The sequence below is a fragment of the Astatotilapia calliptera genome, chromosome 7 (genome assembly GCF_964374335.1).
Source record: "Astatotilapia calliptera chromosome 7, fAstCal68.1, whole genome shotgun sequence".
Taxonomy (NCBI): Eukaryota; Metazoa; Chordata; class Actinopteri; order Cichliformes; family Cichlidae; genus Astatotilapia; species Astatotilapia calliptera.
The window spans coordinates 17,866,078-18,124,756 of NC_137428.1; the positions used below are offsets into that span (position 1 = coordinate 17,866,078).

General features: G+C 39.6%; 3 protein-coding genes and 1 long non-coding RNA gene across 6 annotated transcripts; 1 reads left to right on the forward strand and 3 right to left on the reverse strand.

The window, feature by feature from the left end:
* Positions 1-6,530: 6,530 nt before the first annotated feature.
* Positions 6,531-15,835, reverse strand: LOC145429979 (ras/Rap GTPase-activating protein SynGAP). The gene is made up of 2 exons (XM_080304159.1): positions 14,842-15,835; positions 6,531-7,805 (listed from the first exon to the last, which is right to left on the reverse strand). Exons 1-2 carry the CDS (start codon positions 14,935-14,937, stop codon positions 7,605-7,607), a joined length of 297 nt encoding a protein of 98 aa, XP_080160285.1. The 5' UTR covers positions 14,938-15,835; the 3' UTR covers positions 6,531-7,604.
* Positions 8,263-9,436, forward strand: LOC145429981 (uncharacterized). The gene is made up of 2 exons (XR_013910343.1): positions 8,263-9,218; positions 9,300-9,436. It is a non-coding gene; the product is annotated as an uncharacterized LOC145429981 (long non-coding RNA).
* A 27,347-nt stretch (positions 15,836-43,182) lies between the features above and the next one.
* On the reverse strand, positions 43,183-47,675 carry LOC113027282 (protein CutA homolog). 2 transcript variants are annotated; one of them, XM_026176902.2, is made up of 6 exons: positions 47,369-47,675; positions 46,678-46,826; positions 45,631-45,690; positions 44,831-44,876; positions 44,687-44,736; positions 43,183-44,232 (listed from the first exon to the last, which is right to left on the reverse strand). In XM_026176902.2, exons 1-6 carry the CDS (start codon positions 47,441-47,443, stop codon positions 44,130-44,132), a joined length of 483 nt encoding a protein of 160 aa, XP_026032687.1. In that variant the 5' UTR covers positions 47,444-47,675; the 3' UTR covers positions 43,183-44,129. The 2 variants fall into 2 exon arrangements, with proteins under 2 accessions (XP_026032687.1, XP_026032688.1); XM_026176903.2 differs by lacking the exon at positions 45,631-45,690 and having other exon boundaries at positions 47,369-47,591.
* A 76,309-nt stretch (positions 47,676-123,984) lies between these two features.
* fibcd1b (fibrinogen C domain containing 1b) lies at positions 123,985-243,253 on the reverse strand. Of its 2 annotated transcripts, XM_026173348.2 has the most exons (8): positions 242,416-243,253; positions 213,408-213,491; positions 205,451-205,930; positions 191,058-191,217; positions 177,521-177,657; positions 157,759-157,855; positions 127,944-128,123; positions 123,985-124,381 (listed from the first exon to the last, which is right to left on the reverse strand). In XM_026173348.2, the coding sequence occupies exons 1-8, from the start codon at positions 242,485-242,487 to the stop codon at positions 124,116-124,118; spliced, it is 1,476 nt and encodes a 491-aa protein (XP_026029133.1). In that variant the 5' UTR covers positions 242,488-243,253; the 3' UTR covers positions 123,985-124,115. The 2 variants fall into 2 exon arrangements, with proteins under 2 accessions (XP_026029133.1, XP_026029134.1); XM_026173349.2 differs by lacking the exon at positions 213,408-213,491 and having other exon boundaries at positions 242,416-243,242.
* Between the last annotated feature and the right edge of the window lie 15,426 nt (positions 243,254-258,679).

Sequence of the window (258,679 nt, forward strand, 5' to 3'; positions counted from 1 at the left end):
CGGGGGTGCGAGGGCCCTCATAACGCTGCTTGCAGCTTTAATTATTATTATTATTCACCCCAAACAAGGGCCTTTTTGAGGGCCTAAACATGCTCAAAAACTCATGAAATTTTGCACACATGCCAGGTCTGGTGAAAAATTTTGTATTTTAATGGTTTTACATATGAGCACTGGGAAATGGCTCTACGGCGCCACCTATGCCTTGTTAAATGCAGCCCTACGACCACATCGTTTGAGCTACATGTATGAAATTTGGCACACATGTGTATCATGCCAAGACGAACAAAAAAGTCAGTGGGCCCATTGACGCAAACCCAACAGGAAGTCCGCCATTTGGAAGAGAAGGTGACATTTTGTCTCTAATTTTGCCATTTCCATGCCTCGAACTTTAACGAACTCCTCCTTGGCATTTGTTCCTATAAGCTCCAAATTTGGACAGTGTCAACTACACCCTTGTGCCATGTTAAATTGCGGAGCTTTTGAGTTTTCACAATACTATGAGGCCGTGGCGCCATGGCGAATTTCGATGACTCGCCATGAAAATCTTATTGCCTCTCATTCTGTCATACATGTTCCAATCTGGACCAAAGAGCACACATATGATAAGGCTCCACCCCTGAACATATTTCAACTGCCATATTTGACATCAAGGACAGCGCCACCTAGTGGGAACAGGAAATGTCATGTTTTACACTTTGGGGTACAGTATAGTGATGGGTGACATCTGCAGCCTCAAATTTCTCCAGGAAAGCCTTAAGGAGTTGGTCTTGGGTTACAGTGAAAACTGTGAGTTTTCGCGAAAGGGTGTGACCCCAGCAGCATGGCGAACTTTGATGTCACGCCATGAAGAAACAAATTAGTATAACTCAATGAAATCCAGTCTGATCAGTACCAGACTTTACAGGCATGATGTCAGACGCGCCCTGAACAGATTGATGTGCCCATTGTCGGAAATACGGACAGCGCCACCTAGTGGCAACAGGAAATGTCATGGCTTTAATTTTGTTGTACTGATTTTCACAGGTTCATCGTGGCCACCTCAAAAGCGGTGAATATCACCATCAGTCCCTCGTGATGCTTCAGTGCAAAAATTGTGACTTTAAACTGAACGGCGCACCCTGGTGGCAACGCTGTTCACCATGAAAGATGAAGTGGCTTTTGAGGGTCTTGGCAAGTTTATAGAGGCTTGAAATTTGGCGCACACCTCCAATGTGGTTAAGGCTTTGTTGTTATGTGATCATTTTCATTGAATATCCCAAAATGGCTCCACAGCGCCCCCTACAAAATTTCAAAATCACAGCCCCTGCTCTGTGTTTTATGTATGAGTCTGAAACCTGGTAAGCTTATAGGAGATATCAAGATGTACAAAAAAGTCTCTTGGAGCAATATCCCAAATCCAACAGGAAGTCAGCCATTTTAAAATTAATGTGCAATTTTGGCAACATTTTCCCCTCTTTTCAGGCATCGTTCTTTGACGAACTCCTCCAAGGGATTTCATCAGATTGCACTATTCTTCAGTGTGTGGAATCCAAAGACCTTTGTGTTGTTAAATTGCGAGGCTTTTTACGTTCAGGGAAACGGGGTGGTTATGGCGGCACGTAGGCTCTCAATCACTCGCCAAAACGCAGTAATCTGCTGTTACTCAAAAACACAATGTCCAATCTCACCCAAAGGTCGCAGGCATAATGAGACTCGAGTTCAGAAGTGTTTGTTATGCCATTTGTACATAATGGTTAGAGTGCCACCTAGTGGAACGACTAGCTAATCATGAATGAATGAGTTGAAATGTTAGCTGGTGGTTAAATGCATGAATTCCATCAATGTGACATCAGATCGGACGTGCTGGTTGTAGGTGTTGGGCGTGGCTCGACGCGCCGGGGGTGCGAGGGCCCTCATAACGCTGCTTGCAGCTTTAATTCTTATTGTATTCTAATTTTTGCCTCATAACTTTTGCACTGTCCACTTCCTGCTGTGACAAAACAAATTTCCCACGTGTGGGACTAATAAAGGTTATCTTATCTTATCTTGACAGGCTCAGAAAAGTCAAAAATAGTGAGATATCTTGCAGAGGGATGCAGCAGTCTCAAAATTGCAAAGCTTCTGAAGCGTGATCATCGAACAATCAAGCGTTTCATTCAAAATAGTCAACAGGGTCGCAAGAAGCGTGTGGAAAAACCAAGGCGCCAAATAACTGCCCATGAACTGAGAAAAGTCAAGCGTGCAGCTGCCAAGATGCCACTTGCCACCAGTTTGGCCATATTTCAGAGCTGCAACATCACTGGAGTGCCCAAAAGCACAAGGTGTGCAATACTCAGAGACATGGCCAAGGTAAGAAAGGCTGAAAGACGACCACCACTGAACAAGACACACAAGCTGAAACGTCAAGACTGGGCCAAGAAATATCTCAAGACTGGTTTTTCTAAGGTTTTATGGACTGATGAAATGAGAGTGAGTCTTGATGGGCCAGATGGATGGGCCCGTGGCTGGATTGGTAAAGGGCAGAGAGCTCCAGTCCAACTCAGACGCCAGCAAGGTGGAGGTGGAGTACTGGTTTGGGCTGGTATCATCAAAGATGAGCTTGTGGGGCCTTTTCGGGTTGAGGATGGAGTCAAGCTCAACTCCCAGTCCTACTGCCAGTTTCTGGAAGACACCTTCTTCAAGCAGTGGTACAGGAAGAAGTCTGCATCCTTCAAGAAAAACATGATTTTCATGCAGGACAATGCTCCATCACACGAGTCCAAGTACTCCACAGCGTGGCTGGCAAGAAAGGGTATAAAAGAAGAAAAACTAATGACATGGCCACCTCGTTCACCTGATCTGAACCCCTTTGAGAACCTGTGGTCCATCATCAAATGTGAGATTTACAAGGAGGGAAAACAGTACACCTCTCTGAACAGTGTCTGGGAGGCTGTGGTTGCTGCTGCACGCAATGTTGATGGTGAACAGATCAAAACACTGACAGAATCCATGGATGGCAGGCTTTTGGGTGTCCTTGCAAAGAAAGGTGGCTATATTGGTCGCTGATTTGTTTTTGTTTTGTTTTTGAATGTCAGAAATGTATATTTGTGAATGTGGAGATGTTATATTGGTTTCACTGGTAAAAATAAATAATTGAAATGGGTATATATTTGTTTTTTGTTAAGTTGCCTAATAATTATGCACAGTAATAGTCACCTGCACACACAGATATCCCCCTAAAATAGCTCAAACTAAAAAACTAGAAACTACTTCCAAAAACATTCAGCTTTGATATTAATGAGTTTTTTGGGTTCATTGAGAACATGGTTGTTGTTCAATAATAACATTATTCCTCAAAAATACAACTTGCCTAATAATTCTGCACTCCCTGTATTACTACTTGCTTTAGGAATACATTTAGAAACCCTTGTGTCAGTTTAGGTTTTTGAAGTGATCAGTTTATTTTTTCTTTTTGCTCCTGTACCAGTGAACAAGAGTCATTTACTATTAGTTTTCACTTAGTTTTGAAGACCATCATGTTTCTGCTGCAAATCTGCACTCGATAAGGTAACATAAGTTTTTTTTTATCATGACTCGTTGGACTTAGATTGAAAGACTTAGATCGGTTTTGCAGTAGTAGCCATTTAATGGGTTATGAAAATTATGCTGTCGATCTAAAATGTAAATTGCAGTTGATTGCCAGTACAATTACTCTCTGCATTTAACCAATTCACTCAGAGAAGCAGTGGGCAGGCACCAATTCAGCGCCCGGGGAGCAGTGTGTAGGGACGGTACTTTGCTCAGGAGTACCTCATGGTAGCCTTTCGATGGATTTATTTTTAATACTATGCTCTGTTTCATTAGTATTAATAATCTAATAATGGCATTTTTTTAATAAGAGCAGACATAATGACACATTGTGTATATCTGTTCCCTTTCACTCAATTAAGACATACAACATACCATATAGGATATCATGGACACGGATACTATATGCTCTATATGCTCTCATGCCTCTACTTCAGGGAAGAGCGGTTATAACTGTTCATTTCAACTTTTATAGTAACAAAATGATTGGCATGGTTGCAAACATGCTACCTCTTGCTAGTTGCAAGAGGGCTTGTTGACAAAGTAGACACACAAATGCTACATAGCCCTGCAGATGACAGGGCACATGTCCGACTTGGAAAAGATGCTGGCCAAAAGACAAGTGGCCCTGGTAGCTAATGGATTTTCAAGAGCAATAGATTAGTTGAGTGTGGCCGAATATAGTAATCACATCTATGCTCTAAATCTAGTCAAACAAGATTATGACAAGAAAAGGAGGACAATGCTAGTCATTTATTTTGGTGTAAATGTTTTGGCTAACGTATTAATGCCACGCCATTACCAATCTATATTTAAATTATACACTTACACCAGGGGTGTCCAACTCCAGGCCTCAAGGACCGGTGTCCTGCAGGTTTTAGATAGCATCCTGGGTCAACACACCTGAATCAAATGATTAGTTCATTACCAGGCCTCTGGACAACCTCAAGACATGTTGAGGAGGTCATTTAGCCTTTTAAGGACACATCTTGATACCCTTGAAGCCTGGAGTTGGATACCCCTAGTTTACACTCTTAATATTAACTCGCAAGCTACAAAAAGTCAGGCGCTCACATGTACGCAGATCAACAACATGCAATAATAACTTTATTGTATATTAAGTCAGTACTGGTAATGACATGTACATAACTATTTCTACTGCTAGAAAGAGCATCTGGAGTCTTATTAAAGACTTTATAATAAGTCTAATAAGTGATATCCACTAATCATCAGAGGAATCACTTAAACTTAAATCAAATATGTAAAAACTACAAAACACTTGACAGCATATAAACAAAAAAATATTGGCTATGACATTGTTTCAGCTAGCATGGTGTTGTGGTTTGTGCTCACAGTTGGAAACTGCTCACTTTCTGTGTGGAGTTTGCAAGTCATGCCTGCTTAAGCTCTCTGCAGTACAATCCAAACACATGCATGTTAGGTTAACTGATGACTCTAAATTGAATATAAGTGTGAATAATTGTGTAAGGTGTAACTGGCCTCTGTGACAGCGAGGATAGGCTCCAGTCTGCATTCAAAATGGATAGATCCAACTGTATCAAGTTATCTTTACAGTCAAATTGTGTGTATTATGGCAATTCTATTAAAGAATAACAAGATGAATTTGCCTACATACTCAAGGTAAAAGAAGACTATAAAGAATGAGGCTACATTTTAACTTCTGATATAATAACTGCTGCATTAATATAGTATTAATGTATTGTAATGTATTCTACCTAACACTCAGAATAGATTATGGTGACTATGGAAATGCGAATCAGCAGTTCTGAAACTGTGTTACATAATCATCATGGAAAATGTTTGTGATTGTCACTGGCAAAGTTGCAAAGGTACCCTGTAACTATGGGAGAAGTCGACAGACTATTTATTCGTTTAGCCTCCATCTCTTCCCAAACAAAATCAACCTAATCACAGAGATGCCGTGTAATCAAGTGTCTTCTGCTGATTTCCCATTTTCATGTCATCGCTCGAATCAATCGGAATGGATGGCAAAAAAATGGGAAACACATGTTGCAGAAGAAAATATTATATGTGTATGGCATTCTGGGCTGTCAGCTCATTTAGAATGAATGTGGCCGTAACATTGAGACAGACAGAAAGACCTTTCTGCTTGTCACATTATCTAGCTCTCTTTATTCTAACAATAATGCGGCCTTACTTCGGCGGTAAAGTAAACGATATGAGTCAATAACAGAATGCAAGAAGGAAGAAAAATGTCAAATATTTAAGACATTTTAGCTGAGAATACAAAATAAATGAAAACATTTGTAATTCATGCTTTTTTTTTGTACTTTTTTAAAGTTGTTTCCACTAGTGATGGTTTAACAGTGCAGTCGTTTCTATGACCCCTAACAAAAATAAGCATAAGCTTATATTTAGCACACTAATTGGGTTCAATCTATATGTACCAGCTATATGTATCAGCTCACAAGCTGACAGACAGCAGCCACATTTATTCCAAATAAGCAGAAATACACACTCACTCACAAACATAGAAATAGACTCTCTCAAAAACCTCACGGCAAGAAAAACTACCCAGATTTTTGTTTGTGACTCAGTGCTTAGAAGAAATGCTGCTACAAATAAAAGCAAGTGCATGCTGAAAGAAACAGTGCTCTCATAGTAGCTGCGGTAAAAAAAGAAGATGGAAATAAACAAGGTAATATTCACCAAAACAAAATGTAATGTAAATAGAATAATCTCTTCAGAGGAAAAACAAAGGTCCGCAATAGATACGGAGACAAGCTTCAGGTGTTTAGGGTGTACATTTGATGCAGTCCCACTATAAAAAGTAAAGAATGTGAGCAATACTACTCGAACAACACAACACACATGTGAGAGCACAGTTACTACATGCAAACAGTTGCAGGTTTCCTATCAGCCAAGTGGAGATATTGGCAAATTTCCAAACAAATCCATAAAAGCTGATAAAACAAGTAAACCAGAGCCACTCACTACTAAAATGACAACATGTTGACTCATCTGCACTCATCTGCAGCCCACCCTTGCCCATGTAAAACTGACTTAGTCTGGGAAAGTAGTTAGATGTTAAAATGAGCTAAATGGCGCCCTCTGATGGTGATGGTTGGTTAAAGCTGCAAATTCCACTCCAAATCAACCAAGCCTTAAACACCAGCCAGATTTACTAAACAGGGTGCACCAGCGTGTGAGTGCAATCTGCAAAAGTTTTTTTCAAAGTTTTTTTTAAAACGTGTATTTCAGTAATAAGTGTAATAAATAAATAAATAATAAAATCAGTTCACCTTCAAGAAGGGAACTCTCAAAAATGCATATGCAACAGTCTCTTGAGGTCTCATCCCTTGCTCACAATCTTGTAACTGTGATGTCGTTGTAAATACTTGTAAAAATACACATCTCTAAATCTTTCCCTAAAACTAAAACAGATAGACTAAAACAGATAAACTAAAAACTTGAGCATAAAGCATGTGCAGCAATCATGGAGTCGGAGCTTGTCATCCAAAAGCACCATAGCAGAGCTGGCTCCACACCGGCACAGCATCGGTTGGAAAGCTGATAGTGGCGTCTCATTTGGACTGATCGCAACACAACCACAGACTCTGACAGCTTTCAGTGACACGACTGTCTACACATGTACCTTTAAAAAAGAATTCAACACACTATTATCACATTGTCATAAAAGCAAGAGGAAAAAGTCCAGTGTAACTGCAGCACTTGGAAAGAATTTTTCCCTATCTCTCTTAGCCGTTAACATGAGACGGCACAAGTGCAGAGAAGTGCTACAAAGCAGCAAGCTCTCCATCTAGTGGATATACAGTGGAAGAAAAGAATTTTCTAAGTCTCACCCAGGCATGTAAGCAGCACAAGACCCAGTTGCCTCATTTAGTTATGCGACTGTTTATATCACAAAGAAAGCACTTCTCAAGATAAGTTGAGCACCAAAATTCTGCAGCTTTGGAGACAGAGGACTGAATCTAAATAAAAAAAACCTCATCAAAAGTCTCTATTCTTAACATATTAACAGAATTATCAATCACTCTACTTTAAGTGAATGCCTTTTAGAAAGCAACAGGAGTATTACTAATAAGTGCATGTTTATGAAAGCATATGTGTGTATCCTCGGGCAACTCACCGCTCTCGGTGGACAGCTGGCTGTGGAATTCTGGAAACTGTGTTTCCACCGGGACGCTGATGGTGCGACGCAGGAGATGTCCCCTGGATGACGCAGAGCGCCTCTGCTGCAAAAACAAGAAATGCATCTAGCTGAGAATAAGAGTGATTCAAGGGGACACAGAGGCAGAGCAAATAATTCAAGACAGATACAATCCTCAATAAATTCAAGTGAAAAAAAATCAATAAAATAAAAAGCGCAAAGTAGATAACACAGAAGAATGGTTAAATAAATGGTGGTGTTAAAAAACAAAACCAAAAAACTAATGAATTACACAGACAGGCGTCACTGAGTCTCCTTATCTGTTGTTGTGGATATTCTGGTCACCATCTTTAATGTCGTGCTAAGTCATCAGCACACAATAGCTGTAGCAGTCCTGATAAATTAGAAGTCATTGACTAAAACAGAGCAGGCATTAGTGGCACATCAGTCAGTGTCTGATCATATCATCCGACTGCTTGCATACCAAATGTTTGGCTCCAAACAATTAGTCAGACAAAGGAAGAAAAGAATGGTTGCGGTGAGAAAAGTGGTGAGCTGTGGGAAGAAAAAGAAAACAAGAGAGACAGAAAGGACCTGTTGTCCTCGAAGTGGAGTGATAATAGCTTATCGAACATCCTCACACCTCTCAACTCAATGCAGCACCCTGTCTGTCTGCTTTTCTGTTCCCGTGTTTCATGTCCATCTGTTTATCTCTCTTTCTCTCTCCGAGTTCCTCTCTGAGTCTCTCCCTCTCTTTGCCTCGTGGGACTCGAGTTTTAAGGACAGCTCGAACTGACAGCATCAGTGATAGTGTCTGGTGGCAATAATGACTTTGCAATATTGGCTGTAACTTGAAGCACGTTTCTCTGACACAGTCTGCAGTCTTACTTGTGCTACAGTACTGCAGATTCTAGAACACCGGTTTTAAGCAGCGACTGGAGTAAAATCTGCGGCTTTGTTGTGATAATCAATTATTTAAATCATCTTAATCACCCTCTCATCAAGCTATTAATTTTTCAAGCTCAGTGACAGTGTAATAATTTATCTGAAGAGTGAGCGTACTCTGCATTCGGATGCCTAAAATATTGAAAGACTAGAGATGCGATTTTACATAACCTGTGCTTCCTTTGCTCTATTAAGGTCTTAACCTGAAACGCACTCTCCCAATTGAGGTATTTTTCCCCCCCAGTCAATTGAGTAAATTCTGTCATGGTCCGTGGCCCGGCGTCTGAGGTGCTGATGGGATGCCCACTCCCGTGGGCGTGGCCGCTGACTCCACACCTGCATCCCATCCCAGGCGATCACCAGGTGGACCATTTAATCCTGCCCAGCCTGCTGCTCCACACCAGTCCGTAATCGTCCTTCAGCGATCACTGCTCGGCGTGTTTTGAGTCACCAGCCTGTCCACCTGCCTGTCCAGAATTTGGATCACGATCAACCCCAGCCGCCTCGCCCTTTCTGGAGCTTCTCCCCACGGACCCTCACCCCTCCCTCCGGTTCCCTTGGCCCCGCTATCATCGTAAGACGCGTACACTACCTCCCCTCGTATGCTGCCGGTTTACCCGCACCCCAATAATCCTTTTTTCTTTTTCTGTTTCAGCCTCCCACGGTCCCGCTCTCGGCGTTTCCTGCGCGATTCTTCTCCCGGTCCCTCGGTTTCTCTGGTTCCGTGCGTTTTCTCCCTTCTACTCTCCCGGGACACTCTCAGTTATAATAAAGTTTATTTTTTCTCTCGTACCGCTGTGTGTGTGTTCTGCTCCTGGGTCCAGCTTGTGTGTTGAACTTCGGTTCTTGACAAAATTCAATTACAGATCTCGTAGCTAATGGCTAGTGATGGCACAGAAGCATAAAAGGTCACCTGATTAAACAGGGAAATCAGTGTAAGAAATGCTAATAAAGCACTGCGAGCACTGATTTGGTTACAGCCGTAACCCCCCCCCCCCCCCCCCCCCCCCTGACAAAACCATGCTAACTTGTTGAATTTGTGTCTTGGGCTTTTTTTTTAAAACTATTTTTTATACCAGTATAAAAGTTCTCATTGTTATTAATTGAGAACCCCTTTTATGGGCAGTACTGTGCAGCTTAGAATTATACACTCACAGCCACTTCTATAGGTACACCTGTTTGATCGCTTGGTAATGCAAATGTCTAATTGACCAGTTACATGCATTTAGGCAGCAACTCTGTGGATTTAGGTATGTAGACACGGTCAAGGCAACCTGCTGAAGTTTAAACTGATGATCAGAATGGGGAAGAAAAGTGACCGAATGTGGCGTGAAGGCTGGTCTGAGTATTTGACAAACTGCTTATCTGCTGGTATTTTCCCACACAACCATCTCTAGAGTTCATAGGGAATAGTCCAGAAAAGACTAAATGTCCAGTAAGCAGCAGTTCTCTGGCTGGAAATGTCGTGTTGGTGCCAGAGGAGAATGGCAAGACTGTTTCAAGCTGATAGAATGGCAACAGTTAACTCAAATAACCACTCTCTACAACAAAGGTATGCAGAAGAGCATCTCTGAATACGCTTCTGCTGCAGAAGACCACACTGGGTGCAATTCCTGTGAAATGGAGAGAAATGGAAAGCATCACAGCTGTACTATTACTGACCGTGCCCATGTCTTTATGAGCACAGTGCAATCATTGTGCAGATTTAGTGTAATGACTGAGTGGATCACAGTGTGCTCTATAGACCCAAGGAAGGCTTCACAACAAGCTTGGATAGTATAGACTGTAGAAAACCTTCAGATATCACATCTTCATTTCAGTTTTATCACCTACAGTTCGCAGTGCAGCCCTCAAAAATTTTAAACGCCTGACAAATTTAAGACTGGTATCCACTCAGCTTTGCCTCTTTTTGCCTGCTGTTTGTTTCTAATTTGTCATGTGTTAAGGAAGAAACAAATTGGCTTTACAAATCACAAAGGACTTGCATGGATTACGCGAGCATCGGCTGTCGTCACGCTATGTTTTTCACATCTTTCTCTTAACGGTTTGCAACGCACAAATAAGGAAGAGGAACAGGCGTAAAAAGACAGGACTGATGAAAGCAGAGATTAAGTGAACCGAACAAGACAGAAAAACAGAATACGACAAAAGATGAAACGAAAAGTCAGAAACAAAAACAATAAAGAAAAGCGAGTATTTACCAAAAGCCCTACAGCAAACATCATCACAGCAAAGAAAGCAATCAAAACTTTTGTTCAAAGACTGAGTCTCGCTGTACTTCTACGCATTGATTACTTTTTTTCTTTTCACTTCCACATTTTTTTTTTACTTTGGTAGCAAAGCTAAAGGATGAACACAGAAAAATTATACAGCACAATTACAGCTTAAGACTTAATTTACTTTAAAAAAAAGACAAGCCCACAATAAATGGAGCTGTAAACCTTTTACTGAGGTTGAAGTCATGTTTTCTTCTAATCTTCTTATGTCACTTTTTATTTTTGAACACGGAGAATGAAGAAACTGGATAGTTTTTTTTCATTCCTTCAATTTGAATTGCTTTGTTTTTCCACTTGCTCACCTCTGACTGAGCTTCAGTATCAGGGCACACATCACGATTGTAGGCCTGACCAGCTAAATACCATGCTGGACCATGCTGGTCTGAGCTGAACGTATATGTAACCCTGTATGCCCAAAGAACATCATGCAGTGCTTCTTTTGTTCATATAAAATATAAAAATGTTAAGTATTTCAACTGATAATATATTGAATACATTATCAAGTTAGATTTAGCTTTTAGCCAAATTTACATTGCTGATGTTGATTTGCTAACAATAGTTTTTAGTAGCATAATGCTTGGCTAAAGCTAACTGAATGCAACAAAGAATAAAAAGCACACACACACACACACACACACACACACACACACACACACACACACACACACACACACACACACACAAAACAGAGCAAAGGCTCATAAAAAATACCAAAAACTTACAAAATACAGGTGAAGTGTTTGTGGGGTGACAACAACGTGACAGTAGAGCTGCTAAAGTGACAAGCTAATATTAAACGGCTAATAGCAAACATGTACCTTTCTCTCTCTGTGCAATCATTTGCACATTTTTATTTCTGTCACCTCCATAGTTATCATTCCACATTATCTTTTCGCCAAATACACTTGCGTGGTGTTTTATGAGATTTTGTTTTATTCAACGTCTTTTGTATTTATTTATTTTTTGCTTTTGTAGCATTTACATTTTTTTCTATTTGCTGTTGTTTTCTTAAGTTGCAGCATGTTTGACCTTTCAGGGCCGCCATAGTGGCCAAAAGACAAATAGGACATCCACAGTCTGAACAAACCACCATATCAATGTTGAAAAACAGAGGCCTGAAACAATGTTGATGAATGCTATGAAAAGTAATTAATATGTGGACAGAACCTGCTTGTTGTATATCTATCACATTTAGCAGACACATTATATGGGCTACGCCTTCTAATTTTTGAATTCAAGTGCTCAGTCCCATTGACGCAGGTGACTAAAAATCAAGCATCGAGCTATGCAGTCTGCTTTTACAAACATTTGTAAAAGAACAGGTCATTCTGTTTAGGTGTGGCACTATAATAGGATACTCCGCGATCAGCTGTAAGCAGTATTATTGCAATGTATAAATGTTTAACAACCACAGAAACTCCATAAAGTTACAGAGTGTGGGTTAGCAAATGCTCAGGAGCATAGTGCTTTTAAGTCCCAGATGCTCTGCTGACTTAGCAGCTGCAGTTCCAGTTTTCTCTGGCATTAACATCAGCATGAATAGTAGTGTGCCAAGAGCTTCGTAGCCTGGGTTTCCATGACAGAGCATCTCCTCTAAGTGCAACATGTAGTCCAGTACATTTGTGTGTAGAGTGTCAATAATAACAGACTGAACTGCTTTTTTTTTTTCTTGCTTTCCAGTTCTTTCCAGATCTATCAACATCATTACATGCATCTGCACATAAACATCATAAAATACTCATACAAAGAGCAATCTCTACAGGAATGCATGCTAAATGAGCATTAATTAAGCTATTGTCTTCTTGTTATTTAGTCAAACCACTCACTTTGTGACTAAGTATAATCCTCACCTCAGAAGAAAATGTTACTAAAATAGTTGCCATTACATAAATGTCCATTAAGTGTATATAATGGTTTGACCCTGAATTTATGATTGCTTGTTCACTAGAGGTGAGCTTGTTTAGCTGTCAGAGCCAGGTCATCACACCGTTACGGGTTGCTGACATGACAGAAATCCAGCCGTGCTAAGAGATAACCTTTTCAAGGCTGGGTCTCTAGATGGATGCATTTAAAAGCTGTTGTCCTTTTGTTGTTGAGAAACAAAAAGCACTGTGGAGGAAAGACTGCCAGTGGGTCGATTGAAATTACTCCTCCCTGCAATTATTGCTCTGTTTCAGTGTGGCATAGCCGGGTAATTGCATACAAAGAAACACTGAAGCCATGCTGTTCTTCCCAGTTTCGGTAGCCACACTGTTATATTAAAAGGTTTGGTAAATCCAATAGCCATGCCTTGTTTTTGTGCGTTTGGCCATCACTATTTTAAAAGTTAATGCAAAGGTTCCTGTAGTCCCTTCGATAGGGGATGTTGCAGGCTGCTGCTGCTGGCTCTTAGATCAAAACATCTGTTGAAACTGAAACATGAGCTGCCTGGCAACATTATCCCTAAGACACCACTGCAGTAAAAGACAGCTCTATGAGGACAAAGGAGATGTTCTGAGCATCCTGTATATTCAATTACTTTTTCAGAAGTCCCAGTTTGAGTAATTTATTCCAGTATTTATTCATTTAAAAGGGGTCTTATATAATGTGATTTTTTTGTGCCATTCATTGCAGGCTTGAATCAGCCTCAGCCTCAACTGTAATCATCATATCATTTTATCTATAGCTGCTTTATACAGAAAGTGAGCCGAGCCGCACTGTGGCTCAATCTGGTACTGCAAAACACACACACACACACATGCACACACACGCAAATCCATGCATTGTAAGGTCAGTCTGATCATAATAAATTATTGAAAACATGTTACTCTGTGTAAATAATCATTTACTTTGAGCAAACAATTAGACAGTAGTGTTTTTTTACCATTAATATTAAACTGGCTGCGTAGGTCGGTAGTATCACAGGCCTTGAATATTACAATATTATCTCTGCCAAGGAGGTTATGTTTTACGTAGCATTTGTGTGCGTGTCATTCTCTCTGTCTGTAAACATGATAGCTTAAAAGATTTTGAGTGAATTCTGATAAAACTTTGTGGGAGCGGAAAGTGGGGAAACTATGATTCTTACAAGTGTGGTGTGTATTGTCAACATATAGAAAGTACTCTATAAAATTTTAAAACATCATGTATAATTTGACGTCTGACCTCTCCTTCATGGTCAACAAGGACAACATTAGTGTCTGTCCTCACATGTGCGCTTATGGAAGAATGGTTAAAAATTCCCATAAACACTCCTAAACCTTGTGGAAAGCCTTCCCAGAAAAGTTGAAGCTATATTAGCTACAAAGGGTGAGCTGACATTATATTAAACCCTGTGGATTAACGATGGGCTGTCACTCAAGTTCCTATTTGTGTGAAGGCAGACGAGTGAATACTTTTGGCAGTATATTGTCCAATCCCTGCTACATCTAGGGATGTATGCATTGAATGTGATGAAGACACCAAAGCAGCTTAAAAACCATTAAATGTGCTTTGTTGTGGGTATGTGGACACTTTGATTACAGGCTTACAAAAAGTTGCTTCACAAGGACAGGTTATTGCTGAGTGGACAGTGCAATTGAGATTAGCGTGTTGACTCCTGATTTCTGCTGAACCGGACCTCTAATCTTACCGAGACTTGCATAATCCGGCGTGACACTAATAAAAACAATGGAGGCAAAGAGCCAGCTCACCCAGCTACTTACAGACCCTGCACAAAGATGAATTTAAATGTGTTACTTCAGGTTTCACTTAGAATGTTTGGTTTGCCCGAACATTCTAAAAAAACTTGCAAATTTGGAGATGCAATAAATCTATGTGGAGACAAATTAATGTAAGAAAATAAATTTGTAAAGAGGGGGAAAAAAGGAAGAAGAAGAAAAACAATAGCGACACAGAAAGATGACAGACAAGAGACTGGACTGTAAAGTCTGCTCTCACCACCTCCTCTTCATTCAGAAGCAGCATCTGACAGTCAGCAACCACACAGTACTTTGGGTTCCACACACTTCGCTCTTCATAGGAATGACCACGTGCCATCCGGTGTCTCAGCGGACACCGCGTGTCTGAAGAGGGAAAGAAGAGACAAAGCACAGCAACAAAGAAAGATATCAATTATAAAGGCGCAGAAGAGGCATTGTGTATTTAGTATTTGTGCTCTTGATAATAGAGTAGAATAAGACATCATAATTATATTCTTTAAAAAGTGATGAATTAAGCTGAAAAGAGGAGGATTCAGATTTAATGGGCCCCACATCTCTGGGAGAAGAACTTGTCCAAATAACTGTTTTGCTGAGCAAACGTCCAAACTCTCCTTAATCACAAATGCCACCGGAGAGGTAATGACTACCGCACGCTCTCCACTTTTTTTTCACTTCAATCATTCTGTGGATGTCAGGTGAAGAAAGAACCCATTAAAAAAGAAACTGAGACATGCGTAAATTGGATTCTCTAGCATCTGACATAAATCTCAGAAAGGCACTGCATATTCATCAAGCCCCACACTCTGTATTACCGTTACACTACGTCAATCAACACTGAGCACATTGAAAGACCTTTATTCGACTTCACTTGAGTGATTAAAATGTAAAAAAAAAAAAAACACTTAAGCTTCTCAGCTGTACTCCCTGCACACTGCATGGCTAGCATCCACCACAACATTTCACTGATAGTAACAATCACCTGCTGTGTTGTGTGAATGTCAGCCAGAGGCAAGTGAATGCAGCATATGGGTCAGGGTGTGCTACTCCAATGTTACTGTATATTCCCACGCTTTCACCAAACCAGGTAGCTACATGCAGGGATGCTGTGTAATAAATGTTGTTGCATCACTCAACACACTGTGTCCTCTTCCTTTAGAGCAGGGTTGGGCAATTCCAGGCCTTGAGGGCCGGTGTCCTGCAGGTTTTAGATATCGCTCTGGGTCAGCACACCTGAATCAAATGATTAGTTCATTACCAGGCCTCTGGAGAACTGCAAGGCATGTTGAGGAGGTCATTTAGCCATTTGAATCAGCTGTGTTGGATCAAGGACACATCTAAAACCTGCAGGACACCGGCCCTTGAGGCCTGGAGTTGCCCACCCCTGCTTTAGAGGATTCACGCAAAACAATCTCTCTCGTGTTGGTTTTGCAGTATGCTCTGGGTCATTATCCGTTTGCACTGTGAAGCACCTTTCGATCAGTTTCACTGCATTTGGTTGAATCTCAGCAGAGAGTGTAGCTCTGTACATTTTAGAATTCATCCTGCTTCTTCTAGCAGCAGTCAAGTCATCAGTAAACACTGGTGACCCAGTTCCACTGGCAGCCATACATGTCCATAACAAAACATTCCCTTCTTCATGTTTAATGCTCTTTTAGTTCTCAACACTTTTCTCATCCCATCATTCTGGTGTCACTTAATCTTGAATGGGTTTTATTAATCATTTCAATCATATCAGTTCATTTGTACAACAGTTTAATTTTTTTTCTCACAGACCTGGACAGGCTCTTTTAGTGGTTTCCCAGCAATGTCATGATCCTGGGCCATGTTGGCCCAGTATTCTTAGTTTCATGTATTTTTGTATTTTGTTCCTTATTTAGGCCATGCTTCCTGGGTTGCCCTGTTACGTTGTTCCCTAAGTGTTTTCCCCTTGTGACTCTTACACCCTGTGTGCCCCTCTGTGTATTTGTGAGCCCTCGTCTCTCCTTGTGTTTTATTCCACGTTTTCCCCAGCCTGTTATGTCTGTGTTCTCCCCGTGCTCTCTCCTCCTGTCTGAACCTCTGTACATCCTGTTTTACTTTGCCCGTCTCCCGTCAGTGTTGCGTTCACTCCTGCCGTGTCTTGTTATGATTATCAGTGTCACCTGTGTTCCCCGTGTGCTCCCACTTCCCTCGCTAACCCTCTGTGTATTTATGTCTGCGTCTCCCTCAGTCCTGTGTCGCGTTCTCCCTCATGCTGTGTGTGATTCTCCCCGTGTCTCCTGGTATGCATTATAATTAGCTTTTTCCAGTTTAGTTTTGTATTGCTTGTGTTCTGTTTTCCCAGCAATAAAGCTGTGTTTTTGAGTTCAAGTTCTGTCCCCGTGAGTTTGCGTTTGGGTCCTCTCCTGCCTGCCACACAGCCGAAACATGACAAGCAAAGCCTAATCTTGCCTTCCTGTTCTAGTTGTAAACTCTGCATTTTCATTCATGAACTAACGGATCTCCTCTCATGTTAGTTAGACGGGTTTTTCTTGACCAAGAAAAGAATCTTGATCATGTAGTTGTCTTGCCAGTGTATTCCTTTCTTTTTAAGAACATACTAGGTTGTTGATATAGCCACATCTGATGTTTTTGCTATTTTTCAGGTTTATTTGCAACCTTTCAGCCTAATGAAAGCCTACGTTACTCGCATCAACAGATCTTTAAACTTTTATTGATAGTTTGAGTGAAAAGCTACAGAAAATAAGTTCAAAAACTTGTTTTATCTGCTTAATCTCCTCACAAGGCTATAAAACTGCTTGTTAGTCAGTCGTCTAAGGACTTTTTAGCCTCCAAAAATGGGGAACTATGTATAAAAATGTCTAATTCCCAAACAGTGAATGCAATATTTTTATTAAACCTACTGGTCTTCTTACCCTTCCTAATAAAAGTGCATAATCATAGCTACAGTGGTGGCAGTAGTACTGATATATTTTCGTTAGTTTTAGTTTGTTTTCTCTAGAAAAAAACAGCTCACTTGTGAGCTGTTGACTATAGACTGAACTTTTCTGACAGTAAAACTGCTGTTTTTGCTGTTGCTTTTTGCTGTTTTTGCTGTTGCTTTTTGCTGTTGCTAGTCTCTGTTAGCTTTTGTTAGCCTCTGACAGCTGTTGTTAGCCTCTGTTAGCTGTTGTTAGTCTCTGTTAGTTGCTTTTTGCTGTGAAACTGTCCTGGAAGTGGACGTAACTTTGTTGAACTTAGTGAATAATCGCCGGACAGGAGGGTCACATGTCTAATCTACTGACAATAAGTATTTCTAACAATAAGTAATAAATAAACATGTATGCATGTTTTTGTGTGTTAGAGCCCTGATTTCAGTTCAGGAGATGAGGCTTGAGGTAAAGAGGAATTTATTAAGATGCCGGTGGCTCGTCTCTTTTCTTCTTGTTTTTGCTTCTTTGGTGAAAGGGACCCCATCTCTGAAGATACAACGTAGGTATCATGATTCATATAATTATAGAAATGTCTGCAGAAACGAATTAAAATATCCCTCCATGGCAGTCAAATTCAAGTTCTCGTCTCCTCCGCCTTCATGTTTCAGTGGCCCTACAGCACCTTTAAAATTTACTGTGGTGTTGTACAGAGGCAATAATAAAGTCATACAAATACTTATGGACCTAACTATATAACATGCAGTATCTATAAAGGCAAAATTGATTTAAAAAGTAATTACAAAAACACCTAAGTCTCAGTTTACTTAAAAGAAAAAGCCAGAGGTCTGTCTTGTTTCTTTTACACAAAAAAATGTGTTTATGCTTCCAGGTAGCATCCTTGAAACTGGAGGTTATCATTGTTGCTCTTTGAAATGTAAAACTGAGAGAGTGCTGTCAAATACTCTACAGTCATGCTGAGTCACGAGAATATTCAATGCACTGCGATGCAATGACAAGTTTTTAGCATTTCATTTTTTAATAATCTCAGTTGCAATATTGTGTAATTAGAGCTTGTGTACACTGCCTACTGGTTTATGGTTGTGTCTCTCATATCCCAGATAGCCTCATAAGTATGCAATTAGAGAGTAAGTCCCGAGTGCACAAACAAATTAATGTGCAAACATACACAGAGATACACTTTCAGCATATGGCAACTGCGTGATCAGCTTACAGTCAGTGGACAGGCCAGGTCAAAGATAGTTTTCCATTAGCCAGAGCTTCTTAAGAGACAGGTTTCTAATCCCGGTGCTGATTAAATTATGATACAGAGACAGAATGGCAGAGAAGATCAAAGTGAAGGAAGTCTTCTGAGTGATAGGACATTGCTAAGTGTGTCTACCTTCATTTCCTTCAACTGAGCAACGAGGGTAAGGCAGAGCTCGTGTGAAGCGGAAGTGCTCCAAGTGTTTAAGACTAACAGTTTAAATCTCCTAAACACTGCTTTTCAGTATGTAACCCAACAGAAAATAAGGACAGAAATAAAAGGCCCACACATCCTTTTCAAAGCTATAAAAGTGCACCACATTTCTAAAAAAGATCTTCAAGACAACCTACTGACTTTGTGTATACAGACAGATCCAAGGCCAACTCACTGATATAATTTTTTTTTTATGGCCCGCCTGATTTTTTCCAGGCTTATGACGGGTACGTATTCTGCTGTCAGTCAGTACAGCACTGCTTCCTCAGGTGAAAGCCTCAGCTGACATGCACATACTGCATTTTCCTCAGAGGAGTATACTGTAGTACATAAGCACAAGTGCAACACGAGGTGCATCCACAATCAATATATATTTTGTAAAAAATAAAAGAACAGTAATTAACTGTCTCTTCAGTGTGTCTGTCATTCAACAGATTGACTCCTTTCCTTCCTGAAGAGCAGCGGGCGACCGGAGTCCTTGCTCTACTCTGTGGCCTCAGGGAACTCTGTGTAGTGGCACATTAGCCTGTTCTTCACCTGCTGGGGTTAGAGTGACCCTCTCACTTGCAGAAAAAGGCTTCTGTCACCAGCAGCAGTTCGTAACAGTGAAAGTAAAAATCTGTCCAACATTGGGACAAGAGACAGTGGTGTCTGTGGATGGGAAACACCAACTGGGTAGTATTTTTAAAAATTCATGCTTCGGAAACACAAAACACAGCCCAAATTAAAATAATTGATACACACACAAAAAACTCTATAGTCATAGGATGTCTACTGCATGAGGACATAATTATATAAGAACCATACAATATGAACCAAATAAAGTGTCTTTTTGATAGACTGGCAAGGCATTCCCCCAAATGAGTCAATAAAAATGGTAGCACATGTTTGGTCCAGTGAGTGTGAATCTAACATGTGTCAAAGCCAAAACTGTCAGTGGCTCCTCTAGTGTAGAGGTTTACCCAGTCACCTGTTAAACTCAACGCTCCCCGGTTCAGTCCCAGCAGGGCACAAAAATTCCTGTGGGGTTGTTTCAGGAAGGGCATCTGGTGTAAAAATCTGCCAACTCAAACATGTGGCTGTAACTGCTGTGGTGATCCCTTTTGGAAAAAAGCAGCTCAGTCACAAACTGAACAGATGGCCGCACCTCAGAAGTACCAGCTCGTTAACACAGACTGACACAATACAGGAAAACAGACGATTTTAAGATAAAAAGTAAACCTGGACTTTTTTTCCCTCTTTTTCCTGAGTGTAAAGTGAATCCCGTGAATCCATTTTCCACAAGATGATCTCAGATTCTCTGTGTTGTCATTTCGAATCCTAACACCAGCAGAGATATGGAGTCTTGTGCAGCGTGCGGAGGCTTTATGTGAGCTGCTCAACTAAAAAGAGGCCAAAAATTGTCTCTGCACCAAACCTCAAAGTGATGGAGCTGTAATGACAAGTTTCATTATAGTAGAGGAAAAGGATGAGTCTGGCAGGTCGTTCAGAGATGGGGAAATGCAGATTCGGTGTTTGTGGGTTTTTATGTCCAGCCAGGTTCTAGAGAGGGCCAGGCTGCATGGTAGAGGTGGGTGGATTGATCCAAATTATCCATAATATCGAGACCAATGCTGGTATTTGTATCAGAGTAATACAAGCAGGATAGGACCTTTATTGTTGACTATAACATCTATTTTTATAGTCTCTAGTAATTTTAAACAACAGAAGTTGAGCCAAAGTACTTTAGAGACAGGCATTTACATTCCAGTGGTTCAAAAAGCCCAGTTTCAAGATACATAAGAAAGCTGATAAATGTGTAAACCATCCCCTACATAAGCTGACTTTATAGGTTAAAAGTATTAGCAATATCGGCCCTGTATGTACTTGGTATTGGATCTAATCAAAAATTTGCAGTACTGCATGGTGCTGGTTACTAAATGCCTCACACTACCTACCTGTATCTGACATATCGGGCTTTTGTGAGCTGGCTTTCACATGTGCCACAGCAGCTTGTTTACTTTTGGTGACTTGTCGAGGGCCACGTGAACCAAACTGTATATGAGAAGATTATTTGCAACACGCAGTAACATAACTGTGAACATTTGACTTTTTCTATCAAATTAACCCCCCTGTGACCCTCAGTGTGATCATCCTTTCTCAGTGTTACTTTAATGAAATTGAGTTCAACACAGTTGCGGCTCTGAAAGAAAACAATTTGTTTGTCACCTGGTGAATGCCACAAGAATGAATGTCTGCAGGCAACAGTGAAGCACTTCCTGGCAGATTTGGACCCGTATTTCTCCAAAAGGAGTTGGAGACGTGGTTTGGTTCTGAGAATGATTACTTTAGATTGTTACCCATCACAACACAACCAGGAAGGAATCCAATTTATTCAAAAAATCATTCTGCTGCATGCTAACAATCCCAAACTAATAAGCACAAGCATCCTTGTAACAGATGGTATGGTCCACACAAAACACTGATAACAACATCACTGAATCATTCTGGGAATACATGAAGAGACTGAAGGAACTGTGACAATGCACAACACAGATACAACCTGGCAGAAGGCTCTTATCTTTTTGTGGGAAAACAGATAATTGTTTTTTTTCTTCAAAAGCCATATTAACCAGAAGTTATAGTACAAGCTCCCACACATACACTGTTACATGTAAAAGAAAACTAGCAAAGTCTAAGTATCAGCAACCAATACATTACTTGCTGATAATTAACCATTAACCACATACTTATCAAACTTTACTAGTATCAGGAAAAAAGAAAAATCATCATTCAACACATAAACAAGCCTTATGGCATACCCTAGGGAAAGTTAGCAAGTTAGGCTAATTTTGCTAGGTTCTTTTGAGTATAAATAACATACTTTGATAATTTGCATGCATAAATAACTTTGTGCACACTATGTCATAATAGACAAAGTTAGAAGAGTGAGTACTGCTATCTCCTGGTAAAAAATCTGGGTAGTGGAGAATATATGGATTTACATATGGAGTTTTAGTCAAGCAGCACTCAAAGAAACAGCCACCCAACACGAAAACAATATTTCATCACAGAAGGAAAAACAAATACAGCAGACTAGATCCTGTGCCACAGGGCAACTTCAAGCTGGTGTCTCAGCATTATTATGACCAGAGCCCTAGTACCGTCTCCAAATTGAAGGCCAAGTCAGAGACAGGCCTTGAAGTGGGCGTCCTACAGCACCACAGGAAGACTATTTCCTCACCCTGTCAGCACTTGTAGGCAGTCTTTTACAGATTTCTACAGACACATCTCAGTTGGAAATCAAGGAACTAGAGTCTGTAGGATGAGTGTAGAGGGATTTAATTCAAGGTGTCTCGAGTTCAGCATAAATCTCTGCAGTCTGACATGCTGCTGTTGTTGGTGGCTGGTCCACTGTGTTATATCAAATGTGACATCAACATAGGAGATTTCAGAGCACTTCGTTGCTCACAAGTTTTATGGAGATGCTGACTTCCTTTTTCAACAGAACGTAGCATCTCCCCACAGTGCCAAAAGCTTTGCCAAATGATTTACAGATCATTCTATTACCCTGCTCGACAGGCCAGCCAACTCGCCCGACTGGAACCCAGTGAGATATTGTCACGAGGAAGATGGGAAACACCTGACCCAAAAGCAGACAAGCTGGAGGCCACTGTCAAAGCAGCCTGGGCTTTAATAACACCTCAGCAGTGACACGATCCAATCACTTCGATTTATATTAAATGACCTAAGAACAAGTACAGAATTTGTAAATGAACATATGTTTCAAAAGTTGGACATTTCTGTATTGTATTAGTGTTTTAATTGATTGTTAGAACTATTAATAACTTGAGATACTGGATTTCATATTCTCATCAGCTATACATCATAACTATTGAAAATAAAACATGAAAGTTTGAAATGTTTCACTTTACATGCAGTGAATCCAGATTATGCGAACTTTGTTTTTTAATCAAATTTTTGAAGATAAACAAACTTTTCTCACCGTTTTACTTTTTTTGAGACGCGTTTGTAGATATAAAAATGTAACCATCCATTTTATGTTATTTACACTTTGCACCTCACATCATTTACATAACATTTCCATCAATATAAAATACCTACGACATTACAGTGAACCATTAGGTCTAAATAGGTCACTTGATTACACACACAGCATTGGTTCCCCATGTGCTGTGTCCATCCTGAAGCCACAAAGTGCTTTTTTGAATGAGAAGTGGCACATTCACACTGGTTCTTTGTGAAGTGTTACCTTCCATTGTGCCACAGTTATGTAATAAAGCATGTTTTTCAAATGAACAGGAGCATCGAGAGACAGTAGATCACATATTCATTGGGCTTGTGTGCATTGATATTTGTATGTCCATGAAAGTCCAGTGTCACAGATGAGTGTGTTTCACTCTGGGTGTTAAAGATAAGGAGTGCTCCAGTCGGATAGCAGATATATGCTTAAATCTAACCCAGATGACACATGCTTGGCCACATTGGATTTGCATATATTTATGGCCATGCTGTGTTGCTCCCTCATGTATTTTACATATTACTGGCTGACTGAGTAGATCAATAATGGCAGAAGATTAGCATTTATTACTCCTGCATCAATAGCGGCGCTTAGCAATCCGATAAAAACGACTCGTTGCTACAGAGGCCTTCCACCATGGTGTATTGGCAAAAAGAATATGAAATGGTTTTAAATCAATAATTTCAGTTTGAAATGTTCTTCTGTGAACAGTGTAGTGAGTGATGGCCGAAACTGAGAGATTGGAAGCAAAAACAGGTGTTTAGGCTGAGTGGTGGAAATGTCATGCCAACTCTGGCTGGAATCTAATCTGACGAAACTTTACAGCGAGGTCTTAAATTTAACTTCCTCTTTTGTAGATGTTCTCCGTTTTGTTTGTGGTTACTATTGAATTGCCATGAGAGAACAGTCACTGCACCTACAACTCCTACATGTTATGGATTTTTAACCTGCCAGCTCATCCGAATAAAACTCTTACAAGAGTCTTACAAAGTTTGGATAATATCCAGTTCCAGACGTATAAATAAGACCCATCTTTTAGCTTGCTTCATTTGTTTATGTTTCCCAGTGTTGCTATAGTGTATCAAGACCCACATATCTTCTTCATATGATCGCGTCTTTAGACTGCTCAAAATTTTATCCTAATCCGTAATGGCAGTCAGGGCGCTGTTGCCTATGTTGTAGAGGTCTGTGCGTGCCTCCATGGATTTGCTTCCCCAGACTATCAAACTCACCACCACCTGGTCATGCTGAATGATGTCACAGGCAGCATAGTGTTCTCCATGGCTTCTCCAGAAACATCTGTCACATGTGCTCAGGGGGAACCTGTGAAGAGCAAAGGGTGCCAGTGGTGGAGCCTGCCAATTCTGGAATTCAATGACAAATACCAATCGCACTTTACAATGCTGAGGAGTGGCACTAGTGGATGCCAGGCCCTCGGGCCACCTGTTTGTTTGGTAAGATATTCACACCAGTTTCCTGCTTGTTACACCCCACTTAAAAACGAAGTTTTATTAGAAACCGTAATAAAACTCCTTAATTTAACCATTTTGCCTCTGTCTCCTTTTTCTGACCCGGACACTTTTTGTTACTTCCCCTCATCGCCTGGACCCCTTTTAGGGAAACGTAACACTGCTGGAGGTCATTTTGGTCCTCCAGAATCAGATATCGGCCTTCCTGATCGGTAAAGGACCTTCTATAGCTGTGTCCTGCTCTCCTAGAGTATCTTCTTCTCTTGGAATTTCCTCATCCTCCTACTTTTGAGACTGTGCTAGGACACACAGCAAACATTCTGGTAATGGCACACATTAATGTTCCAATCTTAGCAGGAAAAAAGTCAGTGGTCTCTACATGTAAAACCATTACTGTTTAGGGGTTGTCTTATTGTTGCTCCTCTACTGTACCTTTTATTAGTTTAATTAACGCCAAAGCAGCTGAAACTGATTTATAACCCCATCTGCTACTTAACTGACCAGATCAATATCCCAGAAGTTTAACTGACTTGATGCTATACTCTGATTAAACAGTGTTCCTTTAATTTTTTTTTTTTTTTGAGCAGTACAACATAGAGGGAATAAGGACATTCTGGTAAGATTGTATCTTTGCTCAAACTGAGAAAACAAACTCAGGTGAAACTAGTGACATTAGTTGGGCTGTGTTGCATTCAGACCTTGCTTTTGCATGTCCTGACTAATTAGAATGTGGTATAGTTTCAGATACCAAAAACTGGGAGTGCAGCCTTGATTTATGTAACAAATTCTGCATATCCCACTACACACAAAGCTTGCAGAATGTTTAAAGTTTCAAAGATGGAAACTGACTTGGGAATGGGATATTACAAGGTAATACGCATTCATCATAAACTACTGAAGAAGCACTTAAGAAGAGATGCATCCTTTTGAGTAGAGCGCAATAAATCCCGCCTGTCTACATGCTGCTGGCTACACAAGTACCTTTGCCCTAATGCAGCAGTAAGAGAGATTTAGAGCTGCTGGATTGGCTCCACTTGTGATCGAAAGCTTCATCTTCTTTTCTGCTCATACAAAGCTACATAGCAAAGGCCACAAGTTAAGGCCACATGCAGAGACGGTGATTGAACCTCCTCTCAGAGCTTTTCAGAAATGCCATGCAAGCATATAAATGTCACGGGCCTGCCTGTGACTTAAAGCTGTGCACTGCCACCAATCACAACTTAAAAAGAAGTGACAGACATGAAGAAAGCACACAAATAAATAACGTTTTAGTCTTATTCCCACATGGTTTGGAGAACTTTACAGGCGTCATTTGTAGCTCTGTCACGATACTCTTGACAACTCCTCATTTTTGCTGTCAACAGACTCAAAGATGAAGCCATACTAAAGGCACTTAAGCAATATGAAGCTACTACTGGCATAAGGCTAGAATTGCTGTGTAAACCACACGGTGTTGGTGCAAAGCTCGCGAAAAGAAGTGAAGTATGTGCAGCTCTTTTTTTCCACATGGTATACATTAGGCTTGAGCAATTTTGTGACTATGGGGCATCAGTTAAAATGTAATGTACAGTTCTGACAAGTGAGAAAACGATCACAAATCTTCTACGTGTGACAGTGTTCAAGCATCTTTGAAGAACGGTCACTACGCTTGGCAAAAACAGACAGATACAACCCTGGTAACTGAAAGCAGCCTTTAGAAAATCAGTACAATATGATCATTAAAAAGAATGGACATGGTCAGCAACAATAGTTATGTAAGCTATGATGTTTAAACAATGCTCAGTTAGTAGTTAAGTGTGCCAAGAAGTCTCCCTCACACCATTGCACCACCTTAACCAGCTTGAACCTCTAATACAAGGCATTCAAATGTAAATGGCAACACAGTTACTGTTGCATTCCTATAACCCTGAAGCAGTCTGGCCATTTTGCTTTGACCTCTAGCATAAAAAAGATATTTTAACCTGGAGAACTGCCACTAATTAGATATTTTCTTTTCTTCTTCTTCTGTAAATCGTGGTAAAGAGCAGTTGAAGAGGTGTGACAACATGACTGGTGAGTGCACAAAACAATATAGCAGCCAGCACTGTTGCTTCTAGATGCTTTGTAGATTCAAACTCTTCATCACAAATCTTCATATAGGGGTGCAGAAGAAGGGTTGTTCTTTTTTAAACTGCCTAGTTCACCATGATAACGTGTTTTCCACACATAACCCGAAGCTTCGGTTTGAAAGATAAAGCATCGCAATCACACAAAAACCTTTCCATGACAGTGTCGTTGAAGCATGAATGTCAATGAAAGAGTTGATGCAGTTAAAAAAGTAGTGGAAGTCTGGAGGTCTGTATTTTTTTTTAATACTTTCAGAATTTCAAAAAAAAAGAAGAGCAGATGGATTAATATTAAGAGATATTTGTATTTATTGATGAATTTAACCTTGATTTGTTAAAAAAAAAAACTTCATTATGGGTTTACATCAGAACTAAATTCTCTTCTTGAGTGTCATGCTTTTCACTGGTACAATTTAATGTTTTGGAGCTCTGGTGTGCAACCATGACATTATTATGGTTGCATAATTATGTGCTTCAAATTAATGACATCAACTCATAAATTTACCAGAATAGCAATATTCCGTGGTTGCACTCTGTAGCTGTTTTTGCTGTAATATATTTTTACAGATACATCTCAACTCTCCAATTCTCCTCCAGGTGGCACTGGATCAGTCCATTTTGTGCAGAAGGGAGGTGTTGCAAGCCTCCTTCTCTGTAAGCACACAGAAAGCTTTGTTCAATTCAATTCAGTCAATTCAGTATGATTTATATAGCACAAAATCACAGCAACAGTTGCCTCAAGGCACTATGTATTCTAAGGTAAAGACCCTACAATAAATCAGAGATAACAGAGAAAACCCCAACAATTACATGAGCCCCTTTGAGCGAGCACTCTGGTTACAGTGGGATGGAAAAACTCTCTTTTAACAGGAAGAAACTTTCAGCAGAACCAGGCTCAAGGAGGGGCGGCCATCTGCCGCAACCATTGTACTAGCCATCGTCTCTGGCTGGTGTTTTAGCTTTTGTTGAGCTAGCTCACACAAAGAAAGTCTAGTTATTTTAAATTTGGGTCATAGGAAACCCCTCTGGTCTAGCAGTTGCTCATTTTCCTACAGCAAGGTGCTTTTATTGTTTGTTTGTCTTAGACTTTCAGAGGTTAAATGAAGAAAAAATTGAAAAACAAATGATAAATAGAGACAAGTATATTCATATTTTTGAGCACATGGCACTTAAGTGAAGTGGTTGTGCATGTGTTTTCTAAAATTATTTAAAGTATGTAACCACTGGTAATCAGTCTCTTATCAAGAGACGGATAAAACTGTGGACCTTTTCTCTATGATCTGATTTATGTGCATGGAGAGAAGAAAAGACCTGAAAGTCTCACAAGTTGTTATTGCTGATGGTTTGGATGGTTGTTTGTTTATCGGAAGGAGGAAGGTGAGCTGGTACCTCCTGCTGTGTCTGCTGGCACATCTGTTTCAATTCAGGATGACCGTCCTGTTAGTACGCTCACAATTTGTCTTTCATTGCTCCTTGGGAAAAATGAGCAGTCATTTTTGCCATTCTAGCTGGCTTTTATTGAAAAAGCAATGTTTGAAAAAGCAATGTGGCCCAACTTGTCAACAGTTCTCTTGTTCTCTGAGGAACAACTGGACTGTGAAAACTATATGTGGAAAAAAACCCTGTGTGTGCACAAGTAACATCGTGTCCCTGTGAGCTTGTATGTGATGACAAAGAAGAAATAAACAAACAAAAAAAAGCCTATAAACCAATTATGGATCATACTTGAATGCAACCCCCCTCCAATAAACAATAGAGTAGATTTTGAGCCATCTCTCTTGGCTGGTGAGTAGGAGTTGTGTAGGCAGTGCTACACTTGACATTAATGGAGGATGTTTTTTTTTTTTCACCGATCCAGACTTTGTACTTCCTCGGTAGCTACTGTTTAAGCATCATTTGTCAAAAAGGAAATGTTGTTAATGTTTATTTCTGGACACTGAACCTCTTAACTGACCTGCTTCATCTGAGCATCTGAATTAATCATGTCTAAATGCACAGGAAGCTCTTTATTCTTATTTCCTAAAGTCAATCCTTTTATTCCACTAATGTAAATACTTAAAGTTGTGGAGCAACTATACCTGCTGGAGATAATTCAGAAACCTGGAGGCCCTTTTAAAAAAGTTTGTGAAACTAAGCTGCAAGATCATTCCCCATGCACAGAAAAAAAGAGCATGTTGGATTTACTTAAATCAATAGTGGACATTAGTTGCAAACAATTGTTTTGCTTTGGCAGAAACTTAAACAACTGAGTTAAATCAACACAACTCATTCATATTTAATAAACCTGTGCATGTTGTGTTGATAAAACGTGATTGAAACGTGTTTAGATGAAGTAAGTTGAGCTCTTGGAATATTTTAATCCTTCACAATTTTGTCATTTTATTCCAAGACTATTCATTAACTTTTACCCCAATACTACTTGGTCACTTAAATAATAAATGTTGTCTTCTATTACATAACGTTCAACAAAGTCTAGAGTCTGGTTAACATAAAAGCTGAATGGATTTACAACAACTACCATCCTCTTATCATCATCTGGGTTGCAGTGGGGCTGGGGCATAACCCATATGAAAAAGAAATAGTAAAAACTTATAAAAGACTTGCATAAGATGTGGCCTACTTCTACTTACTAGGCTTATGTGATTTACTCATGAAAGTGACCGCTTTCTCATTACTTTCATATATTGTTTTAGTATCTGTTACGGTCGCTGACCTCTAGTGGCTCTCCCTCTGTCGAAGAGTTGTTTTTCTCCTTTTCTTGTGTTGCAGGTCTGCCTCATGAGCCGCAGCTGAGGTGTGTTTCAGCTCGTCAGCCACGGCATATAGTCTGCCGTCCTAAACTGCCACACCCCCTGCCATTTTCCCCATGTTTGCCAGAGCTGTGAGCTGTAGAGTTTTGGGCAGCGGGCCTTTGTGTGTATGTGTGTGAGAACTTACCCTCTGTGAACTTTGGTTTTTCTTTCTTTTATTGTGAGCGAAGGTGTGCCCTTATTGTGATAATTAGTTTGTCATTGTGGAAGCAGGTAGGGGTTCTCTGCCATTTTTGTTTCAACTGTTTTCTCCTGGTTTGGTTAGACAGGGAGCTCAGCCATTGTATTTTGTTTTTGGTTAGTGAGTACTTGGTTTTGATTTCTAGCTAAAGGGGGGTGTTTTGTTTATTGTTCTGGCCTTGGAGACCCTGAAGAAAAGAGCTTCCCTGTGTTTTCGTACTGTAGTAGTTTTAGGCAATAAATCTTGTATACTGACATCTATTTCTCCAGTAGTTCATGTGTTCCCTTTCACTTTGTGCTACCCCTCACTCCAGTCGACACTTCGTTCTTAAGTGGGGCGTAACAGTATCCAAGTATCCAAAACATGCAAGTTTCATATAATTTTTCAAGGGATCTTATATCTGTTTTCACTCTTGTATGCTTTTCATACAAGTTCCACACAAGACAGATATTAACTTTATAAGATTTATGTATATCTTTTCCATGTGGGTACACCTTAAGTGATAGGTTAAGAGGTGGGGTACACCCTGAACAGCTCTTACTAGATTGTATAATGTTATCTGAATAAGAACAAATTAAGTAGCTGAATTTCATACAGATCTTACATGATTTCATTATGTTCACCATAGAAACATGAAATACTTTTGTTCAAATTACAAGTTAGACTTTTGTAAATGTAACAACCACCCAATGTCCTGTTTTTGGTATACCGAAAAAAGTAGAGGCGACTGCTCGACTGTCCGTGCTTCGGATTGTGAGCAGTCGAGGATCAAACCACGATCCGAAGTGCGCGAGATGAAATCACATGCTCTGTCGCGAGATTTAACATATTATTGACTTTCTTCACTCGAACGTGATATGAACAATTGAATATACCCTCTCTGCATATCATGTAGTTTCTACACTATTTAGTTACACTTAACTTTAAAGCATGAGGCAATTGTGTTGACTACACGCAAGATGCATGCATAAAACAGTGTAGTGTGCTTACAGTAGGTGGCGCTACCGTGATTATCTGCAGACTGTGACTTCGATGAGGCTGTTCCCTCTTGTCATACAAACATCGGACAAACCCAAAGGTACGAAAAGACTGAAATTTATTGTGGGGCTTGTGATTTCCTCTTATATAAAGCCAGTGCAGATGACAGTCAAGAACAATTATGGACGAGGCGAGAAAAGCAAACTTTTTGAAACAAGGCAGCTCAAGGAAGAGAGACGAGGCTGAAGCCAGGCAGCATGTGTTATTTGGAATAGTGGGGTGACAAAGAAAGCCAATCATGTAACTTGGAAGTGTGTTTGCTCTGCTTCACCACAGACCTGGACACAAATATTTCTGGACCCATTCCCTAATTAATTCACTACAACAACTTGTAATCCTGGCTAAGGTGTCAGTAGGTTGGCTCTCTCTCCCTTCAGGCAGTCAGGCGTAATTGCTGGCACTTGCTTGGCTCCAATATAAGGTCGGTTCATGTAGCATTGCCATTTATAACCAGCCTGAGATGCAGACGTTGAGTTAGCTAAGGCCATTTAGAGAGTGGGGATGTTTTAGTGGAAAGAAAGAAGCTGTGTTCAGGGTCAGTTGCTTTCTTGATTATGTACTGTTCTTATGTAGGACAGGACAGCTGATGCAATTTTACCCTACCACATCTTTTCCTTTTGCTTCTCCCTATTGCGCTTCTTCAAACTAACTTTTCTGCTTCTTCTCTGTGGAAGACAGCGTTGCACTTCTTTCAGGCTTTTCTTCTATTTGTTGCAGCGACTCTTGTTTATGCATGAATAACAACAGCTCCCCAGCCTCAAAACTCAAGCAGCTGTTTAGAACTGGCGTGTGTTTGCACTGACGTTGAATTAAGATTTGCCACTGGATTGAAATGTTACACCTCAAATCCGCAAAACCAAAAAGAAGAAAAACTGCCATATGTTTCAGACTGAGTTTACCATATAATTGAAAGGAAATGGTGCGAAACTTTTTGCCTAGGTTGGCGATTTGTATCAATAATTTGCTCCACGAGTTTTGTAACCCTACATATCATTCTGTGGATTTTTTGCTGATGGACATTCCTTTGATAATTGTGGCCTAGCATGCATGAGGAAAGTTAAGCACAAATTACAGCTCCGTTTAACCCTTTATGAAGCCCGATCCTGATTAAGAATGGTATCTTATTACCAAAAAAAGGGTTTTATGACTACGTGCAAATTTAGGCGGCCACGCAGGCGGACAGACACATTAGTGAACGTGTCGTATCAGAAGGTGGAGATTTATGTTGGAAATATTTTCACTGTATTTGAAGTGGCTGTTACATTTTTTTTTTTTAGCTCTTAGGAAAAATTTTAGTCCGCATTGATAGTTACAACGAATGGGCTGAGGGTTAAGAGACGTTCAGCTTTGGTCTCATTTTGTATAACATGAACTTTTGATGAATAAAATGTAAAATAGTGCACACTGTCCTTGGTCACATTAAATGGTCTGCTATTGGCTTGTACTTTGAGGACCCTGTTTTTTTTTAACCATGTTACATATTTGATGGTTTCTCTGGTTTGTTGCTGCTGTGTTTGAGAATACACGTACTTGCGTACGAAATATATTAAATCAAGGGGAAAATGTTTTCCCTCTTCAAGGGGAAGAGGAGAGAATTGTTCTTTATGTGCTTTGTTATTATTGCTGATTTTATTGAGTACACTGTTTTCATTTCCTGTGACATACAAAGATGGTCAGAGTCTTTTGTGAAAATGGAGTTTGTTTCAGTGAAGTGCTTGCTGCCAGCTGCTTTCAGTACAGTTTGGTTCTTTGATTAAGAGTTTTTTTTCACATTCAAACTGTTGTAGAATCTGTGCCAAGGCAATCAGAAAAAAAGTACTGCTGTCAAAAAAGGGAAACCACAGCGGCATGCAGCTGAAATGCAAAGAGGCTGACAGGGACGATTCTTTACTTTATTTCTATATTGAATAAATGGTTTTGCTGATATTTACCTTTTTTCTCCACTTGCATTTAGCTTCCTGTGAACCTTCACACTTCTCTCTTGCACTCACACAGATTATGTAACCCTTCTGACCAGCTATTATTGTCAGTGCTGAGGTTCCAATACAACACACAGAGTAGATTCTGCTTTTTTTGTTCATATAAGGATGGCTCTACTAATAACAGCCTTTCGTCTACGGGAAGTACACAGCTGTGTTTTCTGCTGTTGTCTTGCTCACAGACGAAGAGCAGCAAAGGGGATGAGAGGGATTTCACTTGAAGCCTGAATTAAATTTGCGATGGGTGACAGGTGTCATGTCAGAACAGGAGCAATGTGTCAGTAAGTAATGAAGAACACCGCGGGAGCCACTTTTATTTTGTCTTCCAACTGCCATAATGCACAATACAGCAATGTTAGCTTTTTAAACAAACGCCAACTGCAAAGTCACTGTTTTAAGAGTGCAATGGAGATATTCACTACTTAACTGTAACTCAAAGTGCTGTGAAAAAATATTTCCCCCTTCTTGATTTCTTGTTTTTTTTGCCATGCATCCTCTTAATCATAAAAGTCCCCCTTGCCCACATTAACCAAAATAATGGACTAAATGTTAAGATCAAACAAGTTAAACATAGCTAGATGACAACTTAGATAACACTTAGAGACAACTTATCAATATTTTATTGATAGGTTTTTTATGTACTTGGTGATTAAAAAAAACAAACTATAAATACATCAGTCAAGAACTATGTTATGCAGCTCGACTGATATGGGATTTTTAAGACTAATACCAATATTTGGTTATTGAAAAAGCCAATATTCCAATATTTTGGTGGATATTTTTTTAAATAAAAATATCAAATAAAAGGAAATAAACAGATTTTCCTTTCATTTGTTACGTGTATTATATATTCACTCGTTTATACTCTGCTCGACTGCTTAGCAAGTTGCATTTGTGGTGTTCAAACACGTGTGTTGCCATCAGGGACGAGGATAAACTATGGAACACCAATATTCAATTGTTGAATATGGGTGTTTCTCCCAGCTCTACGTTGCTTTTTTATTGTCATTAATCAGCTGTTATAAATGCCAATACCAATATATTAGCAGATAGGTAATATCGGCCGATAATAACATGTGACAAACAGGTCAGGCTCTATTAACTTGCACATAATCATTTTCAGTGTATGAAGAAGTCTTCACATCCTACTTAAGACTACTTAAGACCTGTGGGGGATCAAAACTGCCAACTAAGAAAGAAAGAAAGTTACATTTTATCAATGTGTTAAAAATAAATAAATAAATAAATAGACGAGGATTTGTTTTTAAAATGTAACATGGACTGATGTTTCTATGTCAATTTTCCATTACTTGTATTCCTCTTTTCTAATAATTCCCAGATTTAGCTTTTCTTTATTTTCTTCAGTAGGCAAATGATGGGACTGTCATAGGTTCAGCTTTGTACCTATTAGTTGGTCAAGAAAAGCTCAAGACAGAAATGAGTCAGGAGACTGATAGAGTAAGGTGCTGAGCTAATGTAGCTCAAAGAACAGAGAAAACAACACTCAGTACTGTAAAAAATACTAATGCTAATTAAACTAAATCATCTTGTTACGTTTCTTAATTTAATCAGTGCCAAATTATATTTGTTTTTGGTGCACTTTTGGTTTATCCATATATATATATTTTAACTTGGTCCTCTTTACATTTACAGTTTCAATTTGTTCTCTACACCTCGCCAAGTTTTTTTCAAACTTCTTGTTCTCACTAAGTAGCCTTAATTAGGTTGATGCTGAGATTCCCACGACACATTAACAGAATTATCAAACCTTTCATTGTACAATAAATCAAAGTAGGCTTCACTGAGGACGAATCTATCCCTCTGGCTCTAATCAAATGGATTACACAACAAACAGCCAATGAGTGCGAACAGTCTAGTTCCCAACTCAATACCCAGCAGGAGCATCCTCATCACAGAGGACAGCTATCAACCTCCACAGACCGAGCACAGCAAATGTAAATGCACTCTTCCTCAGCCCGAGCTACTTGCTTTGATCTTTCGTGGTTTAAAATTCACATACGACCTGCATGCAAATTATGTTGTCACTCTATAGGAGCAAGCCCAAACAACACTTTCTGGCAATCAGCCGCAACCTATTAAACACAGTAAGTTGAAGGAAAAAGCAGCACAAGCCTTGTCAGTATATCTAGGTCAGAAGAATGCAATGTTTTCTAGTCCGTATCCACTTTCTAAGCTGTGAAGTGAGGTAGTCATAGTAGCACGAGCAACTCCACCTTAATGTACTCTTTTAGCACTGCCATATGGAAAAAATACAACACATACACACACACTATGTAATTTACAATTACAATCACCATGGTTATCACCTCTTTTAACGCAACACTTGCACTCATGGGCTTGCATACGAAGCAAAGAATTACACAAACAGAAACCAGAATTCTAACACTGAAGTAAGGAGAGGAAACAGGATGAATAGTGATGACAAGAAGTGGGAAGGAAGGCAGAGAAACACAGATCTTATTCTTGCCTTTACCTGACAGGGAATCAGAAGACATCTTTCCCTGCTGCTGCATCTTGAACGCTTGATCCAGATTGTGTGGCTGTAGAGTGAGCGAGCCAACACGCCTCACTGTGTGTGTTTTGATGACGGAGTCTGTGTAGCAGCTCGGGGAGTGAGCGAGCGAGGAGTGAGCGAGCAAACAGAGCCAGGAGAAAGGTGCGGGAGAAGAAATGAGCTGCTTTTATTGCCTCGTCAAGTGTCTCCAATCTCATTCTGACTTTCTCTCATTCCTGCTCTCACTTGCTGCGAAAGTGGATGTGTTGGACTTACACGGAGCACGTGTACTGCAGATGAAGATTTATGAGGTACACAGGGGCAGGGAAATGGGAGGAGCACGAGGAGAGAGAGGAGTTGCAAAGGTTGAAGAAGAGGAGGTGCTGAGGAGAGGAAGAAAGCAATCACCTGCTAGTGTGGGCTTACTCAGTCAGGCACTGAGACATTATTCTTTCCTCTCCTCTGTGTAACCTTGCAACGCAGAGCGCTAAGCCAGTTCACAGCTTACATGTACTGCATCACTTTGGCTGTGTGTGACAGATCCAATCTTTAGTGAAACTGCAGTCTAAATGGTATAATACCAGCATGTCTACATGAGGGCACGTAGGAAATCCACATGCACATTCTTAAGGCTTGGGGAGCTTAGTATAGTGCACAAAGAAGAGCCGCAAGTGCAGAAAGCTTTGTTCTGTTGTCTTAAGCTGATGTTTGTATGGAGACAGGTCGGTTAATGTTCTGTTGTTCAAACTCTGTCTCCAGTATGAAGCGAGATTAGAACTGAAATTCTTAACAACCTTGGCGGCTTGTAGGATGAATGACTTTTCGCTTTCACTTGATTAAAAAAAGGCGTGACCATTAGATGACATCAGATGTGCACTGACTCTACAATTCAAGGAATGCGCCATGTTTCTGAAACACTGCGGGATTTATTTGCACCTGCGAACATACCTGTTATTATGCATTAAGGCTGTCAAAACTGACCAAAAAATGTGATTTAATTGTTCTTTAAAAAACACAAACATACATAGTTTAGACTATTTGCCTCCAAATGTCTAACAACAGGAGACACGTGTGCTTATATATGTGTGTCTATGCTCACCGGTGACTTTGTTAGGTACATCTGTTCAACTGCTCATTAATGCAAATATCTAATATCTAAGCAAAAAACATGACAGTAACTCAGTCCAGGCATGTAGGCATGAGCTGCTAAATTATATAAACTGAGAATCAGAATGGATCATTTAAGTGACTTTTAACGAGGCGTGCTTGTTGGTGCCAGGCGGGTCTAAATATTTTAAAAACTGCTGATCTCCTGGGATTTTCCCACACAACCATCTGTAGAGTTTACAGAAAATCAGTTTGTTCTTGGCAGTTCTTTGGGTAAAAATGCCTTGTTGGTGTCGGAGGTCAGATGAAAAATGGCCAGACTGCAGCAAGCTGAAGTCAACAGAAACTCAAATAACCGCTTGTTACTTCCAAGATATGCAGAAGAGCATCCCTGAATCCATAACATATTGAAACTTGATGCAGATGGGCTACAGGAGCAGAAGACCACAGTGGTGGCTCCCCTGTCAACTAAGGACATTAAATCAGGGGTACAGTTCTGACACAACTGGAAAAATGTTGCCTGGTCTATTGAGTCTTGATTTCTGCTGTGACATTTGGATAATAGGCTCAGAATTTGGTATAAACAACATGAAAGCGCCATCGCGCCCTGTAGCAATGGTTCAGGCTGCTACTGGTGGTGGAATGGTGTGGCTCTCTTGGTACTCAAATCACCTCAAATTGTTTTTTTTAAACGAAAAATGAGTTTCATCACTAACACGGTCAGTTTATAGATGATGTGGTGAGATTAATACACAAGGCTGATGAGTTTGCTTACAGGAATGAACCGTCAGTATGGTGCTCCATCAATTACCCGGCACTCAGTACCTCTAAAAGAAAAAAGCTGATCCTGAGCTTAAGGAGACAGAAGGAGAAACTTGTCACATTACACATGGGTGGAGACACTGTGGAGAGAGTGTCCAACTTTAAATTCTTTGGCACACACACATCCCTTCAGGATGTCACATAGAATATAAATACAGCCTCTCTGGTAAAGAAGGCTCAGAGGTGGCTCAGCTTCTTAAGGATGTTTATGAAAGCCAAAGTGTCCAAACAGCTGCTGGTGTCCTTCTTCCGTAGCTCAGTGTAAAGTGCACTCAGCTATGGAGTTTTGGTGTGGCATTCCCGCTGCAATGAGGCTGACAACAAGGCTCTTAAGAAAACCATCCAATCGGCACAGACAACCAACAACACTCACTCACACTGCACTTGAGGAGATCTACAGAAGCCCGGTGCTCATGTCAGACCCCGAACATCATCAAGGACTCTTCTTATCCTGGGTGCCGCCTTTTCACTCACTTGCCCTCTGAAGGATGCTACAGATCAATAAAAGACTGCGGCTCCAGACTACAGAAAAGCCTCTGTCCAAATGCCATCAAAGTGCTCAACTCTGTCTCATAACACTCAACTCAAAACATCCTGTGCAGTATCACTAGGGGCTTCTCAGCGGATGTGTGTGTATTTCTTGTAATTCCTATGTGCGTGTGTGTGTGTGTGAGACCTTTCTTTCGTCATTGTTGATGATGATGCTCCCTTACTGTATTTCCTCGTTTCAGTTGGACTAACATTGCATTTCACTCAGTGTAAGAGAGATGTTTTTGACTCCTTCATGCTTTCAGGCTTTATACCACTGTACTGAAAGGCCAGCAGCCTGACCTCTAGTCAAGCCTCAGGTAAGTTTGTAGGTAAAGATATTTTGTTGAAATAAGCTGATACATTTCAGTTAACTACCATATGTTGTTGACCTTCCGATAACTGTTAAATAAAAGTTTATGTAAAAGTTTTAAAGAAAGAATAATGAGAAAGTATAACCAGCTTTGCGTCATTTGCAGCTCAAGAGCAGGGAGTTGGAAATGAATATATATTTTTCTTTTCACAAATCTATGTAAGGTTTGCTTTTTTCCCACCCCCACATCACTATTTATCATACTTCTGTTTTTTATTTGCCGCAGAACTGGAAGGTTTTTTTTTCCTCTTTGCCAACACAGATTTATTTAGCTTTGGGAAATACGTGCAAAGTTCCTCTTCCTCGGTAAAAAGTAAAAAGCCCAAAAAAATTGGGTTGAATTTGACAACTGGATTCATGTTACTTTATGTGCTACGGTTATGAAATATAAAAGCTCAGCCTTTCTAAAAGTTCCATCTTGGTCCACTGTGATAGGATATAATTTAATACAACATTAATAAAACATTTAGATTTTCTTAAAGCAAAGCTTTACAGAAAGAATTTTAATGTGAATGCATTATTCTAAATTAAGAGCAGACTTTCTGCTCTGGGAAGCAGATCTGGAGTTCTCCCTCCCATCCCATTACTAAAGTGCGTGTGACTAATATATTCCTCCTACCTACGATGCATTCACCCGACTCCTTCACCCTGATTAGAATGTGCCACGATAGTATACATATAACAGGGTCAAAAGAAATGACTTCATTTAAACATGTTCTGGGAAACATATACAGACTCAGAGAGTCCAAATGGATTTTATTGCAGGTTAATGCAGATACAGTACAGTGCTCCTCCAGGGAATTTAAAATCAGGCAAAGAACAACATAAATAGCCCATTTTCCCCACAACTGATGAGAAACTTTTATCTCAGAATATATTAAAATTAAAATTCTAATTTTTATCAATAAATATGCACCAAACAATGTGGTGCTTACCATGCCGAGGATCCAGGCATCTAAAAAAATTGAAGATCATGTGCTATTAGTGGTAAATGTTAAATTCTGTGAATGTCACTGCATGCCATTTTGCTCACTGTCATCTCTCCATAGGTTATATATAGCCTCAGGGCTGAGCCTGTTTCTTTAATCTACCCCCGTGAATGGCAGACCGATGAACTGAGCAGACTACTGGCACAAATACAGCCAGTGTCAGTGTTTGAAAACCATATAAAAAAATATATCAGGCGAGTGTATAATGTGTTTGAGTTTTCTAACTTGTATGGGTTTGGAAACACCAGTGGACCACTTGTGCAAAAGCAACACCATATTGACATATTGACACTATGTGGTGTGCTGTGCTGAATGGTTGCACGGCCAGCAGTTTGTCGAATTCTTACTGTTCAGAGGTCATTAATAAATCGGTCCTGCATTTGCCAATTTCATAAGAAAGCAGCTTTGTTGTCTGCAGTTGAAAATGTTTAATAACTAATTTATAAGTGGGGTTTTCCCCACAGATTCCCCACAGACCTAGAGTGGTTACTGTAAGTAGTGACTTCCAGGGCTGCAGTTCCTACTATTGCCATTTAAGGCTGGCTACAGAAGCAAGTTTAAAGGTTTAAAGCAGGTGAGTTATACATTTTTTTTTGTTATTTTACGATAATGGTATAGGTTACATAAGTGGCTGGTGGTTCCTTTTGTTATTTTCATATGTACTAAAATATACTTTGAGTAGTTTGCAGTTCAAAGAGAGGTTGCAAAGATGGAAATACTTAGAGGACAGGACGAATGAAGAAAAATGTGAGAGTGCTGAGGACAGATAGAAGAAAAGATAAATAAGGGCGTGTAGAGGATTAGTAAGGCGGAAGTCAGGGCGGCTATGAAGAGGATGTGGACTTGAAAGGCAGTTGGTCCACATGACATAGCTGCGGCGGTATGTTGATGTCTAGTAGAGAAGGCAGTGGACTTTTTAACCAACGGTCTTGGCAAGTGAGTAGAGATAAAGTGCACTGGTACCAATCTTTAAGAGCAGGGCTGGAGTGACCACAGAAGGATAAAGTTGATCAGCCATACAATGAAGCGATGAGAAAGGGTTCTTGAAGCCTCAGCATGGTTTCAACCTTATAAACAGTACATTTGCATGATGACTGAAACTAACACCACTGAGGGAACAATGGGCTGGGAGGTCAGTTCCTTGATCAGCGGACAGCTGGAGCTTAAGTGAAAACCCGAAGTGATCCCCGACACAAACAAAATAATATAGTGTACTCTGTAAAGTGCCAGGATAATTGCCATGATTTATACATCGGGGAAACCAAACAACCTCTGGCTAAGTGGATGGCACAACACAGAAGAGCTACCTCGTCAGGCCAGAACTCTGCAGTCTATTCACACCTACAGGCCAGTGGACACTCTTTCAATGATGAGGATGTACACATCCTGGACAGGGAGGAACACTGGTTTGAGCGGGGAGTCATCGAGGAGGGGGCCCGAGGGTACATCTTTCACCATCTTACAATGGTGTGATTGCAGCTATTCCCCAACTCTCTGTGAATGGTACTCATGACCATTGATCAGTGGTGTTTGATCAATGAGCCTTGATCAGTGGTTGTTGTCATGAGAATTTGCATATTAATGATCAAGGAACCAGTCCATTGTTCCCTCAGTGGTACTAGTTTCAGTCATCATGCAAATGTGCTGTTTAAATGTACTGTTAAGGTTGGGGAAACCTGCAGTCAGCTGAGACTGAAGAAGTCACTTGGGTGAGTGACGAAACGTTTCTCCCACAAAACGCTACGTCCAGATGAACAGAATCAACTTTTGGGGATTTACTTACCTGAATGATGATGCATCAAAACTCATAAGATAGAAAGGAGGGTGGAGGAATTGTCCGTTTCACTCACTGTTTGGTCTTATTTTACTTTTCGTTTACTTTTACTTTCACTAACTGTTTGATTAGGTTTATTGCTGTATTAGCAATTATATATATTATTATATATAATTATATATTAGGTATTGCTGTTTGGTTAGAGTCAGGAAAAGATTATAGTGTGGGTTACATACAAAAAAAGATTACACTCAGACCAAAAATCTCAAATAAATAATATAGTATATAAAATGTTATGCGCAGTATTGTCATCTAAATACAGTTGATCTTGTCGCTTATCAGCTGTGAAACAATACATAAGAGAAACCTACCTTTATACTAAAATTTGAAACCACTGTGATATACTATATAATAATACAAACAATTACAATAACTAGTAAAAACACTCAATTTAATAACATATCAGCTATAAGGTACTAATCAACATAGCAAAAAAAATAAATAAATCAAAATTTGGGAAAATGCTGACTACTTGGACATCTTGTTGTCTCTGCATGTGTGCTATCCTCAGTTTATTGAATTTCTCAGCGGGAGCGTCATGTTAGAAGCGTCTGTTTCTTACAGATTACTTTTAATTATCATGTTCTGAGCTCTGCATCCAATGGAGAACTTAATCAAGCACAGGAAGGAAAAACAGCCAGCCATATGTCTCTGTGTTGACACAATTTATGACAATATTCGTGCAAGGATATAAATGGTGCTTCTTCAGTTGTCAATTAGTTAAAGGATAACTCTTAATAGTCACATGTATTAAATATTAATAGCAGAGATTTTATAGTGTCTCAGTACATTATAATAATAATGATATCATTACGTGGGACAGCTATATTAAACACTTTGTTGAATGTGTCTTATAATGAGCACACTGTGCAAGAGGGCTCATTATTGAACTTTATGTCAAAATACTTAAAGTAGCACTGACTAATACTGGGGCCAGACTCTTTAACTAATAAGAATTACACTGACTGGAAATGAATAGATTATATTTGAGCTCTATCACTGCAAAAACTACAGGCATTCATTCAGTATGACTCACATGTGATTGTTTAAGAATGATGTCGAGTCTGTTTGTGTATTAAAACACTGCCATCTAGTGAACATTTAATCAAACTGCATGATAATTATTATTTTTTGTCACAACGTGAACTGCAGTTTATATTTTATATAGCATCTTTTGTCATTGCACAACCATATTTACCAGCCAAGGCAAACACTGTATACACATGCATAAGTATGAATGTGGCTTACTAAAAAACATGGGATGTATACCTATGCATTGGTGTGGGTGTAATTACAGTTGAACAAGAGGAAATTCATTGAATTAACAGCCACACTTGCACACTACCACCAAATGGCCTAAACTCTGGACCTGACAGGCAGGATTATTTTGGCTCCACAGACACAACACCAAACTAAACCATGTCTGCAGTTCCTTTGTTGAGGCCTCATGCTGGAAACACTTTATGCACACTCAGGCTTAGTGCATACTTTGGTTTAATGAGTAAGCTTGCACGGCTGACAAATTTTTGCAAAAGTGCAAATGTGGGGTGGTACACCTATCAGATTAGCTAAAGTTACCTGGTTTTGAAATTGAATGAAGTTAAATTTTAATAGTATCTGAAAGGTTACAGGCAGCATATTTGCTCATGTACACTTTGTAAAATTCATAAGGGCAACAAGACTCTTACCTGGTCTGTTCACATAATGTGCAAGTGCCGTTTATTAGAAAATTAAATAAAAAACCTTTTGGACTCATCTATGAAGATCAAGGACAGATCAGCAGCAGTTCTTTCAGCTTTTAGAATTAGGAAGGAGTGCTAAAAGTGGAAAACTGATATAACAATCAAATAGATGAACTTACCCATAGTAAGTTAGATAAAAAAGACATATTTTTATCTTTAGGTGAGGTTGTGCTAATTGGTAGTAGATGTTTTATTAACACAGGCAGAGCTAATCTGGGACACTTATGCAACATGTAGGCGTGCTGTTCTTTGTTGTGTTTCAGTTCACACTAATAAAGGATGTGCGCATGTGGACAAGTGTTACTCTAGAGCCTGACAGATAATCTATAAACTGTGGGTACACACAGATTGCTCTGATACCCTGTCTTGCTGCATGCACAGATTTCTCAGTGTGCCTATGCTTTTGGGAAGGGCTTTAAAAATACATAACTCATAACAATAAATATATTATAGGGTAATATTTCACCGTGGGCCATGGTATGTTATCTAGGTGACAGTGATTTACTAATTACTTTGGTACTGAGCTGTTTAAACATTTCTTAATGCACATAAATTACATTAAGTTAAGAAATAGGTTATTAAACCTGTATTTTACCATTATTTCATTATACACAGCATATGTATGGATGACAGGTATGGAAATATCGGAGAGAAAAGGTTTGTCCTCGAGCGGAAAAAATAATTCAAGAGATACAGCGGAATAGTATAAAATATAGATGCATTTATTACAGACGAGAGATGAGCCAATAGGTTTACAGCGAGTGTGAAGTTTAACCTTGCATAGAGGGTTTTCTTTATGCATTCACCCAAAATAGGGTGAAACTCAGTGGCCTTCTACATTATTGACATTCAGCTGGTCTCTCCTTGAAGCCTTTTGCAGATGCAAAATAGAAAAAATTGGGTCTAACAAAATACAGGGGTCAACTCAAAAACTCTCTAAAAGTTGAGACAAATTATGTAAATGCACACAGGCTACATTCCAGTGTGTTTAATTCCTGGCCCTACTGGACTGGTGGGCATAAAGAGAAGTGCTGCAGACTGTGGTTCCATAAAATTCACTTTTTTTTTCACTTCCTATATGACAATAGCAGTAAAGCATATACGCAAGGCCTTTACCATGTAGGTGAGTTAAGGCAAAGTGGAAATAAGGGGCAATTTGACTGTACTTTTTATGACTTTTATCACATTATAGGTCTTGATTATTGATTATTATTGTTATTTCATATTATTATTATTACATCTTGGTTATGTGACTTGCCACATACTATACTTTTTTTGTTTTTTTAAACTGGAGAGAATGATCTGGTAACATACCATAAAAAAGAACTGATATGCTTAAAAGCACCATAAGAGTTCTTGTCCATTTCCTTACAACAGATTACCTGAGTGGAACTTTGACTCTTTCATGTAATTTTTTTTCTTTTTACAAGCAGTGTTTGAAATCCAATCTCTGCAGTACACTTCCGGTTAAGAAGGTCAGGCCTACAAAACTTCCTTGTATTAAACGTTAATGCTACAGAGCACTTCCTGAACTTTTAAAACTCTCCAAATCCTGGAAAAAAAAAGTTAAGAGCAACAAACACACATGGCTCAGTTTCCTTGTTTGACGGCAGTCCTCGCTGAGATTAGCTTTGGCCTTAACGAAATATCAGTCATCTGGAATGGCTTCGTCCATCCATTTCATGTATGCCAAGCTGCCGTCATCTACTGCAAGACTGAGGACTTCTGGGTTCCCGTAGGGATGTATAGACCTAAAGGCACGCAAAGAACGTGTTCGTATAAACTCAAATCTGTATAAAGTGGTTCTTGATTCAATTTCTTCCCATCACCTAGGACTAAAGCCTCACAATGCTGACAGTACACTGAAGATGTGTGCATATATTGCAATTATGCAGTGTTTTTAACGCTCTAATACTGAATAGCCCGAAAACGTGAATTGTCATGTAGAATGAGCCAATCTCTAATTATAAATAGTGTGAAATATTGATGCAGAATTGCAGAAGCTGACAAGAAAAACCTCATTATCTATTACTTCTAGTTTTTTGTCCAAACATGAAAGTATCAGTGTTTGAATGTGAACGTTTGAACTGAAAATAATGTTCAGACTGAAGCCACGAACCTGGCTTTTTTCTCCCTTTAATAACTCTTCTTCACAGAGCACAAGGCACAGTGTCCAGTGTGAATTTGACAACGTGACAAGCTTACCTCACGTAGTCCACCACCTTCTGGATCCTGGAAGTCTTTGTTTTCACCAGCTGCAACAACAAACACATCTCATCTCACCAGTCTTGTATTTCGACATGCCCGAGTGCATGCTGATCACAGAAGGAATTGTCTCCGAGAGCTTACCATCAGGATTTCATTTGCATCCTGGATTTCTCCTTTCCAATAGAACCTAAAATGACAGAAAGTATTGGAACTGAAGCACTGCAGGGCTACTGACCGGAAAGTACAAGCAGACAAATGGAGCCTTCAAATTTAACAAAATAAGAGCTTTCATGCAAAGAACTAATAATAGTTTATTACACCCTACAGTGGCTGTCGGACTGTTCTTGATATGCTCCTGTGGTGTCAGGTGCAAAACCCCCTCTTTGTTTAAAAAGTGGTTTTAAAGCACAGGAATGTCAACAAGTTTTATGCTGACATTTAAGATACGAAGATAACCGAAAGCTCACGGCATACCTGCAATAACACACCACGCCAAGTCCAAGCCAAACCTGTATTTTCACCTCTATTTTGTAAACAGGTGTTAACACTGACATTTCTATTCAGTTACTCTTATTTGTCCAAAGTTCAGCTTCCTCCCCCTGCCCCCAACCTAATCGCCCCCCACCCCCCGCCTTTGTGCTGTTATGCATTGACAGGAAAGCTAATCCATGCATGCAAAAACACGCCTACTTTGAAGGCTAACTGCCATTCAAGTTTCCAGTAGCCTTCCAATAAGGCTAAACAAATAAATTCAGGTGAAGCCCATTTGCTTTGTGGTTTGTGAAGAAAACAGCTTCCCCTTTGTGAACAAAGAAGCATGTGCATTCATTGTATTTATGAGCGCATACATGTGATGGACACGGTAACTAAGGGGAGCTTTTGTGATTGTGTGCCGCCTGGGTAGAGAGGCGTTTCAAAAATGGAGGTCAGGTGTAATTTACATTGTGGAGGTCTTGGAGAGAATGTTAACGCTGGCCGCCAACCGCCTTTCCATGATTGCCCTGGAAGAAAAAAACGAAAGAGAGAATGGCGAGAACGGTTGGATGTATTGGTGGAAATGAAATGAAGGGGGCTAAGAGGGAAAAGAGAAAAAAAAATCAAACACAAGCCAACAGCTGTTTGTCTATTAAAACTGGGCCCTTCATTGTCAAGACTCACGAAGCAAGCTGAAGGGGAAGGACATCTGATGGGAATTCAAGAAAAGAAAAAAAGACGGTAAACTAAATTTTATTACCACCTTTGCATTGCCCCCCTTCCCTGAGCGAGGAGCTGTGAAGGAGGTGATTTACATATATGGAAAGTGCACTGTGGCTATTTTCCTTGACACGTGGTTAATAGATGGAATCTCATCTGCATGCAGCTAAAATGCCAACAAAGGGAGATGAGAGTGCAAACACAGTGCTCTGCTCCACTTGTTGGTTTGACAGAATTGTATCTCTTCTCCGAGCAGAAAAGTCAAACTTATGTCAGGGGAAATCACTTCAGTCACTTCAAATCTTTCACAAACCACAAGTCACACGCCAAAAAGGAGATGAGCATCAATACTCAGTTATTTTATTCTTTTTACAATTAGAAAAGTATTTTTCTTAAATCAGATGGGAAGATTGGAAAGGCTCTGTTTAATAAATGTGAAGCTATTTGGAACTTCTTGTTGACTGGCAGCAAATGAAACTTCTGTTGTTGCACAGTTTTATAAAAACTAAACAAAACTAATAATTAAACAAGAAAATGTGAGCAAAAGTGCTAATTAATAAGTGTTAGAGGTGTTTCCAATTTCTTAGCTAACTGGCTGCTGGCACTTTTATAATTACTGCGCACGCCAAACAAGGGTGATAATAATGTTTTCAGCTGAACAAGAAAAGGCATAAATATTCTTTCACTTTGTGGAAACACTGAAAAAAAAAACGGTGTATGACACCTTAGGAGACTGCAAAATGCAATGCAAGTGTTTAAAAAGACAAAAAAAAAAAAAAAAAAAAGCACCATACCTGCCAACGTCCTTTGCTGTTTGCTCATTGGGAGTGTTGATGACAAGGACAGAGTAGTGCCCTGGTACATAGCTCCCTGTGCATACAGAATGAAGCTGGACCCCAATGGACCACAGCCCGGGGAACAGGCACGCCAGCAGGATCAAGAACTAGAAGGGGATTTGTGAGTGCAATAGGACAGGGCTGTCAAATGCTGACATCTCAAGACACTGCAAGAGCTGGGTAATGTTTATAAAGCCTGTCTATAATTATTATCACATTTAGATGTCAAACTTCTTTTTTCCCTCTTTTTTTATGCTGGGATGAAGGAAACTTATAACTCAATTTAATTATCCACTGGCCTCTGTAGGGATTGCCATGTTTGGATTGGATTCAGTATTTATCCTCTTATTATTTGGCACTGTCTGTCACAGATAAATTAGTATTGGACTTGGCTTGGATACAGTGACCAATTTATAAGCTGCCCTACTTCTCCGTATAGCGCTGCTTCACAGCCCGGCACAGATGCACGTAAAATCCTCCACCTCCCCCCAAACAAGTCATTGTAAAGCAGGCAGTTTTTTTTTATTTTTATAATTTTAAATTAGCGGCCAACATTAAAGCACCAGCTGTCACCAGGGCAAGTCACAACTTTTACGAGACTTTTCGAAAACAGAAACGTTCATGTAATTCCACAAAAACAGTATCTCACCAAACACGACACGAGCAGTACGGAGCGAAAGCTCAAGACGACCTCTTTATAGCATCGCTGGAAGAGCCACTCCATCCTGCGGGCTCTGACTAATATCCTCCTCCGGAGACCGGCCAGTTTAGACAGTGCAGGGGGGACTAACTGTGCTGAACTTCGCCCATTTAAACCGCTAACACTTTCACTCGTTGTAACTAGTGTTACGACATTATTTTTTAGAACTTTGTCAGTCCTGTTTAATACGAGTTTAGTGAGTGAAAACACGCTAAATACTTGCTAACGTTAAATAAGAAGGGTATACAGTAAAGTTGACAGGTAGGTTGAATGGAGAAATACAGTGACGAATCTCTGCCCCTTTCCATTGGTTGCCTATGACTTCCTGCCACGCCGGCGACCAATAAAATTGCTAGTTCACGTCCAGTGCGCTGCCTCCGGGCCTGGAGCATAATCGGCTTTATCTTGCTAGATAAACACGTCTCCCATGGATTTTACTTAAAACACTATGATAAATCCATAAATCTTTACTTTAATTTATTTCAAGCTGAAATAGAAAAATAAAGTCCTTTTGTCAGAAGACCTTTTTTCTTATTTAATCTCCTATAATGCCCTCTTATCCACAACCCCCGAAAATATATGACGTTTTATATACATCAAGCTTATAGGCTTGTTTTTATATTACCCTATCCATTTTGGGACATATTGACTTAGTTTACTATTTATTTGTCAGGCACCATGCACAAAATCACTGATCTCGCAGGACAAAAGATGACTTGTTAAAATAAAAGTACATATTCAAGATGTGTAACAAAGTCAACTATGCACAAGTATTCAAAAACAAAACAAAACAAAAACAAAAAAAACTCCAAAAAACAATCACCCACAAAGTCTGCAGAGCTGTGAAAAACCTGTTCTATTACTTCCTGATTTCATAGTTGTTGTTCTTTAGTCCCACTTGTACCTTTCAGCTCATCAAACAAATCTGAATGTTAAGATATAATGAGTTTATAAGTGCAGTTTTTAAAATTATTATTTCATGTATTAGGGGAAAACCTACCTTACCTTTGCGTGGAAAAAATACCCCCCTTTATTGTCTAAAGGCCAAGAAAAATGCCCCGCACATTTAGGAGCTTTACGCCTTTTGCTATACCCCTCCACTTGATAGTCATAGTTTATTAGATTTTTATTAGGGGTTTTATTTTATTTTTAGTTATTATAATCATAACAGACAGAACTGGGGACTGGAAAGAGTAAGAAAAGGGAAAGAAACATTTAGAAAGAAAGTTAACAGAAGGAGAGGGAGAGAAAAATAGAGAAGAGGGATAGAGAGAGGAAAGACTGAAAATCTGAATCACCAACTGCTGAAAAGAAAACAGCAAACAAAAACAACACAGCAGGGAAACCACAGCAACAAACAACATATGCAAAAGGAACAGTGAGTAATAAATATATTGAATGTTACTGAGCAGCACACAGTACCAGGATTACATGATATGTTTAGAGGCAGCAGCCTCTAAAGAGCGCCTGTGCATACCTGTTTGTACATCTGTTTGCACACCTGTGTGTGCTTGTATTCATAGGATTTTTTCATGTAAATGTATAATAGTGAGTGTAGGGAGCTAGATCTGGCTCCCAGACATCCAGAGGCATGAGAGCCCAAGGAGGATCATTGCAGGGACAATTGTGCCACCCACCAAGAGCTGAGGGGTACCTTCTGCACCCAGCAGCCATGGTGTAGAAGACACAGGGGCTGCAGCCCCGAACCCGCAGCCTGCCACAATCTCAAGAAACTCAAATCATTGACCTCTATTGGTCTGGACAGGGTTATAAAGCTATTTCTATGGCGTTGGGACTCCAGTGACCCGTGGTGAAAGTCATTATTCACAAATCTTAGAACAGTGGTGAAACTTCCCAGGAGTGGCTGGCATATTAAAATTACTCCAGAGTTCCAAGATGAAAACCTCTGCTGACAAAGGCTCATCTCACGTTTGCCAAAAAAATCTTGATAATCCCCAGGACTTTTGGGAAAATATCCTGTGGACTAAAGATTTCTGCTTTGTTAGCTAGGCTACCTGCTGTAATTAATGAAAAAATAATGGCTAAAATGATGGTTTTGGAGTGACCTTGTCAGACTGAAATCCAATTGAGATTCTTTAGCAGGACCTTAAACAGATCGTTCATGCTCAAAAAGCCTCCATTGTAGCTGGATAAAAACCATTCTGCAAGTAGGAATTGGCCAGAGTTCCTCCACAGCGAAAGCCTCATTGCCAGATATCGCAAATACTTGATTGCAGTTCTTGCTGCTAAGGGTGGCACAACCAGTCATTAGGTTTAGGAGACAATTACTTTTTCGACACAGAGCCGAGTAAGGTTTGCATAGCTTTTTCTTCTTAATAAATGAAATGATCATTTAAAAACTGCATTTTGTATTGACTCACTTTATCTCTGTGTAATATTAAAGTAGTTTGTTAATTAGTGTGACAAATATGCAAAAAACAAACAAGCAGATTTTCGTAGCATTGTATAAACATCCTTACTGAGCATCAACTATCCTGGCATAGTGTTGAGAAAAGATAAAAAAAAGTAAGGATCTTTACATGACAACTCTGTCATTCAGTTTGTTTTCTGATTAAGCCCTTGCCTTGTATTATCTTGTAAAATATGATACATTTTGCAACATATTTTGCATCATAAACTGTGCAATAATATGTCATGTAAAGTTGTTGACTATAGAGTACCTTGATTTGTGGCAACACTGAAATGCTGCTCGAACAAATATCACTGTGAGTGCTTTTCATAAACAAAACTGTTAAAGACATATCATGAAAGTGCTGCGTGATTGTCTGAAGAAGGCTCTTTAAGTTCTCGGCTACAGTAGAAAAGTGATCTATAAGTACCAGCATATTTACTGTTTACCTTAAACTGCTCTGTTTAGGTTCTCTACATTATCACCTGCCAATGGTGCAAACTGAACATTTGGTTGCCATAGTGCTTTTCTACATGCATGTGGTTAAAAAAGGTCAGACGAGGTTAAATCTTCAGCAACACTTGCAGCATAAAGAACAACTTTCCTCCTCGACTGACGCATTTCGGCTTATCATCGCAGACCATATGATGACTCTGAATCCTGTCAAGCATTAAAGTTTTTCTCTATACTGCAAGTGCTGCTACAGCTTAACCTCTTCAGAGTTTTTTTTTTCATGCACCTTGAAAGGAGATGAAGTTCTGCCAAAAAACCTCTACTAACAAAAAACAAAACAAAAAACACAACCAAGAAACATCTTGGTTCCCATTCCTAATACCTAGAAGTTTTACGGCTGATTTAAAAATAAAATCAATATGACAACAAACTGTCCACATATAATATTAATAAGGCAGTAAAAAACAATAAAACCATCAGCATCACACCTCTAAACAACCCCCTGCACTCAACTTTAAAGAATCGAAACTAGTGCTCAGATGTTAAAATGCCAAAGACACCTTTAAGGCAAATACTTTTTCTTTTTTTGGATAGAAGGTATAGAAGGATAGGAAATGCAGTAGTGAGCCACAGGTTGGGTTTGGACCCAGGCCACTGTGTTCCAGCCACGGGATTGTGTTTGTGGAGCTAAACGAGCACCAACAAATGCTTTTTAATGTATAAAGTATACCAGCAGCCTCACAGTCCGTTGCGTTCAGTGGCATGTGGTGATAAACAAGCACATTTATTTCACATTGCACATTTTCATCTTCTTAGAAAATAATCAGTACTTACAAAACACAGACACAAACAAAAATGCTGTGCCAAAGAAATCCTAATCTTACATTTTTGTGACTCACTCACACGCAGACATGCAGACGGGGATACGGGTACTGCGCGGCTTCACAGAATATGCGAGTGAGCAACGCCTCACATAACATATGCAGAAAACAAGGGGGGAAAAAAAACTTCAGTTGGCATGTGAAACTGCCAAGTCTGGTGGAAACAGTTTATTAATAGAAAAAACAGAAAGGAAATTACGTCTGCATGACACTAAATTTGTCTGCGGGGCATAAATTTAATATTAGGCCCTGACAAGATGCCGCTGATACAAATCAGTAAAAAGATTTATATACTTTTTTTCCCAAAAAAAGAAAAAGAGAAAAAGAAGCAGTTTTGTACAGGATGCCCACATGGGGGAGTTGTGGATTCATGCATCTACAGGGTCCTTGTCGCCTCCTCTACTTCCACTGTGAATAAATCAAATGCAGAGCGCTCATTTAGCTTGTATAAAACTCTCGACTAAAATGAAATGTAAATGTTCCAACACATGACTCATCTCATTCCCACCCCAGCTTTTTTTTTCTTTGACCTCTCCCACTGCTGGCTTGTGTATTTTGTTTTGCTCATCCCCGCCACTCCACCCAACCCTTTCAATTCCTCCATCGGACAAGCACAGATCAGAGCTTGAACAGCAGGGGGCGCCACAAGAGACAACGCCTCAGAACAAACCAATTTATTTCCCCGAAGCTCACGCAGGCTTCATTTGAGAGCCCATGAGAGAGCTCCAATAGAGCCACTTAAGCCACTGTTCCCCAACATGAATGAAAGAAAGCAACCAAAATAGAGCGAGATAGAGGAAGAAAGCTGAGGAGCTGGCTGAAGAGGCGTTTGATCTGCTTGTTCTAGGGCGTCACTCAAAGCCCTCCCCCCGGAGAAGCGTAGAGGCCTATTTGTCCCTTAGAAGTCTAATGTGAAAAATAAGATAAATTTTTATTTCTGTCCGTGCTTCTTGACTGTTTGTATGTAATGAGGCCACAAGGTCCACGGTACAAGAGCGAAGAGAGGGGGGGAAAAAGAAGGAGGAAAAAAAAGCACAGAAGGACGTGGCAACGGGTGCCATTTCTAATTTGCCATTAAACTGAATCGCTGAAAGAAAACAAATTATAGCCACAAGAACTGGAGAGTTTAGGAGAGAGAGAGAGAACAGATAACTCTGTGTGAACAAGGAAACAGGGGTTACGGAAAATGAAAACTACAGAGCTACAGTTCCAAGAATTCTGCAGCCTGTGTCTGCTGTTGTCTTCTTCCCTGTGTGGCAGTGCCATTACAGCATTGATTGAGGGTGGGAGGGGGTAGAGGTAGGGAACAGGCAGACAAAGAAACTGGACACACTACTGGACACTCAAAGGTCAGATAGGTCCTAATTGTTGGACTTTCTAGGCTGTGATTACCTAGGCTGGTCCTCCCAAAGAGGTTAATTAAAGAAGTCACAGGGGCTGGAGCAGGGAAGTGTCTCTATCACTGCTGCAAACCCCGGAGACCCCTCCATCCTCTCAGAGAGACATGGCTATCCGTCACAGCTGATTTCTGGGCTGCCTTGGCTCCTGCTGGTCCTACAGAAATCCCAGAGTGGCTGAAAACACAGGAGTGCATAGCGGCGCCACAACACTGACAAGCAGCAAAAAAGAAAAAAAAAAGAAAAAAGAAGACATCCCCTGCTGAAGTCCCTCAGGTAATGAAACCCATCCTCTCTCAAGGATCAGAAAAACACCATATCTTGTCATCTTTTGCCTATTCTCTCCCTTCTCTTTTGCCCCCTATGTCACAACCGGTGCAACACACAAAGCCCATTCCTCAGAAAACTGAACTGTCACATTATATATTTCTTCTGCACTTGTCAAAAATCTTGCAAAAAGAAAACCCAGAGCTTTTTTAGTTTTTTTTTTTTTTTTTATATCTGTAGAGCAACATAGCCACATTTTTCCAGATCCAGAGCCTGAATTTAAGCTCGGTGCTTTTCAGTGAGCAGAATGAAGGGAAGATTAAAAAAATAGAAGAGACAAGAGAGGGATGTGCAGCAGTTTTGCTTCTTTTGGTTTGAGAGAGGACAAAGTGCCCTGGAGCAGTTTTACAGGGAAAAAAAAGAAAAGTTAAACAATATAATTCTGTTCTTGCAGAGTTCACCTGCAGTGACGGCGACGGGCTTAAATCACATCACTCTCGTTTGGTCGACAGGGTGAAACCTTTCTTGAGAGCAGGCGGCCACCTCCGCCACAGAAAGACCCGGGCTTCCTTATTACACTTTCTTCACCGAGCCGTCTGCAGCATAACCGTTCCTTGTGCTGACGCAGGTAGAATGAGCTCATTCCCCCTCTCCATTCACAGGCTGAGTGCACCAAAATTCAGAGAAGGGAGAAGGCATAATAAGTTCAGGCTCCAAGTTAGTGTAGCTGCAGGCAATAACATGTGGACTTAAAGGGCTGTGTGCATGTGTGAAAGGAGGCTACAACTGCAACAGAAAAAAGGGGAAAAACCTAGTTCACTAATCCTTAGGTGTACTTTAAATATTTTTCCACGGCGGTCGCAGTGATTGATGATATCTGAATTTGAAATCATGAATTGAAATCTATAATGATTTTGGTGGGGATTTTGAAACAGGGGTTTATACTTCTCGTGTCTCCATCACTGCACATAATAAGTATTTCCTGCAAAAAATGTTTAAAGGTTCCTGTCTGCAAAATATCTGCCTGCAAAGGCAAGGTCACTTGGAAAAAAACACGCTGCTTAAAAAAAAAGAAGAAAAAATCAATACACTCATTGACGCACCATCCAGTGCAGATCTAACTTTGAGCTTTGTGTGTAGTCAAGCTGGAAGTGCATGTGTGTGAGAGAGACGTTATGTTATGGAAATGCTGGAATCACCATAAAAAGGGCAGCCAGAGGCATGCTTAGGGCAACCTTTTAGAGACCGTAATCAGCCTGCCAACTGCCTTTGCTCCTATTTACCCTATTTATGAGTCACCTCTAAACCTGCAACCACTTCATCTAATCTCCCCGCCTCCGTCTTCATCCTCTCTGCAAAGAAAGCAGCAGTTCCACTCCTGGATAAAGTTTTTTCCACAACAGCTTTGTTTAGCTCAGCCTATTATTCAGACCTTCACTGCTGGTCAGCTGATAACCTCCAAGTGCTGTGAGCAATTAAGAAGACTTTGCCTCTACTGTATAGAGTCAGGAAGGAAAAGAGCCCTTTTGAGCCAGAGGAGAAATAGAGCAGTTAAGGCCAGGAGAGAACCAGGAGGAAAATGGGAACAGAGAATAAAGAGATAAGTGGGTGAAGGGATGGACAGAGGACCATTTTGTGGTCATTCAAAAGGAAATCGATGCTAATGAATGGGTTGGTTCAAGCTTTGTGGCGATAAGGAAATGACCAGCTAAAGAGGATGCTGCAGAGTGTGTGTGTGAGTATCTGTGTGTGACCAGAAACCAATAAGGATGTTTGGCATCAAGGAAGGACAACAGCAGTGTTGCAAAGTACAGCAAACACAGGTGTCCAGACCCATTAGGAAGCAGTCTAAACTAAAGGCCTGGTCAATATCTAGAGTGTTGCATTGATTAAGTGACTTTGACTGGTTTGCTGTGGTTGAAATGTTTCAGCTGATGCAGATTATTATTAGTTTCTGATAAAAACATAACACTGGTGCTGTATTGATTGAGCTTCAAAAGTCCTTTTCATATTGTAGACCATTCTATACATTCTATGTTAGAAACAAACCTGGAAGATATTGACTTAGATGATATATGTTTAATGTGGTTTAAGTCTCATCTGGAAGAAGGAAAGCAGTATATGGAATTAAACAATAATTCTACAGTGTTACTTTTGGTGTACCACAAGGATCTATTTTAGGTCCTTTACTTTTTCTATGTATATTAATATATCTCAGGCTTTTTCTTGTTTCTTTTCTTTATGCAGATGATTCTACTCTAATAGTTACTGGAACAAAACTCTTAAGGATGTTGAATTTAAATCGTCTCCAGAATGTGTTAGGAATTGGCTCAAAAAAAGCTAAAAAAAAGCTAAACAAAAAAGAAGCTTTCGTTACATAACTTTTGATAATAACAATAGAGCAATAATAAATATGTCATATGTTATTTCAAGGGCAAAACCACAAAACTTAGATGCAGTGCTACAAAATTTAAAATATAATATAATAAATATTCCATCCAAGTATATGTTTACAGTTAAGATGTAAAGAATTACTTAGCAAATTGAGGAATGTGGCTAATTTACCTTGCTGTTGCTTGGCATGTTTTCTTATCAAAAAATGTTTCAGAAAAAGGTCCAAAAATGGATCTTTATGATTACTTTTAAGTGCTCCTTATCCTGGGAGTATCATGGTCTAAATAGTTCTAAACGTGTCTGTGATATTTTGTTGGTTTGTGATGTGTATTGGAATGAAACAAAATGAATAAATCAACCATTCAACCAATAAAATAAAATAAATATGAACTCATACCAGAGTTAGAATTGAAAGAGCCAAACAAAACATGTTTGGAAAAGCCTTAGTTTTATGTCAACTTTCACACTTCTTAGTCTCATCCAACATGGACAGATTGTACTTAAAAAAAAAGAAAGAATAAAAAAGAAAAAGCTTCGGTTTGCTCTGCCTCTCAAAATCTGTTATGTTTTGTCATGTGGAACAATACAGTGGATCTTTATCCAGCTGCAGCTTGTTCACAAACACCATCCAAGCTGCATCGTGAACATGAGAAACACCACACATTTATTTACCTTATAATAGGTTTGTTTGGCTTAACGAGATTCCCGTGGGGAGGATGACGTGGCTACGATTTGCCAAGCTAGACTGAATCAGGTGCAGCTGCCGTGCTGGGGTGAGGTTGTTCTCCAGAAAGTGCTAATTAAAGTGGGAAGGTGTTTAAAAATGCTACAAATTAGCTGTGTCCCAGTGGTATCAAGAATTTTGCAGGTTGCACGAGAGGGGAAAAAAAAGAAAACGTTTCTTAATTCTGCCTATTTATCTGCGCGTATCTGTTGGCCTCACCACATTCACAGTGCTACGATGATTAGAGTTGGGCGGGTGGAGGTTTTGCAGGAGATAACAATGGAAGCAGGAGCGGCGGAGATCAAACGATTTTTATTTCTGTTGTAACTGGGAGAAGGGGGCTCCTTCGGTGTCTCTTGTGGGACTGCTGCTCCAGATTCTGATACCCATTTTCCCTTTGTTTTCTCTCTTGGCCCTTTGAAATATTTAGCGTGAATCTGTGACTAACACATACAGACATTAAGTGTGCGCTTGTGTATGTGCTTACACATCGTCTACGGTCGCTACTCTCCCTCCAGGCGTCAGACATCAACTGTGCCTCACAACATCTGGATGTGGACAGCCTTTCCCTCAGGACATACAAGAGCACTTCTCCATTTTAGCATAGCATCCTGGGAGACTGCTTCTCTCAGCCCACCCCTTGGCCTCTCATTCTATTTTACCACTGGAGGCTCCACTGAGGAATATTCCCTCAACAACATTTCATCTCCCATTCTTTATTTTCCATCTATCTTTCTCTTTTTTGAAGCATTGCTACCACATCCTCCCCTCATGGCTTGGCCTGCCTCTCTAGAGTCTTCACCAAACAGCCACTAACAGTGTGACCTCATAGTTGACCTGTTTAAAAGGTGGCCATATTTACTGTTTGCAAAAACAGGTCAAACATGAGCTATTTGCAGGTCTTCAGTCTGGAGCATATAAAATATGACCTCCCACAAGAGCGGCACATCACAAGTCCACCATGCTGCTGTAGCTCAGCAGTCCCAGGCATGGCCTTTAACCTCAGCAGAGCGTAACCTCGACGGACCTCCCTGCAATCTGTACCACCTTGTTAGTGCACAGTCACCATCTGAGGCCTGTAGTATTAGGTATTCTAATGCATGTCTTGTTATCCATATAGATGAGAGAAGGAACAGAGCAACAGATGGCTGGGGAAAGTGGGAGTCACAAAAACAGAAATCATCCTCCAGAAATGGGAAGATCACATGCATCCTCTGCACACACCTAGAGACTCACACACGGACACACACGACACACTCCAGCACCAAATGTTTCACCACTTTCCAATTCTGCTCGATTCTTTGCAGCATCTTGGCGGTGATCCAGTCAGCCGATTGTGTGTAAAAGTTGCACAGGGGGCTGCCAGCTGAGATTTAATCTCTGCTCCCTCTCTCCACGAGCTTCCTGCTGGATCTGTTATCGCCACGTCTGAGAGATATTAAAGAGTATCAATAATATGGTTATTTCGCAAATAGGAATCTTCAGAAATTATGAGCGCTCCAACGCTATGCCCTGTAGGCTTTTAAACCACCAGAACATTTTATTAACTATTTGCAAACATGGCTAGCTTCCATCGCTGGAGGAATCCCACATCCAATTTCAAAGAATTTATCTTCTCATAAAAGACATTTGCAAAGGTAATTGGGGATTTATTTATAAATGCAATGCCACTTGATTTGTTTAAGATTAGCAAGATGTGCATATATGTATACAGAAAAAAAAATCTTGTCAGTTTATGGACCACGGCATTGCAAGCATTACCTGACATGTGTTTTTATAATTTAATAAATAAAACCAAACACACGCAAACACAAACGCGCAACAACTCTGCACTTACATTCTGTAGGAAAACCTGCCTATCATTTTTTTTAAAGACTGATAGTCATAAATTGTTTATTAATCCCGTATAAGACATTAGGTAAGATATGCTCTTAGCTGGAAAATAGATCCATTAGTGTGTAACTGCATGAAAGGAAGGAAAAAGAGAAAGGGAAAAAAAACAACCTTAAAAGGTTTTTCTATTGCATCAGTTAGCTTATATTTGTCAGAGCTGCCTGGCAAGAGGGGAATGTCAACAGCATGAGCAAACAAGACAGAATGAGCTGCACTGTAGGTAAAGTCGAGGCTATGTACAGTATAAGGTGTTCTTTAGAATTTTCTTGGCTTGTCTACACGACATCAGCTTCATTTTTAATGCGACTCTATTCAATTCAATTCAATTCAGTCCACTTATCCAATTCAGGGTTGTGGGGAATCTGGAGCCTATCCCAGTTACCACAGGGAGAGAGGCAGGGTACACCTAGAACAGGCTGCCAGTCTGTCACAGGGCTAACACAAAGAGACAGAGAACCATTCACACTCACATTCACACCTATGAGCAATTTAGAATGACCAATTAACCTGACCCTATCTGCATGGCTTTGAACTGTGGGAGGAAGCCAAATTACCCAGTGAGAACGCATTCAGATATGAGGACAACGTGCAAACTACAGAAAGTAGATTCAAACCCAGAAGTTTCTTGCTGTGAGGCTAACCACTGCACCACTACTGCCATACCACCCTGGGCATGCATGATCTCGTCAGTTCAGTTCAGATTAATTTTATTTATATAGTGCCAAATTACAACAACAGTTGCCTCAAGGCACTTTATATTGTAAGGTCAAGGTCCTCCAATAATAGAGAGGAAAACCCAACAATCAGACAATCCTATGAACAAGCACTAGGCAACAGTTGGAAGAAAATCTCACTTTTAACAGGAAGAAACCCCAAGCAGAACCAGGCTCAGCAAGGGGCAGCCATCTGTCGGTTTGGTGTGAGAGGAGGAAAACAGAACAAGAGACACGCTGTGGAAGAGAGCAAGAGTTTAATATTAACTAATGATTAAATGCAGAATGGACTATAAACACACAGAGAGTGAAAAGAGGTGAGTGAAGAAGAAACACTCCAGCCCTAGCAGACTCGGCCTATTACAGCATAACTAAGGTAGAACACAGGCCCTAACTACAAGCTTTATCAAAAAAGAAAGTTTTAAGTCTATTTTTGAAAGAAGAGGGTGTCTGTCTCTTGAATCTAAACTGGGAGATTATTCCACAGAAGAGGGGCCTGAAAGCCTCCCATTCTACTTTTAAATACCTTGAAACAACAAGTAAGCCTGCAGTCTGAGATCGAAGTGCTCTAATGTGTTGACACGATACTATGAAGATAAGATGGGGCCCGATAATTCAGGACTTTGTATGTGAAGGGATGGATTTTAAATTCAGTTCTGGATTTAACAGGAAGTTATTGAAGAGAAGTCAATATGGGATAAATGCGGTCTCTCTTTCTAGTCCTTGTCAACTGGAAGCTTTTCAAGGAGTTTGTAGGACATCCTGATAATAATGAATTACAATAGTCCAGCTTAGAAGTAATAAATGCATGAACTAGTTTTTCAGCATCAGGCTGAGACAGGATGTTTCTAATTTAAGAGATATTACACAAATAAAAAAGCAGTGGTACATATTTGTTTAATATGTGCACTGAAAGACATATGACTCCATGATTCCTCACAGTGGAGGCAAAGGTAATGCCACCCAGATTAAGTACTGGGTTATAGAGACCATGTTTTTAGAATTTTTTGGCCTGAGTGCAGTGACCTCAGTTTTATCTGAATTTGAAAGCTAAAAATTAGAGTTCATCCAGGTCTTCATGTCTTTAAGACACACGGTTTAACTAAAAACTCTATAGCCTGCTTTTCCAATGTGACACAATGAAGACGGCCGAGCTGCCCCGAGATTTGCTCTGTGCTCTGTTTTGTTCAATCTTTCCCTCGGAGGGTTTCTGCTGCCACACGCCTGCTTGGGCTACATTTAAAATGTGTTCCTTTCTGCACTCTATGCAACCATGGAACGCTTGTGAACACTTACATGAGAAATAAACACACAGAGACACACACACAGCCCTCTGCATAAGTGTGCCATGCTTACCTACACACATAATCGGTAATGATTGACTTTCACATCATGTCTTCCTGCATGTGTGTCTTTAAAAATTAATAGTGAAAATGGGATTTTAATACATGTATATAAAGAGCAAATTATGTGGAAAAACGGCTTTCACTTGCTTGATCAATCATATTTACCTTGGATCGAGCTCCATGTGTTATTAATGTCTCAGATAATCAACCTGTAATGTAGGCTACATTATGAATGAGTGCAACTCATTGGCTTTGAGTAATGAAGTGAGGATGTACTTCACACTCCGAGGAAGTAGCTACGCTCCAAGTATAGCTTTTGATTCATGTGTTTGGCCTACTCCTAGCCTATTGGGACTGATACAGAGGCCCATTAGTTTTGTTGTCATTGCTAAGTGCATCACACAGGAGACTTTGCTACATAGCCAGAATATTGCTTTTGCAATTTCACTTTCTTTTAGATGTATGGACTCCTGATATACAATGAGTTCATTGATTTCCACTCAAACCTTAAAATAATCCGGAAAAACCTTGCACGTAAGGACAAACTGCAAAAAAACAGCTATCAACAGTGTTTCATTTTCTCTCTCAGCTCTTTCACGTCAGTCCATCAGTGGCTCATTCCACCCACTCAATCTCATCACTTGTCAAAATATTTTGCTGACTGCGGCGATCCGGGCAATAAGTTTTGCCGGGTGATGCAGTCAATAACATCAAGTGGACTCGAGGATTGCCGCCACCGTCTCCTCATCGGCAGCGCGCGTATTGAAAATCGATGTCTATAATAATGAAAACCTTTCGCCACTCCCAGCGTTTTCTGTTTAGAGCAAAATACATCAACTGACCCACCATCGAACATATCAGTGATTCGTTGACACCTGAAGGGATTTGGCACCACTTGTTCACAGTTTACTGAAGTTTAGACAAATAAGGGCCGTAACACAAATTCAGTCAGATGTGATAGCCTCTGACTCTGTTTACTGTGCAAATACTCTAACAGGAAAAGTTTCCCAGCCTGAGCATTCCACAAAATAAATAAATATATAAATAAAGCAAAACTTTCACAGGCTCTTTGAGAAAAAAAAGAAGAAAATCTTTGTAGAACATATTGTGGCATAAGACTGGAATAAAATCACAATCCAAGTGAAAATTAGAGATGGCAGTACTCCCCGGCTGCCCTGTCATAGGGATTTTATGTGCGGCGGTATAAAAAAGAAACGTAGTGATCTGTGGAGAAAAAAAAGAGAGCGAAAAAGAGAAGAGAAATTACAAAGCGCCTCTGAGGGCCTGTCTCGTTATTATTAGTTTTAGATGAAAAACACAAGCGCTACCCGAGAGGCAGTGGCATGCAGCAGGCACGCGTTCTCTGACATTTGAAGAGGTGGCAGATTAGGAGTGGGAGATGTTGGAAAAACTGCTAAACCGCCCCACGAATGAAAGAAACGGGGACATTACGGCTGAGATAATGTTTTCTCGACACATTGCTGAGTCATGCATGAGACTGCCCCGATGACCAGATTTCCTGAAGTCAGAGCTTCAGCTACAAGCTACAAAACATACAGAAACAGCCATCAGCTCCAGTTCACCATCTTTTCCTGTAAGTGCACCATATATACTATAATGCTCATGGGATTTCCATACGTTTCCCAAAGTTAACGGGAAATTTTCAATCGTGCAGCTGAAAAAATAGTAGTCCTGAAAGGTGTAAAGGCATGATGGGAGCTTGTGATATCTTGCCCGAAGACATGCTTTGCCAGCGTCTGTGCATAATAATGGATTGGATTTATACAGCGCTTTTCAAGGCACCCAAAGCGCTTTACAATGCCACTATTCATTCACTCTCGCATTCACACACTGGTGGAGGCAAGCTACGGTTGTAGCCACAGCTGCCCTGGGGCAGACTGACAGAAGCGAGGCTGCCATATCGCGCCATCGGCCCCTCTGGCCAACACCAGTAGGCGGTAGGGTAAAGTGTCTTGCCCAAGGACACATCGACCAGGACAGAGAGGCCAGGGATCGAACCTTCTGGTTACAGATACGCTTCCCAACCCCCTGAGCCATGGTCGCCGTTGCAGTTGAATCAGTAGTTAAAAATGTAAATTTTTAAACTTAAAGGGGAGTGAATGTGAAAAAAACAAACCATTGTCAGGCTCAGCTGTCATTGCCAGGGTTTCGTAAACAAATCTTATCAGATATTATAAAGAAAAACAACTAAAAACTCTGTCAGTCATTTTAATAAGCAGACTCAATAACACAAAATAACTTATATAATGTATTATCTAACAAATATCCAGTGCATTTACTATAACAATACACAGTCCACGGTCTTAGTTACTCAAATCCCACGTAGGTTGCTATGAAAACCCCTATGCAGCAGTTCAACCCCACCAGCATGCTAAGCAGTCAGCAGATGGTTTGCAAATATATATTTTCGTGTGAATATCAATCAAGCATTACTGGCACCAGCTTATTCCTATTTTACTTCATGTCTGCTAGACAAAAGCAAGGTACTCAGCAAGCTTCTGCTAGTCTACACATGTCAGTCATCTTGTTATGTGTTAAAAACACAATCGTGTGGGTAGTACTAAGTGTTGACTGTCAGTCATTTTAACGGAGACATAATACAGCGAAGGCAAATGGAAATATATTTTGGTTAGTAGCATAAACAGTGTGCAAAATAAGTATGGAACACTTCACAAATTTTCTAAGGAAATATGTTTCTTAAGGTGCTATTGACAAGAAATTCTCACAACCAATCCATACATGCAAAGAAATCAAACCATAGATGTCCATAAATTAGGTCATGTGTAAGAATGAGAAATGATACAGGGAAAAAGTATTGAACACATGAAGAAACGGGCAAAAAGGCATGGAAAGTCATGGCACCTGCTGCAACCTCTCAGTAATTAGGAAGCCATTATGCCAATTTGTGCAAATATCAGCTGGTTCAGTCTCACACCATCCCATGTGTTGGTTTCCCATGATGCACTGAGTATTTTTTTCTTCAGTCACCTTCTTACTCACAGTGTGTTAATAGACCTCTGTGCACTGAATCATACCTGTTATTAATCTCTGTCTCTCTTCCGCAGCATGTCTTTTATCCTGTTTTCCTTCTCTCACTCCAACCGGTCGCGACAGATGGCCCCGCCCCTCCCTGACCCTGGTTCTGCCGGAGGTTTCTTCCTGTTAAAAGGGAGTTTTTCCTTCCCACTGTCGCCAAAATGCTTGCTCATAGGGAGTGATATATGATTGTTGTGTTTTTCTATGTATGTATTATTGTAGGGTCTACCTTGCAATGAAAAGCGCCTGACGTTGTGATTTGGTGCTGTATAAATAAAATTTAAATGAACTGAATCCCACCCTTTACGCCATGTTTGCCGGTCAAAGTAACTGCACATTACCCAAAACATCATAGCAACAGTGAAGTTGGGAACATTAGGTGGGAACATCATGGTGTGGGGCTGTTTTTCAGCATATGGCACTGGCACACTTCATATAATTGAAGGACGGATGAATGGAAAAATGGACAGAGACATTCTTGATAAAAATCTGCTCCCATCTACCAGGATGATGAGGATGAAATGAGGGTGGACAGTTCAGCAAGACAATGATCCCAAACACACAGCCAAGGAAACTCTCAGTTGGTTTTAGAGAAAGAAAATAAAGCTGCTAGAATGGCCCAGCCAAGCACCTGACCTGAATCCAATTGCGAATCTCTGAAAAAAACAAAACAAAAACTAAAGCTCAGCGTTCATAGAATTCAGGACCCATGAAGCCTTCAGGATTTGAAGGCTGTTTGTGTGGAGGAATGGGCCAAAATTACACCTGAACAATGCATGTGACTAGTTTCTCCATACTCCTCCATACAGGAGGCGTCTTGAAGTATCATCATAAACAAAGGCCTTAAGCGTGTTCGATACTTTTCCTCCTGTGTCATTTCTCATTATTACACAGCATTTATGGACATCTGTGGTTTGATTTCTTTGCATGTGTGGACTAGATGGGTTGTTACTGACATGCAGTGAAAACTGCTGGTTTCAACTTTAGAAAATCTAGAACAACTTCAATACATATTTTAAATCAAATTTAATCATGACAGAAAACGTGACAGGAAGTAAGAGGATGAGCTGTTAATGGTGCCTTGCACTTTAACATCTATACGCCCAGTAATGAGACAAATGAATGCTAATATTCTGCACTTGTTAGATTTGTGAACATTGGTGTTTTTACCTGGAAAACGTTTGTGGCGAACACCTACTTCTGCACAGATGTGACGGAACTGAGGAATTAACTGTTTTCACATTTTGACGGGACCTGCTGTGTTGATGGGATGAACCCACACAAGCACCATTCTCTCTTTCTCACTGGCTCAGCCTTGTCAGAGTAGTGCTTGCTTTGGTAAGTCTTATTTTGCTGTTATCTGGAGGTGCCATCCTCCCAGATAACACATTGGAGGCAGATGTTGACAAGCTTAGCATTTAGCCATGTTAAATTGGATCTTTTTTCTTTTTAACAAGAATTTTGGTTAATAATAATACCCAACAGCAGGTGGATCCTGATGCATCAGGTCTGAGATTTTCTTCCAAAGGCCTGCTTTGAAAAGTGATATAATAGACATGGGGCCATCGTCATGTAGCAATCTATCCAGCTCATGTGAAACTCCAAGGCATTATAAAGCAGAGTACAAGTAAACTGTGTCCTAATAAACAATTAGTCTCTGACATATATTCCCTCTCAACGTAAAAGATTACGATATGCCAGCTTTAGAGTTCACATCTCATTCCCAGGCTCTCTATGTGACATAGCAGCCAAGGTTAAAACGAGGTCAAGTGAGCAAGGCCCTCAAGGCAAAGAGCGACCCATTCCCTTTTTGACAGGTTTTGTCTAGTCAGTACATAAATACTAAATTCCATGCATTATTTATAGGAAATGCAGACATAACAGCAGCCTTCACATTAGAGAATGTAACCCCGTTATCCTACCTACCGAAGAATTCTGCGAAACCGTCACCTTGTCCTTAAATGAAACAGACGTAAAGATTTTAACTAGTCATATTCCTCTAGTGAAACAGAGATGTCCTTAATAGGGCAATGTGAGCAATCAAGAAAGACAAAACATAATGTAATAATCCCCCAAAGTGGGGCGTTATAATCATTACAAACACAGCAGTCCAGTGTGTGCACGTTCACATTCACATCAAGTAAATATCATCTATTTAGATAGTGAGAAAGAACATGCTACATTAATCTTAAGTCTACATTAAACTATAGAGTAACTACTAGTATATATAAAATGTGTAGCCCTCATGCTCTCAGAGTTTCAAAGAAATGCCTTGAATGCTCCTTTAGAAGTAATGACTGTATAACGAAGGGGATCATTAAGCCTCAGCTGTGCAGTGGCTTTTACAATCTCTTAACTTGCTGTTTTGGTTTAACGGCCAGCAGTTTTACAATTCTGGACTCTATCCTGATCACTTTAATTGACTTCTTTTTAAACCATAGTACCTACTCTAGTTGTTGTTAGCAAAAGAGGTCTCTGAAAATATATCTTGATGCATTCTCAATCACCCAGGAAAGTAAATCTCCAGTACATTTGCATCATTATGCAGATGTACTGTTTATAAGATTGGGGAAACCTGCAGTCAGCTGAGACTGAAGAAGTCACTTGGATGAGTGACGAAACATTTATCCCACAAAACGCTACGTCCAGATGAACAGAATCAACTTTTGGAGGTCTCAGAAAATATTTTACGCAACTTGATGATGGCTTTAACGTGGCTGTTATATGGTGAAATCAAATTTACTGCAACTTATGAAAACACCAGCAAACATAAAAACACTATAAACGCACACAAAACTTAGACATTAGCTGCAGAAGTGAAAGAAACCCAAGGCTCTGTGGCATGGTTAAAAGAAACAGAGGATTCAGTGCTGGGTATTAATCGTATGATACATATAATACCATAGGTACATATGCTATTAGCTTGTGACTTCAGGAAGTGTTCTCTCACATTGTTGTCTTCCCCAAAACACTTTTGTTGCCTTTTCTGAGCTGTTTTTTTTTTAATTCTGTTTTTTTTGTTTGCTTTTGCAGCACTTTTTTTTTATTTGATGGTGTTTTCTTAATTTGCACTGAATTTGACCTTTCATGGCTACTGCACAGAGATAGCAGAAATGAGTCAGAATGAGTCATATAAGCACAAAGTTCTGGGCCACCTTCATATTGCACCTCAGGGAGCTATTTGGCCACTGAAACCCATGCACCAAAACCTGGTGCACAGGTTTTGTGCTAATGCTAATTTGGAAATCTTGAGTCCGCAGAGTGTTTTTTGACTTTTCCAGTCTGTGTTCCTAAGCACTCAGCAACCCTGCTCTGTATTTTAATGCAGTCATGTTGCCATGGTCCCTAAACACTTCCACTTCACAGTAATACCACTTAACATATTTTATTTCTTCTTGGTTAGATTATTGTAATAGTCTTTTACCAGGTATCAATCAGAAATCATTACATATAATTTAGATCCCAACTTCTCCCAAGAACCAAGAAAACTGGCCACATTATACAAGCCTTCCACTTAAGTTGCTGTTCCCGTGTTGTTGTTAACCGGTTGCGGCAGATAGCCACCCCCTCCCTCCCTCCCTCAGCCTGGTTCTGACGGAGTCAAGTCAAGTCAAGTCAAGTTTATTTATAGAGCACATTTAAAAACAACCAAGGCTGACCAAAGTGCTGTACAGTAAATACAGATAAAAATACAATAGAACACAATTTCATAAAACACCTCGCTGAGCAAATAAAAAATAAATAAACAAATAAATTAAACCTTTCTAAAAGCCAATGAAAAGAGGTGAGTTTTAAGAGCAGTTTTAAAAGTTTCTAGGCTTTTGGAGAATCTGACGTGAGGAGGTAAACTGTTCCACAGTCTGGGTGCAGCCACAGCAAACGCCCTCTCTCTCTTTGTCTTTAATTTATACCTGGGAACATCTAAAAGCATCAGATCGGCTGACCTCAAAGATCTCCTGGGGCGATAAGTACTAAGGAGTTCTGACAGGTAAGAAGGTGCAGTGCCATTTAAAACCTTAAAAGCCAGCAGTAAGATTTTAAAATCAATCCTAAAAGCAACTGGGAGCCAGTGGAGAGAGCAGAGAACCGGAGTGATGTGGTCTCTTTTTTTTTGAACCGGTCAACAGGCGAGCGGCAGCGTTCTGCACCAGTTGAAGGCGATGTAGACAGGAACGATCTAGGCCAGCATAGAGGGAATTACAGTAGTCCAGCCGTGAAGTAATAAAAGCATGGACCACTCTTTCTAGATCGTTCCTGCAAAGGTAAGACTTGACTTTGGCTAAAATCCGTAAATGATAAAAAGATCCCTTAACTACAGAGCTGATTTGTTTATCAAGTTTAAAAGCATTGTCAAAAATAACTCCAAGACTCTTAATGGAAGAAGTGCAATCGGAGGTTAGGGGTCCCAAAAAGTCAAGAGAGAAGTTGGGATCTTTAGGAAGCCCAAACACAATGACTTCAGTTTTGCTTTCATTAAGGTGTAAGAAGTTAAGAGTCATCCAAGTCTTAATGTCAGACAAGCAGGAGAGTAGCGGCTGCAAAGAAACATTGCAGTTTAACCTCAGAGGGAGGTAGATCTGAATATCATCGGCAAAGATGTGGAAGGACACATTATGTTTACGGAGCACATCGCCCAGAGGGAGCAAGTACAGAATAAACAACAGGGGGCCTAGTACGGACCCCTGAGGTACGCCACAGGTTAAAGGAGCTCTGGGAGATGACAGTTCACCAAGGTGAACAGAAAAACTCCTATTATTCAAATAGGACTGGAAAAACTTTAAGACAGTGCCCTTTAAACCGACACAGTGTTGAAGGCGGGCTAGCAGTATGTTGTGATCTACAGTGTCGAAGGCTGCTGTCCTTTTAACAGGAGGCTTCTTCCTGTTAAAAGGGAGTTTTTTCTTCCCACTGTCGCCAAAGTCTTGCTCATAGTGGGTCATATGGTTGTTGGATTTTTCTCTGTATGTGTTATTGTAGGTTCTACCGTATGGTATAAAGTGCCTTAAGGCGACTGTTGTTGTGATTTGGTGCTGTTTAAATAAAATTTATCTGAACTGAAAATTGAATAGAAATTTCACAAAGTGACTTGCTGCACTAGCAGCATCCTATTGCAGTACCATAGTCTATAATAGGTGTTTTCCAGTGAACGACTCATTCTTTCAAAAATTTTGTAAAAGCATGCGTGGCTAGGAGTTTGAGTTTATACACCTGTGCCAGTGGGGCCATATAATGTAGTTCTCCCAGGAGTTGATGAAAGAACTGAAAGAGAGGTAAAAGAAAGTAGGCTCAATGTTTACCAGGTGTATCTACCAGGTGTATACCATTCAAGTATAAAAAAGGGCTCTTTTGACACCGCTCTTTCTTTCCCTTCAATCATAGCCCAAGTCTATCTCCATAAAAACAAGCCAGGTCATCAACATTACAATAAACTGTGAACCCTGAAACATTAAGTCCATCTTTACAAACTTTCTTTTTTTCTCCCCACCGACTGTACTTTTCAAGGTCATAGATGGCATACTTTTTTGAAAATGACACCATAACTATTCATTTCTTGTGGTTTTACATTTAAGCCGAGCCTCTAGTACACTGGGCTCTGCTATCTTTTTGCATACAGAAGCATGGAAAATGGGTAGGTCACCACGGCATAACTCCTGCCTCACTGCAAATTTACCTTTTTAACAGAATTCAGTCTGGGTTGGGAATGTAAATCTCTTTTAATCTTATTCTTTTTTTTCCAGTATATATTATCAATGCTACTAATAGCAGGTCTTGGAACTCTTCAAATCCCACACACTAGACATTTAGGTAAAACTTGGGAACTAGGGAAAACTTGTCTTTATCAGCACAACATATAAAGTAACTCTGTGAAAGCACAGCAGTCTCTGTGGCATTGGTAGAAGATTGCTGTTACTGTAGCAAAATCATGTACTGCATAAAGTCCATTATGAACATTATTCCTGCAGCGGCTCGGCTGGTTCCCTTATACTGCAGCTGTTGACTTTCTCAGATGTAACAGTGGTTTTGTGTGTCTGTTACTGAGAAGAGAAGTAGGCAACAAAACACCAACTGCCAAAATCCCATTTCTCCTTTAACACTGTAGGCGGCTGACTTGCGCCAAAATGAGAACTGTTAAAAATGAACACCATCTCTAATTGAACTGAGTGGCATCATGCAAAAAAGCATTACATCTTCTCATTGTACCACGGCAGTCCGAATGACTCTGTCTCGACAAAAAAATGCAAGCAGAAGCAGAAGGGAAGAATACTTCCAGGACTAATTTGACCTTACAGATTGGGACTTGTGGTTCTGTGATGCACCACTAAACGATCAATAGCAATACAATGCAGAGATGTCCCCAAGTTACCCGGTGAGTCAGTTCAGTATTGTACCAATTGAGCTGATGTAAAAGACATTGATGTTTCTGGTGTCAAGCACTGAAAGCTGTGGAGGTTTTCGAAGCAGAGAGTACGGTACCACTTTATGGCACGGCTTGTAGGAAAATCCTGTACTTATCCTAATTGACTTCATACACATGCATAATTAGACTGAATGCTGGTGAAGTATGAAGCATGTCAATACACATCTGGGTTCTCGTGCTAAGATTTTCGGCATGTGAAAAAATACACGCATGGCAGGTTGTTTGACGGGATGACATTTCTTTATGAGAATGAATCACCAGCATCAAAGCATCATCCCAGGCTCATGCCTTTTCATTTACATGGCTGTCTATCACCGACATGGCACGCATTAGCAGTGAAAGAGAGAGCGAGATCGAAGTAGGTGGAGAAAGAGACCAGTAAAGCGTTACCTTTGAGCACATCTGTGTGAGCAGACATGTAATGCAGCAAGAAAAGATGAATGTCACACAGCAGCTATGGACATACATGAGAGAACACGAGAGAGAAAAAAATAAAGTGATCGCACCGACTGTCTTAAAATCAATATAAAGATAGTGGAGATTATGAGTCGTTGAAACAAATCCAAACTTTTTCATATCCGTGCTTCAAACCATGATATATTTGTACAATAGATTCGTACCAGTTATTTATAAGTTGAATTTCTAAAATAACAAACATATAAAAGCCACTAATATGCAAAAAGACACCATGACATTCTTTCTTTTAGTTCAGCAGCTGCCAGAGACTCTTCTAATAAAAGTGTAGCCACTTAAAATGTAGAAAAATGTAACAATACGAAAGCTGTCACTAGCAATTATTAAAACTAGAGAGATAATTATCACCCGACTCTGCTGTTCCAATCTGCTTGGCAGTGATTAACTGAATTTTAAGTCATTTTCAGCTGTACGGCTCACGACTTTGATGTGATAGTTCACTCTTAGTGCTCTCTGTTGATTTCGGCCATAGCAGGCAGCTGTTTTCAGTGAAAACGCACTAAAAACCAACTGCTCGTTACCTGCTTAATGCTAAATGGCAGAGATGACATTAGCAGCTAGCTGGTTAGCATGTTTAGCAGATGCAGTGACATATGGTATTTTCCTTCCTCAGGTGTTAGGTGCCAAAAAAACAGATCAAAAAAAGTGAGAGGATGTTGGATCTACACTGATAATTGCCATAAAAATTAATCATCGTGAAATCATGTGTGTTTTCAGTATGAACTTGTTTCACTTTTAAGCCCCATGTGGCAAAAGAGGGGAGAAAAATATCAGTTCTTGTTCAATGGGTTTGACGAGGAATCTCTTATGCGTTTTTCCTTATTTTCTGACAGAAAATAAGGAACAAGTACAAGTGATTCCTCTGAGCCACAATCTCAGGCTTCAGACTTCTGTAAGCTCTTGGTTTCACACACTTTTTTTCAACTCTTAGCTCTGTATGTCAGTGAGGAGTGAAAACCTTAATACGGTCTTCCCAGGCACACAAATCCAACTAATCAAGGCTTCACCAAGGCCCAGTATAAAATAAATGAGACTTATTTTGAACTACAAAATACAAAAAAGAAAAAAAAAAAAGCTTATTTTGCAGAACACAGGAATTAAAATAATAAGCATCATGGGTCTTGTTTCATAATGTGAATTGCCCTCTAAAACCACTGGAGCCTACATAATGGTACTTGATAGTTTAGTAAATTTGAAGCCCCTCTTTAACTTAGAACTGAATCCAGGCTTTGTCTTCTAAATATGTCTCTAAGCCCTGAGCCAAAATAACTCCAATAAAATAAACAGGGTTATTCTCACATGTGTCACAGCTTTAGCTAGTACTCTAAGGACGAAGCAATGTGGTAAATCCATTTGTCAGCTTAGATGTTTTGGTTTGTTTCCAGTTTAGACTTAGTTTTCACTCTCTAATTTTCATTTGCATTCATTTTTAACTGTTGCTTTTGCTTATTGCGAGTTTAGAGTTACACACCAAAAATAGCTGCTCTGGTTTAGCAAATTTAGATGCGGTTAAATAAGCCTACAGCTCTTGTCAGATTAAGTAAAATGGCACTTGGCATGCCAAAGGTACCCAGTGCGTTAATATGACACTGATAAATCCTGAACACATGTGATAAGTTATGAAGGTATGATAGCCATCTTACTGTGGCCATAAGCAGGAGATGGAAGAGGAGATTTTTTGTGAATGAGATGTCAGCGGTTTTGGCATTTCAAAGAAAAGGCCGTCCGAGTCTATTTCTTGGGGGAAAAAAGTGACAAATATTATTAGGCTATACATTATCCCATGAACCCTATCAATCTTGTCTGCCATCAGCCCTGATGTCTGGATTAATAACATGGAACAATTTAGTTATGTGAGCTGGACAGATGTGACCGTGTTCACAATCTTTTTCAAAGTGGGTGAGCAAAACACTATTGATTTCTCCTCTGCAGATGGATTAAGGAACGCGTTTGGCCTACTCAGGAGAGCGGTCTTGGGATGACTTCGGTGTAAATATGAAATACTTGTGTGTGTGTGTGTGTGTGAGTATTAGTGGACAGACAGAAAGATAGATTGCTAGCTGAAAGTCTACCAGTGACATTTGGCTGTTTTCTGTCTGACATTTCTGCAGTCAAACAAACAAGGTCCAATCTGTCAAGAGCAACAGAGCAGTATATTGAGATACCTGACTAGATAAAGCTAACAGAGAGGGAGAAAAAGATTGTTTTAGACAGATTTTTTTTTAAGTTTAATTAAGATTATGATCGACTGCAAATGACCAATTATTTTAAAAGATGGCTAACTGCAAGAGAATCATTCAGTGTCGGAAGATATTTGATGGAAGGTTTTATGCGCATTCACAAGGACACACCAAATAACCTTAGCGTTTTTTTACCCCCCCCCCCCCCCCCCTCCCTTATTGATTTCTCTTTAACTTTTCATGTTCCAATCATTTTTTTCCCTTGTTGTCCTTCATCACCTGATCTTGTATTTTTCATATTTCACTGCCTTCGCTTTCCTTTTCATTCAAACTGCCTGTGCACATGTGGGGAATATAATTATATTTGTGACTTGGAAATACAAGCCAAGGTTGACATATTATATAAGCGCAGTAAAATAATAAAAAAAAAAATTAAATGAAAATAAAAAATGTGTAAGATTTATATATGATGGAAATATGACCTGAATATGTACTAGAAGGATGCATAGGTTGGTTGTAATATATACCACATATTGGTTACATTTCTTTGGCAACAGATTTAGTTTTGTTATATACAATCTCTCTTTTTTTATGTCATAAAGTGTGCACGCTGAGGTAGTGACAGTGCAGATAAGTTCTAGTTGTCGGCCTGTATTTTCCTGCCTCTCTAATGCTGTCTTATTACCAGCACCCATCCCACAGAAAAAGACCTCCTTCTACCTGTGATCTTCCAGTGCTGACACTATCTTCTCAGTGTCTTTGCTTATGCTATGCAAAATGACAGCCCCAAGTCCTCTGTTCCACTGCCAGATAGCAGTGCGAGGGGGGCCGCGGCTATAAAGCAGAAAATACCGAATCACATTCAGCTAATACCCTCAGCGATGACAGCCTCCGTCTTAGTTCAGTTAAAATTTGCTGCTGCAGAGACACCAAGGGCTGTCCTACTCTAGTGGCTCTGCAAGTTTGCTACAAAAAATAACACTTTTATTGAGTTTGCATTAGGGCGAGCAAAGAAACTGTCGAAGAAAGCATCAAGGATGCAAGAGGGCTGTTTAAGTGGTGACAGTCATGAAGAAGAGGCATGCTTTGAATGATTGTTTTGTTTTGTTTTGGGGTTTTTTTTTGGGCTGTGGGGAGAATATGTTGGACAGGCTGAAGGAGCCTGGAGCACAAATGTTGCTCCGTCATGCAGGAAAGAACTAATTGGGAAAGTTTTGACGTCTGATAAAGATGATCTATTGAATTGGGGAGTGGGGATTTTCTAGGGACATAGATCAGAGTGAAGCCTCAGAATGGATGCCATTGTGGTATAGGAAGAAAAAAAACAATGCAATTTAGAGGATACATGGGTCTAAGCAGTATTATTTGGATAACAGTTATGATTTCCTGGGTACACTTTGAGCCATCTGGAAAATCTTGCTGTAGGTACGGTCATCAAGATTGACCTTCAGTGTCAACTTAGTCACTGACAGCAAGATCCCAGCAGTGGTGGGATGATTTCCAGAAATCTTATATGGCATGCTAGAAAGATACTGAGGCTGGGTGGTAGCAGCAACACCAAGAGAACTGCCCTTATAAAAGTACACCCAGCCCCGTTGCTTGATCTAGAGCACAAAAAATATGCCTTTAATCAACAACCGTAAGTACAAAGCTTCTTTTCAAATCAGGAATACTTTGAGTCCCATAACAGCCACAGAGTGTATTGGCTGAACTGAAATAAATACTGTAGGTGATTCGAGGGTGATCTTGTGCATACACATTCTAAAGCCTTAGGTCTAAAAATAGGCTTCCCTGCTGTCCCTATGATAGGCATAGCAAGCTTACATGTTGGCAGACAAAGGCAGTCTGTGTTGGCATCAGCAGGCTAAATCAGTGGAACGTGAGGAGGACATATGTGCAAAATTGACTAGACCTGCCTTGGTTGGCTCACTATTCCTCCCACATTCTGCTTTGCAGGAAGAAGAAAAGGTAGAGAGTGGAAATATATTCTTGACCGTCTGGTGCTGTGTTCAGGTCTCCCTTAAGGTTCAGGTTTGGATCTGAGATGAGTCCAGTGGGCATGTGAGATTTGTTGTGTAGGAGGCATACAGAGCTGATGCTTTACGATCTGCATGAGTTGGCTGTTGCTGTCTCTCACCTCCTGCTTAGTAGGTGGATTGGATGATATGCCAGATTTGTCCCAGACGACTTTGTGTATGGTGCCCGCAGTCAGTGTAACAAAGCCTTGGCTGTTTAAAATGGTTGGATAAGTAGAGAGGAGCATGTCACCTTAAAGAACAGGTACAGTTTTTTCCAGGTTTATCTCATTACAACATTCATGTTCCAGATCTACATGTAAGTGTCGGAATTCTTAATGAACTGTGGACTGAAGATCTGATTCACAGTCTGTGTAAAAATAGATTGTGATGATAGGAAGATAAAGTGCCATCAGTGTAAATGGCATATATTAACACACATCTATATATCATCTTCATGCATGCCAGTGTCACAGTGTTGAATGCAGCTCCAGTAAACTGTGACTGCAGGGAGAAACTACATTAGGAGTGTGGTGAAGACGGTATCAGTTTTATGACAACAGTGTCTAATATCTTAACAAGGTTCAGATCTGTTACCATGAACATTTGTTCAGACATCTTTCTAAAAGATGTATCCCACTGACTTCGGTGACTCGTGGCTTTTCTTCGAGTCAACAATGAGTGTTTTAACATCTACTGAATTTCATTAAACCTTTAAAGGATACTTGGTACAAGAACGTGCACAACAACATTTATTGCTGCATTTTTATTTAATACCTTCAGCGTAAGTCAAATTTTTTATGTATTCAATATTTGTTTTGTGACTAAACATCTGCAGATGAGTGGCAATCCCATCAGTGTTTCTTTGTGTTTAATGCAAATTGGAAAATGTTAGCATGCTGCTTAATACTGGGATTTACATTATCATAGCGTTTTAGCATGCCAACATGTCTGTGCGGCTCAGTAGCTTCGCTGAGACTAGCGTGCCACTCCCAAATATGTCTCTGATGGTCCCTATTCCATTTAATTATGCCCTGTCTTTATCCTTAACGGAACTTAGGCTCACAAAGCCCTCGGCTATACAATTTAGGAAAGTTTAGAAAGGCTGAATTTGATGCAAATTTTTTTCATGCATGACACACTACAGCCGTACAAAAGGGACACATTAAATTGATCCAAAGATCAGGATAACCTCCAGCCCATAAACAGGACCAAAATCCCTAACTTGGATATGTGCTGTCCTTTTGGTGTTAACAGTTACAAATACAAATACAAGTCAGCGATGCTATTAAGTAAATTGTGCCTCATGGAATACACAGTGATCAGACACAAAATGAAAACTACCTTTCTAATATTGTGTAGGTCCCCCTCGTGCCAAAACAAAACAGATCAGGACATAATCTCTTAGTGTCCCAGGGTTTCTGGCAGAAGGGTTACAGCAGTAGTTCCTTTGCATCCTGTAGGATGCACATGGACTACCAGATTGACAACTGCTCAGTACCTTTGGCTCGCTGTTCCAAAGTAGTTTTTGCAGTGTAGCGGGGAACATTGTCCTGCTGGGAGAGTACATGTCATGTTCATGAATGCCAGATTTATCAGCGGAAGGCTGCATTGTTACAGTTAGACCACACACTTTTAGACGAAAGACCCTTCAGGACAAATAAAGGCAGCTACAAGTTTGAATGCACTGTTGATCTTAATCTCAAATTCTACTATGCCAATAAGAACTTGTGTTCTTCAGTTCTTTACAAGCTATGTGTAATTAAAGGGTATAATTTCCCTGTAATTAAATTCAATTTCACTGTATTATATTTAAAATTTGAATGTATTTATATTTACATGCAAATACTTAAAGGTAGGTACACTAAAATAAGGGGTTAACAAGTCAGATTTTACAGGAAACAAAGGAATAATTATACTGCAAGTAAATTTAAGTCCTGCCTAATTTCCTGGCAATTTAAAAACAAGCAATATTTATTTACATCATAAGTATGCTGTACTTTTTGGGGATATTGTGCAGTAGTTTAACCTTCAGGAAGTTAAACTTCAGGAAATTATGTGATACTATTATAATTATTTACAGTATAATCAGTTCTATGTTTAATGTAAAAACTGGTCTTGTTTACTTTACCTTTAAGTATTTGTATGTAAATATAATTACATTGTAATTTCAAATAACATACACAAACACTCCAGGGTAATTATGTCATCTTTCTAACCATATCATGGAGCAATGTAGTAGCTCATCCAGGTCCATGATCCACAACATTTCACAGGTTATTATGTGTGAAGTTCAGAAAGACAGTGAACAGCTTTCTTGCCACTGGTTGACCGTTTGGCAGAAACTAACGGGAATTAAAATTAACAGAGAAGTCGAGGAGGCTTGAAAACAGTCATATACAGACAAATTAATCAATTTAAATTCTTAGTATGAAAATATGTAAAGCACGTCATAGCACTGACATATTACTGATGTAAGTGTGATAGGCAGGCCCACCTAACCCTTTTATGCATGGCAACAATCTGGATTTTTATTCATCTTTAGGTATGAAAAAAAGATTTTTGAAATTCCTTTTTTTTAAGCAGGTACTTTTTAAAGAGCTTTTTACATGTCCACTTAGGTGGACGGCATCACCTTTGGAGTGGGTGGCAGGGTATGGAGTGGTTTATGTGCAAGTATACAATCAACACTGACACAAATACAAGAAAACAGCCTTTGAATAGCTGTCCACTGTAGTGACCACTATGCGTGAAAGGGGTAATGTAGGAGTCAACTCCCTCCATGGTCACGGCCAATAAGATCATTGTCATTACCATCTAACAGGATGAAACTTACCTGTAACGTGTGACATTTTTCAGCCTGTCATTTCGTATTTCATGAAAGTCTTTATTTGTCAATCTAGTAAGATCGACAATCGTATGTTAAGGACTTTGCTAAATGGCTTGAACTAAAAAATAAAAAGAAAGTACATCAAGAGTGAACATTTTGAAGTGTTCATGAAGGTTATGTTACGAAAACGAAACAACAAACGTCGTCTTGACCTTTTGCACAATTTGGGTGAAGACCCATTACTTCATCACTGTGTGAAAGTTTGATAAAATTCTGACCTGTACTGTAGTACAAATAGCCAATTTGGGGATTATTGACGAATGGCCTAGCGACTCTTTGCCATGGCAGGAGCTCATTGGTCCTCAGCATAGATGAGCTAAAACTGATTGCACTGTAATCTGAATACGGTCAACAACAGAAAACAGAACTTGCCAGCTGCTTTACTGTTGAGTTAACTCGTACTTTTTGTGATAAGCCTGAGCATTACATAGTTTCCAGAGCTACTTTTGTTGGCTGGGTGGATTTTGCATCCCATGACATTAGCTGGATTTTCATGGACTTTTCTTTTAATCATTATTTCACTGGTGACAAGCTATTGAATATGCATGAAAAGCTGCACTAAAAAAAACACGTCTCAGTGACAATAGACTGTAGATTACAGTCAATCCCTCAAACTGAGAGTGCAATGTGGATGTCAAAACACACAAAGGGATAAAAAAAAGAAAAAGCACATGGCAAAAACAACCAAACAAACAAACACGCAAACAGGCACAAACAACACTGCAAATCCTGTCATCTTCATACAAAGATGCATTCAGCAGGCTGTTTGGTATTTCTGGTGCAAACCTCTCAAGACATTAATGAGTAAAATGTTAGCTCATGTTGGGTGGATGGATTTTCACACTAGGCAAATTCTGCCAGAGAGGTTTCACACAGAGACATTGTTTTGGGATTCACACATACCAAAGGAACGCAGACACACACACACACACACACATACACATGTGCGTGCGCATACGCACACAGAAATAAACACAGATTTAGGGAACACTTTGTTCGCTGGAAGTTGCATACTCGCGGGCATGGGGCTGCTGCTCTATATTCAGTGGCTGCCTATGGTTTGGATATAACTCATTTCTGAAAGCAAAAGCCTGACAACCCACTGTGTCTCCTATTGGCTTAGTTTTGTTTTTGTTTTGCCGCTGCTCTAATATTGAATTCCCAAGCTTGCTCGCTTGAGAGCAATCTGCCTGAATTTACTGCAGCTGTAATGCCAGTTTCCCCAGGAAAGGTGACCTCCACTCCAGGTGTGGTGAATCTGTCAGAGCTTCCCTCCCACCACCATCCCTGCAATCTAATGACAACAATTTCTTTGCAGTGCATCTTCAAGGAAGTTGATTCCCTTTTGTGGCTAAAGGGATATTTCAAGATCAAGTGTGATAAAGCCTGACATAATTAGCTGCTTATTCAAACATGCACATATGGTCGTGGTATAAAAATAATCCTACACATTCATATATCAAGAGACACAGAGGATGATAGAGATGAAAAGCCTTCTTTACACATTATGCTTCTCTGATTAATGGGAAAAAAGGGGGCTGAAGGCACTGATAAAAGAATCTGTATTATTATCTCCTCATTTGATCATACTACCAACAAACAAGTGTGCAAAAGGCAGCTTGAGTGAAATTCATGTTTTGTTTTCAGTAGAAAGCAGAAGGTAATGAACCTATAACAAGACTAGATAGAAACTTGTATTTATGTTGCATTATAGATCAAAGAGTCCTGACAAAGTAGACGGATAAAAGCTTCTGAAAATGTGCCAAATTCGGAAAAAAACATCACTGTGACAATTTTACATCAACTAATAGTAAAGCTATGATTCCCCCACATGTTCCCCTCACCCCCCACCTAGTTTTTGTTGTCTCAAAGTAACCTATTTTACTGTGTGGCTACATCACTGTATACATTTTTAAGTTTGGGAAGTCACATCACCAATAGCCCAAGGTCTTGAATAATCAGGGCTCGCCTTATCTTGAAGACCTCATAGCACCATACCGCCACAGCAAAGCTTCACTCTTGTGCTTCCTAGGATATTTAAAAGTAGAATGGGAGGCAGAGCCTTCAGTTTTCAGGCCCCTCTTCTATGGAACCTGCTCCCAGTTTGGATTTGGGAGAGAGACATCCTCTCTACTTTTATAGTTAGGCTTAAAACTTTTCTTTTTGACAAAGGTGACCCTGAATTCTCCCTTAGTTAGGCTGCAAGAAGCCTAGGCTGCTAGGAATGTCACATGATGCACTGAATGTTTTTTTATTCCCTCACCTCTTTTCCCATTTTTCAATTAACGGTAATCGTCTTTTATTATTCATCTCTGCCTCTCTTCCACAGTGTGTTTTTTGTCCTGTCTCCATCCCACCACTCCGATCCAGTCATGGCAGACGGCTGTTCCTCCCTGAGCCTGCTTCTGTTGGAGGCTTCTTCCTGTTAATAGGGAGTTTTTCTTTCCTGCTGATTGTTGGGGTTTCCTCACTATTAGTGTAGGGTCTTTACCTTACAATATAAAGCGCCTTATGGCAACTGTTGTTGTGATTTGGCATCATATAAATAAAATTGAACTGCAATTAAAAGGATAGAAAATGCAGTTCTGAAAAAGATGAATTCTTAATTTGTGCAACTTAAACGACTTCTTTAAACGATTTCTGTGTTTTACTATGAATGAAGCATTAAACAATCATTTGATCATGTCATATTGATCATGGAAAACGTATGTACCAGCTGTGCCAAATGAGGGGAAAGAAGGCGACACCATCTGCGGTAAGACGATACGCTGGTTGAAGGCATTCTGAGAGAACTTCAATTCTCAGAGAGGATAAGTACAGGGAGTTTCAAGAAATATAATTATTTGTAAGTTCTGGGTATAGATGCATTTTCTTTTTTGGCACAGTACTATTAGACATAATTTACATTGGCAGGAACTAGGTCAGCATTCTCATAACATGGCTAATGATTAACACCCTTGTGGACAACCAGTAATGTGCTGACTAAGGTAAAGAACAGCAATGGACATGCTCATAACTTGAAGCCCAGAGGTGTATAATGACCACTGGTTACCATGTATCTGATGTGGAACAGGCTTCAGGGCCATGCAATGTAAAACAGGCCACTCCATTTATATCACAGGAGCTGTAAAGCTGTCACTGCCACTCCATGCTCTTCTCACATAAAGCTGATTTGTGATGGCTCCAGTCCGCCAGCCCTCAGTCTCCCTAATGATGCCGAGATCCATCACACTCATTTAATCAGGGCTGTAAGGAAAGCAAAGAAGATGTATGAGCCCATTGTGTGCCTCAAAAGGTGCTTTATAAAGTCACTCTTGTACCCTGTCCCACACCAGTGGAAATTTAGATGCTAACATAATCAGTAATTCAGTGCAGTTGAAGATGTTTTGTTCTCCTTTTGTTATCACCCGCTTGACACTAATGAGAGTGGAGCACAAACACCTCATACTCCTGAATGAATGTTAACATTTGATACAGTACAATGCCCATTCTTTAAATTCCACAAAAGAGAGGATGCGACTGAAGTCCTACAAAAAGATTACCTTCCCAATATGATCATCCCATAAAGAATTTCGACGTTTTTGATCAGGCTAATAGTAGATTTAAGCACTATAACCAAATTCAGGCACTTCTACTTCTTGGCTTCTTTATGCGTGTACACTAGTCTGGTGTTTCTATAATCAACATCTGAGTCTTTCTTTTCCTCACATCAGTTATGATAGGTGCATGCAGCGAGCATGCATGACAGCTTAATGCCTGAGGGTGGAGGCTGAGGTGGTGGACTTGGTGCACGTGGAGGACCTGGGAGTTCACCGTGCAGTCAGCTGTGCACGATGGGGAAGCTAGTGGAGAGTGCTTTAAAGAAATATGGAAATAAGTCCATAATTCTCTATCTGTACAGCAGGAAAAGTCTTTCTCGTGACCTCAAATGAATAATCCGCCATGTGACCCGCCCTTCAACTCACACACTCACAGTGTGGTAAGACAGATAATGAAGAAAGCATGGAAAAAAGAAGAAAGCCAGCATCTTAACAAACTGCTCTGACAGAGAAGTGCGTAAAAATCAATGCAAACTTAAAAAGAACTTGGCAGAGTGATGTCTACCCCCCTTTCTTAGTGCTTTTGATTCTGAGAATAATACATTTAAGTTATTGCTGTTAGCTTCTTTTGTTTTCACTCAAGACCATTTCAGAGGTCACTGCAGTGACTGGCTTTTACCCGTGCTTGACTGCAGACAATTCCACATCATCAGGTGCGAACATTACATCAGCAATTTAGCAGAAAGCTGCCAGTTTTATTCTGTTCTGAACCACATCATCTATGGTAGTGATTTTCAAAGCGCTCCTTGTTGATTCAGTGGTCTGAACCAGAACTGGTTCATTCAAAAGACGTGTTGCCCATCGCTAAATACCACACTGGCGCTCCGACGACAAAGTCCCACTCAGTGAACTGAAACACTGCTACTGAGCTATATTCCTCATAATCAACCATATTCTCGCTGTGTATGCATGGGCTCTCTCTGGGTATTCCGGTTTCCTCCTACTGTCCAAAGAAATGATGTTAGTGGGACTGGGTTAACTGGGGATTCTACATTCCCCATAATGTGAGTGTGAGTGTAAATGATCATCTGCCTCTCTGCGTTAGCCTTGCAACACGCTGGCATTGTGTCCAAGGTGTATCCAACTTCTCACCCCATGGCAGCTGTGATAGTCCCTTACAGCACCTGCGACCCTGAACATCCTGAATTAGATAAGCAGAAGAAAATGTATGAATGGATGGTTTTAAAAAAAGCATCTAAATCTCAATATTTTAGACGGCATCTCTCAGAGTATCAGAAACGCTGTTTTTTCACATTGATCTACAATTCTGACTGTTACTTAAGATAATGTTTTCATATTGGCATAATGACTCTCCGCTATTTCAAGTACAGTGGTACTTTAAAGTTTTGATCATGTGGCTTTCTAAGAGTAACCACCTGAAGACTTGGGCCATCATCTCTTCGGGCTACACCTATGTTCACAGAATCTGGGATTACAGTACATAGCCAACATTTGCTCCAAGGGATATACTTAATCAGTCACAGGATGCAAATAAATCAATGACCTGCATCGCTTGCTCAGTGAACGAGTGCATCCCAGTACATTAGCCTGCAACTGATGGAGAACGTGTCATTTCGGGAAGTGATTTTGCTCAGCTCGTTTCCTAAAACTGTTTGCTCTTTAAGGTGCGCAACTGTAACAACACCATCCTGTGCAGATCGTCTGTGAATGCATGGTGGATGCTGGTTGATATACTGGGGTGAGAAACTAGAGGATAGTGTGAGGAAAGAAGAGGGTTGTTAGCATTATGAGGGTGTTGGAAGTGTGCAGTCACCCAAACAAATAGCTGACTCTGTATTCCTCCAGGCAGAATTAGGTTACTTCTCCAGTGAAGCTGCCCAATATACTGTGCAATGAGGTTAGGGTCATTGACAGGCCTCAGATCATCACTTTACCTGTGTGTCACTGTGTGTGTGTGTGTGTGTGTGTGTGTGTGTGTGTGTGTGTGTGTGTGTGTGTGTGTGTGTGTGTGCAAGCATGCATTAATGAGTGTATAGCCATGATGTAAGGAAAATCAAGAAGAAAGAGAGACAGGAAGAAAAGACCGAAACAGAAATTGAAAGGGAGGTGGGTGAAAAAAGAGGAGGAACACTCAGAGTGAGACACCCACCGTCGCTGCTTGCGAGAGCTTAGCCCAGTGGGAGAGCCCATGCCACCATATTAGATTTTCTGCCTTATTGCCTCAGCCAGACTCTCTCGCCTCAGGTCACTTTCTTGTATAAAGGGACATGCATTACTCCAATCTCCTGGAAACCTCCCAGATATGTTGATCCAAGGCCAAGGCTTTAATATCAGCCAGGTAACCTCACACTGTGCACCCCAGCTTAATTCAATTCAAACAACTTTAACAACGAACGTGTCAATATTGGAAAACATTAGCTTCGATAATACATGTGTGTATATGCCATTTGAACAGTCGCAGGTCCCCAGAGATCAGCGAGATTTATCTTAGCAGGGAGCTGCATCAGCAGCCACATCACCTCTCATTCAGTTCATAAAAGAGGAACACTGTTTAGCTAAAGAAGCCTCCTTCACTGTTTTTTTCCAATCAGGGCAAACTTGTTTGAATGTTTTCCAGATTGAGATCTCACTGGTTTTAAAGAAAGGAGCAAAGAACATATATAAAATAGTGATTATTTATTGCCTTTGCTATTTTGTTATCTGGTGAAACCTGAATGATTAATGAAAGGCAGCTCATATCACACATGTGCAGACTTGCAAATGATTTAACATGACGTAGCCAAACACTGCAACACTCCCGGTGCCTTCGCTATAGATTAGCTTTGCATGTAGATAAGATTGACACGTGGAGTCGCGGACGTGAAAAATATCCCAAATACTTGAAATAAAGCATGCTCATCATTTACTTTAACGTTATCCCATATATAACCTTGAACACCACGCTCATTCAGGAAATATGGTTTACAGGAAAGGATACGGCAGAACTCCTGGCCCTGTACAGTGTGTTACAGATGGGGATGCAGCTCTGCAGGTTATTACTGATGTCTGGAAACAAATGAGGAAATTACGAACAAATGCTATGACTCATCTATCATATGCATCCGTGACATGCCACGGCGTGTTCTAATGCGCACGAGTCTTTCTAATCCCCTTTGTGCAAATTCATATACTGAGCTGAAACCGTGAATCAATATCTGAAGAAGCCTTAGCTACATTCAATTTGTTCGTTTAGCTGCACTGTGCCATTATCAAAGAAAAATCGTCTGCATTATGCATGTTGCATTTGAAGTCCGTGTGCTGGATGTGTACCTGGGTGAACTCAGAAAAGATGATTGAGAAGGATATACATTAAAAAAAATCCATTATCGCTCTTATCATTTGCATTTTCTTTAAACAGAGAGCCACAGCAAGGTTTTCTAACAGCAGCACCGCCAAGAAAGGAGTGACTGAACTCTCCGTGGCATGATATGCAGAGACTGGGGGAACAAAGGATGAGCAAGAAAGATGTTTGTGTGGCAAATTACACAGAGATAAGGGTTCTCTCAAAACAGAGGAGAGAAAAGAGGCATTTGCCAAAAACCGAAGTCATTCCTAGGTCATGCAGATAGACGAAAAACAAGCTGAGACTGCAGCGGAAGCTGTATCAGCAGATAACAATAATCTGCACGGGGACTGGTAACAACCTTTTCTTTCATATATGGACAAATGGAGATGTCGCTGAAGTCTGAATTCATGAATGGCATTTCCAGAGGAACGGCAGCTTTAATGACTCAAAATTCCTGTTTTAATAGAAAAAGACTAAATTATGTAACTTAATTCGCTGTGCTACATTTAAAATCCACTGGGTTTAATCTTGGTGTAGTACAGAGACTAGTCGCAGCTATGAGACACGAGTTCCACCAGTCTCATCAGCTCTACGGTGCTGCAGTATCAGTTTGTTTAGCTGAATGTATGGAAAAGAGACGAGGGTCTGGAAGCCCAGGCTCACACTTCTATAGCACAGATCACTCTCCAGATAACATTTTAATTCAGTGCAATGATTTATGCATTTTCTACATAATAACCAATGCCAGGCCTGTAATGCATTACATTCCACTGTACAATTGCATTTCAGGTTATTAAACTTGTAATGTTTACTTTTCAAAAGGGGTAGATGTATTATTTTTTAATTTTGTTTAATTATTTAGAAATGCTAAAATGCTAACTTTATTAACTGCAGCACTGTGGTGAAGCAGTATACATCAGTTTGCTTCACTAGTGGCTGCATGACTACATTAGCACTTTTTTGTCTCCTGACTAACATTAAGACAGCAAACATGTTCATGATGACTCCCGCTGATTGAATTTTAAGTCATTTATGGACAGAAGATCTAGAAAATATGACGTATGCAAATGTAGTGTCCACATCCTTCATGTGCAAATGGTTAGCCTTCCTTATAAAGTTCAATAAAGTCTTTTCAGATGGAACTCAAGCATATCTTCATAAAAAGCGGCTAGAGAGAAAAGTAAACACAACTTCCTAAACATCAGACGTCCATCAGCCAGTTTCCCCTAACCTCTAAATCAGTTTACAAGTAAAAAATGCTTGAAAGAAAAAAACCCACTTGAATTTAAACTGATTTTCTCCCATTTACCAACTTACTGCTTATGTTCAGTTTCGGTTTTATTTGTTACATGTACGTGTCATGGTCCTGGATCTGTTGCCCAGAGTTTTCAAGGTCTGTTGAAATATCTTTATGTTGTTAAGTTTAGATTTCTTGTATTCTTTTAGAACTTCTCCTATATCTCTTGTAGGTTATCTTTAGTATTTTCAGTGTTTCATAGTTTAGTTATTCACATTTCTAGTTCTTAGTTTCTTGTCTTAGTTAGTTCCCTCTTGTGTCCTGTTCATGTTGGTCTTTTCTCTGTATGGTCTGGTAGTGTCCCCTGTCTGTCATTCTCCCAACCACCCCTTATGTTGTCTCAAGTCTCCATTTGTCCATTGTTAGAATGTCAGTCACTTTCCTCTCATGTAGCCTCAGTGTCCCTGATTCTTGACTCCTTTTCCAGTGTAGTTTCTGTTAGCACGAGTTTTTCTATTCTGTATTTTATCTCCCTGCTTTGTTTTGTACTCAGACCACCAGCCTAAATAAACGGCTTGCTTTTGTTTACTACAGTTTACTTTTGAGTGTCTGTGTTTGGGTCCTCACATGCCGCAATATTTGAGCTGCGCACTCCGCAGCTCATGACAGCAAGTTATGACAGGGTCAGCATTACAATGAAATGTGTTTGACAAGACAAAAACCAGGTCACGCAGCATCTGAAAATTCTGCAGGATAAAAAAAACTAAAGCAATATGAGTTTAAAAACTAATATGAAAAAAAGTAGATAAAATAAAAAAAGATAAAAGAATCCATAAATAAATAAACAAACATTCTTGAATTTACACGTCCCACTTCCCATGTCTGCCTGACAGTAAAAAGTAGAGTAGCTGTTATACTGGATGGACGCGATACCTGATGATACTGTGGGCCTCACTCAGGCACTGTTGGATGTAGATGTCCTTAATGTAAGGAAGGATCTTGCCCGGCTCTCTGCCGCCTCTACCGCTCTCTGCAGTGCTTTTCGGGTTGTTGGTAGAGAAACAAACTAGCTAATGAATGCAGCTCAGTGGTTCCTACAGTAGAAAAAAGTAAGAAAGAACTTTGAGCTCTTGTCGATGAGTCCATGCTATAACCTAACTAACATTGACCTCATCTGGGCTGTAACTGGTAGTCCCAAAAGTTTTGAAAGACATTGAGATCACCAAAAAGCAAAGACAAAATAAAGAAATAAAAATAATAGTGGTCTAAGGAGCTTGGAAAGAAAAGCGTCTGGACTTCTTTGAGTTGCTTGAAGACGTTTCACCTCTCATCCGAGAAGCTTCTTCAGTTCTAAGGTCAAATGGTGGAGAGTCCCAGATTCAAACCCAGTGGGAGTAACCCCCCACAGGGGGACAAAAGGACCCCCTGATGATCCTCTACCTAATCACACTTGCCACGGTGTGAAAGTGGGTGTGTGTCCCAATCAGCCAGGGTTTCGGGTGAGCTCATTGTGAAACCTGGCCCCACCCTATCATGTGATTTCCTGAGGTCAGATGGCCCAGGATGTGAGTGGGCGTTAAGGATTCTGGGAAGGGATCTCAAAACTGGATTATAGATGGCAGACAGTTGGTGTCATTTTCTTTCCAAGCTCCTTAGACTATGATGACCTGGATGACTGAGAACCTTCACAGACAAAAATAATAGTGCAATAATCTGTCACAAATAACGTTGTATTTGGTTGTGCAATGGCAGACAGTCACAAAACAGGATAAAAATAATAATAATGGACTTTTTGGTTAATCTAAACTTACTGGTTCTATGTATTATATGAAAAGGTGGTGTGGCGGTGGAGAAATTAGAACTGCTGCCTCACAACAAGAAGCTTACAGACTTGAATCTTCGTGTCAGCTGAGCAGTTTGCAGAGGTGTTGAGGAGGAAACAATGTGTTTTCGCTTTCACCCAAATTTGGACATCTTTTCATCGACGTGAGAAAACAGCTTTTCACCTTTCAAGCACATCAGATTGTTGTTCTGACGTCTGTTAGAATCATTTTCAGCATCTTTCCAAAAGGTTCTTTTCTTTTTTTTTCTCTGGGTGGCGGTACATAACTGCCATCTAAAAACTCACGTTGCGTCAACAAAACAAGCTTCCCGTAATGGTGCCACTTCCTCTGAACTCTGATTTTTCACTGACACTAAATGCTGTCAGACACAAAAAGTATTTTCCACAGGGAAATGCTCAAAGAATGGTTAAACACAATAATAAAGATTTATTGTGCCTTAACAAAAATGTCTCAGCTGTAAATCTGTCTTGAAGTTTAATTTCTAAAAACTTTTTTCTCTCTGTGAGATTAAAAGTGTATGTAATGCTGCATAAAAGAGATATATGAGTGTCACCAGCCTCTTGTTTAGGTTCTGCTGACTCTAGATTTATGCAACACACACAGGATTTAGAGTCAACTGAAAAATGTGTCCTCTGTGAATAAAAATGAGAAGGCCATTAAATACCTCCAGGCTTAAAGCCAGTAAAAAGTGACAGTTTCAATGTCTTTCCGGCATTAATTAATAAGTAGCCTACTGAAACTTTAATTATTGGTCAATCAGAGCTCTGGCTTAGAGGGCAGCATAAAAGTCACTGTAATAATAATAAACTGTACATACCATACGAGTAAAAACAATTTCAGACCTAATAGTTGGCTTCTGAAGACAACCAAAGGTTTATGCATCCTTTACAGAGGAGACATTATGAATTTTTCTATTAAAGGCCAGCATTTTCGGGCGGTGTCACATTGACATTGGATGTTTTTTTAGTTTCTTTACTGAATGCAACTTGTAGAGCCTGTAAGCTAAATTGTATACACTTCCCCTTCAAATCCTCTCAGGCCCTCACTCAGCACTACATATGTAATTTCATATGAGAACCTGAAAGTGATGGGTGTACGGTAAGCGGCTGAAATGCATGTGTAGGCAGAAACCTGCCACTAATGACCAGTGTTGGTCAAGTTACTTGAAAAAAGTAATCAGTAACTAATTACTGATTACTTCCCCCAAAAAGTAATCCTGTTACTTTACTGATTACTTATTTTCAAAAGTAATTAGTTACTTAGTTACTTTTTAAAAACATGATTTACAACCTGAATAGGTGATAAAGCGATAGATCTTTCAACCCAATTCTACTTTTTCTGCATAATCCATCATACAAAATGTAATCAAATGGAAAAGTATCTTTTTTTAAACTTGTTTTATCCATTTTAATCTTTTAACTTTATGCATCAAGCAAAAATTAAATTATATGCACCATTCTCTGACTTGAAGAAATTTGTTTAACATTTAAACCTATTTTCTGCACATTCCAGCACATAAAAAAAATATTTTTTGTGTTTACACTCAGTCTTTCAAATAGATGCAAGTAAAACACAGCAGAAAATAAATAAAGTCAAAGACTCAGCGGTCCAGTTGCTCTATTTTCACCTGTAAAGCAGGAGTGGGGTAGGCGGAGGTGTGCTCTGGTGCAGGTGTGGCGCAGCGGTCAGTGGAAGATTCCGCGAGTTTCTCTGTGAATTTCCCATTACGTCGTAGCGCACTTGGAGCTTGTTTAGGGTTTTTTTAACTGTAAAAAGAAGTTTTCTTCCCACGCACAACGGACGCTAATGTTTTTGTCACTTTTTATGGAATCAAACTCAAAGTAAGATCAGTACTTCCACGCTTTAAACGCTGCACGCTCATACTCTCTCCCACAATCTGTCATGGTTCTCAAGATCTGGAGAGGTCGTGGTGTGTGTATTTTTTGTCTTAACCTCTCCCACCAGGGCGGAACTGGACCTTGGTTCCCCGCCTCTGAACCCACCCTGAACACACACCTGTGGCTCATTCACACTGATCCTGGCAGACTACTTAAGATGGCAAGAGAGGCTGCTTCCTCGCTGGATCGTCACATTACCAAGTGCCTTCTAGACTCCCTGCCCGTCTTCCCTGCCGTCTGGATTTCTGTGGATGTGTGTGAGTGAGCGTGAGCTTCTTAGTGTGGACATTTTTGAGTTACGGATCAAGTGGAAGAAGAGCGTGTGTGTACCCCCGTCTTGGACCTTCCCTTCCGACCCCGCCCTACTCCCTGGAGCCCCGTGTTATCTGTTCCACTGTATATATGTATATATTCTCACTTGGTGTCACATTGCAAATAAACCCTCACCTTCTCTCTAAACTTCAGAGTCCTGCGAGTGAGTCCTCTGCCTACTAATCTGTGACACAATCGATATATGATCCATTGTTGATCTGCACACAGCTGTTGTCACGAATGTCGCACTCGCTTACGTCACTGTCATGAGGCATTCTCGCAAAAAAAATCACGGTTTTAGTAACGCAGTAACGCAGCGTTCCTACGGGAAAATAACGGTAATCTAATTACCGTTTTTGCAATAGTAATCCCTTACTTTACTCGTTACTTAAAAAAAGTAATCAGATTACAGTAACGCGCCCATCTCTGCTAACGACAGTCTCAGTTCTTTCAGTAAATCCCAATACTGACTATGGGAAATCACGATGTGTCGATACACACAAAAGCGCTTCTCTTTCTGAGGCTTCCCCCCCTTCTTCACACACGCTCAGACTTTGTGATGTTGAGCCATGTGCAGGACTTTCGTCATGCGTTCTGTCATCTTGAGTTTCATCGATGAACTGTGTTGGGCAAAAAAGGCATCTTGAACATTTGAAAAATGTCTTAACAATTGTTTTTTAGTTATTTAGACACATCCACTGCAACAATAGTGCTTAACAGTTAATCATGTAATATCTAGAATGTGAGAAATTTCACAACTTGACTAGTTGCAACAGTGGCACAGTACCACATTCAAATTCAGTAAGAACGACTTTTTCTTTCACAAAAGCAGACTGCATGGCTAGGTGCTTGAATACACCTGTAGCAATGGGATGGAAAACACTTGAATTCAAAGATTAAGAGGTATGGCCCAATACTTTTGTCCATATTGTGTATTTCATCCAGATAAAGCATCCTATTTTAGCAATAAATTCAAGCTAAACATGTTGCAATGCCCTGCAAAGCATCCCTGACATCAAAATCTGAGTTGCAAAAGTCACAGTCACGAGGAAGGTGGAATTTGAAGTCAATCGATGCATGCTGTTGTATTCAGAGAGGAAGCTTACTATGGATGGCTACTGATAGGATGTGACAAGATGTGATGAATGGTCGAAAGATGTTCTTCGGATCTCTGCCTTGAAATACAAGGGGGATTTATTTATTTTTGCCTGCTCAGAGTATCCTCATCGTTTTTTGTCTTTCATAAATATGTCTGAAAACAATCCTAAGTGCTGTTTCCAATCAGAAATCAGAACGTCAGTGACGCAGTAGCTCATCTGACTCACGATCCATCACAATTCACAGATTATTACCCGGACAACAACAAATGTGATCTTGACCTTGAGCTCAGTTTGGGTAAAGACACCATCCGTAATCTCTGTGTGTATGTTTGATAAAATTCTGACCAATACTCGAGGACGAGTAGTGATTCTTGTGAATTACAAACAGAGAAAATCTACGACCGAGTCCTCTCCATTGCATAAGCTCAATATACTTTCACTCAAATGAAGTAAAAATTGTCACTAGAATTTAACTTAATAATGTTACATTAAGTAACCATTCTTTTTTCATAATTCAGAGAGAATTAAAGCAACACTAAGGGAAGGTCACGGACAATTATGCTGCATGCTGGAAGCTTTCTATTCAAACAAGCAACAGCCAATTTCATCCTTATGCAACTGTCAATTTTTTCACGCACAAATGAACACAGACATACAATACATACACAGTGCTGACAATACAAAAGGTAGTCAAAGCTCTGAGTGAAGTAAATGCTCTGCAATTACTTTCAGCACACAATTTTTTTGACCCCATTTGCCTCTTAGCAGGATCTTTTGAAAAACTATTTAATATACTGGAATATAAATCTTGACAGAAAGGGAAAAATAACTACAGTTAAAAATGCAGAGTTGTTCAAGATAGAGACCTTTTAATGCAATTATGTATTACAAATGCACGATGAGTTTAAGGACTTCTCTAAACAATAACATTTAGAAAAATGCCGTAGTCGGGTGTGCCCTCAAGGAGTTGCCCCTCACTGCTGTTTGCCATATGACAACCACAATTTGACAAAAGACAAAATCCTTGAAGCGTTTTCAGATTTCCAACGACATCTGCCTTTACATGTGTCTATCAACATATCAGGGTTCTGGCTCCATTGACAGCAAACTAACAAGAGGAGCTCAGGCATCATTTTGCCCATCCGTGTGCTCCAAGCCTTGTGTAGGGGAACCTGAGGCATCCCTAGACCAGTTGGAATACATAATCTCTCCTGGGGCTCCTGGGCTTCCTCCCAGTCAGACATGCCCAGAATACCTCAACAGGGAGGCTTCAGGGAGACATCCTAATCAGATGCCCCCACAACCTCAGCAGGCTCCATTCAACATAAAATAGCAACTGTTGCAAGAAGAGGTTAGGAGCTTAGATAGGGTATCACAGAATCTGAGCTCCCAAGCCTATGCCTGCACAGAAAAACTAATTTCAAAAGCTAATATCTGGAGTTTCATCCTTTCGGTCATGACCCACAGCTCGAGACTAAAGGTGAGAGCTGGAGCATAGATGGGCTGGTAAATCCCAAGCTTCAGCTTCAAACTCCAAGCACGCCCACACATGGAAGCAGTATAAGTTATTGGAGAGAGAGCAGCTGAGGCTGATAAATAGATAAATTACACGAGGGACTCAATGATAATGGAAACACTGTTCCATTTGTTATGAACGGACTTTCTGCCTCGTTGTCACAAAACGGCCGGAGGCCGAGCACCAAAATTCAAACCCACGTGCAGAAAACCCAAGGCGGAGGCAAAGTAAAGGGTTTAACAAAGGTTTATTAACTAACACCAAAAAATGATGTTGATTGGATGTAAGGCTTGACACATGGGGAATGAGGGTCTTGGCCAGGTGAGTGGGATAAGCAGGGGACAGGTCCAAGAAAGCAATGGCTGTTATGAGCGGCTGTGTGCAGACAGGAATAGGACCCAAGGTGCAGACTCCGGAGACAGATGTGAACTCAAAACAGCTTTAATGTTAAACTCAAATATAACATAACTGGAAAAAATCAAAATAAACTTACACCAGAGGACTGACTAAAACACACAGCTAGGTAAACAGTAGATCGCGACACAGACACAAAGAAACACAGGGCTCAAATACACAGAGGGAGCAATCAGGGAATGGGTAACAGGAGGGAAACACAGCTGGGGCAAATCAGAACTGACGAGACAAGGAAGCGTAAACTGAACACACTGAGATAAGACAGAGACCTTCAAAGTAAAACAGGAAATACAAAACACAGACTGAACAAAAGACACAGACTCACATGCAGGCACTACCAGTGTTGGGACTAACGCGTTATTAAGTAACGCGTTACAGTAACTACGTTATTATTGTGGTAACGAGCACGGTAACTAGTTATTATGCCAAAATCAGGAACACGTTACTCGTTACTGGGATTTAGACTCGTTATTCGTTACTTCTTGCGGTGGCTATCGCGGAGCTTCCACAGATTCAGTAACATTAGCAAGTAGTGGAAGCCAGCAGGTGGATGAGAGAAAGGGAGGCAAGAGGAGAGACCCGAAGCGGCCGCTGGTCCGATTGTCAGGTGAACTGAACTCAGGTAAGAAGTTATGACCTGCAGTCTCTCTGGGTCAGATATAAACCAAGTTTAGGTGGAGTTTATTTTCGTTGTGCTGACTTTTTCGTACTGCGTGCTAGCTAGCATGACGGGGTTTCTATACAGCTGGGTGGTGCTATGTTACTGATGTTGAACTTAATTTTGTTCATACGGTTAGTAGAGTTGCCAACCATTCCCTAAAAAACGGAATCGTCTGGTATTCAGAGAAATTATTACGCGTTTCGTATTGGGGTGAAAAGGAACAGTTTGTCCCGGACTTCAGCTACAATGAAAAAGACACAAAGCTGGAGTTATTCTGTCTTTGCTGCACAGCTGCCTCTTCTTCTCTCATTCTCTTCCCCTCCCTCTCCTGATTCTACTTCAATCATAAAACTGATCAATGATCAGCTGATCGGCTTTTCCCTCTTGTTTATTTATCGCCCACTTTGCGCCAACAGCAGCACGTTTGATCAGCTGTTGTTAGAATTTATTTAATATTACTCTCTAGTATCAGCTGATGTTTGCTGGGGCCACAGCTGTAAACCTGCTGGTCATGATATGGGTTTGTATATCTGGTGAGTGGGAAACATGAAGATGAAACCAGGAGATGTCCTTACTGAATCATCAGAGCTGAACAGGTGATGGAGAAACAGGTTTACCTTTTAGGTGACATGAATGAGTTGAAGGGAAGTTATGAACTGTTTCTGAGAGACAAATAACACCAGGATCCTTTTTTATGTAGCTGACAGCTGGTAACTGTGCAGGGGCGGATCTAGCAAAGTGTTGCCAGGGTTCCATGTAGGGCATTAACAGGGAAAGGGGGGCACAAAGAAATACTTTCTTATTCTCATTTCAAATGTCTAGCTTTTAATAAATAATTATCTGAGTCTTGCAACAAACAATTGATAGATTGATGCATATATACCATCAAGACAGTGAACATCACTGTCACAACAGTGTTTGTTTTCATTCAAAGGCTTTATGATTTTTGCTATAATGGTGGTCCGGTCTCTAGTCAAAATGCCCGGGACGATTTTTTTGTCCCAGTCCAGCTCTGTATGCAGCTCATCTGCAGTCTGGTGTTGCCTACATCTTCCTATTCGGAAGGCAGAGTTCTGAGTACAATCGAAAGCACCACGACTGCAGTTTTTGTGTTGGATGTAAAAAGCGCACATGACGCTGTAACGTAGGCTAGAATCATGGCAGCAGTCAATGACGGTCCAGGCGTGGGATTTCTCTCGTGGAAATATGCACATTATTTTTTCCTTTGGTAGGTGGCACAGTGCACTTGTGGCAAGTAAGCAAGCTAGAAGACTGGCACTCAAAGTTACTTTCCCTAGTAACTAGTTACTTTGAAAGTAACGAGTAACTTGAAGTAACTGAGTTACTTTTGATGGAAGTAACTAGTAATGTAACTAAGTTACTAATTTAAAGTAACTTACCCAACACTGGGCACTACAGAGGGAACAGAGACGTGGGACCAGGGCAGACACAGACACTGACTGGACACGGGGATATAGCCGACAGGGGAGACAGCAAATAAGAATAACACAGAGACATAAACCAAAAGACAGAACTCTAACAAAGAAACCAAAGACTAGAAATTATAAATAATAATAAACTCAAAAACCCTGGGTCAACGACCCAGGCATCCTAACAATGGCAGCTGGCTGGTGACTAAGTATGTAGGTGGGAGATGGAAGCGTTGAGGGAGAGGTGGTGCGGTCCAGGTGGGTTTGGTGGTGTGTGGCAGCCGTCCTGAGCGGTGAAGGTCCCGAGGTGGTGTAAGGGCAGGAGGGCAGGCAGGTGAGGCAAGGAGATAATTCCGAAAGCAGGCGGGTTAACCAGATTTTCAAGTTGAGTGTTTCAGTGTGATGGAGTTTTCCTGGAGTAAATAGGGTAGTTGACAAACTGGCGAGGACGCAGTGTCAGTAAGCAGCTTAAATCTCCAACCTGATTGCCTCAATCAGCTTCAGGTGAGAGAGGCTGTAGGCCCTGCCCATGGGTGGATACCAGCAGGGGCGGATCTAGAAGGGTGGCATGGGGTGGTAAGTGCCACCCTAAAATGATCCCTTGCCACCCCAAGTGCCACCCCAGTTTTCCATATGACAGTGTTGTTTATTAAAATAAGATAGCATTAACAGTTTGAGCGTAGTTACAGTCAACGGTGAATATAAATGCTAAAACTGAATATATTGGATAATGTCGTTCCCCCCCCCCTACTCCACATTAACAAATGGTTCAGCCCATAGCAGGACCGGCTTTTTTCTTGTTTTCAGTAGCAAGCGATGCTTATGATTGTGCCAGAGCACATTTTGAACAACACCATGGGAATTTCGGATTTTACACAGGTGGTTGGATGTTACACTCTGGAAATGGAAGGAAGGTGAGTGTTATTAACCCTCTGTGGTCCACGGACACACTGCACCTCCAAATCACATGACTGATGTAAGCTGACATAGCAAAAAGCTGCAGCCACGCTGACTCTCTATTTCAGCCCACATTGAAAGTTTGGACTTCAAAGTTTTTTACATTTTAATTACAGGCCAGAGTTATGATAATATATATAAGCCACGCTTTTTTTAAATACTGTCGTCACGTTTTTGTGTGTGTGTGTTTTAAGCGTTTTCTAAGGACAGCACGAAAACAGTAAAGAAAGGAAGAAAAAGCCACCTCTTTCCATTGGTGGAAAAATGTACCATGTCGACCAATTAAAAAAAAATCAACATGTGGGATTTGGTTTTTTAGGAAGAGGGAAAAGCTTTGGGAGTGTTTGGGAATTTTAAGTTCTTTGTGTGATTTCAGATCAGTAATAGTAATAGTAGTACCAATGCAGTATGTCAGTGAAAAAAACAACTAAATTCAGTTGAGCTGAAAAGATACCAAACAAGGCAAGTGGAAAAAAATAAAATGAAACAATCTGAGGGTGAAATACAAACGTAAACTCAAAAGGAGTCAAAAATGGCCAGTTGTATTTCAGACCTCAGTGGTTTAATCCAACAAATCAGGAAAAATTAGGTTTAAATTTTTGTTCATGACAGTGCAGATTTCTGACATTTTGTGTAATTTAAGCTGTAACAATGTGATTGTTGTCTAACAAAAAACAGCGTGAAACTTAAGTTAGACTTGTGTTTGTAAATGAACCGCCCAATGTTGTGTAGCTTTCTGGATTTTATAATTATTGGGCTACATATTTATTTATTACACAGGCTATACAGTACATAACATCAAAACTTACATGTTTTATGTAACTAAAGTGTGTAATTATGTGGGCTACAGATAATAATTAAGTTATAGACTATATTTATATGAAAAACGTGTATACTTACTGCATTTGAATCATTTTAACCATATGTAACCACCTGCATATGTGTTTGGGGGGAAAAAAAGGCTTTGATTTTGCCACCCCATTTGATTTCTTTGCCACCCTCATGCCACCCTAAGAAAATTTCTCTAGATCCGCCCCTGGATACCAGGGAGGTCCAGACCTTCAATGGAATTTCACAGCCACACACCCAGACCATGACACTTGTTGTGTTGCATCTTGATCACTATGCTTAACTCACCTTTGTGCAACAGTTGCAGAACCTCTAGGGTGAACAACCACGAGGCCTGTGGGAGCAGCGCAGTTCAACAATCATCAAGCCATCTAGAAATTCACGATGTTGTTGAGTTTTCCTTTATGTGTGATAGGGCACTGTTGATGGCTACATTCACACTCACAGCATTATGTAACCGGAGAATGTAAAGGAGACCGGGGATGGTTGTAACAAAGAATGCAACACTATCACTTTCACTAACAAGGGATAACCTAAGAATTATGAATTATGAACTCAGTGTTTTCCCTGCCCTTGCATGAGAAACTGGGAAGCTGTATGAAGAAGCATTCGTAAATCAACCAAGAAAGTACTTTCTTTGATCAACTGTATATTTTCACGAGTATTGATGGTGTTCAAATTATAGTTAGGAAACTTGTCATTTTTTAAAAGACGGGTGTCTAATAAGTAAAATATGAAGCATTTCATCTCTGCTATTTACAAACCACCATACTACTACAGCTAGCTAAAGAGCAGCTGCCAGGGGTGGGAAGGATTTTAACACCTTTAAAAAAAAAAAACCCTAAATAATTTCCCTATCTTACTCCTTTTTTAAAACATGCCCTTCCTCTATTTTTTGTATTTTATAGCATTTTGTACGTACTGAAATAAGAAGTGTTACTATTATCTCCAGCTCACAGACACAAAAACACCAATGAGTGCATAATGGTTCTGAAACTGATGCTGGATTTATTCATCTATTTATCATCTGTGGTCTTGTGTTGAAGACCGAGTATAGGAAGTTTTTAAGAAGAGGGATAAAAAATGATTTGAAGTGCATGAGGTCAGAATAAGGATATATAGGTGAACACTGTACAGAGGGCTGTTTATCACTGTACCTAATTCCAGTTGGTAAGATAGCCTAGTTTTGTGGTGAAATGCTGTGAAATGAATGTTTAAGCATTTATGTGCTTATGTACGTCTGAAAACTTTCTATGACAGCAAAAAGGGAACTTTGTATATATTGAAAAAACAGGTATATGTTTTCATGGTAATTAGCCATGTGCTAGCCAAATGTGCTGTGGGTGGTAATACCTGGTTACAGCAAACATGTAATACTCTTGTTTAACAGTGTATTGTAGTGAGATTTAGGTAAATGCAGAAGTAGTATAGTATAGTATATTAGTATACAGTAAATTCAGTCAGCAAGGAGCTCTTTATTTTTTGGCTACATTCAAATAGATGCACACCCTCCCCCAGACTTTAGTCATAAGCAAAAAGACACTCAGTCTGCTGTCAGTCTGCCTTTAAATTGGTCAACTTGGCAGTTATGTGCAATGTGTGATTGTGATATTATGGTGATTAATGGAGATGTTGCCAGCTTTTGGAAAGCTGTTGCTGTCTTCATACACAAATATCAATATGAACTTCTTAAATTCATTGTCCAGCCAGAACCTCACACATTTGAAACAGAAACACCTCCACAAATAACAATGTAGGTGCTGCAGTATGCTGCTGTTTTAACTGGAAAATGAGAGACTCTCCACAACCTTGCTTCTATGTAGGAACAAGAATGCAATCACTTGGCAATGAGTTGAATCCCCTATTGTTAAAAGGCGCACTGCAGTGCTCATCAGTCCAGGCTGACTCTGACTGATTGCAGTGTTTTGGCAATCGTTTATAAGTTACACAGTAACAGTTTGCAAACCTTCATCAGTCTGAGAATAATTGCCTCAGAATGACTCCAATCAGTCTGAGTTGGATTGCAACCGTTTGGAGACCATGTGGCACGCTCGACTAGTTGGTGTCTGCAACTCTTTGCAATTGGTTCCTGAATGTAAAAATATTTACATTAGACAACTGCTGATATTTTTTCTTGGTATTAAGGAGGTTGTCATTGTAGTGTACAGATCCATAGAGCACTTTCGTAAGGATCATCTTTATCTCCTTTTGCTCTGTAGATTCTAATCAGCAAAGCCAATGTAAAAAGATAAGCCTACATTCTTGCACGCATGTGTAAAAAGTGGACACATGCGTGCAACGTGCAGCACTTCAGCGGTGTATCAGGATTGGTAGGTTGTGTTTCAGACCCAGGAACAGAGATCAATGTTACCGTAGTCAGAGTAAAGTACAGGGCTAAGATCTGCAGATTTTTAAAAAAGAGATGAAAGACATTCTACTTACCAACATGTGAACTGAAACATTTGGAAAGTTTCATAAACTAAAACCAAACTCACAAATAAGTACCATGATGCGAATAAAACTGAATTATGTGGAGGGTTGCCACAATCTCACAATCCAGAGGCTTATCATAAAACACAGAGAAATAAAGCCTGAAGAGGAAGAACAATGCAGTACTACATCTGCAAATGGCTGTGGTAAGTGACAGCTAAAGTGGTGTTTTCAGAAAAAAAATACATATTTGAGTGTATTATTGATTTGAGTATAATTATGATGCTTAGAATCTGACTTCTCTGCAAAGATGCAACAAAGAGATCATCCACAATTGTGTGACCAGAAATAAAGAGACACGCCTGAAGTGTATCTGAATTAAGCTGTAAAACCTGCTGAAATGCTCACTTCTTATTGTCATAAAAAGCGAGGTAACACCAGTGTGAAACACATGAAAGCAACACCCCAAAATAAAAACCCGCTGCAGTGTGACTACTTGCTGTATTAAATATCCCACATCAGACTCAAAGGCATGCAAAGTGTTGCTGAGTTTGTGTCAGAGTATGTGTGAGTGAGAAAGAGACTTTGAATAAAAGGTGAGGAAAAGTAGGATCTGAGAAAGGAAAACAGTATCTAACAGCCTGCAAATCTACTAAAAAGGACAGCAAAAGTGGGGACATAGAACTCAGAGAAAACCAAACAGAAATCTATGGGAAATTTCTGTAATGCCAGACGTGGTTGTCCCACTCCTTCCCTCAAAGACCCAATCATCTGCTTTCCAACAGTCGAACCGGGGGACATTAAAGCTAATCACGTTGTTGCACTGCGGCATGCTCACAGTTGAGGTTTGCAACAGTTTCAATAGTGTGGTTGCAGGAATGTTGTAAAAATGTAGGTAAGCGTGTATTTGTTTAAGTGCTCTGGTGGGATCAGCGAGAGACACTGATCGCACCCTTAGCGCTCCCACATTAGCTGCAGACAAAGACACACAGCTGTGTAACTTTGTATGTGCGTACAAAAAGCTTTAAACCTTATATCAGGGACAAAGTCACAAAACGTTTGAAGCATATCTGGCTGGTGGTTTTATCTGTGCAGTTTATGTGACTGAAAATGCAGGTATGTTGTACAGCCTCAGATAACATAACAAAATCTAAGATCAAATGTGTCCCATAACCAAGCTTCATACAGGGGATTTGTAAACTTTCTTTCTGTAAAGGGCCCCATAAAGTCATTGATGCTGTGCTGCATACTTAAATCTGGATTAAAAGATAATGTAAGATAAGATGTGTGCTGACATTTGAATACAGTGCCAAATAATTCTGGGAAAGCTTCTCATCTGGGATATACAGGAGGACCAGTAAGGACTTTCACTTTCAGAAGAAGATGCTGGCAGCCACCTCTGAATACATCACCACTTTATTTTTCAGCAGTCCCCAAATGCATATCTTTCCTTCCCTTACCCCTCACCCCTCAGAGACAAGTCTTAGGGATGGGTCATTGACCTTCACAAGGGCAGTAAAATCTTAAATGTGTTGGTTAAATTTTATGATCAGTGATGTGAGCACATTCACATACAACATTCCGGTTTTTCTACTAAAATTTAGCTTTTAGGGAAATTGAACACAAATTAGTTGAGAGTTGGAAAGTCTGCAGCATACTCGTCACTGACTTTCTGGTGAATTAATTTGGTACACATCAAAATAATTTCATGTGCGCATAATGTTTGACACAAGCTGCGTGCCCATCTTTTTTAGCATTTTTTTTTTTTTTTGCATACAGCCAGTCGGATCAACAAAGTGTCACTTTGATTCTGAAGTTATGCTTTGGAGTTTGAATACATTTTGGCTGCAGGTCTTATTTAGCCACACTTTGTTGAAATTGATTTTGATGATTGATGCACAGGAGTGGAGGTCAATTTGCTTCAGAGGAAAAAATATGATTCCTCACATGAATTCTAATATATAATATCAGCTTTTTTCCATGAAAGAGGAAACTTACATGTACCTGTATGGTTACTGACATGCACATTATGGCTGTATAAATACAGAGTCAATTGGCACATTAGCTTACCTGAGTTATTGCTTTATTATTTGTTGCAGTGTCCCATATGTAGCTGGAAGCAAAGGGGAAATTAAGGTTCCATGTGTACATGTTCATCCCCTAATGATGTCAGTTATTAAACACACACACACACACACACACACACACACACACACACACACACACACACACACAAACATAGTGGTACTTAATCAGGCTAGTAAAAATATCTGCTTCTCACTAACAGTGGTGTAAGTGCCACCGAGTTAGGATCTACAAGATGTCTCACTTTTAATGACGCATGGCTTTTTTTGTGTGACTCTGTTGCTTACTATAACAATACAGGAACTCTCATACTGCGGTAAATTCAATCAGTATCCATGTATTCATTATCAAACTACAATTGCACTTTCTCATTGAAATTCACTCCATCCCATGCTCAGATATATCCTTCTAACTGGTTTCAAGCTAATTTTATGAATATTAATAGTCCTTGTTCTCTGTGGGAAGAACCTTTGTGAGAAAAATGTGATGCCTATGTTAGTCTTTTCCCCCCACAGTGACTTAACTTCAGCTTCAGAGACTGTTAATAAGATGCGCAGAATAAAGCAAGTTGAATATTGAATGTTTGATTTTCATCTTATCTGTGCATTTTCTTTTCTTGACATTAGTCCTGAGTTCTTGAAAAGAACTTGACTCCCTTTTTGGGTTTGTGAAGATGTTTCACTTTTTCAAGAGGCTTCTTCAGTTTTAAAACCACTCACCAAAAAACTTGTTCATTTTAAACCCAAATCCCACCTTGATTCAGGTGACCTCGACAGAGTCAGCACACTTGCTTAAAATTCTAATTCTGGATATTAAAAAAATAATGACAAAATAATGAAACATTACACAGTATTTTATTTTAGAAAAAAACTAAACACAACCGTACTAATTCCACAGAAACTAAGAAGGTAAGCAGCAGACAACTGTTGCTAATCAAATGCGGTTGATAAATTGATCATCAGCAAGTATGAGCACTTCTAAAAAGCAGAGGTTTTGGCAGATTGCTGCTCTGGAGCATCAATCTGTGAAGCGTTAAAAGGCCATTGCCAAACCATCATTTTATAATTAGAAAGATTATTCACCAGTGGAAATTATTCAAAACAGTTTCCCATTTTCCCAGGAGTGGACATCCCAGGGAATTCACCCCAAGGTCAGGCAATGCTGTGCAGTATTTAGAAAAACAACATCTGCTATACTCTGCAGGTCAGAGGTTACAAGTACAAACCGCAAGAAGGTTCTTTGAAAAGACAAGACCAAAATGGAAATATCTGTGGACATGTTTGACTTTCACCAATCCCAATGCTTGCCAAACACAGTATAGTAGCACAAACATGTTAGTAAGGTGATGGAAAAGTGCTGACTTGTGCTTGTTTTGCAGCCACAGGATCTGGGCATGTGGTAGTCGTGGAGTAAACCAGTGGCATTTCTACAGTACAAGCAAGGCAGGCAGTGCTCGTCTAGGGAAAAATAAAAATGGACATTAGTTAAAACCAAAGTGAAAGCGAACCCTCTACTTTAATCTCACACTGTGCTGTCTTAAAGCTTCTTGCCTGTGTGCATTCATTCTTTACATTACTCCTATCTCTAGCATGTCTCGTTTCATTGGCATGTCCTTGTCCTGCTAACAAAAGGTTTGAGCTTGTCAAGCTGAGAGGCCAGCATATTACAGCATATTAGCTTTATCTGGTTGTTTGCGCGTGTGCATTGTGAATAAAACTCTGGTCTTTGTCAGGAGGCTGATGAGAGATTAGTGTACTAGACGAGCTGCTGATCGCTTTGCTGTCCCTGCTCTGAGATCAGTTAGGAGCTGCACTTTGTGTGGAAAAGAGCTGCAGCTAGATGAGCTTCTTTGAGTTATCTACACTAGTAAATAAAGCCTTTATGATGGAGAGGGAAGGTCACCCCTGAAAATGTTTGGTTTAATAAAACAGACAAGTTTAACTCAGACAGCACTTTCTGATTAGCATGTCTGAGAAATCACTCGGCTGAATAAATATACAAATTTTAACCAGCTGATTTGCTAAAACACTGCCAACACTTTTCATTAATATTGTGAATCCCCCTGTAGGTACATACAGTTAACTAACCCACACACTGCTTATGCCTTCTATTTCTTCTGGATGGATGCAAACTGCATTTCATTGCCTTGTACTTGAGACATGTGCAATGACAATAAAGCTGAATTCTATTCTATTCTATTCAGCTGTGATTTATTATAAATATATATACTATGCTTTGTTAAATCAAGGTTTTGGTCTGTTTTTCTGAGCTCCTTAACAGCAGTTTTTTTTCCAGATAGTAGTCACAGTGCAGCCATATTTTAAACATATAATTTTATATCACAGTAACAATTTGCCAATAATATCGTTTCATGTGTAATGAGATGCTTTCACAGGGTTTTATTTGCTAATCTTCCAGTAATGCTTCTTAGAATTCCTCCAGCACTCATCATGTCAGCTAATACTAAATATTTGGATACATAGTAAATATTTATTAAACTATAGAAGTTTTAATGTTTTACAATGTTTTAGCCAGGAATGAGTGCTGAAAGGTGACGGAATTCAGGAAACGTGCAGCAAGCTGAAGGAGGCTGTCAGTACATATAGAAGAATAAAAGACAGGCAGCACAAAATCGTATTTTTTATTCTGATCGAATTTGTCATGTTAAACAGTGGAGGAAGTGGGGAGTGAGGTGGGGGTTGAGGGATACCATTACCTCTGCTTGCCTTTCTGTAATAGTCTCCACATGTCACTGGAGTGGACTCCTGTGTATACCAAAGTATCCTAGAGTCAGCTAAAGCTAATGCTTGGCCAGCACTGGGTCGTCAAATAGGACAAAGATCAAAAAACGAAAACAGAGCAGCAAATATACCAGGACATTCCATTTAATTGCAAATGAAAAGAATCAAGGTGTCACAAGGATCCAGTCAAAATCCAGATCTTAACCTGACTGAAATGGTGGGACCTTTAGAGAGTTTTGTGTAAATTAAATCCTGTGAACTAAAGAGGACTGAAGCAATGCTGTAAAGAAGTATGGGCCAAAATTCCTACAGAACAATGTGACAGACTCATGAAGTCATACAGAAAAGAATTATTTACAAGTTGTTGCTGCTAAAGATGGTTCTACAAGTTACTGAGTCATAGAGTTTACTTACTTTTTCACACACTGCTTCTGCATTTTGTATTAGTCGTCAATAAATAATAACACAGTTTATTCATTCTTTATTAAATTTTGGTTGTTTGTGTTGTATTTTTTTACTCTTTCCCTATTTTTAAACAGCGTAATATGCCTGAAGTTTTATTTACCTAATTTTAATATTTGGTAAAGACGTAATATGTAAAACCTTAGAATTGAGAAAGGGGCTCATTTGTTTTTATTAGAACTGCGTATTCCACATTGTATGATGCACTGGAAAAATAATGCTATGGTGACACCTGATCAGTAATGAGCTACAAGGTGCTTGTGTGCAGACCGAACAGCCTTATTTAAAAAACCGCACAATACTGAGTTCTCTCTGGTAGGCTCCTAGCTCAGATCCCAGCTCAGTTTCTCCTTATATGATTCTGTCTACAGTAAAGCTCAAACTCTTATAACACTATAATATAGTTCAAGATGGAAAGTCAACCATCAAACCCTCATTACATTTAATCATTACATTCAATCATGATGTTTTTCTTAAGTATTTTTATTCATCTTTAGGCATGAAAAGATGAATAAAAATCCTGATTGAGGTTGTCATAATTCATGCATGACAGGGTTAAATAACAATAATTACAATGAAACGCGTCATATGTCTATAGTAACATTAAACAGTGGGTGGCAGGGTATGAACTGACACATCAGTGTCCAATGTAGTGGTTTATGTGCAAGTATACCATCAACACTGACACAAATACAAGAAAACAGCCTTTGAATAGCTGTCCACTGTAGTGACCACTATGCGTGAAAGGGCTAATTTCAAATAAAATACCAGGACTTTCCATTTAATTGCCTTGACATTAAGCTGTATTATAAGCTGTTCCCAACGTTTTTTATTCAACTAACATGACGTTTGCATGGAAGTCATCACTGGCGATGAGAGCTGGAGCTCTGACTTAAACCCAGCTGTTTTCAGTTGAACAGTCCACAGTTTCCATAACTGAAAGCAGACTTTATGAACAAGTGTAACCAGAAACATTTTGGGGTTTTTTGGGTTTTTTTTTTTGACATTCACACAATTGTGTAACAGTAATACAACCCTGAGGGTGAGACTGTCAACACAAAGCTTTACTGTCCTGAAATGTCTGTGGGAGGATTTTTAATAGAAATGACCTGAAATGTGGTGTGTGCTATTTTCTTTTCATTGGAACATGACACATTGAAAATGCAGGACTTCAACGCTTTCCCAAAATGAAAATCATGTTGGAGATGCCATTTCGACTTACTCGGGGAGATACTGTCGTGGAGGGGACAGAATAGGACTCCCAGGAACTGATCTAAAAATAGAAAACCTGCTAAAAATAGTTTGGAGGTGAACAAGAAGATGATTTTGAAGGGGAGATGATTACCCAACTTGAAACTAAAAATAGTTTTACACTTTTGGGTTGCTGTAGCTCAGGAGGTGGAGCAGGTCAACTATTAATCATTTGGGGTTTTTGGGAATATACCTCATGTATCTTTATCTTTGATGATCTCATTTATGTTTTATCTTCTATTACACATTTACATTTTGCAGTTTAACATAGAGTGTTGAAAGAAAATAACACATCCATATAACACAAGCCTGTAGTGGAAAATTACTGGATGCAATGGACAAAGAGGGGAACCAGACCATTTACCATTTTTAATTTTTATGGGTCCCAAAATATTTTGATCACACCTCATGTGAGAATAAGGGAAAACATTTTGACCAACTACCATGGAGAGAAATTTCTGTCCATAAACTACTGACAATCTATTCCAGTAAATAATTAGTAAGATTTTTCAGTCTGCATGAATTCTTACCTCAAGTATGTTCCTTTAAACTTCTTTAGAGGACCAGTCCAGAACCATTTAGGCTAAACAGTAGAAGTTGAGTTCACCCTTTTATACCCGCCAAAAAGTGAGAGCCTTTTTTGAAATTTGAATAAAAGCCTTGTAGCTGAAATCTCCTGCCAACATCCTTCCATCAAAGGCTCTCATGGGGTCTACTTAGTTATTAGCCAGTGCTCCATATTTGTGAGGTGTCACCAGTAATAAGCAGGTTCCAGGTTACCTTTGCCTGTGTCTGTCAGGCAGGATATCAGTTCCACAGCTCCCACAAGGCCCCACTGGGACCTTCTACCTGGCAGCACCATCAATTAGCCTAACGTACAATAATGTCACACTCCATGGAGATATGGGGACACGGAGACAAGGCTGCCTGGCCTGAGATATTTTCACATATGCTGTACATACCTAGCAGGAGAAGGGGAACCGCATAATATATGTCTTGCACATAGTGGCACATGTGGATGGATGCATGCAGGGACAATTATTTGACACAGAATGCGCTGAAAGATTGTGAGACTCTTGTCTGACAAAAATAACGCTCTACCTTGGTACAAGAGCTTTATCCATCACTAAAAAGCGACACCAAAACAGCTTCATGCGTCTAATTCTAACTTTTCTCTGCGGCAGTACAAAGATGTAACATTGCAAGTATAAAGACCAATAAATGCCCTGAAAACACATTTTCATTATGAGTAGTGGGGTCTTACATAAATCAAAAAAATCTCAGCTAAGGTTAGAAGCGAGATTTCTGTGGGTGTTTTTGTTTTTCACTTGGAATGAAGAGGAGAGGATGTATTTAGAAGAAAGAGATTTATGTTCTTTTGTGCGCAAGTGAGGATTTAGAAATGTCTGATGGAAATAAAATGGAAAGCTTTTTGTCACTTTACAGAATACAGTAAAATTAGAAATGCTATTTTTCCAAGGTGGTTGGTTATTTTTAGCAGTTACTAAACTGTGCTCAAATTTGCAATCAGCCACAGGTCCAACTGATGATACCTAAATGTATTTTACTTTGATTGTTGCATTTTCTTCAAGTATTTTATGTGTACAGCTATACAGCAGCACACTTAAAATACATCTGAACCAAATACACTGCTCAAAAAAATTAACGGAATGCTTTTTAGTCAGAGTATAGCATCAGGTCAGTTAAACTTCCTGGATATTGACCTGTTCAGTTAAGTAGCAGAGGGGGTTGTTAATTAGTTTCAGCTGCTTTGGTTTTCATCATCAGGGGTACCAGAGGGGCAACAATGACAAAACCCCCAAACTAGGAATGGTTTTTACATCTGGAGATGAATCAAATTCTGTTGGAGTCAGTTTCACTCCTGGTAGCATGAAGAGATACCTGGACCCTAACAAGGTTGCACAGGTAGTCTAAATCCTTGAGAATGGCACATCCATACATGCCACAACCAGAAGGCTTACTCTAACCCAAAATCCATTTCCTTACTCTTGAACAGAGTCATCCGTAAAGTGGTGCGAACAAACAGAAGTTTAAGAAGTTATATAGAAGCCCATCCGTGAGCTTAACTTGACTGTGACAGCACCAAATTGCTCCTCGCTGCATCAAATTGAACTGTGCTCAACTTTCTGCCAAAAATGCCGAGATCTCTAACCCAGCACCGCTCTGCTCTCTGGTGCTCTTCATGTCTGAGTGCTCATTTGAGATGAATGACTACTGTTTGGTTTCTCTCTCAATGTCACTCATGGTGTGAGCACTCATTTATAGAGATTGTCACAGCTGCTGCCAAAGCTGGACCCTGAGAAAAAAAGGTTTCTAGTTGTGTTTGTGTAGAGAGGATGTCACAGTTTCTGTTGTTTGGAAGGTTCAGCTTGATGTTCAGCAACTGGGTCAGGCTGCCTTGCCCTTTCATCTGAAGGGAGCCTGAATGGGCACAGGTGGAATGCATTCTTTGCAGTAAAAGTTCTCTGAGAGAGAAACTCTCCCTTTCTCCAGGAGAATTGAAGGGGTGTTTAATAATATGTGTTTTCACAGCAGCTGATTCAGAACTAACTTAAAGCTTTTGAAAATAATACAAGAATAGCTTGGTAAGTGTCCATCCATCTAAAATCAACCCCATGGGTGGCTTCGCTCAAGCACATTATTACGCTGTGTGGTTATGTGGTCTCTGTGATAGTGTCCTCCGTTAGTGTAATGGGAGGCAATAGAGGAAGTGATGTAATAGAGTCGTTCCAATCTGCTCCTTACACCCTCCAACTCAGTGACAGACTGGAGCTCAGCTGCTTTGTGTGACTTCAATCACTAACTTTAACAACCTGCTTTTTTAAAATGTATTTTTTAAATCTCTGCACGTGAGAAGTTGCTGTTATTATCAATTCTTTCCATGTACAACTTGTTTCTTGGTGGTTATGTCTTAGCAACTGACTAATCAAAGGTGTGTTTCCTTCAGATTATAAATCTCTCAATAGTGTTAACACTGTTGATGCCTTTTCGAGGATTTTTAATGGAATTACACCAATGTGCAAAAGTCTTGAGGCACCCCACATTTCTAATATTCAGAAATATTTCTTCCCGAAGGATATTCCAAATCTGTTCTTTGGATGTTGGCTGCTTTTCCATCCATTCTGTCAAGATGATTTGGCACTGTTTCAGTAATGTTGAGGTCTGGGCTCCAGGCTCTGGGTGGGGGTGTGAGGGTCCATGACTGATAGTGTTCAATGTGTGGTTTTCTATCCAGGTAAGTTTTTACTGCACTGGCAGTGTATTTGGGAACTTTGGTTCTGAAAAATAAAGCCGCTGCCAATCAGACGTCTTCCAGAAGGTAGCACATGTTGGATCTTTTCTGTGTGCTATAATTCCATCAGTTTTGAGAAGATCCCTAATATCACTGATTGAAACGTAGCCCCAATGCATGAGAGAGCTTCCACTGTGTTTTACAGATGTGGATGGTCACTGTTGTACCTCTTTCATGACCTTCTCTTTAGATATTGATGGCAGATTGAACCAAGCATTTCAAATTTGGGTCCATCACTACATAGAATTGTTGTCACTGATTTTCAGTCCTGTGTAATCGGCAAACCTTAGCGTGTTCTCCCTCAAGACACCATTGTTAAGAATTCTTAACAGTGGCGCAAAAGCCACACTTCAACTGAGAGCATTTCTGATGTGGCTTCAAGCAAATAGTATCCTCAGATTTTTTTTTACGACCCACTGCACACCATGACAAGATTTGACAGATTTTCTTTGAGAATCACCTTGTTGGAGTTTATATATAAGATTTCTAGCTACAACTTTCTAAAGCTTCTAAATATCAAAACGTGTAAAAATTGTTCCAAACCAACATGTGACTATATCCATCTTTTATATACAGTCTATGGTTAGCTATTTATTAGCAATACAGGTTTAATGAGAGGATGGTTCTACACTGTAAAAAAAAATTGTGATATAAAAGTATTTTAATGTGTATTTTACAGTTTTGTACTGTTCTTCTAGAATATCATTAAATTCACATAAATATGGTAAATGGCCTGTATTTGTATAGCACTTTTACTAGTCCCCCAAGATGCTTTACACACCCAGTCATCCACCCATTCACACACTGGTGGAGGCAAGCTACAGTTGTAGCCACAGCTGCCCTGGGGCAGACTGACAGAAGCGAGGCTGCCATATCGCGCCATCGGCCCCTCTGGCCATCACCAGTAGGCGGTAGGTGAAGTGTCTTGCCCAAGGACACATCGACTGAAATTGTTCCTAATTTAATGTTTAAAAGCACTTAAAAAATGCAAAATCCCATGTAAAATTAGGGCAACAAACTGTATTGTCATTACTGAAAATAACCGTATTTTCATGGGAAAGTTATTTTCTGTTAATTTATGGTATTATTTTGGCGCCCCAGCTGCCGGAATATTACTGTTTTTTTAGGATTTTTTTTTTTTACGGTGTAGATATGAGACCTGATATGTGTGTCTTAAAGAATATCCAGATCGAAATTATCATCAATAGAAATATTAAAAAAGTACTTTTGGAAAAATATTAGTAATTCAATTTAATTCAGTGACTGCTCCAGTCCAGGCCCAGTTAACTGATAATAATAAGCAAGTATAATGGGGATCAATTTCTACTGTTTCGCTGAATAATATGGGTCTCAAATGTATTACAGTATAATATTTCTAAGCTGGATTTTTTTCTAAATGAGCTCCCACCGAAAAACTCTGCTGCGTGCTGCTTTAAAGCTGTCAAAAAATGAGAAATAGTCAGTCAGATCACAAATTCAAGGATCATGCTTTCATGATTCTGATTTATGTAGAAAGATGTCTGTCAGGTAAAGCAAAGTAAAACAACCAGCCTCAGTATTGCCTCAGTATTTCATCAACCCATTCTTATTCTCTCTTTGTATTATCATTCCAATTAAGGTGCTGACATGCCCAGAGCATTGCTAAAAGCAAGGTGAATTCTGCAAAGGAGAAAAAAAGATCTGTATTTAAAAATTAAAAATAAAATTAAACCATGGCTCTGAGAAAAGGCCAGAGAGGCAGTTTCTGCTCCTGCTCTAAGGAAAATCACTACAGTAAGTCCCTGTCACTGTTCTGTCGTACACATCATTGAAACTCTTCATGTAGGATTCAAAGGACGATGGCATGATGAAACGCCTCTGGTGAGCTGCAGTACAGAAAGATTATCATAAAAGGAATTTTGAGAAAAGGGGTTGATGGATATAACAGCTAATTTTTAACATCCGCATTTATGAATAAGTAAATGACATTGCTAACTTAAATTGCCCAGCTTGCACATGATAAGAATGTAAAAAGTAAAACTACAGCAAGCAGGTAAAATAAGCAAAATTATAAAAAGCAAAACTGCTAAATTCCAGCTGTTATATGTGATTCTGTGTTGTTGTTTTTTCCACACCTTTTTCAGTTTATTTCACACCTGTTTGATAATTTCGTATTTTGCTTGTTTGATGTAAAACTGCTAAAATAAAATAGTTTCTTTCTTTAAAAAAATCTTAGTTGACTCAGTATTTATACGATTCACATATTGGAACATTTGAAAAAAAAAAAGATGGAGTAAGCCTTTCTAATATAACAGACTTCTTCTTAAATTAAATTGAACCCGTTAAAAGTTCTTTCTGTTCCGTGCGCATATTATATCTAACCCCGGCTCTCTTAACGGATTAAATCAGTGGCTCATATTGATTCACACAATAATTTTCTAGCTAACCAGCAAACGGGACGGGTGTCTGTGACTCCCTTCATATTTTCCTTGAGGATGTATTCATAACACTCCTTGACATCTGGCTAAGAAGCAGCCACAAAATTCTCCGTCTTGTTTAGTTGAGAAGCCAGTTTTGAACAATCTGCTCTGCTTTTCTGGCTGCACACACAAACTGCTTGTGCATTGAGTGCTATTGTGTTACTCCTTTGCTCTGGATCTGGCTCCACCAGGGGAAAGGTTGAGGTCTGCAGAGGGCTAGTTTTTCGGCCTGGGATAATTAACCCCGTCTGTGGGATTGATTCCCTGTCCATTGTTCCCTCTATGTCATGGTATTTATCCATACTTCACAAAAAATCTCTGCTGGCTTAGTGCAGTTATGTGGGTACATTTTATCATTTTGTTAGCCATTTTTAGAAAGCTGTGCAAAAAGAACATCACACTAACATCTAACTCTTCCTAGTTTTTACATGCAAGCATGCAATCAGGTTATTCGGTCAGCTAGTCTAGCTGTTATTGTCACTGCATAGGCAATGCTTTTTAATTAATTTCAAAGTGAGTTTTCAGAAAAAGTACTAAAGCACAGTGTGTGTTTGATTGGCTGACAACATTTCTCAGGGAGAGTTTACTGAACCTTTATTAAAGTATTTGTCTGCAGCAGTCAACAGGCTAATTTTCACTTTGATTTGAATTCATGAATATGTTTCAGGCGGGGCCACTGTAGTCCAAAGTAGACTGCTATTTTCATTTGTATTTTTAAAATGTTATTTATATTTTCATACATGGAGCCAAACATGATTGCACCGCTACTAAAGTGCTCTTGAATACTACTTCAAGAGTACTTGAATAAGGCATTTTTGTGCCTTGTGAAAGAAAAATCCAGCAAAGACCTAACACAGAAGTGAGAGATAAATATAATTAGTAAAAATGTGCTGAATCCAAATTTGAAACTTTTGGTTCAAATCATCATCAGTACAGAGAAGGTCAGAGAGGTACAAACAGTGAGTGCCTACAGCCATCTGTAAAACATGATAGAGGGTTTGTCATGGTTTGGGGCTGAATTATCTCCAGTGGTGTTGGGAATCTTGTCAAAATTGATGGAATTTTGAAAGCAGTAACGTACCGTCAAATTTGAATCCACCATGCAATACCATCTGGAAAGCATCTGATTGCTAATAGCTTCATTTTTCAACATGACAACGATCCCAAACACACTGCCAGTGCCTTAAAACAGCGGTCCCCAACCCCCGGGCCTCGGACCGGTATCAGTCCGTGAGTCGTTTGGTACCGGGCCGCGAGAGTTGAGGCTCAGGTGTGAAATGTATGGTTTTCAGGGTTTTTATCGGTTTTCAGCGTTATTTTGTTATCGTTTTGATTGTCAACTCGGTTTTCCTGGGTCTTTTCACGTGTGTTATGAATAAATCTTCTTTTTTTCGGTACCGGTACTAGTTTTATTTTGTTGTATTTATCCGCGACACCTTAAAGGCCGGTCCGTCAAAATATTGTCGTGGCGCAAAAAAGGTTGGAGACCGCTGCCTTAAAACATACGTGGACGGAAAAAGAAAAGAATGGAAAGCTATCAGTCATGGATTGGCCTCCCCAGATCCTGGACTTTAAGATTTTTGAATCAGTGTAGGATCATCAGGATGGAGCAAAAGGCAGCCAACATCCAAAAAACAACATGTCCTTCAAGGAGTCTGGAAAACTATTCTTGAAGAATACTTTAGGCTGTTTAAAGAAGGCTTGCCCAAGAGAGTTGAGACTATGTTTAAAAATAGTGGTGGTCACACCACCTGGGTCTGGTTCTGCTGGTTCTTTCTTTCTGTTAAACTGGAGTTTTTCCTTCCCACTATCAACAAGTGTTTGTACATAAGGAGGGTCGTCCAATTGTTTTGTGTGTTTTCTCTGTGTTATTGTAGGGTCTTTACCTTGAAATATACAGCGCCATGAGACATCTGTTGTGATTTAGTGCTGTAGTGAATTGAGTATATTGTAGTTATTAAGTACAGAATATGTCATGTATGCTTCTGAAATCGTACAGTCTTGAAAAGGGTGTATGTAACAATGAGCTTTTTTTTTTTTTTAAGTATTCTTCATTTTTACAATTAATCACAGTGGCGAGGATTTACAAAATAAAAGTGTAAAATGTCAAAAGGAAGTTCCTCTTTGTTATGTGTACATAACTGTTTCCAAATTAAAACATTTTTCCATCTGCAGCTCAGATGTCAAACTGTATATGGTGACGGTTGCTGGCTTACCAACATTTGTTGACAACAAAGGAGCATTTGTGATATAAATAGGAAAAAAAATAATCGAACCACAGTAGCTAGTTCTGTAAGCATCTGATCAATGCACAACAAAAAACAGCCTTCATGTCTTCCTCAGTATGCATTGTTATCTGACGACTATTTATTGCTTTTAGACTGAAGGTGACAGTAATGTAACTGTTTTTTTACTTCATATAATTAGATCATCAAATTCAAATAGTTACCTCAAAGTTCTGAAAAAAACATCAACACATTCTCATTACAAGGTCTTCGAAAAGCACTAACGCAGCCACTCAGTGTTACTCATTGCATTGGTTCAATCAATATAATGAGAAGAGGAGGCATAATTACCTGTCTGCATTGAAACTGCTTTGCAGTACATTGATAATTGTGCCATGTTGTAAAAAACAAAACAAAATACAAGGCCGTTAGACAGCATAATATCAGTCACATTTCTAATTCCAGCTATGACTCAACTAGTGAGACTTTGGAAACCACTTTAAAAGCACCACATCATGTGGACCAACTTGGCCGTGTCTGGTTTGTTTTTGTTAAATGATCCTTTATACAAATGACTCCAAATCAGCTTGGAAATAATGTAAGGAAACACGGCATGATTGTAAAAAAAAAAACTATAGTAAGACCAGACCAGGCTTTTTCAAGACATTAAACATGGCATGCACTCTGCTCTTTTCCATCTTACTGTTAAGTTTTTATGATCTAAAGGCTGAATAATTTTTCACTGTCAGACTGTGCAGATTCCCTGTGCAAAGCCACTGAAATAGCTCAAATCTGTGCATCTGTTTTATGCATATTTTTTTTTTTTTTGCTTTAATATGTATTGCATTTGTTGTGGCGTTTCTTGGCTGCATAATAATGACTGCTGATGCACAATGGTAGAATTTCTAAAATGAAAACACGAGACAAAAGATGCGTCTAATTCAGTCAGAAAGACAGCAGCCAAAAGATGAAGCCTTTTTATAGCAAGAAAATGGCAACAGATTTCTATTTGACTTTCATAGCTCTCCTGTAAGCTGCTCCCCTGCCTTTCTGGAGACACACTGAAGATATAGGCAGGCTGTAATGTAAATCCCCCATGGGTGTTCACAGAGTGAAGCCAGGGCAACAACAATACTGTGTTGTCAGTGTCAGAGCCACTGGATAGACTATATCAAATTTAGCATTAGGGATGTGTAGGTAAAGCTTTACTGTGCAGGAGGATGAGTGCAGCAGCAGCAACGATCAGTGTACTCGCCATTTGAACAGTTTTCTTTTTGCTTTTTTGTTATTAATAGCAAAGCCCTGAGATTAGCGATTAGCTGATAGATTAGCAAAGCATGACATGGGTGCTCTGCCTGAACTAATACAATGCTCTCATTCAGGCAGGTGGCCATGCGTTTAGTTGGGTTTAATGGCTCTGCTTTCATCTGTGCGCTTACACTGCTACCATATTAAAAAGATATGCAGGGAAGGAATGCTTTTATTCTCAAATAAATGGGAGATGTAAAGCATGTTGGTAAGTCTTACTGAGATTCTCATGCCACAGTAAAATAAAATAACTACAGAATGACTACTGTGTTTTGTTTTACGCCTCTTACCTCTGCGTTGCCACCCTGTGCTTTTATTGATTTGGATTTTGCTAAGAGAATGGCACTAAATGCACTCCGTGGACAGTTCTCTAACAGGTCTTTTCAGTTGTGATCCACAATGAAAGCTGATGTGGAAAAAATAACATGGGCTTTGTCCATTCCTAAGATTAAAAATGAGACAGGACAATGCTGTAGTTGTTTAAGGTAAGGCCAATCAGTGGGCATTTGCAAAAGAAAATGAAAGTATGCAGCAGGCTTCAAGTGAAGGAAGTTCTCAAATTGCACAGGATAGCAGCTGAATTGCACAAAACAGTAGTAATGTTGCATCACCGCTCATTGACTGATCTCTGTGGGAAGAGCAAAAACGGTATTTAAAACCACCTGACACAGCCTCACAAATAAGCAAGCCACATTTTTCCCTGCCAATTTGGCACTTTTGAAGCAGCTTGAATAGACGACGCCACCAGTGAGCATGCTGTGTCAAGGCCAGACGAGAATGTATTGGCGCATCTAGTGGCTCTCCAGAGATAAGAACTCGGTCCCTGACATCGTGTGCGGTCTTTTAAGCTATGAATTGAAGAGATCGATCACAAGGCTGGCATCCTTCCCCACTGCTAGTCTTTCAAGCAGACACCCTCCCTATCGCAGCTCACACTCCTTCAGGGTAATTAGTAGATGTGCTATACACACAGACAACTGAAATGCAATCGAGGTGCACAGTTTCAAAACACCCCCGGGATCCATAGAAGATTGTTCAACGTCAGGGGTTTCTCTGGCTTTCTTATTACAGCACTGGTTCCATGTGCATGGTATGAGAACTCACTTCACATGTGGGGTTTTCAACAGGAAACAGAACTTTACTTGAAATTAAATGCAAGACAATTGCTTTTCCATGATGTTTGCTAGAGCTGCAACGAGTAATATGTTTCAGTGGCGCACGAAAGGATACAGACTCTAATGACACAGCCAAAATGTGAAAAGCAATAGATGTAGGAAACAGAAAACAATAAGGGCAATAAAATCATTCAAGCAAGAAGTGATGCCTGAACAACCGAAGAGTCTTCCATTCTTACATGCTAGCCATCACGCTAGTGCGGTGTATGGGAGAGAAATGGAAAATAAACATTTTCTCTTATGACAACAAACTAATGCATAAATGTTATTTGTGGGCCAACATTATAAAAGTTTAAAGTAATGTCAGTGTTGATAAGTCCTGAAATAATTGGTTGGTGACAACAGTAGCAATATGTTAATTGAACAACACTGGAGATATATTTATGCTACACTGTAGTGTGTGATCTTACTGAGAGAATTAAATTTAATTATTCACCCACTGGCTTCACTAATAATTGCTCTAAATGCTCTAAGAAGTGCAAATTAACATGTAGCAGTTAATTTCATTGACTTGTTCTGCATCCTTTATTTATGTTTAGCTGGTTAGGAATTCTGTTTGGTGCCAAAGTGAGCAGGGACAGGATATGAAATGTTTATTACCGCTGTCATCTAACTCTCGAGGGAGGAGTATCTGTCTGTATGGATATGTGTGTTTCTCCGATCAGCTTCATCCTTCATGAGTGCATTGCTAAGGGCCTAAGGAGGTAGAGCAGTTGAAATGAGGTCTTTGGATAAAGCCGTCCTAATATTGTGACCAACTCTTGTTTTCAGCTGACACTGGCAATGACGGCTCATTCACAACAGCTTTTAGTGACATCGTCAGTCATCGTCACACTTTCAGCCATTTGTTTGATACTGCAGTTGTCTTCTTCACTCCCTCTGGGGAGGAGACAGAACAAATGCCTTAGCAGTGGCTGCAAACACTGTATATAAAAGACTGAAGCACCAACAATGACTGTGATCAACTCATTGGTTGGTGAGATCCCATTTTGAAGGCTGCACTGGCTTCACTTTTCAAATCTTTCTTCTTTTTGGTCTCAATCACACATGTATAGAGCTTGGCTGACCTCTGGGAACCCCTGGTGTGTTTCCTGACTGGTTGTTTGAGGTTAATTAGGTGTAATAATCACAAAGAGACTGCTTCACCAAAAAATCCCTTTGTGATTGTGTTGTCTGTTAGCAGACTTCTACGGAGCCTCCCCCCCCAAAAAAAAAAAAAAAATTGTGGGTTTGAAGATCCCGCAGAAAGTTTTTAATTCAAGTCCATGCACTTCCAGGTCATGGTTTTTATATAAGTGAGAGACATCTGAAGAGACTTCTTAGTACCAGTTGAAACACTTGAGGCAAAGTGTACTCTGACCTGGTGGACTTGGTTGGTAGAATACATAAACAGCTAGCTGGAGTACCCTGGATAACTTTACGGGTACCTATTGAAGTACGATAAATGCAGGATCTTTCTCAGGATCGCGCAAAAGTCCCTTGCAGGGCTCTGTAGATTGTGGCAATTGCTTGTAGTGCTTGTAAGATACCAGATGCTGCTTTTTGTCAAACCCTAGCTGGAAAAAGTTGTCCTTTTCCATCAGCCTTGTACAGCTAAAGGGGTTCAAAAGTTCAACGCAATGCAGAAATGGAGAACATTTGGTTTCAAAGCAAAATGTCTGCATTACTGTTGAAACCAACACACCTTCAGAAAGCACAACTTTTAATTTGAAGGCAAACAGTCTTTGTTTACGGTGACAGATTGGTGAGATGCTGCTTCATCCACACAAACTATGGGTGATCTGCTAGTCATCAAAGCACTCACAAGTAGGTTTTCAATAGTTTTCAGCAACCAACAGCAATGATTCACAACTGCTTAGGGAATAAACAAGCAGTAGTTACCAGGCCTTCAAAGTAAAAGTTACCAGTAATTACCAAGCTTTCTCTATACCTGTGTGACTGTGGCCTTATATACAGTGCAGCATCCTGTAAAATCATACTCATTACAGTCTGTAGTAACTACTAAATATTACTCTGCTCATGTAAAAATGGGGATAAAATGCTGAAGTTATATTTGGCTGTTTTATGAGATTATATAGCTCTGCTCTTAAAGCTAATTCCTGTTCCTTCTTTGTGCTGAGTGTAAAGAGTAGAGAGCTCTGTTCAGCAGGCTTTTTTTTAAATGTTTGTTTGTTAATTATACACCTAAACCACATAATCTTAACAGGGACATTTTGAATGGGTACTCTGCTAATGGCAGTGAAATTACGAAATAAACTCCTTCTGTCGAAAATGTCACGCTGTCAACAGGCTGTCTCACTGCAGTTTCTGAAGATGTATAAGCTGAAAATGTAGCATCTTTCAGTTCATTGTGTTCTTTTATGCCCTTTCACTTTTGTAGCAACCTTTATATCCCTAAAAAGGAAGTTGCTATACATATTTTTGTAATAGAAAAGAGACTAAACCCCCACTTTATACTACCTACTCAGCACCAAATGGAACACAGGTACTGTTAGCAATGCAGATAAAAGGGCAGATATTTTCCCCCAAAGAGATGGTGCTCACTACACGATGGACAATTGGATGCTGTGACTGTGAGAGTCTGAGATTGTTTCTCCATTGGGAAAAAAAAGAAAGAAATAAACACAAATAATTAAACTCGTTAAAATTCAGATGATAAATTTGTGATAAGCATTTGTGTGATGAACTAAAGAGGAAAATTTGTGAACAAACTGATAAAACACTAGAATTTCACTCAATTAAAACTGTAGGACAAACTTCCCAGGATGGTCTGCATGAAAATGAAAAATGCTCCACAAGGCAACAGCAGCACACACTTACTGGTCCAATTTAAAGATTCCAAGTTGTTAACGAGGCCAAGCAGACGCTCCAGCTGCCTGTGTTGGGACACCTGTCAATTGACATGTCTTTGCCCCTTATTCATTTATCCACTTGCTATGAAGGTGGAGACTATGGAGACCACAACTGTCATTTCACCAGGCTGTAAATCTGCTTTTAATACTATAAAAATATAAAAATTTAGACATTTTAACTCTCTGGGGAGTCTGTGGGGACTGACTTCTTTTGGAGCCAGCCTCAGGCGGCACCACCTGCAATTTTTGCCACTTCCACGTTGGCTTTATTTTCCAGCTCTAGAGGTTTCCTCTTATCAAGAGCTCTATTGATGATGCGTTTTTACAGGGGGGATCTGAATTTGGATATTAGTCATATGTAGTGTTTAGAGTAAACTTTGATCTTGAGCTGCCGTAGAACAGGATGAGACATTGTTATTGTGGCCTTCAAACCAAGTAAAAAATGAGCAGAAGGACAAAGACCTGAAAGCCCAGTGAAGGATAAAGCTGACTAATATTATTTTGTTACTGTTTTGTTGTTTAGTTGTTATTTTCACAATTTCACTCGGCTCTTCAGAGCAGTAATAAAATTACACACAATACAACCTTTGAAAATATCACTTGCTCGTTTGCTGTTATCAAATTGTATTATGTTTGTCCTTCCAGCGATCTAAGTTTTGAATGTTTCTCTCTAAATTTGTTCTGAATATGTTTGGGCTACTCTACCCATGCAGTCATGTGAAAAATTATGCACAAACTTACTGCTTCCATGGGAATTAAGAAGTAAATAGCAGCCAAGTGCTAATAACCAAATGCCCTTGATTAACTGACCACTGGCAAATGTGATCACCTCTGTTAAAGCAGACATTTTGACAGTTGGCAGGTGTGAAGCATTTGGGTGTGTTAAAAAACTGGCACTATCCTCTCAACAGTAGTAGTTTTTGTAGATTTTTATAGAAATATATAATACAGGTTTTATAGAAAAAAAGATCAGACCTGCTAACATTAAGGCAGCTAATATTAGGCTCAACTTTCCTGAAAATCAAAATCACGTTTTTCCTCCGATATGCACTTTGATTACATTCTCAGATTCTATGAGACTTTATTTGCTAAGAGCCTGAGTTCAACAATGTTAGATCCATTTCAAAGAAAGTTTCACAAATGCTACCTAACAGCAGCTAATCGAAGCAACAAAGGAAATGTTCACTGATAGAAAAGTTCAGGAAATCCTCACCAACTTACCTCAGTACCTTTAATAAACTGATGCTATCCTGTAAAGAAGAGTGGGCCAAAACTGTTAGCAATTTACTTTTTATCTTTAATACAAATATACCTCATTATTTTAGATAACACAAACACCTCATATCACATATTTACATTTTATCAGTTATCACATTTATGTCACATCTTTTATTACACAAATAAGTGATATAGAATAGAGTGTTGAAAGAGAACGCCACACCCATGCGATACCAGGTTCTGTGTCTAGAGAGGGGTTGTTTTTCTGCTCTTCTCTTACAGGGAGATGTCCAGTAAAGAAAGTATAAGATGAACCAAGCACTGGGTCCAGCTCCATATAAGGGAAGAAGCCAAGGCTAAACCAACTTTTAAACAATGACATTAATATTCTGTTTCTGTGTCTCATAATAAAAGTGTTTACTGTTTGGGTGTGGTGCACTTTGTCTGTTTGGCATGCTGAACAGAGGAGGAGACAGTCACTGTTATTATGCTTAATAAATTAGAAAACTTTGAGGTTTTTTTTTCTTTCTTCCACAATGATGTCAGAGTTTGATAAAATCATACAGAAATCTATGTGTTATTTCAAGTTATTAATGCTAAAGGTGTTTGCACAAGGTATTGGATCATTCCGTGCACTTAGGTATACACTTATGTGAAATTAATGCTAAAACTAACTTGGAACTTATACTAGAAATGGGGCCAATGTCCAGTCATGCAGTTATATGTCCTGATGGAGCATGGTGATGGTCTTCTTTAGTTTTCCCAAGGAACAACTCTGTGGAACAACTCTAAAATAGCTGCAGCATCATTTCTGACAAACAAAAATTCAATTTACCTCTGCATTTAGTTTGCAGCAGAAAAGTTGTTGAAAGTTGATATTATCTAAACCCTCGCCGAGCAAAGCTATAACTACGTGGCTCGACCCCAGAGACCCAAAGCTTTTTTTTTTCTTTTCTTTGTCTGCTTAGTCTACCTTTCAAAACCAAGGACTTGCTTTGTGGTACTTTATCGTGGTTGATGTTCCAAAACGTTAACAAGTTTTTCTTTTGACAAGCAGAAGGCTACTAAATGCTTCTTACAAACACAGAACCACACGCCTATAGATGTGTATGGATGCGCTGCTAGAGACAGAGACAGCGAGAGAGACACAAATGCTTCGGCGTGTGCTCCATTTATAAAATGTGAATGTTTATTAAATGTTGACAAGAACATTAAAACACAGTATCAAGATTCAGCAAAACAATCTATAGTACTTCACCAAAAATAAAAGGAAAAAAGAAAAACATAGTTAGTTCTGCGCTGGGAATGAAGGAATGGGCGGGCTGGGAGAGCGGAGATGGGAGTAGGGGAAGAAAAACAGAGCAATAAAGGGGATAGGAGTTAGGAGCGGAAAGAGCAGAGAGAGGAATTTAGGAGCCGGGGTTGGCAGCACAGGCTAAGGCAATTAAGGAGGTACAAAGTAAGAAAGGGGTTTGGGGACGTGGCGGATCGATGGAGAGGGTGCGGATACTCTGTAATGAGTGGGTTAACTGGGAATTATCAGAGCCTCTGATTTCACTTCTTTTATCATCTCTTCCATCGGAGACTTAGCAAGCTGCAGCAGCAAAGAGTGACAATGAAGGCCTTTAACACAGAGGGAAGGAGGGGTGGGGTGGTGGATCATCATGGCAAATAATACATGTCTTTACACTTAAATAACAAGGGAAACATAGCGCTAACGTATACAGTGAGCACAAAGTCATGTTGAGGCGAACAGAGAATTCGGGAGCGGGTTGTCAGGATTCGAGGGCACAAGCGCAGTTCAACACAGTACCAAGAAGGTGGTGTCCATTTTAATGGGATCACAATCACAATAAGTAATAGTTCATTATTAGAATTATGTAAATCTCTCTGTTATCAACACAAATAGCGAGGGAGGCATGTAGTACATAGGCATCACATTACTTCAGAATTCCACAGAGAGACACACCCAGCCTCCTGTTCTCTTGTCTGGCTCATGCACGTTGGGCGTGTACAAACCGACGCATGTGCATATACGTGTACACACAGAAACACTGCAGATGCACGCTTGCGCTCACGCATACCGACGCTCCGTCCGGCAAAGAGACACGCACATACTCACGATTCGCACACATACTCAACGAGCGGTCCAATTCCCTCTCCTCGAGCGACTCCGCACAGTTCCAGCTTGTCTCGGAATTGACAATAGCGCACCGCACACTCTGTGCCACAATAACATCTGCAGGCATGTGTAACGTGTCTTCGGCGCTTCTTCGATGAAAAGATGTGGCAGGAGTCCACCACCACGACGTGACATATACCGCGTGTGCACAGCCGAGGCGCTAGCAGAAACACACACAGAAACGGGATCCTTCATCAAAGCACCGGGGATGACAGAAAAACTCACAGCTGTTCCAGTGTCAGAGGTATTAAGTGCAACATTGCTCGGTGCTACACGTTAACTCACTGTCAGCTGGAGCGACACCCTTTAGCACGGATTCAAAACTGCTTCCAAGTGACTCTCCAAAGCCAAGTAATCACAAAGGTCGCAAATGTCCAGCAAGGCAGCTATTGTGCCTGAGGAGGTTCAAAAAACTCTTATCATTGTGCCTTTGACATAAAGACTGAAATTTGTGCTGCAGATTAGAGCGGGCATGTGCTTAAGGGATAATCATGTTACTCTTCTTCACTTGGATCTGGCCTAAGGAGCGCCACTCCCCACCTTTTGCTCATTTTATAAGAAGGGGGGGAAAGTTATTTTGCTCCACATGTTGCATTTTCTTCTTCTTTTTTTGAACCAGTGGATTTTGTAAAGTCTATGTGCTTGAGTTCTCTTTGTGTTGTAGCATAGTAAGAAACAGATTCTCATGCTCTAAAAGTCATACACACTGTACAATAAAATCTACAGATATTTTAAAGCTTTTATTACATCCAAAAAAAAGTTGATTCACCGACTTTAAAAAAGAGACGGGAAAAAAAATCGGGATTGCACTGTTTTCCGCCCATGTGCTGTGAATTTTTTCTTTCCTTTTTCTTTTAAACTGACTTCATCTTTTTTTCTTTTTTTGCTTTGTTTTCTGTAGGCAGTTTGGATGTTGCCATGACTCTGAAGAAAAAAGACGGCGGTTGAGAGCGTCAAATCTTATTTTATAGCATCTTTCGCTCCGTTTGCATGACAAGATAAAACCGTATCGCACAAACCGATTCCACAATAATCATCTGGAAACAACAGAGAGAGGAAAAAAAACGTACAAAAGAGAGGACAAACAAGAAAGGGGGGCGTGAAGTTTCCTCGGGTCTCTTTCAGTGGCTCCATCAGTTTCTTCTAAGTTGTTGTCTTTTCCTGCTTTAATTCGTTACATCCCTTGCAGGCATATTTCAGCTACTTAGTTGGACAGAGTGCAGGTAAGCCAGCCGTGCATCATGCTTAGTCTTTCTGTGCTAAACATTGTAGTCAATCGAGATGCTCTACTGAACCCGTGACAGGAAATTGATAGTGTTAGAGAACTCTGTCTGTCTGTCTCTCTCTGTCTCAGGCACACACACATTCTCTCTCTCTCTCTTACACGCACGCACACACACACACACACACACACACACACACACACACACACACACACACACAAAGTGCTGGGTTACCATCTGTGAGTGCTGCATCAGTTGGCCAGTACTCAGCTGGCAGGCAGATCAGACAAAGTGCCCAATATGCTCCCTAATGGTCCAAGTCAGATGAATGACATCCTCCACTGTCTCTTCTTTTCCCCCCCATCCTTTTCTTGCACCTCTTCTTCTTCACCTACTTCATCTCCCCAGTTTGATTCACTCTGCCCCCCCCATTCCTTCCACCAATTTAGCTCCTGTCAAATTGTTTCCTCATTTTCTCCGTCTCGCTCTCATTATCGGAGCGCCCATACTTCTCGCCACTTTCCCTGCCGGGGCTCATTCGGACAGATCAAAGATGTAAATGTGACGTAGTGCACCACTGCCCTGTCCCCTTCTCCCTGGTAAAACTTGAGAGTTTCTTTGCAGAGGGTGGGGGTGGGGTTTGCGGGGTTGAATAATTTCCATATTCTGTCTTCATGTTTTGTGAACGGGGGTTGTCTTCACATATTTTACAGGAGTGGGCAGTGGAACTGAGTGCCATGTCAGCACAGGTTAGGTCAGGTTGATGTCAGGGGACCCATTTTACTTCAGAGGGGGGCTGGACCACATTGACAGACCCGGAGCAGTGGACTGTTGTTGGTTCAGGGCTCTGGTAAGCTGTTTTTGTGAACTAAACGTTCAAAAATAAGAGCGTCCGGGTTATTTAATTTCTCAAAGAATGGGACCACGGGAAGGATTAAGGTAGCCAGGGTGACTAGTAGCTGAGTGAGCGAGGAAGAGGAGCAAAAAAATGGAAGAGAGACATCACGAGAAAACAGCAGAGTCAACTAAAGTCAAAGATGCACGTTTTAGTGAATAAACAATATCGAGACAAGTAACTCCATCAAGCTGTCAGAAACTGTGGTTTATAATGTTTGAAAATTTTCTTCTTCTTTTTTTTTTTCCTTCTCGTGTCAGTTTCATTTATTCTCTGGGTCGCGGGTCGGGCGTATCTTAATCTCGGAGAATTTGAGGGAGTACTGCCAGCCAGTCCAGGAGGACCACTCAATGCCATCGGCATAGGAGGTGTGCTGACCGCGCAGGTACTGGCCGTTAAGGTTGGAGGTGTGGCAGTTTCGGTACCACCACGCGCCATGGTAGAAGGAGGCGCAGTTATTCTCCGAGTGGTCGTTATCTTTGTCTTTGGTGGTGAACTTCATTCCATTGTGCTTCAACAGAGAATCACCTAAAAAAAAGAAAAGAACGGCAATTAAATTTGAATGTGTCAGTACACACAAAATAGTCGTATAACTGAAGTTAATGAATAAAACAACATAGATGAATCTGTAACTTCATAAAAATATGTTCTGCATCTAAGAGTGTAATTCAACTGTAATTAAATGAAATTTAAACTGCCTTTTAAACTAAATTACAGTTTAATTATACTTGCCTACAAATACTTAAAAGTAGAAATACTAGAATAATGCGGTGACAAATCAGGTTTTTAGAAGGAACAGAGGAACAATTAGACTGTAAGTAAATTTAAGTTCTGGGTATTTTACAAGAAACGCGATCCAAATCGCACAGTTAGAACATTTTCCGTACTGCATCATTTCTTGGTAATTTTGTGGGAAAAACAAAGAACATTTTGGGTAAATGGACTGGTTCTCATCTAACGCTTTTCTACTCTTCTGAGCATTTAAAGCGCTTCACACAACTAGTGCATTCACCCATAAGCACAAGCACAATTTTCTTAGTGCTTTCTAACTAACATTCACACTCCGATGGATGCATCAGAGAGCAACTTGGGGTTAGTATCTTGTCCAAGGATATTTGGCATGCAGACGAGGGGAAGCCGGGAATCAAACCACCAACCTTCCAATCAGTAGATGACTGATCCTGCTCTACCGCCTGAGCTACAGCCACCCCCACAGCCACTTTTTCCATCGTACATTGTAAGCACACTGTACCTTTTGGAACACGGACTGTATTATGTGGTGGCAAAACTTTGCCTAACTATCAGATATTTTACAGGACACGAGGATGTTTGAACAGTCATTGTTAAAAAAGGGTTTCTCCCCATCATTATGTCACGAGACCCCATATTTTAATGGGACCTGTTTTTTCTTAATTAATTCTTAATAAAAAAAACCCTCCATATTATGGCCCGTGGCCCAAAAAGTATACCATATTTATGATGTGACATAATTAATCTGATTTCATTGCTAAATGACCATAGAAGTGAAATCAACTCAAAATTACCCACATAGTACTTAAATTTACTTACATTACAATTATGTCTTTGTTTCCTGCAAAAACCGAACTTGTTTGTGTTTGTAGGTAAATATAATTGCATTTTTGTTCAAATAAATGAAAGTGAAATTCCATTGAATTCCATCGGGATTTACTCTCTTAGTAAAGTATATATTATTAAGTGTTACTGAAATAATAGCTATCTCCTTTACATCTTTCATCAGAACATTCTTGGTTTAGAAACCTGTAATTAGACATATACACAAGCGATTAACTTCAAAAGACCTCATAACTTTCCAATTATTCTTTTTTTTGTTTTGTAGAGAGAAAGAGATAAAGGAATAAAAATACAGCTCCAGTGTCCTCCTGAGTATTTCTTGTCATTAGCTGAAGCAGTAGGTCAGACGGCTTTGTAGGCAGTTACTCAAAGGTTCTGTGGCGACCTTTTAATAACACTCCCCAAATGATTTCATTATTTCATTAGGTTGTTAATGGATACAAATCTTTCAGATGATACATGAGACATACTAAATGGTCTGTCTCACATATGTTGATGTCATGGTTTTAGGTACGGCCATATTGTTCTTCCCTCCCTCGAGGTCTGAGTGTTTTCACATCCCCTTGCCCTCTGTGCCCTCATTCCGGTTATGTCTTTGTGTTTGTTTATGTGGTGTGTGTTTACCCCTACATCTTGCCCCTCAGTCTTTTGCTAAGTCAGGGTATTTTGTCCACTTTAAGAAATTTAGTATAATAATGTAACTTTTGTAACAGCTTCAAAGAGCTTTAAAAGCGTACTTATTCTATAAGAGGGCATTCTTTCCCATAACCTCTCATTGTGATTATGGCAGTGATGAAAGACCACTGCAGGGATGTGGCACAGCCAAGTTGCATCACCTAAGTGGACCTAATAGTGGTCTGAAAGGTCAATCTGATCCACACAGCTGAAAATATTGCTCTGACTATTTAAAGATTTATTACTGGCAAATCCTCTCACACTGACAACTGTTTTGCGAGCCGCTGCTGTAAATTCACCAGGAAAATGAAAGTAACGCCCTTGCAGATGCTGCGGTAGACCAAAAGTTTCCTGCAAATGGATGTTGAAAGAGCTCATAATGTTCAATAAACTCCCCATACATTTCCTCCACTCTTTGCCCCTTCAAATTTTTTTTTTTTTTGGAAAAAAAGCAGGCTTCACACTGTGACTAGAAATGGATAGAGGGATAAAGTGGTGAGCAGAATGAAAGAGTGCTCACCAGTCATCAGGTGAAGCCTAACAGCTCGTCAGGGCATCAAACAGCCCTTAATTGCCCAGGATGTGGCCGCACAGCTTCTTACCCTCTCACTTTGCCCTGCTCCACTTGCTATTTGGCATTACTATGGTAACCGCTCGGTAGGAAAAATAATTTGACAGGCATGTCTGATATTCACGTTGTGTGCCGCTTGATGTTAGGAGAAATTAGATAGTGGGGGAGTAGAACAAGGGAAAAAAAATGCTTACTGGTGTCAACAGTACAATGATGTCCAGAGCTAGGAAGAAAAGGGGAAGGGTGGGGGAGGGGCGCAAAAACAGGCTCATTTACAAGGCAGAGGATGCCACTTGGGTGGCTTGGGGGCCGGCAGCCTCCTCTGATGCCCATTAAGATCCAGCTGCTCCCAGTAGAAACGAGCACCTGTCTGCTGATCAAAAGCAGCCAGAGCTATGGAAAATACTACTAATAATAACAGTAGAGCTGCTGTGGGGGAAGCTGACGTGAGAGTGTGACTATCCCGAGAGAGTTGGAGTAGCCATAATTTGACTGGATTCAAATGTCCAGCAGGCAAACGAGTTCAAGGTCAGGCTTTGAAGAGGACAGGCCTGGAGTTTTACAGGAATTTTAGCAGAGCCATAGCTGGAGGAACACCCCCCCATCCCCATCATACATACAACCCATTTTTCTCTTCCTCCTTCGCTTCATTGCCTTCTCTGTCCCTTAAATATCTCTATCCTCATTTTTATTTACCTCTTTTTCTCCCACACCTGTCCCCCTAGTTCTCCCATCCCAGTTTCCTCCAGTCGCCCTCCTTCTTATCGACTACTCTCCTCCCCGCTCTCATATCTGTCCCCATTCTCTCTCTGTCTGTTCTCAAAGCACTGCTCCCCAAAGCTTCTTTAAATTGCTTCTTCATTTCAATGGCAGCTTTTTTGTTTACGCTGCAGGTCAAGCACGGCAATTAATTGGCAGTAATTTAATCAAGGTGACAGGTAGCTGGCTTGAATCTCATGATGAGTGAGCAGAGAAACAGACACTAGCAGTCCCTCACTCTGAGCACTCTCTGCAAAGCTTAACAAGTGGACACGTCTACTGCACTGCAAAAATAATGCACAGTTATATTTGCTGGAATGCAGAATACGAGGGGCGTTGGCTGGACTTTCGCACACTGCTGTGTTTGCCATTAGGTTGAACGAAGGGGAAAAAAATAATATGTGCAAAACAAATATGGTGTATACTAATCAGAGTGCACAGTATGTCTTCCAAGAAAAGCCTTAATGAGTTCACTGAGTACACAGCACATACCTGCATTGCCTGAATAGTCTCCCACAGTCAAAGGGTATCCGTCATCATCGGCGTCCACCGAGAAGAGGCCCACTCCGAAGGTGCCGTACTGGGCGTACGCTGTGTTATTTTCAAAGTCCTCCAGGTCGATACGTAGCTCATAGTTCCCCTGGATGGACAGGGCATGGATCTGCTTTAGCCCTGCAGGGAGAAAAAAAGAGCGAGACACAGACCAAAATAATCCATTACCAAGTACTGCCGTTATTCTCAGCAAGCAATATAAAGCTATTTCAGCAGCCTCTCAATGCCATACATTTTCTGGAAATAAGCTGTAACATGGTTTTTGTCCCATTTAGAGTCTCTCCCTGCATGTGTAGGGTTTCTTTCCAAAACAAGATTAGAGTTTCTTTTCAAAGTGTGTGTGGGTGTGGACTGCTCACACTGCTGAATGCTTGGAGGTTAGAGAACCCAGCTGAATCTATTGAATCCATCAGCGTTTCTCCTCTTGAATGAATGGCACCAGACACTGACCCCGCTTCAAGTGTAGTTCAAAATTGTATTAATCATGTTCGTGTATCACAAGATAATATTGGTTTATTTATAAGAACCGTGTTTATGTTTAGCATGTTGACTTTTCAGTATGGGTTTTAAGCCATTTGAATCACCAAAGTCTATTGATTACCAGTTGACATTATTTTGAAGGCTCCCAGATAAGGTGGCGATGTCCTGGATTTCTCAAAGCAGACAGGCTGCGTTTTGTATTTTATCATGTGCTTGCAAGGCTGGGCAGCCTTATCCGGGACAGTGTCTTACTTTAAGAGGAGAAGATCGTCTTTCTTCAAAAGAAGAGGGTACCAATGTCCCGTAAGTCAATTTCTAGATTATTTCCCCTTGCTGTCTTGGACAACAAGCATACTCAGCCATAAACCTATCATTTCATCATCAAAGGATGCATTATTAAATGCAAATTTCACAACATCGCTGCTCCCTGGATGATAGAAAAATACAGATTTGTAAATCCTGGGCTCACCCACAGTTGTTTTTAGAAGTACTTTTTCACAAGATGCTGTGAGAAAAACTAAGCACACCTTTACTGCTATCATAGGAATTAATCAAGATCAGTTAATCAAGTGCTGATACTCAAGTGCACTTGATTAATTGATCTGTAGCATTCACGTATGTGTTGATGCTGCCAATCTTCCAAGGACTGACTGTCCCAGAGAAACTGGAAAAAATCATTAAGCTACATTGCAGACTCTACAGGCCTCAGTTGACATTTTAAATGTTAAAGTTCATGTCAGGACAATTATATGAAGACTGAACAACCAAGGCTCAGCAAGACTTTTCCTTTGGACGGGCCAAAGTGGAGAGGTCTGTGGTCTGGTCATGATACACAGCTCCCAGTTTGGCAAAAACCAAACACAACACATCAGCACAAACACCTCATAATAAGGCTACGTTCACACTGCAGGTCTTAATGCTCAATTCCGATATTTTGATCAAATCCGATCTTTTTGTCTGCTCGTTCACGCTACAAATAAAATGCGACAGCAAACGCGCTCCAGTGTGAACGCTCAAAGCGGCCCGCATGCACAAAAGAAGATGTCACACACAACGCGCTCTGTTTAGATCCAGAGCAAACAATATCGTTTGACTGATGGCCCTTAATATAAAGACTTCGGACTTCACGTTTCCCAATTTTTGCTTTAAGTTATTACATAATGATGTAAATAACCTACTAATGATCCTTATTGCTGTTTTAGAGAGGAGCGGTGCTTCAAAGGATAGTTGCAGATTTCTGTCAGAATCTGCAGATTATGCAGTACAAATAAAACGTTAACATTTCTCCAACGTTGTCTTCCCAGCAGGTTCACCGGATGGCCAGGAAGCGTTCGCAATGTCCTATCTGGCGCTTCTCCGGCGCTGATAATTAGCGTCTGTCTTGTGTCAGTGACGTAAAAGATGGATTTAATGCAACATGACCGTTCACACAGCAGTCGCTTTCTGAAACATCGGATATGTATCGGATTCAGTACCAAATACGAAAGTGACCCAGATCGGATTTGAAAATATCGGATTTGTGCCGTTCACACTGTCATACCATGATCGGATATGGGTCGCATAGGGTCAAAAAATTTGATGCGCTTTCGCCTGCAGTGTGAACGTAGCCTAACTGTCAAGCATGGTGATGGAAGGGTGCTGATTTGGGGTTTTTTCGCTGCCACTTGACCTGGACAGTCTGCAGTCAGTGAGGTATTCGAGACTCACATGTGAGTCAAGACTCACACTGTGGCAAATTAGGTCATGCAACAGGACAATTATCCCAAGCACAACAGCAAATCTACAAAAGAAAGGAATCAAGGTGTCACAATGACCCAGTCAAAGTCCAGATCTCAAACCAAACCAGCAGCAAACCTCAGTGGACTGAAATGATGTGAAGCAGAGTGATACAAAATTCCTCCACAACGAGAGACTGATAGAGTCATACAGTAAATGAATGTCAAGGTGTCGTCACCAAATGCAGTTCTAGAAGCTGTTAAATCATGGGGTGTAATTACATTTTCACAGGCCAGCATAGAGTCCTTTTCACATGACTGTAATTTGCTTTACATTTGTTCCAAATGCACTAATAAAACACTATTTAAACTCTCAGATGTCAGGGACGCAATCATTTCAATTCTTATCAGATCTGTGATATTCAAAAAAGAAAGTGAGGGAGGTATTAACAAAAAATAAGCTGCTATTATGAACACAATTTTATCTAAAGCAAGAATCAGATCAATACGTGTAACTGGGCATGAGGCGCAGATTAAGTCTGATTTTACTGACGTGTGAAGTCCCAGCTCATTAAGGCTCAGAACCAAAAGGAAGAAATGTACTAGATTGGAAATTCTTTGCAAATTAAAAATAGCATCCAAAAAGCATTTTCAGTTTCAAGAAAATCTTAAGTTGTCAATATGTTCTAAGTTTGTGTATTGCTTTCATATCCAAGACATATTCCAAAGACCTCTTTATAAACTCACAGTCCATGTTCAACCCTTTCAGCTGTTTTAGATTCATGCCTGTCATCGTTCTCTCGATCCCCCGGATGGATCTTTTAATTATCGCTAAACCCTTAAACGAACGTATGCAAGACAGAAAGTGCCAGAGGGAAAACAGGGTTGCCCTCCCTTCTTCCTTGCCCCCTCCTGCTCTACGTGTCCTCCCTGCTGCGTTGTAGTGATGGCGCTTCCCAGTGCAGGTTTTCCTCTCCTGAGCTGATCAAAGCTACAAGTTACACAGTGTCAGGCACAGAGAAGCAGGAAGAACTCTGTCTAGGTCCTCTTAATACCAAATACAAGGCAGGAAGACAAACAAAAGTGAACTTTGCCTCAAGAGTTTGTAAAACATCCTCCGCTATGCTTATAAGTGCACTCTGTACTGTTAGTGTTTATGTGAGAGAATAAAAAGAGAGAGGAAAAAAAATTGAAATGAGTGCATGCACCGATGGAAGAGCTTCAAAGGCTTTATGGTTTGGAATAAGAGTTGGATTTAGCGCATGTGGAGCATGCTGCAGGCTACAATTTCTGGTTTAGGGTTTGTTTTACTGTCTGTCCCGTAACATGACTCAAAATCACCATTAAAGGTACTTCACCAGAGGAAGGAAGATGTTTTTTTTTTTGTTTTTATGAACCTAAACACTGTCATTTTACCTCCTACGGCAATCATCACCTCCACAAATGAAACTCATTCTCCTTTTTAAAGCTTACAAACCTCAAACTGACTCGGCCTAATTTGAATTCCATCGCTGTCGAGAATTGCTCTCTGAGAGTGCCTCGACTGAAGTAGAGGGCTAATTTGATGACAAACACAGCTGAAAGAACCCATTATTATTCAGAGACAGAAGCTCGCAGTCTGGGCCCAGGCACTTAGTTTGGATTTAATCTAGCCCAATGGGAGGTTGATCCCGTTCTTTTCATTTTCACAGTAGATCAGCAAATTGGAGCTGGAGAATCAGTTATTAATACAGTCATAGGCAGGTAACATCATGCGTGCGGGTTTCCAGTGAATAGTTAAAAGTTTTATACGAGTATACAAATGCTCGGGATTACACAGCAGTAAAAACACAGCGAGAACGCGACACACATTAATTGTTTTCTACATGCCTTCAGACAGAAAAACCCGGCACATTCACAGAAATATTTTTTGTGTCATAACCCTTTGAGAAAAAGTATCAATCCACACAAACACCTAAGGGAAAAGTACCCCAGAGTGATTTGACAAACTTCAAAAGAAAGACTTAGGATGTTTTCTCTTTCGGGTGGGGGGAATGCCAGATGCAACACAACTCTATTTAAAGACTCTACGGCTTCCAACTGTATTTACATAACTTTAATTCAGTCCCTAATTAAAGCCCCAGAGAATCTCAGCAAGACTCCAATTCAGAATAATTAAAGAGGAAGACAAGTGAAATAACAACAGAGACTTCTTTGGTTAAAATCTAAATGCTCAGGTGTAACTCTCTCTGTTAATTAAATGTTATTGTTAGGTTATTTAAAAATGGATTCTGGTACATGGGAGGATTTTGAGGTGTTTTGCTTCAGTATTAACATGCTGATTGCTCTGCTGGGGCAGTGATTCTCTCTCTTCTCGCTGATTTGCCATTTAAGAGAAGCAAAGGAGGCAGTCAGAAAACTTGTCCTCCTGTCCTCCTGCGCGCTTCACACGAGCAATTAGGGCATGCTTTCTTTGTTCCCTTTGTTCTAGCTATAGTGGCATATCATTATCTATTTTGATGTACTGTATCCTTTCTGCAGCCAGTTAATATTAAAATGTTACAACTGACCAGAGACTAAACCCATGTATATATACATGGGAAATGCAATAATTAGATCTTCAGTACAAATAGCTGAAAATAAATGTGGTTTTCTATAACAATGCCAAAAAAAGAGAAAAGATACAATATGATTTTATTTCAGAGCCAGTAAAATATTTAGATTTGAATTGCTTTTCTTGTATAGAAGCGGAATGAGATCGGTGAGGTCAAGGTTGGTAGTGCTACATTGTGGAAGCCTGTGAGGCTGAAAAATGAAGCTAATGCCAAAAAACTGCAGTTGCTCGACTGACCATAGGCGACCTGCTCTTCCGTAGACTCACATGTTAACATAGTACAAACATTTTCTGCTAAAGTCACCTCCACAAAGGATGATGCTTCCGAGCTCATCTGTTTGCAGCTATAGCGGTTGCTGCACAGCAAGAGTGTCCTAGTTTTAAATGCACATGCAGGCTAAGCTCCTTTCTCTGTGGATTTTGCATGTTTTCGCTGTGTGGGTTTTCTCCAGGGATTCTGGCTTTCTCCCACATATCTGTTAGATTAAATGGTAAATCTAGGTGTGGATATGAGAATGAATGAGAGCGTGAATGGTTTTCTCTCACCCATCCAGAATGTATCCCTCTTTTTGCCCTATGACAGTTGGGATAGGCTACACCCCTCCAAAACCCCAAATTTTAAGTCTTAAAGTTTTGCATTATTAGAGATGCGGTCACTTTGAGTGACAGGCTGCCTGCTGGGCACCTAACCCAAGTCACTCAGGTATCACTAATCAGCAGTTATATGTTTCTATGTCACGCAGCCATACTGTCTGTGGATGTACAGCTGTCACCCGAGGGTGTGAGGGAAGTTGTATCTTTGTCCTAATTGGTCACAAAACAGAGTACTGGACAGATATGATAGCAGTTCTAGAAGAACGTAGGATATCAAGATTCAGTAGGGTTCAGCCTCTGGGCATTATTGAAATGTGTACCAATTTCATGGCTACCCATCTGATAGTTGCTGAGAGATTTCAGTTTGGACTAAAGTGGTGGACTGACAGACTGACAACTATTCTATTTAAATATAAAACATTTCAAATTACCAACAGAACACAAGCTGTCTGTTAGTACACTCTTGGTTTTGCGCTACTGAACAGAGTTGGCTGGGAAAAGAAATTCAAAAATGTTCTGGTACGTCAGAAAACATTAGACAAACTGGATGATGTAGTCATGAAAAAGAAATTACACTAGTTATACTATAAGTCCAATGTGGAACTTTCTCCTACTTCAAACACCAATAACAAGGTAGGGTAGACTGGTTAGTCCTGTTAGTGAGGTTTCATAGAAAGCTCCTGTACTACGTTGTCCCTGAGAGGTGAGATGCACTGCAACTTAAGAAAAAAGCAGCAAACAGAAAGATGCTGGAAAAGCAAACAGGAAGTTTAATGAAAGACAACAGAAACAGTAAAAGACCCCCCCCCCCCCCCCCCCCCAAAAAAACAAAAACAAAACAACAACAAAACTTTAAGAGACATCAGAAGTAGAAAAAAAACCAATGGACACAATGGAAGTGTTTTTGGGGAGACATTAATGTGACGGAACAGCTGTAGAAATGAGAGAAACAACGCATGAAAAGGATTTAAGCACCAAGACACGTTTAAAAGAAGCAGAGGATTCTTTGCTGTTGTGAGACAGAAAAAGAAGCAAGGTAATGTGTGTTTTAATCACGATTTATTTATTACTGTAGACACATATTTGCTATTAGGCGTTTACTATTAGCTTGTCACGGTTGTGAGACACGTTATTGTCTTTCCCCCCCAAAAAACCACAAATACAGTGTTTTGTGATTTGTTTTTTTTTTTGTGAACTTTTGCAGCATTTTTCCTATTTGCTGGTGTTTTCAAAAGTTACAGCCCTTTCAAGGCCACCTTGGATAACATCAAGTTTTGATTCCTTTTACTATTGATGTTTAAATCAAACATTCCTGCATATCAGAAATGAATGTGAGCTTACTGAAAGTATCGCCATCACCAACAAAGCAAGGACATCGATACCAGCTTCTATGATGCTAGAAAAATGTCCTGGTGAGGTAATCTACCCCCTCCTACTAATGCTATCCAGCGCTTCAAACACAATATAAATGAGTAGCAATGTTCCTTAACCTTTCTTCATAAGATGGATCTCTACATTATACAAAACTACCCGTATAGGGATAATTACTCTGTGTAATGAAAAGAGGACAAATAACACTGGCAAAATCCTCTTATTTTGAACAATCAATGTGTTTACTGACAGGGAATCTCATTTAGAGTGTGCCTGATTGCACAATGATGGAAGAACAATCTATAAGCATTCTTTGCTTTTCAATTATCGATGTCCTTATTTCTTTTTCACAATGTCTTTACCAACAAAGTTGCAAAGCTAAAAAGTTCTGCGCCTTAAACATCTTCATCCAGCTGACTGCACATCAGGTAAACAGAAGAGAAAGAGTCTTCTCTGCTAAATATATGAAAAGCAGACCAACGTTAAACTTAAAACACACAAATATGGAAGCCAGCTATCGATCCTCTTTGGCGATAAATGTATGAAAATGACAATAGAAATGATATATATAACCCGCAATACCTCATTAAACTAGGTCATGGTAATCTATAACTCATTTTCACAACAGGTTTCTGGGATATAGGACAAATTTAGCTTGTTTAGAACATGAAGACAATAATTTGTCTTTTTTTAAAATCTTTTATTCATTCTGAGAGGGCATGTTCCGCTTCTCCCAAACTAAAAGGAAGCAAAGCTCAAGCCTTCCTGACATTGATTAAACCATTACCATCAGAGGCTCTCGCTCCCTAAATGTGATTTTAGAGCTAATGAGACTGACATCAATGGTTTGATTAAAAATGCAGAAGACCTCTGTGAGATGCCTTTGTGATACTTGCTAAAAGGGCTAAATATTAATGATTTATTTCCTTTTATTTGAAAAATGTGTAGGGGAATGTATTTGATGCTTTTAGGGTTAAAGTCCTGCTCTCAGAGTCTCAGTGCCGTGCACGCAGCTCTACGGGGCATAAAAGAAAAAGAATTTAAAAAACCCCCCAGATCTCTAAACCCAACAGAGGAATGATTACACTTCTCTCTGCCGTTTGTGACATTTCTCGAAGTTAATTATTCATCATGCTTTTCTCCCTCTGTTGCTGGGGGGCAGCTCCTGAGACTGTTTCAGTAGAAAAAGGAGAAAAGGAGCAGCACTCTTCCATCTCCTCCTCCTCCTCCTCCTCTAACCCTCCCACGATAACTCAACCCCTCCCTCATGTTGTCTTTCTTTTACTCCATCGCTGTCTTTTCCTTATTCTTCCTGTCAAGCAGTTTTATTCTACAGAGATTGTGGATGTTGGGGGTGGGAGCGGACGCTCGAAGAGGAGCGGTTATTTCCATAGCCACAAGGACAGTTCTTCTGCCCTTTGCCATCAGAGGCTAGGCTGGTTGAAGGGTTTGCGAACACGCGTCTAGTGAAAAAGCTTGCTGTCGTCTCCTCTTAGGGAATACAAAGGGCTTGCTATCGTTGGTTCTCCCCTTGTCATCAAAAGATAGGAGTGGAGGGAGAAAAACAGAGACAGGTGTGCGCTGAACTCTCTGACTTGCTGCTCCCTCCGAGCCAACTGTGACATTTGGTGGGACACAAAAGCAAAAGAATTTTATGATTAACTGTCACACCTCTGACATTGCTTTGCCTGTTTGAAAACTTTCCTCTTGCAAATTCGAATCAGTCAGTTGTTCTAGAAACTTGATATTATTTATCATAAACAGGAAGATGGCATGTGGACGCTTTAAAAATGTATGCTAATTAATACATGTTCTCTGGTTATACTGGAACTGGAAAGTGGAAAATCTTTTCCCCTTACACACTCATATTTTTGGATGTTCCGACTGCCTCTAGATCAAATGAGATATGGTCTGAAACGTGGGGGCTAACATGGTCCTAGATCTTTCAGGCTTGGTAAGAAGCCTTACACACACACCCTGCTTTTAACCGATCGAACAAGTGCACATGAGCCTGATTTAACAATATTCAAAAGCATTTCGAGAGTGAATACAGAATATTCTTTAGCTGAACGAACACTTCAGTAGTACTATTTATTCAGCAACAAACACACGGTAGCGTTCCCCAGGCTGAGTCTAACTTGGGAATAATGATCTTGGGAATGTTTGTTCACTTTGCCCACAGCGCCCTCATTACTGCTGCTAGGAGTCACTTGCTTCATCTTTGAAGATAGATACATTTTGCAATATATTATTAATACATATTGTTTCCTTTGAGTCTTATGGGTTTCTGAATAGACAAAAGCTCACTGAGCCGCATATTCAAGACCTCTGGCATTTTCACTGAATTAAATTCTGCGGCTTTAATGGAAGTTGTCTCGCGGTGCCCGCAGATGGAGGTGGTTCAGCATGGCTGCAGGTGTGAAGATGTGGCTCTGCAGAATCGATAAATGGTTTGTAGGATGACAGCATAAAAAAAAAAGAATTACACTGCTAATCCATGACACTCGACACTGAAGCGTGACATCACTAAATGAAGTTGTAAACTGGGAGGATATTTCTTACTATTTCAAGGTCAAGGGTCATATTTAATTAGGCAGAGTTGACACACAAAGCTATAGAATGAAGGATCACGACGGGTGGCAATGCTGTTAGTCTGGCAGCCCAACAGAGCTGTTGAGTGGCAGAGATGAGCAAAAGAGTCTTATTGCAGTGTTCCAATACAACGTATAATTAAATGCTAATCCGCTGCAAAATATGTGTACTTTAAAATTCTCTTTCTCAATCAGGGGCATCTCATACTGCAGTAAAACAGTTTTAAGTGGGAATTGGTCTTTTTTTATCTGCTTCAAAAAGCAATATTAAAAGTGACCTTGTTGCATAATGTGAAAATATTATAATATAAATCAGCTGGTCTTTCTAAATTGCACAGATAAAAGCCAGTTGTGATATTACCATCTTTTTATTTTTTGTTTAAATCTCTGGTGTGTGTTAGTGGTTGCTTACTAACTTGATCGCAAGTACTACTGCCATGCACATGATGGAAAATTAATGGGATACCACTGAAGTGGTATTCAATGATGTACAAGTAAAACAAAATGCAAATACAGAATTTAACTATTTAAGAATGGTTTGCTATCAGTTTCAGTATAACGTGTGATAAAACAGGAACTGTATATATAACGAATATAACAAACACACAGGCAAGAAAGCAGAGGAAGTTTAAAGGTTTAAACAAATGATCATGCAGGATTAATATTATATGTTCAACAGACAGGAAAAACAAACAAACACACACAAAAAAACCTACCATGTCGTCAAATAACGAAACACTAGTTTTCTGATCCAACACAACAAATACTGCATAGATTGTTATTTAATCTAATTTTATGCTAATAAACTGGAATCTGTCTACCAATTATTTTTTACTTTTACCTCATGTTTAAATAATGTATCTGTAACATTAATTAATATTTTTCCCCAAATTTGTTCATAATTATTTTTTATTATTTTAGTATTATTTGACAAAAGTCAAGCATGTTTAACTGTGTATTAAAAACTACTTCTCTAACATTTACTGACAGTCAACAGATGATTAATTAGTTATCTAACCTGTTCCCCATTTTTCATGTTATTTAATCATTTATTAACTTTTTAGTAAATAGTTTGAACTGCAACTTGTAGCTCTCAGTTATAATTACCATATCAAAATGTTGGGATGTTATTGGTAATTTTCAGTAAAATGACAAAGGTGGTGTTACATGATTACCATACCATGCCGCACAAGTGCTACACACAAAATTGAATAAAATTGAACATCATAAAAAACTACAAAAACAACTATAACACAATTTCAATTTTTAAAATTGGCCAACGTAGGTGACCGTCTAATGTGCAGAGTATGTAGGAGCAAATAGTGAGATGATCTGAGAGATCAGACAGGAGTGCAGGGGTAAAGCAGCTGAGGTAAGGCGGGGCTATACCATTTAAGGATTTACAAACAAATACAAGAACTTGAAATGGACTCTAAAGTTCACAGACAGTGGAGCAAAGTCAGAACATGTGTAATGTGCTCTTCTTTTTATGTGTTCCCAATCAAAAAGCATCATTTTGAACCAACCGGAAGAAGGGCTAACTCCAACACAAAGTGCGACCCAGCAATCAAACCAAGACGTAATAATGGCATGTATTACTGTCTCCAAAGATTTTATCTCTTTGTTTATTTCCTTCATATCATGTTAATGTCTACTTATGTTGTCTTTCCTACTGCGTACATGAAGCCACCATAACTGCAAATATCTCCACTTCTGTATTTGAGCTCTGCTGAAATCTCTGAAAAACAATGAGTACCTGCCGCTGCTGCTAGTGACAGCTCACAGTAAGACACTAACTTTGCTACGAGTCTGCTCATGTTGCTTATAATGTAGCTTGAACAGTTTAATTGCATGTTTGCATTGTATGGTTCAGCTACTGCTAGCGAGCTTGATTTGGAGCTCTTCCAATGCAAACTGCTGTCTGTTTCGCAAAGCTCTTCCTCCACCCAATGCATTTTCTCATCATGACTATTATTAATGACTGGGTATGTTTTTTTTAAATAGATGAGGACAGGCAAAGGTTGATGTAACAGGCGAGATGCAAAGCTAATTGGCAGGTCACAATGATGTACTGTGATGTAGTCATGGCAGTGAGTCTTGAAAACATTAAAACTAATGGCGTTTTCCTATCCAAATAACCTCTCCGCTATAGTTCAACCAAGCAACCGTAGCAATCAGCAGTGCATTAAGAATACATAGCTCATATACTGTTACTGTCTGATACACAAACAGAAGGATTTATAATCTTAAGATAGGTAATAATTATTTCACTTCATTACTGGCTGGCTCTGTGCTTATTTCCTTTACTTCATGACAGTGTTTTACCATTAAGATCCATGTGATCCTGATATGATATGTGATGCATAAAACATTGCACTTGCTCAAAGAATAATTCATGCAGACCAAACAGAGGACAGAACAAGGATGTCAAAATGTCTGCTATAATAATACATGTGCCTGTGATTACTGATAGTAATCTTATTGCACATGTTAGCATTCACATGGATAAAGAAGTAACTTTCAATATCAGAGGTGCTATTGTTAACACATTTTTGACCAACTAAGCCTATATGAACTAATCCTATCCTAATTAAATGTAAATAGAATATCAGATATCAAATATCACTTTGCAATTTCATTTTCATTGCAGTATCAGCAAAAAAAAAAGACTATTCGTGCATTTTCTTCTCCTTATCTAACTGCTGAAATTAAAAGTGGCCTTTTTTTGACAAGAAATACAACACTCAGTTGTCTGACAGTGACCTTAAAATTAATAGGCCATTTCCCAACTAATTCATTCTGACTAAAATCCAGCTGAAGATCAAGCACACCTATAAGTCAGCAGAGCTAGCAGTGAAAGCAAGGTGCCATAGGTTTGACTACCATTCAGTAGGGAATTAGTGCCTTTGATGGCACAAGTGTAGATAACGGGTTATTCAGGGATATGATTAATTAGGATTACTGTTCTCTGGTTTGAGGCACACAAACTGATCTGAACTGTAACAGAAGAACTAACATCATTAGAATGCACACAGCGTTAGGCCGGCCATGGGTGATGCTCATTATATTTTAGCTCTGTGTTTTTAGAAAAAAATGCATTGTGTAAAATCCCAAATGTTCTGTACCATCAACTTTTTATACTAAACATGCACCACTTTAAGTGTACTGTATGTGGAGGACATGGTTTGTCATAACATATTAAACACTTAACAAGGAAAGGAGGTAAAAAAAAATGCTACTACAGTGGCAGAACCTCTGCTGATTTCTGAATGTATTGTTTTATTAACACTTAAGGCAAAGGATGACTACCTGTGATTCTGCTCATTATTGCTTTCATTTATTTCATTTAAGGTGTTTTGTTTTTCTATTCATTTCCACCTTTTTGTCTGTGAATTTCAATTCCATTACAATTTTGGTTTATTTGCCTAATGATTTGTTTTCATTTGGTTGTTTGCTCTTTCAGGATGTTTAATTTTTTTAATTTACTTTGATTTACTCACAGCACTTCACTTCACAGAGTATTTCAAGGACAGCGTTAGTGTGCAAGGAGGCTGAATGTTATCCTTTTGGACCATTTCAGATGTATTTTTCCCAAACCATGAGAGTGCCAAACATAAATCTTCAAAATTGCTGCTGAGGTCCCTGCCACAGCCAAGACAGCTCGCTTGTTTATCCGACTTAAACGGGATTCATTTTTTTTACTGATAAGAAGGTCAGGTAAAACGCTGCGATACAACAAATTTAAATCTCTGAAGTCATGCTGATTTTAATGTTGGCTCGCGTCACATAAGATTAATTTATCCACCTCACATAGATGTCAGTATTAGATTTCGGGTTTGCTTTCAACCTCACGCTTTTGTGAAACTAAACACTTCCAAATGCCATCCACCGGGCAAAATAAAGGAAAGGATTTTGCTCAAGTGGCAAGATTAGAGTCATAAAATCATGAGAGAGAAGAATGAGAGCCAACAACCCATCACATCTGATATCATCAGAAATTAACCTTCGGGGTGGAAAAGACTGAGCCAAGAGTGGTGAAGGGAGACACAGAGGGAAGGTGGAGGAGAGGAAAAGAGGCAGGTAGACAAATGCTGAGAGATTTGGCAGGCCTTCAAGGATGTAATTCTAGGAGAAGACCACATTAATATTTAGAGGTGCTCTCAGGTAAAACAAAATGAGCAGAGCAGCCCCAGCTTGACAGGAAGGACTGGCAACAGACGGCATGAAGATCCACTGGGTGCGGAGTATTCACACAAGAATAATGCTTTAAGGTTTTCCAGCGGAAGATGCAATTTTCTAACAAGCTAAATAGGATGTTTAAAAGGTCACATACAGGTTAACAAGCAGTCCAAAATTGTGAAACTCATTGAAATTAGGCGCTGAAATTAACATACCTAATGTTTCATTTTTCCACATAGTGTAGAAAAACTTCCTTTGATGAATTAATTTAAATAATATATAATTTCTGATAGCATATTCTAAAAATTGCGCAGTTATGGTTATAGTTTATTTATATATGTTTGCATATACCCTCTTGCAAAAGTTTCACAACTACAACATATAATTTTCTCAATTGTGTTATTTATCGAACATTTTCCCCCGAAATTTGTGTTGTAATGGAGATGACATCGTGTGGCAGCATGACAGCATGTGATGGAAATGATATGTGACACCCAATATTGTTGGACAATGTTCAGTTTAATTATCCCTGACACAAAGTAACATCAATTTTGAAATGGATAACTTGTGATTTTAACTTACGCTATCAGGTTTGATTTGGTATTTCAAAAGTAAATTAAGCAAAACAGTTTAACAATCAAAATCTGTAAATTTATACAGCTTGAAATGACATTTAATGCTCTGAGCACAACATTTATGAAGTTTGGAATTAGTGAGTTGAGCTTCAAAATCAAATCAGATTGAAACTATGCTTTACAAAGTTTGAAACTGTTAACTTCAAAATTAAGCAAGACCAAAAAATCCCTTCCTCTGAGCTTTAAAAGTGAGCTTAAATGTAATTTACTATAATATACTACTGTTGTAGTTTAATTTTTAACTTCACTACCATACAATATGGGTATATGAATGTAAAGGACTTTGTTAATTGTTTATTTTAATATACAATATTTCCAGTTATATCAGCAGCTATTGTCCTTCTTACTTGTACATTCAAAGGAAATGTGAGCTCTTTGAAAATTTATTGAAAATTGACCTTGATTTGTTCTTATTTAGGATCCTTCTAGGGAAGCTTACCCCGTTTTCCACCCATGTGCCCCCCCGACACATACCATACCATATATCTGTAAACTGTCAGTTTTGGATTATGCTGCCAAAATGATCTTTATTATTTATTATATAATTATACAGATATCCGGTCTTTAAGTGATGACGTGACGAATCCTACTTCCGGGCCTAAAGTAGTCTGCGTTTAATATGGCTTTTGTGTTGTTAACACGTTTAATGTTTTGTATTTTCTTCTATTTAATCTCAAAAAGCTCCTAAAACAGTCAGTGATCACTGTTGACCTCCCTCGGCTTTTATTACCACTAATCATTTATTTAAGCTCAGTCTTTAAAACCTTAGCATGTAACTACAGCCCAGCCCATGCAGCAGTATATGAATGACTAACCTCGTATTGTGGATGGATTATCTCAGTTGTTCTCCTGGTTGAAGTTTGGTCCTTTTACAGCATCCTGCCATGCGATTACATTTGTTCCTGACCACCGAGAACACTCACGTTAACTTTATATTATTATTATTATTAACATATTATTATTATATTATATTATGTTTATATTATGCTAACATAGCTGTGTCGCTAGCGGTCACGTAGCACATCATTATATACCAGCTAGCCCAACTTCAGTAACCCTACAAGCGTCACTGCTGTTTAGTTTCCTGTCTTCATTTATGCTGGAAGTGATAACAGAGCTGTACGTTTTAATTTGTTTCCAAAACCCCGCAGTCAGGACATGCTATATTGTATTTAGATAGAAGCTAGCGAGCTAACTCCCTGCTAACTTCTAACTCCGTTAAATGTCATAAATTCCGTTTTCATGGATGCCTGGATGTTAAACTCAATTGTTACACCTGGTAGAGCAGAACGCTGATCATTTTATTAAAGATGAAAGACTTTAGACAGTTTTTCAGCTCTCAGTAATGCCATAGTGATCGTTTGATATATGGACCTGGAGCGGAGTTTAGGCCCAGACACGGCTAGTGACATCAGACTTAAAGACCAGATATGTCCCTTTAAAGCCCAGAGAATGAATAGGAGGAAATCCAACTAGGGAGAAAGATTGTATTAGATAAGAAGAAGAAAAAGCGTCTGAAAGCGTAACGGGGAGGGAGAGAGGGTTCTTATTCAGCAAAGCATGAACTGCATGGAGTAGATTACTGAAACGCCACTGAAATGAAAGCTTTGATCAGATGCACATGACACAATTCTGGGCTAAGCATGGGCACTGTGCAAAGCATCTCTCTGATTCCAAGGTCAAAGTAATGAGAGGCTTGAGAGGGAAAGTGTCCAACAGGGCAACACATCTTCAGACCCTCCAGCACTGTTTGGTTGTAATGAGGTTGCTGAAAGGTCACCGCTAATTAAGCACCAGGCGCCATTAGAAATCTTTGACTTTTCAAGAAGTCAGTGCACTCAGTTGTCATATGGACAGAAAGATTTTTTTTCTGACCGTTAAGCAAATAAAAAAAGAAAAAATCCCTGCCTAATTGAAAATGAAGGCTAAAACAGAAGCCAAATTGAGGTATTTTAAAGGAAGTTTGCATAATGACCGATACTGACCTACAAAAGTGCTATAGATGCAGAATATTCCCAAGAATGTTCTCGGTTAATGATGGGATAATGACAATCGAGAGATTCTCAACGAGACAGGAACCCTTACTGTCTAAAGTAGCACTAGACTGTCTGACATATGTTTAATTCAGTGAGAGAAACCTACTCTTCACAGTTACCATAGCCTCCTCCCTTATTTAGACTCTTGTTCACAATGCACAAGCGCAAAGCGAGGATGAGACCCTGCAGAAGTGTGTGCTTATCTTGGCTCAGAGGAGTTGAAGCAGTGCTTGAATTCATAAATTGTTAATCTATATGTTGTTCTGTTGTCTAATGTCTGACCAGGCATGAACAATGACGCACGGCTATGTGTACTCGAAAGCTGTTATGTGCTTTTTAATTGAAAGCCCTCAAGAAAAGCAAGACAAATGATGAAATGAATTATTGCATGAAACAAAATTGGAAATGGAATTATATGGTGAGAAGCTGGGTCCTCAAAGACCTTTCCATCTCTGTCATTAAGGGGATCTATTCAGTAATTCCTCAATAAAATTTTCAATCGTCCCATCTGTGCTCGTTCGACATTCTTTTATGAGCAGATTCTGCTCATAAAGATTGTACATCAACTGGAAGGTAAAAAATCCCTTCCCCCTTTTAAAGATCCTTCTGTGCTGCATGGACCACACCAGACTCTGGTACCAGCACAAGTAGAGAGGTGGAGCAATATACCTGTAGGCTGGTAAAGAGAGGCTTCAAATAAAGTACCTGGGTCTTGTGGAGAGGAGCTCGAATAGCTATCGTCCTCATACATATCGAAATTACTGGGAGAATTGCTCCAAATTGCAGCTATCTCCACTTCAGCACTGCAATCTTGTGCAGATGGAGTGTCTGCCAGGGTACAGCTGCACCAATCAGAGACAGTGTACCCTCCTGAAGGAAGCACAGGCAGAGCTGGAGGCCAAAGCATCATTGTGTCAGCGTCAGGAGTGATTGGCAAGGCCTCGGTTGCTTGGCTGACTGGTTCCCCGGACAGCCAACATCACTATGTCAGACTCACTGAAGAGGAATCATACTCTTGAATAATTGATTGAATATGAACGCAGTATTGGAGGAGCTTTAACTGAAAACACTTACAAGTGTTTTAAATAATAGATTGCAGGGGATTGTAGTCTTTATTTCCCTTTGTCATATGGGATATGGTATCATATGATATTTCACTGTATTTTCAGGCAGCTGGGTTTCAGAGTAATCTTAATCAGATCCCCTGGGTTGAACTGCACTCTCTAGCTTGTGCTGCCACATTAATCAACATGCATTGAAATGCATTTAGCGCACAAATGCAAATGTACTCATACCTGTATAACTGTAGTAGATTTCCTAGTAGACTGCAAGATGTAGTCTAAGTGGTGTGTTCCAAGAAATGCAGAGTAGCTAGAATTGAGGTTTCAAGAAACACATGCTCATCACATACATATAAAAGTGAGTAGTATCAAATATCTGAGTATGAATTAAATGATTTGTAATTCCAAAGGACAAGGATCTACAGAGAGATGTACAGCTTAAATACTGAGAGAGAAACATTGATCTGAAACGCAACATCTTGGTTGAAAGAGATTAATGTAAGTCAGTTCAATGAGCACACTGAAGGCTACGAAGGAGGCAAAACAGAGCTTCCACACACCCACACTAAAAGACACAAGTCAATGACCTGAGACAGACATCATTTATCTAGCGCAGTATATGCATTTTAAGTGTATTGTACCTTTCCAAGGCTTTATGCTCTTCTTTCCGAGTGTTAAGTGAATAGTTAGGGACCAAAGTAATACATGTACTTTATAAAGCCCCTTTCATATGGAGCCAATTATTATGGCAGCAACTGTATGAAACACTGTTGCAGAAACACTCTTAAAATTGTACAATGTGTCACAGTGAGGAATTAAATATAGTGTTAGCAAACTGCCGTGGTTGTACTAACTCATGAAATGGTTTTCTGGAATATAATTACTAGCGGGTACGGCTGGAGGGAGGAAATCTGCAGGGTAGAAAGCCAATGGCAGTAAAAAACACAGACCCACTGCTGGTGGGCAGATACTGGAGGTAAAGAGCTGCACAATGCACTGAAAAAAACACTCGGCTTCATCCATACGTGATCAAAGTAAGAATTCTAATGCGTATGTTGTTGCGAAAGACTTAGTGGATATAGAATTAGCATTACTCTGCATAATTCCAAATGCCTGACTCTTTAATGATAAAGTGTGAATCTGGGCTGATCGGGAAAAGACAAAGATGACATTAGGATCTGGGGAAATTAAGAGTAAAGGTTCCTCAGACTGTTCAGTAAATTACTGTTGTGGGAACAAATCTGGGAGTAACAACTGTATGATGGGCCAGGTTAGATGTTTTTTTTGTTTTGCTTTTAAAGACTTGGCAGTATGCAAGGCACACCCTAAGTCAAAGAACACCTCAGCTAAATAATGAGTGATCCCCGCATGTGAAAATAATTTGTTTGTCTTTTCAGCGTTGTTAAATGAATCGATCGGTGTCGGTATATTTAATGATGACGCTACAAGCTACAGGCTTTTAACAATAATTAAAGAAGAACAACATACCGTGTTTATAAGGTGGGAGTATTTACCCAAAGGTGGGAGTGATAAATGGATTCACTGTGCTTATTATCGTTTAATGGCATGCAAACAAAATTTTATTTCTTTATATAAAAAATACACTAAAAAAACAAAACACAATAGTGTTTGATTAATGAACCACAGAAAGGTTAACAGCTAACTACCTCATAGTTGTCTTCAAAAAAATCCCACTAATATATTCTTATATATAAACTATATATAAACTGGCAACTTGTTTCTTAGTGGAGACTGGAGGATTAAATGTCACCTGCTGTAAATAACGCAGGCTTCTGAATTTAAGATTTGCCTCCTCAGGCAGAACAAATCATCTAGCGACGAGTTCTGCATTATAGAAAAGACAAATGGCAAATTATATATAACATTTTTAATGTCCAATCATTCATACAGTATGGTTATGGGGGCTATTGTGCGAAGCAGAGAGAATGAAGAGTTTTCACAGCTATGCAAAAGGAGTTTTTTTAGAAACAATGGAAGCGACACATGGGGGATGGATGGTGAGCGCCTGGTGGAATAATGAGGCTATTTATTCCCTCTAACGGGAACAGTGAGAGTTCAGGGGTAGACTGTGTAGAGCCTTCTAGAGAGTTTCTCTAAGCGGCGACCTTCCTGTAAGGTACAGTAGTTTCAAATTGTCTTCTTATGCACATTATGTTTATGCATGTATGCGTATTTTACGTGTGCAATGCAACACCCCTGGCAAGAATATGCATTCGTATAGGGGTGAAATTCTGGGAGCAGTCAAATATTAACTTTGTTCATTATAAAGAAAAAAAAATCTGATCTAACTTTTCTTAGTTTTCAGCTTTAGTCTCTCTTTTAATTCCCTTTATACGTCTCTTTCATCTTCACAACCCACTGGATTTTCCTCCTTAACCACTGCTTTCTTCTCTTCCTCCACTGTGAGCTGTTCTGATCGACGCTTGTTTTCTTTTCTGGTTATTTCAACACCTATATGTACATTTTTTCAACCTTACTATCTTTCTAACTCCTTTAATGTCTAAATATATAATCTGCTTCATGAGCATGGGCACAGTAGGGTGTCCAGCCAAAATCCCTTCACTTCAAATGAGGTTAAGGCGTCGCGTATCCGTTAAAGACTGGAGCAATAAATCTTCCAGAACACAATCAATCAGCAATCCATCCTCCTTTGTCCACTAACTGGTGGGCAGCAGGAGATACTGACCCCTGACCTTGCTGCTGTCAGTAGCCCTACCACTGCTGAGAGAAGATGCAGGACCACATGACTGGAGTGTTTGACAGATTGTCAGAGTTGAAGAAACGATCTACTGCAATTGTTTTTATCTGGGTTCATAGCTTCTCTCAGAACAGGTCTACTTGTAGTGTAATTGGAGTTGCTGTCTGCCTGACCTTTCCAGTTCCGTCTTGGACTGCAGCGTTGTGCAAAGTAAAGAAAAGGGCCAGCTTTATAACTTGTCCCTATTAGTTGATCAAATGTTTGTTCAAACCCATGAAAACTTCCCTGGCTTATTGCAACAGCAAGAAACTGTCCACAGTCAAAATGATGGGTGGGGGAAAAAGTACGCGCGCACACACACACACACACACACACACACACACACACACACACACACACACACACACACACACACACACACAAAGAGCAAAATGAGCTGTCATCCTCATGGGAATAGTGATGTTCTTTGAGCTCTGCTCTCTTTGTTGATACAGTCCTCCTTTAGATTTTCTACTGGGTGATGAGAATATAAATACAAGCTTCAGGATGCAGCATTGTGATACATGCGCGCTGTGGAGGATAACTGTGTGTAAGGACGTGCTTATGCACGAATGTGTGGGAAAGAAAAAAGATGAAGAGGAATGAAAAAAAAAACAGGGACATACTGTAGGTAGAAAAAGTGAAGATGTGCACTGAATATAATGGGTGTATTGTGACATACAATACTTTAACCGTGTGAATCATGCTCCCCAATTCTTGCATTCATGCTTGAATGTGTGTGAACAGTGTGTCTATAAATTCCTTGTTTTGTGTCTTGGGCATATGTGCTTAAGAGTCTGTGGTAAAAGTATTCGCTGCCATGTACAATGCTTCGCCACTATTCCTACAGACACCTTGATTTCCAAATGGAAAACAGTCAAGTTTTCTTTTCTTGTCCTTATCCCTAAGAATGTCTGTTTCTGGAGTGGGCTGATAATAGCTATATAACAGTTTTAGCCAGCTCCTGAACTCTGTGTGGGGTAGCTTTTGATGCTCTGACACCACCCTCAATGCAGTCATTGTAAAGCTCTCCCAAGTTCTCAAAGATAAAAATGTCCTGACCATCCACTTCCCTTTCATCAGCTTCCAGTTATCTTTACATTACATTTAATATGAACTTTCTGTGGCTTACTTGTCTATGACTGTGATCTGGACAACTGTCAAGTCAGCAGTCTTCCCCGTGATTGTGGCTGTGTGCACTGAACTAGACCGAGAGATAAATAGTATTAGTACTGTTTGAATAGTAATTTTCTCACCCTCATGAAATATTTTGAGATACTGGATTTCCGATTTTAATGAGCACTAAGCCACAATCATCATCAAAATTCAAACAAAAAAAAGGTTTGAATTTTTTTTTTTTACTCTACATGCGATGAATATGAGATATGTGGAAGTTTACTTTTTTAATTAAACTAGGCAAAAAAAATTATCTGTTTTTTGAGAGGCACTAGAATGCAGCTTTATATATATGTAACAAACATCTATTGCTTGATCATAAGAGTTCAATTACAGCACTTGCATGTGCCCCACTCGTTAAAGGTGAGCAATATGTAAAGTGGTTCACACAATTTTCGAATTGCGTGCAATTTTAGTGACAGACAGAAGAAAGGACTGTAGAGGAGGAAAAAAATACTTTATTTTTTTTTAAAATTTCTTCCCAGTGGCTGCTGTAAGTGTATCTTGAGGTAGGCAACCAAGGAATGTTAGATCACAACAAGGCACTCTTCGAATAAAGGACGACTTCCAGGCAGAGCAGTCGAGATGCATGGGTCTTATTAAATTCTACGCTCGCGCTGCTGGGGACCATCGCAAAAATGATGTGACATTCTCTGGGCGTGCTTAGGAAATAAAGGCTCATAGAATACTTGGAATAAACAAATTTAGTGGTGCTTAAAGATAATAATAAAAATCTCAGCTGAGGCTACAAAGTGCAATCCTCGAATTTCTGAAAACATTTCTTTTCAGACATCTTTTTAAAAGTGCAAATAGCATTGATTTGTATCTTAATATTATTATAATTCATTCTTTTTTATTAAATTGTTGACATTTTGCCTCATTTCTTCCTAGATTTTCATAAATTTGCTGCAAATGAAACCCCCCTATATTTTGCCTTTAGTCTTCAAAGTCTTCTGATCTCGTACGTGAAAGAATGGGTCATTGTAAAGCGCTCACTGAATTTTAGCGTGGACGATAGTTCATTAAATTTCCTCCCTACATAACAATAAAACTACAATCGACTCCAAGTAGTGTGTTTAGGAACCCCAGTGCTGCATCACATCACTGCTGTACATCACTTTTCTTTCTACATCTGCTCTGACATTAACATCAGCACAAAAACTGTGCTGGGAGCTTCATGGCATGGCTTTATAAGGCCGACCAGCTTCTGTAGGTGTATTGTGTAGGAGGTTCAGTACTTTGGTCCGTATTGTGTATAATAGTTGCACAGTCAGACCCCTACATTCTATTTCAACATGAGTAACCATTTTAATCCCTAAGCCAAAATTTATGTGAAACAATATCACACAGTAATAATTCCTGCTCTAAATTCTAGCTTTGCAGACTCTGATTTGCATCTCTTGTTATAAGATATGACATAAATTGTCAGAGAAACAAGGACACGATCCATAACATTACCATCCACTTTTAGTTCGAACAGCCTGAGGCTGAAGCTGTTTTTTTCTTTTTTTATAAAGAAGGAATTTAATAAAGCTTATTTTCAGCTCACAGCTTCTACAGCTGGCTTATTAAACAGCTGAGTAACTGCATTAACATTTTTGTCTTGGATTAAAACAACCTATAAGGGCTAAATGTGCTCCCTGCAGGATGGGGCAGACAGATTTTCGCCAGAAAGCGGGTATTGTGACAGCGGTGACAGCGATCAGCATCTCCGCAGGAAAAAAAAGGAAGGAGCAGCACGGTGCATCTGTGTGGGTGGGCTGCAATGCTTGGAAATCCAATGGGACAAGGCCAATGTAGGAGTGTGTAAACAGTCCCCTCTAGAACAGCTTGGTCTAAACCGAGAAATTTTCATGGCAGCCACAGTGTGAAGTATGAAGGCTGTGGTGAAAGCTGAGTCTCAGATAAGACCAGTGTGCCCACAGTTGTAGTCACTGAAAAGAGCAGTGAGGAGAACACACATCCCTGGAGAATGCCAGAACTGGATGCAAGTTTCCCTACTTTCTCTTCACTCCATCCTGTTTTTTTTTTGGGGGGGGGGGAGGGGGGGGGGTTATGGAAGTTTGTGATCCAAAGGTTGAAGTGGAACATTGTGTGCAAGCTGCGGGAGTGAATTTTAAGCAGTGGGAGTGCCAGGACAAGAACTGGGACTGATGCATAAAAATTATGAACAGTGCTCTAAGCATTGCCTAAGTAGTCAACTTTTTTTAAAACCTAGAAGATAAGTGAACCCGGCACAGGGCTTGTGATGTGCTTTACACCGACTTGTACTACAGATGTGAGGCAGGACCCTGTGATGCAGGATTACATGTGTGTGGCAGGCCCATAGAACAATTTGGAGAAAGAATTTGAGTATTTGATTATTTTTGCTGCAGAGCTGTGACTGGAGCTAGTTGGTCACCACAAGGACACGTGAAGTAAAATTAGCTGGAGCTGTAAGTTGTGCAGTTGAATGGCTTGGTGCCAGGAAGAGGTACGAGCTTTGATTTTTTAGTTAATCAGCGGTGCATCTTTTGCATGCTCACTAAGCTTCATCAGACCCATTTCCCCACTGTATTTACTGTAGGCTTTGCAGACTTTATCTTTTGCCTGTGAGCCGAAAGAAGATGAGTGATGAGAGGGTCTAAAAGCTGCTGAAGAACAGGGCAGTATACATCCTTTAATACTCCGTGACAGTAGGTTGCCCAGTGGGATTCTTCATATACTGTGTGGATTTGTGCAGTTCTTTGCTGAAATTTGCTCTGTTAAAATCCCCTGAAATAATGAGAAGAGAGTTTTGGTTTCTTCTTCATACTGGCTATCTGGGCAGCCACACACTGCAGTGCAGCACTCACATTAGCTTGTGGCAGGATGTAAACACTCGCCAAAATAACAGGGAAAAACTCCTGCGGTGGATAAAATGGCTTAACGTTAATGGAAAGAGCTTAACAGTGAGGGCAACAGATTTGATTTTACATTGTTATATCAATAAAACCGACTTTTTCTCATATAAAAGCTGATTCTATCTTCTCTTAATACACACTCCTTGAAGTATAAAGCCAAGGCAAGCAGGTATCATACAGGTCCAAGTCTCAAACAGAGGACTGCATCTCCTGATGTATTTCTGCCCCTCAGAAATGTTGAAAATCACAGAGCAGTACAAGTTTCTGCATCATACAGTTTGTGATTTTATAATTGCCAGTTTCTTTACATGACAAAGCAGCTGGATTCTCAGAGCTGTATTCACGAGGAAAGCCACAGTTGGGTTGGACCAATCAGCATCTTCTTAAATCTGATAAAAGGCAGATTGTTTATCTAATCAACTGTTAAAGGTAAATTGACTTTTATATATATTCTTTTTCTTTTAATCCTATTAGTAAATGAGGGGAAATTTGGGATTGCCTATGAAGACTTAAGCATGAAAACTGGAGGAGCTGGTATCAAACCACTAACCATCCAAAGTTACATTTTCTGAAATAAGAATGAAAAATAAATAAATAAAATCCTGCTAGTGTCAGTTGTATGCAATCTAACATGCTAAAAAGTAATCTAATGAAATCCTAACTGTGGTTTTATTTTTGTTTTCTCTTTGTCACGCTGTGCCTTGTGGTACATTGACGTGGTTGGTTTTTTATCAGCTTGCGGTAGACAGTGATACTGTAAATGGACTTTTGGCCAAATGGCCCGCTGTGTGCCTGCTCTTATTCAAGCAGCTCTGCACAACTTTTCAGATGGTTCTGTGTACCAGCTGCCACATCAGATTAGTGTCTTCTTAGAGATGCCTCTTGCTTTACAGATTATTCTTGCAGGGACATTTAAATGTGCACTGATTAGTGAAATATAAGCTGCAAAGGGGTTGCAGTATAAAAGGAATGAACATCTATTTTAAATTGGGGTGCACCGATTTTATATTTGAATTGGCTAATGGACTGATCATGAACTCTAAACGCTGTGGTATAGGATATTGGTGAAAATGAGCTTTCCACTTAACTCAGTTTTATAGTATGTTGTTTTCTATACTGCATTTAGCACATTTATATTCTTGGATATATTTATTTGCCATATTTTTATTTGCCAAGTCAGGAAATAAATATCCAAGTTAAGCCTGCTGAATTACATGGATTACAGCTTATTATTACAGCTTACTGGTATCAGATCAACACTGATATCAGATCATTATCCATTATCTGCAGATACCTTGAGCTGATACATTAAGCCAGCACTGAATGGTATCGGGATTGTTATTGTATTAGGAACAGTACATCTCTGAAGAAGCTTCTCGGATGAGAGGTGAAATGCCTTCAAGCAAGTTAAAGAAGTCCAGACGCTTTTCTTTGCAAGCTCCTTTGACTACGATGACCTGGATGACTGAGAACCTTCACAGACATACATCTCTGATTGTAAATTAATAAATGGATAACTGGAATTCAGTCCAGCAGTTGCATGAAAAGAAATGAAAAGCTGTTGTTTTTACAGGCAGTTACCAAAAACTAGAATTCCATTTTGTCATTGATTAAGCAGTTTAAGCTCCACTGGATAATGAAATGAGTACTGCTCAAGAATGTTGTGTTTCTGTTTTCTTTAATAGAGACGAGGAAACCAAAACAAATTCATGCTCATTTCAACAATAAAATATGCAGATGCATGTATATGTAAGAGAACACTTGGAAAGTTGTTAATGCTTTCATTTACGTACTTTAAATCATTCACTTGGAGTGTTTAGATTGTATGTAATGTAATTCTGAGCAAGCTTATTCTGGGATTTATTCCAATTAGACCTTCACATCCTTAACAATGTGAGCAAAAGTGTCTTCCTGAGCTACTACTACACAGCTTTTAAGTTATATAATATTTTCTTTGTTCAAAAGAAAAAGTAAAACATTAAAATTATTCTAGGTGTACTTTAAGGAAGTGGAGGCAGGAGAGAAGACATGACTGTGACAACAGATCGTTTGTCTATACTTTTAATGCTGGGTTTGACACTGCAGACCAAGTTCTGTTATTGTAATAGGCCATCTGGAAAACTAGGTTGGTTCCTTTGGGACCACGTTAAACTGTTTCAGGACCTATATTACAGGTAGACAAGCCTACATCAGCATCGGCGACCAGGTGTCTAATAGATTTGATTGTGACAATGGAATTGCTTGACCCAGTTTTATGCTCTTTATACTTACTCCTCCGGGAGTTTATTCAGCAATATGTTGGTTTTACCTTTATACACACAACATGTGGGAAGCATTTTTCTGTCAGGCATAAATTTTATTAGTTATCTTTTACTTTGACATTAACTGTACCTTTATAACTACAGATGTTTGACGTCAGTGTAAAGAAGGTTTAAAGAATACAACAGAATCAAGAGACAAATGCTAATGTAACATAAATAATATAATATAAAACTCGACAGTCATTATGAAACTCAGTCAGCAGATTGTTTCAAATCACCAGTGTGAATGACAGTTTGTCATAAATAGAAAAAGAGCTAATCCCAAGTGGAAAAGGCTGTTGCACTCTTTCTTTGGATTGACACAAATTAAAATGTTAGACTAATTGACACATATGCTGGTGCACAGATGATAATATACAGTGTATGTCTATCTAGGTGACCATAGTACTGGGTTGAAGGACCTTTTGCATTCAGAACTACTTCATGGCACAGACTCACCTTCAACAAGGTGCTGCTGGAAACCTTCCTTAGAGATTTTGGTCCTACGGAAACGACAGCATCACACAGTTGCTGCACATTCATGTATGAATCTCCCATTCTGGCACATCCCAAAGGTGCTCTATGTATGCACTTGTCAGCTAAAGTACTTAGGTTGACTACGGTGCTTAAAAATGCTCAGCTGGCACTAAGAGGCCCATTGCGTGCCAAGAAAAAAATCCCCCAGACCACCAGCCTCAACTGCTGACACAAGGCGGGATGGATGTTTTTACACCAAAGTGTGACCCTAGCATCCGAATGTCGCAGCAGAAAGCGAGGTCAATTCAATCTTCTATTTCTTTTCCATTGTTTTTTGCAGTGTTGATTCATATTTTCTGTTCTTAGCTGACAGGAGCGGCAGTCGGTGTGGTCTTCTGCTGCTGTTGTTCATCGGCTCCAAGGTTTCAACCTGTTCTGAATACTTTGTTGTGACGAGTGGTTATTTTTAGTCACTGTTGCCTTCCTTTCAGACTAAAGCAGCCTGGCCATTCTCTTCAGACCTCTGGCATCAACAAGCCATTTTTACTCAGAGAGCTGCCGCTCACTGGATATTTTCTATTTTTCGGACCATTCTCTGTAAACCCCAGAGACGGTCCTGTGGGAAAATCCCTGGAAATCAGCAGCTACTGAAATAATAAGGCTGAGATTTCAGGTGTATCTTATTAAGTGGCCGGTGAATATTTATATTTATATCAATTTATCCAAAATTTTTCCAAAATTTATCACTATTATCATACTATCAGTAGTTCAGTAAATACAATGAAACTCATGCTAATGAGAAATGTACAAAACCTCCGAGGTGGTGGGTGGTAGCTGTGAGCAGTGCTGGTTTCGGAGGAAGGAGTTGCAATGATTTTTTTTAGGCTCCAGGCGAGCATGAATCCATTTTTCATTTTTGCCATCGATGATCGGGGGGGTGACTAGAAAACAGCCCAGCCTGAATGACCAAGGCTGTGCTGAAAGGTTCAAAGTAATTTGTAGCCTCATTCAAATTCAGTCTGCTAAAACCTGAGCTTTCCATATTCCCACTATACTTCCACTGTGTGCCATCTCACCAGATCCCTACCCACGTTTATTTTTTTATTTTTTTATGGGCTGCGCTTTGTAATGGCCTCAGGTCAGCAAAGAGACCTAGATCTCCATTAATTCACATAAATTCTGCAAAAGCTGTGAACCACACACAAGCATTCCTATGTCCAGCAAGGACATAGCGTGGAGGTGGTGAAGTGCCTAAAACCACGTACGCCCATATCATGTTGTTGGTCTGCAGTGCTGCCTATTTACACACTATGAGTTATTAATTCTTATTGACACTCATCATGTATCATAATCGATAGAAGTCTACGCTTTCCTTATGAGTTTATGGTTTCAGTTGCTAATTTAAAGATGAATTTGATACTAAATGGTGTTCATTTTGTAAATTACGCTTCTATTTAGAGCACAAATGGGCAGAAACTCTGGGTACCCTCTGGGCCTTGTGATTCACGAGCCACATTTGCGGCACAAAGGGAAAAAAATCATTTACAGTACGTTACAATTAATCTACAGTACATAGCGTGCCTAAAAAGCTGAGCTGCCCACAGATGCTTATGTTGTGTTACTCTTTCGTGCATATGTGTGTGCGTTTGAGTGAAGAGAGCTCTAATCTAGAAAGCCGATGGCAGAATATCTCAGCTGTGGTAAGCACGTCCATGACCTTGACTGTGAATGTGTGCTTTTACACAAATAGATTTCTTCGAGCGCCACTTACTCTGCCAGTCTGAACTTGAGCAAACTGTTGTGAGGTGGTTACCCGCACTTACTACGATGATAGCTCATTAACACCTGGCTGCTCAACCTTTCTAAAATGAGCTGCCCTTTTTTTTTTTCAGAATTAGTGATGCACTCAGAAAATATACGAAGCAGGTCACTGTTCTCCATGGATGACATATTGTTTTTTTTTAATAAAAACACAGATTTATAGGAAAAAGACTTTATAGGTTTCACAATGACTTTGGCTGATGTTAAGAGCTGACGCCATGTAGCAATTACTGATATCCTATAAAGACGCTGACTATGACTGCGAAAAAAGTGATTAGATGTCGCCACAGAATTGAATTCTACAGCCGGAAATGTTTCTAATTTAGTCAGCTATCACGAATTTGCCCTCATCCTTGTGAGAAACTTGCTTTTAGACCATGATGTGCATGGATCCTCCTTCGCAACTCCCCCTCCCCACAAAGAAATATTTTGGTACATTTAATGAGAAGTGGTGTGAAGGCAAAGAATTTGGCTTCGGAAAAGTCGATAATTTCACAGTCGAATGAATTCTTTTGTTGGCATTCTTTCGCCTGTCAAGTTTTAAGGGGAGGCATAGACTAATATGCCTGGCTGCCAGTGAGAAATATAAGGATTTGGAAAAGGCGCTGGTTGAAAAAATACTTGTTTTAAGCAGACGGTGACCACTGAAAAAGCTGCAATAATAATTACACTGTTGTGTGTTTTGGCATATGAAAAACCAAAAATATTGTTATTGCATTGCAGGTCTTTTGGCCTGTGTTGTTCTGAGTGGCTATCACAATAAAACATCCTTGTAGTTCTTTCTCTCTGTTACCGCAGCATTTTTCATTGTCAGTAATACAGCTATTGCTGCTCTGTTGATGCTATGAAGGGTCAAACTCATCTCTATCTGTCGGCCTCTTCTTGGGTGTCTCTTTCATCTTGCTCCATCACCTGACATGACTAAGTGTTTTTCTCTCTTTTACTTTTTTGTCAACTCACAAGATGACCAACATTTATATACTGTGTGAAATCTCCTTCCCCCGAGCTTGGCTCACCATCCTCGGCAGTCTTGCGCATGAGTCATACATTGCGGAACACACACACGCACACACCTGAGCCACTTACCCAGCCAGTGTTCTCCGGTGATCTTGCCAAATCCCTCACGATAAGATTCCCATCCTCTGAAGAAGTTGACTGAGCCGTCCTCCCTGCGCTGAATCACCTACACAGTCAAGACAGCAAGACAAGAGTTCAGGGGTCAGATGAGATTCATCACACGCGGTGTGCTTCATCATCCATTGTGATGACTCATTCTGAGCCCCTCTGTTGGTCGCTGAGCTCATCCAGAACTAAACTAAATGAACTCATAAATGCTTGCTCTTTCACAAATGAATAATGCAAACACTCTTCCCACTAAAAAGGCAATTTGTCGGAAGATAATAAAAGGAATCCATTAAATCTTGACTGACTTTGAATCAAATTGCAGGGGAATCTGCATATGTAATTGAAAAGAAGAAAAAATCCCAGAAAAGAGATGATATTCATAAAATGATAATTCTAAATACACACAGAAAGATGAAATTGCTTTTCACCACGTATCATAAAAGTCTCTAAAAACAGTGGTGCACAGTGAAATTATATGATGAGCTTTTTATAGCATCCCTTCCAGTATGAGAAACAAGGAAAACCTTAGCAGATACTTAGCGATTTAGCTTAGCCATATGCATGTGTGAGGGTGCAGCATCTGTAGCGCCAAATGAAACACTCTATCTATTACAAGTGCTGACATCCCAAGCATCAGGCCCAAGATGAAAGGAAATTGGAAATGTGCTTCAGAAGAGAAATGCATGCAGATGGAAAACGGTCTAGGACCTACTGTTGGAGACCATGTAAATGGCAAAATGACAAAAGAAATTCCCTGAGACAGTATATATTCAGCATGACTAATTCCCAAGCATACCACAAGGTACCAGATGGCACCAACAGCCATGTTTGCTTTTAACATCCGCACAGACAAAGAAACCCTGCTGAGCGACGGTTACGTCCTAATCATCTTCATCCTGATAATTGTCTACAAAATTGTCTTAATCTTCATTACTGAATCATCATCATCACTTATCACTGCAGGAATTTTTCTCCCCATTCTAGATCGATATGTTCTCTAATACTGGTAGCTGCCCCAGTTCATCTGAAGTCAGTAATGGAAATGTGGGTTTTTATTTATTTATTGCTATAACTTACATAAAGCTGTAAACAAAAATCTTTAAAAATGTCTGTCAGTTAATCGCTTATTATTATTATTATTATTTGTTTTTAACAAGACTAGATCATTTCCTAATACTATGTGACACTAAAGTGTTTGAGACATTGTACTGAAGCAGGATAAAACAGGAGCGCTAACACTATAGCTCAGAAATATCAAACACATGGTCCACCAAAGACTCTAATCTGTCCCACTGGATGACTTTGGAAAATGCATTTACATACGTTTTACAGCTTTACCTACTCATAAAGACCTTCCTTACAGCCATTCAAAACATTTTATGATTTTTTCTATGGGCTTACAGTAAAAAAAGAAAAAAACATTCTGTCAATCATTAAATAAAATCAACAATTATTACAGGACAGTGAGTGATTTAATGTTGAGCTAACAGAACTTTTACAGAGTCACTGCTTACGACTTAAGCCAAGAATATACATATTTCACAATAAAACAGCATCGTTTTTCTTTTCATGGGATTCATTTAAAGTAGAAAAATAAAGACTCATGCAACATAGCCACTGTTTATCCTCTTTTCAGTAGAAACTAAACAGCTGTTTTTTTCTTTTGCCTCTAAACATGCATTATAAACAGTGTAGCTCATTGTTTTGCAAGGACTGCATAGATCTGAAACTACCATTTACTCAAAGTGAAACAAAGGGATTTGTATCAGCACTTCCATAAGACTGTCTTTCCTCTGGTTGTGGCACATTAGACCATCGAGCAAGTGTCTCAGCTGCCAGTAATGATGGCAGTGATTGCACTTCTTAATTTCCACAAGATGACATGAAGAAATGTTGCTGCTTATAATAACTCTGAATCTACTAATTAGTATGAAAGCAGTGTGACTGACTGCCACTAGTAGGAGTGATGTGTTCTTTATTTATTTATTCATTTATTTAGTGCAGCCAGCCTTTTATTTGTCTTAGATGTCATAGACAGCAAAAAACATTTAATTTACGGCTTTGAGGTTGTTCCAAGAGTTCTTTCCAAAGAGCCCGTCCAGCCCTCTGTTTTTGCTTGGGTTGTGACGGCAGCATTTAGCCTTTGGGAGAAGCCAAAGCCAGCTGGTCAAAGGTCATCTGAACTCCTGCCTTCAGCATTCTGACACATGCACCATTGGTAATCCTCAATGTGCAGAGTGCAGCAGATCTTGGCGATGTCCCGAATCCCGGCCATCATCACTGACTGTTCCCACAATGGCAGTGATTTTTGCAGGTGGATGATAGCAATGCGAGATCTCTTGGTCCTGCTCATGAGAAACCTTCTCGGAATTAACTTTTTGAAGTGGCCGTTCAACGGGTGAGCCAGGAACTTGCACAACTTGACCAAGATTCTCAGATAAGTATCTTAACTCTCTTTACTGTGCACTGTACAGTCTCTGTTGTGCCTAAACACGACTCCTATCTTAAATTACATCACAAATTATTTTAAATTTTTAAATCATATCCCACAGATATTGCATCTTTGTATGGTGATGCTCTCCCTGACCTTTACTGTAGCCACCATTAGCTCTTCCTCAGCATTTAGTTTCTCTCGGCCTTCATTCAGCCACTTTTGTTACTTGACCTTATGTTTAACCTTATGTTCCTTTTCTGCTAAATATTAAAAATCTGTCATCCACCATATTTGACAGAGAAGGTGAGATTTCTTACTAGAATGTAGGCATGGAATTTCTGACAAATATGTTTTTTTGGTGTTTGATGTGATTGAAGAACACATGTTTCTTAACCAAGGAAAGAATTCTGCGATCATCCATTTTATCTGTCTTCTTGCCATCTTTTAGACATCATGGTGTTAATGCACTGGGTAGTTCACTCCTTTGAGTTTAGCCAGTGGTTGCTTGTGGTTTGAACAAAAAGGCATGGAGTTCAGATAAAAGTCATTCACCAACTTGTGGTCTTTAACCCTCTACAGCGAAACCTGTGTCGGGTGTCAGATGGTTGTTTTGCAATATGTTATCAACTTCTTTAACTCCTGAACCACTTGCTCAATTGAAAGAGTTCCAACAGTTCCTCAGAGCAGTGACTCTGTGCTTTTCAGTGGTAATAGGGTGATTACGGGAAACCCAGGAACAGTGTCACAGCAGCACCGCAAAGACGGAGGTTGGTTGCGAGACAGTAGTGTGAGTGTTTGTGATGGAGCTCTACAGAACACAGACATTTTATGAGACATTTGTCTTCTTTTCACCATGTTTCTGTGGTGCCGTGTCTGGGATAACCGCAATGACGCTAATATCACTGAAAAAGAGTTAATGCTTTCAAGAGCCGTTAACATTTTTCGACTGTGCTAGTGGATCAAGAGTTACAGTAGTTTGACCCAAACCTTGACCAGAAACCTTTTAATAGCTGAATACAAGAGTGAGAGTGTTCACAAACACAACACATACCAGCCACTATGAAAAGCAGCAGTACTCTATCTACCTCAGGTCAGGTCTTGGGGTAGTAAAGCCTAGTAAAAAAGTACATTCCTATAAATAGTTCAACAACATATATGCTTTAATCAGTTATATTTATCAGAAACATCTTAACCTAACCTCCCCTAGCCTTGCACATTGGTTTATGCCAGATGCTTCAACTGTCACAGTCTGGCTGGGGCAGACTGTATGTGTTGCAGAAGAGGACTCAAACGCAGACCAAAACGTGACGTGGATTAACAAAACAAGCCGTTTATTGAGGCTAGAAACAAGGGTACCAAACAATAGGGCATAGGTGAACACGAAACACTAACCTAAACTGGGTGAACTAAAACTAAACATGAAAAAACCTTAAGCATAGTGAACTGCCAGAGATACCTGGAGATGAGACATGGATGAGCAGACGACCTGACAAATGACATGCAAAAACAGAGGACTTAAATACACACATGAGGTGATCAGGGGAAGTGGAGACACATGAGGAAACAGCTGACTAACATGAACCTAATGACAGGAGCAGTGAAGCTAAATACAAAGAACCAAGAACACATGACTCCTTCCAAAATAAAACAGGAAACATAATGAAACGCAGACATGACAACCAGAACTTGACAACGTAAGACACAGACATGAAACACATGAAGAGCAGGGGAGACTTAACATGGGTTGGAAACACGAGGGGGAATTAATAAGAACTAAAATCACCTAGGCATGGTAACAAATGAACTTAGAAAACCTGAAGGGCTTAACATAAACTATAAACATCAAAATGAACTAAAACTCAAAACACTGGGTCATAAGACCCAGGACCGTGACATCATAAGCAAGTGATTGAGCTCCTTCTACTCTTACAGGTAAGTTCTACTGACATTAACACACCGCCACCCCCCGTTTCTTCACCTTCCACTAACTATCACTTAAATAATACTACCAAAAATAAAATATATAATTTTGTATCAGTCCCCCATTAAATTAATAATAATAATAATACTGGGAAATGTAACAGAATCCCTGATCTCCATCACACGCCTTTTTAAAGTGACTCCTAAACTTTTTTCCCTCTAACAGATTAATTTGGGTTTTCACTTGCATCGACATCTCCTTGGACCTCATATTGAGAGTTGTGGTGAACAGTAACTAAATGCAAGTTCAGCACTTGGAATAAACTCCAGGTCTTTTGTCTTCTTAATTTGGAATTCACCTGGGCATAAAACTCTATCTAAATCTATCTGTCAACTGTCTAATTATTCTTGAGCCCCAGATGCCTAAACAGTTAATGCAGCTCATTAATTCAACCCCACGAATTAAATGTGAAAGACTTGCGACCTGGCCAGGGTGTACCCTGCCTCTCGCTATGACAGTCTTCACATATATCAGAGAGCAAGGCAGAGCTTTTTTCACAGACAGCTCCCCCTCAGTCTGAATGGCAACTCTAAATAAACTCTCCATGAGCCATGTGTGCAGTTTTTGGTTTGTGAACTACGGTTGAAATGACAGATAGCTCTCCAAGAAAGATTTAATAACCAAGTGTCCAATTTTATTTTGAACCCTTGCAGTTTGGGTTCCATGTGTTTTAAAGGGCCACGACTACCACCCACTTTGTTAAATATTGATGCAAAACAGAAATTAAAATTAAAGCTGAAACCTGGCACTCCACTGCTGCGCATATAACTGTCCAAATACTGTCTCGACTGTAAATAATATTATTAATCATTCATACACAGGGTTAGAGTGTAGCTCATTTCCACATCCCAGCAGCTGAAAGCACAGATGGATGGATGGCAAATGCACTATAATTCAGTTCTATTATTATTAACACATATTGTACATTTTGTGTCAGAAAGGAGTTAATGACAGTCATGTTGTGTTAACATGTTCTGCTTACTACAATTACCACATGGTGTCAAGCGTATGCAGGGAAGCTGTCTGAAAATAGCAGACATGTAATCTCTGGGATTTAAGCTGCGTTTTCCGCATTTCCAAGACTCTGAAAGTTTGAACTTTTACTTGAAATAATAGCTTGGAAAATTCACACACCAGTGGTGACACAGCTGCCATGCATGGCAGATGACCTGCTATCAGGAACAACTTTAGTGGTCAAAGGAAACCTCTGAAAGTGGAGCGGCTGAAGATCAAACTGTCATCCACGAAAACCTGATCTGCAACCTGAGCTACTATACATAACCCGAGCTCATATTCATAAATGTTCATCTTACATTTGATACAAAAGCAGCTAATATTTAACCCTGTAACACCAAATCTATCATGTTTAATACATGTGTTTTGTGAGATTTCCAGACCTCTACATCATCAGTGTGATTTTGTTTTCTGGAAAAACGGGAATAAATTACACAAAAATGTCAGATTTCGCAAAAATTACACAAATGAAAAAATAAATCTGCAAGTTTCTCCTTTTTAAAAAAAACAAAACTTTTCACTCATTAAAAAAAGGCTTTACAGGATAAAGACTTTTGAAAAAAATGATATTAATTGCTGTAACATTGGCTTATAATGTAAATTATGTACAAAAAATAAATAAATAAAAATAGAAATTGTGGTATTTTGTGTTACAGCAGTGAAGCAAATGTGTCGTTGAAAAAAATGACTTTTATTTTCCCGTTACCTCTCAAATGAAATCTGTCTAGCTGCTTACATGCTTACATATAACACACATGTCGGATAAAAGATAGACATGAGAGATTTACACCATGCTTTCAAACATCTGTCCCGCTGACACTGAAACATAAAGGGAAAAACTGCTCGGGTGAAATGAAGGCACTGCTTTAGAATTCATTTTGTTAGCTCCTATACAAAAGGTCAGCAGCCATCCTTGGAGCTGATGTTCGAGTCTTCATTAACCTTTCCCACTAGCTCTGTAATTCAGGGGTTGCTGTCTGACACAAAATCAGAGATACTGGTGTACCAGCTACCCCGATACTGTGAATCACTTCTGCAGCATTGGTGAGTGGTCACGTGGAGCAGTACTCTACAAAAGCAGGATAACCAACAAGCAGTTCAGTTCATATCAGGGTTAACATACTTGTCTTGCTAGCCATGTCTCCCTCCACAGCCAGTATTCTTGTAAGACTCGAGAGCCCATCTGAGGTTTAATTGCATGTTGACCCTGAAGGTCAGAATCTCTCTCTGTGTGTGTATCTTCCCTGGAGACATGAACCTCTGCAGAGACACCAATCATTTTCTTTCACATGTTTGAGGAGGGAAAGGCACTGATCAACACTGGGAGGTGGAATGAAGCGAGGCTTTTTGGAGTGGGGAAAAAAAAATGTGTAGAGATGTTAAAGTGGGTGCTTGATCGTGTAGTCAATCTGAACCTTTGTCTGTATGAGTACAGATACATTTGAAACACTGCTAATTTGCTTCTAAACACAACCAATGAGTTTAAATATTCATGTACTTATTTATTTTACATATATATTCCAGCCATTGTAACGCATTTGTGTTCTATTATGACATAATGAGTGTTAAATAGGTTACAGTCAACATTTGTTCCAATTACTCTGATTCCTCGGCTTCACTGTCTTTTCCAGCTACGGAGCTCTTTTCTCTTTTACCAGGTAAAGTTTAAACAATTCAACAGGTTGTTACAAATTCCACCATTTCCACTACCTGGAGAGAATATAAACAAAGTGCGCTGTCTGTTTTGGATGCAAAATCGACCCTTCATTTTCCCAGGAGATTGAGTACCTGGTGTCAGATATAATTGCGCAGTGAAAGAGCGACTCGAAGGGAACCAATCTAAATGCCATTGGTGTTTTTTTATTTTTTATTTTTTTAACTCTATAGCCATTAAATTTAGCAATCAACATTTACTTCATGGTGATAAAAGCAAAAATGTGTCTATTCCCACTCTAATTTTGAAGTCAATGAGTAATACAAACTTTCTGTCTCTGGCCTCTTTCATCGCTGACATGTCTGAGTAAAGAATGTGCAGAAATTTGAGGCCAGTGACGGTCAGCTGCCTCTTTATCCTGAATATGTTTTCTCCTGTTGATGTGTTCCTGGACCTCGCACTATGAATCATCCATCCTAGTGGAGCTCTTCACTCCCCTGATTTGATTTATAGCATCCAGCACTAAATTCAGCACCTCACACTTCACTCATCCACATGCACACAGAGTCTGAGTGAGGCTGTGACTGACTGCTGTCTGCTCTGATCCCTACATTATGATCATTAATGCAGAACTTTCTCCGAACACTGGTCAGCACTGTGTCAGAACGCATTGTAAAAGAATTTTTGTGTCACAAAAATTCCCCCCAAACCCCCACAGCTTTTCATCCGCACCTTCAAAAAACAGGAAATGGAATCAGTCACCCAGTTCAGAGTGTATGCCTCTTCACACGCTCACACACACACACACACACACACACGCACGCACACAGTTTCCACTAGGATGCAGCTTAACATCCCAAATGACAAATCCTCACACACAATGTCTAGCTAGAGGGCTGTACCTGACATCAAAGTTGTTTCTGCTAAGGTCAGAAGCTGACTTGTTCTATGTGGGTGAGGGGCAGGCAGTGCTCCCGCCGTACACAGACTGAGAACTGCAGTTATGATACAGCAGCAGTTTTATTAAAGGGTTCAGCAACGGATGCTGGGGTTTACTAACACAACATAAAGTATATAACCACCCTAAAGCGAAGTTACAAAGCCCACTGTGAATACAGGCTGGGATCACAACAATAAGTCAATATTAAAGGAAACTTGAGACAAAAAAACCAAAAGTATCATAGCATAGTACAATCAATTCTTTAAGTAAGTAACTGTTATAAATCAAGTTCCCTGAATGGATTATTAAGGTTCATCCCTCATGCATTATTGATTTATTTATTTATTTCAATAAAGGCTCACTTCTCTTCCCTTCATCTGAAGACTCCCCGAGCAAGCTATAGGAATTGCCAGTCCATGCCGTCAAACTATATGTTTTGCTAAAAGGCAGTGAAACCCAGCGTTGATTTGTAAATGCACAGAGGGGGCTATTCTGATAAATCAGAGGACAGGCAGTAAAATAAAAAAAGTAAAAAAATCCACAGTCCCTCCACCACATCGGACGAGACCTAGGTGCCAGCTGTTAAGTCTAAACAAAACTGTCATTCTCAAACAAAGCCTTAAGACAGATAAACCCATGTTTGGAAGCTTTTATTAATGCACTTACAGCAAGGTAGCACACAGCTCTGCCGTGACACAAACACACCACAGACGGAGAAAATAGTGCATCTGTGAATGACAGTCAAATGCACTGAGCTGAAATGAAACAGTGCACATGGATAATATGAGCCTTGAGCTGCCTGTGTTAAATAAACCTGTTCCCGATTGCCAACTCTGACAAGTTGGCCCTACCTACACAAGTTTGATGGGATTCTTCCCTTAGGAATATTAGAATAAAATTTTGAGACTGCCACTAGTACACTGTAGTTCCAAAGAGAAAATAATCAGCTATGGCACTGAGCTGTTTATTATTGTCTCCAGGTGCACACACACACACACACACACACACACACACACACACACACACACACACACACACACACACACACACACACACACACACACACACACACACACACACACATATATATATAGCTGGATTATACCTATGTGGATATACTAACAGGGTATTATTTTGTTTATGACAGTATGTCACAGGGTACAAGTCAGAATTGCAGTGGCAACAGCTGTATTTTTGTTAACTCAGTGGAGTGGATCTTTGTTCCCTTGTTTTTTTTCCTTATTTTTTGAGGAGCAGCTATTTACAAGGCTGTACAGATGAAGAAAAATAGCTTTGAGGGTGCCAGCAGCTCCTGTAACATGTATTGTCAGAGTGTCTGTGTCACCAAATCAACATCATTTAAGTATTAGACATGTAAAAGTCAAGTTCACTTGACACCTCTTTGAAAAAAAAGTAACCCCTGCATTTAGGGACTCTGGGTTTAGGGCCTGCAGCCACTGGCTAGACACAGACACACACACATGCAAAAAAAAAATTAAAAAAAATCAAGACTAGCATCAGGCCAACATCTAAATGCTCTATGCAAATACAGTCAGTAGTTTTAGGAGGACCGTTTAAACAGGCAAACAAGAAATGCAGTGAAAAAAACCAAACAAAAAAACAATGGCCGAAACAACGTTAACAAGCAAATCTCCACTCCTTAATGACCATCTCACCCAACACACGGGCTATTGCACAGGCATGATTACATTAAGCTCCCTGTAATCTCTGCAGTAGATGGAGGCTACTTAACAAGCTGCCTTAAGCTCTTCAGCAGGCTTTCTGTCAACTACTGGGAGCCTGCAGCGTGCACAGACGGACACCCTGACTGACAGACCAGAACACAGGGAAGAATCAACACAAGCACTCAAAAGCTGATTCTGGGAGATTTACAGTCTGGCATGTGACTGGGTGGAAAAAAGGCATTATGCCAATAGCTTGTTAGCTCTTGGCATATAGGCTACATGCTGTGAGCACACTATGTTTATATGTTTGGTGCTTTGGCAACAGATGTCACTTGCTCTGCTCACTACCTGAAGGTAAATGGTAACATCTTCCTGAGCGCTTAATATATCTGCTATAAAGGCAAACTGAATCACACAGGAATGATCTTTTTTTTTTTTTTTTTAAAGCAGCATTTATGGAAAACAGACACAATGTGGAAATAGCCAAGATAGACATGTAGACAGGAGGAAAATAAGATAAATAAAATAAATACACAAAACATGACTTGATGCTAATAAAATCAGCTCCAAAAGCAGCTCCGTGCTCCTTTTCATAAGATGGATCAAAACAGACTGGTAGAGGAGCTTCTAACAGTTTGATTACATTGTTAAGAATATTGATGATATAGTGACAAATTCAACACTGTCTGATGAAAGCACTCATAAATCCACAACAGTCTGCACAATTGCTATCTTCAAAGAGGAGTGCAAACATCTGCTGGTGAATGTTTTATAATCCTATCAGAAAGACAGATGTGCTCCAAACACAGCAGCAGCAAATGAGAACAGAAGGACAAACACAATCCACAAGCATTTTTTTATTATTATTTTTTTTTCACTCCTGCTTACACACATATTTCTGCATTTACATGTGCTTAAGTAAAAAAGATTATTCTTGGCTTGCAGGGGTAACCTGATTTCAGAAACATCATATAAATAAGAAATCTGTTTTTCCCTTTTTTGGGTGGGGTGAAAGGATTAAGAGAAACCGGGTTAACACAGGTAGATCTCTGCTAGGGCTTGTAAACATTCTTCTAAAGTCTGCATGTAGACAAAGATCAAGGGCAGTACAAGACTTTGGGATTTAGCATCACACTGGTGTGGCGCGTGCCAAGATACAAGAAGCTAAAACTGATTTATTTATTAAAGCCAGTATAAGCTTTACTTATATAAAGTGCTGTGCAAAAGTCTAAAGCCAGCCCTTGTTGTTTTATATTTTGCATTCAAAGAGCTAAAAACAAATTTATTAAAAAAAAAAGAAAAGAAAAAAAAACCCAACAAAAAAACAAAGCAGTTGTTTTTCTATTTTGTCATTTGAAATTTGTTATTTAGCCACTTAACACTGAATTCTGAATCATTCCAGCATAAAAATGGACCTAACTCAAGGAGGGACTATTGTTGTGTCTGCACGACAGAAACCTGCGCCAAAAAGACAAAGAACGAAACTGTTTTAGTCTGTTGTAATAACACATAATTTGTTCCCACCGCTTTAGTTATATCTATGAAGAATGCCAAGGCTTGCACAGTTTGCACCAACAAGGTAATTGCCAAAGAGCTGTTAGCTAAACACTTGCCATAACTCAAGATGACATCCAGTGTGTCCTTAGAGGACAAAACAAGAGGTGGCAGACAAAAAAACAAACAAACAAACAAAAAAAACACAGCAAATGAACACTATCTGAAAGTCATGCTCTTAAGAAAGTCCAGCAAAGACCTGACACAGGACCTGAGAAATACATCTGGCCCTTCATTTGGTTCATCTACTATTCACTCAGTGCAAGGATGGCTGTCAAGAAGCCATTCATAAGGAAGGGGAAACAGGCAGAAAAGGTGCACACATGCCAATTTACACAAGAACTAGACTGAAAATCAGTGGCAACGGGTCATACGGAGTGATGGATCCAAATTTGAAAATTCTGTAAGTACTGAGGAGGTCAGGAGAGAAGTGAAACAGCATCTACAGCCATCTGTAAAACACAGTGACGGCTGTCATGGATTGAGGCTACATTACATTCAGTGGTGTTGGATACGTTGTTAAAATTGGTTGAATTATGAACCCATGAAAGTACCATTAGATTTTGATCCAGCATTTGGAAAACATCTGATTGTCAGTGACCTCATTTTTCGTGCTTTCAACACACTGCCAATGCTGTAAAATACCTGAAGAGAAAAATACACAATGGGACACTAGCAGTCTTGGCTTCCCCAGAGCCCGGACCTTAACATTACTGAAGCAGTGTGGGATCATCACGACAATGACTGGAACAAAATGGAGCCAACATTCAAAGAAGAGCTTTGAATGTCCTTGAAAATTCTGAAGACTACTTAAAGAAGCTGTACGACCTCTGTTTCTGCCTTACTTCATGTATTGCTATGTGTTTCCAAGCAAAACAGAAAGAAATGAAAAGTGGCTCGAGATGAGGCTGAGGCTTTTCCATTAAACGGTAGCAGCAGCTATATCAAGAGTCCTGTTCGCGTGCTTGCTCAGATAGGAAATGTAGAATTAGCAAATGTTTGTGCAGCATCTCTCCCACAGCCGTCTAACCTTCCCCATTCCCAAAAAACACTCATCCCAGCCTAATGGCAGTAATATCCTAAAGGACATGTCTGACTCTGCCTGCTGTAATGCTTCCAGTGGACAGCTCATGCTCTGTCTCAGCACCACAATATTATTTCTTTATGTCAGATATTTAGGGTGAAAACAGAGGTTTGCTTCATTGTCGAGAAAAGTAAATTGAATTTGGATAGAGTGACTGTTGAGTGTGCAAACTAAACATTAAAAAGAAAAATGCATGCTTTAAACAGAAGTGAGATTGTACTCGTAGGTTTTCAATTCTGTGCCTTACAGATCATTTAGAGATATGAAACAACTGGAGAAACTTCCATCCTGGATTTGCTTTATTTTTCAAACCAATAAACTAACAGGCATGAAATATTGAAGAACCTGCGAGTCAGATAGAGATGCTGAAAAGCCTATAGCGTCGCCTCCGACATGCTCAAAAAGGCACTCTAAGCCTCCTGAGGAGTGATACAACATGCACACAATCGTACATTCAATCTCAAAAACTTTTACATTTCAGTTCTTAGCTGAATTGAATATTTGAGAGTGATTGCAGTGCTTTCGATAAAAGCACCATTTGATAATGCAGACCTGCAGAGCACTTTGATATATCTACTCTCATTAATTATTTATGCTGTGGTCATTTTTAGGCCCTTCCTTTTAACAAATAAAATAGTAATAATAGAAGACATTACCCTAAGCCGTGAGAATGTGTTTAAATGGCATTTGAAATCACCCTTTTGCAGATGGCAATGCTTGCCCAAAGGATTACTCTGGCTATATATATATATATATATATATATATATATATATATATATATATATATGTACAGGCATCTCTGTTTCTTTGATTATTTGTATAGATAGTTGAACACTTCATAACTTATTTTTATGAGTGCTGAGTGTGTGTTTTGGGAGCAGGTAATGACAGCTTTCTTCTTTTATGTCCTATCTGCCATCATCCCTCCTACCTCTGTTGTCCAACAGTCTCTGGGGCATGAGTTATGGCAGTGAGGAAATACTGACCAATTTCCTCTGACAACCATTCACATCAACCTGCATGAAATGTCTCTTCTCTTCTCTTCTCTTCTCTTCTCTTCTCTTCTCTTCTCTTCTCTTCTCTTCTCTTCTCTTCTCTTCTCTTCTCTTCTCTTCTCTTCTCTTCTCTTCTCTTCTCTTCTCTTCAAGCACTAAAATACACTAATGGTGGTTACTGTGTACTATACTAGCCCTATCCAAGATGCGCACCTCTGTCAAAACTAGTATGTTAACTCTGACTAACAATATCATTATGATTTATCAACACAGATTTGATCTGATACATCTTTTTTTGCTGCTGCTCATTGATTTTTATCCTGTTTAGCGTCTTCTCTTTAAAAAAAAAATGGAAAAAACACATTTATATCTATTTGACATATGAGTCATCGTGCTATAGAGGATACTCCCTGCAGTGCGGGAAACTCATATTCTGCATAGTATCTTACAGTCGAGAAAACTCAGCATGTTATTCTAGTTATTGATTTGTCTTTCGTATAAAGGTACCACCACTCTACTCACTTGACAGTTACTAAAACCCTACATTTAGTCTTTATCTACAATTTTCTATCTCAGTCTCTGAATCAACCTGGTACACGGCCATTTTTTTCCCATGCAGCCTCTAAACTCTTTATTTATTGATTGTGTAAAAGGCTGTTGTTTTTTTTCCAGTTATTACATGTTTTAATTATAGTAAAAAAACAAACAAACAAAAACCTTTCTCTAAGTATTCACCACGTTACAACCTACTTTACAGCATCTGCAGTTTGCAAGCAGCCAATTTAGTTCAATTCAATTCAGTTTTACTTATAAATGGCCAAATCACAGCTGCAGTCACCCCAGGGGGACTATTGTAAGGTAAAGGCTTCTACATTAAGCCATTAAGACCCAACAGAGAAAAAACTGGCTGTTTCTTTTGCACACTTGTGTGTTTTTGTTTTATTATTTTTTTATTTTAAGTGAGATTTTCCTGTATGTAACGAGACCGCAGCTTTAATGCATCCGGTTCCTGAAACTGCAATGGCTCCCAAATTTGTTAGCTATGTAATGCATTGTTTTCCTTTGGTTTTTATTAAATAAAAAAACTGGCGTTACTTGATTAAAACTTGGCTGTCAGTGAATTTTCTAACCCTCAGTGAAAACCAAACCAAAATCCTATATGTTTTTTATTAACCCTGTTCATTGCCAGGCAGCTCAGTTCACAAATTTGACTCCATCCCTCAGATCTCTAACTTCATGCTGTAAACTTCATGTAAAGAACCTTGTTATAATCTTGACTTCTGCTCCCAAATTAGATTTGCCGATTAAATCTGTCGTCAATGCTGGCTTCTCTCAGTCAAGACTCTTAGCTAAAGCCAAACCCTTCTGTTCTTTTAAAACCTTGAAAAGGTGGTCAACACCTTTATCACACCCAGGCTGGATTAATGCAATTCCTTATATCCTAGAGTGATCAACACTGCTTCACTAAGAGTTTTCAAATCTCAATTAAAAATTCATCTTTTCTCTTTAACCTTTTAATTTTAGTTCAATTTTTAACTGTCTCATTCTTATTTTCAAATATGCTTTTAATTTTGCTTGTAATTATCCTCTGTGATTTTAATTATCTCCCATTTCTGTTTTGCAGTAAACTCCACCCTAATTGTTTTATTAATTATAATTATAATTAATTATATGTGTATCCTAATATTATCACAGCATATTTGTAGTTTGACACAGTACCAATATTTTATTCTCATAACCAGATTATTGCAAAAATCACCCTTCATAGTGTGGACAGCTTGATGGAAAAAGTAGACACTAGAATTTAACTATGTGTTATTATTAATGTATAGTTTCAGAAGAAGTTAACCCCTTAAAAAAAGAAGCAAATCTGAGATTCGTGATGTTAGAAATAGTGGATTTTGTGGGTGGCTGTGTTGGTTTGGTCTGATTATGAGTCATGCATGGCATTATGGAACACATTTTCTTTGAACATGCTGCCATTTAAAACAGCTGGTGGTCTCTAATTTTTGCCCTTTTTTCTAAAGGCAAATCTTATAGGGTGCTATTAGAACAATGAAACAGAAATCGTCCAGGCGAACCCACACATTAACGCCCTCCAAATGCTAAAGCTATGGGAACTGCTATTGGTGATATCCGGTGAACATATTTGTCTGCTGTATTAAGGTACAGACAAGTGAACAGACCCTGAAAACACATTCTTCTAAAGGTCATCACTGACTGATGCTACAGCTCTGCTGACTGACATCTAAATCTATGTAAGACAGCTGTACAATTAACAAGGCTCCCTAAAGGTCACCTTTTCACTGCAAATACTGCAGAACAGAAACATTTGATTGCATTTGAATTATCCATTTCAAAGTACGGGGAGCGATCTAATTCCTTTTCACTTATGGTATTATTTTTTTTAAATCCCTGCATCCTTGTTATCACTCTTCCTCCCTTTTGGATTCTGATGTTTTCATCAAGCCCACTCCCTTCTTTGTCTCCTCCGAGTCCCACTCGCTCTCCTCTGTTCCCTCCCTTCTGCGAGTAACCTGCTCATCTTTCAGTGTGTCTGCAGCAGCCTCTGCAACAGTGCTACAGTATGTCAGTATGCTAATGAGGTGGCAGCATATGGCTCATTCCTTATTTAAGCTCAGCCGTCAGACAGGCACTAAGCCACTCAACTCACCATGCATCTCCTCTCCCTACCTGCCCCAGTTGGATCACACCACACTGATCTCTTAATGAGGCTCAAGCGTTATCACAATCAGCTCAACACACCAGGCCGGATCAGTAACTGCTATATTATCACCTCAATCGGAGCTGTTAATCCTTTTATAGGACCATACGCAAAGTCTGCTCACTTTGACACTGCTGCATCTTTCGGAAAACGGACGGGAACTCTGACAGGAAAGCACGTTCACGTTCAGAAACTGTTTTTGTGGAAGTATGCTCGCTTTAATGCACAAACAGTAATTCATGCACAGACACACGAACACATACACCCTCCCACTCACACACACACATACAAGCTGCTATCCACTGACAGGCTGGTATGTAGCTCTATTCCATCATGCTGGGCTAAGCACTCTGTCACTCTGACAGTCTGGCTTTATTTGATGATAGGAGGGTACGACCTTGCCTATCTCACGCAGTTAGTCACTGGTTTACAAGTGCACACACATGCACGCACAATTCACTGACATGCCGATTAAACAGCGACTTGAGCTGATATTTTATATGTGCTTATGTCACTGTCGCGGATGTGGAAAGCAAACTCAGACGCAGTATAATAGGATACCTATTTCAGACTACATTTGCCTTTGCTGTGCTTCTTTTCCTTATTAAGCTTGACAATGTGCATAATGACTGTAGCGGCATAATACGTCCGCCAGTATAAACAGTCAATTAGTGCGTAAAATGCAGACAATATAGCTGTGATTGCAGCCACAGACTGCGAGCAAAGTAGTTTGGAGGTTTGAAACTGTGCGCTCTCCTTTAAACCTTTGAAAGTTCTGCACACATTCAGGAGGAAAGCCTTCAAGGAGTTTTAACTATCCATTTAAAAAAAAGAATAAACAAGGCAGCATTGCACCCTAACCTTTATAAATGGGAGAGATTTAATTATTCCCTTAAAGGATGTAGAAGACTTTTAATGCTGCTTATGTTACTTTGCGAGAAGCAGAAATCTTTTTCTTTAACAGCTCATTGAATAGATTTTTTTTAACTATCCATTCAAATACATGGGACAGAGCTGAAAAACTGGGCTCTTGGTTTTACTTACAAGTATCACAACCTATTATATATCAAAATATTGGATTGTGCAGCTTCAGTTTCAGAGTCTTAGTCCTCCATTAAAAACTGCTCTGCTTTCCTGACAGCTGCTACATTATGCTTTAGAACAAATAGACATAAATGGCTCTAACCAGTAAGAGTGTGTGCGTGTGCCTCCGTGTGTGTTTTGTGTGAGATACATCTAAACCACGCTTCCAAATATAACCTCAAACATCCCTGTGTAAATGTTTGTTCACCTCGCTTGTCTTTCATTCCCCAAAGATGCAGTGCATCCAGTATACAGTCTCACTTAAACCGTGATGTTTGCTTTAACAAGGCCAGACAGCTGACATGTATTTGATCAAAGAAAAACCACATTCTTAGGAAACAAAAATATCTCTTTTTTTTTCTTAATTAAATACAAAATATTACTGTACAAAGACAAGATTGCAAGAATTACAAAGCGAAAAACACACAATCAGTGCAGGAATTTGTCAGCTATAATGAAAACATTTTCTCCGGTGAGTTTGATGCACAGCGAATGGAATTACGCATAAAGTCAGATGCTGTAATATGCTTTCTTTGTATTTTTTCTACAAGAAATCTCAGCACGGGCAAAGCAAAAGAGTATCTGAATCTCTACTCATGATGACAACACTTACTTAACCTTTATTGAGCATTTACAAAACAAAAGGTGTCATCATCTTCTGCTGTGACTGCCCCTGTAATACTGGCTTTCCTTTTCTGCTTTATTCATTTGATATTGTCACCTAAATTATGAGTCACGAATATTATGTTTTTGAAATTAAAAGCAAATCATGAGCAGGAAACCTCTGTTTTAGTAATTAGACAATACTTTTGGATATAAAATGTCACAACTTCATAATTTTACCAGAGTTTAGACATGTATCTATGTGAAAATTCTTGAGCTACAGTACTGTGCAAATATACGCTGATATACAGCATATATATATATATATATATATCAGGCCAACAGAGTGCGAAGTCTCTTAGGCAGCTTTCTTTAAGTAGTCTTCAGGAACAGTTCTCCAGGCTTCTTGAAGACCTTCAAAGCCTTTTAAAGGGATGTTTGCTGCCTTTTTGTTCCAATTTTAATAATAATGTTGAGGGGTGGGCTCTGACGAGGCCAATCCATGACTCATATTGTTCCATTGTGGGTTCTTCTGACTTCCTTGTCATGCTGAAAAATGAAGCCATTGCCAATCAGACTTTTCTGTGTTCATAATTCCACCCATTGCCCATCACTCCATAAAACATGGTACCAATGATCTTGAGTCCAGTTCTTGTGTAATTTGGCATATGTCAGCCTTTCCCCCCCGTTTTACTTCCTTAAAAATGGCTTCTTGACACCCTTCCACTGACACCATTTCTAATGAGGCTTCAGTGAAAAGTAGATGGATCAGCCAAAGAGCCCGATGCTTCTATCAAGTCATGTCTCAGGTCTTTGCTGGATTTTCTCCTGTTTCTTATGGACATGATCGTGAGATCCTGTTCATCTGCTGTACTTAGTTTCTTTTAGAACTGCCACATCATATTTTGTCTCCAACTCTTTTCAGATTTTTTAAGGACACATTGTAAATCATGCGAAGACATTTCTCAGCCAATAGGTCTTTGGGAATCAGCTTGTTAGTGCAAAAATGTTATCTTATACCTGTCAAACTACGTTACCTTTGTCATATTTAGGAGATTCAGCTAATAAACTGGGAAGAGATTATGTGTTTTTGCAGTAGTAAAAAGTACCTAAAGATACAATACAATTTAAATAGTTTCTTTGCTGTTGTATGTTATGTGTATGCACAAGAGCGGTTCATCCCTTGAGTTAGGTGATGTTTTTATGCTTAAATGCTTCTTAGATCAGTGTTAAGTAGCTAACACCAACAACAAAAAGATCAAGTACAATTACTGGAGTAATTTAAAAAGCAGGTAATGTCCAAAGAAAGACTTTGAAAGGCCTTCAGAAAGTGTGGAGAACTATAGCACAAGACCACTTTAACAAAATTGGAAGGAATTTCGACTCCTTAGGAAATCATAAAGAATTAAGGGGGGCAGCTGGGAAAGGCATCAGCCCTCTGCGACCCTGAATTGGATAAGCAGAGGAAAATACATGGATGGATGGATGGGGTGACTCAAGACGTTTGCATGGTACTGTATGGCACAAAATATATTTTATTTATATTTCATATTTCATTCATATATGCTTCAACCACCAAATTATAATCAGTTTTTTTAAAAGTAAAGACTTTCCCAAATTTGAAAAAATCTCAAGGTGTTCATGACATATTGCACACATTGCTTCGTCCAGTAACTGTTAACTTTATATTTAACCAGCAACATTTAATAAGTCCATCGTTGTCCAAAAAAATATTGCAAAACTTCCCTCAAGACAAGGGTTAGGTAATCGGTTCATACATGCAGATTTTAAAAAGCAGACCTAATAAAATGACCTTCTAGTACCTTGCATTCCCTGAATACATCTTGATTACTACCCTAGCGCACCAAAAGAGTGAATGTTGCTCCCTCGGGGAGAGACACACAGGGGTTAAAAGCTGTGTGTGGGTGTGTGCTCACTGTGATACAAAAGTGTGTTTTTCTCTGACTCACCGTCCAGCCTCCACCGTCTGTCGTCATGTCACAGTAGACCTGGAAGCCTGAAGGGTGGTGAATAGGAAACACAGAATAGATGCCATCTTCTCTCTGTCCACTGGCATACAGATCACCACAGTCACGGGGACGTGAGCCTGGGGACATGCAAAAACAGCGAGTCATTAAATAAATTGGCTCTAATATGGATTTCAAAGGCAAAGCATGCACTTGTACACGAGTCTTGCTTTGCCTTCCATTTAAATCCAGGCACTGCCACTGACACACGGACACAGGAATTGTAAAGGAACAGTTTGAGTGTTGTGAAAAAAAGATTGATGATGAGATCGACGAGCAGGTGATGGATGACAAAAGTGGAACAAAACACACTGTAAGTCTGTCAAAGACGAAATTATGGGAGGAAAAATATGAAAAGCAAGTAGGTTAAATGAAGCTGGGAAGACACGAGGGTGGAGCGCAGATATACAGCACCGTGATGCGAGATAATACAAGTAGCTGGGAAAGGAATAATCAAAAGGAAGTTAGAGAAAAAGAAGGATATCTTAGTGAGGAGGTATATACATTTGAGGGATATAAAACAGACAAGGAGGCAGAAAGATTGGAGAGAAGTATATAACAGGCAGAATTCGAGATGAGTTAGTGAAGAGGAGACGTGACAGTGACAGAGAGAGCTTGTAAGCCACAGCAGAGCAGAATAGTAGCACCCTTGTCTGTGACTGAGAAACCCTTCTTACACAAGGGATACAAAATCTATTCACCAGGAAGCAGGAGAGAAACTCTGTGATGAGGACAGTGTTATAGATTATGCCTTCACCGGGTCAAACCCCTGAATTTAAAACAGCCAGGAGACTTCTTAAAAAGACCATACAAGATTTTTTTTTACACAACCCTACATGATAGGAAATGTTTGCTCTCCCCGAAGCTTTTCAGTTTCTCCGTGTAAGCCTCGGCTAATAAGATCCGAACTTTCATCACCGTCACACATAAATGGTAACATTTCCTACTTCTTTTCATTACTGGAAACTGGGGGTGTCTAGGTTCGATAGAAGAGTCGCTATTTAGGAATTCTCTAACACAGTCATTTCTTTTTCAGCTTAATCATCCCTTAGAGCCGAGAAAATTTCCTTCCAAGTAACACCTTCATTGATTGCACTTACACTCTAGGTCTGCTTTTACTTGACCTGCTTTATGGCTGCAAGATATTTAATACAAAAGCATACAATGGAAGCAATAAATGAATGGGAATCACTCGTTTTCAAATCTTTCTCCAAGACTTAGTGACACAGGCTTTACATTCACAACTTTAGATGTCTTATAGTTGTATGCATATGTCTGCGCATCTATCATCAAATTACATGTTCTGTTAATTATTTTTTTAAATACAACCCCACTGCATTAGATATATATGTGGCCCTTTCATTGAATGCAATTACTTTTTTTTTTAAATTTAGTAAACGCAGAAAATTAAACAGTAATTGTGGCATGCACAGAAAGTTATCAGTCTAATGAGTCATGGGAATGCCCCATTAGATATTCCAAAATGCAAGCATATTTTGGAATAAATAAGAACATTACTTGCAGATCACTTACACATACTCACACACAAGTTTTATCAGATCTACCCAGAACCACCTTACATGGGAAGAAGTACTGGGACGTCTACACATTACATCTACAGATCGGCCATAGGCATCACAAAGCTCCCGGCACAGGTTTTGTGCTGATGTTAATGCCAGAAGAGTTTGGGACTCAGCAGTTTCTGTAGTTTTTATAAGATTTCAGTTTGCGCAGGGTGCCGCCGGTGCATCGAGCCACCTGGGGGGCTCTTCGACTGGTGGGGGAGGTTGTTACATCTTGCAGGAGCTCTCCTCTCTTCAGGACCTCACTCTGCAGGAGGGGGAGATACAGGAGAGGTGGAGGAAGATCTCAGCCTGGGCGTCTATTGTCTCATGTAGTCTGGAACATGAGTGGATGACGGGGTGGGTGCAGTTTTCTCTGTGGTGGGGTCGGGTGGGCTGTCCCGGGCTCTGTGAGGCCAGGCGGCGCTGCTGTACTGGGCCCCGGTCCGGATGGGCCTGGGCCCCCTTTCCCTGGCGGGTTGCGGAGTGTGGGGGTGCGGGGGAGCTGGCTCGGCCTGGGGCTCGTTCACTCTGGCACAGCTGGCTGCCGGCGGAGCTCACGGGCACGTCACTGCAACCCCTCCTGGCTTCTGCTCCACGGCTGCTGAGTGAGCCCTCATCTGGGACTCTCCTCAGCTCTTTCTGGGACAGTGGCGCGGCTGCCCCTCTGTTGGTCTTCCTTGGTCTCTTGTGTTCTGGGGGCCTCTGGATGTCTGGAGTTTTGATCTCCTCCATAACTGCTTCATGCCCTGGAGGACGGGGCTGTGGCTCCCCACACCCTCTAGCAGATCATTACATGAAGGAACCTTTTAAAAACAAGTGTGTTCACGCTCACAGGTGCACGCACGGGTGCTCACACACACAAACTACACCCTTTTTGGCTCCTACCTTAAAGCACACTGTGCGCTGTCGATCTTACGTGCTGCAAAATAATGTTTAATATTTAGTATTTACTGTTATATTCCCATAGATCATCATGATGTTGTTTATCTCTTGTTAAATGCTTGTTTTCTTTTTTCTTTCTCAACAGGTGATCCAGGTGATTGATTTATGTATTTTTTGTCTGCTTATTTTGTTGGTTTTTGTTTTTTGCCCTTTATCCCCATCCCTCTTCTCTGCTGTTTTTTCCCCCTCTTTCTTTCTCCCTTTTCTTTTCCTCATTCAAGTCTGTCCCATCTCTAGCAAGTGAAAATAAAAACTAAAATAAACAATAAAAGGTGAATCAAATAGACCATTGCGGCAAGGCTGGGACGGTCCATTTGGTAAAGTAAATCCGTTGGGCATCTTTCTTTGCCTTTAGACAACAATTCTGATGGCAAAAGAGCCAAACGGGACAGGCAAAAAAAAAAAGATTTCAGTTTGCAATAACATCACTTAAAATTTTAGTTGATCAAGAAATGTCTAGTATAGAACAAATTTCACCAAATGACTTGTTGCAACTGTGCCATCAAATTTCAGTATCGCTTTCAAATCAATAAGCTCTTTTGTGAAGGCAGACTTGCATGCGCGTGCTTGACTTTATACACCTCTGGCAATGAGACTGAAACCTGTGTTTCAGTCTCACTAACGCTAAACATTTAATGATGTTTAGCGTTACTGTGAAAGCTTCAGCTCAGGAAGTTGTTTCAGCATATTGAGGTGAGTTTTGGATCATCTACCTGTTTTGAATTAGCCAGCCTCCTTTCAATCTCTGTTTCTTAATTTAAAATTTGCACTGTTATACTTAGATTTATCAGAATACATTTTTCAATTAGTCCTGAAGGTCTGCTACAAAACACCAAAGAAGAACATTTCTCTAAATATATTTGATGATTGTGGGCAAAGAACCTTTTTATCAACAGCATGTACGGCTTATTGAGATGACGATTTTCATACTTCAGACATCTGCGATGAGACTGTAGGTTTTTTTCTTTTATCTAGTGACTCATCCATGTAAACCTTGTCAATGCACTGAAATTGCACAATGAAATGGTGTAGCACTTCTCCTGTGTCAGCTAAACCTTCCTGCAGGTTTTTTGCAGTCATTAAGGAGTCTTTGCTTTGCATTTCCTGCCCACTATTTCTTTGTTTTGTTTCAATCAAAGAATTTGTTTCAATCATTTCTTAAAAACTTTTTGGAATGTCTTTTATAGCATTTCTGTACTTTGTAGGCACAAATTTGCTTCATTTGCAGGGTTCTGAGTTGCTTAGGTGATCATGTGGTTGTTGATTATTACTATAAGGATTTTAAAAAAATCTACTTCATCAACTTTAAAACATAATGTCGCCCAGATCTCTACAGATCTTTTAGAAACATTACCTATAATGTTAAAATGTACCATTGCCTATAACATGTACAATATATCGACTTTCTGGTTTCTGAATCTATTTTAGCGGCAAAGTAACCACTATAGTTTTTCCATAAATGTAAGCTTCCAGTTGGTTCAGTTGTTGGGGGAATATTCCCAGCCATGGATTTGAAACAACATTGGCGTCTAATGCAGTAGAGACGTGTAACAATACAGCAAGTCGAGCTCGCTGAGAGCTGCAGAGCAGGACTAATAGAGCGGTTTGATCAGAAACCCTGCTGCATGCAGGGACGGACTTCAGTGCTGTCAGTTTTGCATTCATATATCTTTGAAAATCTAATATGTTCTTTTGGGAATATAGAGCAAACAGTACTGACATGAATTATTAAAACATTCACACCCATATGGAAAAGATGTACAAAAAGATGTACTCAGTTTGAATTTCAGCAGTTTGTCTTCACCATATCTACATGCCTAAATGCACTGAGTTGCTGTTATATGATTGGTTATATGAATATTTGCGTTAAAATGTGGTTCAACAGGTCTGTCTAGTACATGTACTACATATGCTTTTCTGTTGCTTTTCAACATGAGAACTTACATATGGGCACACAGCCAGTCAAAGATCACTTTTTGCCTAAAGACTGCATGTAAATCTATTAAATCTAACATAAAATATGTGCACACACAACTTTTATAGTATCTGGTTTTAACATTTAGTATGTAAATCCAAATTTTTGGAGTTGGACTTAACCACCACAAGAGTTACTAATGCTAGTAATAATAAAAATAATCAATGTAGTTAACGAGTATGGGTGGTTAGGTGGGAAAAAAATCATTTTTTGATGCTCTGTGGTGCTGTTTTGCTGTCTATCCTAGTTTAGATGTTTTTGCTCCACACACAGGAAAAAAAAAACCAAACAAACCCCAAAACAATCCAAAAAAGAAGAAACACTGATTTACCACCGGCAGCTTTGATGTACTTTATCTTGACAGTAACTCTAGGGGTTAAAAGCAGTAAAACCCAGCATCAAACTGCATTTCAGGATTTCACAAGCTTAATGTAGAGCATATTTATAGTCTATAAGCACATGTAAACATACCATTTAGCTATTTTGAAGCCTACTGGTTCACAGCATTGTGCCAAACTCTACTTTTGAAATTTCTGGGAGCACAGGTGCAGGAGCAAAGCAGGTGGAGCTGGATGCAGCTTGGAAGAGAGGCTGAATACATTATTACTAGGAGGAATGTGGAATAAGCAGATGGAGTCAGGGTGAGCTTCAGTAATGACCGGTCACATGTGCGTCCCTCTTCCTCTTCAAGAAATAGATCAAATAATAAGAGAGAAACAGGAGCCTACCATGAACATATCTGCAACATGTTAAAAAGCGAAGAGCAATCATGTCTTTTTTTTTTTTTTAATTACCTCCTTGCTCAAAAAGATCCTGTATCCTCTGCATTTCTCTTTGCTTTTTAACATGTTGCAGTGAGCTTGCATAAAAGGATGGATTCAGTTGGAAATGAGTTTTTTTTGTTGTGCTGGTACCTCTTGTAAAACTTTTTAATGAAGTTATGGGATAAGATCAGAAAAGCTATACTGCATTTATCCCAAATTTGGAAAAAAAACAACAACAAATTTTTAATGACACCAGTTTAAAAATTAATAATTAATTGACAATAAGTAATCTAATTTGTTCTGCAGCTTCTATACAAAAAAACTAATTCCAAACATTTCAGACCTGAATTTCTGGCTCCTTCTTTTGTGTATGACTTAGCAATACGCACGTAGCGTGGCTAGCATTACTTTTATGATAACCATTATTATTAGATGGTAAATTTACAGTTAATGCAACTTTAATGAATAATTATTGTATTCCTAACAATAAAATTGTAATAAATGCCAAAGTTAAATGGTTTTAACGTCATAATTTATGTGTATTCTCAATTTTTCCAAATGTAAACATTGTGATCTTGTGAAACTTCAGCAGAGACCTGTGCTATGAAGCAGGATTTGTATCAGGCAACATTTATGTTGCAGACCTAAACTGCATATAAGAGCTCAGTCTTGGGAAATCAGTAAGAAATACAGATTCTGACCACCAACTTTACCCTGCTTTTTCTCTGGTTGCTGTTAGTAATTTTCAAACATTTTTGTTGTTCTTTGAGCCTTATCATATGATCCCATTTCAATACCTATTTCAACTTATGCCAAACTGGAAGGCAGTCTAAGCTTATGTTTAAATTATGTTTTATTTTATTAATTTTTTTTCACTTGCTCTCAGACCTTTAAACACCACTGGGGCTGTAGCTGAAAGAATAATGTTACAACTGTCTTACATACATCTAAACATTAATTTAATGGAATACATAATTGTAATCTGTCAGATTCCCCTGTGTCTTAATAATGGAGCTGCAGTACTGATAAGTCTATTAACTTACACAGCCTGCAATTTGGCTGGCTTTCCTTGCTACTAACATGTAAGACTTTATTAATATAGCAGTGCTTTTTCCATTCTTAAGGACTAAAGTGCTAAATGCACATGAACGTTCACACAGCACTGTTAATACACTGCTTTGTTTTATTGTCATATTGTAGTATTGTAGTTTGGGACTGTTATATGCTGCCAAGACTACCTCTTTCATTTGAATGAGCTCCATTTTTGGACTGACAAACAAGGGCTTGATAACTGCCTGTGTGTAACTGCTTAGCCTGATAAAATATATTAGGGTTAGTGAAGCCAGGATAAAGAAAAGATATCCTTGGTAATGTCGAACTTTCTTCACAGCACACCCCTCTGGAGATTATGATGCTAAACCAAACAGTAAGTGGAGGTGAAAGTAAACAGCAAGTGAAAACAAAACTAAACACTGAGTGAAGCAGAAGCAGGAGTGAAGCAAATAATCTTGGTAAATACACTACACAATGTTTTGTCTCTACAAAGACTTGCACACATCAGTTACCACTCTACAATAACCACCTGGACCATCTTCTACCAACCAAAATTTAATAAGTTAGTAACTTTTAAAGATGCGGTTTTATTGTTTGTTAACAGAAAAGAACTAGGAACTAAAGTTTCACTAAATTTCAACTTCCCACTATTAAAATCCTGCACTTTTTTTTTTCTTTTGAAAATTTGTCCTGTTTGTAAAAATATCAGAAGTCGTCTTGCACACTGCTCTAGATGATTAGTCTGCAGAGCATGGAGTCTGCCTCTGTAGAGTGACATTTAGAAAAATGCTTAACACCAGTCTTAATTAATAAAGTTCCTAATATGTCATGCTTTCAAATTATGCACAGCAAGTCTGAAATTAGCAACTGTAGATCATTTCTGCTGCAGTGCGATGACTACTGGTATTAAGTTGGTGAAAGATGCCGCGCTCATCAACTGCAGTATCAGTATGTACATTAATTTGAGACTACGGTTCACCATATTACATATTTAGATGACAGCGTAGGCTGAAAAACTTCCTCGGTGTGAATAAAATACTATACTGCATCAAATACCAAGATGTGCCACCATCTGAAAGAGGTCACATACAAAGAGGTTTTTCTTTTCTTTCATTTTCTTCCTTGTCACCAAATAGGCACAGATTTAAAAGGAAAAAAAAAGACTAATGCCTGTTTAAAGTGACATAAAAAGCACGGAAAAATGGAGCCTCAAGCTTAAACATCCTTTCAAAGAATCTAGTCGGTTCAGTATGTGAAGCTCTGTCCAGGGTGCTGAACCCTGAAGCTGGTCGATCAGTTAGCATGAATGCCTTTTCTACTCTTGACATTTGTATAGCTACAAGTTAAGCACCATTAAAACAGGTTTCTGTGAAGCACTATGTGTGAGTGTGTGTTTTTAACTTGAAAAATACACAAAAATTTCACATCGCAATAAATTAAAAAGCAAATAACAGACAGACGTTCTTTTAGGTCTTTCCACTCCTGTAAAATTCTTAATATAGGGCAGGCGGTTTTATTTTTAATTATTTTTGATTTTGCCATTATTAGACAGTGCAGTTACAGACAGGAAAGCAGGTAGAGAGAGATGATGGGTGAGTGGGTGGGGAAAGAAACGCAACACAAGGCTCCATGTCAGCATTAATCCAATCCAATCCAATCCAATCCAATCCAATTTTATTTATAAAGCACTTTAAAATACCCAGCACAGGAACAAAGTGCTGTACAGAAAATAATTTAAAACAATAGAATAACAGAAAACAGCAAATAAATAAATAAAACACATAAAACATAAAATTAAAACAGCCCTATATTAAAACAAAAACAAGATAAAACAGGATCGAATCACCTAAAAACAACTGAAATAAAAATAAAAACCAACATCTCACGTGGTGTCAAAGGTGGGTTTTCAAGAGTGACTTAAAAACAGATAAAGAACTGACCTGTCTAATCTCTAAAGGAAGCTCGTTCCACAGTTTTGGAGCTGCTACAGCAAAAGCACGATCTCCTCTAAGTTTACGCCCAGTCCTGGGTACATTCAGGAGCAGCTGATCAGCTGACCTGAGAGAGCGGGTGGGTGTATAAGGCTGTAGCAGCTCAGAGAGATACGATGGGGCTAGGCCATGGAGGGCTTTAAAAGTAAATAAAAGAATTTTAAAATGAATCCTAAAAGAAATGGGCAGCCAGTGAAATGAAGCTAAAACAGGGGAAATGTGCTCAAACTTTCGAGTGCCAGTTAAAAGACGAGCTGCGGCATTTTGCACCCTCTGTAGATGACTAATATATGAAGCGCTGACCCCAATATAAAATGCATTACAGTAATCCAGCCGAGTGCTAACAAAGGCGTGGATCACTGTCTCAAAGTGCTGCCGTGGCTTTATTTTTCCCAGCTGCCTGAGGTGAAAGAAGCTAGATTTTACCATCAAACTTCAGATCACAGTCCACTTTGACCCCCAGGTTTGTGACAGTTGGCTTAACATACTGGGCCAGGGAATCTACATACACATTGGGGGTCTCAGTGGGGCTACCAAAAACCATCACCTCTGTCTTTTTATCACTGAATTTAAAAAAGTTAACAGACATCCAAGTCTTAATGTCATTGAGACACTGAAGTAATGGCTGTGTAAGGTATCTGCCTTTTTTCCTTAGTTAAAAAGAAAAAAGTTAAACCCGAGATTCTACAGTTTAGCTTCCCAGCATATGGCTGCCTGCTCAACCTGTGAACTAAACCAGTGCTATGGGATTTCTAAGCATGTATTTTAATTATCTTTACTCTGCATTTATACTCTATACCTTGGCGCTATTAAAAAGAGGTAGACTATAACAGACGTTTTGTGCTTTAAGATGCTTTGATGTCAAACTGTCATTGCCTACACCCTTACAGGCAATGACAGTTACGCGTTATGGTACGCTATTATTCCAATTTTAAGACAAGAGTTGGTCATTTTTCTGCTTTTTTTAACAGGATCTAACATATATTATGTTATGGGAAAGATTGTAAGAATGGATTTGTTGGAAATGCACACCACAGAATTTTTCTGGAACGCTCATCCTAAATGATAGATGAAGTAAACAGGAGTAATAAATAAATTAAATAATTCTCCTGTATTCCCTTATATCAGTGGGACAAAGAATAGTACATTCAGGCATGAAGCATATCTGCAGACTGTATTCTTCTTTCTTCCAAAAAGCATGTGAGTCCCAAAACACAAAATGTTTTTTCCAACATAAAAATGTATGCACATTTTAAATTGGCTTTAAACTTTTCTTTTAGCAAAAAAAAAATAAAAAAATCTTGCATTGGTAAATTTTATGCAAAGTGGTGAAATTACTCATGTGGAAAACTATTAATAATGAGCAATAACGCGTGACAAATATTTGACTGAACTCAACACCTGTTTTTAGGCTCCACCGTAAGAAAACTGGAGAGAGGCAGCAGCCTGCGAGCTACTCCAGCAGGCACAACAGGGCTGATGTAATCATCACTACAACCCCGTACTGGATGTAAACCAGAAACGGAATTAGGAAAAACATATACCTTGTACATGATGACTCCTTAATTTGAACAGGCATAATCACAGTAACGCAAATACATGTACAATTTAATATGATGGAAGTTATCGAATAAATAGCACCTTGTGGGTCTTATTTTGACTCTCTCTCTTTGACTCTTTAGAGTTTGAAAGTATTTTTCCTTCAAACTGAGTGGGGGGAAATCTATGCGTGTCACGGCCGAGGCCGCCTCAAAAGGGAAAGGACTCAAATGCTCGTAAGTAGTTTCAGTGACAACTTTTGTTTTCTCAGTAAGTGTTCACAATCAGGAAAACTGGGATGTGACTTTAACAAGTGCTAAATGCCACAATTAAACCAAAAGGGTTTTAAGCAGCCTGGGCTAAGAAAGCAATCTGGTTGTTGGTCTGTGGAAACAGCTGTTCCGGGGATTGAGCTGGAGGGAGAGTCAAACTGGGTCCAGGGCAAGGGTCAGAGTCACTGTAAATAGAGTACAGACGTTCAGGTATGGTTCGGGAGAGATACGGGCAAGCTATTCGTTCTGAATCTTCCTTAGTACTGCGTATTTGCCGTGGGTGGTCTGTAGTGGCATGAAGGGGTGAGTGGGCCAGGTGAGTGGTCCGAAATTACTGGCGTTGAGGCAGGGAGGCAGGCAGGTGAGTCGGGTGAACAGCCCGTGGGACTGTCAGGAGGTCCAGCGTCCGGATTGGAGCTCTTTGGCGGAGATTTGTGTCTGGCAACTTGGTGCGTGGTAGGGTTAGCTGAGAATCTGGCGAAGAGAGGTTGAGTGTGCTGGCCTTATGAGTCCCCGGCTTCATTACCCACAGGTGCGAGCAATCAGCAGAACACTGAGGCCCCTCCCAGGGGTGGAGATGCCGGCTCGGTGGGAGACACAGGACTATGACAATGCGGCTCATAAATTGACTAATGATCTCCTGACTGAATAGGGGAATTTAATGTTTTTGTCTCGGATGTTGTTGCCATTAATATATAGCCAGGAGACAGTAGATTAAAGCCAAACTGAAGTGTATTACATATTGTTGGATGACAACTCTTGCCATCATCATGAAACAATATACTGGCACACTGGTTAAAACCTTCGGCGCCATGGACAGAGCCTTAGCGCGGCGTCCTCTGAACTGAACCTTGAGTTGACTGTGAGTTTCTGAGTTTTGACTATGAATTTTGTCACAGATTAAATTTTAAAGAATATATAATGTTTCCAATAGTGTTATTCAACCTAAAGACCTGCTTTCCAATTAACAGTGACGCTTAAATGGATTCCAGATCAAATTGATTATAACTGTTAAGTATTAGTATTTATATTAAATGTATTATAGATACATTTGTAAAATGCGATACATTAAATATAAAAATTCTGAACATCGTTGACCCACTTACCTAAAATATAACAGTATATATGTTATATTTGTAAAAATAAATAAATATGGTACTTGGATTTAATTTAGAAACCCATCATCAGCATCAAGGAGAACTTACTCAGCTGCAACAGTTAGGTTGATGATGTTACAAGCCTGCAATATATTAATATTAAAGTATATAATAAATATACTAAATATTAGTCATGACTTTTTTATAAAGCATTCTAGAGCATAAGCAAAACTTGAACTTCAAAATATCCCTTTGTTATGCAATTCCTAGACGATGCCTACTTCTTTATGTCTACAGATTTATGTAAACACCTGCACCTTCTCAAATTGTACCTCTAAGACACAAATGGTTGCTCTTTTATTCTGGCATCGTACCCGCTATACACGGGCAGCTTTCAATCTGTGACCTTGGCTACCTAAGACAGCGCAAATCCAACAGGGGGATGCCACTGGGTGTACTATGCCTGGTTGAAAGCCTTCCAATGGGATGATGCCTCAGGCCCTTCTCTGCCTTTCAGCAACACAGCCCGGTGGCCATGCAAGTCATCTCTCATGCTGAGAGCGAGAAAAAAAAATCCACATCTCTACCAAGGCCAGTGGATAATGTGGATGAGGTGGATGAGATGTAGCTCAGAGAAACATATTGATATCACGAGGAGATGCTGGATTGAATAAATATGTGGGAAGACCGATGGTAGACGCACGTCTGTGGAATAAAATTTTGATGAATGGTGGAGATGGAAGAAGAGAAGGACTGATCGTGACGGGGAGCAGAATAGAGTTTGAAAAGGTCAAATGTGTCGATGTATACATTACATATACAGAGACAAAGGTAAAAACAGAATATAAGAAAAAGAAAACCTTACATACACTCAACAAAAATATAAACGCAACACCTTTGTTACTGCTCCCATTCCCCATGGGATGGACGTAGAGACCTAAAATTCATTCCAGATACACAATATAACCATCCCTCCCAAACAGTGGTCACAAATCAGTCCAAATGTGTGGTAGTGGGCACATCTGCCATATTGAGATAATCCATCCCACCTCACAGGTGTGCCACATCAGGATGCTGATCTGACATCATGAGTAGTGCACAGGTGTACCTCAGACTGCCCACAACAAAAGGCCACCCTGGAATGTGCAGTTTTGTCTCACAGCAAAATGCCACAGATGCCACAAGCAATGAGGGAGCGTGCAATTGGCATGCTGACAGCAGGAATGTCAACCAGATCTGTCGCCCGTGCATTGAATGTTCATTTCTCAACCATAAGCCGTCTCCACAGGCGTTTCAGAGAATATGGCAGCACATCCAACCGGCCTCACAACCGCAGACCTCGTGTAACCACACCAGCCCAGGACCTCCACATCCAGCAGGTTCACCTCCAAGATCGTCTGAGACCAGCCACCCAGACAGCTGCTGGAACAATTGGTTTGCACAACCAAACAATTTCTGCACAAACTGTCAGAAACCGTCTCAGGGACGCTCAACTGCATGCCCGTCGTCCTCATCGGGGTCTTGACCTGACTCCAGCTCGTCGCCGTAACAGACTTGTGTGGGCAAATGCTTACATTCGATGGCGTCTGGCACGTTGGAGAGGTGTGCGCTTCACGGATGAATCATGGTTCACATTGTTCAGGGCAGATGGCAGCTGAGAATGTCCCAGTTCTTGCATGGCCAGCATACTCACCGGACATGTCACCCATTGAGCATGTTCGGGATGTGCTTGACCGGCGTATACGACAGCGTGTACCAGTTCCCACGAATATCCAACAACCTCGCACAGCCATTGAAGTGGAGTGGACCAACATTCCACAGGCCACAATTAACAATCTGATAGACTCCATGCGACGATGTGTTGCACTGCATGAGGCAAATGGTGGTCACACCAGATACTGACCGGTTCTGGGTCCCCAGACCCCCAATAGCGCAAAAAACTGCACATTCCAGGGTGGCCTTTTGTTGTGGGCAGTCTGAGGTACACCTGTGCACTACTCATGATGTCAGATCAGCATCCTGATGTGGCACACCTGTGAGGTGGGATGGATTATTTCAATATGGCAGATGTGCCCACTACCACACATTTGGACTGATTTGTGACCACTGTTTAGGAGGGATGGTTATATTGTGTATCTGGAATGAATTTTAGGTCTCTACGTCCATCCCATGGGGAATGGGAGCAGTAACAAAGGTGTTGCGTTTATATTTTTGTTGAGTGTATAAGAATCCAAGCCCACAGGACAGATACATAAAGTCCAACCATGCTTCATTTCTCTTACCGTTGGAGCAGCCCTTGAAGCGGGCACCTCTGACTGGTGCCCTTTGTAAGTCAGCCTTGACACGTGCCTTCAGACCCACATTCTCCTTCTGCATGGCATTAAGAGCATCACTAACCGAGTTCACTACCTTCACCATGTTGATCTGGCTGTCTGACAGCAGCTGCAACACACAAACAGGGAATGACAGAGAAAAACACTTAAATATATGTTGCGTTACACTCGTAATTACAATGCAAATGCACACAAGCCAGTCGTCTCTATTTACTTTGAACATTTTTAAACTGTCTACTCTGCACATTGCTTCAGACCATTTCCCAAAGCTTTCCGAGGGTTTTTTACTACCTCCTAGACAGCCAGGCTTCTTCTACCTTTTTGAACATGTCATACACATTACTGTTTAGATATGCATAGTAAAACTGAATGTGAGTCTTAAAGTAAAATGTGGTTCTTGAAGTTTTCATAAAAGAAATCTGTTTTGGACCCTCTTAAGGGCTGGAATTTATTCGGTTATAAACAATCAATTGAGCATAACATTAGTTCTGGCAAGCTGCAGAGTTGAGCTCAGCCAGCAATCCCCGCAGATCAGCTGATGTCAGTGCCAGCCAACATTAGCTGATATGGTAAATATAAAATGATTAATGCTATTTAAGCCTCATCAACCTGCATACAGGCAAGCCCCTTTGCAATCCCACTTCCACCTTCATGCTCAGTGTCTTTAATCTATCTTTGCCTCCTGCTTTCCATGTCCATAAATGGAAGGGGAGGAGGTGTGTGCTCTCCCATACTTAATCTTTCTACAAATGCAAATAGAACAGCTGGGGAGTCCCAGAACAGAGCCATACCTCCAAATATGAATTAATGCATATGGAATAGCAATGCTACTTAGACTGTTTCCTGACAGAAATGTATTTACACTCTGGCAGCATAACAAACCCCTCTTCAGAAAAGTGTGCACTGTCAGTGGTTTCTGCACTGGATTCAAATACCATGTGAAAACAATACACGTACTACACATTATCTGGAAGGCAGGAGCTAACCAGGTGCAGAGTCCAAGTGCAGTAACATAATTTATCCTCAAATGAAATAATGCCATTCCCTTTAATCTCCTCATATTTGTCAGTACAACTATAGATACAGCTACATAAGGAAGATTTATGAATTTCATCACTACCAAAGTGGACTGAAGAGTCTACACTGTTCCAAAAAATAGTAATGTCAAATGATTTTACTGTGTATTTTACAGTTGTGTACTGTTTTTCTAGAATATCATTACATTTACATAAGTAGACTGTGATCTGACACGTCAAATGTAAAATAACATAACATCACTGTAAATGTAATAAAACACAATTTACTTGTTTGTTAAATATATTTTGTTGTACATATGCATATTTAGATCGTAAAAATACATCCAGAAATGTCTCCCATCATGCCTTGGGACATGTGCTGCTGTTTAGATGTTCTTGTTCTACTGTTTATGGTTACGTTACTTTTAACTGTTATCTTGAATGTTGTGTTTACGCCGTGGTGCAGAGTCACTGACAGTTGTTGTTTTGTAGAGAGAGTGCTGTACCATGAGTGACTTCTGTTGTGCTGTTGTTGAACCTTGAGGCACATTGTAGCACCGGCAAGTGTTTTAATAAGGAGCTCCCCCTACCAGCTTGGGGTTAAATAACAAGCTCAATCTCTCTCTGTGAGCTACTTTGTTAAGATTTCTCTGCATGCCACAATGTAAAACATTGCACGGACACGCTGTGCTAATTATATATTTTGAAAAAAGAAATGTAGAGGTAGGAATTGCAATTAATATAAATAACATGACGCTAAGCATTGGCCAATGAATGTGAACTAACAACAAGGTTGTGGGTAACGCTGCGACCGTAGGAAAAAACTCTAATATGAAGGCATTTTACTGTGCATTTTACAGTAATGCTCTGTTCTTCTAGAATATCATTAAAGTTACGTAAATAGACTTTAACTTCACATTTTGAATGTAAATTAACGTTAAATCACTGTAATGTAATACAACATAATTGTCATGATTATTAAATGTATCTGTCTGTACATATGCATATTTAGATTGTTAAAATACATTCACAAATGTATCATGATTTCACAAATATCTGTCCGTTATTTGAAAGATTGAACTGTTGAATTCAAATGTAATGCTATGGAAAAGTATATAACATGATCCCTATAAGCTTGTGTTACATCACATAAGTATTATTATCGTTGCTAGTTAGGCCGTTCATGGCTCAAGAGTTGGCAGTTCGCCATGTGATCAGAAGATTGGCGGTTCGCGCCCCGGCTCGGACACTCGCCGTCGTTGTGTCCGTGGTCAAGACTCTTCACCTACCGCCTACTAGTGATAGCCAAAGGGGCCGATGGAGCGATATGGCAACCTCGCCTCTGTCAGTCTGTCCCAGGGCATGCAATCAATTATTATTTAAACCAACTGCTAACTGTATATTTCTGTACATTTACGTATTATGATTCATATTTCCACATTCAGTGACCTTGTTTATAGGTAATTTCATTGTTTGATCGCGTAAAAATGTTCCTAATTTAATGTCTAAAAGCACTTGGAAAAGGCAGAATCCCATGTCAAATTAGCGCAACAAACTCTATTTTCATTATTGAAAATAACCGTATTTTTATGGAACAGTTATTTTCTGTTATTTTACGGTCGTATTTTGGCGCCCCAGCTGCCGGAATATTACCGTTGTTTTAGGATGTTTTTTTAACAGTGTAGCTTTGAAAGATGCATTTATAATTACCCGCTTCATAAACCCAAACTAAAATGTTATATTCTCTGAACTTTTCCAATGTAAAATCAATGTTACATATGCAGACTTTGAAATTCCTCCTTTGTCTTCTCAAGGATGATCTAGATGTTATGGTTGAATATTTCTAGCAGTCCAATTTCTATAATTGGGATTCGTATGTTAAATGCAAGACTCGATGTATTTTACCACGTTCATGTTGGCTCTTTTCCAGGTTGGACTCAGAATATGTGTTGGTAATGCTTCCCAGCAATCAACTATGCTGTGAAACACAAAGAGCCCTGTGGGAAGGATGCTGATGAATATGTATGCTAGGTCTTGCAAAGATCAGTGTAACCTCTCTGATCTGCCACGGCCACATACCTGCAGCCCTTAATGTGCTTTTCATTGCAGAAAGGTTGTTTTCACACATTGCCCTAGTTGGCCAAAGTGTATGCACAGCCAGGACTTAAGCTCCATTTGAGAACACTGCACACTATATTGTGCAGACAGGAGAAATAGTCTGGCTGTTATTTGTACACGGACACAATCCTCATCTCATTCCCTCTCTTTCATCTTACCTGTACCCAAATGCACACATGCACACCCACAAACACACACCGAGACCTGCAGTGTTCAAAGACATGTATAGGGGATTCAGAATCTTCTATCAAACGTATGTCTGTGCAGCTATATTTGGGTCCTAAAACTGCATTAGCTAGAAACCCCAGTGGCCATTCCCTGCCCTCAATAACCATGCAACACACCTCTGAGGCACAGCAACCTAAAATGAAATAATATCACGGTGACACTGGGGGTTTAACTCACGCACAAACACAACACAAAGTTGCAAACAAAAAGACACATTTACATGCATGCCTCCATGTCAGTGCAAAGAGGACGCATGCCTTTTGTTCAATGAAACTTTTTAGACTTTCCGCTGAAGCCACTAAGTCATACTTACTTTGATATAATTCGGAAAGCAGATTTTAAACATCTGATATCTCAGTTTGTCAAGTGCTTTACAATCCCAGTTGACTCTGATTGAATTAGGAGTACATGGGCTGAAGACCTCGGCGTTCCTCTGTCTGAGGACCAATGGTCAAACTTTTTTACCAATATTCAGAAAGGCTCAATAAACGCCAGATATAAATTAATCCAGTTTAAAGTCATTCACAGATCACATTTTTCTAAACTTAAACTTAACCGGATCTATAATTCTGTGTCCCACTTATGTGATACAAGTAATATCGGTGAAGGTTCCCTTGCACATCTATTTTGGCATTGACCTGTCTTGAAAGCTTTTTGGAGCCAAATTCTTACGTGGTTTTCAAACCAATTTAGGAAAAAAGTACCACTTGATGGTACACTGGCTATACTTGGATCATTTGCATCAATCGAATCTTTTTCCTTTTCACAAAAACAGATAATTACAATGGGCATGCTGGTGGCAAAGAAACGTATGCTTTTACAGTGGCGGTCTTCTTCGGCCCCGTGTTTTAAAAGGTGGCTTAATGAGACGGTGTCTGTGGCCAGGGTGGAACAGATAAGTGATAGAAAGGGGAAACTGGCGAGTTTTTGTATGATTTGGCAGCCATTTCTAGAATTCTTAAAAATGAACTGCTCATAATTCATGCCTCACACCCCGCGTGAATTTTCTTATTTTATTTTACTCTTTATTTAGTTAATATTGCTATATTTTTTCCTCCTCTTTTTTCTTCCTTTTTCCATGCTTATAAGTTCACAAATGCTAAATGTAGTAATTGTCCTAAGTTGAATCTGTATAAGCATGCTGTGTTTAATTTAAAAGCAAAAAAAAAAAAAAAAAGAAGACGCATGCCTTCCATACAGGTATCACTTACTCTACACCTAGACTAGATACAAGAAAGACAGTTTGATGTGTACAACTGCAAGTGCAGGGACAGGTCCGTACTTACTTCGACAATGATGCAGCTTGTAATTTTGCCTCTGTTCACCACTAGAGTGGATTTGAAATCAAATGTCAAGATGTAATCGACGTGCAGACTTTCAGCTTTAATTTAAGGGCTTTAACAAGTATACCAGACCTCAATTTTAAAGGGGCTGAAAAGCAATTGGTGAATTTACTGACAAGGAGATTCATAGCAAAGTAAGGTCTGTCCCTCATGATCCTATGCCAAATTAAACAGACTAGTACATGCCCATGCTACAGTACTGCTGGGCCTGTTTGCACTGTTGGCTGTAAAATTTATATGATGTGACCCTTTTTATATTTTATAAAGTGTTGAAAAATTCGTGATTTTAGCCGGCTGCTAAGCAGTTGCTAGGCAGCATGATGGTGTCATAATACCTGATGTAGACAAAACCTTCAGAGGTCTAAGATGAACCTGTGTGGCAAGTTTGGTTGGTCAGCTATTGATTGTCTAGAAGGAGTGTGTGGACAGACAAAGACTTTATATATTAAGAGCTAGAATTAATTTAAAGATTTGAACTTGATTTGGTGACTGGTGACAGGTACTATCAATACGAGGTCCAAAGAGACCACAGGGAGGGAAGTTAGGCCATTATTAGGGTGAAAAATTCAGAGAGACAGCTAAATAGCCAAATTCTTAATAAGGCTTGAGAGATTGTTATTTCAGGGTCACAGAATTGTTTCTTTGGTTAAGAATAACCCTTTTATGATATTGAGTCAAGTCAAAAAGGTCGGCTTGGACATGGCTAGAATATGTTTAAAAGAGTGTGTGTAGTCTTTGGATGAATAAAACTTGTATCAGAATGATGGGAAGCAGAACCTATAGGGATGGAAAGAGATCTAATGATGTGAAGCATACCATATTATCTGTCAAACATGGTGTGAAGGCAATCTTATAGCATGCAAATGTATGGTTGCCAATTGAACCTGTGACTAAAATATATTTATGATGAAACTGCTTCTAGAAATAGCAGGATAAAGTCAAAGGTGTACTGGGCAATGCTCAGTCAAATGCTGCAAAACTGATCAGGCAGTGCTTCATTCGGCGTGACTGTCCGGACTGATAAAGTGTAGGAAATGCCTTGAGTGCAGAGGGCTAAATGCAAACATGCTTACACACACATAAGATATGATTAGAATAAGTCCCTGGGACATTCTGAATGTTTTAGACCAATTCTGAATCACTAGAAGGTCAGTAGATAACAACATTAGATTATTAGGGGTAGGGAGAGAGGTGTTTTGGTTTTCTGTCTCTTACAGAGAAAGGAACAGACACCAGACGAGGTCACAGAGATGCGAGGATCCTCCGTAGCAGAGTCAGACACAGTGACTGCCGAGACATCAACTGGGTCCAAGGGTCATGGCGTTTGGGCTCCAGCTAGTCACCACAAAAGGATGGATCCCATAAACACAGCAATAACCATGAAGGGGTTGGCGGAAATCCGGGAACACCAGACCAACAAAGTTCGAGAGGCTTTTGGGAAACAAGGGGACACCTTCCTGTTCCTTTTTCTGGAGAATACACAGATCGTTGTTTGAAATCGGGGCAGAATAATCCCCTGATCTGTGTTACGACTGAAGGGTTGTCTAACCCCTAAGGTTGAAGAATTAAGAGCAGAGGATCACCCAACTGGACGACACTGGTAGCTGCAGCAATAGAATAAAGGCTGAAAGCAGTGGGAGACAAGGAGAGTGTCATCTGGACCTGCTACTGTTGGAATCATAGTTTTTCTTGCATCTGAATTGCGCAAACACAGAGGTCATCCCACATATGGTTCGCCCCTCAGGGGGACAAAGGACCTCAGGAGTGAGAAGAGATGAACCCGGCCACACTGGGCTACAGGGTGTTTGTGAGGTCATTATTCTAATGACCTCATCAGGGGGAATTGTAAAATTATGATATTATTTTATGCCATGTTATACCCCTAATTAAAGATTGTGAATTATTATGTAGTTTTAGTTTGCATTATTCTCCTGAATTAGAAGAAGCTGATAACTATTGCATTAGTTAAACTGATTTGCATTACATTAAATTGCTGACTTGTTGTGAATGAATGATATTGTTTTATGATGCATTATATTGCTGAGTTATAAGAAATACTGTTTGCAGAAGGTTATTGTCTAATTTGTCTGAGTAGAAGAGAACAGAGTGTGCTGGAGTTTTCTGCCCCATTTCAGCAGGAGCAGATAAACAGGGAGCCAAGGTCGTAGCTCAGGCGCTGTGTGAGAGAGAGCATGTGAATGTTTAGGCTTTTTATGATAAGGTGGAGGCACCAGAGGCTATAAAAGTTTGAGCAATGCTCCACCATTTTGAGATTTTGAGGCTGTCTGCATCAGTGTCCATCTCCCACGTGTGTGATCATTAAATCATCGTTTGACTCAACCCGGCCGGACCAGTGTTGTTATTGTGGTTTTTTCTCTTGTCTCCATCCCCAATATTTGAACCTTAACACAATACAAATGGTTAATGACCCAAAGCATATTGCAAAAGCAACCCCAAGAGTTTCTCAAGGCAAGGAAATGAGATATTCTTCAGTAAGCAAGCCAGTCACCTGATCTTAAACCAATGGCTCGAGCTTTTCAGTTCAGTTCAAAGAGACCTACAAACACACAGCAATGGAAAGTGGCTGCAGTTCTTCTCAACAGAGGAAACAGCATTTGGTGATGTTAGTTGGTTCATGCAAAGCAATTCTTTACTTTTGTGAAGGAGGGCTAGTTACTTTAGAGCCTTTAAAAATGAGGGATTACATATAAAAATGTCAGTAACATGTAAAAGTTTAATGGAATACTTTTGTTAAACCCGTTGAATTAAAGCTGTAAGTCTGCACTTCAAGCACATCTTGATTGTTTGACGACAAACCCATTGTGTGGTCAGAAAAATTCATTTTTAAAAATGAGAAAGGTAGGGAAATTATCAAAGATTTGAGTTACCCTGTAAATGTTGTTTTTGTGCACATTTAACATTATTACTGGTGTTGTCTTTAAAAGTTAATTGTGTTTGTTTGTACGTACCAAAAACAGAGGATTGTCTGTGGTCTTAATGCTAAGCCTTGACTGACACATCAATTAGGATCATGAAGTAATTACCTCTCATTAGGCAGCCTTTGCACAGTCTTACAAAATCAGTTACACCACAGCACTCAACACATGGAGCCTTGTTTCATGAGTCAAGGTTAAAGTCAAATTGTTAGTAAGTGTTCCTATTTAGAGCTTAACACAATTCAGACGATAATGTGCAGTGCACTCGCACTCAAAATCAGCTTCTTTGCTTCTCACCATCGATAAAATCCACTCTCATCTGATGCTTTGTTTCTTAAAACTGCAAACTTAAATGCTGACCTGCTGAAACTTTGTGGCAAAACACAATAAAGAGTCCGTTCTCATCCCTGGGGTGCCGAGTCACAGAACAGAGAGGCACAGCAAGGCTAGAAAGGGCAATTACAAAATGTCATTTAGTCACCATCTGCATAATATGACATCTTCACTTCACAAAGTCACCCTCTTCTCCTTTTGCAAATTAGAAATAATTTAAACTCTCAGCCATATCTGTCTATTCCGAACCTCAGATATAATTTCAAACAGGTCTAAAATGCAAAAGGAAAACATTAAGATTTTGTTTTGCGCTCAAGCGGCGTAATCAGTGACAGTTCATTTGCAGACAACCGGGGTAGTATACAAATGGTTCCACAAAGTATTTCCAATGAAAAAGGAAACACCTGTAACTTACTGTAACACATCTAAGGCGCATAATCATTGTCAGCTGTAATTTATGTTGATACCTTGTCTGTGAATTGTCTGTCATTCACAATCTACCATTTACTATACTATAGTATGGGAAATAAGTGTGTTAGCATATGATGTGTGCAAATGTTCAATTAAAAGTTTATGCGTAAGTAAATTAATGTAATCTTGCGTATCATATTGTACATGTGTACTTACTACATATCTTTAGTTAACAGGCCTGTGAGTTTACGGTGTGAGAAAGTACTTGTCCCCTTTCCTGTTTTTTTTTTGCATCTTTGTCACACTTACATATTTCAGATCATTAAACAACTTTCAATATTAGACAAAGATAACCCATGTAAACACAAAAATGCAGTTTTAAAATAATCATTTTATCTTTTAAGGGGGAAAAAGTTACATATACTTTTCACAGATATGCACAGATATCTTATGTGAAAGCAATTCAGCAGTGCTTAAATTGACCATCAACAAGGGCTTGACTTAATTCGCTGTATTAAAGTGTTTCATAAATGTTAGGCCGACCTCTTCCTATCCTGTATCCATTTAATTAAACAGTCAGCGATTCTAGATATATGAGGCCTCTGAAGCAAAGAAACGATGAATAAAAGATTACCCTGATGATTGAGAGAGCCTTCATACATAAACAGGATGTTTTCATATCAAATATGAGTAATATCTGATAAGGATTTAGATTTTTTCTATATGTAGCTTGCTGTTGGGGTGGAGTGCAAAGAGCCCAGCTATGCCATTAAATCACTGTTAATGAAATAAAGACGTGCAATGGCTCTTCAACATTTCTCTGCTATACTTGTCCTAAGTCTCACTTGCGAAATAGGCCCACACATGCATAAATAAGTACTGCATTTCATTTCTGTCTCAGAGTTGTTTTCCACAGTCCTAGAAATTCATGATGTCTTGTGTTTTGTTACAAAATATTAGATTTAACAAAAACAGTCATCAGTTCTAATTTTAATCCACTGAATTAAATGATCCCATTCATGTTAGAGGCAAATGACCTATTGTTACTGACTGTATTTTGGATATTTTTAAAAGCTTAATATGGTATATTAACAAATTTCCCACGTGTGGGACTAATAAAGGTTATCTTAGCATTTGTATTGTTTCAATTATTTCTTAAAACATACATTTTCCTTATTCCTTTTAAACTGTTAATTGCAATTGATTTTTTTATGAAGTCATCAATACCTACTGTTAATAGAGCATAGTCACACAGACCAAGAAACTGGTTGGTAACTGTAATCTATTAAATTAATATAACCCCAGTCACACAGGCTTAGAGACCAGTCAGCGACCCCCTGGAAACCAACTTTTCCTAGGAAAATGTGCATTCCCCAACCGGTTAACAAGTGGTGGGAACCAGTTGCTTGCTGTAGTGCTGTAGCTCAGTGAAACTGGACACAAAGATGCATATGCACACCTACTTGCTAAGCAGTTGTGAAACTATAAAGAGTGTTATGCAGGAAATGAAGGCCATTTTGCCTTCAAAGTAAAAGTTGCTCTTTTATGAAACATGTTGGCTTCAGGAGGAAAAGAAAAATGTTTATTATAAAAGAAAACAGTTTGTATTTCCAGTTTAAGTTGTGGTTTTTTTTTTTTCAAATTTCACTACAGCTCAGTTGTTAGTTAACGCATATTCATGAGAAGTTAAGTGTCATCTATGCAATTTGTGAGAGACCGAATCACAAGGAGGATTTTAGTGTGGCGCCTTCTTTGTAGCTGATTTGATCCAACGACAGCTGGCAGCCTTCCACAATCAATAAACAACCAATTACTAGTCTTAGTTTTACTGATTGTGACTGAGGCTTTAGCTTTTCAAGCTCTTTAAATCTTATTTCTGGCAGAAAATATTAAACTCCTCAGCTATTTACAGTACTTGCATCAACTTTAATGAACATCTTGAGCAATACGGTTTTCTATTGCTGAGTTTTGCTTGTCAACAACATTAAAATTCCACAGGCACATAATTCAGTTTAAACTGTGACCTGTGGTTCAAGGATATCAGCAAGTCATACTCTTCCTTGTTGCTTTTTCCTCATTGAGTTTTTGCAGTCATATATTGTGCCAAACATTATATTTAGGCTCATTTTGTGGGCGCTGGAGTTCTGTTAATGGGCCATAGCCTTCAGTTTTTACGGTTACTTTGTACATCATAGCTTATGCACAGGGCTGCCACTGCTGGTCAGATCTAAAAATAAAATACATTAAAAATGTTTAATGTAATTCATACCGCTGCTGACAGGTTCTAACTTAATACAAAAAAAAGATTAATGGAGACAACCCCTAACGGTAAGAACACTTCACAGGAAATAAAGATCTACACTGCAGTAGTGTGAGGGTGTTGCACTGGAGTGCTTTGGGACTTGGGTAATTTACAATAAGAACTAAAAAGTTAGCTTGACTTTTGGTCCCTGCGGTAACCAGAAGTGTAATCTTCAGTTACAGCGTACAACTATGTTATATAAATGACAGAAGGCAAAATCAGTGAGTTGGCGCTTGAGAAAAGGGTGCAAGAATATTAAGCACTATAGTTATATTTTTTAGTACGTAAAGCTTAAACCTACAGATAAGTAATTTGGTGTGACACCTTTATGTGTATGTGTAATAAAGACCTAAATAGAAATGTAACCTTTCTGACAGTATTCATTCTGGCTTGTTATAACATCATAGCATTGAGGCTGGTGAGGCCACACCAATGAAAGTAATAAATCACATGTGTCTGAATGAAGCTGTAGCTAGAAGTTATAGGCATCACCTCACTGCATATGTGAATTTCAGCAATGAAGCAAACTGGAGTCCACCAGGGTTCTGTTCATGGCCCTTAAATATTTTCCAAATGAATACTCACTGCCGTACTCTGAACAAGTAAGCAACTGGGTTGTCAAAGAAAAATCACCTCTCAGATACTAATGGACGACCAGTTTAGATACTAATTTATGATAGTCTTCTCTTCCTCCAGCTAACGGACAACTTCACATAGCACCACCGTGGGCAGTGAGGCGCACAGCCCCTCCCCTCACTGGCAGCTGAAGTAGCTGAGGCTCATAACACTGAGTTACTCTTCATGAGGAATTCTGAGAGGTCAGTAAAGCTCCCATTTCAACAACACTGAAGTATTAAATAGTTATCATTAACGTTAACCTGGCTGACGGACACGTTAATTTTACTCATTTCACCATTCGCAACTGCCTGACAGTAACATTAGCTGTCTTTTATCATTAAGGTAGCTGCCAAAGGCTACAGCTCAGTAATAAAACAATAATGTTAACATTGGAGCCTTGGCAGCTAACATTATCATTCCTGCCTGTCTGTAACATTAATAGAGAGTGTTAATTTAACAGGGTACCATGATTATTTGTGCCTAAAAACAACAGAAACAGTGGCACATATCCTAACAACTGTATTTGATCAGCAGCAAAAATATGATGCTAAATGGGAATGGGTACTGAAATCTGATATTAAACAGGCTCCAGGGCAAAACGATTTAAGTATCAGTAAGCTCCAATGTTATCTGTATTATTTTCAATACTGGAAAAAATTAAGAAAATAGATTTACTATTGGTACATAAAAGTTATCTTTCACATTTTATCTGACCTCCTCTGTTACTGATTAAGCCATTAATCCAAGGCATTTCCCCTGTTCCCTATCCTGAGGACAGTTGTCTCTTTATCTCTCTCAGAGCCTGCATGTGAGGGGCGAGGGGAGCTCTGTCTCGCACATACCACACAGATCCTGGTCTTTGTGCAGATGGAGGAGAGAATGAAATGCTCAAAAGTGCGGTTGCACTTTGCTAGAGTCGATGCCGACAGTGTTGTCACAAATGCAACAGATCTTTTGCTTGTAAAGGTGGGAACATGAGAAATCTGTCAAAACATTCAGCAAAAGTGTTCAGAGGCAGAACTGCAGAGTTTTCGACTGCCTAGCTTGTAGTTCATCTGCTCTTGCTCCAGATGTGTTATGCTAGCAGCCTGTTATGCTCGCACATCTAAATAATCAGTTATCTAAAATGTGAACATGGGCTAATGAACAAAGTGTTATGGATATGTGCATTCATTATCAGGTGGTCAAAACGTCATTGCTCACAATTCTAAATCTTAAATTCCCAATTAAAGTTTTTAGATTAGAGTAACACTACAGCACAGTAAACGCTGTCAAATTTAGCTACGTTTTTCAAATTAAGGAAAGAAAATTGAACTAACGAGAAGTACCGCCTGTGTTCTGCTGGTGCTGAAACCTGACCATGAGCTGGATGTATTGCCTCATTGCTATATCCCTATATTTCACGAGCCTTTCCCATCACAGTGATTTATTTGGATGCAAATACGGGGGCTTTGGCGTACCTTTCTATTTGAGGCTGCAAGCACTTACTGTGAAAAATGAATGTCAGTTTTTCAATGATCGAAAAAGATTGGTCCTAAACCCGCTGCAATCACATTTCCCTGTACATCAGGTGATGTGGAAGGGCCTCTCCCTATGTAGCTGGGTGAAACTGTTCTTCAGGGGGCTTGCAGTGCACACAGAGCCATTACTAACACTGGCACAGTCAGCTCTGTGTCATCGTATAAATCAGACGTCTTGGCCACAGGTGGCCCATAGATCACATAGTCACACCACAGTGTCAGGCAGAAACAGCGGATGTGCGCACCACATGCCTTGCTTCCAAAGAGGAAATCAATCACTTGGACTGTCTAAGCTGCTAGTACCACCTCCACTTAGCCTCAGTACCCACTGCACGATGCCACCCACACCAGAAATTAACAGGAGCAAAGGCAATGGACCGTTTTACGTTCTCTTTGTGTGCTCAATCAGCACCCATGTTTTCTTAGCCAACAGGTTCAGAGCAGACTCATCTAGGGAGTTTCTGGGTGATTTTTATACAATGTTGATCTGTGAGCTTTAAAGGTCTGGCTTAACAAAAAAAGAAAAGAAAAAGAAAAGAAAGAAAAAAAAGAAAAAGAAAGGGGGACTGGCAGAAGCAGAATGAATTCAGTAGTTTGAGCTATATGGCTGGCAGCTATGAAATCTATTTACTGCAGAGTAGAGAGACTGAGCCTGATGGGCCAAAATTAAAAGACCATGTAGTGTGAAGATTCTCCACGCACATTTGGGAAATGTATCATCAATAAATCAATGTGGACAGTCGAAACTAAAAGGTGTCTAATTATGTTTACATCCAATGCTCAGTCTGACTTACACACTGGGAAACATTATGTTGTTTTACTGCATTAATGTGCAAATGTGTTTGCTGTTTCTTGAAACATGATGGGCATTTTCTTCCCCCCGTGACCTCGTCTTCAAACACTACAGTGAGCGAGTTGTACCCAGTGGAACATGAGCCCTATTTGCACTTCAAATTAGCTGTTATTTGGCTTTAACAGTCTAAAAAGAAATTGACACAGTCTACTTGGCATTTGATTAGTCAGTGATGGTGTTTGGATTCTCTAGTCGGGAAAAGGAAGTAACTAAATAACACCAGAAAGTCCAATGCTGTCTCACGCTCCTGAAGGTGGTGTCACAATCGATACATATTGATAGATGTGTCACAATCCAGTCCTTGAACACCTCAGTACAGTACTTAAAGTCAGGACTTGGGTGTTGCCCAAGGGTTTAGGAGCATTGCTTTAAATATAGTTCACAAATTGGTTCATTGATTAAGAAAACAACAACAACAACTAAACAAACAATCAAATCAAAACTGATAGTTTTCCCACAAACTGCATGAATTTCCCTTTCTTCTTAAGAAATAAAACCCTTTCTAATCTTCTATGTGCCAAAATAAGTACAAAAAAATTGAAGATGCTTACTACTCTGGATGGTTTCATATATTTATACTTCAACTAAAAGCTGTGATGAAAGAGGTATTGATCTTTACATCACACTGAGGTATAAGGAATGTTTCTCTGCTTATGCGTCTCACCTGTATGAGGCGTCCCTGTTCCGTTTGCAGTGTGTTAAGGTCTTGCCCGAGGCTGCTCTGCCCCCTGCGTAGAGATTCATAGTCCATTTTCAGTTGGCCTGCGTGGGCTGACAGCTTGGCCACCTCCTCAGCCAGACTGACAAGCAGAGCCCGATCCTGTCCTTTCACAGACTTCAAGTCGGAGTCGTGGTCGGTCAGTGAGTGGAGCAATGAGGTCTGCACACCCTCCAGTCGCATAAAGTTACTGTTGTAATCCGGACAGTTGGGGTCAATGAAGATGTTAATGCGAGAGCCATCGCCTCTCTCAACAGTGACCAGGGCATTGGCTTCATCCTGGTTGGTAGAAATGTGGGGTAGGCCATCAGACATGGGTGGAGCCTGATAGTGATTCATGAAAAGGATGGTGCCAGTTACAGTGACAGCCAGCAATACAGCCACGAAGAGAAGGATAGTGCAGAGCAGGTAGCTGCAGCTCATCCTCTGTAAGTCAGAAAGAAGAGAGGGAGAAAGGTAGGCAGAGAAAAGGTATGTTTTAGAAAAGTAAATGCAATTACACCAAAAATGACATTTAAAAAAAAGCTGAGTTATTCAAAAAGAAATGACTTTCTTCAATCACCGGGGCCATAGTTTTAAGTAATGTAACCATATTTCCGTGATAAAGTGTAGTTTTGAATTATTTATGCAGCAAAAAAAAAAAAAAAAAAGATCCCATCAACTGTCGGCCTTATTAAAACTCAAAGAGACAATTTCTGTCCAAAGACCCTGCTTATCATTGGAGTGGTGATGCAGTGTGGGGGAGGATACTAGCCTCATACATGTCTGGAAACCACTCAGGGACCTGAGAGCTCCTTCTTTTCAGTTCTAACATGGAGAAGAAAACAAGAAAACATGAAGAAATTGGAGCTACTGAGAAAGAGTAAAGCAAAGACGATGTGGACGGCCAGTCGGATGCAAATAAATGAGCAGAAACCACTTAGAGAAAAAATGGAGGAACTGTACCGGTAACATAGTCTTCAATAATTGGGCTATAAAATGTTTTTTTATGATGGCCCACTTAGGTTAAGCAATGGATAGGAGAAAGCACTATGGCCCGCCTATATGAATGATTAATAGTTCCTAGCTCCCCAATATCTTTCTAACAAATGAATCACCAGTTGATGTCTAAGTGATTTTTGTTTTTTATTTTCTACAGTCTGTATTTTTTTTTGTTCTCAATGACTGTATGTGGGCTTTGGTTTATGTTAGCATGTGAAAGTGAGAGTGAGCACATTAATATGTAAATTGGCTGTACAAAGCACCGCGAAGCACACTAATAGACAGCTAATGGCCTGCTTTACGAGAGAGGTTTACAGTTCTTTTAATGTGAGGAAAATCAATTGTGTTGTGCAGGAAGTACTCCTATCAACTTTGTTTACCCACAGTCTTTGGATAGAAGACATAAAACGTTGTTACTGCCTGGATATGTGCAGGTGTACATGGGATGCCAATTTTGTAAACCTGAAGCACACAAGACACACAACCAATATGACTACTTCAACCGCACTTGGCTTATTTTATTATTTTCTTTTTAATTCCTGTCTCCAGTAGAATCTGTTGATTACATTTAGTGAAATTTCATGAATCATTGCTTACTAAAGCACCTTAATGTGGCTTTTGTTTTTGAGATACCATTCACATGTGTGTGATCACTGTCGCTGCAAAAACTCTCTTGCGTTAATTTTTTTAAAATGAGTTGCTGTACAGATGTAATGATAAACAATGTTGTTAAAACTACTGACAGCTAAAGTGTCAGAGGGTACCAGGCCTCCATACTTTCTAATACCCAATTTGATTTAGCATCAGAGGGATGGGATGCTTCAGAACATGCTATAAGGCATCATCCTACAGGGCATGGGCAACCATGCCCTGACAGGTAAAAATGATGAGGATCTCAACATTAGTAGGTTAAGGGTGTTAACTGGTGTACAGGTATGGTAAAAAGAAAGTACACCCTCTTTCAATAGTAAGGTTTTACACATTGGGACAAAATAAAAAAGTCCATAGCAGATTTTGAAATGGGAAAAAAGATGCTCTCAGATGAACAACATGTGACATATTTCACTATGACATTATTTATTTAACCAAAAATTAGCCAAAATGCAGGAACTGAAAAAAAACAAAAACCTTTACTGCTTTAAGAGGGTAAGAAGCAATCAGGTGCTGCTAATCAAATACACTTGATTAACTAATCATCAAAAAGTGTGAGCACTTGAGTAAAAGCAGCAGTTTTGTGGGTCTGAGGCATTCAGGTGTTTTAACACAAAGCCAAGGAAGAAAGACATTAGCAATGATCTTTAAGAAACAGTTGCTACTTCATTACGGTCTTATATCCTCCCCATTTGTTTGGGAAGGTAATGAGCCTATTTCCAAAGGACCACAAAAAACCAAAGCGCTACATCTCAGACTTTTTAAGCCTCAGTTAGCTCAATAAATTATAATGCTCATAGAAAAAAAAGGTTACATTTGCAAAGCTGTTTCCTTTGGACACACAAGATGAAAGTGGAAATTTTTGGCTTTAATGCACACCAATATGTTTGGCAAAAACCAAACACAGCATGTCAGCATAAACACATCAAGCCAGCTGTCAAGCATGGTGGTGGAGGCATGTTGATTCGGACTAGTTTTTTTTAGCCACAGGACCTGAGCACTTTGCAGTCCCTTAGTTAAATGGTAAATGGACTGGTTCTTATATAGCGCTTTTCTACTCTATCCGAGCACTCAAAGCGCTTTATGCAGCTAATTCATTCACCCAATCACACCCATTCACACAAGCAATTCTAAGCTTAAGTGCCTAACATTCATACACATTCACACTCCGATGGATGCATTGGAGAGCAACATGGGGTTGACATGCAGACTGGAGCAGCCTGGGATCGAACCACTGACCTTCTGGTTAGTGGCTGATCCGCTCTGCGGAGCTACTTGTTGACCTTGAACTCACACATATTCTAGAGTCAAATGTGGGAGCTTCTGTGTGACAAATAAACTTGGGCAAAAGTGGGTTGGCAAACAGGACAATAATAATAATATTTCCAAGACACCAGCAAATCTACAGCGAAATGGCTGAAAAAGAACAGAACCAAGATGTCAAAGTCCAGACCTAAACTTGACAGAACTCCTATCCGGTTGTTCAGTCTGACGTCACTAGCCGTGTCTGGGCCTAAACTCTGCTGCAGGTCCATATATCAAACGATCACTATGGCATTACTGAGAGTTGAAAAACTGTCTAAAGTCTTTCATCTTTAATAAAATGATCAGACTTCTGTTCTACCAGGTGTAACAATTGAGTTTAACATCCAGGCATCAATGAAAACAGAATTTATGACATTTAACGGAGTTAGAAGTTAGCAGGAAGTTAGCTCGCTAGCTTCTATCTAAATGCAATATAGCATGTCAAGACTGCGGGGTTTTGGAAACAAATTAAAGCGTACAGCTCTGTTATCACTTCCAACATAAATGAAGACAGAAAACTAAACAGTAGTGACGTTTGTAGGGTTACTGAAGTTTGGCTAGCTGGTATATAATGATGTGCTATGTGACCGCTAGCGACTCAGCTATGTTAGCGTAATATAAATAAGCTAACTTTTTTTCCACTCGATAAAAGTTAACGTTAGTGTTCTCGGTGGTCAGGAACAAATGTAATCGCATGGCAGGATGCTGTAAAAGGACCAAACTTCAGCCAGGAGAACAACTGAGATAATCCATCCACAATAGGAGGTTAGTCATTCATATACTGCTGCATGGACTGGGCTGTAGTTACATCCTAAGGTTTGAAAAACTGAGCTTAAATAAATGATTAGTGGTAATAAAAGCCGAGGGAGGTCAACAGTGATCACTGACTGTTTTAGGAGCTTTTTGAGATTAAATAGAAGAAAATACAAAGCATTAAACATGTTAACAACACAAAAGCCATATTAAACGCAGACTACTTTAGGCCCGGAAGTAGGATTCGTCACGTCATCACTTAACGACTGGATAGCAGGGCCCTAAGAGAGCTGTGCATAAATGAATCCCAACAAACCTCAATAAAGTCAGACAACATTGTAATGAATGGGCTCAAATTCCTCCACAATGATGTGACAGACTAAAGCCATCTAGTTACTGTTGCTAAAAGTTCTGAATCTTCTGGTGTACTAATTTTTCAAATGTACTTTTTTTTTAGTTAAATAAGTAATGAGACCGTATAATGTGTCTTCTGTTGTTATCTAATTTAAGAGCTGGTGATGACCAGATAATTTTTTATTATGTCCTAATATGTAATATTTTGCAACATACTGCATACTGTACAACTAGACACTAGATACACTACACACATTTATGCCACTTAATGTTCACTGCATATATGCACATGGACACATAGTTGCATGGAGACCTACATAATTTGACCATAATGCTTTTTTGGGAAAAAGAACATAAAAAAAACTGGCGCATTGCTTTATTTTTTCACCCATATACATCATCGTAGAAATGAGCTCCAGGGGAATAATACTGCACATAGCATTTTTTTTTCGTTTGCTTGCTCTAATTCAACATGTAGGCCTTATGACTATACTTAGAATTTACCTTAAAATCTTTCATTACATATCAAAACTGTGTTTCTCTTTTTTCCAGTTTGTATGAGGTGCGGCTCAGTGATTTTAACTCACTGGGCTTGGCTGTGTCTATGGATGTGTGTGCAGAGGGGTGTCTGTGTCGTACATAATGTGTATAATGGCCTTGCTCTGCAGAATGACAGCAACGTAACATTAGAACGGTTTGCCTGAGTACTATCGCTAGCGGGCCAAGACATCAGTGAAAGCTATCACTGGCACTACACTAAATATTCATTGCTAGCACACTGATTATTAACGTAGAATGGAAAAGATATATGATAGTCATAGTTATGCTGACAGGCAGACCTCTATACATTAAAACATATTCAGAACACAGAGGAGTAGATGTGTTTCATGCATGTTGAACCGTAACTAGACAATGATCGAATCTGTAATAATAATTTAGTCTTGAAAAATTAAGGCTAATATAATATAATTATATGAACTGAATGCAAGAAAAAGTGTTGAGGAAAAAGAGTACATATATATATATTATATATAATATAATATAATATAATTATATGCCAATTATAATTGGCATATAATATATAAATGTGGAGAGACTCCCAACTCGACCTAACTAGTTGCCAACTGGTTTCTATAAAAGAACGTGCCTATGTTACGTTGCCGTGAAATTGCTGTTGTACAATAATCCTATTTTTTTAGGAATCTCTACTTTTGTGTTTACCAGTTCATTTATGGTAAATGAGCTGGTTTTTACATAGTGCTTTTCTACTCTGAGCACTCAGAGCACTTCATATAACATGTCTCATTCACACACATTTATATAAGAACTTTTTTCTACATCTAAGTGCTTGCTATCTAACATTCAACTCTGTGTCTTATTAAGTGTTATTAATCTAATTCAGTCTTATTGAGTCTGTCTTATTGCTGCTCTATTGCTGGTTTGATGAACCAAAGTTGCTTTGATCACTCATACACATACCTGCCGTTCGTCTTCAAAGAAACATTTTCAAAGGGCAACAAAACCACAAATTCATTGCACATGGTTGCAGTAACTTTGGTGTTGCTGCAATCTCAAACCACCATTTTCCCTAATGTGACTGCAGAATCTGTTTTTCATGTTTATGAATACAACAATGAATCAACAAAAGTGCAGTTCAGTGTTAAAGTTCTGTGTTTTGCTAATCTGTCAATCCAGATTTCACCCTCCTGCCCACAGACACTGCATTGTTGGGAAGCATTTGCTGAAATACTGCTGAAAACCTCTCAGTTCACTGATAGAGACACAGTCCTTGTAGAAGTGTGTTACTCAGCACCATCTCGAAATGCCCAAAGACACTTATTTGAAAAGTTTTTTGAACCATTACCAAAAATCATCAAAATTGCATGTTGTGAAGACAGGACACAACTCACTCAGTGTGTCACAGTCAACAGTGCTTTATTATAGTTCTTTTTGGATACCCTGGCAGTTACCCACTGCTCCACCCCACCCCTGCACAAACCACACTTCACCACACACGTATTCCATCAAATCAAAAAAAAAAAAAAAGATTAAAAGGTTTGCTGACTTTTTTTTGTTAAGGCCTTTTTTCTCCTGGGAAGTTCTACTGCTTTGGATGTCAATTTTTCCTACAACTTACAATGTCAATAAAAGACGAGGTCACTTAACAATAACATAATTATGTGTCATTATAGGATGTTTGCTCAAACAAGTACAGGATGAGGATTTATTTATTTTTCAACAGAAGAATAATCACAGGAAATGCACTCATTCTTCTGTTTACAGGTAATATTTTGGTCTGTAGAAACGCACTGGCTCAACAACAAGGTGGTTATTCAGTTAAGTTGATCTTATAATTTTATGATTTTATTTTTTTATTGTGCTGTGGCAAACAATGTTCCCAGTAATAAACATGGCATAGGGATAAGACAACAGAAAAGAAATAGAAAACAGAGCAAGTGTAAAAAGAAATTAACTAACCAGGCATCTTTTCCACTTTAGAAACAAAGGTGGCTAATTTAACCTTTTTTTATGCATTATTAACCAACCAAAATGTTTCTGGAGCCAGAGATTTTCTTTTGCATTGTGTTTTGATGGTCAGTAAAAATGAAATGAAACAGCAACCTGCTTCATGCCCCATTGGAGTACGCGGTCTCCCACCTCAGGTTGAGATTTGTAGTGGCATAATGACAGTGAGAACAGGATGCAAGCAGCCTCTTAACAGTTAGGTTTTTTTTGTAAATGAGACTCTCGATCTCACAGCAGGAGACCACTCTGTAATTAGTGGCTGACTTTCACGTCCTCTCCTTTCTGTACTCAAGCCACACCATGGGATTTGAGAGGAGAACTGGGGAATTCTGATAGATAGATCGGAAAGAAGAGGCAGAGAATTAGAGAGAATTCCTCTCTGTGGAAATGATGTCCTCCCACGCAGGAGAACTGGCAGACAGTTCTTGGACAAAAGGTTTTGCCTGCTCATTAGATAAGCAGGAAACTAGCAAAACTCTTCCAAGCATCCTCACTCTCTCGTCCTCTCTCCCTCTTCTCAAAACACAAACACGCACATGCTGACACAAATCGATGTATACACAGAAGACATTCACGTTGGAGCTGCCAAACTAATACACGCAGAAAGGTACAAAAATATTTTGAAGCTAAACTGGCATGCACGGACTGGTTTTAAAAGAAGTCATGTTCACCATTTCCACCCTCCTTTCATTCACTGGCGGTTTGAATCTGACTCATAACAGCATTCAGTGCAGTTTCTTCATTATAATCTGCTATACAATCAGGCTCCATTTCCCAGTGTAGCCATGACCTCCCCTCTCAGTTCAGAGTATCTGCAGGGTCTTATCCATCTTCCTCTTGTGCGTCTGGGTATTTGAGCTGAGGTTGTGCAATTGCTGCTTCTCAGTGGCAAAATATAATGTGTTACACACAACGATTCATTTCTAAAGGAGTGAGATAGTGGCTGGTGATTAAAAAAATAATTGTCGGTGAAACATAATCTCCTCCACAGGTGAGCAAGTAACTATTCAATGTCTGCCCCTGATTTGACTAAAAAGGAGGATGGTGGATGGTAGTGTATACAGCAGTGCACGTAGTATAGAGGAAGAAATAAGGGGATTTAATTTGTGTCATTATAATATTATACATTATATCAGTTTGGATTATTTTTATTTAGCCATTTCTATCCACTTCAGTGTTTGCTAGTCCCCATATCAACTTACATATTATTCTGCAGAAATCTAATTCAAACTCTAGCCAAAATAATTTGTTTGATTTGTGTAAATTCAACCAGTTAAAAAGACAAATTGCTCAAGTATACATGTGCGTACATGTTGTGATAACGGGGCCTTACCTTAGCTGGGGTCTCCCTGGCTGTTTCTGAATCTGACCAGCGATGTTTGAGTTGAGAGGAGCTGGGCACACATTCACAGAACGTCTGCATGGGACAAACAGATAGGGCCACTAGTGTTGGCGTTTGTTCAAGTCACATGTGCAATCAAGCATGCGTGCACATGCAAACAAACACACACATACATGCATAGACGCACAGGCTTTGGATATATACTCCTGAAAACAAGTAAAGGAATACTTTTTAATCAGGGTTTAGCATCAAGTCAATTAAACTTGTAGGATATTGATCTGGCAGCAGAGGTTTGGTGTTAATGAAATTAAAAACAGGTGCACTAGAGGGGTAACAATGAGCACCCACAATAGGAATGGTTTTACAGGTGGAGGCCACTGACTTTTTCCCTCCTCATCCCTTCTGACTGTTTGGCTAGGGCCAGTGTCACTACTGGTACTGTGAGCTGAAATCTGGACCGTACAGAGGGTGCAAAGGTCCTAGCACATTGGACCTTGAGGGGATTGAGGGGATTTCAAGAGACAGGCAGTTATTCTAAGGGAGCCGGACAGAGCCATAGAAGGTCCTTAACCCATCAGCATGACCAGCATCTACTCCTTTTTGCAAGGAGGAACAGGATGATCACTGTCAGAACTACAAAATGACCTCCAACAGACCACTGGTGTTAATGTGTCTGAGAAAACAATCAGAAAAAGACTTTATGAGGAACCTACATCCTCTAAAGGGCTTCATGGTCACTGCAGAGCACAATGAAACCAGATTGGCATTTGCCATAGAATACCACAATTGGTGCCAAAACTTGCACCCTGTGCTTCTAATAGATCACAGCAGGTTCACCCTCAGCACACCTGAAAGAGTCTGGATAACCATGGTGAATGTTATACTGCCTGTAACGTCATTCAGCATGACTGGGTTGGTAGTAGGTCACTGATCATCAGGGGAGGAATAACCATGGAAGGACGCACAGACCTCTACAGCCAATGGGCAACGGCACCCTGACTGGCATTAGGTATCGAGATGAAATCTTTGGACCCACTGTCAGACCTCATCCTGGTGCAGTGGGTCCTGGATTCCACCTGGTGTCCAACAATGCTCAGCCTCACGTGGTAGGAGTGTGCAGGCTGTTCCTGGAGATTGAAGGAATTGATACCAATGACTGTACCCCCACACTCGCCAGACCTAAATCTAATCGAACACCTCTGGAACTTTATGTTTTAGGCCGTCCAACGCTGCCAGGTTGCACCTCAGACTGTTCAGGTCTGTCAAAATGGAGTCTGCTGCAACCTTTTTTCCACTTTGATTTTCGGGATGTCCGAATTCAGCCTTCTGTACAGTAGATTCATCATTTTCATTTCCATCAAGTGATGTGGCATCCTGTCATTCCACATTACCCAATCCAATGTCAGTATAAATATTCAGCATGACTTTTCAAACGTTTCCTTTACATCTCAAACGTATCATTAAATTCAGTTTTTATGACAGGTTCAATTTCCAGAAATCATGGACAGAGTTTCTTCTAAAATAGAAAATATCAAAAAGTAACTTTTAATTAACTGCATGCGGGGAAAACACTGTGTGCAAGCAGCACTTATTCATACAGGTAAATGTGTGCAGTGTGAAATTTGAACATGCTTCAGGATACAGTATGTGCCTAGTGCTGCTTATATGTGTGTTTGTCTAGCGGTTCTAGCTGCTACACAGATAAAAGCAGAGTAATTACGGAAGTGTGAGCTTTCTAACTGCTTCCAGAGACCACGTTATTCCATGACCTTAAACACTACTCCTCCCCCACTGGAATTGCTCAATTAGCTAGGGACAATAACCCCAACACAAAAGCACACATCCCCAATCCCAGCTGAGTACTTAAGAATGGATGCAGCAAACATTAGCAATTAATATATCAAAATGAGTTTTCTATCCAAGCCTGGTGTCATAAGATTTTCATTAGTGAATTTATATGACTAAGACTATATGTCTTTACACCTGTTATGAGCAGTATTATAAGATCACTTTAGAGCTGTACTAATTTTCAGTAACCAGGGGATGAAGTAAGTTGGGTTTGGTTAAGTTTTGCTTTGGTTTGGCAAAGAACCACTGACTCTTATATTCAGCAGACATGGCATGTCCACCCTTCCACACTCATTTTTTACCTCTGGTTTGGCCTTAGAACTATTTGTGTGCTAATTGTTAAGCTAACTTGATTTGTCTGACTGTTGTGATGCTCATAACTCATATGGTGGTTTTGCAGACACATGACTTCTAACGACATACCATTAACTTGCTCTGTTTTTGAACATGTGGCCAAGTGATTAAGGCCCCAGTCACACAAACCTAGAGACCCATCTACAACCAACTAAAAACCACTGGTCATCAGGGAAAAATATGTATTCCCCTACCAGCTGGTGAGTGGTTGCTGGAGGTTGATGGCAGTTGCTGGGAAATCGACTGCTAAAAGCCCCAGTCACCTACATCTGCTGACAAGTCAATGACTCCCTGACACTAAAGAAAGATGTGGCAAAAGCCTCTTTGGAATTGCTTTGGTTGGTCGGAGATTGGCACAGTCATCCAAAGTCCACAAAAAAACCCCAAAACAAACGTGGAAAAACACTGAGCAGCTACTTTTAAGGTTGTAGTGAAACTGTGAAAAGTGCGACACAAAATAGACACAGAGAACTTTTCCCATCAAAATAAAAGTCCACTTTTTCAAGTAGCTTAGCTAGCAGTTTGCAAGTGATTGCAGATAAGTTTGCAACCAATTTCACCTAGTGTCAGTCAACAACCATATGGAAAAGAAATAGTAAAAACTTATAAAAGACTTGCATAAGATGTGGCCTACTCCATATAGTGAATCATATAAGGTTTTACTCGTGAAAGTGGCCACTTTCTCATTACTTTCATATATTGTTTTAGTAAGTATCCAAAACATACAAGTTCAATTTATATAATTTTTCAAGGGATCTTATATCTGTTTTCACTCTTGTATGTTTTTCATACAAGTTTCACACAAGACAGATACAAACTTTATAAGATTTATATATATATCTTTTCCATATGGGCAACCTCGGGCAACTACTTGTCAACCAATGACAGAATACACATTTTACACTTGCAGCTGGTGGCAGCAAGACGCTCAATATGGCTAACTCTGGAGCAATGGGCTTATGACCTCAAATGAGAAATCTCTAAACATTAAGCTTTCTAAATGTGGAAATGGCTGCTTATGGGGGGCAAGTGTGGCAGCTATACAAAGCCACACAGTTACTGTGTGGGCCTTCTGAAAAAGCCACACTTAAAAGAGTCTTGAAATCCACTTAAAGTTGGGAGACTGCTGATAATTCTCTCAGATTAATGCAGGTATGATGGATGCCTTGAGCTTTTTAATGTTAATATTTCAAATATAGTAGCTGTGAAAGTGCATGTTGTAAACATGCAAACAGCAGTTACATGTATGCAGTTGTGCAGCGTTGCTTGCCTTTGTGTATGTTTTGTCAGCTGCGACTCACACAGTCATTGTTATCTCGGCTAACCAATAGCTCACCTTTTTGCTCTAAGCATTCATTTCCAGTGTGTAAGACAGCAAGAAAGAAATAAAGGAAGGTAGTGAGAGAGAGAAAAAAGTTAAGGGTGGGTGGATGGGGGAAGCGGGAGATTTGAGAGAGGTGTGCAGAATTCTAATGAGCAGCCTTAGGGTCAGTGATAGAAATCTATGTCTGTTCTGCCTAAAACATTGCAGCTGTCTGTGCAGTACACAGAGAGCTACAGAGCTGCGTTACTAAATAAACACAGACTCCACAGTGATATGACCAACGCACTAACAAATCAGCTACATAGTAGAGTGAAAGCTACTGAATTTGTGTGTCTTACAAATTCATTTTAGTAATAAAAAGCAGGCAAATGTGTTGTGAGTATACAAAATGCGTAAATGCTTGTGTGCACCAACACACATGGGCACAACGTGTACTCCCGTTTTGTTGCAAAAGGGAAAAAAATTTATAAAAACATCACATGTGAACACATACACACAGAACAAAAGCTTATGTGTTGCAGCTGCAACCCACTTAGATTCCTGAGACTCTGCCTTTCCATTATACTGAGCAGCATGGATCAGAGCTTTAGTTTGTTCATTCCCCTGCCTGCTAATGCTCACATTGGGGTTTCATGCTGCCCGTGCACACAAACATATACGCACGTGCCCCACAGTGACACACCAATATCTGTGGAGCTTCTTGTTGGCAGTGGTCCCAGCTTGGGCATGACTGCTTGGCAGTGTTTGTCTAGTCCTAAACTGACTCCACAAGCTCCACCAGCGGAGAGGATTTACACTTAATGGAATATTTGGGCTTTTTATTGGTTGGACCTTACAAGCAGAATCCTATCTGATGAGGCACGTCTCGATAAGACAGAGAGGGCTCAGACTTATCCCGGGCGTGCCTGAATGTGTACGTGTGTGCTTTTTCAATAAGCGTACCTATGTATTTGCATGAGTGCATGGATAGTGTGTGAATATAAATATTTTAGGCCAGTATCCCCAGTCTATCTAAGAATATTTGGATTGTGTGAACGTGTTGTTCTTGGGATAATTAGTTCGCTTTGCAGAATACCTTTGCGTGAGACTGTGTGACAGGGACTTTAGCAAGGTGTGTTTTAGCCTAGTGCTCACTAAGCTGATGGAGTAAAAGAGGCTTTGCATATATTCACTTGTGGGCTTACAAATCATTTAATGGGACTTGCAGATTGGTAAATGAGGGGACAGAATGATGAAAAAAGCAGAAAAAGGGGGTATATAAAGCAGGATGAAAAGCAGAAGGATATTGTGTAGGGGTGAACGCCCTTACATAGTTCAGCAGTGTTTCATATAAGAGATTATCTACTTAAGTGTGCATTCTCTGTAGACACTGCTATACCAAACAACACTCAAAACCAAACGGAAACTTTATTAGTGAGAAAATAATGACTAAGTGTATAAATTTGTGCCATTCCTCCAAAATAAATTGTGATGTTCTCTAGCTTGTAATCAGATCTTAAGAAGATAAACTATAATACACCTTGAAATCTATAATGAGACAGATTAGTATTAAAAATATACATTTAATCTAACATTTTAATACCTTAATAACAATTCATGCAGTTATTTCAACAAGTTATTTTCCAAACCCACAAGGAAATATTAATACCCAAAATAATGACTTAAAGTAATTTGATTACATGTAAATATATTATACAATGTAAAACATTACATTTAACAGAATCTCATCAAAACAAATCTACTTGATTGGTATACATTCAGTCTATATGAAGCTTTTTTTCCTTAATGATTATTTATCTGAATAGATACACTTTTGATTTTATATACATTTGTATCAGCTGTGTTTTACTCACACAATTGCGTCCTGTTTATGAGGGCATTGAATCATTTTTGAGTGTATTTTACATTAAAATATGGCAATGTAAAATCACAAAGAACTCATTAAGTTCTTGGATTTTAAAGATAATTTGGGGCTGTTTTAAATGGGAGTTAATCCGAATCTTTTCTTTTTTTAAATTTACGGTCATTTATTTCTTGAGGGTTTGTTTTGTTTTTTTTCTCTCTGAGGATTCAAATGTCACAACCCAACAAAATAAACATTGTCTAATCATTAATTCAGGGACTTACATTTAAAATTCAACAAGTTCTGAGGCCGGCCTTGCCAGAATAATGATGATTAATGGTCTTACAGATGCTTACCTGAGATGAAAGGAAGCTTCCAACTTTAACTAAAAGAAAAGACACCCCAAAGCTGCACTGTATCATGTCTGCAGATGATCTGCTATCATCATCTACTTACAGAAGTCAGCCAGAGTGTCAGTATGGGGGTAGAACTTACTGTACCCAGTCACTGGTCCAAATGTTAAGCTATCTGTTGAGTCCCAGTAAACCACCACCCAATATCCATCTTTCATGGATCTTGTCCTTCCCATTGTTATTTATGCAGGACTGAAGATGTATGGAAGTAATCATATTAACAAATATCTAGCAGGGTGAAATTGATTAGGTGCTGGTGTCCTTAAAATAATGGTTTTGTGTGTTTTATGATGGCACAACTATAGTTTTGTTACGGAGAGCTGAGTTAACCCCCTGACCTTAGAAGACCAATATCCACTGCAGCACAGCATCCCCTCAGAGAGAGAGTGAACATGACCACTTGCCACCCGATAGCACTCAACCATCACATCTTTTACTCGTGCACTGCCATACATGTACACACACACACACACACACACACACACACACACACACACACACACACACACACACACACACACACACACGCACACATGCATGCACATATCCTCTAACACGAGTAAAGGAGCAAACGCTACATTTGTCTTGTGCCATCAGCATCAAAATCTGATCTCCTTGCCAAGGTCAAATTTTTAAGATGTAGGATACCCCCTTTGTGCGAACGCAGTCGCAAACATAGACATACACAGAGAGATAGATGGGCAGACACACACATGCATGGACACACACACACACAAGTAAGGGGACCCAGTAGTGCTATTTGAGCTACAGTCATTAGTCATTCTGCAGGGTAGCTGTACCATGAAGCAGGACACCAGTATCCCTAACATGCATGTATTATTTATGAGTGCCTGTACGGTTTACACGTAGTGATATATGCAAATGTATACATTAAGGAGACGCAGCTCTTCATTTTTGCCTATTTGAGGAAGTGTCTGCCTTCTTATCACGCTGCTATTAAAGTAGCAACACTGTGGGGTGGAGATTCATCTTGCTTTTTAATGATGCGTCTTATTTGTGTGCGTGCGCATGTGTGTGTCTGCATGAAGTTCATAAGGGTATCAGTGAATGTGCTTGTGCATCCAGGTAGGAGTGTACTTGCGTGCCCAGGTAAGTGTGTTTCTTGTCCTTGCATGATTGTGCTTGTGCACTTAACTGTTCTTGCAACAGCAATCACAACTCTAAGTGGCCTGCAATTTCAAAGAGAAAAATTGAAGTGGGAGTAGAAAGGACGAAGAAAGACAAGCAAGCTGGTGAAGTTCAGCTGTGAGGAGTCCTTGATGAGAATTATTTTGATTATTCCTGACGAGAGTAACAGGAAAAGCACTATAAATCTATCCTTTTCACTCCACAATAATTTATTGAATGGTGAAGGTGTGCCTTTACCAAAGATATTCTTGTGTTTGTGTGTGCAATTAGGATGCTGTTGCTGTCAACAAAGCATGACTGGTGCATGTATAATCTCCAATAGAATACACCCCTCTTGATGTGCATATGTGCATGAGCATTATGTTTTTGACATTTTATGCAATCATGCTCAAATCCTCCTTACTTGACCTGCGTCTTGCACATTAAAGTTTAATTTCAAGTCAAGACAAGTCAGGTTTATTTGTGAAGCCCAATCTCACATTCACTGTCTTCTTTGTCATCATATCACCAAAGCAAGGCCTGGTTGCTTTTGTTCTGAAAAAGGAATGAAAAACTTAAAGAACGAGGGGATGTCAGTGACATGGAACAAAAAAAATCAAAGAGAAAAGTCTTAGTTGAAATGTCTTAGAAGTCGAAGAAAACTCACAGAAATCACGGAAAATTAACATAATATTGCAAAAATTGTAGGTTGAGCTTTTGAAATATGATGTTTTCTGTCTGCAAAAAAGACCCATATGGTAGAGACATGATTTTTAAAGAAATTTCAAATCATTTTATTTTATTAAAAACTCTTTAAGATGTTTGAAACTTACTGCTTTGACACATTTCTCATTCAATATGTAATATTTCCCTACCTCATACTGATAGGCTTTATGTGTTTAACAATTGCAAGCAACACTTTTTTTTTTTATCACTAAACGACAGCATAGGACATATAGGTCTTACAAGACATAAAGTAGATGTAAAATATTTACTTAAAGTTCATATTTTGTCTCCATTTGGTTAGTCTCACATAACCTGTGAGAGAAGAGGTAACAATATATGCCTTTTGAAACTGAAAGCCCTTTTTCAATCTTGCTGTTTCACTTCATGCTTACAAAGAAGCCGTTCTGACCTTACGGTGATTGCGTGCTTTATAATCGTGGCTGCAGTGATATGTTTTTGCATTCCAGTGTGTGCGTCTCAGGGACAGTTGGTGACAGAGTCAGTCTCTGTGTGGCCAATTGCAGTGTGAGCTCCAAGGACAGGCAGTGGAGGGTAGAGCGGGTGATTTGTCTCTTAGGATTGAACTCATCCCCCTGCTCTCCTGCTGGCCTCTCCTTCCTCTTCTTTCTCTGCATGCTGTCTTATTTTGAAGGTGAAGAACATTTCTTGCAGTGTTTGCATGCATTCATTTTAGCTGATGCAGCATATTGTCTTTTCCGAATTTAGAGTTTGTGTAGCGTGCACAGTTACACAAGGTCACAGATCCTCAAATAAGCCATTAACATTCACATACGGATATTGTATGTTAAACAAAGCGCTACAGCACAATTTACATATTTGCTTTAGCCCAACGGAGATATAAATACTTATACTGTATATTTTATATATACTATTCTGACCATATAAAACATTTTAAACATTATCATAAAAACTATTCCTTAGGCCTTGGTACTATATTATGCATTTTATTATGACTTTTTAAGTTTATTTTTACCTGTGGATTTTTTTTCTAATCAGTCTGGAGTGGCTGTCTGGGACCAACCAAAGTTCTACGTTGCTCTAATATTGTGATTTCTAGCCAGGATTTGTCTTAGAGGCATTCAGTCATAATCCCACAGATGGTAGCTTCACACCATTGGCTCTTCAGCCAAACACATATGCCAAATGTGTCTGACCCTGTGTTCTGTCTCCGACTAAGTAGGAATACAGCATCAACAACCAGCAGAATTAAGAAAATATATGCGTATATACATATAAACTGCTCATAAAGGGTAATATAATATTTTTGCGAGTCATTAGCTAGGGAATCCAAAGAAAGTGCACCATTTTCATCAATCATGAGCTTTACACAGAGCTGCTCCTTTCAAATCATTGTGGCCTACCATGAAGACACAGCAAATAAACTAATCTCTTATTATATTTAGCACTCTGTAGCATAATCATTTTTGTTGTTTTTAGTTGGAGAAGATTATATTATTTTCTCAAAACTTTATAATCTGTGCTCTACGTATTAGGAATTTCTATTCTGATTTTGAATCATTGGAAAATCACAGAAAAATCAGACAGGCATAAAAAAGCTAGACTGTACACATTGGAGTAAATGCTCACCACTCTATAGCTAATCACCTCTGCTATTGCTTTTTTGCAACTTAGCTTGATATATGAAAACTGTGCTAAGAGGTAAAATAGAAACTCTTTTCATTAAAGTGCAGAAGAACTGTAAAAAAATGGCTAATGCTAGTGTATGGAAACCAAATTGCTCTTTAATAACTCTATCAAGGTTTTATAATGATATATTACTTAAGAATAGGATGTTATGTTAACCAATCAAGTGCAATGACTTGCATTTCTATGCTTTTTGCACTGAGAAAGACTAAGCACAGCAAGGGCATTATTAAGATCTGTGAGTCCTTGACCTCACTTTCAATCCTTAACAGTGGATAACAGTGTATTTCTTAAACATCTTGTAATATTGATGTTAGGTTTTAGTATGAAATGCTTACTGAGTTACTTCCAGCACAAGTGTAGACAGTAACTCGTATTATTTATCATAACATAAATAACTGTAAGACTACAGAAGGTACCTTCTGATATGTTGCTATAATATCTTTTTATTAAAGATCTAAAGAACAGATTTGTTGTTAAAGATATACCCATTAAGTTTAATTGTCTCCCTGACATTTGTACCTTTTCACATTTTCTTTGAAAGTGACATCCTCTACAACAAATAACCAAACTTCTTCAATGTTCTGCATTAGAAAAGAGTATGTGTTTGTGTTCGACTATGATCATGTATGTGTGAACACACCTGTTCATTAAGGTCAATTTCCTGGAGTCCTAAATCTGATTTTCCCTCCTCAAAAGTGAATGTGAAAAGATTATTACTGGCTTCGGTCTTGTTAGCCTTTACAAAGCTTCCCAGAAAGCAAACACAGTAGTACTGCTGCTGGCACTACTCATAAATACCAAAGCAATTTTGTCAATAGGGCCTTTACTGTAATGGAAACATTCTAAACTTCGGTGCACAATAACCCTTCAGAAGCTATGGGCAATAAGTGGAGCACGTACTGCAGAATGGGGATATGCATGCATCGTTAAGGGGCCTCTTCATGTAGAGTGCGGGGGTTTGATCGCTGCCTTTATAAGGTGTAGTATCGGTCACAGGAAAATGTTTGTGTTATTGTATAACTTATTGAGAATGACACAGTTTCAGCATCAGTAAGGGCATATTTTAGATTTAAAGCTATCAAAGGGCAAACAAATGGAAAAGGAATAGTCTTACGAGCAAATACATATTGCATGGTAAAGCAATACCCTAGCAATGAGTCAAAACAAAGCAAAGCAATGGCATTATGCATAAAACAGTGCTGCAGCAAAAATAAAAGCGCTGCAAGCACTGTTTTCCACTCCACGAGGAAAGCAGTAGTACCCACCTTAGTGAAAAATGGGAAATAAAGTAAAACCCTAATGGCTTGCCCAGGGTTGGTATGGAGTATATACTGCTCAAAAATTAAGGGATCGTTTAAAACACATATCAAATTGTGATGAGTTAAATAATCAAACTAAAAAATCTTTACTGACATATAATTTGTTGAAAACCAAAAGTCATAACAAGAGCCAGTGGAAACCAAAATCAGCAAATCTTTAAATATTGCATTTAAAATAAGTTAATGTTGTTCACATGTTCCCTTAACATTTTTAGTGGTATGTTTTAATATATTTCTTAATCATATAACATATTTATGTTCATGTATAATAACAATCTTACTAAATTAGTGTTCTGATTTGTGGTAAGACATTTTCCCTCGTGGTGAATTTGATTTGTTTTTGTTGCAAAACTCCTGTTAGATATATCCAAGCATCCCATTTGTTCAATATGGTTTGAAATAACTATTTGCACTTGAATCCGGGAACAACACTGCATACAACAATTTTTTGTATGTACTGTTAAGCTGTTGCATTAACAGTTACTGAAGCCAGTTAATGCAATCCAAATTGCAACCTAGCATATTTTACTTTACTTGGGCTACTAGTGCTCAAATAAGAAAAAAAAAGTGATGAGGTGGAAAAAATGAATTTCAGGCCACACCATTTGAAATAGAGCACTTTTTTTCCTTTTACATTACTCTGAAAACTTGGATCAAAAGTCACCAGCCTGAATCTTTGGGACTGAGAAGCAGACAAATATGAGAGCAGAAGCACACTTGCTCTCTGGCTGTTTGTAATAGGAACTGTCACACAACTGTCACTTTTCCTGTGAATGAACTAGGGCTGTGTCAAAAAAAGTACTCCAAATGAACAGTCAGAATACGGCAAGGACTAAATAAATGTAGAGTGACTGCATAAACAGACCAATTGAGTGTGGTTAGCTAGTGCTAGACATCAGTCATGCTCAGGAAGTAGCAGACAAGCTTTTCACTGTATTTACTGAACTAGAACTATATAATAACTCAAACTCACCTCATGTCTGGCAGGTTTTTCATACCAACTTCTTGCAAGGGCTAGTGTAGGTTCAGAAGTGACAGGAAAATAACCATATGGTATCCTAATGCTACTAGCTTACTGTTAGCTAGCAAAAACAAATCTTAATATGAGTTTCTAGATTACACATCGACTTGAGTTAAGACTGGCAACTGGAAATCAAATGGATCAAATTAAAAAACTTAACTTAGTTTAATTTTGACGAATTAAACAAGACGATGCAGTCCTTACAGCATGCCAATTCTCCAATTTCAAAACAACAGTAAGGTGGCAAACCTATAGATTTGACCCATTCTCAAAATAAGGAAACTTTAAAAGGAAGACACACAAGAACTTAATTAATGGAGTTCTCTGCTGACAATTTCTCTGGAGTTACGAGATTAAACTGCTTCATTAGTGTCTGGGGAGAAAACAGACAGACGAGAAAGGCAGACCTTGGGGGGGAGAGAAATGGGGAGACGGAGAAAGAGTAAGAGCCTGCTTTGTTAGTGTTTGAAAGAGCCACTTTCAAGGCAGTAATTATGACGCAGAAAGAATGTAATTATTTTCCCAGAATGCCAGAGGGCTTTCAAGTACCTCTTAATAGTGATGGGTGACAATCTAATAGACTACAGATATAAGTGGTGCACGAGGCTTAATTGGTGTTTAAATGTAAGTGACTTGTCTGAACACATCTAGGCTCTTTCCTAAATGTGTCGACTGCGCCTGCACCTTATGATCCAGCCTGACATGATGTGACAAATTTGATCAGAGAAAAGCAGTATCATTGTGCAACTCATGCAATCTGACAGCTTGCAGTAACAAGCCTGAGGTGTTGCGAGCGTTTTAAGACTGATTAAGCCGCTGTCACATTTTGCACTTCCCTGGAGATTCCTGTTTAGTGCCAAATTCACAATCAGATGTAGAAACTCGATGTGAATAGAGATCGTCACGGGTCACTTGAGAAAGTTAAGTTTCAGATGGCACATGTTGGCTAGGAAAATGAGCCAAACGTAAGATGCTCTAAGTTACCAAGAAGGAACTCAGCTGCATTACTTCATGGTATTTGGATGACCAGCTTTTCTATTTTAATTAATTGTGATTTGGGGATTTATGCTTTACAGGGAAGCACAGTATCTCACTCTAAATGACTTTTCACACATGGGCTGAAGTGTCAAAATAAATGATTCACTATAATGGATAAACCACTTTGCACCTTGTTGCTGCTTTTCCCACTGCACTAGTGTGAACATGGCTTATGGGAACAGAGGCATTCTCTGTATAAGCCCGGTGGGAAAACTGCAGTGATGAGTTAAAATGTCTGGACTCCTAATGGAGGGAGAACACACCACACAATTTTGTTTTTTTTTACTTGAGCCTCTGTCAGCTTACATTTGAGCACTGTCTTCACACAGTCATTTCCTTTCCTCGCTACTCTGCTAAAACGTTGATTCGAGAAGCTTAGTAGTCTCACTGAAATCATAAATCCATTTTTATTCATTTCCAGATTTTCATTTTGGAAGATCTATTATAAAAGGGGGGAAAAAACTATTGAAAGCTCAATACATACAGCACGCAGTGACATTTCGAGTAAGCCACAGCAACAAAGTGTTGTAGCTTGTAGCTCTAAGAAAATCTGCTCTGAAGCAGAGAGTGGGTTGTGAGGCTTGTGACAGATGTGAACAGCAAGCTGAACTTTATTTTAATAAACACTGTAGAGGGATGTGTTTGCCACCACCCCCAATACCCTGATCACCATTTGACCCATGGCCCGGCTCACAGCCAACTTCTAATTGTGACAAGGCGCATATGGCACACAATTATTCAGAATAATCTGTTACCATGGTGACAACTGACCCTGATGGCGACTGATGCATGCTCTTTATGTTAGGCTCCGTGGTCAGAGGCAGTTTTTGCCTCTTTGCCCTCCTAATGTGCTGCGGATTAGAGATGTACATTATCACTTTAATCTTCTCTTTAACCCCTTCCATCGGCCTCGCAGCCCCAGCAGAGAGACGCCTACAGCCACTCAGCGGAGCTGCATATGGCCACAAATGACGTGTGTTTTCCTGCTTATGTGTTTCATGAAAGCCTAATATAAACATACGATTTCATTCTCCCCATAGTGCCATCCTATCTCAGTAATCCACTTCACTCGTCATCTCCATCAACTCCCTTTGGTGTCTCTAAGTGTATGCTCATGATATAAATATACCAAGCTGCTGTTAAGCTCTTACTTACTCTGTCTCTCCCTAAGACAGTCATCTTTCACAAAACAGATAAACAAGCCTTCCACTCGGGAGGTGTATATAACTTACTGGTGAGGTATTCCCTCCCCTTCACCTGCATGAGTCATAATTTTTTTAGTAATGGCAAAATAATTTGTTTTGAGCTTAAAAATGTCAAAACTGAATTTTCCTCAGATCAGTGACAACAGTCAAAAAGCCATTGCAAAGTATATTAGGTAAAGATTATGATTTTATTACAGTAATAATTTTGTTTCAAAGATAGGAGTCATTTTTTATCACATTTTCCCAGTGATGCTCATGCATCAATGGCACACACTTGATGCCAAGACTTGAATCGAGTTAAATTGTTAAGTGGATTAGAAACAAATGCTATTAGGGCAGAATTCTTCCATTAGACAGGGAAGTCAGGAACATCGTTCTATAAGTTTCTCAGGTTCATTTATTGATAATATATGGAAGATATCTAAGCCACTGCAGCTTTGTGACCCCTGACACGTCTCACTACAAGCTGACAGCAACTGTTATACCCCACGTAACAGAAATCCCCACAGCAATAACACCACAGCCACCTAAAATAGAAAATACACAATCATCACTTTCTCTTCAGCTGATGAAGGCAGTACCTTAACCCTGGAGTTAAAAGTCAGTCTGTCAGAACAAAGGTTAGTGACCCCAAATCCCCCCACCATCTCTTCTCCTAAACTTGTCATTCCTTCATCCTCCTCTCCTACATCCATTCCTCTTGACCACCCTGCCCCATAGTGCTAAAGAGTTTCTCTCTGCATCTTCAACACATGCAATAAATCAATGTGAGCTGAGTGGCTGTAGAAATAGTGTGAGTCTGATTGATTTCTTATGTTAGCACATTATAGGAGCCTGTGAGGGGGCTGCCAGATTTCATTCCCCAAGTGAGAGAGGCTGTGCGAGAGAGAAAATAAGTTCAAAGTATGGTGGGAATTAAAGAAAGACACTGTTAGCTAAAGAACAATTTTCAAGACTTGTCTGTGATTATATGACAATTATGCTACAGTCTAGTCGCAAATTAAGGGTTGTCAAAAAAAGAAATAGACTCTCAGTTTTATTCTTTACTTTTCGCTGCTTTTTCTCCAAACCCTACATCTTTTATAAAAACACCAGACTTCAAACTTTTCTGTTAGATATGTGACAGAAAAGTTTAGCCGGCTTCCCTGGAGCATTTAAGAGCTGGGTGTCTCAGCTCCTGCTCCTTCTCTCCATTCACCCAACTCCATGGTATTTGTTTGCTTTGGCTTTCATTTCATTTTATCAACTGATAAAACACATCAGCACACCTCATGGAGTACTATAGTTTTCTATTAAATGTGGTTAATACATTGTTAAATTCTGGTGCAAGTAGTGTCTTTTCCATTATTTGTCATGGCCCTTTAGTTGTACTGTGACAAATTTGGGGGCTCATCTGGGATTTGAACCTGGAGCCTCTCCAAAAATGTTGGCGGATGAATGTTAGGTATGTGTTGTTTAGTGTAAAACCTAAAGCAACCAGGCCAAAAGCCGCCCAACCAATAACATGATGCCACCAGTTCAGAGGTCCCAGGTTCAAATCCTGGACGAGCCCCCAAATTTGTCACAGTTAGTCAAGTGCCATGACAAATAATAGGAGAGAAATGACTTAAACCAAAATTTACCTTTTTATTAACCAAATAAAGTAGACAAACATCGTGCTTCATGAGGTGTGCTAATCAGCGTTTTCATCGTAACACTAGTTGGATGGGTGATTGAATGTTAAATATATATGGCTTTGGATGTTGTGATAACCTTAAACAACCAGGCCAAAGCCCACAAAACAAATAATATGGTGTTGGGTGAATGGAGAGATGGAGCAAAAGCTGAGACACCAAGCTCTTAAATGCTCTGGGAAGACTGGCCAGGTGTTTCCTGTTGTACTGATTAACTCTGCCTACCAGACAACACAAATGAACAAACAGCCGTAACACATCATGCCCTGACCAAGACAGAGGGCTGTCACAGATCCAGTCCAGTTCCGTCGCGTGTAAACTTAATTCATTAGTGATTCTGTAAGGAAACTTTAAATAAAGGTGGCAGACAAATGGCTGAGACACTGCTGTGCTGACAGACTTTCTAAAGGCTTTTACAATATCACACAAACCTAGACTGGAAGCACTTGTACCTGATAATCTGACAGCTTGTCTGGAAAATGTCAATTTAAGATTACTAAAGCAAGGTCAAGATGAAAGTAAAAAGAAACTTTTACAAGTGTATAGATTTTAAATTGTGCTTTTACATGCCATCCATGAGACACAAAAATAGATGAATGAAATTAAATAATACTAAAAACACAAGGATAGGGGGATATAGAGGGCAGATAATGCTCAGAGAGAATGCAAAGATAGTCTTAAGATTCTGTTTTGAACTGTTTGATAGTCAGGGACTGAATGCTGCAGTGTTTGGGCCATACATCTTCTAAGTCCTTGGATAAAATAACAAGCACTCCAGCAGAATAACAAAACTAAGACATCAGTTTCAGCAGAGAATAATAAAATCCCCTCTGGCACAATTTAAACAAAACACTAACATTAAAAGCCTGAAAACTATTTATACTATTTCCTGTATGGATGTTGTATTAGATTGCAATTATTCTACAGGTGGCTATCAAGTCTACGCCAATACACACTGTGAGAGCCAAGTCAGACAAAATGCCAGTAAAGGACACTGCTTGCCTTTCACACAACAAGAAAATACAAAACCTCTGCCCAGCTGGTTGTTTTTATGCATCATAGAGTTGAATTAATTTTTATGAAGTCATGGTTTCTCAAAGACAAACTGTAACATTTATGGTGAGATCTCAACAGTTCATCCCATATGACCAAGGTTATGAGCAAATATGTGCAGAGTCAGTCTGCAGATATTTGCTCATGGAAGCTCATAAAAGTGGTACTTTCCTTTACTACTGTGTTACCAAGGTAAAGGTAAAGGTAACATGGTAAACTTTACACACAGAGAAGATTATCAGCAAACTATCAGCTTAACTCGTGTTTACCTTTGCCACACAGATGTCTCACTTTAACCAGGTTGGATCACCAAGGTCATCCCAGCGCTATTCTCGACCGGGTTAACTTCAGAGGATCAGACCAGCAGCTCACTACTGATTAAATTACAGTCATCATTCCCACAGGACTGACAGGAAGACCATCGGAAATATTTGCAGATCAGATTTTAAATGTCAAATCATAATTTGTGTGTAACTATAACACCATTTTCCCGGTGCTTTGTTCATAATTATCATAATGAAGTTTGCAATTATGTACTTCTACCTCTTTCACATGAAAATGGTTTTTGCTGAATAGGTAAATCTAAATCTAACACAGCCTGCTCTGTGATGTTAGTTATTCAGAGCACCTAATGCTAGGCTCAGTGAAGCCAGATCAACCAAAGTGAGTCAGTCCAAGATGAACTTGCTGGTCCATGCTAAGCATTAACATTACAAGCTTATTACGGACTACAGACTCCATGTCAAAATGTATTGCATGTGATATTGAGTATTAGGAATACTGTAGAATGCTATGCCTATTATCTGCTGTTTCCTGGATATTTGTGTCCATCTAAAGCTTTAGCTACCGAGCTTTAGATGTGTACATTTTACTGTAGCTGGTTTTCCTGTAATGTTTTGCATTACTAAAGAGTCTGTGTGTCCGGTTTCATGCACAGTAGGTGTCTGCATGAGTGAGTGTTTGTTTCTCTGAGGAATATGTCGTTCTGTTGATGCCAAATTCCACAGCATCAGCAGAACGAGTGGTCTGCAGTACTCAACATTTCCATATCCAATCACATTCAGGATATAGTATTGCAGAGACGTGCAGAATTTCACCAAAGGAGACAAGACAAACCACATATAATAATTATGCTCTTGTCTAGTGAAGCCATACGAGGGGCTCAAAAACTGCTCTGAAATGAGATGTAAGTTGACATAAAGCATAATGGTTTTCTTTTTGGTGATTAAAAAAATGCAAGGTAGATGATGTATGACAAAGCCCATTTCAGCAGCTCTGTGTCTGTGTGATTTTTTTTAAATGGGCTGAGAACAATAATATGTTTCTTCCCAAAGATATAGTAAATCCAGCTATGTGGGCTAGGGAGGGATTTTTAAAAAAAACAAAACGCAACAACAATCATTCTCCTACATTTTTTTTGACAGATTTAATGTTTGAATCACTTAAAAGGAGGGTTTTGGAATAACAACAAGCCATGGGAGTGAGGCCTACAATCCTCATTTATTCAAATGTGCCACTTTCCCCCAGCACATCTGAATAATGGCACACAGTCTGCCAGATTGAATTTTTGATGATGAATAAATAATGGATGTTAGTGGATAAGTCTGTTAATACATTAGCCATGAGTTTGTCATAACTGTTTAATTGGATAGCTGCAATAAATACATTTCTGCATACCCCCCTGCCTCCCTCTGTGTCTGATTAGTCCTGGATAGATTTCATGGATCAAATCTATTTTATTTATTTATTTTTTATTCCTCTCCTAAAACTGTTCTCACTTCCAATACCTTTTGGGATACTCATATCACTCACCTAACCTCTCTCTTGGTGTTTTCTTCATATCCTACTAATCACAAACGTAAAACATAACTGACTTAAAATATAGTTAGCGGGAACTCTTCTACTATTAATGACTGATACCAAAGATGCTTTACTGCTTGCGGTCAGTGCCATCCTTGCAGAAAATGTGATGTACATTTTAAAGGAAGGGATTGGGCTTGGTTTGGTGCAGGATCTAATTAATTCTCATTTCTTATTATCTTGTAAAAGCCGGTCCTTGAAACTAAAAAAAAAAAAAAAAGTCGGTGGCTATTAACCATCCACTGAGTGTGTTTTTTCTGACACATTTAACTGAATGGATAAGGAATTACATTTCCAAGCCAATTCATAAGTCAAGAATACTACCTAATTAGAACAAGGTTTTCTTAGCCTCCATCCTTGTTGTCAATTAATGCTGCTATTAACCTTGAGACATCTGATGGCGCATGGCCCATAATGACGCTATTATGTTTCCTCCGTTAGCTTAAGCAAGTCATCAGCAGGTAAATATATGAAGCTGGTTTGCTGTGGAATTGCCTTTACTTGGCTCAGAGAAGAACCAATAATGTGATTTTGGAGAGATGGCTGCACGAGAGAGAGCAAAGTATCTCGATCACGTGTGCTCTGGCAGTAAAAAGAGGCCCCCAGTACACAAGCACAGGAACAGATGACACTCTTTAGCATTACTATTTTAAAAATCAGCTGTGGCTTGCTCCGAGGCATTCTCCATATTCAGCTTAGTTTATGTTAAGACTGCATTATCATCCTCTTACCCCCTGCTCTCCTATGCTTTTTCTGCTCCAGGTCCAGTGGCCAGCAGATGGATTTCTTGATTAAACTTCCCTGTATATCATAAATTATTTACTAGATTTTCAAATGAATTCGCTCAATTAATTCACTGTTCAGGCTTCATTTTTAGTTTGATGCATCAGAAAGGAAAAATGCGTAGGTGACTTGTTTTGTGTGCTTCCATGTGTGATGATATTTAATAGTTGATTAATGATGAGGGAGCATCAAGACAAAAAAAAGCCCATTATGTGGTGTTGTGGAGCGATGTATGTTCGCTTAAAAGAAGGATCCTAATCTCACATCTCTATTTTATCAAGACGCTAGCGTGACATGAACAGAGCTCTTTAACTCTTACATTGAAATCGCCAGGAGGAAATTGGACATTTCTCACTGCAGATATAAAGATAGGGTCCAATCTGTCAGGGAAACGAGCCCGGCTAGTTGTCCTCTGCGATGACTGAACTCTGTAATACATGCACACGCTGCATCGCTCTCATCCCTCACCCCACCGCTCGTTTCACATCTAGCCCACTCTTTTCCTCCCATCTCCACACACCTCTCATCTGCCTCGCTCTGCTGCCTCTCACAGGTGATTTCCAATGCATTTTTAATGCTGAATTAGCAGGGAGGTGAATGATCAGCTGCATATTAGTGATATTATAGTCTCTTGGAATAAAATAAAACATTTTCTTTCCTTTAAAGTGTTCCTTTTTTAATCTTCATGACTTTTTTTGCAACATATGCTGCAGGACCAGCAAAGGTCCAACAGATGTACTTTTCATGTCCTTCCCTGCCTGCTTTCCTCTCCCCCCAAGTCTTTTCCTGGACTCTTAGCTCTTCTACTGTAAAACCCTACCCATCAGGTCAGCTTGTTGACAGGTCTGTCAATACGTGCTCTGGCTGGTAGAGAGTAACCTTGGCCTCTTTCTTAATGCTCGCATTTACTTTTTCTCACAACTGTTCAAAAACATACAACAGGCCACCACCATCATCATCATCATGTACACACGTTGTGTTTGCCCACACACATTTAAGGACATGCAAGTACACTGAGTCACGTGCACCTTCGGGCATACACACTTGACCCAAAGCGTATGTAGTGCACAAAATCAACATAATCACCAGAACCATGAATCAATTAGGTACAGTTATTCCCTATTACAGCTGTTTTCCTGAATGCGAGTGAGCCCTTGGTGATGCTTTGGGGCATCTGCAATGAGCCTTGTAACTGATCCAAGAGTTGACTGTGTGGAAAAAGACTGCGTTCCCTCCCCAAAAGCAATGTGTGGTATATCTGATAACAACCCTTTGTTGATGGTACGTGGGATTTTGAGCAGCTGGAATATATCTGCGTCATCTTGCAAAGGTACATGTGCCCCCAGCTAGCCCGCTGTCTACGCAACACTGATCTGGGACTGTCTATGATTCATTCGCTCCAACCCTCCTGTGTCATTTTTACTCCACTTTGGGTTACTCTTTTGTTTCTTTACTCTAGGTCTTGTTTTCATTCTTCTTCATCAAATTCTGTTTTCATTTGTGTTCCTGTCCTTCCTGGATAATGGCTCTTTTTTCTCCGAAGGCCTCGTTGGCCAGCTTGCAGCACTAGAGATCTGAAAGTCTGCACATTCATGTGAATAAGAAATATATACACTGAGAAAGTGAGAAAAAATATAGAAATAAGGGGTGAAAAGCACACAGGAAAGCAGTTCCCATGTTTAACCTTCAGATGAGCAAAGGCCTATCTTCATAGAGCTACGCATCCCAGCATACATTTCTATTCTGAATATCCACTAGCTCACCAATATTGTGGATCTGTAGTCTTGTTTGAAAAATGGTGCAGGCATTCCAGATGTGACCTGTTTTATGTCCTTTTTGAATATCGCCTAGATGCCCCTCCTGGACTTTTTACCAACAAGCAGTTTGTTTACAAAAACGTCGTATTAGAACAAAAGATGACAGAAATACTTATAAAAAGAGTAGGAAACATGAGAACATTAAACACAATCATGAGACAGACTCATAATCTTAATCCTACCATGAACTAGCCAAATTACAATTTAACCATAGGGTTGTATTTGTGTATTATCTATTTGTCAGTATATTGGTACTGGCATTTACAACAGTGGAAAATTGAAAATTAATTACACAGTTATCCATCAGAAGGCGCTCTGCAACTTCTCTGTTTTCAACACCACAAAAATAACAACAAGCTAATGCTAGCAGACTATAAGACATGAGTGATATACGACTTGTCATGACAACAAAAAAAGATGATCTTTATGTCATTATTGTAAGAACTTAATACACATAACTAGGGATGGGTACCGGTGTCCGGTGCCATGATGGCACCGGTTCTGACATAAACGGTAGTAACCAGACCGAAAAGCAGCGCACATTTTGGTGCTTTATTTAGGTGCTTTTTTTTTCCTGAGCTGTGATACACTTTAGATTCTAGCCAATCATTTTACGTTTCTGAGGATAGTAGGCGGGTCCAGGTACGTACGTTCTTTTAGAGCAGAGCTACAGATTAAAAATGCCCAAGGCCAAGCGGTCAAAAGTCTGGCTGTACTTGACAGCAAAATATGCAAACTCAGCAGCCTGCAACAAGTGCTTTAAGCTGATACTGTGATACTGTGCAAAGAGGTAACACCTCGAATCTGATGAAACACCTGGCGACGCATAGCGTTTTTTTAAAAGCTGAAAAATGCGCGTATTTGATAGCTTGCTGCGAGACCTCACACTGAGCACATCTACTGCGGGTGTGGTGCCTGTTATCGGACCCGGAGTTAGCAACATCCCCCAAAAACCCGAAGAGAGTCCTGGCCCCTAGCCCTGCCAGTGTAGCAGAAATGATGACGGATGATGATGGCAGCAGCAGCCGTTCTTCTCTGCGTGAGTAGCTTAATGTTGTTTGTGTGTAATTTACGTTGAGTAGGCTAACCACGTTATTACATTAATGCATGTAAGGTGAACTAGCAAACACCGTCGTAGTTACATGCGGCTGTCTTCTTGTTTGATGGCAGATACTCCCTTCACCCTGGCCAAAAAGGCTAAAATGACCAAAGAAAAAGTGGAAAACAGCTAAACATGAGAGGTTTTTGGACAAAGTTTGTGTTTTTTCCATTGTTTAAGCACTGCTTCCAGCCCAGAGTGATGCCATAAATCCCCTATAGCTGCAGAAAAGGCTAACATTGTTATCTTTTTACAAAAAAACAGCTGAACATGAGAGGTTTTTGGACCAATTTTGTGTTCTCCATTCTTTAAGCACCGGTTTGAGCACCGGTTTGAGCACCGTTTAAGCACCGGCACCGTTTGAAAAGTACCGGTTTGGCACCGGTATCGGATAAAACCTAAACGATACCCATCCCTACACATAAACCAATATTTTGAAAAAATACAGCCTATGTATTGGATTTTGAAAACTCCAAATATGGGAGTGGTTCTTATATAGTGCCATTTGAGTACTTAAGCGCTTAAGTGGCTTTATACAATATGTCTCATCTGCATAAGTACTTCCTATCCAGTATTCGGACACACATTCAGAGTCCGATGAACGCATCAGGATCAGCTCGGGGTTCAGATTGGATTGGATTCTGGTTCTTCAGGGACTGAACCACCAACATTCTACATTGAAATACATACATAAATATTTTTTTTTATTCAATTAAAAAAAAAAACTCAACATATTAAGACTATCTGTTTACAACCATTTTGTAACTAAAAAAGTTGGAAATATTAAAAAAATATAAAAAAAACAACATGCATCTGCTTTTTATTTCCATAGCAATTTGGTAACCAATATTTTGGCCACCTCTGGCCTCATTGCTCATTATGACCCTTCAGTATTTTGCAGCTGAACAGTGACCATTTCTATTGCTGTAACCATGGAGTGTGCTGGGATGCTACACAAAAGGGCTCTGTCTGTGTCGGAAACCTAAACAAAACTGCATGCCGCTCCATTACGACACTCAATCACTTTCTATGAGAAAGCACTCTTCACTTATATAACAACTTGACAGTAATGGCTCATTACCTCTTTGATCCACCAACACACAGGGTCCTCTCACACATTCATACCTTCATTCTAACAATAGTCCTACACTCCTGTGAACCACTTAGGCTTTGAACCCACAATTCAACAATACTAAAACAATGGAAAGCATCTATAGCGCATGGATGTGTTTATAGCTGGAAGGAAGCTGATATTGCACCGATACAAAGAATAAAAACAGAGAGAGGCAATTAGAAAAGCATTTGTGTGAGAAGAGACGTACCCACAGGAAGATGAGAAACAGCAAAAAATTAAGGCTTTGAAATTCATTATAGTACACGCGCCAGTTTATAGGGGATGTTGCTATGAAGAGCAAAGTGAAATCAGTGACACCGAGGGACTGTTTTTGTTTTCTTCTTGATAAATAGAGTTACTATATCTATTCTGTCCCCCTCCCCCAACTAAGTTTGAAAGGATTGATAAAAGTAAGTCATCACACAAGAGAAACATGCATAGACCCTCGCATGAAAATGTCAAACTATAAGTACTTTCATGTACTGTACAGTTCTTAACACAGCCTAATTTGAGATGTTTACAGTACAGACAAAAGCGCCCACATGTAAAGACAGAGAAAGCAACTTCCACATTATCATTGTAATTGATGCGCTGAAGTTGACTGAAAGCAGAATGTGTAGCTATTATTGTATCCGTATCGGTGATGTGACAAATACACGAAGCCCTTTGGTGTCAGGTGCTTCCTCGATGCCAAGCCAGAGCAAGGCAGGGGAGACCAAGGCCGAGGTTGTTAGAGCTGTAGTCCTGCCACAGCAAGACCCCCCACAGGGAAATCACAGGCCCAGTGATCCAGGGAAGTCTCTCTGCTCTGTTTTGCTCCAGTCCACATGGCCTCCTATACCTCTGGCCAGCTCAGCAGGTTCATTATTTCGACAAGGGTACCCACAGAAGCAGCAAGCCCACATCTGTCACGGAGACGGCACGCATTTACAATCTTCAGCCCTCAACATACTGTTATGCTGATGATTAAAGTATCATGGCATGGCTGTATAGAACATATACTTCACATGTGTCTGCTTCCAGTGTAGCGTTGTTATTAGGGCCGAACAATTAATCAAAGTCACGATATGAAAGGCCGCAATTTTCCAATCGCAAATGCTGCCCTATTAAACACAAATAAGCCGTAGCGAGTAAAAGTTTAAACTATGATGACAACTGCAAATTCTTTCTGTTACAGTTAATAAATGTTAAATCTTTGCATATCCTAGCTATCATCCTAGCTAGTATGCTAACTGTGGGCATGCCAGCAGTTTTAATTTGATCATTAATTAGCAGCGGGGAATGTAAGTACAGCCACGACTCTCTTTTAGTCATGTTTTTGGTCTTTACCAAATCCTTTGGGAAGTAGCTGACTTTTTACAGGCTGCACTCATCTATATTTTCACTCTTTTTCACTAATTATGGCTTTTGGTTTAAAAGGCTCTACAGAGAAGAGGAGATTAATAATTCTCTGTATTGATCGCTATGTGGGAAAGGTTTTGCTGCCATTTCACGCATTCTTTATATGGAAAAAAAGAATAATTACCATTTTTGTACAGTGATCATGGCAATTTCATGTGTTTGTTTGTCGAGTGTAAATGGCTTCTCAGTTGTACGCACATTACTGTTTTGAACTCGTCACATGAACGCTATAAATCGGGACCTGAACGATTCAGAGCTGCAAAGAAGCGTGCTTTGTGATTGCAGATATCAAGATTACCATCAGTTGCCTCTTAACAGCTGCTTGTCGTTATTATCATGGAGTAGCCACTCTGCAATCGTGTTGTGCTGTTATCCAGAAATCTAAAGGCACTTTGGAACTTCTTCATTATGTTTGAATGCTACTGAGCAATGTCAAGCATGAGACTACTGTTGATTGGCACACCCCCTCCCATTGACCAGAAGATATTGCACGTTTCCCTTCCATTAAAAACTGAGGTTAAGGTGCTTAAAAAATACATATGATACATATTCCATTAGTACATGAGTAAGATTACTTAGTGATTGCACTCACTTCGGGGCACTTCAGTTTAACGTACAGGACGGAAATAAAATAATCACACAGTTACTTAGAAATAAAAAAATTTCCACTATTGCTGTAGGGGTAAATCAGTGTGTGCATGAAGTGCTACAGAGCCTGACTCTTGTGCCACAGTTGCGTGTGGGTACAACATCTAATTAAGTGAGTTAGTGCAGTTTGATAAATACCAGCAGAGGTGTCGACATAATTTGTGATATGGGTTGCTGCTGAGTCTGTTTTTGATACTTGTGTGTGATAAACATAGTGTGTGTGTGCACATATCTTTGCATGTATGTGTTGCACATCATCCTCCTTCATATAGCTTTCCTTCATGATGTTTTGGAGATAGATAGACTTCCTAACTATTGTTACACGCTTTGCTGACTCATTGATTCCATTTCTTGACTTTGATCAGTTTGTGTTGGTTGTGGTTCTAAAGTGAAGCTTAGGGTGTAAGAGCTGACAAACTGTCAGATATATTCCATGGTTTTCTAGTCATAAACAAAAAGTTTTTTTTCCTCAATGCTTTGGAAAGTTTAGAGAATGTTATTGATTATCTCCAGCCCAAGTGGGCAACCCCACTGGGCTTATCTCCCTTTAAAGCTGTACTGTGTGCGTGTTTCTGCATCATGTGTGGTAAAGATGAGAAATATACAGACATATCCTATGTGCAGTACATTTATATATACCATAGGAGTTAGCACATGTGTATGCACTTATATCACACTATGAAATTTAAAAAGAAAATGCCCCTTAACCTGCTATAAGAATCACATCACAGTAACTAATATACAAATCTATAAATCTGATATAGAAAGGGAGTTTTTCCTTCCCACTGTTGCCAACGTGCTTGCTCATGGGGGTGCATATGATTGTTGGGTCTTTCTTTGTGTGTATTATTTTAGGGTCTACTTTACAATATAAAGCACCTTGAGGTGACTGTTGCTGTGATTTGGCTCTGTATAAATAAAATTGAATTGAATAGAATAGCTAACCTTTCAAAAGAAGACCTACAGGACAATGGGGTTTCTGTACAGAACAAAACCTTTCTTATTCCAGTGTTGAATTACAAAAATGTAAAACTGATACATAACTTAAAACAGAGAGTTGATGAATCACAATTTCATCAATTCATTCCAGCCATGTAAGCAAACAGGTTAACGATTCAGGCGAGCGGCTTTCATCGGAGCGTGAGAGAAAATGGAGGTTAAATCCTAACAGTTAAGCAGGTCATTGGCTTCAGGAGTCACATGATAATTCACTTCCTTGTCCTTTGGATACCTTTTTGATATTATGTAAATGACTGAAAACAAGTTCTGTTTTCCTATAATCATCATCCAGTCCTTTGGGCTTTCATCATTTGGACTGCATGCGACCAAAAGCTCTTACTCTGGGGATGTGTATTCATTCCAAAGCAACCTGCTCTTATCATATTTTGTTTTTGTTTTTCTGTTGTTTTTTTTGCCTTGACTTTTCTCAGCTCTGACTTTTTTCATCAAAAAAGCCTAATATGAATGCTCCGCTATTGTGCTCGCTCGAAATTCTCCCAAGTTAATAGCACATCCAACCATGTGGCCACAGTCACACAGTTGCTTTGTATCTGGCGAAGATTTCAAAGCCGGTTTTTAAGTCGCACTTGAATCTCCGCTTTACTCTAAATGGCACCCATCTGTTACAAAAGGGCACAGATGACAGCCCACCTACAGCAACGACTCAAATATGCAGAGTTACCAGACAAATACCAGGCGATGTTTTGTAATATCAAGACAAACAGAGACCGCAAGAGATCTCTATTACCTGATCCCTCCCCACTGGGTCTGAAATGACTGTGTCAATAGCACGAGACTGGAGATAAAAGATTGGTATTACTGCTAAAGATTGCAGGGAGAGACTGGCTGACAGAAAAAGAGGGATGGGGTGGGGGTGGCAGAGAGAATGGCTATGTCTGCCTGTGTGTGATAGTAACATAACAAGTGCCGAAGAAAGAGACAGATTGATGTAGGGAGGAGTGGGACAGATTGGAGCATTAGGCATTCTTATTTCCCACAACATCTCCTCTCACCCAGTGTTGAAGTTATGGATAACATTCGGCTTTTTCACAATATTAGAGTCATTCAGATTTTTCTTTTTTAAATCTAAACATGACTCTTCACTTTTCATTCATTCATCAACAACAACCCCCCCCCCCCCCCCCCCCCCCCCACAACCTCAGTTTAGTTTACTGATCAGACACAGAGAGGCTAGCATTGCAGAACACACACACACACACACACACTCAACACATTAAAACCCAGGGCAGGCTATCTGGTGTTCACGTGACCTTTAAGTGCTTATAAAATAGACAGGGGAGCTTGTAGGCAATAAAACGCTGGCCTCGACTTCACTTATAAGCAGGTTACATGAAGATCTGCCAGCTGTAACATACAACACATTAAACTCATCTCGGTATCAGTCCATACTCATGCAGCAAGACTCAAACACAGGCCCACAGTGCCACCATGCAAGTGACTCTGACTGAGCCCTGAAATCTACAGGAGAGCAGCAAGCCACACATCCAACACCTAAGCAGTATTAGAAATGTGCCAAAGTCGAGCGTCTTTCTAACAATTGGAATGGCACCATTCGCAATTCACAGTACAAAAAACAAAACAAAAACATTCTAAAAACACATATTATTGATTAGTCTCACTGGGATAATAATGTTGTCGTATATTTTAAAAAAAATCTATTGTGCGATTTATGTGAGCTGATTTCCTTTGAAACAAATCAAAGGTGCGTCAGCAATGGAAAGGTCGCCAAACTGCAGGCTCACGTCAGATTTGCTCTTACTGTCTCAGATTTCTCTGAGGAACTTTTCAGCACTTTCACATTTCTTATTAAAAGCCATCTACATTTTTAGAAACAAGGAAAGGAAAACGTGTGTTTTCTCCTTTCTGTGTGTTTTGCAAAGGCCACAAGCTGCATCAGTGCCCCGAAATCCGATCCCTTGTTCCCGAGGAGACCTTTCTCTCTCTCGCCTCCTCTCTCTGTCTCTTTCTCTCTCTCATTGGCTGTCAATAACCCTCTACTGACCTTGTGAAAACACATTGACTATTCCCCAAAGTAAGCCTTTCGTGCATGCAACACCATACACGTCCGACCCTGTCCCAGTTCACCCGAGCGGGAGACAGGCTGAACTCAAGACTGTCGGGAGGATGTCTGTGCGCCAAGTTTCGGCATTTTCAACAAGACAAACGGGATTTTCAGACAAGCGAGCAGCTTGCAGCCCGAAGTAATCTGACAATATGTGGTGAGGATGCAGCCGAGATGCGCAATTATCTCCTGCAGTGATTTTCACCTATTCCCCTTAATTAATGTATTTCTAAGTAGGGCTAACTAACACGTTCGCGCGCTGTGACACATTAAAATAAAAAAATAAATAAAAAGTAGCCGTGGGGACCGTGTGATCCGCGGGTGGGTTGAAACATTATGACAGGAACAGAAGTGCTAAAGCTCGGGGAGTCGGGAATAACAGCTCATCTGCAGCTTCTGTCTCTACAGTGCAGTGATTCGCCCGAGAGGCACATCACCAAATTCAGCGTGGTAACACTGCAGCAAGCAGATGCACCACTCCTCATAATAATAATAATAATAATAATAATAATAATAATAATAATAATAATAATAGTAATTTAAAAAAGCCCACAGATCGAGTGGAGAATGTGCGGAACATACCTGGTTTTTATGCCGAGTTCCATCTTCGAGTTCAGAAGAGCTGTTCATGATTCCCCATCGGTCATTTACCATCACACGAAGAATCGGCGCATCGAATCCGCCTGTGTTTCGGGGCGGCAGGGAATAAGCCCACTCTTTTTAAGTCTTTACCTGCGATTCAGCCTACTCCATGAGAAAGAAAAATGGGGGTACTGGACGTAGAAAAACGGACAAGGCAAAAGTACTTATGTGGCACTTGCACACATTACGCACCAAGGGAACTTAGACTAAATTCCTCCAGACTTTCCTGCTTCTGTATCCAATATTCCAATTAGAAAGAGTTTTCTTCTATTACAATCGCCTGGAAATTAAAAACAGATTCACAAACGCGATTATTTTGCATTTAACAATTTTTTTTTTAAAAAGAGCAACCTCTCCCCCCAAAAATTTATCTTGATCAAGCACCAAGCGCAGTCCTTTTAGTCCACAAAAAGAAATCGACAAAAATCTTTGTTCGCTCAGATTGCTTGGTGCATTCTGACCTTTGCGTCCACCCACTCCCGTTATCCGGACACTTTGAGGCGCCAGGTTGGCCAAGACTGTTTCCACTTATCACTGAACAGGTAGAGAGAAGATGGGGAGAGAGTTGCAGAGCCGCCGCGTCCTTTCCACTTCTCCAGAAACCCTCCAATAACGGAGCCGCTGGACGGATACTCTTGCTCTTTTTCTTTTCTGCGCCAGGCTGATCTATCTGGGAATTTCACACAATGCCGTTGACAAGACGTGTTGCGGTGAGATTAGCGTGCTCCGCTTGCGAGCTCCGCACGGGGCGCTCCGTGCCTCCGACTGTCAATCAGCGCGTCCCTTCGGTACGTGCGGCGCGCTCCAGGGCAACGTTCCACCCCAGTACCGCCCTGCCCTCGATAGATGTGCCACCGCCTCACCGCCTACTGCTTCACTTCCACCTCAGCGCAAACCCTCCTATCCCGCTGCAACCCAAACAGAAGCAGATCATAGATTATATATATATATATATTTCTAATGTGGAGACAACAGACTGTAGGCGGTTAAACACAATCCTGAGAACAGATTGCTGACGGAATCCTCCTTGTGGAAATCTAATAAAGGTTGCTTCATATTTCAGAGATTGTCACAGCACCCTTTGAACATTATTGCACCCAGTGTCTGACTGGATTTTAATGACTAGACGTAAGATTACCTAGGATTTCTAATTGGTGTGACAGCCGTTAGAAGTGTGTGTGTGTGTGTGTGTGTGGGGGGGGGGGGCTCTTTGGGAGTTAAAGGCAGAAGAACCTCAGTGAGGTATATAAAAAAAGAGGGAGATGAATCAGAATATTAAACTGAAGCTACTACCTCATTTATTTCACAGAAGTCAGACGACTAGAGCCCTTTCCTGGATTAACACAAGTTTGTGTTGTGTTTCAAGCTCAGTGGACATCAAATCCCAAACATAAAAATCCAGGCCAGTTTTTAAAAAAGGGGTGGCAAATTAAAAGAAAAACATACATACAGCGTCTCAGTTTGGTGTTGACATCACTACAGTTTGCATGCACGTCTGTACTGACTCTGCACTCGACCTGAGAGATTGAACTCAATTCATCCAAAGAGATTTGGACAGTTTCAATGATGGTTATGAGAAGCGCTGTTGGTTCAAAAGCTTCCACAGCTCCGGCCAGTGACTCAAACCATTCAGTGAACACTTTTGCCATAGGGAAGGGGGTACTGTCATCCTCAAATAGGCTACTCCCATGAGGGAAGAAATGTTTTGTCACAGAATAAAGGTGGCCACTCGGTACAGCTTTGCAGTGGTTTGCAGTGACACTTCCTGATGCCAGCAAAATTCCTCCCATACCATCACAGAGCCATTGGATCCTCTTGCTGCTGGGGTCAAGCCTTTATGTCCATGGGCATTCTCTTGGTGCATGACATGCATTCGCTCACACACTGAGAAGTTGGTGATGGATGACTCATCTCACCATATCACCTTCTCTTTGCATCTCTGCAGAACAATGCTGACTTCTAAAGTGTGCATTCATCTTAAAATTGAGTTTTTCCACTTAAAGCTCGGTATAAAAAAATTTCTCTGTATTTGAAGAATTTATTGACTAGTCTTGCTTGCAGTTTAATCACGCCACTGACATTTTCTAAGGTAGAGTTGATCCTCTGTTTTTCCATGCATATGGCACTAATGCACAAGTATCAAGGTCTGTAAACGCGCACTTTCCCATCTCTGTTTCTGACTCTGGTGTCTGCCATAGTTCTAAATGCACTGAATCTACTGACACACCAGTCAGCTGAACACAGAGCGTGATTAGCTGTTAATTGCCCAATTGTGTCATGCGATGAATCTGTGTGGAATCATTTGCATATTTTGTGTTGTGCCATTCTTTCATTCAGCCTTTTCCTTTCATTCCCACCTGTAGTAAAGTGACTATGTAGCGGCAACCAAATAAAAGGAAAATCATATGAATTGCCACTATGAAGGGGGGAAATGATAATAAGGGAAAAATGTGCACTTGACTCGTTTGGTTCTTTTGGAAGCAGTTTTTACAAAAAAAAAAAAAAAAAAACACCATTAAAAGAAAGCTCAGCTGGTTAACATAATAGCTCTACTATTTGAACTCCAGTTATGAATTGATGAACATTCCTAAAAATCAATTTTCTCTTCAACATTTTTCCCACCTCAGACCACCACCACCCTTCTCTTTTCCACGCAGTCGATACGGTCAATAAGATGGGCCTCAATACTGGCCTTGTTTCTGCTCATTTAAGAAAGTGTGATAAACTGATGATTAGAGATCTGATAATTAGTGCAGGGGGCAAAGCAGGAGTGACATTACTCAACCCTGTGATAAAGATGCAGTTGCTGGCAGAGGAGTGAGGATGGGTTGAGGGGAATAATGAGTCGTTGCTAAACAATGTACATTGTTAGCAGATCTGACACCCACCAGTTAATTGAGGGTATTGTTAACCTTTACATATTGTTTGGGTCAAATTGGACCTGTCCTGACATTTAGCAGGATTAAAAATACCTTGAATGTCATCCTTTTAGCCTTAAATTTGGTGACTTTTCCTAAAGTGACCCAAAATACACAAAAACTATTTGAAAGTTTGACACTGTTGTGCAGGGGCTAGCTGACCTGGGTTGAAACTGACCTATATACTGTAAACTGAGATGGATTTCAAGAAAATGGTGGTTTTAAAGAATCTTGAGACTTTGACGTGGCACACGTCTGTGTTTTTTTTATGGGAAAGTGATGACAAAATTTGAGGTGTCACACGATTTTTCAGTCTTCCCACCACATTTGCCCAAGTTCCTGCAGTCATAGGGACCTGCTGGTCTTTGAGCATTCATGGGGGAACCTCCAAAGAGTTAAACAGTAAACATAGAAGTGATCATAGATAGTGCACAAAGGCAACAGATGTGCTACAGTAGTCAGAAGGTCCCCTGAAACAGATATGAGACCTGAAATAGGGCAGTCATGTTGGTGCACGAGCTATCACTGTCAACTCATACTAAGAAAGTTCCTGGTTCAAATCTAGGCAGAGCCTGTTTAAACTTTGCATGTTCTCCCCCAAGTAAAGAAATGCATGTTAGGCTAATTGGTGATTCTAAATCGGCCATGGGTATGAGGTAAATAAAGTCCTTGAATTGCACAGAATGTAGTGCTGTATTAATGTATAGTTAAAGTCTGAATTGTAGTTAAAAGTGGTTTAAGTGGTCAGTGAGATTAGATATAAATGCAAACATATTTGCTCTTGCTAAATAAAGCATCTGAAATATAATAAAATAATCTAAAACTAAACCAATCAGAGTTCTTTTTTTCTGAGCTGAGATCAAACTGAGAGCTTCGTGAGATTAAAGACAGAGACGAGAGATCCCAAGAGGGGCTGGAAAGTCCTAAGATTATAATGCACCTGAGCTGCCATTTCAGTGAGTGTGTGGGAAACACGTGAGAAATCCCATAAATGTAAGGTTTCCTCCCACTGCTTTAAATATGTTAATTTGAAATAAGCATGTTTTGTGTTTTCAGTGATTCTTAATGTTGAATTAATAATAATGATTACAGTACAGATGGTTGTTCTGAGGATTTTTGAGATATAGCAGTGAGGATATAGCAGTGAGTGCACACCAGCTGTAACGGTTATACAATAATGTAGTTATGTAACAAGCTCCAACAGTTTCAGAATTGTTTTGCCATTTTTACATACAATAAAATATATTTAAGTTGTTACAGCTATCATGTTCTCATTTCTTAGGTAAATCAAGACATGATACATGATAGCATACTATAAAGGTATGAAATAGGAAAAGTATGTAAAGGTTAAGGTTGCATGGTTCGTCATGAATGTCTTGAAAATAATGCTATGATACGCAGCAGACTTGCTCTTTTTTGTAGCTCTTTCAATTCAGATAAGGTTTCATTAAATTAGTGGTGAAGATTAAGTCCGTCACACAGATTCTTATAAATCTTTCAAGGACAGTATGCAACTTCACCCTTTCCAGTTCATTTTAAACCAACGAGACGACTACAAATCAACATGGAAAAGGAATTTTGAACTCTCGTGTGAAATAACTTTTTCCGTTTTGGCAGAACACATTGTGCTCATGCAGGAACCTATCTGACATATTAGAAAACCACAATAGCACTGGAGAATTGTGGTTTAAAGTTTTTAAAGTTTGGTCCTGCATTTTTCTGAAAAGACATATTTGCCACTTTTTTGTTAATAATTATTGGAGGATTGGTGGTGTGAATTCCTTCAATCTAAGGCTTCGTAGGGCGATTAATAAAGAAAGAATGGGGGAAAAGCTTGTAGTTTTTAATGTTACACATTAATTCTAGTTTTCCTTTCATCTGTTTAGCTATTTAAAAATACATGTGTATGTATGTTTTTAATAATATGCAATATGCATATGTGAATTCAAATCCACAAACTGTCATGCATGGAAAACTGGTTGTAAAACACACATATCTCTGTGTAATTGTATTTGAATACATGCATGCTCAATGACATTGGCTATGTGGATGAACATAATAACATGTAAGTGCAACATGCACAGTAGAAAGAGCATATGTACAGTCACTGGACACTTGTTGCGTAAAGGCTGTGGCACTTAAATGATGCTCAGTTGGCACTAAGGGCCCCAAAATGAGCCAAGAGATATCCACCACACCATTACACCACCAGCACCAACAGCCTGAAGAATTGATACAAGGCTGGATGGATGCTTTCATTATGCCAAATTCACACCGTACCATCCAAATGCCACAAGAGACTCATTACCAAGCAACGTCTTTCCAATCTTCTGTGGTCCAATGTGTGAACTGTAGCTTCAGCTACAGGTGCGGTCTTCTGCTGCCCTTCTGTTTTATGGTCGTGTTGTGTATTCAGAGATGCTCTGCTGCACACCTTGGCTGTAATGGGTGACTGTTTATCAAACATTTAAACATACTGAATTGCTGCCGTGCAATTGGTTGATTGGGTACTACATATTTAATGAGCAGGTTAACAGTAAATATGCTTTTCATTGTTACAGCCAAATCTTCTATGTTTCTCCTATTTTTTTATTTTGTCATTCCCAATGTGTGCCTTTGAGTACTCCTAAAAAAACATCAAGCTCACCATTCAAGATAACATGTGATGACATGTTGGCAGGGGCATCACATGTTTTTCAAATGTACAAATTTCGGTGAAGTATTTTTATGCAAACAGACATGAATTATGTCTGTTTTGACACAAAGTCAGGTGACATGATATCCTTTAGGCATTCGCAAACAGCTTCAAGAGAGTGTGTCATATATCATAACATGTAAAAACAGACATACAGTATCGACTCGTGCTTACTGGAACAAAAGGCAGTTAACACCAAATGTCTTTTTACACCCTGGGGTCGTGGTAACCACTTGATGAAAAACAAGGAATGTGCAAACATTGCACATTTGCTTACAAACTGCAGGGGTGTTCAATTTAGCCCATATCCTTCCGGGCTTTTGACAAAATATTGCAATAATATAGCAATTTATTTCACAAGGAATGAGCCATGAATTTAATATCGAGGGAAGAGACTTAACAGAGGGCTGCCAGAAATGCAGCAGAGCGGTTGAAGTTAGAATCTTGGTCATCCCATCAGTTGTGTCTTTGACTGGAAACGTGCATGCTTTCATTTATGTGCATTCATCTGTGTGCTTAGTTCTGGTTTCATCTCTGAATGTCACTGAAATCTGATCAGCTACATCTACAAAGACATCCAGAAATCTCCTGGAAAAGCTGTTTATCTCTAAAATTAACCCAAACTATACAGCCATTTATTGGCATTGGTTTCCTAACATCCATTGTGCTTTTTGTTATGTTTCATACTTCATTCATTGTTGCTGTCTGAGATTTTCTCCTCTTGGATGTTCTTTCTTCCTTTCTTTTTTTTATTTTCACGCATGGAGTGGCAGTGGGACAAATGCACAGAACTGTGAAGATCCAACAGCGTGAACTGCCCTTCCCAAAATACCAAGTCTATAATTTGTAAAGTGACAGAGATGCAAAAAAAAGGAAAAGAAAAAAGAAAAGATGTGTGTGAAGGCTTGCATGGTTATAAAAAAAATATGAGGGACGTTATGTCACTGTGGTTTAATGTAGATAATTGAACAGCACTCATTACTAAACAAGAAAAGAACACCTAGTAAAACGCATATATGCACATACAGATGTGCACAGTTTAATAATACATTCAATTAGCAATGGCTCGCACGGTTATATACTAAAAAGGTTCACGCTTACACAAAAGGGCACACAACGATTAACGGTAGGTGGTATCAAAGGTGTCAGTTCCTATACTCTCATCAAAGGAATTCCATGAAAAATCAATAAGGAGCACAAACAAATGCTGTGCAGACGGGGTGAAAAATCTCTGGTGTTATTAATGTATAATGCCGGTCTTTCTCAAAGTCTCCAGAGGAGGGGCAAAAACCACTCACACCTCTGAAGTGCAAAGTCAAAGGCAGTCTTGCATCTCTCCCCGGCTCCCTCTGTTAATTCCCTAACTTAGCCCGAGGTTAGCCAAAGGTGTGGGACAAGATGGAGGTTACTGATACATCAGACTCTTTGCAGTCTTCGCTCTGCCCTATTCCTTTTTTCAGCTGCAATATCAACCCCGTGGGGCAGAACTATTTCATCAAACGCAGCGCACACGCAGCCAACTGCAAACACACATTCTTGAGCACTGGAGGTCCAGTGAGTACAAATTCAGATTGAGGTGACATTTACTAATGAGGCTAATTAGGCACAAATCTGGGAGTTGGAACTACATAAGTGGTGGTGGTGCTGATGATGATCACAAAAGAGACTGTAATGATTATGATCTTGGAAATATGGTGGGAGACTTCTGTATCTAAGCTATTAACTATGATTATGCTCTCTGTGTGTGATGTTTTACAGTATCCGTAGCCTGATTATGCTCCACGCGTAGCTGTGGTCCATTTATGAGTCAGGTGTCCCTTCGATCCACGCTTTCAATCTGAGAGCTAATGTTGTATAACTTATATACTCCGTGTTTTGCCATCTATGTCTTGTTTGCACGGTGTTTACCTTTTGGCTCCCTGTCAGAATGTCTCGGTGAGCTGCTGGGTTGTGTTTGCTGAATGGTTTGTAATTATCCGCAGGCCTCCCATGGGCAATGCTTCGGGGCACCTTTACAAGTTTGCAGTACTCTGATTAACCCCTTTTTACTTGAAGCTACTGCTCTTTGCAGGATGTTTGAAAACACAGTTTTCACATTTAGTTTGAGAGATGCAGATAGTAGAAAGTAGGAGTATTCATAAAAACCAACCCACCCTTCTGCTTTAATACACACTCACCTCTCAGCCTCTGACTTCCCAGTTTACTTTCCTAAGCAACTCATTGATGTGTATATGCAAAAACAAGCACACCTACCAAAACACACACAAGTATTTGACTCTGATGAATCCTGTAATATGTAAAGTCTCTTAATGTATGTGGGACTCAGCTCTCAGAGTGGTTTAAATCCAATCTGTACCTCTTTAAGGGATTGGGCATTAAGTAGGAAGGAAGTAATCCAAAAATACTTGTTCATCTCGTAGGGCCATATAACTCCATTGAGTATCTTTACCCCCTACAAGGACGACCCTGTATATCTGAAGTAGTTCAAGACTTAATGTGACTCATATAATGCCCTTAAATCTCTTTGATGCCCCAAATTGCACATGTTTAGCTGTTTTCCTCTGTGGAACACGACTAAGTCTACCTAAGGCTTTTTCTTTTTTTTTTTTTAAAAAAAGGGAAAAAAAGAAAATAGAAACCAGTGGCCTCCTTTCCCAATATAGTGTCAGCTTTTCTTCTGCCTTGTGTTTACAGGTGTTAGAACTAAACACACAGGCTTCAGCATCACATGCTCACAGTTACCTGATGAAGGCTATTTATTTCCCCAAAAGACAGACGGATACCTCATTTTACCATTTAACCTTACAACGTCCTTAAGCTGTAGGTAGCTCCTGGGTAGGAAAGGATGCCCCACTATTTTTTTTTAGCCCCTGAAATCTCCTGTGAGTGTAATCTGCACAAAGTGAAAGAGACATTAAATAACACAAGGATTTCCTTAATACTCCTGGGTCATTACATTTGGAAAGAAAATGCTTCTCTTTTAATGTGGACCGCCCACCCAAATCTCATTTTAAAACATGGTGTGGCTGAAGTGAAAATTAACTTTGCATGTGAGGTGAATTGGTAAAGTCTACAATAATGCTAGATCAGGATGTATCTCCCCAAAACAACAGATGGCTGAGGGTGGTTGCTCTTATTACATTCATGGTATATGCAAATGGTAGACACTCAGATTTTCTTTCATTTCAGGATCATAGATTACAGTTCTGATTGCCATCACAGGACACAGAAACTATGTGTTTCTGCGTGTTTCTTTGTAGTAGCTGGGTGTGGCGTATGGTGCCAGAGCATATGAATTGGATGGGCAACCAACTTTGTCAGCAGGCCATTTGTATGAAACCACTTTGCTATGAATTAAAAACAAAAGAAAACTGAAATACTCATATTGTCACATAGGTGCATAAGTGCAACTGTACTTGCACCCTATGTCAACAAAACAGAGGTTATAAATTAAAATACACAGCAAAAATGTAAATGTATATTTAAAATAGTACTACAAGAGTCAATATTACATAATTAATAAACCTATATAAATTTACAGGCCACACAACAAATCTATAGATAAATAAGCTCCTTTAAACTACATCACAAATCTTATTACAACCATACACGGACAGTGCCCTCACAGAGAAATGTAGCCACGGTTCTAGAAGTGCAAAAATATCAGTGTTAGATTGCAAAGGCAAAGGTAGGACACAAGCAGGAGGGAGAGAAGTTTTCTTTAAGTGCAGAAATGGATCAATGAACTCACCGCACACTAGGACGATGGGCTGTGAGTACAGAATATCTTCAACACATTTCCATTTGTTTTGCAATTTTTGAGTGAGGTCATGCTTTTAAACTACCCTAGGAGCTGCTCGGCCTTGGAAACCCACACTGTTAAGCTCCCAGGTGCACAGTTTTTTTTGTGCTGATGTTAAGGCTAGAGGAGGCTTGGAAGTCTGAGGTTATTAAGTCACTTTGTGGGTGAGTTGGTTGCTCAGTTTGCACCACGTTTTAGGGCACACTGCACGCCCTGCTGAAGTATGCCAAGTTTTCAGTTAATATTTATTTTGGAATCACATTTTTTGTGCAGAATTACTATTTTAAGCCTGGTAAACTTTGCTACTGTTGATATAAAGATACATTTTAAAAATCAGTTCACTTCTAACTTTTCTGTTTTGTGACACAACACTTGTTCCCTTAACTTCAGTGCCATTTATGTGCTTGAATGAGTCATAGGTCAGTGTAAAGTAGCCTAACAGGACAAAAGCATTCCTCCAAAAATGGTCAAGTACAAGAGCTGAACTGAAAGTGAATGAAAAAGCAGCCAGTGCCCCAAGAAAAACTTTTAAAGTCTTACAGAAGGCCTGGAGAACTATTGCTCACGACCACTTTAAAAAAAAATTACAAGAAAGTCTGACTCCTTGGAAACAAAATGTGTCTCAAGACTTCTGCACAGTACTGTAAGGGAGTGTAGCCACACACATCAGGAAATGTGAATTATTCATGCAACATAATACACAACCAAGATGTTTGTCATAAATTTGTCATTTCTTTGACCAAAGGCTTTTGGTTTTCTTGATTCTCTAGGAGTTGTAGTTTTCTGTTTTGTCTCTCAGTAGTAGTAGTGTCTCATAGTGCCGTATTATTCAAAACATGTCAGGTTTTGGTTCTTGATTTAGTAAAAATGTTTTTGACACCCTGTTATGCTTATTAACTTTAGCAAATTAATGTAACTTATATAACGGTTGATTCATTACTACACTGAGTGTGTGCTTTCTGGGTTTAGTTGCCTGTACAACATGATTTTTCCCCCCTGAATATCTTTATTTTTTATATTCATGAACACACCGAGGTCCTGCTAAATAAATGTCTATACTTATATAACAATGAGTGTCAGTCGTGTTTACTGCGAGGCTAAAATGGAAACATTATGTATATAACACAATGCACTTGTATCCTGCATCCACTTTCAACTTAACCTGAAGCTTTGCAACAGTCAGATGTGCACTGCATAGACTGCTGATGAAACAATTCAGTTCATAGCACTAAATCACAACAACAGTTGCCTTGAGATGCTTTATATTTTAAGGTAAAGACTCAACAATAATACAGACAAAATCCCAGACGACCCCCTATGGTGACAGCGGGAAGGAAAACCTCCCTGGCAGAACCAGACTCGGGGAGGGGCAGCCATCTACAGTGACTGTTTTGGGGTGAGAGGAGCGAGAAAGAAACAAGTTTGTATGTTAGTATTTATTACAGTGAGTTTCTCTTGAGCTATTTCCTTTTGTCATCATTGGTAATTGCCCACTGCTAAGAGTTTTCGGTCACTGTATTAGCATATATTTACTGGCTTCCTGTTTTAATTTGAAGTCTCTGACTTCAGTTAGTTGCATTTCTGTTTCCAGTAGTTTTATGTCAAACCTGTCAGTAATGAGTCTACGTATATGTTTATGCCTGCAGCTTTGATTTGCTCGATCGTATTGTTTCTTTGCTTAAGGTGTTCAGGCATCATTTCTTGTTTCCCATGTTTCAAGTCTTTTTCTTGTTTCTTTGTTTACTTTGCCTTCTGGTCTGTTTATTGGATTTTGACTTTTGCTCACTGAACTGTTTGCCTGCCTCACTGTCTGTGACCATCTCCTGTTTTTGGATTAAAGATTTGGAATTTGGACTTTAACTCTGTTCTCAGGGTGGCCTGTGTTTGGATCCTCCTCCTGTGGAATTGTTGGACTATGCCTGCACCAGTGAATGAAGAAAATATTAATGTTCACACAGTCATGTGTCATGTTTATGAATTTGAATGCAATCATCGCATTTTATTGTATTATTACTGTAAATGTGAAATTGATTTTAGCTGCATGGCTTTTTAATATTTTCACAGCAGAGTCCTGCATCATTGACGGGTCAGGCTAATTATGAATACACATAAACATCCTCCTGAACACATGAATTTAATTTTCTGTTCTATCTTTTTTTCTCATTTGACTGTGAAGAATCAAATAGGTTATATAATGTGTGTGGGATTTTTAATGATGACAGTTCTCACATGGAGCTGTGTGTCATTTGGCCTAATGGGAACAACTGGCCAACTCTCTTTGCAGGACCATCAAAGTCGTGCCTCGTGTCTGATTACACAGCACAGAGGACAGATGTTTATCTGTCAGCTGTGATGTTCGACATGTTGTAGCTCATCACAGAAACGGTTTGCTCGCTAACATAAGCCGAATGCCATGAAATGTAGTTAAATAGCATTGCAGTCATTCACCTTGGGATTCATTAGCATAATTCCACCTTTAATTGATTTATTGGGGGGCTGTTTTGTTGTCCTTTTGGATGAGATGAACCTGATTAAGGTGATCCATTTGTCAGGTCTGACCGTTGGGCTCTATGTATCAATGTGTATTGTACATGTTCTAGCCATTTGAGCAAATTGTTATGCAGGTAATATTATCTAGGTCCCACAACAAGCACAATAGCAGCAACAAAATAAATTCGGATCTGTTTATAGTTAAATAATAGCCATGTTTTTGTGCCCTTCTCTCTCATACGTTATTAAGGACCAATGTAATGTGTATGTTGTGTCTACGGCATGTATTCCAGAATTGAACGTTTGTGGTCATCACCAGAATTTTGCGGTGTTGCACCATGTGACCGCAGAGCTCTGGAAATGAATAAGCTGTAGTTTGTGCGAGAGAGTCTCTCCTGTGCCGATATGCAGTAATGTGTGTGAATTATCAAGGTAGAGAGATGAAATTCTTCACTCCGCCTGTGTCAGTGCACTTTCAGGTGAAACCAAAGAGCCTGAACCAAAGAGAAGAATGAAAATGATATATAATAATCATAATATCACAGTCTTGCTGCTTGAAGTATCAGAGCTATTGGAGATGATTGCAGATAGGTCAGGACAGAATGTCAACCTATTGAATTCATTCCTGACTTGAAGGAAAGGTAAAACAGCACCTTGATTAAAGAGGGGTGTGTGGGTTGAGTTGCCATGGATGAAAGAGGATCCAACTCTTTAATCTTTTGGTGTAGAAAAACATATCTATCCATACACAAAAACTGTAAATTACTTATGTTGGGAGCAAGCCAAAGGTGAAAGGCTCTGTTCTCCTAAAAGCTTTGGCTGACCCTAATATATTTGGGGTTGTGTCTATTTTGAATCTCGACAGTATTATATTTAATACCAAGAAATAATATCAAGTTTTTGAATAATTTATGCTTGCCTAAAAAGGCTGAATGCTCTTATTGCTTGCTTGTGGTTATACTCTGCCACCAGTCAGTGATTAATATCTAAATTTGGACGTAGCTCACTCCCTCAAGAATTGTGTTCAAATACTTAACTCGGTACTTTGGGAGTGAGAACAGAAATCCTCTGTTTGATGCGCCCGTACTAAACATAGTGCAAATGTTCATATTAAATAAATCTGCACAGTATTCACTTTATTTCCACAGACTATCCAAAGGCAACAAATAATGCATAATTCGAGATGAGCCAAAGCCGAAAAACACCATAAAAATATTACGAGTCCACCCAATTAATGTGCTTCAAACAAGTATTGATGAAATTCATGACAAATAATCAAATTTGATTAAATATTTTAATAGCCCACACAGAGAACATCAAAGAAACAAACAAAAGAAAGATCTCCACCGTAAAAAAACGCAGAGTATTTTATAAATTAAAGGTGAACTTAATAAATTTTAAACATCATGGTTTCTTTAGGTTTTGGGATACTCTCATGTAAGAGAAACTGTGTATAAATAAAATATAAAAAACTGTTTGTAGTCCTACAGGAGGCTGTGCAAAGTCTAATAAATTTTCTCAAGTCATGTCACTTGGCAATGTCAGCAGGGGTGGAACAAGTGCTGTAAATTTTTAATTGAAAGCAAAAACGGAGGTTAGAAAGAATGAGCTTACCAGACATCTGTAGCCTACAGCTCATATGTGCTTGACATGATTTGATTATACCATTGTGGGCATGTGTTACTAGTAGCCCAGGATCATACCACAGACTGAAAAGAAATGAATAAAATACATTAACATTTGATAATGCACTACAGTCTTGATGACATCTCTAAACTTGCAATCACAGCACATGAAATGCAGAAGATTTGCAGTGAAATCAGTTTAATTAATCCAGTGGATTTTCTGTAAGTGGCCCTAGCTCTATCCATTGGGGCTAACAATTCCTACACTGTCTCATGGAATTTTGTTATAAATATTTAATTTATTGCAATTATTAATCCCTGGCTCTCTCTACTATAATTTTCCACTAGTCCTGTCTATCTGCTTTCATCTCTTTCCCCTCACTCCCAGTAATTCGCAGCAGATGGTCCATGAGCCTGGCTCTTTTGAAGGTTTCTTCCAGTTGAAAGGGAGTTTTTTTTTATTGCCACTGTCACCAATTGCTCACTCACGGGAGCACATCTGATTGTTGGGGTTTTCTCTCTATCATTGTAGGTCTTTATCTTACAATAAGTAAAGTAATATGAGGTGATTGTTATTGTGAATTGGTGCTATATAAATAAAATTGAATTGAATTCTGTTAATGAATATAGATACCAAAAAGCTGAAAGTTGTCAATATGGGATTCTGAAAATGTCCGTGACCATTGTTTGTTACTTTTTCTTTGTGAATTTTCATTTTGTAGTAAACTGTGACTTTATCCACGTGTATGTGTTTTTGTCACAGTTTGCCGAGGCAAACTGCGTGGAGTGTGAAGAGTGGACCCAGGTGCAGACATTCTAAAAGTCAAACGTAACTGATGATGAGCCGTTTATTAAGGCAGACAGAACAGTACAAAATAAAAGGGCAAAAACAACGCAAACTAAGCAATAACCTAAACTGGGTAAACTAGAAAGGAAACCTGTGACAAACCCTGGCAAACAGAAAAACAAACAAAACTCTAAACATGTATCCTCACATGATGATGAGGATATATGAAAACCTGAACGCAGGTCATGGCATGGGAACAACGCAGACAATCTAACAAAGACTGAATGAGAAGGCACAGACTAAATACACACAGGAGGCTAATGAGAGAAGTGGGAACACATGGGGGAAACAGCTGACAACATGAACATAAGGACGTCACAGTGGAAGAGTAAAACTAAACACGATGAACACAGGAACGCAAGACCTCTTCAAAATAAAACAGGAAACATAAGACGCAGACATGAAACACATGAAGGGCAAGGGAGACTTAACAGGGGTGGAAGACACAAGGGGAATCTAATGACAAAGAACTATAACAACCTAGGCATGATAAAAATGAACTTAGAAAACTTGAAGGGCTTAAACATAAACCATAAACTAAAACTTAAAATGCTGGGTCAAAAGACCCAGGATCGTGACCGTTTTAACTTGCTGTGTAGTTAGGATTAGGCTAAAAAACATGTAAAATGAAGAAAAAACAACAACACTCTGCTTAGTTAAGTTTCCACACCAAACTAAAGCTAATTAAAAGAATGTGGATTGGGTAAAAATGCTATTTTTAACATTTTCCCAAGCTCCCTTTTGGGGTTGCCTGTGTGATTAAATTACCTCACATATGCTCACATAAATCACACTTCTAATTGTTTGTTTTTTTTCAAACACATGGTAACCTTTACAGAACAATTTGTGTCCATCTACATGGACTTTTGTGACATTACATTTTGGCCACATGAGTTTTAGATAAAGCCTCTGCCAGTAAAGTTGTGATTGTTTATCTGTTTCCTCTGTGTTTGGACTTGCACTAGATTGAGACATCCTCAGCAAGATTGGTTTCTGCTGATGCTACGTGTGCACCCACTACTGACCGGCCGGTTGCTCGTCGTTCTCCCTAAATCAACAATCTTCTTTGTCTTTGTCACAATAAGGTCCATATGGCTCACACCACATCACTCCATCAAGCTGTCAGTCTCCTCCCCGAACTCAAACCCCTGCTTAGCTATCCTGCAGAGTCATTTGAGGCATTCTGTCAAAGACACGATGAGCCCTGGTTTCATTTGAAGTCTACAGTGTGCAGTGTGAACATGAAAGGAGACAGGAATTTTTCCTGTGGGGCTGCAAAGCTATTTACCAGCTGTTCAGGCACACAGTGGTGTGACTGCAGAAACCCCTGTCTCCCATGTAGTCAAGTGTTATTATTGTGTTTGTGGATACTGTGGTTAAAACTAGTGTGGAGCAAAAATGAATAATAGCAGTATCCTCATAGAGGAAGTAGGACGCAGTGTTGAACTGGTATTGCAATACAAAGCAAATATTTCCACTGATGCACAATATGTGCCAATGCCTATTGTGTATAGGCACATATCCATTAATAAATTGTATCAGTGTGCAACTTAAACAAAGATTACATTGTATACACCAGGTAGCACTAATGACGAAAACTCAGGATCATAAATACATGGACTATATGCTTTACTGCTTTATTGTGCAAAGTTTTATTGAAGCACTCTGACGTTTCGGGTGATGTGTGTATTCAAGTGCTGTACCAAGAAAAGGCAAATTGGAAACAAATTGCATGGGAAGACTAAAAGGAAGAAAGAAATCCATTCTAAATGTGGAAGTGATTACAATACTCATGGAAGATAAAAGATGCATTTCGGGTATCTGGAG

Coding starts and splice junctions, on each gene's coding strand:
- LOC145429979 (XM_080304159.1), bottom strand. CDS start 14,937: ATGGCACGTGGTCATTCCTATGAAGAGCGAAGTGTGTGGAACCCAAAG. Junction 7,806..14,841: donor TGCTTCTGAATGAAGAGGAG/GTGGTGAGAGCA, acceptor ATTCTCAGCTAG/ATGCATTTCTTGTTTTTGCA.
- fibcd1b (XM_026173348.2), bottom strand. CDS start 242,487: ATGGTAAATGACCGATGGGGAATCATGAACAGCTCTTCTGAACTCGAA. Junction 191,218..205,450: donor AACAGGGACGCCTCATACAG/GTGAGACGCATA, acceptor TGTGTGTTGCAG/CTGCTGTCAGACAGCCAGAT. Junction 128,124..157,758: donor CACCGGAGAACACTGGCTGG/GTAAGTGGCTCA, acceptor TTCTCCCTGCAG/GGCTAAAGCAGATCCATGCC.
- LOC113027282 (XM_026176902.2), bottom strand. CDS start 47,443: ATGGAGTGGCTCTTCCAGCGATGCTATAAAGAGGTCGTCTTGAGCTTT. Junction 45,691..46,677: donor ACAGCAAAGGACGTTGGCAG/GTATGGTGCTTT, acceptor TTTTTCTTCCAG/GGCAATCATGGAAAGGCGGT. Junction 44,737..44,830: donor ATGCAAATGAAATCCTGATG/GTAAGCTCTCGG, acceptor TTGTTGTTGCAG/CTGGTGAAAACAAAGACTTC.